Source organism: Haliotis cracherodii, unplaced genomic scaffold, assembly GCF_022045235.1.
Source record: "Haliotis cracherodii isolate W230 unplaced genomic scaffold, xgHalCrac1.p SCAF_3, whole genome shotgun sequence".
NCBI classification, from domain to species: domain Eukaryota; kingdom Metazoa; phylum Mollusca; class Gastropoda; order Lepetellida; family Haliotidae; genus Haliotis; species Haliotis cracherodii.
This window is the reverse complement of record NW_027266286.1, coordinates 52,601,588-52,889,945: the sequence shown is the minus strand read 5'-3', so window position 1 is coordinate 52,889,945 and position 288,358 is coordinate 52,601,588. Positions and strand designations below refer to the sequence as shown.

General features: G+C 40.8%; 8 protein-coding genes and 1 pseudogene across 9 annotated transcripts; 4 read left to right on the top strand and 5 right to left on the bottom strand.

Annotated features, from left to right (window-relative positions):
* The first annotated feature begins 58,428 nt into the window (after positions 1 to 58,428).
* On the top strand, positions 58,429 to 65,273 carry LOC139473630 (arginine kinase-like). The gene is made up of 6 exons (XM_071256304.1): positions 58,429 to 58,703; positions 61,014 to 61,273; positions 61,784 to 61,932; positions 62,590 to 62,755; positions 63,495 to 63,678; positions 64,703 to 65,273. Exons 1-6 carry the CDS (start codon positions 58,556 to 58,558, stop codon positions 64,864 to 64,866), a joined length of 1,071 nt encoding a protein of 356 aa, XP_071112405.1. The 5' UTR covers positions 58,429 to 58,555; the 3' UTR covers positions 64,867 to 65,273.
* Positions 65,274 to 75,601: 10,328 nt separating this feature from the next.
* Positions 75,602 to 97,070, bottom strand: LOC139475166 (uncharacterized). The gene is made up of 7 exons (XM_071258422.1): positions 97,019 to 97,070; positions 94,776 to 94,894; positions 80,108 to 80,172; positions 78,986 to 79,023; positions 78,051 to 78,130; positions 77,113 to 77,175; positions 75,602 to 76,126 (listed from the first exon to the last, which is right to left on the bottom strand). The coding sequence occupies exons 1-7, from the start codon at positions 97,068 to 97,070 to the stop codon at positions 76,022 to 76,024; spliced, it is 522 nt and encodes a 173-aa protein (XP_071114523.1). The 3' UTR covers positions 75,602 to 76,021.
* A 2,675-nt stretch (positions 97,071 to 99,745) lies between these two features.
* On the top strand, positions 99,746 to 109,656 carry LOC139474513 (uncharacterized). The gene is made up of 8 exons (XM_071257564.1): positions 99,746 to 99,865; positions 101,385 to 101,526; positions 102,489 to 102,604; positions 103,083 to 103,701; positions 104,358 to 104,562; positions 106,322 to 106,395; positions 107,772 to 107,888; positions 109,171 to 109,656. Exons 1-8 carry the CDS (start codon positions 99,755 to 99,757, stop codon positions 109,362 to 109,364), a joined length of 1,578 nt encoding a protein of 525 aa, XP_071113665.1. The 5' UTR covers positions 99,746 to 99,754; the 3' UTR covers positions 109,365 to 109,656.
* Positions 109,657 to 111,185: 1,529 nt separating this feature from the next.
* Positions 111,186 to 127,109, bottom strand: LOC139474961 (3-oxoacyl-[acyl-carrier-protein] reductase FabG-like). Its single transcript, XM_071258164.1, has 9 exons — positions 127,034 to 127,109; positions 120,883 to 121,016; positions 118,698 to 118,790; positions 117,112 to 117,197; positions 116,168 to 116,261; positions 115,471 to 115,540; positions 114,575 to 114,611; positions 113,975 to 114,038; positions 111,186 to 111,688 (listed from the first exon to the last, which is right to left on the bottom strand). The coding sequence occupies exons 1-9, from the start codon at positions 127,077 to 127,079 to the stop codon at positions 111,545 to 111,547; spliced, it is 768 nt and encodes a 255-aa protein (XP_071114265.1). The 5' UTR covers positions 127,080 to 127,109; the 3' UTR covers positions 111,186 to 111,544.
* Positions 127,110 to 133,448: 6,339 nt separating this feature from the next.
* On the bottom strand, positions 133,449 to 155,433 carry LOC139473811 (3-oxoacyl-[acyl-carrier-protein] reductase FabG-like). Its single transcript, XM_071256571.1, has 9 exons — positions 155,278 to 155,433; positions 148,951 to 149,084; positions 144,741 to 144,833; positions 143,907 to 143,992; positions 140,973 to 141,066; positions 139,766 to 139,835; positions 139,611 to 139,647; positions 137,712 to 137,775; positions 133,449 to 135,746 (listed from the first exon to the last, which is right to left on the bottom strand). Exons 1-9 carry the CDS (start codon positions 155,321 to 155,323, stop codon positions 135,588 to 135,590), a joined length of 783 nt encoding a protein of 260 aa, XP_071112672.1. The 5' UTR covers positions 155,324 to 155,433; the 3' UTR covers positions 133,449 to 135,587.
* A 5,858-nt stretch (positions 155,434 to 161,291) lies between these two features.
* Positions 161,292 to 187,257, bottom strand: LOC139474156 (protein GDAP2 homolog). Of its 2 annotated transcripts, none has more exons than XM_071257043.1 (13): positions 187,152 to 187,257; positions 183,297 to 183,579; positions 178,893 to 179,035; positions 176,450 to 176,603; positions 175,743 to 175,831; positions 174,287 to 174,363; positions 172,800 to 172,962; positions 170,639 to 170,822; positions 168,378 to 168,531; positions 166,547 to 166,686; positions 164,560 to 164,614; positions 163,462 to 163,605; positions 161,292 to 162,568 (listed from the first exon to the last, which is right to left on the bottom strand). In XM_071257043.1, the coding sequence occupies exons 2-13, from the start codon at positions 183,455 to 183,457 to the stop codon at positions 162,515 to 162,517; spliced, it is 1,518 nt and encodes a 505-aa protein (XP_071113144.1). In that variant the 5' UTR covers positions 183,458 to 183,579; positions 187,152 to 187,257; the 3' UTR covers positions 161,292 to 162,514. The 2 variants fall into 2 exon arrangements, with proteins under 2 accessions (XP_071113144.1, XP_071113143.1); XM_071257042.1 differs by having other exon boundaries at positions 187,175 to 187,257.
* Positions 187,258 to 190,784: 3,527 nt separating this feature from the next.
* Positions 190,785 to 193,035, top strand: LOC139475523 (uncharacterized). Its single transcript, XM_071258713.1, has 2 exons — positions 190,785 to 191,747; positions 192,943 to 193,035. The coding sequence occupies exons 1-2, from the start codon at positions 190,785 to 190,787 to the stop codon at positions 193,033 to 193,035; spliced, it is 1,056 nt and encodes a 351-aa protein (XP_071114814.1).
* A 19,796-nt stretch (positions 193,036 to 212,831) lies between these two features.
* Positions 212,832 to 259,114, top strand: LOC139474533 (excitatory amino acid transporter 2-like). The gene is made up of 9 exons (XM_071257588.1): positions 212,832 to 212,959; positions 217,673 to 217,871; positions 249,446 to 249,659; positions 250,590 to 250,789; positions 251,464 to 251,590; positions 252,849 to 253,082; positions 253,464 to 253,658; positions 254,799 to 254,933; positions 258,142 to 259,114. The coding sequence occupies exons 1-9, from the start codon at positions 212,954 to 212,956 to the stop codon at positions 258,299 to 258,301; spliced, it is 1,470 nt and encodes a 489-aa protein (XP_071113689.1). The 5' UTR covers positions 212,832 to 212,953; the 3' UTR covers positions 258,302 to 259,114.
* Positions 259,115 to 264,385: 5,271 nt separating this feature from the next.
* Positions 264,386 to 279,350, bottom strand: LOC139475522 (excitatory amino acid transporter-like; annotated as a pseudogene).
* Positions 279,351 to 288,358: the final 9,008 nt, after the last annotated feature.

Below are 288,358 nucleotides of genomic sequence, written 5' to 3'. Positions count from 1 at the left end.
TATGATTCTCGGTTTGATAGCACTATACTCTGTCATTCTTTCTAACTGATTTACTGACTATGCGTAATTTTTAACTGCCTTACTGTCTAACTGTGTAAATGTTTAACTCACTCACTCGAAAATACAAAGTACATCAAGTCATTATTCAGCATTAAAAAGATGGAATTCACAATATACCCTTCGGCTTATATTCACACAAGTTACGTCGCTCAACTAAGGCTATTAATATACATGTGTGTTATTATTTAATAAACTGCATGTAAAAGAAAATGATTTATTCAGAAGCTATCTATTTGACATACAATATCACAGCACATAACACGGTAGGCAATGCATATTGATAGAAAAAATCCAATCTAGCTGGTTGAAACGTGAACAGCCCTATCGGCATTCTGCAGTAATATGTGAGTGCTGGGCCTTCTGAAGCTCTTTAACTTTCAGAATCAGATATGTTGAAGGACATAATATGAACCCATTTGCACCAAGTTATTTGCTGCCGGAATGGGATAAGCTTGATTGCCAGATTGTAGGCATTTACCGCAGGACATGACTGTAGCGGTACACGGACTTATTTATAAGTGTGCGTGTTTTCTGAATGTTTTAGATTTAGCTGATAAGTCAACAAATCAATAATGCAGTCTGACGAATTTATGGAATATTATCGTGTTGTGGTTGGGTTTTGCATTGTGTATTTTTTTAGAACCGATATGATGAAAATTGTGCTAACTTGTTTTTTGTTTTACGCTGCACGGAATGCCGATGGAGCTTGATGATTGTGAAAGGTATACAGGTACCTTTAGGTAGAACTTTGATCGCATCAATCGTGATAATTATAACCACACATTCATGTAAGATTTCTCGTAAAGCTACTTCCGTGAGTAATGAAACCTCTTTCCATTTAATAACAATAACATTCTGTATTATTTGTACAGTGGACACCCGTCAGCCCGAACAACGTACACAATAAATGAGAGTTAATGATTTGTTATCCGGACATTGATTAAACCGGACAATTTACTTTGCAGCAGTATCGCTATACTACACGGTTAGAGGAATTCCGGGTTAGAACTGGTACCTAGACTGGTGACTACATGGATCTGTATGGATCGTTCGTTATTCAACAACCCATGCTTGACATCAGAGGCGAGTAACGCGATCGGGTGGTCGGCTTCGCTGACTTGGTTGAAGCATATCATCGTATCCCAATTGCATAGATCGATGTTCATGATGTCAATCACTGGATTGTCTGGTATAGACTCGATTATTTACAGACCGCCGTCATATAGCTTGAATATCGCTGAGTGCGGCGTTAAACAACAAACAAACAAACTACATGAATAACGCAGTGCCGCACGAAGGATCGAAGCTGTTTGAACTTGAATGCCCTTCACGCGGCCTTAACTTCTACACTGATTTGATAAAGAGTTACTTATACCCGTTAACCATCCCCTTTGACAGTCAGACCCTCGGAGCAAGGATTTAATCTGTACAATTAAAAAAGAAGTAGTAATAATTGTATAGGCAGTATATATGTTTACATATTTATTCATCGATATGTTTTACGCATGTATAAAAAGACCATGCGCCGTGCTCCTATTCTGCTCTATGAATTCAAATGCCGAGATATTTTGTATAGCGGGGTCGGGAATAGGTTCCCATAGAGCATGGCACACAAGGCGGTATTATAATGTTGGGAAACATATACATTTGATTAGATCAGGACCCGTGTCGCATCGCTGCACAGCTCACGGGACACAGGATAACCCTACTACCAACGCGAGATTAGACAAGCTTAGGTTCTTATCCGTTTTTGATCGGTCGACAAATACTCGGCCAAATAATAATTATGTACACACGAGTGCAGTTAGCTTCAGCCATTCACGATAGTAATAGTTCAATGCCACCGAATCGTTACGCTCGTCTGCGGGCATCAAAGCCCGACAGGGCTTGTTGTGCACATGCAATTAAATCTGTCTTGTGATAAAAACCTTTCAAATTTTAAAGTTTCCTGTTACCTGCACAATGCTGATTACACTCCCAGGCATGTAATATGAAACAACGTATGGCAATATTATTATAACCATTTATTATTAATGGATTATTGTCCAAGGCATAATACGTTTTAGTGTTGTGAATTATGCAATGTCTATCAGTATTTGGAAACCTATGTTATTGTCCTTTCAGATGATACATACCGTATTCGACGTAATAAGCGCCCACGGCAATATTTGCTTATATATTGGCTATTGAACAATCCCAATCAGCACCCCTTCCGATTGATCAATCTGCACATGACTTATTTATTCGTGTATAATACGCACTCGTGTGTTATATGCACCCTTAATTATGGGCAATTAAATTCTGGAAACATATATCTGTCGTATATGGTCATTTCAGGCTGTCAGCATAAACCACGAAATTTACGGTCTTTCAACTCTGTCTTTTTCACCAAAATAATATTCTAATAAGAGCCCCCTATTTCTAATTTTGAGAGCGCCCTGGGCGCTTATTACGTCAAATATGGTATTCTATATTTAAGGGACATTCTTCGTTATCCCGATAGTATTCTGTACGCACTATATGGTCCTGATATAATCCAATCTCATTAAAATCAGATCTTAGTTCTCGCTACCGCTAAACAAAGCGGTAGCGAGAACTAAGATCTGATTTTAATGAGATTGGATATAATCATAATCATTCTGTGATTCAAATTTCATGGTTAACCTGTGACTGTAGATTTTGTGTCGTGTGTGAATTAAATTCTTGCTGCTCCTCAATTTGATAATAATTGATAACAATTCTTCCCTTTGTCAGACGGGGCGGTCGGGTAGCCTAGTGGTTAAAGCGTTCGCTCGTCACGCCGAAGACCCGGGTTCGATTCCCGACATGGGTACAATGTGTGAAGCCCATTTCTGGTGTCCCCCCGCCGTGATATTGCTGGAATATTGCTAAAAGCGGCGTAACACCATACTCACTCACTCACTCCTTTTGTCAGATATTATATCATGTTTAAGGGGCAGTCGGGTAGCCTAGTGGTTAAAGCGTTCGCTCGTCACGTCAAAGACCCGGGTTCAAATCCCGACATGGGTACTCTGTGTGAAGCCCATTTCTGGTGTCCCCCGCCGTGATATTGCTGAAACATTGCTAAAAGCAGCGTAAAACCATACTCACTCACTATATCATCTTTATACGCATGAACCAGACCGATTATTCGATATTATAGCTCCAGATGGTGTCCTGGGTGAGTCTTAGGGTAATTTCCACAGTGTAATCTACAGTCAATCTCCGTTACTCGGGACACTAAACAAATGTCCTAAAGTACTCACGGAAATGAAAAAAAACTGTTTTTCTCAATTTAAAAATCGACACAAAGTATTACGTACCTGTAAATACGAAATAACAAAACAACTCGAAAAGTACTAGTCTGGATTTGCTAGTTTGATCTCAGTGAACAATTCAAAATGTACTTTACAGGAGGTAATTTGTCGGCACTTTCAACATTCAAAAATAAAACTAAGTCCAAATTGACATAGCAGAAACAGACTATAGGCATTATGCACCTGTTCTCACCTGTCATCAAGGTGTCATAGGTCACCTTGATCTGCTTACACCTGGTTATGCCCTGTTTCACAATAGTCTGTTTTATTCACATTTTTACACACTTTTACGTGTAAAAAGGCATAAAAACATTTGATACGCTGTATTTGTGCCACGGGCAATTAGTACTAATTTAGTTGTTTGAATATTTACATATATTGTATATTAACTGCATTTATTTAAGATCTGAGGTCGAAAAAACAGTTTATTTTTCATTTCTGTGAGTACTTTAGTTATTGAATGATTGGCAAGGGGCAGTGTTTCATTTATGTAGACACAGCTAAAAGTAGTCGCCTGGAATTAAAGTGTCCGTACTAACCCGGTCTGGGTTAACGAGTTTTCAAAACATCCAAAGGTCATACGACTCTTGCGTAAACGTTATTGGATCAAGGTGATAACCTTCATGGCCTCAAGATTCCGGGGTAGAATAGGTCTTCAGCAACCCATGCTTGCCGTAAAAGATGACTATGCTTGTCGTAAAAGGCGACTAACAGGATCGGGTGGTCAGACTCGCTGACTTGGTTGATGCATGTCATCGATCCCAATTGCGTGGATCAGTGCTCATGATATTAATCACTGGGTTGTCTGGTCCAAACTCGAGTATTTACAGACCGCCGTCAGATAGCTGGACTATTGCTGAGTTCGGCATTAAACAACAAACCAGCCACCAACCAAAATCATGGCCTCAGCAAAGATTTCAAAACGCTCAAAATGTGGACATTTCCAAACCTGGAGCATCAGTGACAAAAATGATGTCGGGGTAATTTCCTATTTGACTTTTACCACGTTCTCCCGTTTTCTTTATGAACAATTGACTTGCCTTTGCATGTGTTTGTGACGGTGCGGCAGAATACGCTCACCTTTTCCAGTACACCTGGTATCATTGCTATTTGACAGTGATTCATAAACACGTGCTAATGACATAGCACGGAATCGTACAATCGACTCTGCCTTTGGCAGAGATATTCTCAGTGTGTATGTAGCCTATTTCCAGCACTTCGTTCACAAGCATTTAACCACCCTGTTATCATTGATGGAAAACTTCCTCAAAGGGTTTAAAAAATGTTTCCCGGTTGATAGATAACATACATGTCACTGCTTATCACCTATGTACAAGCCACGACACATTGTTGGCAGATGTGAATTTCATCGAGTGCAAGATTAATCCCAGATAACCTACAAACGATGAACACCCTACACCGCAGCCACTTGACTCACTCCGAGACTTGGGTACTGGATATAGAGAAGAGGTAGATGCGCAGCGGTGACGGCATTAGAGAACCAGTCAGACGCACTTTCGCAAGTTGCCAAGAAGCGTGCATAAGCCATTTGGAGCTGGCACTATAGGCTGCGGTTAACGTGAAGGCATGACGTATATATGTGTATATATACAGGCTAGCTCCCAGACAGGATCGCGATGATGCAATTTATTGCTAGAACGAAAATCTAATTCGGTTTGCCAGTGATTATGAAGCCACGCGGGACGGTGGGGTAGCCTAGTGGTTAGCGCGTTCGCTCGTCTCGCCAGAGACCCGGGTTCGAATCCACATATGGGTACAGACCATTTCTGGTGTCCCCCACCGTGATATTGCTGGAATATTGCTAAAAGCGATCGCGATGATGCAGTTTATTGCTATAACGAAAATCTAATTCGGTTTGCCAGTGATTATGAAGCCACGCGGGACGGTGGGGTAGCCCAGTGGTTAACGCGTTCGCTCGTCTCGCCAGAGACCCGGGTTCGAATCCACACATGGGTACAATGTGTGAAGCCCATTTCCGGTGTCCCCTACCGTGATATTGCTGGAATATTGCTAAAAGCAGCGTAAAATTAAAACATACTCACTCACTATGGATCCACGTACATTACAGGCCAACCCATCATCGTCTATGTCTGTTAGCTGTTTCTTGTCTATTTGTCGGACAGTCTGTTTGTGGACATAATGAACTCTCTCACTCGCAAAGGAAGGCAAAATATATAATAACAGTCGGGTATACACCTGGGTTCGAACTCCAACCATCTCTCTTAATGCAGACATAAACACTGAAATGACCGAATCTGATCCTAATACGTTTACCTGACTGTTATCTGAAACTCATCTTACCTATATGTAACCTAGGGCGTTTTCAGTGTGTGACTTTACAAGCGGAGTCAGATGTACAACGTCATGACAGGCCTTTCAACTACATTAAACTACGTTTATAACGAACACGCTTATACGAACTTATTTTTATTCCCGATCATTTGTTGTATATAAGCTGTATGTATGCTTATAACGAACTACGGTTATTACGAACTAAAAATAGTGGTCCCCTCGAGTTCGTTTTAACCGTAGTCTACTGTAAGAGGGAAGATCACGGGTAGATTAAATGCAGTAAACTTTTCAGGATAAGAATGGCTTCAAACTGGGGCTGTTGGTGTGGCTTCGTAGTTCTGACTCCGAGATACTGTTTCATCCGATCCAGTACTAATTACACATTATCTCAGTCATGGCCGGATAACCTTCACCCACTTCCCCAGTCATACGACAGTGTCAACGTCCTACCTGTGAGGCAACTAACGTGACACAGTGAGAGCTCGTGCGACGGTAAGCTCCCACTTACCCAACTTGTACAGCCGATACTCATTGTGCCGGAAACATAAAATTTCGTAATATCAGGTAATAATATCGAGTTAATGGGTATTGATATTTCAATATAAACAGCTGTTCGACCCAGTAACATGTTTCCAAAAGGAGGTCAGGTGCAGGTCTTCGTTTCCCTGTATTTGAATATAAACAGCTTGTCGTATTAGAAGCATGTTTTCTGAAATAAGGTCAGTTGTAGGTTTAGAAACACCAGTGACCCGTTACCTTGGCAACATCAACTTGCGTGAAAACATTACAATATAAACTGCCATGAGGTAGAAAGTATACACCGGAAATTCGAATTGATCAAACTTATTTTAAACGTTATCAAAATGCTTGGCTGAAAATAGTCGCTGAAACACTGCAAGCCTGAAGTCACAAACATTACGATGATACCCGTGTACAACACCATAAAATAGCAATTTCTTGTTTGTTTCATTTTTGCCACCATCAAACATAGTGTAGACATTTTAAAAGACAAACAGAACTGGCTAAATCTCCCGGAAAATTCAAATGACTTATCACGTTCCCGTGTAGCAAAACACCAGAAGCTGGAAGATGCAGTATATCTTTGGTTGTGTGACATGACAAGTCGTAATGTGCCCGTTAATGATGAAATGCTGATAGAGAAAGCTCGCGATTTTGGTGGCAAAATGGACATTTCTGACCTTGCATATTCTCGTGGGTGGCTCACTCGATTCAAATCCAGACATAGTGTTTCGGTCGGATAGCCTAGTGGTTAAAGCGTTCGCTCGTCACGCCGAAGACCGGGTTCGATTCCCGACATGGGTACAATGTGTGATATTGCTGGAATATTGCTAAAAGCGGCGTAAAACCATACTCACTCACTCACTGTATCACTTAATGAGAAGTAACTCTTCCAGTAAGAAGCTGGTTTCAGTTATACGGAAATTCGTTAATACGGACGAATTGTCACATGACGCAAGTGTCCGTATAAACGAGGTACGACTGTATTTACAATCTCCCAGCAGTTTATAATGTGTTCTGCTACAACATGCATTTGTGACGCATCTCACACAGTTATACCATTAAGACATGTATTCGTGTTGCGTGTCGGCTCCACATGTAAGAGACATTAGCTGTCAGACTGCCTAGACATACCCTGGATCCTGTTTCTAGAAATATTCTGGATACTGTTACGTGGCTTTGTGAGTGCCCTTCAGTGTGAACCGCGGTATTGATGCAAGAACAAGCTCCCCTGTCTAGCGCCAGGTAACTAGGCATCTCGCCCCTGCTGTGGTCTGCCGAGAACGTACATCTTGCCTGGAGAGGGGATTCTTTTCTCAGACGTGGTTGATTACGGTGAAGCTTCTAGTTTGATTACTTGGGCAGGGAACCCACGTCATGGATCTAATGTTAGGTGCATCGTGTTGCTGGGAACTAACACCAGGCACTGATACGTTGATTGTGATGATGATGGTGCTGAATGTGGTGATGAAGATTATGATTATTGTAGTGATGATGGTGATAATGATGATGATGTGTATTATTAAAATGATGTGATGTTGGTAGTTAGGATGATGGTTGTGAAGATGATGATGTTTGGTGATGATTGTGGTGATGTTGATGATGATTATTATGATGATGTATTCGTGGTGAAGATGATGATGATGATGAATGTGAAGATGATGATGGTGGTGAATGTGAAGATGATGATGATGGTGGTGAATGTGAAGATGATGATGATGATGATGATGATGATGATGAATGTGAAGATGATGATGGTGAATGTGAAGATGATGATGATGATGATGGTGAATGTGATGATGATGATGACGATGATGAATGTGAAGATGATGATGATGGTGAATGTGAAGATGATGATGATGGTGGTGAATGTGAAGATGATGATGATGATGATGATGATGATGATGATGATGGTGAATGTGATGATGATGATGACGATGATGAATGTGAAGATGATGATGGTGGTGAATGTGAAGATGATGATGGTGGTGAATGTGAAGATGATGATGATGGTGAATGTGAAGATGATGATGATGGTGGTGAATGTGAAGATGATGATGATGGTGAATGTGAAGATGATGATGATGGTGGTGAATGTGAAGATGATGATGATGATGATGATGATGATGATGATGATGGTGAATGTGATGATGATGATGATGATGATGGTGAATGTGAAGATGATGATGGTGGTGAATGTGAAGATGATGATGGTGGTGAATGTGAAGATGATGACGATGATGAATGTGAAGATGATGATGATGGTGGTGAATGTGAAGATGATGATGATGGTGAATGTGAAGATGATGATGGTGGTGAATGTGAAGATGATGATGATGGTGAATGTGATGATGATGATGACGATGATGAATGTGAAGATGATGATGGTGGTGAATGTGAAGATGATGATGATGGTGAATGTGAAGATGATGATGATGGTGGTGAATGTGAAGATGATGACAATGATGAATGTGAAGATGATGATGATGGGGAATGTGAAGATGATGATGATGGTGAATGTGAAGATGATGATGGTGGTGAATGTGAAGATGATGATGATGGTGGTGAATGTGAAGATGATGATGATGATGGTGAATGTGAAGATGATGATGATGATGGTGAATGTGAAGATGATGATGACGATGATGAATGTGAAGATGATGATGGTGGTAAATGTGAAGATGATGATGATGGTGAATGTGAAGATGATGATGATGGTGGTGAATGTGAAGATGATGATGATGATGGTGAATGTGAAGATGATGATGATGATGGTGAATGTGATGATGATGATGATGACGATGATGAATGTGAAGATGATGATGGTGGTGAATGTGAAGATGATGATGGTGGTGAATGTGAAGATGATAATGATGGTGGTGAATGTGAAGATGATGATGATGATGGTGAATGTGAAGATGATGATGATGATGGTGAATGTGATGATGATGATGACGATGATGAATGTGAAGATGATGATGGTGGTGAATGTGAAGATGATGATGATGGTGAATGTGAAGATGATGATGATGGTGGTGAATGTGAAGATGATGATGATGGTGAATGTGAAGATGATGATGATGGTGGTGAATGTGAAGATGATGATGATGATGATGATGATGATGATGATGGTGAATGTGATGATGATGATGATGATGATGGTGAATGTGAAGATGATGATGGTGGTGAATGTGAAGATGATGACGATGATGAATGTGAAGATGATGATGATGGTGGTGAATGTGAAGATGATGATGATGGTGAATGTGAAGATGATGATGATGGTGAATATGAAGATGATGATGATGGTGAATGTGATGATGATGATGACGATGATGAATGTGAAGATGATGATGGTGGTGAATGTGAAGATGATGATGATGGTGAATGTGAAGATGATGATGATGGTGGTGAATGTGAAGATGATGACGACGATGAATGTGAAGATGATGATGATGGTGAATGTGAAGATGATGATGATGGTAAATGTGAAGATGATGATGGTGGTGAATGTGAAGATGATGATGATGGTGGTGAATGTGAAGATGATGATGATGATGGTGAATGTGAAGATGATGAATGTGAAGATGATGATGACGATGATGAATGTGAAGATGATGATGGTGGTGAATGTGAAGATGATGATGATGGTGAATGTGAAGATGATGATGGTGGTGAATGTGAAGATGATGATGATGGTGGTGAATGTGAAGATGATGATGATGATGATGGTGAATGTGAAGATGATGAATGTGAAGATGATGATGACGATGATGAATGTGAAGATGATGATGGTGGTAAATGTGAAGATGATGATGATGGTGAATGTGAAGATGATGATGATGGTGGTGAATGTGAAGATGATGATGATGATGGTGAATGTGAAGATGATGATGATGATGGTGAATGTGATGATGATGATGATGACGATGATGAATGTGAAGATGATGATGGTGGTGAATGTGAAGATGATGATGGTGGTGAATGTGAAGATGATGATGATGGTGGTGAATGTGAAGATGATGATGATGATGGTGAATGTGAAGATGATGATGATGATGGTGAATGTGATGATGATGATGACGATGATGAATGTGAAGATGATGATGGTGGTGAATGTGAAGATGATGATGATGGTGGTGAATGTGAAGATGATGATGATGATGATGATGATGATGATGATGATGATGATGATGATGATGGTGAATGTGATGATGATGATGACGATGATGAATGTGAAGATGATGATGGTGGTGAATGTGAAGATGATGATGGTGGTGAATGTGAAGATGATGATGATGGTGAATGTGAAGATGATGATGATGGTGGTGAATGTGAAGATGATGATGATGGTGAATGTGAAGATGATGATGATGGTGGTGAATGTGATGATGATGATGATGATGATGATGATGATGATGATGATGATGATGATGATGATGATGATGGTGAATGTGATGATGATGATGACGATGATGAATGTGAAGATGATGATGGTGGTGAATGTGAAGATGATGATGGTGGTGAATGTGAAGATGATGATGGTGGTGAATGTGAAGATGATGATGGTGGTGAATGTGAAGATGATGACGATGATGAATGTGAAGATGATGATGATGGTGGTGAATGTGAAGATGATGATGATGGTGAATGTGAAGATGATGATGATGGTGAATATGAAGATGATGATGATGGTAAATGTGATGATGATGATGACGATGATGAATGTGAAGATGATGATGGTGGTGAATGTGAAGATGATGATGATGGTGAATGTGAAGATGATGATGATGGTGGTGAATGTGAAGATGATGACGATGATGAATGTGAAGATGATGATGATGGTGAATGTGAAGATGATGATGATGGTGAATGTGAAGATGATGATGGTGGTGAATGTGAAGATGATGATGATGGTGGTGAATGTGAAGATGATGATGATGATGGTGGTGAATGTGAAGATGATGATGATGATGGTGAATGTGAAGATGATGATGATGGTGGTGAATGTGAAGATGATGATGATGATGATGGTGTGAATGTGATGATGAAGAAGATAATGATGATGATGAGGATGATTATGGTGGTGATATTGATGATGATTATTATGATGATGTGTTCGTAATAGTGATGATCACGATGATGACAGTGATGTTGATATGGAGGCCAGATCGATCGAAACTGATATTAAGTATCCTCTTCGAACCAGAGCTAATGCTTCGCTGGACAATACGAACTTGGTACACATTCGGTATTGGCATGATTGGTGATGATGATGATGATGATGATGATGATGATGATGATGATGATGATGATGATGATAGATGGCACAGACATCAGGCGCCTTGCAAATCGCCTGCTGTAAAATTGAAGTTAACACTATGGATTTTGCTTTGATGTTTTGATTAAGAAAGTTTAATCCTTTGGGAAATTCATCAAGACGGCATCCTGAATACAGGTTCTGATTATGACTTGAAATTGGAATATCACAGTTTAATATTATCGCATCATAATCTCTTGACCGATTTCCAATATGAGATATTTTTTTATATTATTTAATAATACGTCGGTAACCATAGTGAAGGTCAAATTCTTCAATTACGTAGGATAAAAATACCGTCACATATTCCTCAGGCAGAAATCACGCTTGTGGAAATGGCGCTTGTTATTTCTCCTTTGAAATGCGAATACTTGAATACTAGCGTTCAGATCAAATACAACAGTCTCCATTTAATTGAATCCCAGACAGGAAGCGTTACGGTATAGCGGCATATGCCATATGCAAGAGGCTGGAAGAGGCTGATTGTCTAATGAACAAATAATACGTTATAGTTATAGGCTTCATTATTGTCAATTCTGGATTTCGTTGCAGACAAATGAAAAGTTGTTAAATACAAAGTCTTGCGAAATGTATCGCTAAAAGCCGGCACGCGCGAGTAATTATTATATAATTATATACCGCTGGAAAACGTATTCAATTAATACTTTTAACCAAGACTAGTTATATAGGTTACCAGACTCTTCCCGTACGGGCCGAAGGATGTCTGTAGCATTATCCCCCAAACAGCTTCCCTACACTTGCTGATCAATATCGATAGAGCACATGTGGTGCTTTCACAAGACGCCAATCGTTACGGCATTGCAGTCAATACGGCCATCTCGTGAAATAAACGATGTTTGTATATTTCACAGCTGTTGTTTACAAGACGCCAATCGTTACGGCATTGTAGTCAATCCGTACATTTAGTGAAATAAGCGTAGTTTGTATATTTCACAGCTGTGGATGTTTTGAGATATATCATACACACAAGTAAACGATATTGTTGATACAGTGTGTATATATTATTGTAAGTGAAGGTTGGTGCGATTGGTTAATTGGACTCTAGGGCAATGTTGGTTTGTATGTGGTTGCAGTGTTGGTTGATAGGAGGTTGCAATGTTGGTTGATAGGAGGTTGCAATGTTGGTTGATAGGAGGTTGCAATGTTGGTTGATAGGAGGCTGCAATGCAGGTTAAGAAGAGGTTGCGGTGTAGGTTGACTGGACTCTAGGGCAATGTTGGTTTGTATGTGGTTGCAATGTTGGCTGATAGGAGGTTGCAATGTTGGTTGATAGGAAATTGCAATGTTGGTTGATAGGAGGTTGCAATATAGGTTAAGAAGAGGTTGCAATGTTGGTTTATATATGGTTACCATGTAGGTTGAGAGGGGGTTGCAATGTTGGTTAAGATGAGGTTGCAATGTTGGTTTGTATGTAGTTGCTATGTAGGTTTAGAGGGGGTTGCAATGTTGGTTGAGAGGAGGTTGCAATATAGGTTGAGAAGAGGTTGCAATGTTGGTTTATATGTGGTTGCCATGTAGGTTGAGAGGGGGTTGCAATGTTGGTTAAGATGAGGTTGCAATGTTAGTTTGTATGTGGTTGCCATGTAGGTTGAGAGAAAGTTGCAATGTTGGTTGAGAGGAGGTTGCAATATAGGTTGAGAGGAGGTTGCAATGTTGGTTGAGAGGAGGTTGCCATGTAGGTTGAGAGGGGGTTGCAATGTTGATTGAGAGGAGGTTGCAATATAGGTTGAGAGGAGGTTGCAATGTTGGTTGAGAGGAGGTTGCAATGTTGGTTGAAAGAAGGTTGCAATGTTGGTTGAGAGGAGGTTGCAATATAGGTTGAGAAGAGGTTGCAATGTATTTGAGAGGAGGTTGCAATGTTGGTTGGGAGGATGTTGCAATGTTGGTTTGTATGTGATTGCCATGTAGGTTGAGAAGAGGTTTGAATGTATTTGAGAGGAGGTTGCCATGTAGGTTGAGAGGAGGTTGCAATGTTGGTTGAGAGGAGGTTGCAATGTTGGTTGAAAGAAGGTTGCAATGTTGGTTGAGAGGAGGTTGCAATATAGGTTGAGAAGAGGTTGCAATGTTGGTTTGTATGTGATTGCCATGTAGGTTGAGAAGAGGTTTGAATGTATTTGAGAGGAGGTTGCCATGTAGGTTGAGAGAAGGTTTCAATGTTGCTTTGCAGGCAGGCGCCACGTTGGTTTGTAGATGGTTTGTTTGTATGAATGTGGTTGCAATATAGGCTAGAAGGTGACACACATACATGCACGCACGTACGCCGCCGCCGCGCGCGCGCGCACACACACACACACTCACACAAACACACACACACACACAAACACACTCACACACATAGACACACACAAACACACTCTCACACACACTCACACAGACACACAGACACACTCACACACAGACACACACACTCACACACACACTCACACACACACACACACACACACACTCTCTCTCACACACACACACACACACACACACACACACACACACACACACACACACACACACACACACACACACACACACACACACCCCCACACACACGTGTCATGTGTAGATAGCTAGTAATAACAGTATATATTGGTAACCTAAGGAATAATGTCATCTACATACTCGTATTGCCAGAGGTGTACGATAACGTTATTGGAATGAAGGCAACATCGGGCAATGTTTTGTTAGTGCAGTTAGTTTGAAGTATTCTATAGCTTGTGCCTACACAGGAAAATACCTGAACTTCCTGTATGAAGTAGAGCAGGTATATATATATACATATATATATATATATATATATATATACAGCGCCTGAATGCATACGTCAGGCGGTAACGTGGTGTGGTGTACATATTGAAGGTAAACACCCTACAGCAATATTCGGCGGAAAATGTTGGTATGCAGTTGTTCTATTTCAGCGTTTCTCATTGCCCTCTGACGTAAATGTGCCCTGATAAGGGGTATATGTAAAATCAGTAAATGCAACTTCCTGGCCTTTTCATTCGACGTTAAATAATGTTATAATACATGTATGTATATGTTTGTGTAATAGTACAGATAAGGTTGATATTAGTGTGTGTTGTCAGCACTGTATGACCTTGCTACAAGGAGCGGTTGGGTAGTCCAGTAGGTTATAACGGCGGCCTACCACGTTGAGGACCTGGTTCGATTCCCGATGTGTGTACAATGTGTCAAATTTTCCCGTAATGATATCGCTGGAATCTTGCTACAAGCGGCATAAAAACATGCCCACTCACACCTTGTTTCAACTATCTATTCATCCACCCCCCTTCTTCTCTCACGTCAGAAACCTATGAATGTGGGTTCGAATCCCGGTTCGCCCCGGTTATGTTTCTGTCAGCACCATACCCGTACTCGTGGGTTTCACCGAAGTGGTAAACGCCCGAGGCCTGCATCACTTCGGGCTTTCCTTCCACATTAAGCTGACACGCAGTGAAATTACTGGAATACTGTTAAAAGCGGCGTTAAATCAAACTCTCTCTCTCTCTCTCCTTTCGTCGACCCCCTTCTTCCCTAGAATCAACTAGCTTATGGTGTATTGCATCTTTGCGATTTTAGCAATTTGCATTACCACCAGTGATTGAACTGGAAAACTCGAAAGGTTAATCAGTATCTTGGTGAAGTGATGTTGTATAATATGAAGCAATGCCTGGGACTCATTAAGTAGATCGATGTTACCCTATTCTCTTCTTTATCGCCGATAATGTGGCCATAAGTGTCTCCCTGACCTTTAGATCGTCCGTTCAAACAGATTACAGCGATAACATGCAGTCATTAACTCGGCATACGCTTGTATAATGACATACTTACATACATGCATCATTTCCATCATTTCGGGGTAGGGCCGGGGATAGGTACGGAGGGCGTGGCGTTGTGGGGAGAGAGTGGAGGACGATCAGGAAAAACCACTAGTGTCACTAACTGTCAGTTAAATGTACATCTTTCCACCGAGTTATATGAAACAAGATTATTCCGGACGGTACTGTTGCCTGCGATACCAGATCAAACGCCATGGGTGCCGTTGTACAAAACAGCCTTAGCGCTACGACTGTCGTAAGTCTATGTTATGGTGAGGTGAAATGGGGTTTAACGTCGCGTCCAAGATTATTGCACTTATATAGCGACGTGTATGTACGTGTGTGTGTTTGTGTGGCTGCTTGTACTAGTCCGGAATGATGCCGATTTATAGTGCTAGCACACTGAGATAACATGCCGCAGTTTAACATGAATACCCCACTCAGACACAGTAAACTGACTCCGAGCCGACCAGTCCTTGTTTTAGCCCCTTAATGCCGAGCGCCGGACAGGGTAACAACAAGTACCATCTTTTAACGTCTTTTGGTGTGACGCAGCCGGGGATCGAACCCCGGACCTTCCGCTCTCCGGGCGGACGCTCTACCATTAGACCACGGAGGCGGTCCTATGTTATGGCATTGGGGTGACGCTCACCTTAGCGCTAAGATCGCTTTGCACAACGGCACCCACGTTAACAAACAACGTCCAGTAGTAATGACCCTGAGAAGGAATGTTACGTCTCCGTCAGTATGCAAGGGATTGCATGGCCACCAGAACTACCTGGTCCGGATTGCCGAGGTTATCATATACAGAAGTAGGGGACAGAGGCGAAAAGCCAAAGTGTGTCGGTACTTAAAGCTCTTGATGGGTCGGGTAGGCTATTGGTTGAAGTAGTCGCCCTGAATACCGAGGATGGTACTGACCTGGCTGATTGTGTGACATCGTAACCCGACGGCGTCAATTGTTGTCATACTATCAATCATTGTTTTATCAGTTCTAGATTCGAGTTACAGGTGCTAAACACTCACAAGTTAGAGGAGACAAGGAATTTGAATCACAAAGTCGTACATAGAGTATTCATTTAAGCGACTTGCGCGGTAGTACACTCATATGACTTAAGTTTGCTGATTGACCCAGCTAGCATGTACTTGACCAAGTCCGATGCCACGGTGCTTTAACAGCGTAGAACTGACCACTGTGTACAGACCTGCTCGGGGTGGTCAGAGTCCACTATCACAGGTACATGTAGATCAGCGTGGCTTTCTTATGGCGGCTGCACGCTAACTACTCAAGTTTGTGAACATATGTTTATCACCACAAGGCTACGTCTGTAAACGTTGCAACAGCAAACTGATTCCCAACTGGTGCCAAAAAATAGAACCTAACTCTATTCTCGACAATGTTTTCGTGTTTGCATACCGACTGATATGTCAGCAGATATCAGGAAGTGCTGCCCTATAACAACCAATCAGAAATCGCTAATTCATCACGTGACAGTTCACGTCTGCTGATCAAAATGGCGTAGTCTTGAGCGTAACTTTGCACTTCGTCTGTATCGTGTGAAAAACTTATTTGTAAAGTTTTATATGTTTGTAAACTCGTATTTGTTAACTTTGGATACTCGTGTGAAGTCGGATGATTTTATCTTATAAATTTCTATCTGTTTTTTCTTCTTTTTTTTCTTTTATTTGGGGGGGGGGGGGGGGGGGGGTGTTGGACTCCGCACTTGTCCAATGTTTCAGCTATATGACGGCGGTCTGAAAACGTTCAAGTCTGAACCAGTTACACCTGTGATTGATATTATGAGCAACGCCCTATGCCGTTGTGGTATGATGACAGAATATCAACAAAGTCAACGATCTTGGCCAACTTATCCATTGAATCGTCTCGTACGACTCATTACGATGATTCTAACCGGGAAAACCCACGGCGCTGACTAACATATACATCCTATCTTGTCAGGTTACTTAATATTCTACGCTGTCACTGGCCCCGGGCTGTGTGTCTCCACTTATGATAGCGAGTGAGTGATTTAATGCCACAGTAGCAGATGTATCACGGTGTGTCAGCTCAATGTGGGAAGTAAGAACAGTGTGACTCAGTCTGTCGATGACAACCACGAAACTCATGAACTGGGGTATTGTCTGACCAAGGTTAATCATTGGGGTGAATAGTGGTTCAAACCAATGATAAGTGGATCCTGAGGCTGCAGTATCCACTGGGCCTCCCGACCCATGACAGATACCGTGATATATGCCGTGATGTACACTAGGCATACACCTTTTATATACACACATCGTGACACACCTTGGCATACACGAGACGCACCGTGACATACACCGTGACACACACGTGACAGACCTTGACACCGTGACATACACGGTGACATACACGAGACACACCATGACATACATGTACGCCGTAACATAAACGAGACACGCCGTGCCATACACCGTAACATACATGAGACACACTGTGACCTACACGAGACACACCGTGCCATACGCCGTAACATAAACGAGACACACCATGACATACGCCGTAACATAAACGAGACACACCGTGACCTGCGCCGTAACATACACGAGACACACTGTGCCATACACCGTAACATACACGAGACACACCGTGACCTACACGAGACACACCATGACATCGTGACATACACCGTGACACACACACCGTGACATACACGAGATACACCGTGACATACACGGTGACATTCACCGTGACATACACCATGACATACGCAACACATAGTGACGTATACCATGACATACACTATGACATGCACCATGCTTGTCTCTATGGACAAATTGTGTTCGACTTGCATATTCTTCAATACTAACCACTCGTAAGCATCATCGCGCAAGTCGAGACTCTGTTTGAGCATGACGTTAGTCCGACGCCCTTTGAGACCGTGAGATTTAATAGGCTACAAGAAGGTCAGTACGACACAGACATTCCTGGGGCAATATAGCTTCGCCATTCTATCTTGATGTTAAGTCACCCCAATAGACATTCTGTTTCAAACATTCTGGCACATTTCCGATTCATGTATATTTCGTTGGCAGCGGACTACATATGATGCAGAGGGCGATAAGGTCACATGTATCATATGGATTCATATTGTTTGTGGAGATTTTTCCTTGTATGTTAAATTAATTGAGTAATAAAATGTATTTAATTATGTATTAACATAAAATGTATGTTAAATTGATTGTGAAAATATATTTGGGTAGTTCAATTTGTTGTATTTGGCATGAGGTTGTTCGAGTCGGTCGATTAAGTTGCAAAGGTAAATGGCAATTCTCTTTAAAGTGCTGTGAAAGCAATAGTTACATTATATGCATTTACGTTAGTCAGAGATCCGGGGTGGAATGGGTCTTCAGCAACCCATGCTTAGCGGAAAAGGCGACAATTCTTGTCGTAAGAGGCGACTAACTATAACGGGAACGGGTGGTCAGGCTCGCTGACTTGGTTGATGCATGTCATCGTATGGAACGATTCTCGTGATGTCAAGACTCGATTATTTACAGCGCGCCGTCATATAGCTGGGATATTGCTGAGTGCGGCGTTAAGCAACAAATAAACAAACAATCAAAATAATGAGGCCTCAGTAAGGCGATGGTGTGACTGTCCTGTCTGCATCAATGCACTAGGTGGACCAACTCGCTTCTGTGTGAATGTGCTTCCGAACCCCCTCGTGTGACGTGCCTCGTGTGTATGGCCGGAGGCACTTCATAAGGACTGTTCCTCATTAACATACCTTCAGACATTGATCTTTCCATGTGAAATATGGCAGTTAAACCATTTGACCGATTCTCCTTGTTTTGTGTACATCATAATAATCTTTCCCTTTGAGTTGCATCACCATAATCATTTATGAAACAACATATTATGCTTCGTTGGCATCTAGCAGTAGACTTGGTGATCTTTAATCCAACCATTTTGTAACTTTGACACATCTTCATGCTAAATATGTTTCAATTGAACTGAAACGATTTCACATATTTGGTACCGCTACCGTAAATCTACAAAATAAGTCAGGGTTCCCTTGATACGCTGATTCATATACCAAGATTGCATAGCCACGTGACGCAAAGCCTATCCTAAATGTACCCTGTAGAAAAGCTGGTTTTCAAAACAGCTTTAAACAAAATGGGCTTCACACATTGCGCTAAAACAGTCAAACAGGCCACTGAAGATTCCCCAAGAGTAAACCTATGCTTTCAAGTTTCCGATTGGTTTGAATGAGAGATGGTAGATGACTTGTCGTCATGCAGTAAGACTGAAACATTATTCAGATGTCTTCCAGGTGAAGTGGCATGTCTTTGCTGCGATCGGACGTGTGTGTCTTAGTGTCAACCAACATTTTTATATACCGTAGACGTTAGTTACTACGCGTATCCGGACGTTAAACACGTGTTATACGAAAGATCGGATTATACACGGAAGTGCATGTGAGAACGTCGTATTTACAGATTACGGATTACAGACTACTGTATGTTGTTTGCTCAAACATTTCGCTTTAAACGAGATACATTAGAAGTGTTTACTTTTTCTCCGAAAAATCTCTTATTTTTATCCCATAGTTTTTTTCTTTGAGCTTAAGCAAATATATGAACTTCTCAGTGCACGAAATAGTTGACTGAAGGTATAACATTCATACAAATTGAATGCTTAAGGTATGTTTGGAAAACACAACCTTTGTAAATAAGAAACATTTTTTGTTATTAGATTACATTGCGTTTGGGCACATCATCGCTTTATGTCTCTCTGGGTACAATGTGTGAAGTACATGTCTGGTGTCCCCCGCCGTGATATTGCTGGAATATTGCTAAAAGCTGTATAAAACCATACTCACACACTCACCCATTTACTTTATGTCTGTCCACCCTCAGAATCACGTGTTCCTTGAATTGCATGCATGATGTTCAAATGATCCTCCTCGTTTATTCATGATCCCCTCGTTTATTCATGATTCTCTCGTTTATTCATGATCCTCCTCGTTTATTCATGATCCTCCTCGTTTATTCATGATCCCCTTATTTATTCATGATCCCCTCGTTTATTCATGATCCTCCTCGTTTATTCATGATCCCCTCGTTTATTAATGATCCCCCTCGTTTATTAATGATCCCCCTCGTTTATTCATGATCCCCTCGTTTATTCATGATCCCCCTCGTTTATTCATGATCCCCCTCGTTTATTCATGATCCCTCGTTTATTCATGATCCCCTCGTTTTTTCATGATCCTCCTCGTTTATTCATGATCCTCCTCGTTTATTCATGATCCTCCTCGTTTATTTATCATCCCCTCGTTTATTCATGATCCCCTCGTTTATTCATGATCCCCTCGTTTATTCACGACCCTCCTCGTTTATTCATGATCCCCTCGTTTATTCATGATCCTCCTCGTTTATTCATGATCCCCTCGATTATTCACGATCCTCCTCGTTTATTCATGATCCTCCTCGTTTATTCATGATCCTCTTAATTTATTCATGATCCCCTCGTTTATTCATGATCCCCTCGTTTATTCATGATCCTCCTCGTTTATTCATGATCCCCTCGTTTATTCATGATCCCCTCGTTTATCATGATCCCCTCGATTATTCATGATCCTCCTCATTTATTCATGATCCCCTCGTTTATTCATGACCCTCCTCGTTTATTCATGATCACCTCGTTTATTCATGATCCTCCTCGTTTATTCATGATCCCCTCGTTTATTCATGATCCTCCTCGTTTATTCATGATCTCCTCGTTTATTCATGATCCTCTCGTTTTTTCATGATCCTCCTCGTTTATTCATGAGCCCTCGTTTATTCATGATCTTCCTCGTTTATTTATGATCCTCATAGAATATTCACGATCTTGCACGTGTATTCACAATCTGTAATCATACTGTCCCCGCGATACTCAGCGTGATGTCACTAGGTTTCTGTCATGAATTAGGATTATTCATGATACATAATCATGACCCGTTTACATTACACCCACGTACACAAGTCGATAAGACATGGTTTTACAATCAGTGATCAATACATCCCCCTCACATTCGATTGATTCATCTCCCGGAACTTCCTCGAGGTGAAATGGGGTTTAACGTCGCATCCAAGATTATTGCACTCATATAGCGACGCAACTTCCTCGAGCCTACGCGCAGATACTGATGGGATATATATTAGCAAGGGTGCTCCTCCACCCCACCTACACACACTCACACACTCACTCACACACACAGACACTCTTGCGTACACACACACACACACACACACACACACACACACACACACACACACACACACACACACACACACACACACACACACACACATTCATACACACACACACACACACACACACACACACACACACACACACACACACGCACACACTCTTTTCAAACAATGGATCGGGTATACAAAATGTGAACATATTTCAACATTATGACGAACTCATGATGCCGACATGTTTTCAAAAAATCCTGATGACTTAATAAATATTGCCAAATCACAAAACACACCTGTCCTCTTCCAAAAAGACTGTATTTGGTCACACGACGAAAGACCTGGTTTGCTAATGGACTACTGTAAATGTCCTCGTCCTAAATCTGATCAATATGCCTCTGAATACACATGAAATTGACAAATAATGACACACTCTAATACATTGTGTCAGCACTTATAGTTTACAACACAGCGACCCATCATCAATGAAATTAACCAGACATCTCTGTTCATTGCTAATGACAACGTTAAAGGGCGATCTACAATCCACTGTCGTCCTGCTATTTCTGTGGAATTTCTCCCCACAAATGCCGTGTTATCAGTTCGAGATCACCAGACGGAAGCGCCTGTATATCAATTACCGGTCACCATGGCGCAGATGCAGCACGTGCAGCCGGCCTCTGATGCAGCTCCCGTGAGCATCTTCTATTTTACCCTGTCTCTCTTACAGACGCTAGAGCATACTCACCGACAAAAGAAACGGGAATTCCATACAGGAAGGTTAATATATGAAGTATTACTGATATTCAGGAGATATCAAACCGCCTCCGTGGTCTAGTGGGAGAGCGGAAGGTCCGGGGTTCGATCCAAGGCCGCGTCATACCAAAAGACATTAAAAGATGGTACTTGTTGTTACCCTGTCTGGCGCTCGGTTTTAAGGGGCTGAAACAAAGACTAATCGGCTCGGAGTCAGTATACTGTGTCTGAGTAGGGTATTCATATTAAACTGCGGCATGGTATCTCAGTGAGCTAGCACTATAAATCGGCATGTACAAGCAGCCACACAAACACACACACGTACATGCACGTCGCTATATAAGTGCAATAATCTTGGACGCGATGTTAAACCCCATTTTACCTCACCTCACCTCACCTCAAGAGATATTAGGTTGGTTCCGTGCACAAACGAACATACTAGCATGCTGTGTGAACCGATGCTCATGAACGCATCACGTGTGACGTCATAGATCCATGACTCGAGATGCCTCATTTGCCTCGTGCAGGATTAGCGTGTGAATTTTGGAAATCACGTGCAGCATATCGTGATAAGAATGCAGTCACCCTGTGGTAACACTTTACTGATTGTTAGTGTTGTCATTACGTGGTACACATTGAAAACATCTCATCTTAACGTACATACTTCTCTATATGTTTCTATAGGTTTCTTTTGGTGGTGAGTATATGTAACAGAACAGTCACCCCATTCCACTCCCCATCCGTTCTCTATCAGCCTCAGACTAACTCGTATATATAACCTTGATAGAAACAAGCAACTTTATTTAAATTGAAAGGGAGCCCCAGTGAGATGGGAGTTTCCTGAAGCTGTGGAAAATCTAGACTTGCTTTAGTTAGAGCTATAACATAACAGTAAGGACTGGATGGAAGCGAAATAACATGGTTAAGGAACTGGGAGACATACTCTATCAGCCTGTACTTATCTCATTCTCAGCTCTTAGGTCTGTCCAGCGGATCTGCAGAGCTACAATTGAGTATGTGGTTGCTGTTATTTCAGTTGATCTTGTCGATCTTGTAACTGCACTAGAACTATCGTGACCCTGGAGTGCACCCCCCCCCCCCCCCCCCCACCTCCCCTTGCAGTTGACCACATCTGTAACTGCTGACAATGAAACGTGACGGATGGCATGAAAAACCTTCGACTGATGTTAATAAAAGGTTCAGATTGATATTAAAAAGCAAACAACTGTTTAAGAAGACATCGGCGGGGCAGGATATCATAACCGTTCCGTGAACACCTGGTATCATCACTATTTAATAGTGATTCATAAACACTTGCTTGTGATATAGTTGGAAACGTACAACGGGCACTGTTGTTGACGAGTGCTGCGGTCAGCCTAGCCTGTAATATTACGAATCTCCGGGGATCTCAACCTATGTCTTTGCGCTCAGACCCAATCTATATCTGCATTAAGCTACCAATAATCCACACACTTACATAGATTGTTTGATGTGGACGCAGGTTCCTGATACTCAAGGACAGTGGTGTGCCATACTGGCGTCCATCTCGACCACACCCAGCCAGCGATGAGCACGGATATCAATAGACTAACATGTAGAATAGGAAATCAAAGAAACTGCACTTAATGAATCCTGGAGTATCTAATGTAGCTGGGAATGGGGGTAAAATGAAGGTGGGGTGAAATAAAGCTGAAAGGGTGATAAGAATGGGATGCTAAAGTGAATCTCTCTCTGAGAAGGAGGTGATATGGGGATGCTAGAGCTGAGAAGGAGGTGATATGGGGATGCTAGAGCTGAGAAGGGGGTGATATGGGGATGCTAGAGCTGAGAAGGGGGTGACATGGGGATGCTAGAGCTGAGAAGGGGGTGACATGGGGATGCTAGAGCTGAGAAGGGGTGATATGGGGATGCTAGAGCTGAGAAGGGGGTGACATGGGGATGCTAGAGCTGAGAAGGGGGTGACATGGGGATGCTAGAGCTGAGAAGGAGGTGATATGGGGATGCTAGAGCTGAGAAGGGGTGATATGGGGATGCTAGAGCTGAGAAGGGGGTGATATGGGGATGCTAGAGCTGAGAAGGGGGTGATATGGGGATGCTAGAGCTGAGAAGGAGGTGATATGGGGATGCTAGAGCTGAGAAGGGGGTGATATGGGGATGCTAGAGCTGAGAAGGGGGTGACATGGGGATGCTAGAGCTGAGAAGGGGGTGACATGGGGATGCTAGAGCTGAGAAGGGGTGATATGGGGATGCTAGAGCTGAGAAGGGGGTGACATGGGGATGCTAGAGCTGAGAAGGGGGTGACATGGGGATGCTAGAGCTGAGAAGGGGTGATATGGGGATGCTAGAGCTGAGAAGGGGTGATATGGGGATGCTAGAGCTGAGAAGGGGGTGATATGGGGATGCTAGAGCTGAGAAGGGGGTGATATGGGGATGCTAGAGCTGAGAAGGGGGTGACATGGGGATGCTAGAGCTGAGAAGGGGGTGACATGGGGATGCTAGAGCTGAGAAGGGGGTGATATGGGGATGCTAGAGCTGAGAAGGGGGTGACATGGGGATGCTAGAGCTGAGAAGGAGGTGACATGGGGCTGCTAGAGCTGAGAAGGGGATGATATGGGGATGCTAGAGCTGAGAAGGAGGTGACATGGGGATGCTAGAGCTGAGAAGGGGTGATATGGGGATGCTAGAGCTGAGAAGGGGTGATATGGGGATGCTAGAGCTGAGAAGGGGTGATATGGGGATGCTAGGTCTACCTGTAAGAAGCAGGTGGAGATGATAATCAGAATGGGATTAACTTCTTTGAAAGGCATTTAGAAGTTGGAGTACTAAGTAAGGATACGAATTTATGGATGAACAACTTCTTTATTACAATTAAGAGCGACGGTTCGGGGTAGGTTCTAAATCCGTTATCAAGCAAGTGATAACGGTGTTAGAACCTACACCGAAACGTCGCTCTAGTTGTTCATCCATAAATTCTTACCCTTACTGAGAATGGGACTGTTTGATAAAATGTGTCCTACTTTGGGTCTACAGGGGACGCTAGCTGCAGCTCGCTGCTGAATGTGAGAGAAGTTATTTAGGTCATAATCAGGGTAAATTTCAGTTGAACAAACTATAATAACATTTATGGATAATTGTTTTAAACACGAAGAATATGACAAATTAATTTGAAAAAAGATCATACAGCTGAAAATTGCATAAATGATGAAAAAAGTAACCTTCAATTTTTAAGAAATGAAAAGCATTAGGCTATGGACATCCGCAGTGCAATACCGATGTGTAATCAATCATTATAGCAACATTTCTGAAATTTATGTTGTCGCCCAGTTCACTCAGTTCATCTTTTTTTTTATCTAAAAAGCAACCAACGGCGGTACAAGAGTACTTATATATATATACAACATAAAAATATTCAATGCAGATAAGATGGTAACATGCATTTATAAGTGATTTAGACACTTTAACGTAATACTGTGTTCAAATGTACAATGAATCTGGACAGATGTTTTAAAGTGGATCTATTTTTAGGTGATAACATTTTACGCAGTTTACACATATTTGGCCAGATATAACAATTCTTTGGGATATAAATCAGTCGTTGTTGAAGAAGAACTTCACATCTAAAAGATTGTGTCTCCACAGCAGATGAACTGCATGGTGTACAGACACGGTCTTCTCAATGTCATCCTAAACAAATTCTCATGTAAATGCGCCTATTCAGCTTTAGTCTTTGACTGTCACAGTTGCCTGCGGTGTGCAGTCGGGAATCACTACCACTACAACGTACGGCACTGATACTCACAAAGTATCAATTAACAAGGGAAACATCAACAAAGGTCTAAAACAATGTATGAGATCCATTTACCCCTGTACAAAGTCGTCGCGACCCTTCGCTGCATACTTCTTAGCGTTGTTGTATCGCGTTACGGGCAGGTATGTTCCATTAAAGGGTCTTTCCACGCCTTTTCATTCCTTTACGGACCCGTGCCTTCAGAGAAAAACAATCACAAACGATGGACATTAGTTTTTGTTGTTTGTGACAGCAAGGTTAGAGTTTCAAATGAGGCATTTTTTTCAAAAAACGTCTTCAGAATGCATAATATAGGATTTTTCAGTTTTGTTCTTTACTAGCCACCGACTTTTGTCATAAATGACTCCCGTAAAACATAAAAAAATGTAAGTGGTGTAAATTAAGTTACTTTAATCGTGTGTTGGACTTCATAGCAAGACTACTGCTCTCTGACAAACAAGGTATTCTCGGCGGTTATACTTGGACCAACAAATGACGCGGAATTAGACAATCTGTGTCCTCCGGAAGCCCATTATACGTCTATACTTCTTGCCCGTGCGGATTTCGAGGCAGAATGATCCCCAGGACCCCGTGTTTATAAAAACCGGATAAATTATGACAAATGTTAAAAATGTGTGATCTGTGTATCCCCGTGCCCCGACTATGTGAATGTGACTAACATTTAGTCTCTGAAATCTTATATTACACAATATCCTTCTTGACTCTAAAAATAAAAATAATTCCCTATGCTGATTTCAGATGTGGAATAGAGCTAGCTTGAGCTGGCTAGACGTGCTTTTGTATGCATTTCTAGATTTATTTATTTCCCCATAAAATAAATAATTTATATACCACGGTCATGGTGCAGGGCTAGTTCAACCACTGTCTAACCTGGAACAGATTCCATTATTTACAGGCTCGCCTACAGATAATCGAACGGGGCCAGGAAACACAGGGACTGAAACACGAATGTAAGTGTGGCATTCAGTCTCAGGAATAAAGTTATCTTATCTTATTTTAAAGAATATATCTACAAAAAAAAGAGAATAAAATCTAAATGGAACCCATAGCATCCTTAATTTCAGACTGAGGCAATATAGACTTGCCAATTCATTCTAGACTTGAGTTGGAATTTTATTTTTTTTTCTCATGGGTCTGGGACACAGACTAACACACGAGCAACGATGCACGAAGTCGAGTAATCTGTCTCACACAGTTCGTATATTGTAGGGGCGGTCGGGTAGCCTAGTGGTTAAAGCGTTCGCTCGCCACGCCGAAGTCCCGGGTTCCTTATTTCAGTCCGCTCTTCCGACAAACATAGGGTACTGGGCGTAATTCTGCCCTGGAATCACCACAGGTTGTTCCAGTTACGGAAAAAATCAGCCTTTACTGGACGGCATTTTGTTGTCTTCTCTGAGGTCCGCGCGATTCTCGGTTGAATTAACGGTTTTCTTTATTGTGTCTGTGCTTCTTTAACAGTATTGCCGTACTGCAATAAGTTCCAGCGTTGCATTGTGCTAGCGTGAGAAACTGTAACTCGAATCCCACCACATGGAATATTAGGATAATTGCTTAAAATAGCTTTTTTATTGTTTTTCTGACGATGGATTTCTCTGACTCTCGTGCATTATTGTCCCATACCCATGAAACGATCTGGCCTTGATATCTGTAGTAGGAAAACTCAAACATAGATCTGTCTTACTTACTGCTCAGACACTTATGACGTCACAGGGATATCAGATGTCTCCACACAAGGTCGACATGTAGGCTTCTCTCACACAGCTATTCAGAGGAGCTTTCGATGTTCTAACAAGTGAAGATGATGAGAACATGTTTTATGTACAAACATTCCTTTAAAGTCTTTTAAAAGAGTTATTTTGGTTTGATAACGATTTTGTGTTGAAGGAATCTCATAAAAAATCGGCAGCTATTGGTATTTCATTGCCTTTCTATTTCGAGTGCATCTGGAGCGGTAATCAGCGCACCAACATGTCAATACCTGCAGGAATGTAACCATGAAACGTCTTGGCAGATTTAAAGACACACTACGCTTGACGCCGAAGGCAACAGTTCATATTTCCCAACACGAATGTTAACCCTTGGCCAAGGCTTGAACCCTGACGAGCAAACAGCTTACACATGCTCTTCAAATCTAGCTGAAGTGCAAATCGCGAATGACGCTGTGATCCGTAATGACGAACAGTTGTGGTCGGTTAACCAAGAGAGGTAGAAACGTTTTGGAAATACGCAGGGATAACCTGTTCTGACATTTATGGCCCGTGACTATTTAATGCACGTGAGTGTGCTTTTGTACAGCGTAAGTGGTATGGCTACGTCACTGGCGCTGTAACGGGTACCAGATGGCGTTCATATCTCTACCTCAGCTCTGCCGTGACCTTCACCTTGGGGTTATTAATCTAGGTATGTGAGTAATGCTTGAATATTATAACACTGTTGGTTTAAGCAGCCTATGTCGTAATGCAGTCAGTAATAGGATTACACTTTAACCCATTAGACGTGACATCGTTATTTGTTGCTATGTTGTTTAACAAGCAAGTTGGGCACTGGGACAGGGAAGTGAGAGAGAGAGGGAGAGATGGAGAGAGAGGGGTGGGATAGAGAGATGGGAAAGAGCGTAAGAGTGAGACAAAGAGATGGGAGATATAGTGAGAGAGAAGAAGGGAGAGGGAAAGGGAGTAAGAGAAAGGGAGAGAGAGGGGAGAGAGGGAGATAGACAGAGGGATAGGGGAGAGAGTTAGTGAGTGAGTTGCGTTTAACGCCGCTTTTAACAGTATTCCAGTTATATCGCGGCGTGTCAGCTTAATGTGGGAGGAAAGTCCGAAGTGATGCAGGTCTCAGACGTTAACCACTTCGGTGAAACCCACGAGCACGGGTATGGTGCTGACAAACCTAGAAACATAATCGGGGCGAACCGGGATTCGAACCCACAATCATTGGTTTCTGGTGTATCGAAGGGACGCAACTCTGCACAGCGAATCGCGGCGCCTTAGACGACAGGGCCACCCGTGCCCCTAGGGGAGAGAGAGAGGGAGATAGAGAGAGAGGAGAGAAAGAAAGAGAGAGATATATAGAGAGAGAGGAAGGGAGAGGGAAAGAGAGGGAGAAAGAGAGAGAGAGGGAGAGATAGTGAGGGGAGAGAAAGAAAGAGAGAGAGGAGATATATAGAGAGAGAAAGGGAGAAAGAGAGAGATTGAGAGGGGAGAAAAAGAGAGAGAGAAAGAAAGAAAGATATATAGAGAGAGATTAAGGGAGAGGGAAAGAGAGAGAGAGGAGAGAAAGAAAGAGAACGGGAGAGAAAGAAAGAGAGAGATGAAGGGAGAGGGAAAGAGTGGGAGAAAGAGAGAGGGAGGATAGAGAGACACAGAGAGAGGGGAGAGAGACAACATTAGAGACAGACAGACAGAGAGGGAGAAGGATGTACATGGTTCTATTCAAGCCCTAGCTAAGACCAAGACGCTGAAGTCAGGAGAAGCCGCGACTATTATTAAACAATTTACCACTTTTTGAGAAAACCCAGCTCCTCTATAACTACATCCCCATGTGAGAATTTCATCAAATTGATTTTCATTGACACAAAGAAGGATGCACTCGGGCTAAATGTCATGTAATGTTGCCTCGATCAGGGTCTAATTCGATGTGTGTACAGATAGGAAAGAACAGAAGCTTCCTAGTACAATCACATATTGCTGCAAATTTTAAGGCGGTATCCCTGATAACATTGACGCTGGACGCCCTGTTGTAGTGGCACAGTTGGTTCCCGTGTAATTCTGGAAATTGGAGGAATCATACAATTGAGCACAAATCTCGCTTCAGCCCTGACAACACCCAGGAGACAATCAACACTCGCACTGGTGACACAGATGCCAGTGAAACCATGTGCGAAGATCGATCCCTGTTTGTTACAAAATAGTTATGAATTTAACGAATGCCGCGACGAATTCCAGTTTCCAATACGATTCTGGAGATTGAGCTGTACGCCGGCGTAATGGGGATAAAAATACCCCAGGAATTGATGGTACCATCGAAGCGTTCTTTGGTCCCAGCGTAAACGGTGTTGCCAAACATTGGCAGCAGACTTGCAGGAATCCGATGGTGTACTTGGAGTGTTGCCAAAATCTTGGCCATTGAAAGAGCCCCTGTAACAAAAGTATTGATCATGTGAAAGTCGGTCAAGGGCATTTCTCGACCTCGATGGATTTAATAAGCGCCCCGAGTTTTTCGTGCTTTCTCCTGTGCTATTAGCATTGACACCCTACTCGATACGACCGCGGTTTTTTAGAACGGACTGACTGTTTTTGACTTGGGGGTTGCCAATCCAGTTCATGCAGATGGTTGACCAACTGTACAAACACAGCTACTAAACTCGGCCAATGCACTAAGGGTGGGGATTTCTGTCTTATTTAATTTGTTTATCAAAATAAACAAACGAACAAACATCGGGTCTCTGTAGAGAACGCCCTTCATTAAGAGTACCATCATCATGTTGTTTTATCGATTCTTTGTGGAATTAGATAATGCATATTGACTTCAAGTTGGTTAATGGCAGATTCCTTAAATTGTAACCTTCATTCCCCAGTGGTTTGTCTTAATTTAGAGTGGCATTTTGAAGCGGAAATTGGTTATCTCCTAAAGTTCGCATGCCAATTCTCCTTGATTATAAATTACGATGAAAACAGGCAATTGGAATATTTCGTTTCTGATGAATATTCTATTTCTCGCGTATAAACACTGGCACCGACGGTACGGCTCTAACGGTCAATGACTGGTGAATATATTTGTACATGTCATTTACAATTTGGCTATAAGGCTCCTGTGTGTTAGTAAGGCTGCACCGTAAGCACCTACAAATATGACCCCTAATTAAATATTTGTAACGCATGCTCGTGACCTGGATTTTATTAAAGACCAGAATACAGCACAGTCTTATAAGCCGGTATAGCTTAGTACAGGAGGCCCTACTCATTCCCCGGCTGTAAGCACTCTAGAGTGACTTGGGGCTAGGCTGAGATCACTCTAGAGTGACTTGGGGCTAGGCTGAGATCAATCTAGAGTGACTTGGGGCTAGGCTGAGATCAATCTAGAGTGACTTGGGGCTAGGCTGAGATCACTCTAGAGTGACTTGGGGCTAGGCTGAGATCACTCTAGAGTGACTTGGGGCTAGGCTGCGATCAATCTAGAGTGACTTGGGGCTAGGCTGAGATCACTCTAGCGTGACTTGGGGCTAGGCTGAGATCACTCTAGAGTGACTTGGGCTATACTGAGATCACTCTAGAGTGATTTGGGGCTAGGCTGAGATCACTCTAGAGTGACTTGGGGCTAGGCTGAGATCAATCTAGAGTGATTTGGGGCTAGGCTGCGATCACTCTAGCGTGACTTGGGGCTGGGCTGAGATCACTCAAGGGTGACTTGGGCTAGGCTGAGATCACTCTAGAGTGACTTGGGCTAGGCTGAGATCACTCTAGAGTGATTTGGGGTTAGACTGAGATCACTCAAGAGTGACTAGGGGCTAGGCTGAGATCACTCTAGGGTAACTTGTGGCTAGGCTAAGATTACTCTAGAGTGATCTGGGACTAGGCTGAGATCACTCTAGAGTTACTTGGGACTAGGCTGAGATCACTCTAGATTTACTAGGAACTAGGCTGGGATCACTCCAGAGTGTATGAACCCAGGTTCAGATCATTCCCACTAGGCTCATCCTTGTAGGCCCAAACCATTCGCCAGCCTCAATTCACTCCCCCTAGTATTCAAAATGTCCATGGTCATTGCATATGCTGGTGTGTATTTAACTTTATTTGAGGCGTATGTGGTTGGTGACTTGGGGTGTGCCTGTTGATTACAACCTATCAGTGGCTCTTTAAGTTAAGGTTAAGTCAACTGTTGCCCCATATCAGATTAATACTCAGTGTTGGGAAACGTCTTTATGGGGTATTGTTCGAGTGGGGAGTTGTCCTGTTAGGACTTGTGCGCGTACATTTAGTGAGATCGGGATCAGCAGAAGATCGCAACTACAGACATAGGTGACGTTTAACCGTAGCTAACAATTTGAGACATCTGACACGTGAGTAATTTGGGTCTCCTGGAGGCGAGGAAGCACAGTGATGTCAGGGACGTCAGGCTTGATCATTGTTTCCACAGAAAACTCCGATCCGAATCTGTTTCTGGGCCTGGATCAGGGGCCCCTCCACAAAGCGATCGTACGATAGTCGTAAGTCTAAGTTAAAGCATGGGAGTTACGATCATCTTAAGGCTGCTGTCGCTTTGCGGATCGAACCCCAGAACCTTAATACATTTAATTAATCCCAATTCAACATGTTATGAATACGTTAACCAGCTTTCTGATGTATTTGTTTATATACAGTCATTCTTAATTTTGGGGGCGGTCGGGTAGCCTAGTGGTTAAAGCGTTCGCTCGTCACGCCGAAGACCTGGGTTCGATTCCCGACATGGGTACAATGTGTGAAGCCCATTTCTGGTGTCCCCCGCCGTGATATTGCTGAAATATTGCTAAAAGCGGCGTAAAACCATACTCACTCATTCTTAATTTGGTGGTGACCAAGTCTTATAGGGGCGGTTGGGTAGCCTAGTGGTTAAAGCGTTCGCTCGTCACGCCAAAGACCCGGGTTCGATTCCCGACATGGGTACAATGTGTGAAGCCCATTTCTGGTGTCTCCCGCCGTGATATTGCTGGAATATTGCTAAAAGCGGCGTAAAACCATACTCACTCTCACTCATTCTTAATTGGGTGTTTACAAAGTCTTAAACGATTATTAGGATTAGACATTTGCGTTGTCATGAAATATGAAGGGTGTTTGTGTGATGTCTGTTGTTCTCATCCGTCGACTTGAGCCCATCATCCCTGTCAGTCTCATCTCGTAGCTCATCTCGTACACCCCACAACGTTCTGGCGATGCTCACACAGACATTCGCCACTGTATCGATCTTTCTGCCGTATCATGGTATCTCTCAGTAATCGATACGACAATCACTGTCTCATCACAACAAATGAGAACCAATTCACATTTCTCGCCAAATAAATTCCGCTATCTAGGAGAGGAATTAAACACGTTCTCGCGCTGCTCTTGCAACAAGTGCAGCCACAATGACAGGTGCACAAACGTCTCTTGTCAAAAGTGGGTACGCTCCATTCAACCAAAGACGTATATACAACCTTTGTATATACGTCCGTGATTCAACCGAAACAAGGCCCCTGATTCCGAGAGGCAGGGGGGCACGGGGGGCCCAGTCGTCTAAGGCGCCGCGATTCGCTGTGCAGATTTGCCTCCCTTGGGCACGCCAGAAATCTATGATTGTGGGTTCGAATCCCGGTTCGCCCCGATTATGTTTCTAGGATTGTCAGCACCATACCCGTGAACGTGGGTTTCACCGAAGTGGTAAACTTCTGAAACCTGCATCACTTCGGGCTTTCCTCCCTCATTAAGCTGACACGCCGTGATATAACTGGAATACTGTTAAAAGCGGCGTTAAACCCAACTCACTCACTCCGAGAGACAGCCTTGCGCAATTCACACACATATCTCGTCGCATTACTCCGGGAAATTATGATTCTCGTGCAGAATAACGTGTCGCGTGGAGATCCATCATGCATGTAGATCCATGCAACCTAAACAGGACCCCAGGCCCTGGTATCGAGTAAGATCTCAGCTCCAGCCTTGTGTACGGTTACTGCCAGATCTCGCATCAGCATCGCTCACCAAACATGGAGCTGGCGTTATTCTGCAAATGTCAGCTGACGCGGGCAGGAGACTCGCTCGAGTACAGTTGGATGGTCTTCCCTTGCTCGAGGTATCTGGGACATACTAAACTGTATTGCACACCCGAGTCTTTGTCTTGTAAGCAGACCGTCATGGTGCGGGATATCTTGTTTGTTAGTGCAAGTAACAAAATGCATCTCAGCATATGTCGTACTTCTAATCAACTGATCAGGAAGGCGATTAATGAGACCATGGCTCGACAGGTACGCAGGACATTACAAATGTACAAACGGCAACTATGCTTGTCGTAAGAGGTGACTGACGGGCTCGCTGACTTGGTTGATGCATGTAATCGCCTCCCAATTGCGTAGATCGATGCTCATGATGTCAATCACTGGATTGTCTGGTCCGGATTCGATTATTTACAGACCGCCGTCATAAAGTTGGGATATTGGTGAGTGGGGCGTTAAACAACAAACAAACAAACAAACAAACAAACAAAAGTACCTGTACAATGGGCGTGATTAAAGTCGACTATTACACTACATATAGAAAATACTTAGCCATATGTTGATACTTTGTTTCTCTTGTAATCAAATAGCATGACAGAAAGTAAAGTATTAATAGAAGTACGTTGCAATAGGAAGTTGTGATAATGTTATATTTGTTGTTTTGAAAAAGAATGACTTCCTATAGTTACTTACACATTTTCTGTGAGGCTTGCGACAGTTTTGTGACTGTCTGTATTGGCCAGCTGTAAATACTTGAGTGAAAGCACTCACTTTAAAATAAATAAATTTGTATTCAAGTCCAGTAGACATATCTGTAACATAGGTACACGGAGTATATAAGTCTAGCACTTCATAGGATCTTAAAACATGATGAAGATATGGGTATATACATATATTGGATTAACTGATATGTTACAATAAGTAGGCTGATAATTCTGTCCATTTTCTGTCAAATGTATTCATACTGTGCAACATTTTTGTTCTATTTTACTTACATCTTTAAATATAGTTTAAAAATATAGTTCTTTTTGTTGTAGCAAAATAATGTACCAATACATGGTATAAATTTTCAGATTCAGAGATACAGAGAGAGCATACATCATCATCAATTAACTTTATTTTCAATAGACAGCCGAGCGGAAGGTCGGGGTTGGATCTAGTTTTCATGAAATAACTTGTGTTTGATTGTTTGTTATTCAACGTCACACTCAGCAATGTTCCAGCTTTAATCGAGTCTTGACCAGACAATCCAGTGATTGACATCATGATCATCAATCCACACAATTGGGATACGATGACATGCACCAATCTAGTCACTGAGCTTGACCACCCGATCCCATTTGTCGCCTCTTTCGACAAGCATAGTCTCTTTTTACGGCAAGCATGGGTCGTTGAAGACCTGGATCTTCACGGGTTGAAATAACTCCACAATGGGATGCAAGAGCGGAATGGATAATGAAAATGGGATGCTAGGGTTGAAAAAAGTAATGAGAATGGGAATCTACAGTTGAAAGGGTTGCGAGAATGGGAAATAGAGCTGAAAGGGCGTTGAGAATGGGATGCTAGAGCTGAAAAAGGTGATGAGAATGGGAATGTAGAGTTGAAAGGGTGATGCGAATGGGAATCTAGAGCTGAAAAAGGTGATGCGAATGGGAATCTAGAGCTGTAAAAGGTGATGCGAATGGGAATCTAGCGCTGAAAGGGCGTTGAGAATGGGATGCTAGAGCTGAAAAAGGTGATGAGAATGGGATGCTAGAGCTGAAAGGGCGATGAGAATGGGAATCTAGAGCTGAAAAAGGTGATGCGAATGGGAATCTAGAGCTGAAAGGGTGATGCGAATGGGAATCTAGAGCTGAAAAAGGTGATGCAAATGGGAATCTAGCGCTGAAAAAGGTGATGCGAATGGGAATCTAGAGTTGAAAGGGTGATGAGAATTGGAATTTAGCGCTGAAAAAGGTGATGCGAATGGGAATCTAGAGTTGAAAGGGTGATGAGAATTGGAATCTAGAGCTGAAAGGGTGGTGAAAATGGGAATCTAGAACTAAAAGGGCGATGAGAATGGGAATCTAGAGCTGAAAGGGCGATGAGAATGGGAATCTAGAGCTGAAAGGGCGATGCGAATTTGAATCTAGAGCTGAAAGGGTGTCGAGAATGGGAATCTAGAGATGAAAGGGTGATGCGAATGGGAATCTAGAGTTGAAAGGGTGTCGAGAATGGGAATCTAGAGTTGAAAGGGTGATGCGAATGGGAATCTAGAGCTGAAAGGGTGATGCGAATGGGAATCTAGAGTTGAAAGGGTGTCGAGAATGGGAATCTAAAGTTGAAAGGGTGTCGAGAATGGGAATCTAGAGTTGAAAGGGTGATGCGAATGGGAATCTAGAGCTGAAAGGGCGATGAGAATGGGAATCTAGAGCTGAAAGGGCGATGAGAATGGGAATCTAGAGCTGAAAAAGGTGATGCGAATGGGAATCTAGAGCTGAAAGGGTGATGCGAATGGGAATCTAGAGCTGAAAAAGGTGATGCGAATGGGATGCTAGCGCTGAAAAAGGTGATGCGAATGGGAATCTAGAGTTGAAAGGGTGATAAGAATTGGAATCTAGCGCTGAAAAAGGTGATGCGAATGGGAATCTAGCGCTGAAAGGGTGGCGAGAATGGGAATCTAGAGATGAAAGGGTGGTGAGAATGGGAATCTAGAGCTGAAAGGGTGGCGAGAATGGGATGCAAGAGATGAAAAAGGTGATGAGAATGGGAATCTAGAGCTGAAAGGGTGGCGAGAATGGGATGCTAGAGCTGAAAGGGTGGCGAGAATGGGAATCTAGAGCTGAAAGGGTGGCGAGAATGGGATGCTAGAGCTGAAAGGGTGGCGAGAATGGGAATCTAGAGCTGAAAAAGGTGATGCGAATGGGATGCTAGAGCTGAAAGGGTGATGAGAATGGGAATCTAGAGATGAAAGGGTGGTGAGAATGGGAATCTAGAGCTGAAAGGGTGGCGAGAATGGGAATCTAGAGATGAAAGGGTGGCGAGAATGGGAATCTAGAGCTGAAAGGGTGATGAGAATGGGAATCTAGAGCAGAAAGGGTGGCGAGAATGGGAATCTAGAGCTGAAAGGGTGATGATAATGGGAATCTAGAGCAGAAAGGGTGATGAGAATGGGAATCTAGAGTTGAAAGGGTGGCGAGAATGGGAATCTAGAGCTGAAAGGGTGGTGATAATGGGATGCTAGAGCTGAAAGGGATGCGAATGAGAAGCATCGGTACTCATCTTCTCACTTACTACTTTGACGGATTATCTAGTATTCATCGTAATTTAGCTGGAATACTGACTGCGCCTTACAACAACGTCCAGCCACTAACTAACCATCTATATCAGCAGAACACTGGCCGGCCTCCGTCCGCGTGTGTGTGTAGCCCTTTAGGAAGTGTGCCAATGCTACCCCAGTAACCTTGCACCGGATCCAGGAGAAAGTGCAGCGTGGATGATATGCCAAGATACTCAGCTTGGCTGGTTTGTGTTTTCCTCGTCTCATGTGTTCCCAGAACTTCCTGGCTGTTACCGACTCAGCGAGAAATCAACCTGACTGTTCATATTACGAAGCATGTTGTCAGCATGTAGCCAAGGCTGAGATAAACTGGGATGCTTCTCGGGTATCGCCATTTCTCAAATTTCACATGAAGCAGACTCGGTTACCCATGCTTAACAGCTGACATTATATGAAAGAATTGAGTTCTATGTGCCCAGTTGTGTTAGTTGGTATTCTTGGGGGGAAAAGAAGAAGTTTTCTCCCTCACCACTTTTGTTTTCTGGATGTATAATTAAAACGTCCTACCCCATCCTCATATCATGATGAACATATTTTATGCCACCTAAATACTATAATACCAGCCCTACTACCTTCGTTAAGCATGGACGCGTGCTGTCATCACCGTATTGGGATTCTGTAATGGTTTGCCAAATGGTGTTGACAGTTGTCTCCCTTGGTGCTTTGCTGGGATGCACTTGTGTGAGGTGAGGTTTTGAGCTCAAGGTTGATGGATGGAATCTGGTGCGGAGATATTTACAATACATTTTCTTGTGTTTTCTTCCTATAATTAAACGAGTAACCCCAAATGGAACCTGGGGAAGAATAGACCAGAGTTCCTATGATTGTTGTGATGACTGCTAAAGATCGGGTTGTCACCTGTGTGACCTGGATGAACGAGTGTCATCATGTCCCAACCACAATGTGGCTTGTTGCCCATGCTGCAACCACTGTGTAATCTGACCCTGAAGCGATTATTTCCATTGCTCTCACATTGCTCACCAACAGGAGAAAGGAATTAATTAACACAACTGCTGTGTATTTAAATATTACACACATATGCATAGTTACTGTCTCCATTACGTACGTCACCACTGCGTTGTCGTAGTGTCCACTCCTTTATATTGGGGATGGGCAGTGGAATTGTCTAGTGGTTGCATATGCATGGTATATTGCTTACAGCTTCTTCGAACCCTTCTCACTCACTTATTCACTCACTCCACATATCTCAAATTGATGTATTCGTCATATCGGAGGTCGACAGTGTATTACCTGCAACTATTGTCTGACCCTGAGTCCCTACCTGGCTGGTGGAACTGATTCTGTACCACTGAGGTCCTACCTCGCTGGTGTAACTGATTCTGTACCACTGAGGTCCTACCTCCCTGGTGGAACTGATTCTGTACCACTGAGGTCCTACCTCGCTGGTGGAACTGATTCTGTACCACGGAGGTCCTACCTTGCTGGTGGAACTGATTCTGTCGCACTGAGGTCCTACCTTACTGGTGGATTTGATTCTATACCACGGGGGTCCTACCCTACTGGTGTAACTGATTCTGTACCACTGAGGTCCTACCTCCCTGGTGGAACTGATTCTGTACCACTGAGGTCCTACCTCCCTGGTGGAACTGATTCTATACCACGGGGGTCCTACCTTACTGGTGGAACTGATTCTGTACCACGGGGGTATTACCTCGCTGATGGAACTGATTCTGTACCACGGAGGTCCTATCTTGCTGGTGGAACTGATTCTATACCACAGGGTTCCTACCTCGTTGGTGGAACTGATTCTGTACCACGGAGGTCCTACCTTACTGGTGGAACTGATTCTGTACCACGGGGTTCCTACCTTACTGGTGGAACTGATTCTATACCACAGGGTTCCTACCTCGTTGGTGGAACTGATTCTGTACCACGGGGTTCCTACCTTACTGGTGGAACTGATTCTGTACCACTGAGGTTCTACCTTATTGGTGGAACTGATTCTGTACCACGGGGTTCCTACCTTACTGGTGGAACTGATTCTGTACCACGGGGTTCCTACCTTACTGGTGGAACTGATTCTGTACCACGGGGTTCCTACCTTACTGGTGGAACTGATTCTGTACCACTGAGGTCCTATCTCGCTGGTGGAACTGATTCTCTGTTACTGTGGTCCTACCTTACTGGTGGAACTGATTCTGTACCACGGGGTTCCTACCTTACTGGTGGAACTGATTCTGTACCACGGGGTTCCTACCTTCCTGATGGAACTGATTCTGTACCACGGGGTTCCTACCTTGCTGGTGGAACTGATTCTGTACCACGGGGTTCCTACCTTACTGGTGGAACTGATTCTGTACCACGGGGTTCCTACCTTACTGGTGGAACTGATTCTGTACCACGGGGTTCCTACCTTACTGGTGGAACTGATTCTGTACCACGGGGTTCCTACCTTACTGATGGAACTGATTCTGTACCACTGAGGTCCTATCTCGCTGGTGGAACTGATTCTCTGTTACTGTGGTCCTACCTCGCTGGTGGAAATGATTCTGTCCCACTGAGGTCATACCTCGCTGGCAGAACTGATTCTCTGTTACTTAGGTCTTATCTCGCTTGTGGAACTGATTCTGTACCACTGGTACTGAGGTCCTACTGCGCCTGCGGAAACTGATTCTGGACAAGTAGCTTTCCATCTAACCAGCACAATATTCAGAAAGAACTCAACGTTGTGGACCGCGGCATCAATCCACTTTCCCTGACATCTAAGTGCCCTTCACGTGAAACAGGATAATACAAAGGAGATATACAACAACCCGCTCTCACGCACAGCTTCAAAAGAGAAACAGAAGGCTGTAATCTAGCAGATGCGGTCAGTTGGGAATCCTTGACCTGTGAGACTGCATCAATAGGCTACAGTAAACTACAGGACAATGTAACTAATAATAATAATACCAAACAAACAATCAGACGAGGCCGAGTGGCGATCTGAATGGCGATGAGGCCGTTGAAACTAATTATCATTGTTTTATTTCTGACTGCAGTGAAGCGTGAGAAACATTCCCTGGGGACGGGTTGTCGCGTGCGAAGTCGTAATTTACCAGTAATAATGACGTTTGAGGACGTTGTGTAAGTTCAGATTAAATATTCACTCATTCAGATTAAATATTCATTCACTTGCGTTGTTCTTTTCTCTTTACGTTTGGTGTAATTTGGTTTGATATATGTACATATATATATAACTTGACATATAATATGACATGTCGTTTCATGATCTGTCCAGGTAAAGGAAGCATATAATTCCTTCCTGTTCTTTGTAAGTTAAAGTTACAGTGCATGAATATGACTTTACAAATAACATCACGCAAACTCAAACCGCTACTATAACTTTAATAAACAAGTGTGTATCTTGCAACACCTACAGTTTAGAACGGATACTACTTCTGTTTCGGTTCAAACTAGAATTTTTGCAGTGTTCGTTCACAACATCGAAGACAAGGTTCGAAACCCCATGATGTCCTGTTCGATACAATGTCTGAAGGACAGTCGTTACATTAGTGGCATAGTACTAAAAGTTCTCATTCGCCCAACAATATCCTGTGTTTATTTCCCAGATACAAAATGTTTATTCGATTTTGTGGTTTCACCTTGGTCACACATTAATTCAAGCAATGATTTTCAATTTTCTGAATATGAAAATAACGACATAGAATACCGGCGTATTTATCCTCAAGACACTTGGTGCATTGAGCGAGTGGGTATAGTTCACGTTGGTACAGAGTTGATAAATGTCATTCTCTACCATTGCAAACGTCAGTCTGTTGACATCACTGTCTCTGAGACGGTCATCAGATAGAACCTTCACGCACGAGAGACATTCAAGCGGCTGTGCTTCTCATGCAGGTAGGGAGGTTGGTGTGTGTGCGGTGGTGGTGGGGGGGAGGGACAGCTCTGCTCCTTCCACGGAAAAACAGACAGACAATTGCTTATTTACTCCTCACTTCTGTAAACCATGTAAACAGTACAGAACCGCTTAGCAATGAATTATGAGAGAGTTAAATACACATGGTTAAAGGTCACATTGCATATCATTATGCATACATCTTGTTTTTTCAGATTGCACATTAATAAGCAGGTCCTGGTAAATATAGAACATAATGTTTGAGTAATGAAATATTTATGCATTTTTTTCAGTTTCTTTCAAAACCGTAATATCTGTCCAATTGGCAACACATTAAAATATCCTCCCATATATCATCATATAAAACGCAGGGGAACAGCACAGGCCTCGTTCTCAATATCATCTGAGCACTGAAGACAGTTCCCCTCTGTAACAGGTACATCTCATATCTGCCCGTTTCTGTCCAGACAGGGGAAACATTACATCTATGCTGCTAAATAAATGCTGATCTAATGGAGGGGGACATTTGGTTTGAAACATACATTCAGTGCCATGCCACTTGTTAAAAATGCCATAAATTCTTATTCTATTTCGACCTTGCCGACCTCGTTCCATGTTCATTGAACCATTGAACACTTGAACAAGTTATTTATACGTGAACGCCCCGCTTCAGAACAGATATATCTACCACGTGTATGCAACGCATACCAAAAACCAATATCACAAAAATTCTTTCCTGACCTAAAATTCCAGTTTTTAATCTTTAACTGCATAATTCTCAGACCGCTCGACTACACACTTATCAATTCAGCCTGCGTTTTAGGCTAACATTTGGTCCTAGAGATAAAGTTACCTTATTCAAAAATATATATATGTACAAAATATTTAATCAAATCTAAATGGAGCCCAGGACGATGATTAATTTGAGAGCTGAGGCAATTTAGACTTGCCAATTCATTCTAGACTTGAGTTGTGTTATTTCTCCCTTCTCAAGGGTCTGGGAGACAGACCACCTGTATGTTTACCTGTGGGTATATCTCGCATCTGGGGGCCTTGCCCTACACTCACGTCCTTGCGGGGGTGGTCAAGGTCACACCAGGTGGTATACAAAGTGAACCCCTGTTAATCCGGACATGGTAATACAGAGAAACTCGATTAATCTGTACAAAGTAATAGAGTGAAATCCTGTTAATCCGTACAAAGTAATAAAGTGAAACCCTGTTAATCCGGACATCGTAATACAGAGAAACTCGATTGATCAGTACAAAGTAACAGAGTGAAATCCTGTTAATCCGTACAAAGTAATAAAGTGAAACCCTGTTAATCCGGACATAGTAATACAGAGAAACTCGATTGATCTGTACAAAGTAATAGAGTGAAATCCTGTTAATCCGTACAAAGTAATAAAGTGAAACCCTGTTAATCCGGACATCGTAATACAGAGAAACTCGATTGATCAGTACAAAGTAACAGAGTGAAATCCTGTTAATCCGTACAAAGTAATAAAGTGAAACCCTGTTAATCCGGACATCGTAATACAGAGAAACTCGATTGATCAGTACAAAGTAACAGAGTGAAATCCTGTTAATCCGTACAAAGTAATAAAGTGATACCCTGTTAATCCGGACATGGTGATACAGAGAAACTCGATTGATCTGTACAAAATAACAGAGTGAAATCCTGTTAATCCATACAAAGTAATATAAAGGAAACCCTGTTAATTATTTCTGGATGCGTGTCACGGGTTTGTTTCCCTGAACAACGGGGTTCTACTGTGGACATAACCTGGTTAATCCGAACAGTTGTCCTTGAAGTCCGGTCTGACGAGTTATGGGTATTTGGAAATGACGCCATCTCCATGTCTCTAACGTCAGTCTTCCAGACGTCGTGGTATCCAGTCTAATGTCATGACACAGTGTTTGACTGTTTGATGTACAATGTCCACGACAGATCAGCTGCAACAGCCAGTATCCACAGCTCACACATCGCCTTAGATCGCCTTCGTGGTCTAGTAGATAGAGCGTCTGCCCGGAAGCTGAAGGTCGGTGGTTATATCCCCGACCGCGTCATACTCACAGACGACGTTAAATGATGGAACTGGTTGTTACCCTGCCTGGCGCTCGCCATTAAAGAGGTAAAAACAAGGACTTGTCGACTCGGAGTCAGTATACTGTGTCTGAGTGGGGCATCCATATGTTAACCTGCGAGCATGGTATCGAAGTGGGCAAGTACTGTAAAACCGTCATAAGCCTGGGTTTCTACAAACAGACACATACACGTACATGCACGTCGATTTATAAGGTATAAGTGCAATAATCTTGAACGCGACTTTAACCGTATTTCACCTCACCTCCACCATCTGAACAACTACGTACAATAGTTTACTATGAAACCCAAAACCATTGCTTTAAGCCGATATGTAGTATCTCATTGCAACCTTTCCTAGGAGACACTACAAGTCCATCATTCAGGTACTTCTGTCGATATCCAATCAAATCCGACATGTGAGCATAATGTGGTTTTGTTATTATAGCATGAACCATAATGCTTTTCTGTGTGATAATTGAGTTGCCTGGCAACTGGTTAATTAGATACTTACAGCTAAAAGCTTAGTCTACAGATATACTGCAGCTCGCCAAACAATCGAAGTACTGTGGTCTTATGTTTGACGCGAGCCACTATTGCAACTCGTTGTAGATCTCGCAATACGTCCATTAGCTAACACAACGCTGTGACGAAAACGCTGATGCTTCGTGTACAGCTATTACAACTACCAGGACGATGACTCACACTAGTACTCTACAATAAGTGTTAGACCCGTGGAGATGCGGGTAGAATAGGTCTTCAGCAACCCATGCTGGTCGTACCAGGCGACTATGCTTGTCATTAGAGGCGACTAACGGGATCGGGTAGTCAGGTTCGCTGACTTGGTTGATGCATGTCATCGTATTCCAACTGCGTGGATCGGTGCTCATGATATCAATCACCGGATTGTCTTGTCCAGAGTCAATTTTTTACCGACCGCCGTCATATAGCTGGAATATTGCTGAGTTCGGCGTGGAACAAACAAACACTAATACTACACCTACTACTACTACTACTACTGCTACTACTACTACTACTACGAGAGGGAGAGAGAGAGAGAGAGAGAGAGAGAGAGAGAGAGAGAGAGAGAGAGAGAGAGAGAGAGAGAGAGAGAGAGAGAGAGAGAGAGAGAGAGAGAGAGAGAGAGAGAGAGAGCATTGAAAGCTGGTTCTGGTAATGAGTAATGAAATATTTTTGTACTGTTTCAGTTTCTGAGAGAGACATCTGGCATATAAAACATAAATTACTTCTTTAAACTAAAATAGATTCATATGACTTTTGTATCACATGCAGGTATGAATCATCCCAAACTAAACCTTAAACGAACGTAATGGCAGGTATGAAAGTCTAAATAGGCATGTATCAAAAATGTAAAATGAATAGTCCTCGCAGGACGTTTACTCGTTTGTAGGCTGCTGTAAAAATACAAATTGTATTCAAGATTTAAATATTTTGTGGGACAGCGGTTTTATAATAAACCATTATAATTAAAAATAGTATATAAGTTCAGTTGGAGTTCACATTCATTCACTAACAAGATAGGCATTATAGTGGTCCCTGATTCAACACCCTTATAATATGCCCGTTCATATGAATGTGACAACAATGAATACATATATGATGAAAATTCACAACTAAGAGGAAGTGTTACAGAACACCCGACATGATAGATTAACTGTAGTCTTCAGCTGTTCTTTAACTTCTTTTGAGTAGTTTATATATATGGGTTTTTATATATACATACATACATACATACATAGATATATCCCCTCTATTGGGACAGTGGGTGGAGGTTAATTGATATACAGCCCTCACTATACAGCGTCTGACAGGCTGCGTTGTTCTCTCCCCCGAAGCTGACAAGGCAACTTCTTTATGCCACTCATGCGTTGACCGGGGCAATAACATGACATGTCCTTTGAGCATGCCCTTCATGGTAGCGAATCTAAATGGGCGCACTAACAGTATTACAAAAGCTGTAAATCCGAGGCCCAGTAATAGTCTCGCTATTCAGACATACGAGTCGGTATTCTGCAAGAGCAATCTATGTATTTATTAATTAGCCTCCAATGTTAACCCTTGGCTACGATATCTACAGTTACAATGTAACTACTGCATCATGGATACAGGTTAAGATAACGTTTAATTCTTATCATTTAGTACAACGTTTATATATAGGGTATATTTCATATCCTTGTCTTTTAACTTCTTAGAAAAAAGTACAGTATTCTTCGAAAATATCCAAAGTATACAAATCCTTTTCATGCGTGTACCTGTCAAATATGATTACTGCCAGTTATGTTAAGAATTAAAAAACGTCAAAGCCAGAATATGATCACCTTCGGCTAGCTGCTGAAACAGATTCCCCTGGGCGCTAAAGGCAAACTAGTGATGAGAATCATTGGGTCAGTGATGACACCAGGGCCCACTTGCACAAAGCGATCTTAGCGCTAAGATGATCTTAACTCCCATACTTTACCATAGGCTTACGGTAGTCTTAGCACTAAGATCGCTTTGTGCAAGTGGGCTCAGGTGTTTGCGAAATAGTAAAGATGTCCCGCACTTGCACAAAGCGATCTTAGCGCTAAGATGATTTTAACTCCCATACTTTAACATAGGCTTACGATAGTCTTAGCACTAAGATGGCTTTGTGCAAGTGGGCTCAGGTGTTTGCGAAATAGTAAAGATGGGCCGCCCTACCGTTGGCACCCGCCACTCACCCGACACGCGATTGCGGGTCCTACAGTTCGGCAGTGGGGTATGCCGAACTCTGGGATTATCAGGCTGATATAGTTGGGTAGGCATGCCGAGCAAGAGCTGCAGAATAATCATGTTGCAGAACACACGGTGCGTTAGATACTTCCTACTGCTAGTTATTGGTAATCCCGAAGAGAATATGATCACACGACCTCTATGTGAAGGGATTAGAATAAGGTCATGAGAAAGATGGACTTTACCTTGATTGTTTCAACCTTCCATTCTGTTACCATGAACACCCCACGTCCATGCAGTGACATACCTGTGCGTTGACTCTGGTTCCAATGACACGTCGCTATAAATAGTCGCCTAATGCAATCAAATTGCACTGCTGAAACAATATCTCCAGATCTTGCAGCATCCCCCCAACTCACACCCTAACCCCCTCCCACCACACCACACCCCTCTCAAAGTTCTGAGGAATACTATAACTGCAATGTCCAGCGCACACTTCGACGATCCGCAATTTGGACTGTAACCTTTGCTGAACTGAAGAGACATTTTCATTAATCATTAATTTAAAATTCCTAAGCGAGAGAAATTCTGTGCTAAGTTAGTGATAGGCGCGATAGAGACAGTGACGAAAGGAAGTGACGAAACTTGGCGAATGGGTACACAAGATAAGTGAAGAAGTTCAGGCTTATGCAACGAGAAGTCATATTCTATTTGAAATGATACGGTAGTTTTTTTTTCAGCCGTCCTGAATAATTCAAAGCTACATGCCATAGCAAATTTAGTTTTAGCCGCAGGTGCCATGACAATAGTAGATAATAAAAACAAACATTGATCTATAATACAATATGTTACATGATACTTATACAATACGAGTGCAGCGGTGGCATTTATTGTATGTATATATAGACAGTAATATGAGAGAGACTGATTATATTGGTGCAATGCATAGGATTGTATCTGGATTGACGAACGTATAAAAGGGGAGAACAATTGATTTCACGTGGTTTGATATCCCAGTTGTGTTTTATATACACGAAACATAATATACATGTAATTTGCTTGCGTTTTTTTATTGAAAGAGTTATCGTGAGTTATAGATATTACCCATATAGTTGCACGTGAAGGTACTTGTCGCTACACGGGTGGTCACACGGTCATTGTTGACTTCGCGTCTTCGTGCCCCGATAGGTTGTTTACTATGGATTTAGACTGGTGTGCGCGATCCAGAGTCCATCATTTTTTAGGCGGTGGTGGTTTAGTTATAGTGTTGACGTCGGCATAACACTGTAAGTATATACATAATCCTTTTGCAAGCTTTAGGCTCACGGGGGTACGGGTGGCCCAGTCGTCTAAGGCGCCGCGATTCGCTGTGCAGAGTTGCGTCCCCTTGGGCACGCCAGAAACCTATGATTGGTTCGAATCCCGGTTCGCCCCGATTATGTTTCTAGATTTGTCAGCACCATACCCGTGCTTGTGGGTTTCACCGAAGTGGTAAACCTCTGAGACCTTCATCACTTCGGGTTTTCCTCCCACATTAAGCTGACACGCCGTGATATAACTGTAATACTGTTAAAAAGCGGCGTTAAACACACTCACTCACTCATTTTAGGCTCACGCTTATTTCAAGGGGCGGTGGGGTAGCCTAGTGCTCAAAGCGTTCACTCGTTACGCCGAAGACCGGGGTTAGCTTGGGATTCCCCACGTGGGTACAATGTGTACCCTTGTACCATTCTCACTCACTCTCATTTCAAGTATTGCAATGATATTTAATCGTAAAACCATGTATGATCACGTGATTGTTTATTCAATGATGACATGTTTTCATCACCAAGGAAACGGGCACACGACAACAAAATATACATAATTATGAAAGAATGTGTTTCATACATATTATATCAGTGATGTTGAAAGTTGCGTTGGTGCAGTTCGTCAACTATTGGGGCGGTTTTCCAGCATCCCATTTAGAAGATACAGCACTCCCAGTATCCGTTTCTACAGTCAGAAAATATATAAAACATGATGTTAAAAATACACCAATCAGGATAACTGTCACACTACCAGGACATCCTATTGATTTAAGATACTCGTTTCTGATTGGTTATGGAATGAGCATTTTCCCAAAGTGACCCTATGAGGAACAAATACCACATACCCCGCTGGGCAATGTCGAGCGTCTTACCATTGCGAATACAAAAATATGACTACATTATCTCGAAACTCGAACTCCAATCAAATGAAGTTAGCGACCTCAACCGAACATAGCCGACTGTAATGCAAGGGCGGTAACTCTGGGTGTGATTACGTCGTCTGCTCGCTGTCAAACCAATGAAGACATTTCAGAAACACGGTCAACAAATGATAATGTATACAGGATAACTTTGATACAGAGGATCAACACGGTGCAAAGAAAGTTTGTAGAATACCTACCTATTGAGGCAAAAACCTGTACCTGGTGTAACTCAGGAGATAAAAGAAATTGTAATTTGCATATGGTACCTTCAGAATCAGGAATGAGAAAATGGCATATTTCAGTATTTGTAATATATTTTCACAACAATGACTTCCTGAAACATGTGTTATTGCTTTCAAGGAACATGGGGTATTAAGTTGACACAATCATAGTGGCATACATGATACTGTTGACATTGATGTATCGATATTCTTTAAGCTATTATTTTTTTAATAATTAATATTTAGTAATAGCTACAATGTTGTAATGTTATTTTATCATGAAGTTTATCAGCACATGGAGACATGCAGATATTGTTAAAATTGAAACCCACAACGTTGTTTGTAACCATGAACTATACTCCTCCATGAGAGTTACACGTCAATTATTCACGCTGTCCAAAAGTGCTAATGTCTCGCTACACGGAAATGGGTCAACGTTTCCCGCATAACCATATGCTGTACAACTGTCTCCGACCCACTCTCGGGCCCTCAATCTGCTGATGACAGATTGAGAAACATGCAGCGTTTGGGCAGCCATATTCTGACGTGTGCCCACCTGTAACATGCCTGTGACACGTAAACGTTCAGCACGCTGCAAACGTCGCATGATCAGTGTTGTTGCTTCCTTAATGATTAAATGTGTTAAATATAGTGTCTTTGAGCGTTTGGTTCTAAAAAAACAATATACGTATGTCTAACAACCGAGTCTGAATTACATTGGTAAATCTGGCATACCGCCACTTGATGGTATTGGAAATAAAGTACTAAAAATACATCTTAAAGGTTAGCTCCAATGCTTACCAATGAAACAATTCAATTTCTCTCCACAACTATGAAAAGAAACTCTAATTATTCCTATTCATAAGAAACATAGCGTGTATGGATGTACAAATTACAGACAAGTTGTTCAGCAAAAGATATTTGAAAAGGGGATATTCAAACATATGTATACCTATTTAAGGTATAATAATATGCTTATTAACGTACAATCTGGATTCACGCAGTGTGACTCCATCTCAAATCAGTTGACATATTTATAGGACTTTATTACAAGGCTTCAGCTGAAGGCAAAGGAAGTCAGAGATGTATTTGTGTGAATGTAAAGCTTTTGATAACGTTGACTGAAAGTTACTTTGATAGGCATTTATCATCCAAAACTTGGGTGAGATCAAGCGATATCTACACTGTAGATAACGCTGCAATGAAATTGCATCATAATTGTGACTTCATTGGTTACCATGACGTCACAATCAAATGACATCACTAATGGCTCTGCTACTGAAGCTGTTAGCAGTACTCTTTACACTTAAAACACTGCTTATTACTGTCTACAAACTGAAAAAGTTGGACAAATGATGCTGGATGATAAATAAAATCTCACCCTCGTGTCTTTTGATATCAAATATATCAACACTTGTTGACAAAAGTGGGAAAAATCCTCGGCAAGCCTCGGAGTTTTCCCACTTTTATCAACTCGTGTCGATATATTTGTTATAAAAAGACACTCGGGTGAGATTATCTATTTAGAAGTTGGAGTACTAAGTAAGGATAAGATTTATGGATGACTTGCTTGATAACGGTGTTCGAACCAATACCGAAACGTCACTTTTAATTGTAAAAAAAGAAGTTGTTCATCCATAAATCTTATCCTTACTTGGTAGACACAATTTTATGGATGACTACTTCTTTAATACTGTGAAAAGCGACGTTTCGGTACAGGTCCCTATACCGTTGTCAAGCAAGACTGAATGAGGGGTATAGGACAGAATATATATAGTAGGTGGAGGATTAACAACAATTGCATACATGAGTGGGATATATGAATGGCACAGAACACAAAGATGTTCAAAGCACCTGGGTATTACATTTCAAAGTAATTGTACATGGAAAATGCACATTGGTGATATTGCAAGGAAATGTTGTCCTATGGTGAATTGTTTAAGAAGTTGACAATGTTGTCTATCCCGAAATACCAGGTAATAAGAACCCAGGTACAAACAATATATTCTACCATCTTTTAATTATTTCTGTTTTATCTGGGATAACTGTATTAATGAACAAGTTCATGTATTGGAAAAATTAAACTATTGTTGCTAAACTTGTTCGAAGCATATGTGCTGCTGTCCGGTGTACTAGTCACCAGATACTTTATAAGGAAACAAACGTTAAGCCATTAAAAAGACAGAAGATACAATTCAAAATTGGTAACGTTTTACAAACTGAAAAATCATCTCTCACCCGCATATCTTTGTAGGCTTATTCCTGATACAATTTTGGAAGGCTCAAGTTATAACTTAAGGGACAAATTTAATCTTCAAACAGTGAAGTGTAAAACGAAAACATGATATGCAGAAATGCATACCAGCTACAACAAAACTCGGGACCAGAAAACGTAACGGGGATAGAAGCTGTTACAAAATTAAAAACTTGCTCCAAGGAAGGGGGAGATTTAAAATTATGGAAACAGGTTATGTTAAATTAGTCACAGTCGTTTCGGGCTTGGCTGCCGCGATCATAACGCATTTTGGACACTTAATTCTTTTCCTTTTCCAAAACAAAGCGAGAAGACAGGTTTCTCCTTATTGCAGCAAGTCTTCATCACAAATTGACTGCCACCACACTCAGAAATGATCTGCGGAACGCCAGTGGCTTTAATGTTTCTACTCAGAAAGTACGTAATCGTCTCCGTGAGGATGGTGTGCGGTCACGGAGAGCATGAGCCGCCATGACCCGACATGACTGACAGGCACGTTGGATATTGGGCAGACCAGGACTGGGCACCAGTACTTTTCACTGATGAATCGAGATACTGTCTTGACTACACAGATCGTCGTGCCCGAGTGTGGCGTAGACAAGAAGAAAGATTTCAGAATGCCAACGTAGCCAAGCATGAACGCAATGGAGAGGGGTTAATCATGTTATAGGGTGGGATCAGAAGAGCCGGAAGAACCGTGTGGATCAGTAGAGCTGAAAGAAGCGGTCTCCATGTCTTCAATGTCCAACAACGGGACACGATGAATGGTGTTGTGGTACAGGGATGACATTCTAGATGTGTACGTGAGACTTTAATGGTGATGCAATAACCGCAGATATTTCTGTGAGCAAGAGGGATTATCCTGGACATTCTTACCTATGGGGGAGAATCTACCGCGGTCCAAAAGCAATGAGAACGTTTGTAGTATGATGAGCTTTTGCCAATTATTTCGTCATTTGAAACTCGAAATATGATTCATTTAATGTTAATAGATAATGATTATTGGTATATCCTCGCGAATCCTATTTTTGAACATTAATTATTCCTCTGCGAATATCTAAATATATGTGTATAATATTGGAAAATGAACATTGTCAAATGAAATAAAATACTTATTACAGTAATATTTATGTATTTCTGATCATTGTCAACTTTGTATTATTCTCGAGTACAACTGGAGATCGTTCATTAGACGTGTTTTACCACGATAAGGTGTAAATTTCGCTGGCATGTGGGAGGCAACAATCTGCCATTTTGACAGTGTGTGTTTAGATCGTAATTGAATATATTCAAAGTAAAACATGAAATGGCAACTGTTATAAATGTATAGCAGGCTGCTCGCAAATATATATTATTACATTCGAAAAGGAGATTTTATGAAACACGGTGCTTTCATCAATTTTGTGTACCGCATCGAAGAAACTATAGTTGAAGTTTCAATTAATTACTAGTAGTAGTGACAGCTCATCGTGTGTCCATTACACAGTGAAATCTGTTCCAGATTCACTCCTTAGTTTAATTAGCAACAATTAAGTCATCACAGAAGGCGGCATGTTTGCCAGAAAATGTTGACGAGTAGCCGGAAGTTGACATTAACCGTGGTTGTGAGAGTTACATTTGAATGATAAACTTACATTTTTTATGGATAAATCTGAAAGGAAACGTATTTAGCACATTCTAAACTCAATATTCAGCTTGCGTTTTGGCCACTAGAAATAGTTCAAAATTCGTCCATCTCGCACATGAGGGTACGTTCTGAAAATTCTTCAACCAGTGCTGCCTCATCTAAAGGCTAGGCAATTATCATCTAAAATAAGATCGTTTGTCATATGAAATTGGTATGTCACGATGAAGAACGAGATGTAGGTCTGTCCATTTATTTTGTTTGGAATCTGAGTCTAAAACTTGAAGACATGCCCATTCCTCTTTTCTACTGGATTCCAAAGTTCCATAAAAATCCGTACCAAATCCGTGGCTCAAAGATTAACTATAGTCCTTAATACCATCAAAGAGGGACTTTCTCAAAAGCTCAAATGAGTTTTTTTTAAAGTTTTGCAACCACATAAAAGAAACAAGTTTAATTCTATCAAAACATTTGATTTCAAATTGTACATCAATATAGCACACGACAAACTTCATTTATTGATCCCTAAACGTGGTGACCATACTATAAATTGAGTTACGTGTCTATCTTCAAAGTTGCAGAACAATTTGTCAAAAGTTAAAGTGTACGTCCCCTGAGGTGTACCGAGAAACCAATTATATGAGAATTGAACATGTGAAATGTGGTTAATGTAAAGTTAGGCAAAAAGAAGTCACCCCCATGGGCATCAGTTTAAACAATAATGATACAAATTCAACCAAATCCTTGTATTTTTTTATAATCCCTTCACATGTTATTAATTCCACTTGTCTCAAACAATGAAAGTCCATCTTTGGTTGTGTAAGGGATTACAATTAATCTTTGAGACAGGTATTATGGTAGTACATTTGCTGGACCTAATAATATATATCTGTTTGTACGGATTTTTATGGAGCTTTGGAATCCAGCACAAAAGAAGAATGAACTGATGTATGTTGCCATTCCCTATGTCGATCCTGCTTTAAGCAGATATTTCTAAAGAATATGGAAAGGGTTTTATCGCTTTTATTTTCAGGCACAATTGCCTTTGCGGGTGTTTTTTGACAGGTGACACCGATGATGCACGATTCGCTCAACTTTTCGCCAACACCTGGTATCATCATTATTTGATTCCTAAAAATGAATGGAATCAAACAATGGACTTGAAGATGTTTCTCGTTTTGTTGTCATATCTATTCAACTTTTCTTTTCTTTTATAGTTAAAATCCCACCAAGGCCACAGTAGATGGACCTGCGAGCTGGGCAGCTACAATCTGTTATGAGATCAACGTTTTGTGGATGTCAACGTCTCATTGTGGCTAGATGCACGTATCTCCCTCATGAAACCCTGTCCACAGCAAGATTTTGTTTGTTTGTTGTTAAACGCCGCACTCAGAATTTCGCAGCTATATGACGACGGTCTGTAAATAATCGAGTCTGGACAAGACAATCCAGTGATTGACATCATGAGCATCGATCCACAAATTTGGAATACGATGACATGCATGAACCAAGTTAGCGAGCCTGAACCCCTGTTCCAATTCGGATACGATGACATGTATCAACCAGCCTAACCACCCGATCTCGTTAGTCGCCTTTTACGACAAGCATAGTTGCCTTTAACGGCAAGCATGGGTTGCTGAAGACCTGTTCTACCCCGGATCTATACAGGTCCCGCAGCAAGATAGTGACACCTATGTTACTGAAAATGTATACCACTTTTATAAGCATAATCTCTGATTATGTTGCTAAGTATGCATCATACTTGTTTTCGTTAGTTTAAACAAAGTGGTAAACGTCTAATACCTACATCACTTCGGGCTCTTCTCCAATATCAATCAGACACACTGTAATATACTGTAATGATGTTAAAAGTAGCTTTCAACCAAACTCACTCACACGCTATATGCCTAACAAATGGTCAGTAAAGTTTCGTAGTCTACTTTGTGTTAGATATTTCACTCTGCTAGTAGACCGCCTATGTGGTCTAGTGGTAGGTAGAGCGTCCGCCCTGGGAGCGGAAGGTCCGGGCTTCGATCCCCGGCCGCGACATACCAAAAGACGCTAAAAGATGGTACTTGTTGTTACCCTGTCTTGAACCCTCTTGTTCTACCATTTTTGCGTCGTCATGGCCCAGGCATTACCTTTCAACATGACAACGCCCGGCCTCATATTGCTCGACTTGTTCAGGGTTCTCTTCAACAAAACAACGTGAATGTCATCCCTTGGCCGGCTCGCTCCCCTGATCTCTCACCAATCGAGCACATGTGGGATGAGATGGATCGGCGCCTTCGACGTCAACCACGTGTTCCGCAGACACTCCAGGAACTTCGAAACATGCTCCAGCAGATATGGACAGATATCCCACAGGACTTTGTGCGAGGCCTGGTCCATTCCATGAGACGAAGATGTGTTGCTTGCATCGCAACCAGAGGTGGACACACACGCTATTGATTTGTAAATTGACATTTTGGCATGTTTATGTTTTTTTTATAATGAAATCACGCATTTTCTGAAGTTAGTATGGCAAATTAAACCATTTGAACACTTACAGGAGTTTTTTTATCTGTTGATAACCGAAATTGTTTCAGATTTGGTAAAAAACATAACTTTGCATTAAATCTTATTCAATGTCACAGGAACTTTTGTTCTTCAATATAGAAATGAATCCTTTAAATATATAATTTATAACTCACATCGCAGCAACGACATTAGATTGTTTAAATACGTTTTTCACATTTACGAAATGAAAGTATCATATCGCCTATGTTATTTCACTGGTGATATTTACATGTTATTTTGCTTGACAGCATAGAGCTAGTGAATGATTAGGGTTTTACGTCGCTCTGCGTATTGTCCTATGTGTGGAATCGAACGCACGTTTTTGCCACTTGGCTCCCCCGCTGTTTGGCAGTTATAATTGAAAAACCTGGTTGTCAAGACAAATGCAGTTTCATTATATAGATATTTTCCTGAAGGTAAGTGAGTGAGTATGGTTTTACGCAGCTCTTAGCAATAGTCCAGTAATATGACGGCTGGAGACAACAGACATGAGCTTCACACTTCATATCCATATGGGGATTCGAACACGGGCCTTCGGCGAGATGAGCGAACGCGTTAACCACGAGGCTATCCCACCGCCTCATTTTTATATTCTTTCAGGAGTCTTCCAAAAAGTGTTTAGGCCACAAATATAAAATACTGATAACCTAGTATTTTAATTATTTTGGTTTTGTACAAATATCTTCAAGAGTGGACTGTAAATATTAAAACATTGTTATATGTTAAACAGTATACGTATGACAAAGGCTAGCTCCAGCGACAAATCAATTAATTGCCATAAAGACTCTCCGATACTACTATATTATTTGTGATGAGAAGGTAAAACGAAAAGATTTTATGCGAGTGCGAAGGAAGCCTTAATTATATATCAGGGGCGGCCGGGTAGCCTAGTGGTTGAAGCGTTGGCTCATCATGCCGAAGTTCCGGGTTCGATTCCCGATATGGGTACAAATTGTCAAGCCCATTTCTGGTGTCCCCCGTCGTGATATTGCTGGAATATTGCTAAAAACGGCGTAAAATCAAACTCACTCACTTATTATATGTCAACAGACACAGGTCATGGATATATTTGGCGATCAACCTTGTAGGTTAACTTCAAAAGGACACTGTTAATGTTCCAGTTTTAAACAAGGAAATGTCATTATATTCACCAATGTAGCAATAGAACTGAGGAAACATTCGTGGTGACGTATACACTTTACAGCATCCTAATTTGAAACACATACATGGTTCGTTTGTTTGCTTGTTTGTTGATTACACCACACTTTACAATATTCCAACTATAAGACGGCTGTCTGTCAATAATCAAATCAGGACCAGACAATTCAGTGATTGACAAAATGAGCATCGATCTACGCAATTGGGATATGAAGACATGCATCAAGCAAGTCATCCCACCCCCCGATCGAGATCCATCAGATAAATTTGTCAATAGACTTATATGAATAGACTGTTCGTAAACTGTTTCTACATTGGCGTCCATTATTCCCCAAACTCTCTGACGGTTGTAAAATTGTGAACTTTGAGTGTCTCAAACATTTCGTTTTACTATATTTGTTCGGACAGAGACTCACAAACGTGTGGAATCTTGATCAAGGCACATAAGAAATCATTGAAGGTCTCTCTCATTATCTTATCTTATTAACGTCACTCTTTTCCACTACCGTTTAATCGTTTTTCCATACAACAAAATACCTTACTTTACTCATAAGCAGTAGAGGGGCGGTCAGGTAGCCTAGTGGTTAAAGCGTTCGCTCGTCACGCCGAAGACCCGGGTTCGATTCCCGACATGGGTACAATGTGTGAAGCTCATTTCTGGTGTCCCCCGCCGTGATATTGCTGGAATATTGCTAAAAGCAGCGTCAAACCATACTCACTCACTCACTCATAAGCAGTAGAATCAATGCAAAAATCTTGGTTGACACTAAGATACACACGTCCGATCGCAGCAAAGACATGCCACTTCACCTGGAAGACATCTGAATAATGTTTCAGTCTTACTGCATGACGACAAGTCATCTACCATCTCTCATTCAAACCAAACGGAAACTTGAAAGCATAGGTTTACTCTTGGGGAATCTTCAGTGGCCTGTTTGACTGTTTTAGTGCAATGTGTGAAGCCCATTTCTGGTGTACCCCGCCGTGATATTGCTGGAATATTGCTAAAAGCGGCGTAAAACCATACTCACTCACTCACTCATAAGCAGTAGAATCAATGCACTTGTACACGGAAGTTTAGAGTTCCTAGTTTCAACAAAACGTGCTATCGTGTCAGTGGATTTATGGTCCATCACTAGATTGTCAGGCGTATACCCTTTGCGAATACCTGGTTTCATCACCGATGTTCAGTGATCCGTTCTTAGAATTGGCACCGCTATTTTGCCTTTTACGCCCAATGAATTCTGCTTCGTCGGATAATCGAGACTGGTTTTTTTTGTCGTTGAAGTTTTGTATATATTTTATGCTTTATATATATATATATATATATCTAAAAGCAGAATGCTACGACCCCCCCCCCCCCCCCCCCACACACACACACACACAAAAAAAACCCCAAAAAAACAAAAACAAACCCAAACACACCTAACAAACAAAAACAACAACAACAAAAACACCCCCAAACAAGGTGAGGTGAAATGGGGGTTTAACGTCGCGTCCAAAATTATTGCACTTATATAGCGACGTGCATGTACGTGTGTGTGTATGTGTGGCTGCTTGTACTAGTCCGGACTGATGCCGATTTAAAGTGCTAGCCCACTGAGATACCATGCCGCAGTTTAACATGAATACCCCACTCAGACACAGTATACTGACTCCGAGCCGACCAGTCCTTGTTTTAGCCCCTTAATGCTGAGCGCCAGACAGGGTAACAACAACTACCGACTTTTAACGTCTTTTAGTACCCCCCTAAACAAAACAAAAAACCAAAATAATAATAATAACAACAACAACAACAACAACAATGATAATAATACAATTCATAATGATAACAAAATAATAATAATAAAATATTCACACAAAAAACACAAATTATCGAGCGTGTCTTATTTGAAATTGTGAAACGCAAAGCGTCCACAACAAACGTAAGTCATCTTAGCAAACCTGTGATCAACGATTCCCCTGGCAAATTCCCCCCAGTAATTGAATAACCCTTTTGGAACCATGCACAAGCGATAACTTTGAGCCTAACATTGAAAGGTTAAAGGGTTAACGGCATAGGCATTCACGCGTATTTACACAGCATGCACTTGCATACTTACTCCTAGGCTTGCATTGTAAAACAGTAATTACAGACTTACTATTATTAGTATTAGACAGCAATAAACGAAGTAGCGTAGCAACACGTGCCTAGAATTGCATGATACACTTTTAGTGTAAGTGATTATATGTCATATTGAACAAGAAGTTAATATCACTGAACTTCAACCAATCGTTATGATACTCACAATGCTTTAATTCTCCACTAAAACCAGCTTACAATGGATGAATATGACATAATTTGGTCCGTGATTATCTGAAATACCACACGAGAGATTTTCGTGTTGCCTTCATAATCCGTTCGACACTGAGCGGACCTTGTTCAAACATGACCTCAGCTGGCTATGGCGACCGTCTGTTTACCAAACTGCCATGTAACGACGTATCCCATTGGCTGAAATGTTATCTGAAACTTCAATTCAGGACGTATGTGGGATCCCAAACCGTTGTGAACACATATATAGACCTGTCCTGTTGGTTCACCCAACCAATTCGTTTCAGGTGCATTTTATTATTTCCGTATCGTTAGGTTTAAACAAATTTAACACATCATCATGTCTGTTGAAGAACTCTGGAATAAGCTGAAGACTGCCGTCGGGTGTAAATCTCTGTTAAAAAAACACTTAACCGAAGAAAGGTATAAGACTTTGAAGGGCAAGAAAACTGCATTCGGGGGAACTTTAGCGGACTGTATACGTTCTGGTAAGTGTTTTTTGTGATATTTGCTCGTTTACAAGAATAGCAAACTAAGACCACTCACACAGGGCTATTATTGATTACTTTGTCATTGCGTGCCCTTGCCGACTCGAGATGTGTATTTCAGAAGATATATTGTAATTTTTATTCATAATGCACCATATCTGTAAATTAGTGGGGTTAAAAATAAAATGAATACCAATTAAAACAGGTATGTTTTATTTCCTTAAAGAAATAAGAAATACCTCGGTGAGGACAAGACGCCATTTTAAGTCTGAGTTACATCGAAACAAAATGTAATCTGATCCCCCACATAAGCATATTACCATGCAACAATCTTTGTGTGTAATTGATTTGTGTGTAAATAAATGGTTGAAGTTGTTTAAAATTAAATAGGAGTTAAACTGACTGCAAAAGTTCCATGCAGTTGTATTTTCTCCTTGACCTCATTGGATTTGACCTAGTGGTAGGCAGATGAGGGACGAGTCTGGAAAAGGGTACTGTTTGTTTCGAGAGATGGACATGTGAAAGAATGACAATAGTGTTACCTCATTTGTGCTGATACAACAGTTTCACACTAATAATCAATATATATGTATATGTAAATATATACATAATATATACTTAAGCAAATAAACCATCTCTCTCTCTCCCTCTCTCTCTCTCTACTTAATATATATATTTATATGTATATATTTATTTATATATATATTTATTTATTGTTTATATTATCGAAAATATGAAACCTGTTTCTGACAACGTGCGCATAGCAGTCCTAGGGTAGCCATTGTCGCCACGGTGTAAACTTCCGTCATCCCACGTGAATATAAACAACACGTTTACAACGATTGAATGATTGAGCACTTATCATAATATAAGTATGTATTCATATATGTGTATTCGGGAGCCTTTTTTCACGTATAATTAAACGTTAAAACGTCGTTGACTCTACACAAATGACCTAGCACACGACCTAGCTTCATTTAATTTCTAAAACCCACGTCACATTTAAATCAACTGGAGTATGACCGCATTGTGCTGCAGCCAGTGTTTTACAAAATAAACAATCAAAGTTTATACAGTGCTATTGAAAAGTTAATGGGAATAATAATAAGACGTTTCTTACCAGCTATATACTTTTACATATGCATGTTATAAGTAATCTGTATGTGTATGTATGTGTATACATTCATAGACGGACAAAGTGATGATTCGTGCACACTTTATTGTAGCGTTTAGTAGTTGGTATTGGTGTTTTTTAAATTTTTTTGGTTGTGGGAGCGGGGGTGTTACAGGCACCTCTACACAGGGGAATACTAGCACTTAAATCAATCAGTATTATGGTTCATCGATCACTAAACAGGCCTAGTCACAACAAGGTGCGGTGTGAGGTGGTAACCAGACTGTAACCTTAATTTTAGCTTCACGTTAACAATATTCGCGGTTAATCTATCGTTAGTGAAATAATGTTAGGCGACAGTCCTTTTTAAATCCTTATTCTCCTTTTGTGAAGAACATGAGTCATTGTTGCCACATTCAACAGATATAGAGATTTATGGTTATAAATCATACTATCTCACAAAGGGTACAATGCGGGTGTTGCCAATATGGCTGACTGTATAAAGGTCGAACAAGGACGTAGTATATTCCGCTGACCTGGCTGATTCGATATTCCCGATACACAGACACTGAAGGTTGTAGATAGGCAGATTGATAAGAAGGGACCGGCGTATATTAACATAGGTAGGTAGGTAGATAGATAAGCAGATACATAGATAGATAGGGATATGTAAAGGTATATATGGCTGAGTGTGGTTATGTGAGGTGATGTGTGGTTGTGTGTGGCAGACAGACAGACAGACAGACAGAGTGATACATAGCTTTCTGTACGCATTATAACTCGCAATGGCGTGATACAGGATATCTTATCTGCTGATATCGCAGTGCTATGTAGTGAGAGGTGAAACCCACGAGCACAGGTATGGTGCTGACAAACCTTGAAACATAATCGGGGCGAACCGGGATACAATCATAGGTATCTGGCGTGCCCAAGGGACGCAACTCTGCACAGCGAATCGCGGCGCCTTAGACGACTGGGCCACCCGTGCCGCCGCACAATGTAAGAACTGATTATTACCATGAAAGTTGTAACAAATGTTGTGAAAATCGATCGACTAAAAAGATCAGTCTGGTGTCCCCCGCCGTGATATTGCCGGAATATTGCTAAAAGCGGCGTAAATCCATAGTCACTCAATCTTTCCTTGACATTGTATGACCTTGACAGGAAGCTTAAACATATGCCTGTCTGTCCTTTAGGATGCGAAAACCTCGACAGCGGTGTCGGCATCTACGCCTCCGACCCCCAGGCATACACTGTCTTCGCTGACGTCCTTGACGCTGTCATCAAGGACTACCACAAGGTCGATACACTTAATCACCCTGAACCTGACTTTGGGGACATAACAAAACTCGGCTTCTCTGACCTTGACCCTTCTGGTAACTTCATCATATCCACCAGAGTGAGGGTGGGCAGGAGCCATGACAGCTATGGCTTCCCTCCAGTCATCACCAAAGAGGTAGCCAATAATATAACAACTCGTAATCGATAGATAACTTTCAGATAATTGTTGTCTTCGGAGACATTTAGACAAGTGGTGTCTGCTATAAATTCAGCCAAATGGCGAGTATTACAAGATTGAACTATATTTCATCAGCTGGAAGATTAGGCAATAAATGCTGTCTGCTGTCTGCTGTCTGCTGCAGGATTCAGCCTCATATCGTCTGTTGCGAGATCTAGAAAAATGTCGTCCAAAGCAAAATTCATAATTATGAATGTCATCTGCTGCAAGAATCATAGTTATAAATGTCGTCTGCTGCAAGATTCGTGTAAATGTCGTCTACTTCACGAAACATGTAAATGTCGTCTGCTTCAAGAATCCGGAAAATATCGTCTGTTGCAAGTTTCAGGTAGATCCCATCCGTTGCGATTTTGAGACATTGAAGCGTAACGATAGATCGTTGGATTCCTGTATTTGCTCCGGCCATGCCTGCTGTAAAATCCACTAATAGTTGCCTTATTAATTTAGCAACGTCTGGCGATGGAGGCAGCGACTGTGTCCGCCCTGGATAAGCTGAAGGGAGAGCTGGCCGGCACGTACTACCCCCTCACTGGCATGACGAGGGATATACAGAAGAAGCTGATGGACGATCACTTCCTCTTTAACGACAGCGACAGGTGAGGGCATCATATTAGGTATTCACAACAACAAACAAGTACTAACTCGAAGCAGATTTCGCACTGCTGTGAATCGAATGTGTCGGCCATCTCCCATTTTGCACACATGACCCTAAACAAGGAGTCGTTTTTTCTCTCCAAGAAGAACCACTGATGGAAGGGAAGACTCGTTGGAAGATGATGTTATATATATATATATATACGTCCAATTTATGCCACATGGTTCTCCGTGAAATATGTAGCAATATAAACTGCAAAAGAAAGTATACATTTGAAAATTGGATTTGACCAAAAGATTGCAAGTTATTGAAACATCACTACCTCAAAACAGTGGCCGGAGCACTGCACACCTTAGGTCCAAAACACAACTTTGATATCCGTCTCAAGTACACCACCATCAAACAGCCATTTTGTGTTTGTTTCATTTTTAGCCACCAACTGACATGGGTGTATACTTTCTTTTGCCCAGCAGTTTATTTCCTTCCGGCTTGGTCCAGACAGAGACCATATCTCTGGTCCAGGTTACGATCCATGATGTCAGCACCATGCTGTGTTAGTTATAGTCGTGGTAAACGTTGGCTGACACGCCATGACAACTAAAACAACGATCAAATCCCAATAAACCCAATTCCCTGACTCACTGTTTCTGTGTTCTAGGTTTCTCCGTGACGCCGGTGGCTACAAAGACTGGCCCTCTGGCAGAGGCATCTACTTCAACCATGCCAAGAACTTCCTGGTGTGGGTGAACGAGGAGGACCATCTGAGATTCATCTCCATGCAAATGGGAGGCAACCTTGGAGAAGTCTACAGCAGGCTGGTCAAGGTCAGTCAGATCACATGCAGTCTATTTGTCAAACAATCGGTTCATTTGACATCACCAATACCCTTGCCGTAGCACGAATTGATGCAAAATATATTGACTCTTGATGCGTATAGATCTCAACCAATGTTTGAGTTAAAGATCAGATGATACTGAACAGATGTGTCTAAAACTAGAGAGACTGCAGCATGAAGAAGGATTCTGGTCCATGATCTTGTGTACTACTACCTTGTTTGTTTGTTGTTTAACGCCGCACACAGCAATATTCCAGCTATATGACGGCGGTCTGTATATAATCGAGTCTGGACCAGACAAACTAGTGATTGACATCATGAGCATCGATCCACGCAATTTGGATACGATGACATGCATCAACCAAGTCAGCGAGCCTGACTACCCGATCCCGTTAGTCGCCTTTTACGGCAAACATGGGTTGCTGAAGATCTATCCTATCCCGGATCTTCACGGGTCTGTACTGTTTACCAAGCGCAGCATAATTCCCAAAGGATCACTGTGCACTGTAGCTGTCTTATAAGGCACTGGGAGGTTTACGGTCACATTACCTTTCATCCTTTCTGTACCCATTTACTTCTGACTGCGTCTGTCAAAGTCAAATTCAACAAAGGCATTTACACTACTGAGACATCAAATGCATCATGCATACATATTCTGCTGCGTAACCTGGCAGACTCTAGAGTCCTTAAACCCAAGACCACCTTTATATGGACACTATCTCTCACAGGCCATCCGTGCAATGGAGTCCAGCGGTCTGTCATTCGCCAAGCGTAAGGGTCTGGGCTACCTGACGTTCTGTCCCTCCAACCTGGGCACCACCCTGCGTGCGTCCGTCCACATCAAGATCCCCAAACTTGCCTCCTCGGCGGAGTTCAAGGCCTTCTGTGATCGCTACAACATTCAGGCTAGAGGTAAGACTGCCGAGATTGGAGTTATCATTCCGGATAGACGCATCCACAGCAAAATGAGATGGCAAACATATTTGTAGGATTGCAATCGAACAGTCATGTCACGAACGGGTGTAGCAAGGGCAAAGGATACCACAATGTCTTCAGTAAACTACGTTTATTACGATTTTAGTTCGTTATAACCGTAGTTCATTATAAACACACATACAGCGTATATACAACAAATGGACGGGGACAAATACATACAGTTCGTTATATCCGTCAGTTCGTAATAAGTGTGTTCGTTATAACCGTAGTTCAATCAAGATGTAGTACTGCTGTTATGTGCAGACACGGGATTCCTTTGTGGCATGCGTAGACCACGTGTTACCTTAGGTCTTCAAGCCTTTGTTATGACTCGATGGCGATCTTTAAGTTAACCTGTCGGCTGGCGAGGGAGTGTGGTTCGGGGATAGAATAGCTAGATCAGCAATACAGATCTCGCATTGGTTCATAATGCAGTGCTGTCAAGTGCCGCAATTTGCTGTGCAAAGTTTCTTCCTGCTTTTTGTAGGACACATGTTCACCTATGAAGACGATTGTTTCAGTTGCTTAGTCGTGGGACCGCCTCCCTGGTCTAGTGGTGTGGCGTCCGCCCCACGAGCGGAAGGTCCGGGGTTCGATCCCCGGCCGCGTAATATCAAAAGACGTTAAAAAATTGTAATTGTTGTTACCATGTCTGGCGCTCGGCATTAAGGGGCTAAAACACGGACTGGTCGGCTAGGAGTCAGTATACTGTGTCTGGGTGGGGTATTCGTGTTAAACTGCGGCATGGTATCTCAATGGGTTTGCACTATAAATCGGCATCAGTACAAGCAGCCACAAACACACACGAACACTCACGTGTATGCACGTCGCTATATAAGTGCAAAAATCTTGGACGCGACGTTAAACCCAATTCCATCTCACCTCACCTGATTTGTTGTGTGTTCTTCAAGTTTTAGGAAGCCGTCAAATCTAAAATATGGAAGATAATTTCACTTTTTAGGTATCCACGGTGAGCACACCGAGAGCGTTGGGGGCGTCTACGACATCTCAAACAAACGTCGTCTTGGTCTGACGGAGTTCGAAGCCGTTCAGGAGATGAGACGAGGCGTTGAGGCCTGCATTGCGGAAGAGAAGAAACTGGGAGGGCGCAGGAAGTGGTGGTAACGCCCCTGGCGGAAGTCAATTAGGTAGCAGACGACAGTCAAACATGTGAGGCAGACGACATCAGGAAGGACCCAAACATTTCCATCCATGCTACATCTTTGCATTAAAAACCACCAGACATTCATAGCTGCCGTTGCGTAAAGCCTAATTAGATCAACCATGACGTACTTTGACGAGTTGGTAACAGGAGAGCATCATTGCTTTTGCATCATGTCTGTATAGTCGATATATAGAAGCATTTGAAAGACTAGTCGGATATCTGTGATCTCATTAGTCAGGAGATTTGGACAAGATACTATTTCAGATGTTTTCTGCAGACTAGTTTCGGGCGCTTTCACCCCAATCCATGGGGGCTGTGATATGTGTGACAGAAAATAATATTTTACGTAATACAAATAAAGTGTTATTTTACGACACATGCTCTTCATGTTGTGTATTATCGTTGTAGACTGCAGGCCAATTAAAAGTATACACCCATGTTTGATGGTGGGTAAAAATGAGTGTGTAAGGTTTTACGTCGCTTACAGGAATAACGCATCAATATCACGGCGGGGACCATTCGTGACCAACTCGTGTTATTCCGGGACAAGCCGAATAGCGGTTACGGAAAGAGGCGAGTGGTGACGAATGGGCGGGGACACCAGAAATGGGCTTCACACATTCACGGGTCTTCGGCGTGATGAGCGAACGCTTTAAAACATTGGGCTACCCCGTAGTCCAGCTAAGACTGAAACAAAAAGAAATAGTTATTCGATGGGGATCTATTTGAAACAGGTACAACGGTTGTATTTTGACATTAAGTTTGCAGTGTTTCTGCGAGCCTCGGTTGTTTGTTGTTTAACGCCGCACTCAGGAATATTCCAGCTTTGTGACGGCGGTCTGTAAATAATTGAGTCTGGACCAGACAACCCAGTGTTCGATATAATGAGCATCGCAATTGGGATACGGTGACATGCATCAACCAGTCAACGAGCCTGACCACCCGATCCTGTTAGTCGCCTCTTAAGACAAGCATAGTCGCCTCTTTCGACAAACATGAGTTGCTGAAACCTATTCTAACCCGGATCTTCAAGGACTCTTTGAGCCGAGAACCGTTTTGATAATGTTCGTACTTTTTTTGGTCAAAGCCAATTTTCAAGCACATACTTTCCCTACCTGAAAATAGACATGGATAGGGGTGGTGTTTAACTCCGCTTGAACAGCGTACATCACGACGCGTTGAACTTTGTAAGGAAACTTTGTAAGTGAATGAATCTTGTTAAACGCTGCAGTCACTATGTCTAGTTATAAATATCATGGCGGTCTGCAAATAAAGAGACCGGTCCTCATCCGTCTAGTCTTCCCATAGACATGGGATTGACATTAAGAGGAAGGTGTGAGTGAGTGAGTTGGACAGTATTACAGTTAAATCACTGTGTGTCAGCTTAATGTGGGAGGAAAGCCCGAAGTGATGCAGGTCTCAGACGTTTACCACTTCGGGGAAACCCACGAGCACGGGTATGGTGCTGACAAACCTAGAAACATAATCAGGGCGAACCGGGATTCGAACCCACAATCATAGGTTTCTGGCGTGCCCAAGGGACGCAACTCTGCACAGCGAATCGCGGCGCCTTAGACGACAGGGCCACCCGTGCCCCCTAAGAGGAAGGTAGTCTACTGTGGAAGTGTTTAATCCTCAAGTCGAAGAACTAAAGTCAGACACCATTGTGTCGAACTTTCGGTTGTCTCGAAGTAAAACTTTGGTCCCTGCGCGTGCCTTATTTCTTCGTCATTTTCGGTTGTGTCGAATTCCGGATAACTCGAAGCATTTACGGAGGTCACTTCAACTTCGACACAACGGTGTTAGGCAGTAGTTCAGTTCCCCATATGCATACAATTTGTAAAGCCCATTCTCTGTGTCCCACGTCGTGATATTGTATGTTGTTTAAGGGGTGTTACACAAGAGTTACTCGCTCACACAGTAAGGGAAAAAGATAATCTAACCCGAGTGAGTGAGTGAGGTTTTACGCCGCTTTTAGCAATTTTCTAGCAATATCACGGCGAGGGACTTCACACATTGTACCCATGTCGGGAATCGAAAACGGGTCCTCGGCGTGACGATCGAACGCTTTAACCACTAGGCTACCCGACCGCCCCTCATAATCTCACCCGAACGTAGTCTAAAATCAAATATATTAACACATGTACAAAAGCTTTAAACTCCCAGGTAAAATAATCCTTTCAACGTTTTCATCTTGTAAACAGTAATAACCAGTGTCGCGGGAGTAAAAAGGACAGCTAACCTGGTTCGGTGGCATAGACAAGTGATGTCATTTGATTGTGATGTTATGTAACGATGACGTCATAATGGTCCACAAAGCATTGTGTTCGATTCCATAGAAGCGATATCTATACGATATCGCCTGATGTCCCCCAAGCATATCTCCTGTGGAAGCAAGTTGTGGACGATAAAATACGTTATCATTACCCGTTAAAAAATCTAAATATCTCATTGGCAATGCTGTATATCTTTATATAGTACTGTAAAAATCCACACAAGTCGGCTGGATATGATGACGTCATTGTTTTTGATGTGACGTCACTTGCTTGTTTCAGCGAAATAAGTCTTAGAAGCTTGAGATCTTGAAATTTATAAATTGGTTTATATGTGTCAATAGTGAGGTGTACGGGATTTTACGAGGTGAACGTTCTTGTACCCTCAGTTAACAAGCCCATTCACCTCGTAAAATCCCATACACCTGCAAGGCACACATCCAACTCAAAATTATTATTGCACCATCTAGCGGTATGTCCTGTTTGAACTTCAAAAGCGTTACACCGTACTCACAAGGGCCAATATATATGGAGAGAACCAGTTGTGACATGTAAGTATACCCAAGAGTCTTGTAATCAGGAATAGAATGAAATACGTAAAGTTGTCTAGCCAGCGTTAATTATAATGTGTGACTGAAAGAGGTGTCACATGTCAAAATCACTTGACAGTTCCACGTCCTTGTTCGGGTTGATAAGAGTGCTCATTGGCCTTCTCCAGAGGACGTAGCAAGGACAGTCAATGACTAGCCCGCTAGCTATATTTAACGCCACAACTCGGTGTACCTACCTACAGGTCAGATCTCGTATCACAGGGCGACTGACACAGTTTTATACACCGGCAAGTTGAACCGGCGTGTGATAAATGTTCAGTAATTGATATTGTAGTGGTCGTGAATTTAATATATTGTAGCGTTCCTGTTTTTCTACGTGAGGTGTTGTTGAGAATGCGTAACCATTTTTGATTCGAGACATCACATAAATTATTATATTTCATTTTGAAACTTTTTTTTTTAACTGTATTTCAATGATATTTCGGCTTATTAGCTGAGTTTGAGAAGGTTTAAAGTGACTATTGACTACTTAGGCGAAACACAAAAGCATGTCCAAGGTTTGATATCGGTGCTATTCTGGGGTTCGAACGCACAAAAGGAGGGTTGCCTCTTCTTCCACGACCGCGGTAATGCTTGCATACGAGAGATGTAAACCTAAAACGGCTGTCTATGGTCGACTATTATTTCAACGTAGACCAAGGGACAATATACCAGCAAACAAAATACGATTGTTGAGCGATTTTCTGGTTGTACGCGAATAAGGCAGAGGTAAAAAGTATTGACGGTGTTTAACCCCCAAGTGTCAAAGTAGATGTCATCAACGTCACAAACAGACACGATTTCAAAAAACATACATTTAAAATTTATAATTTCATATTTTAAAAAAAATCGCGGAGATATAATATTATAAAGGCTATTTTACATCGTGTGCATAGGATTGCCCAGTTTTATTTGAACAATCTTTGCCCCTACGGCCAAGACATGACGGTCTGACGCATCATGTCTTGCAGAAAGCTGAGGTAATCAATCACGTCCACCGACGGGATCCGAACAAGAGGGCAACCGCACGTACCACAAGCTTGTCTTAAACTAAACTGAACACGTTATGGGCATTTTCTTACAAGATCCCAGCCAATGTGCTGATTAATCAATATTCATGGACCCACTCCCTATAAAGAGGAGGATATACGACCATAGCTAATCTTCTAGGCTGGACATATCCTGTCGTCTTATAAATTACATCCTAGCCACAGAATTGATCTTGTGCTCATAGTATTTCGTCATACTGAATGTTTGTGTTCAAAATTACAGAGACCGATCTTACTAACAGAAGTCTGAAAATTGCTTTGTCAGTTGGTAGAGGGATTACCCAACGCACACGTTGCTCAGCGCTGTCAAATATGTTCCCATTTGGCTCCGTCCGGGGAACAATGTATTTTCAGCCAAACTACGATGTGACGACAAGGCTGGGATCTCAATGGAGGATTGCAATCTGTGCGAAGGAACAAGCGGGTTATCCTGACCTAGCCATTGGGGGTCATACCTGTCGGAACGATTATTGACATAAGTTCGCCTTACCATATTTACTCTGGAGTGGGAGACGTGGCTTGGCGAAGGGGTCAGGTATGGTTTCGCACTCAGAGGAAGACAGGAAGGCTGACATGACCTTGGAGAGAGAGAGAGAGAGAGAGAGAGAGAGAGAGAGAGAGAGAGAGAGAGAGAGAGAGAGAGAGAGAGAGAGAGAGAGAGAGAGAGAGAGAGAGAGAGAGAGAGTGTGTGTGTGTGTGCGTGCCGACCAGAGTAACAAGTATAGGTTTGGTTATGACATGAGAGAGAGAGAGAGAGAGAGAGAGAGAGAGAGAGAGAGAGAGAGAGAGAGAGAGAGAGTGTGTGTGTGTGTGTGCGTGCCGACCAGAGTAACAAGTATAGGTTTGGTTATGACATGGCCGAGGATCCAGGGATCAAACCACAGACCCTGTGCTCTCCAGCCAGACCCTCTATCCACTAGACTATGGAGGCAGTCTTCTTCATTTTTATACTTGGTGACAATACAATGATCTGGAAGTGAGAGCTGGCAGGAATGAAAATCTAATCATATTCTGTGGCAAAGGGGTATAGACATGTCATGCATCTGAACATTAACACAAAATACAAATCAAACTAAATGATACTTGAATAATATTTATCTATTTTTAATATTAATAAATTCTTATGTTACATGATCACAATAAAAAAACAAATATATATTTCACAGAAACATACTTCATCAACCATCACGGAATACTGACTCACACACTAAATAAGTAACACACTGTATACCAGATATAACAGATACTCTCAACTGTTGTGTGACAAATAACACATCAAAAATAAAATGACATGAAAGGAATACCCAATAACTAACAGCTGGACACAAAAAAAGGTACAGCCATCGTCTCAGCCACACTTCCTCCCAGGCAAGATCCATCCTCCAAGCACATGAGTCTCTACCATGTGTTGTAGAACATACTGGGTGATCTGACAGTTCTGGAGCTCACATGTGGAATGGGAGAAACCCCAGTTTGGAAGAGGTTGAATAATACTTAAAAGCATCTCTAGATATCTAGCTTTTCTACATACAGTAAAACCTTGATAACCCAGACATTACTGTTGACAATGAATTAAGATGATTATCAATGTCTGGCTTAATGAATCATGTATCTTTAATAATATTGGCATCCCCCCAACAATAACAATCTGGGAAAGGGGTTTCCAAACTAACAGGTCCAGATTAACGAGGTCTCACTGTGCTTTGTGATATATCCAAAACAGGGTCCAGATTAACGAGGTCTCACTTTACTTGGTGATATATCCCAGACAGGGTCCGGATTAACGAGGTCCCACTGTACTTAGTTATATATCCCGAACGGTCCGGATTAACAAGGTCTCACTGTACTTGGTGCTACATGTATATCCAAAACAGGGTCCAGATTAACAAGGTTACACTGTACTTGGTGATATATCCCTAACAGGGTCCAGATTAACGAGGTCCAACTGTTCTTGATGATATATCCCAAACATAAACATTGTCAGAACTCATATGAAATTCCCAGAAAACCTCTTCATGAAAAAGAAAAACTGATGATTTTGGAAAAATATATCCATTATAGTGGATTATACAGCGTTGTCATAACAATAATACTACAGGCCATGTTATCATCTGGAAATACTAACTTGACCATGTAACTGTGATATGCATTGATAAGACTCTGTCAGCTTCTAAGGCCTGTGGATGACATGTGATTCATCAGTAATATTCAAAGTCCTTTCTTTCAATCTTTCACTGTACGCATTTCTTCCGATCTATCTGTTTGATCTTCAGTCAGAGAGAGATTACAACATGAAAGAGGGGAGCTTGCCATGTATGTGGAAGTTGTCCCAACTGTATATCAACCTGGTGATGTAAGACAGATCAACAGATTCAGCGCCAGCTTTAGTACACATGGCTCTATACAACATGCTCCACCTGCTATTACTTAGCAAGGCCAAACCAGTGTATTTCTTGTTGATTGGCCAATCCTGTCCTAACTGTTGTAATCCGTAAGCAAAAATGTTTTGTTTGATTGACATAATTTCAGCATTTCTTGTAGGATATATTTTTCAGGAAATAACCCTAATCCAGTAAAGAATGCTTGATTCTGATTTGTCAAAATAGGAGTAAAATCAGGTTTCAAATTCAATTTGATACCTCTAAATTTACATGCCTTTTCACACAAATATCTTGCGTATTATATCGAAACATTGATTGATCCATAACCTACACTAAAGTGCTTGTTCCAAATTAAAAATGAGGTATCTAATCTGGAGTTGGATGACCTCAAATATCAAAACATCTTACATTCAACACTCTTATTTTACCTCCTGTATCATGTGTGGAATACTGTTAACTCGGTGAACAAGAAACAAATATGTCAGGCTTAAATAGAAGAAATAATATTTTGATTAAATTCAAGATCACAGACCAATCATTCTGACCAGTTGATTGAGAAGAGTTACAAGTACAAGTCACAAGCTGTTCATGTGTGAAGAACAAATGCTTCAATGTTGATGTCTCAGCAGACCTTGCTTCATCACACCTAATTCCATATTTTGTTACAATAATATCACATGCACATATAAAACAATACACATAATCATAAACCGATAACAATACTGCAGTAGGACATCACACTATTACAAGGAAGTATGTAAAAGACTTCTATAGATATCCTGCGATAAACTCCTCCACTCTGGTGCCCTGAGCTGCAACTAATGGCATACATGTATATATATATACACTGGATGAAGTGTTCACTTGTCAAACTACTGGGACATCCAGCTGAACACATGCTCTACAGTTTCTCCATGTAAACTTGAGTGAGTGAGTGAGTGAGTGAGTGAGTGAGTGAGTGAGTGAGTTATATCACGGCGTGTCAGCTTAATGTGGGAGGCAAGCCCGAAGTGATGCAGGTCTCAGACATTTACCACTTCAGGAAAACCCACGAGCACGGGTATGGTGCTGACAAACCTAGAAACATAATCGGGGCGAACTGGGATTCGAACCCACAATCACAGGTTTTTGGCGTGCCCAAGGGACGCAACTCTGCAAAGTGAATCGTGGGGCATTCGATGACTGGGCCATCAATTCCCTTGTGAGTGAAAAGTATTTCAGTTGGAATTATTACAGAGCAAAGCCCAAACTCCCACACAGTAGATGTTGACCTTTGTTTAAACAAATGAGCAACGTCGGGTAACAGACCAAGGTTCATAATCTGTGTGAATCTGGGATTCAAATCTATGACCAGCAAATCCTGGCACAACAAAGGGGCACAACTCTACACTGACCCTTATGACTTCACTTTCAGTATTTCAATTTGATGCATGATATGCATGCATGATCACATTGACAAGCAATCTTACTGGGAGACTTAATAACAGGTCTACTGACTTTTTAGCATACCTCCTTCCAAACCTCCACGCGGAATGAACGAAATTTGTAACCATGACGACTGGAAACAGTAATGTTTTTGTTTAGCCTCAAACATGCAGTTCAAAGATAATTAACATACTGTTCTTAAAATTAAAGTTTATGCCCACAAATATTTAACGGTGTCTGAAGGGAAGTGACAATCTTTGGTCCACAATGTTCCACAATGATATGTACAGAAGTGACACTAGGCCACTAAACTTGGCAGAGCTTCAAATTAGCTGCGTATTTGTAAAAATTATGCAAAATAAATCACCATTATCCAGTTCATTTGGAGCTGCTTGCATTCAAATATGAATGAGAAAGTTTAAATCATTAACAGTTTGAGAACACTCAGCGTTTTTCGCAAATGTATCCTTTTTCAATTTGTGTACCTGGTTTCGTTACCATGTTTACAGTTCTCTATGTACAGGCCTCACACATGAAGTCTCCTGCAGTGAATAATGCTTCAAGAAGGCAGTCCATCTCCCTATTGGTAATTAGACATCATGATCACGGTTTTGAGTTCATGCGACATATTACACACTGCGGGCGGTAAACAAACCGAAGTCGTCCAAAACAGCTTTTAAAGCAGATATATTTAAAAAAATGTCTATTCGTTGGTGTAGAAATACCCAGTACTCTGGACCCAAGAGAGTTACATAAAGTATTGAATACACAAAGAAAACACCCAGTGTGAATGATTATTTGGGAGTAAATACTCCAAGGCTGCAATGAGCTGGATGCCTGTGTAGCGGCCATAAAATTTCCGAGTCCCGTGATGGGATTCGAACCACGGACCTTCTGACCGAGGTCGGACACCATGTCCACATGACCAAAGAGGTTAACCCCATGAGCAAGCTGACAAGGTAAGGTGGGATGACTTTATCAGAGGAGTTTTTATTACCATTGCTCACCTTTCCTTGTAATCAATGTTTAAAGAAGAACCAACAACTGTAACATGCATCTAACAATGATCAACTCATGCCGACGAAATAGTGAACAAAATAGTTTATAATTATAAAACATATTTTACTCTATGCAACAGTTCAAGATGCAGAAACCCTGGCTTTGTATGAGAAAACCAGAAGTGTCATCTGAGAGTATCTTACTCTATCTGTTTTACTGACAAATTGGTCCCATATTTAGTGAACGAGACCCGGGTTCGATTCGCCACATGGGTGCTAAGTGTGAAGCCCACTTGTGGTTTCCCCCACCTTGATACTGCTGGAATTTGTTAAAAGCCATACTCACTCACGCACTAATGTGCCCAAAGAATGCAACTCTGCACAGCAAATTGCGGTGCCTTAAATGACTGGGTCACCCATGCTTCCCCCATGTTCAGAAGAACCTTGATGTGGTCATGCACCAGTCACTTATTGCTAAGTTCAGTGAAAGGTCTACGATGCAAATTGTTACTGATATTAACAATATTTTCGAAAGCTAGCATGAGGTGGAATGACCATGTGAAAGGAACTGAATGACATGGTGTGCTTATGGTCACATACTAAAAGCTAATATCACAATCTTTCTCGGGAACATTCCCTGTTGATTAAATTTGCCCTAAGGTGATGTCATATGAGTCACTACGAGGTCACTTTATGTCACTACAAGGTCACCTCGAGTCACTATGATGTCACCTTGAGTCACTAAGAGTTCGCCTTGAATCACTATGATGTCACCTTCAGTCACTTTGATGTCACCCAAGCTGTCAGCTTGAAGGTCACCTGTGATCTGGCTTGTCAATGAGGAATGGAGCAACTGATGAGTAGGATGAGATACAGCTGGTCAGAGCCAGAGCAGTGTCAAGACTATGGACAAACATGTGCAATGAAGCTCATCACAAATGTTGAAATAATTCACAATAAGAACTCACTTAAAATTACATTTGTCCAGTGTTGCTACTGTTTCATAAGGCTGAGAGATGTAACCTTGGTTATAGCAGGTAATGCCACCTTGATCGCCACCAGTGATCATGAACAATACCACTATGATTGCCACCAACATTGGTCATGAACAATACCACAATGATCGCCACCAACGATGGTCATGAGCAATACCACTATGATTGCCACCAACGATGGTCATGAACAATACCACAATGATAGCCACCAACGATGGTCATGAACAATACCACAATGATTGCCACCAACAATGGTCATGAACAATACCACAATGATAGCCACCAACAATGGTCATGAACAATACCACAATTGATTGCCACCAACGATGATCATGAACAATACCACAATTGAATGCCACCAACGATGGTCATAAACAATACCACAATTGATTGCCACCAACGATGATCATGAACAATACCACAATGATAGCCACCAACGATGGTCATGAACAATACCACTATGATTGCCACCAACGATGGTCATGAACAATACCACAATGATAGCCACCAATGATGGTCATGAACACTACCACAATGATTGCCACCAACAATGGTCATGAACAATACCACAATGATAGCCACCAACGATGGTCATGAACAATACCACAATGATAGCTACCAACGATGGTCATGAACAATACCACAATGATTGCCCCCAACAATGGTCATGAACAATACCACAATGATTGCCACCAACAATGGTCATGAACAATACCACAATGATAGCCACCAACAATGGTCATGAACAATACCACAATTGATTGCCACCAACGATGATCATGAACAATACCACAATTGATTGCCACCAACGATGGTCATGAACAATACCACAATTGATTGCCACCAACGATGATCATGAACAATACCACAATGATTGCCACCAACTATGGTCATGAACAATACCACAATTGATTGCCACCAACGATGATTATGAACAATACCACAATTGATTGCCACCAACAATGGTCATGAACAATACCACAATTGATTGCCACCAACGATGGTCATGAATAATGCCACTATAATTGTTTCTGATGATGGTCATGAACAATGCCACTTCAATCACCACCAAAGTTGGTCCTGGACAATGTCACTTTGATCACTATCAACAATGGTCATGAACAATAACAATATGATTTCTACCAATCCTGATCCTGAACAATGCAACCTTGATTATAGAAGTACTATTTGTCAGGCGTCTATATTTCTTGAGAAGGCTGAACAGGAAGTGCAGCCTTCAACTGTTGTAACAACCATTAGTAACACAGGCACATATTCTGCCCACATTTCCACGTATGAGGTCAGAATGAACTTGGTCCCACTTCCTGTATCACCACATCCAACTGTGAGGTCTGATGTTCTCTAGGTTGGCGTTATGATGACCCTCCTGCAACCACACTGGCATCACCACATTGGGTTCTTCTTGAACATGCCCCGCCAGTGGGCGCTGTCGGCCTCGTTGATCCTCTTCTTCAGGAACTCAATCTTCTGGTCCAGCTCCCCCATCTCCTGCAGCACAAACAACACTGTCTTCAGAACAGGAAAGGACAGATCTTATACAGAGACAGTTCCATGTGGGAAACACCATTCACAAGCTGGTCTTGTTAATGACAAGCCAGTTCTGTGGTCTACAACTGCTTCTTATGGAGGGCTATTTTGTTGACAATGTTCCTTGCATGAGCATACAAAACTAAGGGCCATAACCGCTGAAAAATTTGACTTGTTAATTTATACTTCAGCTTTCTGCCGATGTCGCTAATGATTACACATTTGTCCCCTTACATGTTGTTATTTGTTTGTTTGTTGTTCATTGCTGCAGTCAGCAATATTCTAGCTATTTGACAGCAGTCTGTAAATAATCGAGTCTGGACCAGCCAATCCAGTGATTGACATCATGAGCATCGATCCATGCAATTGAGATACAATGACATACATCAACCAAGTCAGCAAGTCTGACCATCCGATCCCGTTAGTCGCCTCTTTCGACAAGCATAGTTGATTTTTACAGCAAGCATGGGTTGCTGGAGACCCATTCTACCTTGGATCTTCATGGGTCCATTACATATAGTGCAAGGATACACAGATTCATCGTTGGACTTAAAAAAATAGAATCAATCATCTGTAAATGCAAATTGTTTCTGAAGTAGTAACAAACTACTCAAATTCAGATCCCAGTTGAGCAATTTCTGATATCATCTACCATCTATTCGTGTTTCTCTATCTCCTCTACTTGAGTTCTCTAATGTACAGCTTGCACAACACATGTACTCAAGATATCAGAACTATTGTAGTAATGAACGAAAGATACACAATGCCCCACACTTTGGTCACTTTCCTGAATCCTGAGTGGCATCCTAGCAAAATGCCTTTCAGTCCACCAAGCGCAGGTATCTTTTGTTTCGTGTAAACATTGTATATAACTAACTGAAACATGACAATCTAAGGCACAGTGTCTGTGTCATAATCTCTGACAATAACTAAGACCGTACACTCACAGCTTTGATTTTCTCTGACCGTCTGTTGTTTAGTTCAGGTGTGGCTGTTTCCAGAGCCTGCAGCTGAAACAGATGATGCAGACACTGATTACTCCGACACTGGGCTCTTCCTGAACAGTCTTCAGAGAAGATTACCATTCTTTTTTCATAAACATATCAAACCACAAGGCGGTCGGGTAGCCTAGTGGTTAAAGAGTTTGCTCGTCACGCCGAAGACCGAGGTTCGATTCCCCACATGGGTACAATGTGTGAAGCCCATTTCTGGTGTCCCACGCCGTGATATTGCTGGAATATTGCTAAAAGCGGCGTAAAACCATACTCACTCATTCAAGTCACTTGTACTGAAACACATCTAAATACTGTTATCTGTGGTATATGTTTAGAATTGCTGGTGAATACAGTCTTATCATGCTTATGCTACATCCAACAGACAATCTGGCAAAGTTCAAAAGTCTTGTGAAAAAGGCTGAATGTGTGTTTTTTTCAGAAAGCATTAACAAATAAACATGAGCAAGTCTTGCTACAGCTTAGGAGATGTTGGTACATCTTCGGTTAAGAAATTGCTCACAGTTCCTTTTCCAAAAGTTTGAAAAAATTGCCTTTTTAAACTATTTAGATACACAATGCCAGTTGATTTCAGCTTTAACACATTACTCATTAAGTATTTGCTTTAGTAAATTCTAGTAGGCCCTATTGGCTTTTATCCAGGCTTTCCTTCAATATTTTGATGTCGCCAAGATGAGTGAGTGAGTGAGTATGGTTTTACGCCGTTTTCCAGCAATATCATGGTGGGGGACACCAGAAGTGGGCTTCACACATTGTACCTATTTCAGGAATCGAACCTGTTTCTTCGGCGTGACGAGCGAACGCTTTAACCACAAAGTACCCGACCGCCCCTCGCCCAGATGAAGGTACAGAAAGGATAAGAATGTACCAACCCTGATGGTGATCTCGGAGAGCTTGGTCTTGACTGCATCGCTGTAGCTGCTCAGCTGGACTGACCTCTCGCATGGCATCACTGTCAAAACATTTACCTGCGGTAATTAACAGAGTCGTTGTTTGCAGCATGTATTCCAGGTATTGCTATTTTTTCTGCACAGGGAATAACCAATTTTGCTACCCAGAGTTGCTTCCCTTTGCCATGCCAGGAATATATGATCGTGGGTTTGAATCCTTGATTCACTGTGATAATGTTTCTAGGTTTGTCTGCACAGTACCCATACATGGGTATAGCCAAAGTGGTACACGTCTTAGACCTACATTACTTTCCTCCCCATGAAACTGACACGCTGTGATATATCTGAAATACTTTCAAAGTAGTGTTTACTGGCTTATATAACCAAGTAAGAGTGTGACATTGTTTATACACTGCTGTGTAAAGTGTCTATCACTCTGGGTCAGCTTTGAGAGGAGAAATATTAAAGGGGCATTGGTGTTTCAGGTTGATAGCAATAGTGAAACATTTCCTTTGTAATTTTTTTCTTCAACTTCTAAGTTTTTTGGTTTGTTGTTTAACGCCGCACTCAGCAATATTCCAGCTATATGACGGCGTCTATAAATAATCGAGTCTGGACCAGACAATCCAGTGATTTATATCATGAGTATCGATCCGCGCAATTGGGATCAATGACATGCTTCAACCAAGTCGGCTAGTCTGACCACCCGATCCCGTTAGTCTCCTTTTACTACAAGCATAGCCACCTTTTACGGCAAGCATGGGTTGCTGAAGACCTATTTTACCCCGGAATCTTCAAGGGTCCATTTCCTTTAAAAGGTAAACTAACCAAAGCAAATATGTTAGCAAAATTATGTAAATTATAAAATAAAAAAAAACTAATGCCTTTCTACTTTAGGGTTATTTTATAATGCTCACCATTTTGATAGAGTCTCACAACCTCCAGCACATAGGGCCTGGAAATAAACACAATACATGACTCTTACAACAAGACTTAGAACACAGAGACATAGGGACAATGATGTGTGTGTCAATGTGGCTTCACTCTTCACATCAGTCAGCTTCCTACTATTGAACCAATGGCTGGCATAGTTATATAACTGCAATAATCTTGAATGCAGTGTTAAACCCCATTTCAACTCACCTCACTAATGGCCGAATATGCTATCAAACTTCCAAAGTGTATATATGATGTTTTGTCTGTTGTTTAGCGCCGCACTCGGCAACATCCCAACCTTATGACAGTGTAAACAATTAAGTCAGATTATATGATGCAGATTGTTACATTGACAGCTTTACAACTAAACAAACACTGAACAAAACAATAGAAATTAAAGGTAAGCTCCAAAAGTTATTAAAAGAAAATAAGAGAGTAACAGGTCTCGATTTGAGGAATTTGATTTAACTAGCACTAGGTACATGAAAACAAAACATTGGTCTCATACATTTATCATAGTTGAAACAGAGGCTGGTTTGTTACCAGTGTCACATGATTTAATGAATGTAATAGAAAAATATGCTCATACTAATAAGCGCCCCCGGCGGTATTTGCTAATATATTGACAAGTGAACAATCCCAATTAGCACCCTTTCCGATTGATCAATGTACACAAGACTTATTTATTCGCGTATAATACGCACTCGTGTGTTATATGCAGCCTTGATACTGGGCAATTAAATTCTGGAATAATATATCTGTCGTATATAAACATTTCAGGCTGTCCGCATAAACCACGAAATTTATCTTTCAACCCTTTTTTTTCACCAAAATAATATTCTAATAAGAGCCCCCATTTTCTAATTTTTAGAGCACCCTCGGTGTATTTTCTCATAAACTAAGCCGGAAGTAGCAATCAGCTGTACACATGTTTCTCAGAATCTACTGGTGATTTGGTTAATAATTACCCAATAACTTTTTTAATTATATTTAAATGTAAAACCCCTGCAAATATTTAACTTTTAACATTAGAGTAATAATAAAGACTGTGACTTTCATGCTTATTTTCAAGCACTGAAGCATGTATATAGACCTGCTCTTACACATCGCTAGTGTTGGCCTCGATCCTGCTGTTGATTGGGATGAGAGAACCCCTCATGTTCCGCAGCTGAAAATATACAATCACACCATTAGTAACTTACCTTATAAATTTATTATCAAGTTTATTCTTATTAATTTTATTTTGTTGACTAAGATTACAGAGCAAGCAGTGAACAAGCAAGTTGTCCAAGCCATACAGAAAACCCTAACTACAAGACACCAAAGTGGGGTGTCCACTTCTTCATGAGAAAACCTTTTTCACTGGGCCCACTTACACAGAACCCCCTTTTCTGAGGCACTCTTAGCAGCTACAAGGATTATAATACACTGATTATTTACACTGGTTTCACAAAGCCCCCTCAGCATTGCTCAGTGTCATCGTAAGCATAAGATTTTCCAAGACCCCCCTTTGCATGAAGGTGGAACTCTTTTGCAATGGAGATGCGTATTTCCCTGAGTTTCCTAACTAGAGTAGTCTCTCTTGTTGCAAGGGCCTGCGTACTCTGATAACTTATGAAGATCTTACCCTAAGGGGGCTTTGTGAAAGAGGTTGGTGCCCTTAGTGTAGCGCTAAGGGCGAAGTTACGATCACCTTAGCCTAAGGGGGCTCAGTGCAAGTGGGCCCTGATCTGGCACTCAAGTCTCAAACATTCCTACTATAGGAAGGCTGGCTGCTAACTGTACCCCAGCACTGATCCCCCATTGGTGGATCCAAAAGGGGGATGAATGGATGCATACACTATTGTTCAGTCACCTTGTGTGTCAATCTGTCACATGCTTTTGTTTAACTCATGACTAGGGTACCTCTCAGTAGTCAGGGTTTGTCTTCCAACACCCATGCTTGTGGAAAGAGGTGACTAACGGGATTGGATAATCAGGTTGATGCATGTCATTGGATCACAATTGGTAGAACGATGCTCATGATGTCCATCACTGGATTGTCTGGTCCAGACTTGATTATTTACAGGCCACACTTACACGCTGGAATATTGCTGTGTGAAGCATTAAACAATAAAGAAACCAACCTTTTTCAAACCAAACAATGTGGGCGAGTGACTGACAGTACAAAGTATGACATATCATCATTCATGAGGCCTGTAAAGCCACACTTTTTTATTTTACGGATTACAGAATTTGGCAAACCAACTGGCAAATCTTGTAGGCATGGTTAGTGCTTTCAAAACATTGGTTCAGCGTTTTAACTTGACATACAAAAGTTGGGGTCAAAGGGACACTAATAATTAATTTTGAGGATCCTGTGAAGTAATGAAAAGGTGTGATGTACTGTCTATCTTAATAATTTCCTTAGAGCCTGGAATGGACTCAATGATCAAGTGGACAGTGGTCATGATTAAATGAGACATGCCCATCAGGGGTGTTCCTGCCCGACCCGTGAAAGTAACGTACCCGGCAAGTGGGAAAATATAATTGAACTGCCTTCAGGCAATTCGGAAAATCTGTGATATTAACTTTGAAACTTAGAAGATGCCTCGGTGTCAACACAGATAAAGTATTTGACTTGTTATTTTTCTATTCTACGCATCTCCCAATAGCTGTTGCTTCAGTTGATAAAGTTTTGTTGTTAAAATTAAAATTGTCTTCATTTCTCTAATTTAGCAGGGCAAGTTGAAAATCTGACCTGACATAAATTTTTTAAGTTTTGAAATTTTGGTATTTTAACATCCAATCTCCACATTTTTGCGTACAAGACGCACATTTATGCCTCGCATAAAACCCTGATGTGTATTTGTGCCTTGCATAAAACCTTGATGTGTATTTATGCCTCGCATAAAACCCTGATGTGTATTTATGCCTCGCATAAAACCCTGATGTGTATTTATGCCTCGCATAAAACCCTGATGTGTATTTATGCCTCGCATAAAACCCTGATGTGTATTTATGCTTCATCAGCACTTCCGACATTTGCAGTGAATGTACACCATTGTTTTCAGCAGGCATACACAATACCACCATGTCAACTACTGGATCACGTCAGGGCAACCTCGTTAACAACTGTCATCAACATGATTGACCAGGCAGTCCTAGTTTGTATGATATACAGAGCTAATTAGGCAGACATTGTTCACATACCCATTCAACGTAAATGACAAACCCTGAATGAGTCTCGACAGGCCACAGACCAGTAGATAATAGCATGAACAGGATTTTGAAAAAGGGGTGCACACTACCTTTGTGTTAAGTCGGGTGTATGGAGCGGGCGCGGGGCGCGGGGAGGAAGGGGTACATCGTGTGGAGTGCACCTTCTGCAAACCCCCTCTGGATCATCAAGTACCCCACCATCAGGTATGATGACCAACAATCATTCACAAATTAACTGCTTGATCCTTGTATATTTGCTCTCACAACAAGCATGGGGATCAAGAGAGCTAGCCATTAAAAGCCATTAATGCTAGTATTTCATCGCACAGTACATATATAAACTGATGATACCAATGAAACATGTTTATACATTTACACTCTTGAAAATCCCCATGGCCATTACTGATTTACCATTTGCAGGGTGTGATTACTAATTTACCCTTTGCAGGGGAATTAAGTGATTACTGATTTACCCTTTGCAGGGGAAGTGGTTACTGATTTACCCTTTGCAGGGGAATTAGGTGATTACTGATTTACCCTTTGCAGGGGAAGTGGTTACTGATTTACCCTTTGCAGGGGAATTAAGTGATTACTGATTTACCCTTTGCAGGGGAAGTGGTTACTGATTTACCCCTTGCAGGGTGTGATTACTAATTTACCCTTTGCAGGGGAATTAAGTGATTACTGATTTACCCTTTGCAGGGGAATTAGGTGATTACTGATTTACCCTTTGCAGGGGAAGTGATTACTGATTTACCCTTTGCAGGGGAAGTGGTTACTGATTTACCCTTTGCAGGGGAAGTGGTTACTGATTTACCCTTTGCAGGGGAAGTGATTACTGATTTACCCTTTGCAGGGGAATTAAGTGATTACTGATTTACCCTTTGCAGGGGAAGTGGTTACTGATTTACCCTTTGCAGGGGAAGTGGTTACTGATTTACCCTTTGCAGGGGAAGTGATTACTGATTTACCCTTTGCAGGGGAAGTGATTACTGATGTACCCTTTGCAGGGATAGCGTTTACTGATTTACCCTTTGGAGGGGAAGCAATTACTGATTTATGCTTTGCAGGGGAAGCGCTTGCTGATTTACCCTTTACAAGCGCAGCAACTACTGATTTACCCTGTGCAGGGTGTGATGACTGATTTACCCTTTACCAGGGATTGGCCTCTTATTCAACTGAGGCTGTATGGAGCAGAATCTACACTGCTGGTAAAGTAGCTGGGAACAAGTCTCACACTGCCCATCTGGAGAGTGAGTGAGTGTGTATAGTTTTACGCCGCTTTGAGCAATATTCCAGCAACATCACGGCCGGGGCAACCAGAAATGCGATTCACACGTTGTACCCATGTCGGGAATCTAAATATATTCAAAATATGCAGCTTCTAATCTATGTCTTTTTTTCTGCCAGGATATGGAAAATGCAATCTACATCTTTAATATTGTAAATGATAATTTGTATTTGTATTTCATCAACTTTGTGCATACGCTGGAATAAGCAAACGATTCATGCTTCCACACAGAGTACATCAACATGTATTTATCTTTGTCAGTTTAACAGTTTCTAACGTGCGCTAATATAATCAAATGCAAAAATGACATCTCTATTATTTGTCAGGATGTATTTGTGCTTCAACACAGTGCATGCCAACATGCCATAATCATCAGTGAACATTCATGAGTTTGTTATATATATGCTAATACGAATACCATACAAATTGGTTAATATATGAACACTTACTCATATTCAAGAGACATTAGATTGGTTTGATGCACAAACGAACATACCAGAATGTTGTGTTAACCAGTGACTCATGAATGCATCACATGTGACGTCACAGATCCATGACTCGAGATGCACCATTTGGAAATCACTTGCAGCAGATTGTGATAAGAAGAAAGATACTCTGTGGTAAGCATTTGACTGATTGTAAGTTTTTCAATAATTGGTACACATTGAAAATATGTCTTCTTAACGTACACACTTCTCTATATTATTCAATGGTTTGCGTTTCTTTTGGCAGTGAGTATATGTCCCTCACGATATGACTAAACCGATAGTCCCACGATATATTCCTGATGATATGACAATCATATTGGAGAATGTATTTCTATATATCCCTGATGATATGACTGAACCATGCTCGAGACGTATTTCTATATATCTCTAATGATACGACTGAACCATGCTGGAGACGAATTTCTATATATCCCTGATGAGGACTGAACCATGCTGGAGATGTATTTCTATATATGCCTGATGATACAACTGAACCATGTTGGAGACAGATTTCTATATATCCCTGATACGACTGAACCATGCTGGAGACGTATTTCTATATATCCCTGATGATATGACTGAACCATGCTGGAGACGTATTTCTATGTATCCCTGATGATACGATTGAACCATGCTGGAGATGTATTTCTATATATCCCTGATGATACGACTAAACCATGCTGGAGACGTGTTTCTATGTATCCCTGATGATACGATTGAACCATGCTGGAGATGTATTTCTATGTATCCCTGATGATACGACTAAACCATGCTGGAGACGTGTTTCTATGTATCCCTGATGATACGACTAAACCATGCTGGAGACGTGTTTCTATGTATCCCTGATGATACGATTGAACCATGCTGGAGATGTATTTCTATATATCCCTAATGATACAACTAAACCATGCTGGAGACGTATTTCTATGTATCCCTGATGATACGACTGAACCATGCTGGAGACATATTTCTATATATCCCTGATGAGGACTGAACCATGCTGGAGACATATTTCTATATATCCCTGATGAGGACTGAACCATGTTGGAGACATATTTCTATAATACCCGGATGATACGACTGAACCATGTTGGAGACATATTTCTATATATCCCTGATGATACCACTAAACCATGCTGGAGACGTATTTCTATATATCCCTGATGATACGACTAAACCATGCTGGAGACGTATTTCTATATATCCCTGATGATACGACTAAACCATGCTGGAGACATATTTCTATATATCCCTGATGAGGACTGAACCATGCTGGAGACATATTTCTATATATCCCTGATGAGGACTGAACCATGTTGGAGACATATTTCTATAATACCCGGATGATACGACTGAACCACGTTGGAGACATATTTCTATATATCCCTGATGATACGACTAAACCATGCTGGAGACCTATTTCTATATATCCCTGATGATACGACTAAACCATGCTGGAGACATATTTCTATATATCCCTGATGAGGACTGCACCATGCTGGAGACATATTTCTATATATCCCTGATGAGGACTGAACCGTGTTGGAGACATATTTCTATAATACCCTGATGATACGACTGAACCACGTTGGAGACATATTTCTATATATCCCTGATGATACGACTAAACCATGCTGGAGACGTATTTCTATATATCCCTGATGATACGACTAAACCATGCTGGAGACGTATTTCTATATATCCCTGATGATACGACTAAACCATGCTGGAGACGTATTTCTATATATCCCTGATGATACGACTAAACCATGCTGGAGACATATTTCTATATATCCCTGATGAGGACTGAACCATGCTGGAGACATATTTCTATATATCCCTGATGAGGACTGAACCATGTTGGAGACATATTTCTATAATACCCGGATGATACGACTGAACCACGTTGGAGACATATTTCTATATATCCCTGATGATACGACTAAACCATGCTGGAGACGTATTTCTATATATCCCTGATGATACGACTAAACCATGCTGGAGACGTATTTCTATATATCCCTGATGATACGACTAAACCATGCTGGAGACATATTTCTATATATCCCTGATGAGGACTGAACCATGCTGGAGACATATTTCTATATATCCCTGATGAGGACTGAACCATGTTGGAGACATATTTCTATAATACCCGGATGATACGACTGAACCACGTTGGAGACATATTTCTATATATCCCTGATGATACGACTAAACCATGCTGGAGACCTATTTCTATATATCCCTGATGATACGACTAAACCATGCTGGAGACATATTTCTATATATCCCTGATGAGGACTGCACCATGCTGGAGACATATTTCTATATATCCCTGATGAGGACTGAACCGTGTTGGAGACATATTTCTATAATACCCTGATGATACGACTGAACCACGTTGGAGACATATTTCTATATATCCCTGATGTCAATGAACCATGTTGTAGAAAGTATTCACCGTAACAAATGTAACACCCAGTGTAGAGTCCACAAGGACACTAGCCTGTGTGATCTATCAGGTCAGGAGTTGCCTACTGACTGCCTGCTCCAACACGCCCGCCAGTGTAAGGCATGGATCTCATCACTCCTCCACACCAGTCAGCACTATACCAGGCAATGGTTTGACCCATTTATTCCCCACCAATCAAGAGAAGTGCTCGTTACGTATGTCCACAGGCTGAACATGGCGAAGGGTGAATCCCTCTTCCTAGTGAGTGGCGGAATCTGCACTGGTGACATAATGGTGTCATTGTTTTCTTCACTTTAAGTAATTCTGTTTCAGATAATCAGTCCTTGAACAAGGTCTTCTTGTTATCTGGGAACAGTATGTGGGTTGTGGAACACTCTAAAGCCCTGGGAGATAGCCACAATGGCTGTGATAAAGACAACAGCAGGTTGTTGTCAGGTATGGAAATTTAAAGGGGTTGTCTGTGGTACTAGACTGACATACCCATGACTGTGTCGTGCCAACGGAATACCAACAGGCCAAGCTTCCTGTTCAAGGTGAAAAGAATACACTTGCATCAGGAACAATGTTTAATATCTGTTTAAGAAAAAAGTTTGTACACATGACAATCTTAGTATTGTTTTATGAAGAAGATGTCTATTTTAATTCCTGACACCTCCATATTCTCACCCGTCATATTAAAACACATCGGATGGGATGTCAGTATAGTGTGCACACTGACTTCCATAAACTCCACACAGCAATACTGTTCCCCGATGTAGAGTGAGTGAGTGAATCACTGCAATATGAGTTGCTTCCCTTCCCATCACACGTCATGGCTTCACATCCAGCATTCAGAGCTCCAGATACTCTCTGAGCATCAAGTTATTTAATTGGGTATTGATAATTCATGATTTATTGATGAAACATTCAAAGCAGTACGAAAACAGAAAACAGAAAAGATAGCATATAACTTTGCATGACATACTGTCATCTTGTCACTTATTAATACTTTATGTGTACATACTTTTGTACGCTTTTGTACCACCGCCAATGGTTTGGAGAGAATAAAGTGTTCTGTTCTAATCTGATAGTTTTCTCTGGGTATTCAATATTGTTTTAGGGACTGGTAATTTGTTACAGAGGAGAGGGGCATGGGAGATTAAAAAGGGGGTGGGGGAGGGGTTAGCAAGAAATATGACAGTGAAAGGGAGCGTGGCAAAATTTATCACACCTATAGGGGGAGAGGGATGGTGGTGCTTGAAAAAATGACAGTTCTATTTTGTCAAACCTAAAAATTATAAATTTGATCATTTTTTATGGAAATGGTCATTATAATAAGGGGGTGGGTCATGAAAAAAAAAAAAATGCTACATAAAATAGGGGGGTCAGCAAAATATCAATCTTTCCACCCCTATTATTCAATGAGTGAGTGAGTGAGTATGGTTTTATGCCGCTTATGGCAATATTCAAGCAAAATCACGACGGGGGACACCAGAAATGGGCTTCACACATTGTACCCATGTCGGTAATCGAACCCGGGACTTCGGCGTGACCAGCCAACGCTTTAACCACTAGGCTACCCGACCACCTCCCCCTATAATTCAGTGATCAGCCCATTACTCTCCCAGGTCAGTTCTCCTACCATCATCAGTAACAAGACATCCATACAGGGCTGTCTGAATGGTTCTATCATCAGTAACAAGACATCCATACAGGGCTGTCTGAATGGTTCTATCATCAGTAACAAGACATCCATACAGGGCTGTCTGAATGGTTCTATCATCAGTAACAAGACATCCATACAGGGCTGTCTGAATGGTTCTATCATCAGAGTGCTTGGCGGTCAGGTGATGATCAGGATACACTGTGCTGACAGGAGAGGCGATAACCATGATAACATGAGATCACATCACGATCACTCAGTCAGGAGTGGATCATGCTTGTATTACAACAGATAACATATTACACAGCACTTCCCAGGCCTCCAGACCTTGTACAACTATCAACCATGATAACTGACCACGTGTAGATGCAGCAACTTGTTCAACTAATGAGACAAACTGGCAGAACCTGGTGGACTTACATCCTCCACAGCAGCTTAAAACTAAAAACTTGTTGAGCTGGTATGAAGAAGCCTCTGCATTCTTAACATGCTCAAAATGGTGAATGAGTATTTTGATTCTAATCAATCCCATTAAAATCAGATCTTAGTTCTCGCTATCGCAATACAAAGATCTGAGGACATCCCATTACGGGACATGTCAGAATGACCTTTCATCCGGCCAATCAAAGCTTTGCTTACCAGATCCTGAAAGTGACTGTCGGAATGTGTTTTCTAATCTTGTAACGTCGAAAACGCTAACACGGTTTATTCCAAACGACAGTTACGGCCCATACGACTGATTCCGTCAAAATTATCGTCTACCTCTCGCTTCCGTGGAATAAACATTTGAATGAAGGAGGTGTTGCACAGTATGTGGGAAGCAGTGCTACAACATTTCAACCATATATTAGACATTCTGAAATTTTCGTTAGTTCAGTTTTCCAAATTTTAATCGAGGACTGTGTCAACATATTTTTCAAGCGTAGTCTGAAATGGAAGTCACCAGGTTGAAACGAGTGGCGTAAAGTTCGAGAAAGCTGCTTTCTAGTTGGCTGATGTCGACTTCTTGTATGTGATTTCAGTGGTCGGTCAAAGTTCGCGAAAGGTCGTTCTGACGTGACCTGTAATGTGATGTCCTCAGATCTTTGTTTAGCGGCAGCCAGAACTTAGATCTGATTTTAATGACATTGAATTCTAATATCCTTATGAATCGTGATGATCATGAGTGAGTGAGTAAGTATGGTTTTACGCCACTGTGTTCAGGTGTACACGTCGCAAGCTCTGGTGTTGAGACAATTTTTAACTTGTACAGTTGGTTCAAAGGGTTCAAACTCAAGTGAGTGAGTATGGTTTTACACCACTTCGAGCAATATTCCAGCAATATCACAGCGGGGGACACCAGAAATGGGCTTCACACATTGTACCCATGTCAGGAATCGAACCCAGGTCTTCAGCGTGATGAGCTGATGAGCGAACGCTTTAACCACTAGGCTACCTGACCGCCCAGATGATCATGATGATATGCAGAGATATGATAAAAAATAAAAATATTAAAATGTTCACTTGTCCTGCAAGTAACCAGTAAAAGATGTTTGTTCAGAATTAAAGGCTGTTTGGCCAGAATTAACATGATTAAAGGCACAATATATTTCAGTTTGAGAATTGTGCATTTTGTGTATTTCAAAACTAGTTTTTGACTAGAAATCATCATGTTCATTGTAATTATTCGCAATAATTCACACTTGTCACAACAGGACAAAGAAATATTCAGGAACAATGATATCGAAAAACCCACAGACAGGAAACACATGTTAACATTGGGAATACAACTCACAAGTTCTAATACAAGTACATAAATGGTCATCTTTACTTTCTTACTGTGTTATCTTCACCTCAAAATCAAACATTCTAACAAAATATTTGTTTAAAAAGTGTCCAATGATTGAATAATTGAGTTGGGTTGACCTCTGCTTTTAAAAGTATTCCAGTTATATCACAGCATGTCAGCTTAATGTGGGATGAATGTCTGAAGGGAGGCAGGTCTCAGACGTTTACCACTCCGGTGAAACCCATGAGCGCGGGTATGGTGCTGACAAACCTGGAACCATACTTAGGGTGAACTGGGATTCTAACCCACAATCGAAGGTTTCTGGTGTGCAGTGTCCAATGAAAAAATGACCCCAAAATGTTTGTCTCAAACAACAAATCCCAGTGCTCTGAACTTACACGCAACTCAGCCAGCCCAAAGTAGACAAACTGAGGTTCACCATGGAGAAGTAGAAGCCAGTGTAGTCTACACAGATCATGTCACAACAGCCTACCATGTCTCACAGTATTGATTTTCTAGCCTCATTACCTGTGATAAATCTCCTGGCAAAACTACACAGAATCAAAATATCTGATTTATAAATATGCATAGAATATGTAGAATGACTTATTGTTGACAGCTTATAGGAGAGAGCCTGCAGCCTGCTTCAATCACAGCCGCACTGCTACAGGCTCAAAGCTAGGATGGTGAAGCTGCCTTATTAGAGCCCATTACGTACAATCTCCCGGCAATTTGGTAACAAGCACGACCTTTACATTCAGTAATATCACCAGCACGGAAGTGTGTCATCAATGGTGGTGTTTAACATGCCAAGACTTCTTATAATGAGTTGAAGTATTTCTGTCGTGGAGCTGTGCCACGCCTATGACTCACAAAGTCTGCCTGGACTAGTATTACATCACAGGGATCGCGACTGGCGATGCCAGTATTTATAATTTACCATGTTTACCAGCATACTGTTTTTGATCATTCTGATTGGTCCCCAACTTCTTAAACTTCATTACCAATTATTAGTCAGTTTCACAGCGTACTGTCTCTACCTTGTATTAAATTAACATATTTTATTACTAACATCTGTGACCAGACAATAAAAAGCATGTCAGCTTAATGTGGGAGGAAAGCCTCACGTCATGCAGGTATTAGACCTTTACAACTTTGGTGAAATCCAAGAGCATGGATATGGTGCTGATGAACCTAGAAACATATCAGGGCGAAATGTTACGAAGACCTCAAGTATGTGCATGTTTATGTCGCACTAATATCCCTGTCAATAATCAAGCCTGGATCAGGCATAAACAACGATCCACGTTAACTGGGTACAACACCACACAATCACTCAGCCGAAATTATGACAACAGTCTCCATTGTGTTGGTGTGTACAGTGATCCCTCACGACACCACGACCATTAGGGTCCAAATAATTGGTGAGCGTTATGGTTGATCCGCGGTTTGACAGAGGTGCAGTCGTAGGGGATACATGACCAACACAACAGTACATGCTCAGACTACCTAACATGATCTACGTCACGATAGCCTCACGTCACACGTTGCAGATCAGAGTTTGAAAAAAGATTAGAACATAATAGTTGTTCTTGATTCATATTTAATAAAAGATGTTTCGAGTATTATTCACAAAAAAAACTACATTGTATCCCTGCAATGAATTCAGGTGCACGAACAGATGAAAACAGACTTTGTATGTACTGCTAGAACCGTGGATTACTGGGCATCTATTCTGCCATAGAATCCCCACTGGCATTATGGGTGGGGACACATTAGTACCTCTTGTGACTGAGGAAGGTATGGCTCTGTGCAGTAGATCTTCATAGTTTCTGTTTACAGATTTGATTGACTATGGCCTAAAGTTTGTTTGTTTGTAGTCTATCGCCGCACTCAGCAACATTCCAGCTCTATGACAGTGGTCTGTAAATAATCGAATCTAGACCAGACAATCCAGTGATTGCTATCATAAGCATCGATCTATGCAATTGGGATACAATGACATGCATCAACCAAGTCTGTGAGCCTGACCACCCGATCCCGTTAGTCGCCTCTTACGACAAGCATGAGTTGCTGAAGACTAATTCTAACCCAGATCTTCACGGGTGAGCTACAATCAGAAAATACAAAGTAATAGTTCATGGATTAGAAAGATTTAAGATTACAAAAAGCTAACAGTTAATCTATTAAATAATAACTGATTCAAAATAATGTATAGGATGTTTGTAGTGAATGGCTACACCCTTATCACCCTTGGTAAACCACAAAATCAGGAAAGTTTGGTCTGTTGTCTCCTCATCATGTTCAAAAATCACTACCATAAGCTACGTGGGAATTGTTTTATTTGTACATCTCTCACATCACAACCTCACATCAGTGGACAAAGGGGGGTAACTCTTTGCACCTGTCAGCTTGCTGTTCTCACTTAGGTACAACATGGGGAAAGTGTTCGACTCTTGTTTAACACTACAGGGGTATAACATGATAATTTCACACCTAATCAATCAGTCCAAACATTGCAACCACTCGATTTTTTCATTTTCAATCCGTTGTTACAATGAGCATGGGGTATTTGGACGTATTCCCGCTTCAGAATCACGTTTTCAGATTTGAGTGAGTGAGTATGGTTTTACGCCGCTTTTATCAATATTCCAGCAATATCACGGCCGGGGGACACCAGAAATGGGCTTTACACATTGTACCCATGTCGAGATTTGAAACCGGGTCTTCGGCGTGACGAGCGAACGCTTTAACCACTAGGCTACGCGACCGCCCCCTTTTCAGATTAGAGCCGACAGTTGACTGATTATTTATGGACTACTCTCTATATTCTGGGAACAGGACAAAAGAACTTTATGGCAATTTTACTTCACTGTAATAAAATTGATATTTCATTGGTATTATATGCTCTGTTATACAACAGATAAGCCAATGAAAACAGATCTGATGTGTCCATACTGCCCTATCATTGCCTTCTGGGTAGCAAGGTTTTGGAGGGTCATTTGTTTTGATGTCTGCTGGATGCTTTGGCTGGAGGATTGTACTTTTTAAAAATCTATTTGTGATGAGAGACGTGAGTACACTGCCCGGGAGAGGCAAATATCACATGCTCTCAAACCCTTTGTCCTTCAGTTCCATATGTATTTTATTGCCCCCATGTTCTAGTACACTGGTCAAAGGGAAGTAACTCTTGTCTATTTTACTGAGAAAAGTTATAAAAACATCCCGATATAATGACGACTAAAGATAAGAAGTATCATCGAGCTCATGATATGACATGTTCTTCAAGAACAAGAAAGTCAGCTAACAGATTACTGCTGGTACGTTAACACTGGAAATAGCAGGTCAACAAACTTGTGGCTGAGTTTTTCAAGCATCCTAACCCCCAACAAACACATTTTCTAAGTACCCAGCACACTTATTACAGCTGATATGGTAGCTAATGGCACATCTGCCATACTTCAAGGGCACGCTGAATGAACATACTGCATAGAAGCCTGTGAATTATTAATCATGCAGATGGCAGAGCCCCTCCTTAATCTGTTAGTCCCATATTTACGGTATGTCATAATGTGATAGGTGTTGAAGAGTGATTGATGTTTGGTGCCATGGAGACAAAAGTAATTACAACCAACATGAGTATTACCATGATTACTGACGAGCTTCAACTGATGAGTAACCATGGTATCAAAAGCTAGTTATATTTTCATTTAACTTTTGTAACATTTTGAGTAAGCCCCCGCTGTTAAGCACATAAGAAGTGCCCTAAATTGGTCTTGAGTGATTATAATAGAATTGTCACAAATTGCATCTTCAATACAACAGAAAAACATTGGCTTATCCAGAGCTACAGATAAGCAGCGTATTTGCGTAAAATACCCACCCACCCCAAAACAAATATTCAAAACCTAATTACTTTCAATTAACTTGTGTACAGAAACGCATGCATTAAATGAAAAACTCAAATGCATAGAAACAGCTCGATACACTGAGAAGCTTTTTCAGCATGCGTACAAAGAAGCTAATTTCCGAAACACAATTACGAGCTACCAGTAATTTACTTCCCGAATCCAGGCTATATATTTAGAACAGTTATATACATCTAAAACATCATATAATTTTTTAAAATCTTAAAATGTTCACTGATCATGCTGATGTGTGATGAATAGATGAGTGAAAAAATATTAGTTATCCAATGAAAAATGTAATAACCCAATTAAAATAGAAACCCTGGAGTAAAAACAAAAAGTTATCTGGAGCTCTGCTACTCTGACAAGCAGATACTTTATTGGTTGTTGTCTATGTATTGTTAGTACTTCATGGGTTACACTACACAACATTCCTCCATCAACCGTCAACCATCAGTACATACAGCTGTATGCATTCACAATGAAGGAGGAAGTGAGTTGGGTTTAACGCTGCTTTTAACAGTATTACAGTTATATTGCAACGTAGGAGGAAAGCCAAAAGCGATGCAGGTCTTAGACATTTACCATTGTGGTGAAACCAGCACGGGTCTAGTGCTGACAAACCTAGAAACATAATCAGGGCGAACCAGACTTACAGGAACTGATAGTACCATACAAGCCTGCACATTCTCTTACATCAAAAGATCATGTGCTAGTGGTGCCAAAGTCACGTACCAAAACACATGGAGATAGGTCATTTCAATATGCTGGCCCATTAGCTATCAAACAATCTGCCACAAGAAATAGAGAAACAGAAAATCTGACAAACTTTAAAAAGACACTCTAAACCTGTCTCTTCAAGAGAGCCTTTGACTAGACCAAACATGGTCCAAGCGAATTTGAGCAGTTGTTAATTGGAAAATTCTTAATTTAATTTTAATTTAATTTAACCAGGACAAGCAAACTGTATCAGTGTTCGATTCAGTTACATCATTACCTTGAGGATGAGGTCAGGATCACTGATACAGAATGCCTTCTTCAATGCAAGCCTGACTGTTTCAGTGTCTTCATTGTCATTGATGTTCATGGACACGGCATTGCTGTCTGCAATGTCATCTGAAACAGAGAGGCATACTGATTAACATACATCATTAACAATACACTTTGTCTTATAGTGATATACCGTCCATGATAGGGTATTGGTTGTCAGTTTTGGACAGTAATACAGTCACATTATAAGTGCATAAAGCATGTATAGATAATTACTTCGAGTCCAGGAACACCACTAGTTGATAGGATAAGGGATGGTGAAGAAACACAATCAGCCAGATCAGACATTGTGACCAGCCTCATTAGCTGTTATGACAAGCATGGGTTAATTGGAAAACTATTCTGACAGAGAATTTTGCCAGCGAAACAATATTTATCGTGCTATGAAATCAACTTCAAGATCAGATATACCTTTTTCATAAAAAATATTCAAATATTTTAAATCCACTATTCACCGTGTAGCCAAATGTTCAATCAATTATATGTGTTTTTATTCATGCAGTTACAGGTAAATAAAATTACATGATATACATCATTTCTTTTCTTTGTCTTCCTGTCAAGTGAGTGAGCGAGTATGGTTTTACGCTGGTTTTCGCAATATTCCAGCAAATGCACGGTGGGGGTCACCAGAAATGGGCTAACGCATTGTACCCATGTGGGGAGTGAACCTGGGTCTTCGGCGAGATGAGCGAACATTTTAACCACTAGGTTACCCCACCATCCATCTTCCTGCCAAGACACCTCAGTTGTGTATTAATGGTATAAACCCAAAGGGTCCACCGGTGATTGGGTCCAGTGGACATTTTGAGGAAAGCGTCCCCTGAATAATCTGCCCAATCTGTCAAATTACCATGATCTATACCCTGCTGACGCTTACATTTTCTTAGGGACCATGTGGTGAGGGCTAGAAAACATATATTGCGACAATTATCATGGAAGTTTGCAAACAAAAAACCTTCCTTGCACACACACTTTGTTATTTTCAGTTGATTTATTGCAACAAATATTGAAAGTGTATTATGGTGAGGTGAGGTGAGATAGGGTTGAACTTCGCATTCAAGATTATTGCGTGTGTGGCTGCTTATACTATTCTGGAAATATGCAAAATTTGTAGTGGTAGTCCACCAAGATACCACCAACTGAAAGTGTGACAGAATATAAACTGGCATTAAAGCGATTGAGCCAATACTGTAACTTTACAAACACCCTCAATGAACACTTACAAGATAGACCAGCAGCAGGGTTACGAAATGAACATATTCAGAAAAGGTTGTTGACAGACAAGGAATTAACTTGGCAGAAAGCGTGTGAGGTGAGGTGAAATGGGGTTTAACATCGCATCCAAGATTATTGCACTTATATAGCGACGTGCATGCACGTGTGTGTGTGTCTGCTTGTACTAGACCGGACTGATGCCGATTTATAGTGCTAGCTCACAGAGATTCCATGCCACAGATTAACATGCTTACCCCAATTAGACCCATTACATTGACTCCAACTTTGTCCTTATCTGATCCTCATTTAGTTAATGTCAAGGGCCAGACAGGGTAAAATGTAGCATCTTTTAACGTCTTCTGGTATGACACGACCAGGGGATCTAATGAGTGACCTGCTCTTAATCTATTTTGGAAGAGGGCCATTGGGGTAAAATATCCATGGGCCCTTAGGGTGTAATTTTTGTCAACAGGATGTTTGGAAACAGCCATGAGCATGATGAGCCTTGTCACTGACCAGCTGACTGACTCACCTTCACAGATCTTACTTCTGTGACCTTTGCCTTTGGGCCCTTTACGTTCATAAGGTGAATTACATTTAATAATTCATAATTTTCCGTTTTTACTACCTTGGCCCATAGCCTACCACTGACTCTATAAACTGTCACCTTGTAATGTTATTAGTAATTCACGGTTAAGAATGACCTGTCACATACTCAAGAAAATAAGGAGGAGTGTACTTACTGGACTAACATATTGCATTTAGAGCCGCACCCAACGATGACCGAAAAACCCCCAACCCCCAACCTGGCAGCGGTGACTTACTCACTTAGTGATGTCATGTCATTCCGATTTGTAGGTGGTTTTAAAGCTTTCCAATTGTTTTAAGTCACTGCATATTACCGGATACTTGCACAAGTACGTAGATAAGCCGTACATCTAGCTAAAACAATAAATTCCACTCGCAGTAACTTACCATCCACGTCAAATCGTTTGACAACGACCCAGATAGTCTTACTTGCGGCCATTTTTGTTTACACTCAGCATGAGGTAAGGGAAGTAACTCTGGATCTAAGACGGGCACCTGTTGATTATGTAGCCGTCATAAAATGTCTAAATCCCCTTCGATTCGATCCCCGGACAGTATGTTAATATGTTGATGTAAAAGTATCCCCATCTGGGAAAAGATGAAAGTGAAAATGGAAAGTGACTAAAACATTTAGGCAACCCCGAGGATAGATTATTGGCTTGAGTGAGTGAGTGCTTGGGTGGGTGCGCGCGTGCGTGCGTGACCGACAATGCTGTAGCTATATTCAAGGCGTATTATGTTAGAAAGAGGACACACATTTTTCAGACTCACAAATGCCCCTACATTGACAAATTATGTTGTTTCTTAAAGCGATATTAACGAAATATAGTGTTTTGAGTATCCATGGTATTCGTGATAACTCGAATACATGCTTGGGGATTCCAGGTTAGAATAGGTCCCAAGCACCCTATACTGGTCGTAAGAAGCGACTTAATGGATCGGGTAGTCAGGCTCGCTGACTCGGTTGATGGCCTGTTATTGTACTCCGACGGCGTGGATTGTTGCTGACAATATCGATGACTGGATTGTCTGGACCTGACTCGATTATCTACAGGCCGCCGTCATTTAGCTGTACAATAACAAACAAATCGATGGAACCTTGTAGGTATTCTAGGAAGTGTCGAGAGATGACTAGTGTACCACGTTCTACCGGGTACCCGTTAAGTGTTGGGTGAACGTAAGCAAGTTGTAGCTGAGTCACGAGTCTACAGCGACACAATACAACTGATTGGTCGTGTAATGACCAGATTCTTGACCTCCGGTCCTGTTGTGTGAACCTAGCGTACATCGACAGCACAAACTGTCATTAATTCTCCAGATTATTGACTGAAAAGTCCTAGTGACACACTAAAACGCACTACAGCATCTGAATAAATACTAGTTTTGTTTCAACAGTTATTTCTATCAGACTGACAGACAGACAGACAGACAGACAGACAGATATTTTGTTTATGTCTCACTGGGTGTACAGCATTATTTACAACAAGAATCAATGTACATAAAAAAGTACACACACCACTCCTTATGAAGTTATGAGAGACTAAAACGATTTAAAAGACATTTAAACAAGGTTGAGAAGATAAAATATAAAATGAAATACTTAAAATTTATACACAAGGTTTCGACGTCGGGTAAGTATAAAATGGCGGTTTTGGCGACATGTTTAACGATGCCAACGGTGGAGAATAAAAAGCATAATTGTTCTACATCATTCAGATTATCAAAATCTTTAACATCTCGAACAATATCATCGAGAGATTTGCGGAGATTGTTATACACGGGGCATTTCAAAAACACAAATTTCATTTTCTGCGTTATTACAACACAGGGGACAAATTCGCTGTTCCAACAGCAGGTTTTTCAAAACGCCCAGTCTAACCTACTTAACGTTGTCAGCTACATTTGGCTGTTGAACTGTCAGCTGATATACTGTTAGGGTTCGCACAGCTAGGTCTGCACTTCTGTTGTTGTGTAGAGGAATACAGGTTATCACTATCACGGTGGGAAACTCCGCTCCTGTGGTTTCCATGACTTGGTGTTTTCGGGGCAACTCGGAAGCTCGGAATAGTGGCTCTCAGTGCCCTAGCAGTAATATGTTTTGCCTGCTCGATCAAAATAATAGCAGTGACATTTTCCATAAAGTGAAATTCTGAATTTGTACTGATCTTTTTAGCATTACCTGTCAGAAATAGGTTTATGCATATTTAATGAACTTAATATCTGTATCATTAAAGAAACATGCTTAATATATAATATTGTGAAAATATGACTTTTATGAGAGATATGACGACATCAATAGCAAAACAGAGAGACATAAGATAAGTATGGTCCCTGCAATATCTTGATTAATATTGTAAATCTGAGACAACCTTTGTTAATATTTCCTAATGTGTGATTGCGTGATCTTCAGGCATATGTGGCTACAATCATACGCCAGTTAGTATTTAGATTCCGTGATGATTTTATTGAGTTGTTCATTTCAATATTTTAATTATATGACTTTGTATCAGCTTAATGGTGGAGGGATGTGAGGCCGTATTCAGATCCTGCATGGGCATGAGTATGGTGTTGACAAACCAAGCATGTAAATCAGTGGGAAATGATCCTGGCACGCCTGGGAAACAAGTGTGTTCAGCGAACTGCGGGGCTTTAGACGACAGGGACACCCGTTCCAACGATTCGGAGAACATAAAGTGATATCATCAGCAGCAGCAGCATCATCGTCGTCGTCGTCGTCGTCGTCGTTGTCACCGTCGTCGTCGTCATCATCATCATCATTCATCATCATCATCAGCAGCAGTGACAAACTATTTCAATCACATACTAGTATAAGAAGATCAGATGAAACATTTCATGATAATTATAAAACTGCTGCACGAATTAATATTATTGACAATATCATCATATGCATAAAGTATTTATTTATTACATATTATTCTCATGTCGGAGGTATGGTCTTAGTTCGCCAACTACAATTGCAGTGTCATGGGGTCACGTGCGCGTCGATGTCACGGTAATCACCTCCATTGTGTGAGGATTATATGACAACCACGTGAGGGGGCGTGACCACCAGGTGAAAAAAGGGTGTGGTCCTTTGTCGGTCAGTCAGTTTGAATCACAACGATGTCCAGTTCGGAAGTCACCGCTGCTCTTCTACTGTCCGTCATAACGGGGAGTCTGGGGCATATATGCATTGTCTTTCCCCACCAAAGGGGTCCTTTAGATATATCGACTGTGAGTAGATCTATATATTTAATTTGTTCATAGTCACGCTTCTGTGTGATGAAATGCATGGTAAATGTTATTGGTTATACTCACCTACTTATATGTATTAAAGTTTTAAATTTAATAATACACATGTCTAACTAGTTTAACGCTACATCAAATGACGGGCATCCCACATTTATATAACACCTCAACTCTCTCACAAAATAACACCCGTGACTTTACATGAGGTTATTCGTGATCAAGAAATGAGTGATTGAGTGAGTGAGTAACTTTGTGTTTGACGCCGCTGTGCATTGTTCATCTAGTTCAAGACTAGTAAGGGCACACTTAGGACCTCCCGAGTCCTAGAATCCTCCATCAATGGCGGAATCCTATAAGCCATATGGGAAAAAATTAATTCATTTCGTGTGATATATATAATATTATATATTTGTAAGATGACCTAGTTTATCGGCGAAAGGAAGCCGGTGTTGTAAACAGGTTTAGCCTACTTAATCTGATCTTTGACCCTGTATCGTACTAGCGATCGTGTATCTTATACAACCAAGACACGCTGGTCGTTTGATCGAATCCCGGATTTGATCCTATCACGATCCCTTGTCTGTCAGCTTTATGCTCGTGGTGGTTCTGCCAAAGTGAGTGAGTGAGTATGGTTTAACGCCGCTTTTAGCAATATTCCAGCAATATCACGGCGGGGGATACCAGAAATGGGCTTCACACATTGTACCCATGTCGGGAATCGAACCCAGGTCTTCGGTGTGACTAGCGAACGCTTTAACCACCAGGCTACCTTACCGCCCCGGTTCTGATAAAGAGTTACCAGCGACTCTGTCACACTGGTGTACCCCCAACAAGTAGTGATTAGACTGATTACTGTTGAAAGCGGCGTTAAGTTTTTAGTCATTCAAATACTTAAAGATCGTCGTAAAATGATCTCTAAATTCACTCACTTCTTTGTTGTGTGATGTATTATTTGTTTGTTTGTTGTTTTACGCTGCACTCAGCAGTATTCCAGCTATATGACGGCGGTCTGTAAATAATCGAATCTGGACCAGACAATCCAGTGATTGATATCATGAGCATCGATTCACGCAACTGGGATACGATGACATGCATCAGCCAAGTCAGCGAGCCTGACCACCCGATCCAGTTAGTCGCCTCTTACGACAAGCATAGGCGCCTTTTATGGCAAGCATGGGTTGCTGAAGACCTATTCTACCCCGGATCTTCACAGGTCTCGTAGTGTAGTGGATAGGGCGGGTGGTCGCAGGTACTATCCCCGACCGCGTCATACAAAAAGACGTTAAAAGATTGTACTTGTTGTTAGACTGTCATTGCACACACGCACGCACGCACGCACTCACTCACGCATGCACGCACGCATAAAGCAAAGGTATATAAGAATGCTGTGGAAGTCCAATTCACCTCACCTCACCTCACCTCACCTTATGGCTTTGGAGCATATTGTTTATATGTATGATAGATACGTTTTATGCGGGGAGTTTTAAGACATTGCTTTTTCTAGAGCGGCAATCCGTCATGTTTTCGCCATGGCGCGCCTTGCGGGGGACAGAACGCCGAGGACCCTAAAGTGACCTTGGCAGCAGGCGGTACCGCCTTCATCAAGTGGCAGCAGAACTACAACCACTATAGCGTTGGTTACTCAGGTAACAACGTCCAACATAAATACAACAATAGTATGACAGCTACAACCCCCATAATCATGGTTTGTTTGTTGTTGTTTAACGCCGCACTCAGCAATATTCCAGCTATATGACGGCGGTCTGTAAATAATCGAGTCTGGAACAGAAAATCCACTGACTGACATCATGAGCATCGATCCACATAATTGGTATACGATGACATGCATCCACCAAGTCAGCGAGTCTGACAAGCATGGGTATGTGTTTTGCACAGCATCGCATAAGTTGTTGACACATGATACACAGACCATGCTTGTTATATGCCTTTTCATCAAAGTAGAAACTAGACTTTGATGTAAGTTTGTGGTTTATGTTTTGTCAAATGTACACTTCTTTTGCCGGGCAATTTATGTACTTTATCATTTTGTTGATCAATTTTGATCAAGTTTTTCCATTAAATCGTGAGCGTTTATGAACGCGGCTCAAATAAAAAAGCACTATGTCATTATACCAGCAAATTATCATATTTGTGCTTAGCGGGGTCACGGGTGGCCCAGTCGTCTAAGGCGCCGCGATTCGCTGTGCAGAGTTGCGTCCCTTGGACACGCCAGAAACCTATGATTGTGGGTTCGAATCATGGTTCACCCCTATTATGTTTCTAGGTTTGTCAGCACCATACCCGTGCTTCACCAGAGTGGTAAACGTCTGAGACCTGCATCACTTCCGGCTTTCCTCCCACATTAAGCTGACACACCGTGATTTAACTGTAATACTGTTAAAAACGGCGTTAACCCAGCTCACTCACCCATTTGTGTTTACCGACCCAACAGCAGCTAATTCCACCATATCAATATCATGTTGTTTACAGTCGCTACATCTGTATTTACTAAAAGCAACTCTTTAGGAAACTGTTAGGAATCATTATTCTCTAAACGTCTATTTGTGTTCTGAGTGGAATATTGTCAAGGTATCTGACACTCTTACAGGTTACATGGATGTCGCCATTGCACCGCTCTCTTCAAGTGACTTCAAGCTGTTGGCGGTTGTTTCCGACAAATACGTCTACGCACAGGACCATCAGAGAAACTACACTGTTGTCGTGGTAAGTTCGCGTCCCTCAAGTACATAGTATACTGATCTTTCCCTCTTACCGACATGTTTTTTGCTGGACGTTCGAATTCTGTCCATTTTGGCATCATATTCAAGGTATATTCCAGAGAATGAGTGAGTATGGTTTAACGCCGCTTTAAGCAATATTCTAGCACGGTGGGGGCATCACAATTAGGCTTCGAACACCGAAGCCATACAGGAAATCGAACCCGGCCTTCGGCGTGACGAGAGAACGCTGTGACCACTAAGTGATTTAGATCTTACGACGCTTTTAGCAAATTCCTTTGGGACACCAGGAAGGGATTCACACATTGTACCCATGTGGGGAATCGAACCCGGGTTTTCGGTGTGAGGAGCGAACGCTGTAACCGCTTGGCTACTACATAAGCCCCAGGTATACTTGAGCTTTCGGTTACAATCACTGAGTATGACCTCCATACTTTATGATCCATTAATTTGACGTATTTCAGAGTGTACCCGACATGGAGTGTGACCATTGTGTCATTCGAGTTCGCTACAACGCTCATAAACCGGGCGAGAACACGTTTTACCAATGCACAGACGTGCGTGTGACCAAGACCCAAATGACCCAACTCCTCCCTCAGCTTCCGCCTTACGGGAAGAACGAACACATCTGCCTACACAAAGCTCTGCAGTTGATATCCCCTCCACACCGCCGCACTACAGATGGTGTAACCTTTTATGGCATCATGTACAGCCGCAACCAGCCCGACGTCGCCAACTACGTAGCCGTTGATGCTGCGACCGGTGCAATCGCGGACATCACGACCTTGAAGTATGGCGTCGGGTTTTCCCGCGGCCGCCTTGGAGACGTCAATGCCAACTACATCGCTGACGGTGTGGCTGCTGTTGACCCTCCTCGAGGGATAACGGTGATGATGAACCATCTGCTGTCGTCGTCGCTAGACGCCCCAGCTAGTACAATGCTTGAGCTCGGCACGAACAATGGCACCGTTGTCAGGCATGGGAATGTACTTGGGTTTGACCAAAGACCTTTTAGCGCTGTGGTGTATCAGAGCTTTGGGCAGTATCTCACCTTCAGCATCGAGGAGGAAACAACAAAGCCAGGTAAGACTAAAGGCTTCGAAGCTGAGAGACGTAGTGTAAAATAGGCAATGGAATAATTTGTTCCTATTCTCTCTATCTCCGGGGCTTGCATTTCGGAAAACAAACATTAACCTCTTGCACTGGTAAGATAAAATATAGAGGTTTACAGTGAAAAAAGATCTCAACAGTGGAAGTATCTGGCCTTCGCCAGATAAAATATAGAGGCTTGCAGTGAAAAATTATCTCACCAGTGGCGGCTATGGGCCACCGTAAGTTTTGGATGATAAATGTTTTTAGATACAGCTGCAAAACCAGATATATTTTAAAATTAATACTATGATCCTAAATATCTTCTTTTCTTAAAAAAAATAAAAAAATCTTAATTGCAACGATATCATTTTTGTGGCAAACAATTTCTGAAGCACAATTATTTTTTTAAAACTCTTCCGGGATTATTTTTCCGAGAAAATCCCAGGTTCCCAGTACCCGTGCTTATCACAAGAGTGAACTAAAGTGGATCGGATAGACCATGATCACAGTGTGAAACAAAGACACGGATGTGTTCCAAGTATACACAATTTTAGCCTCTACAGTGTCCCTGGAGTATGGGTCCGGGGATGCGTGTTCAATAGACACATCGATAATGCAAAATATATTTTATTTGTTTATGGTGTTAGGAAACTACTACTTCGTGGTGGGTGGTCTTGACTGGTCGGGAAATTGGCAGGAGGCTGTGCGCATGCTGGACACTGAGAACACTTACGTCAACTTCCAGTGGGCGGAGTATGACCCTGGACGCATGATGTTGTTCGTCCTCATGGGCAACGAAAACGACGCAGATGGTCTCTCAGCCAGGATCTACACGTTCGATGTATCCAACAAGTGAGAGGGGCGGTCGGGTAGCCTAGTGGTAAAAGCGTTAGCTATGTCACGCCGAAGACCCGGGTTTGATTCCCGACATGGGTACAGTGTGTGAAGCCAATTTGTGGTGTCCCCCGCCGTGATATTGCTGGAATATTGCTAAAAGCGGCGTAAAATCAAACTCACTCACTCACCCACTCCAACAAGTGAGTTCTGGCTCGGGGATACATCATTGGACTCGTGACGACAGGGCTTGTCTTGTCTCGTCATTACTGTGTACCGATGATCGTGTTTGAACCAGAACTGTATTATTTATGTAGGCAGGGTATGAATTTACTCTTTTCCATAATAACATGAAGCTGTTTCTGTATTGAGACACATTGGGTTCTTAAGTGAACGCGTCAGAAAGCTAGGAGGGGTGTTTCAGTGACGACAAATGGATGGTGATGTGTTAAGTGACGGTAGTTCAGGTTTTTATGCAGCTGCAGATGTTGAGGGTTTTGGTGGCCGCGTACCGATGGTTGGTTGGTTGGTTGTTTAACGCCGCACTCAGCAATATTCCAGCTATATGACGGCGGTCTGTAAATAATCGAGTCTGGACCAGACAATCCAGTGATTAATGTCATGAGCATCGGTCCACGCAATGGGGATCGATGACATGCATCAACCAAGTCGGCGAGCCTGACCACCCGATCCCGTTGGTCGCCTTTTACGACAAGCATAGTCACCTTTTACGGAAGCGTACCGATGGTGATCGCGTATGGAATAGAGATTTTTTAGTAACAAATTGCGAAAGGGTAAGCTTCCCTTATGACTACGTACAAGGAGATATTTTCATATGGGATGTAAGAATTCTGAGTCAAAAAGTATAGATGGTGAAATTCTTGAGTGACCAGGTAAGTTATGGAAAAGGGGATTCTTGAAAGCCCAATCACGGGAGGTGAGGTTGTTGAGTGACCAGGTACATTGTGGAAAAGGGGGGTTCTTCAATGACCAATTAAGGGAGGTGAGGTTCTTGAGTGACCAGGTACATTGTGGACAAGGAAATTCTTGAATGCCCAATCACTGGAGGTGAGGTTCTTGAGTGACCAGGTACATTGTGGACAAGGAAGTTCTTGAATGCCCAATCACGGGAGGTAAGGTTCTTGAGTGACCAGGTACATTCATGGAAAAGGAAGTTCTTGAATGAGCAATTAAGGGAGGTGAGGTTCTTGAGTGACCAGGTAAATTATGGAAATAGAAGTTCTTGAATGCCCAATCACAGGAGGTGAGGTTGTTGAGTGACCAGGTACATTGTGGACAAGGAAGTTCTTGAATGTCCAATCACTGGAGGTGAGGTTCTTGAGTGACCAGGTACATTTTGGATAAGGAAGTTCTTGAATGCCCAATCACTGGAGGTGAGGTTCTTGAGTGACCAGGTACATTGTTGTGGACAAGGAAGTTCTTGAATGCCCAATCATGGGAGGTGAGGTTGTTGAGTGACCAGGCACATTGTGGAAAAGGGGGGTTCTTCAATGACCAATTAAGGGAGGTGAGGTTCTTGAGTGACCAGGTACATTGTGGACAAGGAAGTTCTTGAATGCCCAATTAAGAGTGGTGTTTATTGGAGGTTATTTGGTGACAAGGCGCGGAATATGAATAGTCTTGGAAAGCGAGATCCGAACAGACAAGGCTGTCTTCTACACCAGGAATCTTATGTCCAACAATGGGGATATAAGAAATGTTTTGAAAGATGATGAAAATCTATTTCTAAATACCAATTGATGAAATATGGTTGCAGATCATTCATGTCGCACGCTGAGGTTGACGTAAGCAACTATACCTTTATGTCTATGCAGCTGTACAGCAAAACAGGTGAGCAATGTGTTGAGCAGGTAAGCAGGGCGCTATAGGCATATAATAAGAATAGTGTTATTATCAGTAAACAGAGGGTTAGATATCAAGTTAGGGAAATCCATGGTTGGTTGGTTGTTTTATGCCGCACTCAGCAATATTCCAGCTATATGACGGCGATCTATATATAAAATCGAGTCTGGACCTGACAATCTAGTGATTGATATCATGAGCATCGATAGACGCAATCGGGATCAATGACATGCATGAAGAAATTCAGCCAGCCTGGCTACCCGATCCTGTTATATAATTAGTCGCCTTTTACGGCAGGCATGGGTTGCTGAAGACCTATTGTACCCCGGATCTTCACGGGTCTGATTAGGACGGAATTGTAGCTGAACATATGTGTACAAATGGTACACGTGACCTTTGTGGTAGATTTTTTGGTTTGGTTTGTTGTTTTACGCCGCACTCAGCAATATTACAGCTATATGACGGCGGTCTGTAAATAATCGAGTCTGGACCACACAATCAGGTGATTGACATCATGAGCATCGATCCATGCAATTGGGATCGATGACATGCATCAACCAAGTCAGCGAGCCAGACCACCCGATCCCGTTAGTCGCCTTTTACGACAAGCATAGTCGCCTTTTACGGCAAGCATGGGTTGCTGAAGACCTATTCTGACTCGGAAATCCATAATGGACCACAGCAGACAGAAGGAGAATCCCCCGTGGGTACCCCGGATCTTGATGTGGAACGGAATCCCAGCATCCTAAGCTTGTCGTACGTGGCGACTAAATGGATCGGGAGGTCACACTCGGTGACGTGGATGCTTGCGTGTCATCGTACAATGACGGCTTGGGACGATGCTCATAGTAAAAATCACTAGTTTATCTGATCCGATTCAAATAGTTACAGGTAAGCGTCAGAGCGCGACTATATTGTTGAGTGCGGCGTTAAACAAAAAACAAACATGAGGTGAATAATTGTAAACTATGTGAGGTCATGAGATGAATGGCCGCGCAAAACAAATGTACACTTGAAAATTTGATTTGACCAAACACGTTCTCAAAACTATTGTGAGATATTCATTGTTATGCTGTATGTAATTTCACCTTTGGCACCCGCATCAAACACTTCACCATCGAATAAACATTTTTATGTTTAGTTTGTTTCATCTTAGCCACCGTCAAACATGGTGTATACTGTCTTTTGCTCGGCAGTGTAAGTTGGATAAATATGTTCAGAACTGTCTACTAAAGTTGTATCGTTCGTTCGTGAGTGACACGTCGTAGAAAGAATCGATTAATTGCATCGTGACAAACTTTAAATTGTTTGGTTCACGGACGTGTGATGATGACTTCTCAAAGGGCGTTCTCTGTCCCCTGCAGGTCAGCTGTTGGCTGTGTCCCCCGGGTTGTTTAAAGACACCTACCCCGGGTACAGCCTGGTATCTGTCGACCCCTTCACTGGCGCTGTGGTGAAGCTGGCAGAGATCGCACAAGCAGGTAACGTACGATCTCATTAAAATCAGATCTTAGTTCTCGCTATCGCTAAACAAAGATCTGAGGACATCCCATTAAGGGTTACGTCAGAACGACCTTTCATCCAACCAATCAGAGCCTCGCTTACTAGATCATGAAAGTGACAGTCGGAATGTGTTTTCTAATCATGCAACCACGAAATATTTAACACGAGGTATTCCGAACGACAGTTACGGATTTTATGATTGTATCCATACAATCTAGGCCATCTATAAGAAATTCCAGAATGTTTTTCTTATCGGTTTTAATTTTTTTAATCGAGAATACGTCAAAATGTGTTTCGCGTAGTCGCCAGTTTGAAACTAGTCTCGTAAAGCTCGAGAAAGCTGCCTTCTGATTGGCTGATGTCGATTTCTTGTCAGTCATTTCATTGGCCGGTCAAAATTCGCGAAAGGTCGTTCTGAAGTGACCCGTAATGGGATGTCCTCAGATCTTTGTTTAGCGGTAGCGAAAACTAAGATCTGATTTTAATGAGATCAGGTAAGGTATGGTGTTATTTCGTGGTGGTACACATGAAAGGGTCTTCACTCGCTCTGGGGGAGTTGCCATCCACATTTCTTCTGTAGCTTCTTAAAGGGCAACCTGACTCGGACAAACTGTCAGTCCAAGTCAGTCTTCTGCTAAACTTTTAGGATTTGTATCAATGTATCAGATAAACCTTCCCCCTTATTTCCACTGGCCACTTGTTTGGGATTATACTGGAAATGGGTACCATTCCTTTGATTATGGTTTTGGGAGCATGGAAATTGGGTACCTCATTTACATTACCCATTTGAAAGTCATACACATATACACTTTCGGTAAAACCCGGTTTGGGTGAAATATGCGCTCCTCGTTCCTACGTGTTCTTAGCGTCATGGCTGTGCTAAACGTCGTAACGTTACGATCACTTTGTGACATGAAGCTCAGACACACGTACCATAAAGCGGTCTTATCGTTACGACTGCCGTAAACATGTTAAAGAATGCTTACCAATCGGTACCATCGCCTTAATGCCATCATGGCCTTCTTGCAGTAACTAACGTAAGACTACGTTAACGTATGAGCGTTACGATCGTCATACCGCTGAGATCGCTTTGTGGAACGGGGCCCTGTATAACATAACTGATTCAGTTTTGTTTTTTATTGGCAGTCAGGTATTTTAAAGCGGCCAGTAAACCAGTGGTCGATAGTGTGAGCAACATATTTGTATAAGAAAGGCTGTAAGTACTTTCCTTGGGTCATCACTAAAATTCTTCCCTTTCAGGAATATTCGAAAACTACTACGGGGGTACTATCTTCAACGGGGTGGATCAAGAAAAGGGATTCTTGTATTACATGTTACGGGTAGCCGACGCGGAGGCTGATGTCATCGCCACCATTACCCTCAGCGACATGACGACGACGTTCTCCAAGATCACCAACATCAGACATGTACACAACCTAGCCAGGGGAATCTGAGTGGAATGCAGGGGTGGGGGTGGTGTTGACAAGGAGAGCGGACCGGGAGGGCTGGCTGGACCAAGTTACGAGTGATGCGAACTGATTTACCCACACGCCGTTCTGTGTATCAAGTTGGAAATTATAAGAAACCCATTTCGTAACAGCTGGTGACAATTTATTTAACTGTTTACGGGAGAGAAATGTTAGTCTGAAAATTGATCGCTAGAAATGGTCTGATAAAATATATTTTTAATTTGCATGCCTTTGTTAAATATAATCTCGTTGTTACATTAAAATAAACAAATTGTTTTGAAACATTTCTTATTTCGAAATTACGTTTTCTCAATAATTCAAGGAAGGGCTGGCACCTATGTGCGGCTACCCGTGAAGATCCATGCTGGTATAGGTCTTCAGCAACAGGTGCCTGTTGTAAAAGGCAACTAAGCTTGTCGTAAAAGGCGACTAACGGGATCGGATGGTAAGGCTCGCTGACTTGGTTGATGCATGTCATCGTATCCCAATTGCGAGGATTGAAGCTCATGATGTCAAGCGCTGGATTGTCTGGCCCAGACTCGATTATTAACAGACGGACGTCAAATAGCTGTAATATTGCTGAGTGTGGCATTAAACAAACAAAACATTAAACAAACAAAAAGGCTAGGTGAAATGGGGTTAAACGTCGCGTCCAGATTATTGCACTTATATAGCGACGTGTATGCACGTGTGTGTGTGTGTGTGTGTGTGTGTGTGTGTGTGGCTGCTTGTACTTCTCCGGACTGATGCCGATTTATAGTGCCAACCCACTGAGAAACCATGCCGCAGTTTAACATGAATACCCCACTTAGACACAGTATACTGACTCCGAGCCGACCAGTCCTTGTTTTAGCCCCTTAATGCCGAGCGCCAGACAGGGTAACAACAAGTACCATCTTTTAACGTCTTTTGGTATGACGCGGCCGGGGACTGAACCCCGGACCTTCCGCTCTCCGGGCGCTCTACCACGAGACCATGGAGGCGGTCTTGCCCACCTAGAGTCGTTCATGGAAGATGCTTTGCTTTCCGACCTCGCTAAAGAGGTGAGGTGAAATGGGGTTTAACCTCGCGTTCACGGTACTAGTCCGGACTAAGGCCGATTTACCGACCTCGGTAAAGATTTGTTTGTTAGTTGTTTAAATAGGCTAATCGACTCTGGACCAGACAATCCAGTGATTGATATCATGAACATCGATCCACACAATTGGAATAGACGACATGCATCAACCAAGTCAGTTCTTACGACAAGCACAGTCGCCTTTTACGGAAAGCATGGGTTGCTGAAGATCCATTCTACCCCGAATCTTCACGGGTCCAAAGGCTTTGAATGTTGTGACCCTGATCAAACAATATTTGATCAAGAGCCGTACGTAACGTCCATGGAAAACTTCGTAGAAAGAACATCCTCGAATGTGAAAATGTTCTTTAGTATTCCTCCGTAGCGACTTTAGGTTTTGATAGTCATGTTCAGCATTTGATCCGACTTTAGCTGGCACACCACTGGAATACCATATTCGGCTTCCCACCATGATGGTTGTGTCGGGGCTGTAGATCACGTGATCAGCGGTGAAGCACGGGATATATATGTCTGTGTTTAGGGAATAACAGGCGAGAAGCACGGGATATATATGTCTGTGGTTAGGGAATTACAGGCGAGAAGCTTGGGATATATATGTCTGTGTTTAGGGAAGTACGGGGGAGAAGCACGGGATATATATGTCTGTGTTTAGGGAAATACAGGCGAGAAGCACTGGATATATATGTCTGTGTTTAGGGAAATACAGACGAGAAGCACGGGATATATATGTCTGTGTTTAGGGAATTACAGGCGAGAAGCACGGGATATATATGTCTGTGTTTAGGGAAGTACAGGCGAGAAGCATGGGATATATATGTCTGTGTTTAGGGAAGTACAGGCGAGAAGCACGGGATATATATGTCTGTGGTTAGGGAATTACAGGCGGGAAGCACGGGATATATATGTCTGTGTTTAGGGAATTGCAGGCGAGAAGCACTGGATATATATGTCTGTGTTTAGGGAATTACAGGCGAGAAGCACGGGATATATATGTCTGTGTTTAGGGAAGTACAGGCGAGAAGCAAGGGATATATATGTCAGTGTTAAGGGAATTATAAGCATAAGGGTGGAATTGACTGCGAGGCATTTATCGAAAACAACCATCAACGGCCACCGTGTTGCCCGTTATGAATGACGCGTTGTCGGAGGCCAGAAAGGCGATGGTGCTGGCAACTTCACTGACCTCTCCTACACGACCAAGGGCATGTAATTCCTTGCCTTGCTCTATGATCTGGAAGATGAAGTGACTTCTCAAGCGACATGAATAACAGCGTTGACGTTCTCGCTCAGGACGCTGGCTTCAAACATTTGATCATGAGTTAATAAAAATCGTGTCAACAAAATATTCCATAAACTTTCCAGTTATATGACGACGATATTCAAATAATCAAGTCTGAACCAGATAAACAAGTTATTGTTGTTATTATGCGTAACGTTTGTTTGTTGTTTAATGCCGCACTTAGCAATATGCCGGCTATATGACTGCGGTCTGTAAATAATCGAGTCTGGACCAGACAATCCAGTGATTGATATCATGAGCATCGATCCACCAAACTGGGATACGATGACATGCATAAACAAAGTCAGCGAGCCTGGACACTCGATCCCGTTGGTCGCCTCTTACGACAAGCATAGTCGCCTTTTACTGCAAGCATGGGTTGCTGAAGACCTATTCTACCCCGGATCTTCACGGGTCTTATGCGCTATGATCCATGCCGTTGGGGTACGATGACACGCAATCAAGCAAGTTACAGAACCTGACTATCTGCAGCGTTAAGTCATTCCCTTATGACCAGCATCAGGAGGCGACCTCTTGTAGCCCTATTTCCCGCTTGGGTCATTCAATCAGTGAGTTCATTAAGAATTGATTTTTTTGCGCTTATGGAGGTAAACACGTCAAAGCCGGTTTGCATCTGTATAAATCCACAACAGGTTTAATAAAGGATTGACTATGGATTTTGTTTCGGTTCATTGAGGTATGAATCGAAAAACCAATGTTCAGCGTAGTGGATTCTTACAAAAGTTTGCACATTGGTTTTTAATGTGATCACATGTCACATTGCCAATACAATAGGTATGAACAGGTCATGACAAAGGTTTCAGCAAGCTTAGTTCCACTGCTTCTGACTCCTGGTCAAAAACGCTTCAAGTTTATCATCTGTCGTTAGAATTGACGTTGTTTGGAAGCAGACCGAGCTCATTTTGTTGGGCGATGTGCAGCCACTGGTGGCTCCAGGGATCACCACTGACCAACCAGCTGTCAAAGTAGTGGAAACATCTAACGTCTCCTCTGTACATACCAAAAGTCTTTAAGAGTTAGTACTTGTTGTCACCCTGTCTTGTGCTAGGCATTCAGCGGCTAAAACAAGGACTGGTCCGATCGGTGTCTGAGTGTGTTATCTATGTTAAACTGCGACATGGCATCTATATAGCATTATAATACCAGCATTAGACCAGGCAAGTACGAGGAGCCACACACACTTAGACGCACGTTGCTTTATACTTGAAATAACCTCCATTACATCTAAAAAAAATCAATCAAGCCACGCCTTGGTAACACCTGATCCTTGACCTTGACATCACACGTTTGACTCGCAGTATGACGTGGATAAAGGCAAGCGTGACGATACTATGGCTATTAGTGACCCACAATACTATCTCAGCACTACAACTGTCGTAGGTCTATGTTAAAGTTGGTCTTAGGCAACGATCGCTTTTAGGATCCTTGCAGGGCCCCGTTGCACAACGCGATGACTATCGTACGTCGAGGTTAAGGTACGGGAGTTACGACCACCTTAGCACTGAGATCGCTTTGAGGAACGAGGCCCTGGATAGAGTTGTACAAAGCGGTCTCAGCGCTAAGGTGATCGTCCCTCCCATACCGTAACATAGACTTACGACTGTCGTAACGCTAAGGTTGTCTTGTACATCGGACTTTTTGGGTGACAACTATAGGTTATTGAAATTTCTTAAAAGCTTGTTAAACAATCACAACATGCATTTTGTTTTCACAAATAAGTAAACATCTATCACCTGCGTCAACGTTGGCTTTAAGTTGACACGCCACATAACTGAAATATCTTTTCAAAAAGTTTACTTCACATGCACTTGACATTTAAAACAGCTGACCCGATCCCCTAAAAGCTAACATAGCCCACCTCTGATGACCCGTGCACATGTCATCTTCTTCAGGCAAGGGAGTTAACTGACAATAAAAGTCCACTTTTACAGTCAGTTAACTCCCTTACCTCGGGAAGACGTCCACTTAAATATATAGTCCAGTGAAGATCCGGGTTTGAATTGGTCTTAAGCAACTCATGCTTGCGAAAGTGGCGACCAACGGGATCGGGTGGACAGGCTCGCTGACTTGGCTGATGGGTGTCATTGCGTAGATCTGATGCTCGTGATGCCAGTCACTGGATTGTCTGGTCGTATTTACAGACCGCCGTCATATAGCTAGAATGCAGCTGAGTGCGGCGCTAAACAAAATACAAACAACATGTTTAAGGCCATTTACCTTGGCAGACTCCTCTTCGCTCAGTCCAGCTCGTCTGAAGATATTAGTGTCAATCAGCCCAGGACTGTTGACACAGTAAACGCATGATTAGAACACTTCTAAAATGACGTTCTTTGTTTTCCTAGTAAATTACCACTGCTTTGTAAGAGCAAATTAAAATAAGTTTTTCTTCTTGATGATGTGATTATGATAATGATGATGATAATGTTGACGCCAGTGGTAAGTTATAATGATAAATAATATTGATGCTTTGATTGTTTGTTGTTTTACGCCGCACTCAGCAATATTCCAGCCATATGAGGGCGGTCTGTAAATACTCGAGTCTTGGCCGGAAAATCAAGTGATTTTACGGCAAGCATGGGTTGCTAAAGACCAATTCTACCGGGGATATTCACGGGTTTAATATCATGAGCATCGATCCATGCAATTGGAATACGATGACATGCGTCAACCAAGTCAGCGAGCCTGACCATCCGATCCCGTTAGTCGCCTCTTATGACAAGCATAGTCGCCTTTTATTACAAGTATGGGTTGCTGAATGTGATGCAAATGCTTAGTGATGACGATGCTGCAAATGATAATTGATGAAAATAGACTTACTTTACGGAATTAACCCTGACTTGTTTGGGGCCCAAATCTGTGAATAAAGTGACATACTCCAATCTCATTATAATCAGATCTTAGTTCTCGCTACCGCTAAACAAAGATCCGAGGACATCCCATTAGGGGTCACGTCAGAACGACCTTTCATCAATCTATCTATTTTCGAAATGTGGCTTTGCCGGCCTGTAACCATCCGACCAATCAGAGCGTCGCTTACCAGATCATGAAAGTGACAGTCGGAATGTGATTTCTAATCATGCAGCCTCGAAAACGTTAAAAATGAATCTATACAATCTAGACCATATGTTAGCTATTCTAGAACGTTCTTTTGTTCAGGTTTCAGATTTTTAAGCGAGAATTTGTCAAAATATGTTTCGAAGCGTAGTCGCCAATTTGAAATTAGTGCCGTAAAGCACGAGAAAGCAGCCTTCTGATTGGCTAATGTCGACGTCTTGTCAGTCATTTCATAGGTCGGTCAAAATTCGCGAAAGGTCGTTCTGACGTGACCCGTAATAGGATGTCCTCAGATCTTTGTTTAGCGGTAGCGAAAAGTAAGATCTGACTTAAATGAGATCAGGTAACGTATGGTGTTATTTCGTGGTGGCACACATGCAAGGGTCTTCACTCGCTCTGGGGGAGTTGCCATCCACATTTCTTCTGTAGCTTCTCAAAGGGCAACCTGACTCGGACAAACCATCGACATTCCATTGGTCGGTCAGAGTTTGCGAAGGGTCGGTCTGACGTGACCCGTAATTGTATGTCCTCAGATCTTTGTTAAGCGGCAGCGAGAACTAGTATCTGATTTTAATGAGATTGTGACATACTCTTAATTTCAAGCTACGAAAATTTTCGCACAATTCTCCACAACACTGTATTAAAGCATGCGTACTCACCCAGGGCTACACACCTGGTCAGCTGATCAAGGGCACCCTTTGACATGCAGTAGATCAAGTTATTAGGTAACTGAAACAGGTTGTTGTAAATTAGTATGTACTATTAAGTGTCACTGTAAGCGATATAACATCACAAATAGTAAAACGATAAACGGAATTGATCCTAGTTCCTTTACGTGAACACCATACCATGGTGCCTGCTACGTCTGGCTTTTGTGGGAACATTAACAACTGAAGCGGTCTTGCAATAGTTAAAACAAGACCCGGGGTAGAATAGGTCTTCAGCAACCCTTGCTTGCCGTAAAAGGCGACTGTGCTTGTCGTAAGGGGCGACTAACGGGATCGGGTGGTCAGGCTCGCTGACTTGGTTGATGCATGTCATCGTTATTCCAATTGCATGGATCGATGCTCATGATAGTACACCCGTGAAGATCCCCGGTAGAATAGGTCTTCAGCAACCCATGCTTGCTTACTATGCTTGTAGTAAGGGGCGATTAACGGGATCTGTTGGTCAGGTTCGCTGACTTGGTTGATGCATGTCATTGAACCAAATCGGGTGGATTGATGCTGATGATGTCAATCACTGGATTGGCCGTTATATAGCTGTTATATTGCTGAGTGCGGCGGTAAACAACGAACAAGCAAAACTATACTCTAAATGTTTGAACAGAACACAATAGAACACAGTGCCACCTACCGCACGTTGTCCTGCCAAACTGGAGACGTTGACAATGTTGCCTTTTGTCTTCATTAGGTGCGGCACACACAGCATTGTTATATGGTAGACAGACCTTTAAACGGGGAGCAATCAAGAAGTGGGTGCCTGCACGACTAAGAGCCATTTATTTCATATATTTCAATGTGTGAAATAAAATTAATACTCATTGTGAAATTTGAATCTGCTAATCACATGGCTGCCTCAAAGCTTTTACTACCTGGTTTATTTTTTTGGAGCAAAATAAAGACTAAAGACTGATAGTGTACGGAAGTCTATGAAGGTCACGACATTTTTTCATTATCTTGAAAATTCAAGTTTTCTGCTTTGAGCTGTCACTTGTCAAATAAGAAATTGAATTTCCAAGACAAAAAACCCCCAACTCTGTGGCCCTAATGGGATTCCGTAAAATGAGGTGTTTAAACCCGGAACACCTATCAATATTGGGGAGGGCGGATGTGACAGAGGCGAGGTGAGTGAGTTGTATGCCTATTGTGGAACCCATAAGCATGTGTTTGGTGATAGAAGGGGAGCGATAATGTTGGCTAAGTTCTCGCTACTGCTGGGGGCATGGGTGGCCCGGTCGTCCAAGGCGCCGCGATTCGCTGTGCAGAGTTGCGTCCCTTGGACACGCCAGAAACCTATGATTGTGGTTTCGAATCCCGGTTCGCTCCAATTATGTTTCAAGGTTTGTACCATACCCGTGCTCGTGGGTTTCACCGAGGCCGTAAACGTTTCAGACCTGCATCACTTCGGGCTTTCCTCCCACATCATGCCGACAAGCCACGATAAAACTGGAATACTGTTAAAAGCGGCGTTAAACCCAACTCACTCACTTACTCTCGCTACTCCTTAACACATAGCTGAGGGCATCCATGACGGGTCACGTCAGAACCTTCCTATTATTTACAGCACTGTATTCTTACCTGACATTAGTGTTGATTATCTTGTCGAACCGTTCTAAACTTGATGTTTCAACAGAGCTAGGATAATATATCCCAGCATTGTTGACCTGAATAGAAATTGCAATTTATTCACAAAAGAAGTTACGTCTGAAAAATATTTAGTCTTGGTAAAAACCTTTTTTTTAATGAATCACTCAAGGTGAGTACTTTGAGCAGGTGTCAAAATTCACAATGAGCTGAATGTGCCAGTAAAACCCTAATTGGTACAACTTGCTGACATGTTTCACTTTCGTCAGTCTGAGAGTGTGAGTATGATGCTGGAAGACGCTGTATCCTGACGGGATGAATCTGGCACCAAAACCCATGGCTAGGTACACACAGTCAGCCAGGATTGGCTACACAGGCTAAGCACCTGATCCTAATATGTCCTACACCAAGCTCGGGTACTCGGAACCTATTCTGCCCTTGTTTTCTGACCACAAGGCTATCTTAGGGTAAGAACTGTCGTAAAGATAGATGTCACGGTGGAGTTCCGTACATGATTAATGCACTTATATAGTGCAGAAAGTAATTAAACAGTCACCTGGGCAACCAGCTACAGTTGGCAATAGCATGCACGGCTATCCATGGCGTCGAGAAACGGCGACACACAATAGGGCTGGTTTGGTTTTGGATTAAAGCACGGATCAACTTAGGCAGCTCTTTGAGTGAAGCCTAACAGTCGGCACAGTTGGACTCCAGTGAAAGCCGCATGGCACACTTGGACTGCAGTGAAAGCCGCATGACACACTTGGACTCCAGTGAAAGCCGCATGACACACTTGGACTACAGTGAAAGCCGCATGGCACACTTGGACTACAGTGAAAGCCGCATGGCACACTTGGACTACAGTGAAAGCCGCATGACACACTTGGACTACAGTGAAAGCCGCATGGCACACTTGGACTACAGTGAAAGCCGCTTGGCACACTTGGACTCCAGCGAAAGCCGCATGGCACACTTGGACTACAGTGACAGCCTAGCGGGGCACTGGTGTACCTCCTGGTGATGTGAGCAGGTTGTCCCCCCCAAAAAGAGGAAAACTGTAGTGGGGTTCGGGGGCATGCTCCTCCGACACCCCCCCGAAATCATTTAAACATTTGATTGCATTTTAAGCAATTGCGTGCAGTTTCGACAAATAAATAATTTATGTAAAACTTATATTGCAGTTATAAAGTGTTCAATTCTACCATCACTTTTGGAAGGGCTTGAATATTTTGGGTCAATGAAGGTTTCCAATCGCAATAACATGCCTCTGACTCAGGCCACTTCACTGGCTTTACTTCAGCGGGCAAGACTGAAGTTCCAATGCCTTGCTTCATGACGCTATATGTTAGGAAACAGTGCCAGTTGCAGAATTCACGTATATTTGACAAAGAGTATTCGGCACTGGACATCATAACCATAATAATAAAAGCGAAAAAAAACCCATTTCCATGCTCATAAGAAATCTTATTGTTCAAGGCGTGAATTAAATTAGGTTTATAAATAAAAATCAATTTTTGTTCCCGATTGTTTCCATAGTCACGTTAAAAGGTGTTCGCGAAAGCGTGAGATCTGCTACTGACCAATATGTCCAGTTTGCCTGCAGCTGCTATGGTTTCATCCACGATACGCTGAGTGTCCTCTTCTTTAGTCAGGTCTCCGATTATGAGCACAGGCTGTGGGTGATATACAGTCAAGTCCCGTTAATCCGACATCGATGGTTGCATCTTATTATGTCGGATTAACGAGTATGTCGGATAAGAGAAATTAAGTAGTATCAACGTTCGTGATCGAAAATCGGACAACTACACGATAGATAAGGATTCAAACACGTAATAAAAAATATATAATAAATATTCATATTGTTATGTTACATTGTTGGCGGAATATGTTTTCTAATCATGCAACCTCTAAAGTTTAACACAAAACAATTGTATACAGGATATACAGACCACTACCAATACGGTGACAATAGGGTCCACATAACTTAATGCACGGAGTACGGCATAGCGGCCGTATGTAGTCAGGTGAGTGTTTGTGTGTGTGTGTGTGTGTGTGTGTGTGTGTGGAGGAACGTAGTGTTTACCAACCCGTGACAGACTGACGTTGCTAAATATGTTGTACTTCATAGACGTTCAAATTTGTAAGTACTCACTTTATAGTGGGATCCCCGTTCACCAAATGTGCTATACACAGTAATTCATGGTGCCCGTGAAGATCCGGGGTAGAATAGGTCTTCAGCAACCCATACTTGCCGGAAAAGGCGACTATGCTTGTCGTATGCGGTGTCAAACAACAACTTGAAGCAAGCAAACAAACAAACAAACAAACAAACAAACAAACAAACAAACAAACAGTAGGTCAAGAGATTTACATGAAACCTTATATCATTCTTGAATCCCTGGTCACCTAAAATGTTCTACACAGTAGTTCATGGGTATTCCAATGTGTTAATGACATTCACCTTATATTTACTTAGATCTCATATTACCTTATATGTTTGTTTGTTGTTTCACGCCGCACTCAGTAATATTCCAGCTATATGACGGCGGTCTGTAAATAATCGAGTCTGGACCAGACAGTCCAATGATTGACATCATGAGCATCGATTCACGCAATTTGAATACGATGACATGCATCAACCAAGTCAGCGAGCCTGACCACCCGATCCCGTTAGTCGCCTCTTACGACAAGCATAGTTGCCTTTTACGGCAAGCATAGTCGCCTTTTACGGCAAGCATGGGTTGCTGAAGACCTATGTCATGGGTATATGTTTCGATGCAAGACATGTAAAATCAAAAAAATATTTCTGAGGGATTCTTTGACGAAGAACTTGAAATCATACGCGCATTCTGATTGGTTTGTCGTATTTTCGCACATAACATTCATCGATAGGGGGACGAGTCTTCTTGCAGGTTACGGAAATGGGCTAGTGTTGACGAATGCAACTGCCTCTTCCGTGTCAGACTGTAACGAACCGGAACAAATTAAAAATGTCAGGGAGAGATCGAGCGGCTGTTGAAATGCTATATGGTCATTAACCTCCAGATTCAAACATCAGTTTCCCGATAACGAGTGAGTGAGTGAGTATGGTATTACGCCTCTTTTAGCAATATTCCAGCAATATCACGAAGGGGGAAACCAGAAATGGGCTTTACACATTGTGCCAGTGTACGTGGGGAATCGAACCGGGGTCTTCAGCGTGACCAGCGAATGTTTGAACCACTAGGCTACCCCACCGCCCCTCGATAACGAGAAGACACAGCTGGAAAAATGCGAGTTAGAAATGAAACCGGAGACAGAAATTTGTGGAACGCAGGCAAGGAAACAAAACCGGGCGAGCGAGCGAGACTGCGCGTTTGCTGTTTCGCTCCTCCGAATAATTCAGTCTCGAAGGGCGGTTTACGCGATGCCTATGCATGAATTTTGCAGTAAAGTCCTGTGCATTACGATACAGGTTAGCAGAAAGGGAATATGAGATTCCCCGTTCTGTAATGGTTAAACGAGCCCGCTTCAGTGGGCGTGGCTTAATGTTTTACATTCATAGGAACATGAATGCATTAACAAGTTCAGCTATTCAGCCAAAATATAATTTATTGTGTTAATGTTTTTCAACCTTATATTTGGGTAGCCTAGTCACCTGACATGTTATACACAGTACATGGGTATCCCACCATGTTTATGACCTTCACCTTATATTTGGGTAGCCTAGTCACCTGACATGTCATACACAGAACATGGGTATCCCAGCGTGTTAATGACCTTCACCTTATACTTGGAGTCCTGGCTGCATTGCTCTGCTGTCCTCTTCAGGTTTTCCTCATTTCTCCCCGTGATGATGACACGGGCTCCCAGCTGAGAAAACAATATGGCTGTCCCAGCTCCAATACCTGAACTGGCACCTGAAAATTGTTTGTTAAGATTATTGTTCATATCATCAGCCAAACCACATGGTGACATTGGCCCTTGCCGTTTGTGAAAAAGCCCCAGTACAATGCACATGCAATCCTTGTCATACATAACAGAAGCCTTGCTCATATTTTTATATAAAAGATAAGTCAGCTGTAAATTAAAATAGAAAACATTTATACATGAAGCATTATTAGTCGCAGGCAGATATTATTGCATTGCGAGAACTATTTTCAAAATAGTGAGTGAGTGATCATGGTTTTACGCCGCTTTTAGCAATATTCCAGCAATATCAAGGCATGACTGGAATCGAACCGGGGTCTTCGGCGTGACGGGCGAACGCTTAACCCACAAGGCTGTGATCAAACTCTTCGGCTTAAACAATCCAAGGGTATTCAGAAGAGGAGTAAAGACGATATATTTTATTATAGCTGTGTCTAAGAGCAAGAAATATTCATTGCACTTATAACGAGGGCGGATTGAGTGTGTGTTAAATAATAATAAATATTAGTAAATGGAGCTAGAAATTTTAGTTTTAAGCAAACAGATGTTTTAATCTGACTGGTTTGGAACCACGTAAATGAGGATAAAACGATTTTTTTCGGATTACTGGTCTACACACAAACACTGCCCATCATACCAGAACTTACTTCGATTTTTTCAGGTTTTCTGCACATTGAAATAATAAAACCCGTGCAACTCGCGACTGTTTATGTTGGATATGGGTGCAGCGCAGTCTCCGCGCAGACGCTGTCATAAGAACTTAAACAAATATCAAATTATAGAAACTTGCATTATAAAGCTGACTTTGGTGTTTCTGTCGCTCTATATGACAGGTAAAACACTTCTTGCTTGTGGTTGAAAACCAAAACACCCGGAATCAAAAATGATATAGCCCAGGACTAAGGCCCATTCCGCTACCTTCAGTTTCAAACAAAACCTAAATAGTGGAACATGCATTTGTTCGCTGCTCTTGGTATTGTTTTAGCTTGGTTATTGTGGGAACTTGCAGAAGGTATACGTTAGTGCTTCTTCCCGAGGCAGGTGAGTTAAATGACTATATATAAAAGAACAAGGCTGGTATTATGGAGTTACATTTTGGCTGGACTAACGAGTCTATGCACAGACACGCAACGAAATCGAAATCCGACTGGTAAACTGTCATGCAGATTTCGATCGATTGTAGGATTTGCAAAGCATGTGCACCGCCAAACTCGTTGTCAGCAGATATTCTCCAAATCTTTTCATGTTTTTAATCAAGGTGCGCACGTAATTTGGTGCACTTCACGATGTAAGACCCATTTTATCACAAAATAGATCTTGATTATTGATCAGGATGTCTTGACTGGTCGACGCCATTTTGTTTGAAACAAATGCAAGTCATTTCGAGAGGTGGAATCTGAATGGTCTAAAGGAGAGGCATAGAAGGGACATAACCCGTAATAGCCACTGGAATCTACTTAGGTAAGGGTGGAAGCTGGACTTTTAAAGTCAGTCAACTCTTTTGCCTCGGGAAGATTACGTGAGTTCAGCCAAGTGTGGTTGGTTTCAGTATTCCTAAAAAATGGATACCATGAAGCCAGACTGAACCCAACCACAAATATAATAAAAAATGGAGTTTGGAGTGTATGCCCATGTATAGAGAGGTCTTTAGTCTTACACCAAACAATATGATTCAGGATGACACAAATAGCGATGAAACTGGCAGAAACTCCAACCCTCATTGGCTCAATTACCAAAGACAACCATCTACTGGTATCAAAAAGTATAAATGCCTACCATATATTCCTAGGTTTGGTTCAGTATGGCTTTGAAAACGAAAATGTGATTAAAAATAAATCTAGTCATGCAGATCATATATATTCATAAGTTGTGGTTTATTGTACTGATAGTTCAATAAAATTGTCTGGTTTTTTTAAATGATGTAACTTAGGGATAGTTCTCTTTGGTTTTATTTTCTAATCATTATTACATAACAGGAACCATACTGAACCAGACAGGGGGGCACGGGTGGCCCAGTCGTCTAAGGCGCCGCCATTCGCTGTGCAGAGTTGCGTCCCTTGGGCAGGCCAGAAACCTATGATTGTGGGTTCGAATCCCGGTTCGCCCCGATTATGTTTCTAGGTTTGTCAGCACCATACCCGTGCTCGTGGGTTTCACCGAAGTGGTAAACGTCTGAGACCTGCATCACTTCGGGCTTTCCTCCCACATTAAGCTGACACGCCGCGATATAACTGGAATACTGTTAAAAGCGGCGTTAAACCCAAACTCACTCACTCACTCACTGAACCAGACATTTATAATATAGATTACCAGTGTAAATAATCTCTTTCACAAAGAATTTTGAAGGAAACATAAAGGGTTGACAGTTTGTTGCCATGGATACGTTTGAAAGTTACTTCTTTCAGGCATAACAGTTGCTGATGCCTCAAAATGATGTCGAGGTTTGGTTCTACATGGCTCATGATATCCATTTATTGCCTGTATTCAGCACATTAACTCGACATTGTTCAATGTGTGTCATATATACAATCCCGAGACAGTGTGGACCGCCTCCGTGGTCTGGAGGTAGAGCGTCCGCCCGGAGAGCGGAAGGTCCGGGGTTCGAAAAGACGTTAAAAGATGGTACTTGTTGTTACCCTGTCTGGCGCTCGGCATTTAGGGTCAAAAACAAGGACTGGTCGGGTCGGAGTCTGTGTATATACTGTGTCTGAGTGGGGTATTCATGTCAAACTGCGGCATGGAATCTCAGTGGGCTAAGCACTATAAATCGGCATCAGTCCGGACTAGTACAAGCAGCCACAAACACGCACACACACACACACACACGTGTATGCACGTCGCTATATAAGTGCAATAATCATGGACGCGACGTTAAACCCAGTTTCACCTCACCTCACCGAGACAGTGTAAGCAAAGAGACGTCTCTCCCAGCTAACAATTTCACGTTGTGACAACGTTGTGATAACGTTGTGTTTGCATTGCGGTAACGTTGGGGATGTAGAGTATTCTACCGGGGCCGTATACTACTATAACGAGCTATATGTGCACTCAACATATCTTGTCTCCTTGTCTTATTATAAGTGTCCGTGAAAAGATAAGCTACAATGATCAATAGGACAATATGAATCCCTCATCCCTGCACCCTTTTGAAAAATCTGCACCCACCGGAAGAGTGAAAGCGGGGTGTTTTGATGCGAAAAGGTCGTGGCGAAGAAAAAAATGTTTGAAATTTCATGTATATTTGCATTCCCTCTTTCAGGAAATCTGTATCATCCCTGTAAAACTCCATTATGATATATCATATACACAATTGTTGCTCAGTCAATGAAAGTAAATTTATATTCAAAATAACCTGGATCAGAAATCTGTGGTCAGTTTTAGAGTTTTACTGGGATCGTGAACAAAGGTTCTCCTAAGGTTCCACACTGGCTGTTGAAAACGCAGTTAGTCTAGCTGAGCGGGGTTAAGTGGAGGTCAAACGTAATATGGCAGAATATGAAAAATCAAAAGATGCCTAAAACGCAAAGTATATTCCCCAGGGAGCTGAGAATGAAAATCGAATGCACACTGGTCCAGTGACCGGGGAAACAGTAGCGTAACGTCGTGTCATTCCGCTATCACATGCCATACATTCAACTACTGAGTAAAAACAAGTATACTAAATTAGCAATATTTGAAAGTCGGACCAGTCGTTTGTAAGGGTGAAACGATACACCGATATTCCGATGCATCGCGATACTTGACCCACGATACGATATACGATACACGTGGGCCCATTTATCGATACGCCACGATACGGAACGCAAATCTCAAGTAAAGCGTTTCCTCGCTATTGTGCCTTTCAATAAACCGCTAACTTGGTTATAGCGCGCGGTAACGCATGGCTCCCCAAAACGTACTTACATTTTTAATAAGCTCAGGTTTTACACCGACATGTTTTTCCCCATCTCAAAAAACATTATCAGCTGATCCCCGCAAGCACATAACACCGGAAATACCTGTCAGCAAATCCGAACTGAAGTACGCAATCAAATACCATTACTATACTATCTTGTTATTAAAACGTGTTCATTATATATCTGGACTTGTGTTTGTAATACATTTTATTAATTTTATTCAAAATTTCATTTAATATTGTTTTCATTAAGTTATGTGAAATCGTGTGTGAAGAGATACTGCAACCACGGTCAGATTACCGCTTTTGACGTATTGAAACGAACTTTAGTTGCTAGAGAATGGATACATATATTAAAAATGCCATACTTTGACTCCTTAAAAGTCATGTGTGTGGCAATTTGGCGAATATATGTCAACATAACGTTTTCGCAATCGAAATACATGTAGCACGGGAAGTCCCTAAGGTGACTGATCAAATTGTTCCATACGTAAAAATATCCTGCAACAGCAATCACCAGTACCAAAATGCTACACTTGTGGTTCTTATAATTTGAAATATATATATATATATATATAGTAAAAGCTGCAACTAAGGTAACACGATATTGAAATATATTATTCCTGATAAAATTCTTTGAAGTTGTATCACCGGTGGAGTACATTAATTAGTTTCTGGTGTTTGAACTTTGAATTGTTTTTAAGGAAAGTTAGAGAAAGTTCCAACTTCAGTAGTCTTGTTATTATACAATAATTTTGACTGTTCCAAAATCATGAAATGTTCAATCTTGACATGCTTTAAGTCTTGTTTTATTTATCATTGCGTATCGAGATACGTATCGTATCGTGACCAGAATATCGAGATGCGTATCGTATCGTGACCAGAATATCGAGATGCGTATCGTATCGTGACCTTCCTGTATCGTTGTAGCCCTAGTCGTTTGTGCGTTCTGTTTCAAATAAATAAAGCGACAAAACCCTTTCCATATCCAATAGAAATCTCTGCATGAAGCAGAGTCGATTGTATGATTCCGACAGACACCATGTATAAAACGCTGGGATCAGAGAACACGGGGGAACATGGAACTGATAAGCCTTGTGATTTCAGATATGTAAAACTGAAGATGGACGAGTCTTGAATGTCAAGGTTGAATTTGATATAAACAATTGAAATAATTAAAACAATTTTTCAAATAAACGGAAAATAATTGAACAAGAGCGTTTTTCTACGTGGTCTTAAAAGGAATAATGTCCGTATCACAGCTACAAAAAAAGTCAAGAGTTCTCTCGAGCTCTTATCTCTGAGGCATGTGCTGCACACAGGCCCCTGAAGCAGGATAGTGATATAACTGTAACACTGGACCCATATATATAAATAGACAAGGTACGTCACTCGCCATCGGAAGTATACAAAAATCTCCGCGCTCAATGGTCTCGAGCGCTCTGATTGGTCCGCGCTCCAACCATAACAAACGCACATGGGGATATTTACCAATCAGAGCGCTCGAGGCCATTGAGCGCGGAGATTTTTGTATACTTCCGTGACCCACAGCCGCGACTGAGCCAATATGTCGATAAAATCGCCCGATATAGGTAATAAATTGCCAAAAATAAAGTTTTGTGGCATGCAGGTCGTATTTGGAGGGAGGTGTGGAGCATTGTGAACATAACATGCACACATTTCCACTTAATTTCAACGATACAGCCGATTTCAACTTCGGCCAAGATGGCGATTGAGGTTCCTAGTCTATTTATATATATGGGTCCAGTGCTTCAGTTATATCACTATCCTGCTTCAGGGGCCTGTGGTGCTGCATGGTGTCACGTCACGCGACTCGGCTCTCAAAATTCCTTTTGCAAGTTCTGAGCAAAGGAAGTCGCAGTTGCACTCTGCGATGGGTGGAGACGGATCGAGGTTTTTGTTTGAAAAAAAGGAGGGGCGGGTCCCCTTGGGCCGCCTCATGTAAACTAAAATCAAATTTACTTAAACAACGAAATCAACACGCTATCAGAACCCCCTCCCTGCACCAGGCACTGATGACTTTTGAAAAATTGATATTTTATCCCTGTATTCTAAGCAGACACCATATATACACAGTCCTAGATCACGTACCTGTCACAAGCGCAACTTTGTCATCGAGTCTCCCAATACACGCCATTTCTCCTGTCAATGAATGAGTAGTCTGACACAAAGAACTGCAGCCAGGACAATGACCTCCTTTTCACCAGTTAAGAGAATGAGGCAATAGGCACAAGGGACGTTACTCTCAATCCTCGTCATTGGTAAAATTGCAGTTTCCGTTCACACCAAGCTCAGGATATGCCACTGCTGAAGAGAGTAAGTAAGTGAGTGATTTGGGTTTAACGCCGCTTTTAACAGTATTCCAGTTATGTCAGCTTAATATGGGAGGAAAGCCCGAAGTAATGCAGGTCTCAGATGTTTACCACTTCGGTGAAACCCACGAGCACGGGTATGGTGCTGACAAACCTAGAAACATAATCGGGGCGACCCGGATTCGAACCCACAATCATATGTTTCTGGCGTGCCCAAGGGACGTAACTCTGCACAGCGAAACGCGGCTCCTTAGACGACTTGGCCACCCGAGCCCCCCACTGCTGAAGCCTTTTGTAGTTTTCGGCATTTGATCTTTTTTTTTTATTTCGTAGGAATTATAGAATCAATTTCTCAAATCCAAATGTTAACATTTCCCTTGAATTTCTTTTACAGGAATAACATATATTTTACGAAATTGATGCTGGTGTCCATCTTCCCGAGGCAAGTGAGTTAACCAACTACAAGTCCAGTTTCCACCCTTGATGAACTAGACTGGAATTTCTAAGCTCGATAGTAGCGCCACCAGTGGCTATTGCGAGTTATGTCCCTTCTATGTCCCTCCTGTTGACCAATCAGATTCCACCTCTGATCTCAGTTTGGACTTGCCTCGGGAAGATGTTGCGCTACGATCGCTTTGTGGTATGAACCCTGCACCAGAAAGTTTACAAACACGTGACAGTACCCTATGGCGTAATATGTGAACATTTGTTTAAGAAATAAAGTTTGCTCTCTCCCCATTTGTACTGTAATAAAGCATAGTTTTGCCCTGAACTATTGTAGTTAAAGTAAGAGGACGCTTGTGTTATAATAGTTCAGGGCCCTGTTCCACAAAGCGATCTTAGCGCTAAGACGATCGTAACTCCCATTCTTTAACACAGGCTTAGGACAGCCATAGCTCTGCGATCGCTTTATGGAACGGGGCCCAGGGTAATAGCGGCCGTTTTGTTTGACTGCAGTATATGTTGCTCATTCCTTTGTCCAGAGACAGACATAAGTTGAAGGCACCAATGCCTGCCTCAGACAAGTTTGTGACTGCTATGACACGGACATAGTGGATTAAATATGGTTGTGATAAGCCTGCAGCATGAGAGATGGTTGACATCTCCCCATCTTCCTTCCCACGTAATAATATTCAAATATTTTAGTTCATACTAGTCTGAAGTACCGGTCTAGATCCGGTCTAGAATAGGTTTCCTCTCATTCATATTTGTCTTAAGCAACCGTGAAGATCCGGACTAGGATAGGTTTCCTCTCATTCATATTTGTCTTAAGCAACCGTGAAGATCCGGGCTAGGATAGGTTTCCTCTCATTCATATTTGTCTTAAGCAACCGTGAAGATCCGGACTAGGATAGGTTTCCTCTTATTCATATTCGTCTTAAGCAACCGTGAAGATCCGGACTAGGATAGGTTTCCTCTCATTCATATCTGTCTTAAGCAACCGTGAAGATCCGGACTAGGATAGGTTTCCTCTCATTCATATCTGTCTTAAGCAACCGTGAAGATCCGGGCTAGGATAGGTTTCCTCTCATTCATATCTGTCTTACGCAACCGTGAAGATGCGGGCTAGGATAGGTTCCCTCTCATTGATATGTGTCTTAAGCGACCGTGAAGATCCGGGCTAGGATTGGTTTCCTCTCATTCATATCTGTCTAAAGCAACCGTGAAGATCCGGGCTAGGATTGGTTTCCTCTCATTCATATCTGTCTTACGCAACCGTGAAGATCCGGGCTAGGATAGGTTTCCTCTCATTCATATCTGTCTTAAGCAACCGTGAAGATCCGGACTAGGATAGGTTTCCTCTCATTCATATCTGTCTTAAGCAACCGTGAAGATCCGGGCTAGGATAGGTTTCCTCTCATTCATATATGTCTTACGCAACCGTGAAGATGCGGGCTAGGATAGGTTCCCTCTCATTGATATGTGTCTTAAGCAACCGTGAAGATGCGGGCTAGGATAGGTTCCCTCTCATTGATATGTGTCTTAAGCAACCGTGAAGATCCGGGCTAGGATAGGTTTCCTCTCATTCATATCTGTCTTAAGCAAGCATGAAGATCCGGGCTAGGATAGGTTTCCTCTCATTCATATATGTCTTACGCAACCGTGAAGATCCCGGCTAGGATAGGTTTCCTCTCATTCATATCCGTCTTACGCAACCGTGAAGATGCGGGCTAGGATAGGTTTCCTCTCATTCATATGTGTCTTAAGCAACCGTGAAGATGCGGGCTAGGATAGGTTCCCTCTCATTGATATGTGTCTTAAGCAACCGTGAAGATCCGGGCTAGGATAGGTTTCCCCTCATTCATATCTGTCTAAAGCAACCGTGAAGATCCGGGCTAGGATTGGTTTCCCCTCATTCATATCTGTCTAAAGCAACCGTGAAGATCCGGGCTAGGATTGGTTTCCCCTCATTCATATCTGTCTAAAGCAACCGTGAAGATCCCGGCTAGGATTGGTTTCCCCTCATTCATATCTGTCTAAAGCAACCGTGAAGATCCGGGCTAGGATTGGTTTCCTCTCATTCATATCTGTCTTACGCAACCGTGAAGATCCGGGCTAGGATAGGTTTCATCTCATTCATATCTGTCTTAAGCAACCGTGAAGATCCGGGCTAGGATAGGTTTCCTCTCATTCATACCTGTCTTAAGCAACCATGAAGATCCGGACTAGAATAGATCCTCAGGCACGACGACTTGGTGGATGCATGTCATCGGATCCCAACTGTGCGGATCGATTGTCATGATATCAATCACTTGATAATCTGGTCCAAATTCGATGATTAACAGACAGCTGTCATATAGCTGGAATATTGCTGAGTGCGCCGGTAAACAAACACACTTGTCTGAAGAGCCCACTAAAATGAGGATTAGATCAACTGGCCCTTTGACTTGGCTGACTGCAACCATAATAACCCTACAGCGTGGTACGTTTTAATCTACCTTCAGGGGACCCTGGAATAACTGGGCGTGACTGAACACGCCGAATGTGAGATTGGGAACTTTGATCATAACATCAATCGCTGGTTTGCCTGCTCCAGACTCTATTAATGACAGACCGCCTTTATAGAGCTAGAATATTGCTGACTGATGACCAGTGATTGATATTATGAGCATCGTTCCCCTGTGACATGCAATCAACCAGGTCGTCGAGCCTGTCCACCCAATCCATGATATTCCCTCTTCGACCAGCTAGTACAGCTGCAGCTGGAGACCAATGCCTTACCCGGACTTCCCCCGTGCCCATAGTTTTGTAATAGGAATAGCCAAAACATGTGGACAGACATAGCAGAGCAGGACAAAGCAAGCGTTCAGACGACAAGGTCACATCCGTCGTCTTCTCATGCTGGACATGTGCTAGACTCCCTGAAAGCCTTGCTTGTCTTCAAAGACGACTAAAATGGATTGTATGTTCGGATAGAAGAAGAAGAGGAATATTTATTGTACAAAACACCCACAGGGGGTGGATATGTGGGGATATGTGACTTGGCGGATTAACGGTCGTCGTGCCCTGATGCCTCGGGTCATTTGCTCATATTCACAGTCACTGGTGTGTGGGTCCTGACTCACTATAAAAGGCCCTCTGTTAGGTGGATTCCGAGAAGGTAATTGGCAAGACATGACCTATTTCTGACAGTTCTGATGCTTGAAGACCCGTGAAGATCCACGGTAGAATAGGTCTTCAGCAACCCATGCTTGCCGAAAAAGGCGACTATGCTTGCTGTAAGAGGCGACTTACGAGATCGGGTGGTCAGGCTCGCTGACTTGGTTGACTGTCATTGTATCCCAATTGCGTGGATCGATGATCGTGATGTCAATCACAGGATTGTCTGGTCCAGACTCGATTATTTACAGGCGAAGAATATAGTTGCCTCTTACGGCTAGCATGGGTTGCTGAAGACCTATTCTCTATCCAGATCTATTAGAATAACTTGTTGCAGAGGCATGATGTTCAGAAGCAGCTGGATTACGGTTTTGCTGTTACTGTATATAGCTTTGAAAAATTCCACACAAAATCTTTACATACAGCATGTGACTGAATTTGTCAGATGGATATTGAGTCATTGTATAATTTATTGTAAGTGCAAAACAAAACTGATTAAAACTAATAAAACTTTGCTCACTGATTTCTGATTTGAGTTTAATTATATTACAGGCCTAAAATTACAAATGGTAAGTCATTATGTTGGTAGTGTTGTGACGTAGAAAACCTGGGTCATTAACGAAGAGCGGACCTCAAGTTAGCGCGTTTGTTGCGCGCCGCTCTCGTCTTGTTGCCACCCAATCTCATTAAAATCAGATCTTAGTTCTCGCTATCGCTAAACAAAGATCTGAGGACATCCCATTAAGGGTCACGTCAGAACGACCTTTCGTCCAACCAATCAGGGCGTCGCTTACCAGATCATGAAAGGGATAGTCGGAATGTGTTTTCTAATCATGCAACCACGAAATATTTAACACGGGGTATACCGAACGACAGTTACGGGTTTTGTGATTATATCCATACAATCTAGGCCATCTATAAGAAATTCCAGAATGTTCTTCTTATCAGTTTTATTTTTTTTAGTCGAGAATACGTCAAAATATGTTTCGAAGCGTAGTCGCCAGTTTGAAACTAGTGTCGTTAAGCTCGAGAAAGCTGCCTTCTGATTGTCTAATGTCGATTTCTTGTCAGTCATTTCATTGGTCGGTCGAAATTCGCGAAAGGTCGTTCTGAAGTGACCCGTAATGGGATGTCCTCAGATCTTTGTTTAGCGGTAGCGAAAACTAAGATCTGATTTTAATGAGATTGGTTGCCACCATAACTTTCAAACCAGAAACTGATCTCGGAAATCCGAGTTTTGACCGAGGTCGACGCTTTGTGGTTGAAGTCTCTTAATTCATTGACAAATAGAGTGAGTTGGACCAGCAACACAAAAAGGTGAACAAAAGCTGTTAACGACAAAAATCTTTTTGTGATTGCTGGGGGAATTACGGTAAAGGCCCAATGGCCCTCGGATACTGACACTGTACCTCTCGCACATTCCAGATTGTCAGGACCGAAGAAAGAGGGCATATGTAGTTCAGGGATGGTACGTCAGTCCAAGTGTCGCGACTAAGCCGGAACCCAAACGACCCTTCAAATTACCGTAATTAACATCGTTTAAATTGGACATAAGCGCGATGACCACACAAGCCGTGTCAAAATAGGAGCCTTTGTGGGGAATACACCTACCTGAAATAGTCACAACTCAGTGATGACTGAGTTAAGATTTAAACTCACCCTTTTCAGCCATAACGTGACTTGATCACCTCTCATTAAACTTAATATGTCCACCTTGTAGTGAGTGAGTTGGGGATAATGCCGCTTTCAACGGTATTCCAGTAATATATATCACTGCTTGTCAGCTCAATGTGGGAGGAAAGCCCGAAGTGATGCAGGTCTCAGACGTTTACCACTTCGGTGCTGACAAATCTAGTAACATAATCGGGGCGAACCAGGATTCGAACCCACAATCATAGGTTTCTGGCGTGCCCAAGGGACGCAACTCTGCACAGCGAATTGCGGTGCCTTAGACGACTGGGCCATGCCTCCTGTCCACCTTGTAGCGTCGTGGACATCCGGACATCCTCGTCACCTGTGTGATCTAAGATTGGGATTCTTCTGGTGTTGAACATAATACATATGTTAGTCAATGTGTAAATGTGTGTTACTTATTCAATTTATAAATACCAAAACAATTCAGTCATATATACAATATTTTTTCCCCAATATAACATCATGATAATGAATTCCAAACATTTCTATGTTCTATTTCATCACCCAGTGACTGCAAATGGTAGTAATAAAAGAACACGGAAGTCAATGTTTATTTTTTTTTAAAATGGCGTCTAATACCAGCATAATACCAGGATAATACCAGGATAATTAGACTATTGTGATCAGGTCTCTGTTTTGTGATGTTTCTAAGCCCTTTTGAACTCCTTAATAACTTTTATTCAATCTGACTTAATTATTGTTTCGTAAACTGACTTAATTATTTTGGGTTTTGTAAATTGCTTAAGTGAAAATTTCAGTCATTTTACACATTGACAGTAACACACACACACACACACACACATATATGTTTGATGCCGTTAGTGGCATTTACAAAATTAGGCACTGATGTCTGTGTGGAATAATATTTCAAGAAAAACAACACTTTGCAACAGTTTCATGATAAATGAGATTTATATCCCAAATAAAGGTCACATGGTATTATTACATGCAGGCTGTGCACACATATTACAAATAACATCCCAAATGAATTGTCTGAATAAATTAAAGTGATTCCATGGCATTTGATTGACTAACCAAGCAATGTTTTGCATTGGGCTTCCATAAACCTAAAAAAAGAAAAAAGACTACGCCCATTAACAGATAACTGTTTTCTGATTGGTTGATAGCAGAGTGGGCAGGGCTTGTATTGCATTATTGTGCTGATCAACATCATGGACTTTGTATGGCTGTTTACAATTTCTTTGTGTTATTGATTACATAAGCAGTCTGGGAAGTTATTATCGTTGACTTAAGTATTTATATGGATTGACTTCAATATTATTTTGTGTTTACTGGGTAAACGGTAAAAAGTATTGAAATCAATTATTTAAATTAATTCTAAAAATATAAACAATACACATTATTTTTATATCAACAAAACAAGCAAGAAAAGAAAAGGATCACTCTTAGAAACAATACATTTGATAAAAAAGTTGATAATAATCATCCTATATAATTCTATAATCACTGGATTGTTAAACACAAGAAATATCTGTGACACCACCTCAAAGTTAATACGTTGGTATAGGAACTAGTCCTGACATTTGAGTTTCTTTACCTATCAATTCAAAGGAAACAAAAAATGACAAACAAATACCTAATTAATTTCCTAGAAAGAATTTACAGATCTTGTGTAACTCTTGCAAGTTGTCAGTCAGACAAGAAGTAGCAGTGAAATCCTTTCTTTGCCCCAGACAAGTAAAGCTGTCACAACAAGACAGGCAATACCCACCCACAGGGGGTGAGACAACTGTTGTCCATGTCTTCTACAAATGTAGGTTATAAAAAACATAAAATATGGTACCAGTTAAATCATTAACCAGTCCCAGACGAATTCTGCGATTCTCAAAACATGAGTTTTATTAATTTTTTTAGGGGAATTGGTTGTTTTTATCACAGAATTTACTGCCGAATTTACAAATTTTAGCCACAGAATTTTGGTGATTTTATCTCAGAATTTTATAATTGTATTGCAGAGTTCGCCTAAGACTGACATAGTGTATCCATATATCTCCTTTCTACATCATGAATCACATACCACTGACAACAAAATGGCTATCAAAACCAGCTGAACTGTGTGACTGAGCTGATTAATTGTCAGTATTGTACTAAGGTCATAATGCAGCCCTCTAAGTTCGATTTTTATTTTTGGGAGTATGTGGCTCCTAACATGAATATCTTAGGAGCCAAACCTAAGTTTTGGGGGAGCGAATCTTTTTTCCCAAGGAGCCAGACTAAGAGTCTGAGAAAGGGGCATATGTTCACCCATGTTTCATTGTGTGAAATCTAAAGACGGGTGTTCAATTGTTATAGACAGGTACACTAAATAATAATGTAAATATTTCCTTTTTGTACAATATCAGTACGTTCATGCAAATGCAACAGGGTACAAAATAACAGCTATTTATGAAAACCCTGTAATTTTATTAACCATACATAAGAAACAATATGATATATAACCCTAATAAATAATTATGTATACAAGCCTTCCAGATCTCTCCGTTCTCAGAATAACCACCTGTTATAAGTCCCGGAAACCCATCTCAAAACCTTTGGTCAGAGATCTTTCCAGTTCTGCGCTTTCCCACTACGGAACAAACTACCATCTGATCTGAAGCTGTTGCCATCGCTTTCATCCTTTAAGGCTCATCTAAAAACAAACCTTTTCAGACTCTATCAACTCTACTCCCCTTTCATCAGCATTATTTGCTAAAACTATTTAGCACCATGAGCATTAACTTGGTGAATGGAATCTGGCGCAGTACAAATGGACTTATTATTATTATTTTTTTATTATTATTATACAACATTGGCCATGCAAACACAAGTTCATCTCAAACAGATATTGTCACCATTTATGTTTACTTAGGTTTAGGTTGCCAAGACGTGAGCAGTAGATAGATTTAGGTTGCAATCATAGATATAAGTTGGATTTGCGACCAAAATGGTCGCTACTTAGAGCACTGTTATGTGAGACACTAATCCTCAAACCCAGGCATATATGTTGTGTGGGGAATACAACTTAATTTCCAGGACGTTTATCGTGGACACATGGCATGACGACCACCATCCACAGCCACCGTGTTGCCTGTCATGAATGATGCACTGTCAGAGGCCAGGAAGGCGATGAGTTTGGCCACTTCACTGACCTCTCCTGGTCGACCCAGGGCATGTGTTGTCTTGGAATGTTCCAGGAACTGGAAAGAGAACAATAACGCTCAAAAGATAAAATCATCAATTGTGTATAATGCTGGAATAAACTTGCAATGTTCAGACAAGGAAACGATTGGTTTTCTGTGTCATTCATGAGCTCATGAGACAACAAGTCTAACTTGAGATACTTCATAAATCCAACACAGTCAGGTGTTTATCCTAAGGCAACAGGTGAACCAAACAGGGACTTGTGGAGTCCTGCATAATAATGATCACTTCATGAATATTCCGAAATAACTACACCTTGGTCTCTTCCTAACCGACACTTTTGCACACACAGCTTCCCTCACAGCTTTATACTGCAGAGTCACAGCTTTATACCACGTGGAGTCAAATATCACAGCTTTGTACCATGTGGAGTCACAGCTTGATACCATGTAGCAGTCCTAGACAAATTCTGTGATTTCACAGAACGTTTTGCAGAAAAAGTAACTTACCGCAGAATTGCAGAAAATCATGGAATTTGCCTTTTTTAATCAATCAATACACTAATTTTCATTATTATCAAGTTTTTCTATCACATTTTGCATTCAAAAGATGCCCAAACATTTAACACATGATTCAAACATACAAAATATGAATTCTGCAATAAAAACAAATTTGAAGAAATATTTCTCACTTTTCACACAGCTTTATACCATGTAATTACAGCTTTATACAATGTAGAGTCACACCTTTGTTTCACATAGGGTCACAGCTTTATACCACAGTACAACAGTTTTATACCATGTAGAGTCACAGCTTTATACCATGTGGAGTTGCAGCTTTATACCATGTTATCACCGCATTATACTTTGTAGAGTCACAGTTTTATCGCATATTGTCACAGCTTCATACTGGGTAATCAATGAATTCTTGTATGCAAACTTTCACTTGAAATAACTCCATGAACTTGAATTTGTGGCAGACAAATCATGGTTGAATGGTGAACAAACAATTCGCCCAAGCCAAGCACCGACCAAAGTGAGATGCTACCTCATTTTTAAACTGTGACAAATGAAAATTCGAGAAAGTTAAAATCAGGACAGATCAACCTACCAACAGAGGATAAACCTATTTACATAGAAACAATGTCTCAGTTTCAGACAAGGCAAGTTACAACATCTCGGCACACACTGAAATGGGCAGCAGTCCCTGTCGTCTAGTTTCTCCATGCAGCTTCCTCGCCCTTCTACTCCCCGAGTGGGAGTGAGTTGGGTTTAACGCCCCTTTTAACAGTATTCCAGTTATATCACTGCGTGTCAGCTTAATGTGGGAGGAAAGCCTGAAGTGATGCAGGTCTTAGACGTTTACCACTTCGGTGAAACCCACGAGCATGGGTATGGTGCTGACAAACCTAGAAACATAATCGGGGTGAACCAGGATTCGAACCCACAATCATAGGTTTCTGGCGTGTCCAAGGGACGCAACTCTGCACAGTGAATCGTGGCACCTTAGTCGACTGGGCCACCCGTGTCCCCTCTACTCCCTGAGTGAAGGCTGACCACCTAATCTCAATATAATAGATGCTTGAGCTCTTGGTCAGTCAGATGTCACCTTTCAAGAAATTTCACTCAAAATGAACATTACAGGACATTCCTTGCTATGTCCATTCAGAATGTCAGTGTATATTCTATTAAGATTTGGAAGCCTTGACCCTCATTGGCTGACTAGAAAGTCCACCTGACACGACGTCCTACGGAGGGTTTGTCAGATCTTCATGCAGGCAGGTATTGCATCAGAATAAGCGATTTGATTTGAATGAGACTGAGCCTACCCATGATGCGTCGGCCGTGAGGACAACTTACCTGTGCATACTTTTCCTCACTCATGCCTCCTCTTTTATGGACATGACGTCCTACAGATGGTTTGTCAGATCTTCATGCAGGCAGGTATTGCATCAGAATAAGGGATTTGATTTGAATGAGACTGAGCCCACCCATGATGCGTTGGCCGTGAGGACAACTTACCTGTGCATACTTTTCCTCGCTCATGCCTCCTCTTTTATGGACCTCTGTGACTATCACACCCGGACTGTAAAGAATGGATCAGAAACTAAGCATTAAAACCACTTCATCTTCATTGGTCCTGTTATAAGTAAAATACAGATTATCTTTACAAAGCAATGCAATCCAGAAATGTTTTTTAGGAAGCGGCAGTTTCCACGAAAAGCCAAGACTCCCAAGGTGGAAAAGGCAGGGAATCACATACAATATCCTAAAATCATAAACCTGTCTTGTCATCCCCTCAGTGTAAATGAAGTGAGTTTGCTGAAAAAAAGTTTAAAGTTCACACCAACACCTATGCCCAATCCGGAGGCTATGAAAGCAGGGTTAAAGAAATTTACTCAAAAACTGAGACTGGCGGAATATTTTGAATCCAAAGAGGACAACGATGTTGAATGGGATGGGATTTTTAGAGAAAATGTTTTATGATAAAGTGAGAGATACTCTTGGTGAATCTATGAAAGAACAAATTGAACATTCAAGGAAAAGGTTTTTAGATGACTGTTTTATCATATTAAAAACCAGTGAAAGTCAACTTACAGCTATCCATGAAATTCTAAATTCACTTAATGCGCCAATCAATTTCACTATGGAAAAAAGCGAATCCAATCTAACCTTTCTCGATGTAAGAATTAATTTAATATCTGGGAGATTTGTACAAACTGATACACACCAATATTTGGATTTTGGATCATGTCACGTAATATCCCTTACTGTCTCGCAAGATGTATTTGTACCATTGTTTCCGGGAATGATGTTAAAACTACCCGCCTTGCTGAACTTAGAGTTTCCTACTGCATCAAAATTATCCCACGAAGCTAATTGAAGACAGCATACAGAAGGCGCTTAGTATTGAGCAACTAAAACTGAGACAAATGTCTGAAAAAAACCAATATGGGGATTAATGTAACTCTAGTATCTACCTTCAACCCTAATCATGAAAAAGCTTTGTCCATGGTTCAATGATACCTGCCTATTTTGAATCAAAGTATTAAAATGGAGAAGATATTGAGCAAATACAAAATTATCAACAGCTAAAGACAACCCAAAAATCTTAGTAAGATTTTGACAACTTCTAAATTTGATTCTGTTGTCATCACTCCACAGGTTTCTAAGTGCGGTGACAAACGTTGCCTTACTTGCAGCAATATAATTGAAGGTTGTTCAGTCCAAATTACAAAGGACACTATACTTACTGTAAAACAAAATATGACTTGTGACACTAGAAATGTTATTTCCTTGGTTGTTTGTAGTGGATGCAATGAAAACTATATCGGAAAGACAGAACTTATATTAAAAAGAAGAATGAATCTTCACCGTTCACAAATATAGCAGCCATGCACGATTCCACTCAGTAAATATTTAGATACTGGTACATGTGGAAGCGGCAAGTTTTTAGTTTTCCCGCTATATAAGCTAAATTTTTATCATGAACCTACATAAATACGCGCCTAAGTTAAATGTAAAGGCGTAAGTTATTTGTCCATTGTCACCTTGGTATTGTGACGTCGTAGTTCTCCTAAATGTTATGATGTCATGTAACTATATGTTACTACTTCATGTCCGTTATTCAGTTATGGCCTGATGAGACTCGTACGTGGTACGGGTTGAAAGCGCTAGCCAATTAAACCTGTGTTCAATCTATATCAGCCTCTGAGCAGGTCTAGATAAATCCCTGTATATTTATATATATACATGTATATCGGCCTCTGAGCAGGTCTAGATAAATCCCTGTATATAAATATATACATGTATATCGGCCTCTGAGCAGGTCTAGATAAATCCCTGTAATGATTGTGCTGGAGATAATAAGAATGACCATTTAAATCATGATGATGATAACTGATGAAAACACAGACTTACTTGACACAGTTAACTCGGACTTGTTTAGGAGCCAATTCTGTGAAAAACAAGAAAATGTGCGTAAAATATATTAACAAACTGAATAAGCAACCTTCCTTAAAATCATAGTAAAAGAGAAATTTAGTTCCTAAACTTTGTACAGCATGAATACTCACCCAGAGCAACACACCTTGTCATCTGGTCAATGGCACTTTTTGACATGCAGTATGACAAGACACCAGGAAACTGAAAGTTCAAATTTGTCCATAAATATTGCGCTGATTTTTAGTTTTCATCTATTATATTAGCGTTTGGAGAATCCTTGAAAGTATGTTGAGTGACAGCTGATGTACATACAAAGTTTCATCAAGAAATAGTGAAGGGTTTAAGAGTTACACTGGAATAGAAATGTGATGGGCAGAACCTGATTCCTATATTCCAGCCGGGGGCACGGGTGGCCCAGTCGTCTAAGGCACCTCGATTCGCTGTGCAGAGTTGCGTCCCTTGGACACGCCAGAAACCTATGATTGTGGGTTCGAATCCTGGTTCGCCCCGATTATGTTTCTAGGTTTGTCAGCACAATACCGGTGCTCATGAGTTTCACCGAAGTAGTAAATGTCTGAGACCTGCATCACTTCGGGCTTTCCTCCCACATTAAGCTGACATGACCGATATAACTGGAATACTGTTACAAGTGGCGTAAAACCCAACTCACTCACTCACTCACTCACTATATTCCAGCCAAAATTTGTTTGTGTTGGGATTAAAATGAGTTTTGCCTTAGCTGTGGCTTCCTCATATGCAAATTGTGTGAGTGGGAGAGCAGAACATACTTCCTCTTATCGCCAACACCTGGTGTCATCACTTACGTTCAGTGATTCATTCATAGGATTTTCATCATTACCGTATTCGACATAATAAGCGCCCACGGCGATATTTGCGAACACATTGGCTAGTGAACAATCCCAATTAGCACCCCTTTCGATTGATCAATGTTCACAAGACTTATTTATTCGCGTATGATACACACTCGTGTGTTAAATGCAACCTTAATTATGGGCAATTAAATTCTGGAAAAATAAATCTGTCGTACATGAACACGAAATTTATCTTTCAAATCTGTTTTATTTTCACCAAAATAATATTTTAACAAGAGCCCCCTATTTCTAATTTTGAGAGCGCCCTGGGCGCTTATTACATTGAATACAGTATTTTGTCTCTTACACCTGATGGAATTTCTTTTGGCAGATACTTGACACTGATTATTCTCTAAAAATTCTAATAATAATGACATGTGGCCGAACAAGAGATCATTACATTTATATAGCCTGCTGGTTTTAATGAGATTGGAGATATCTATAAATGTGAAATAACATCACATACTGCTCGGAGTCCTGTGACGCTGGAGACGTTGACGATGTTGCCTTTTGTCTTCACCAGGTGCGGCACACACAACATTGTTAAATGGTAAATGGATCTGAAACAGAAGTGGGGGGGTGACTTATGTCACATATCATCACTGTGTGGGTACACACAGTTCTGGCTGGGCTAAGACTGCATGTGCTGATCACTTGGCTACTTTGATCTTTTTTTACCAGATATTATAAAGAGTGGCGTAAAGTGGCGTAGAGTGGCGTGGCGTGGAGTTTAACATCGCTTCCAAGATTATTGCACTTATATAGTGACATGTGCGTGCGTGCATGCAATCTTGTACTTGTCTGGAGACCCGTGAAGATACGGGGTAGAATAGGTCTTCAGTAACCCATGCTTGCCGTAAAAGGCGACTATGCTTGTTGTAAGAGGCGACTAACGGGATCGGGTGGTCAGGCTCGCTCACAAATACTGAAAATCTAATACAGTTTCCACTGTTTAAAGGTGAAATATCTCTGATAATTAGCAAAATCTCATTCCTTTTGGACCAGACCTGATTTTCTCTCATAGGTAATAAACATTTCCAGGACAATCCCTGAAATACTATTGAAATAGTGTTTTAACTACCTGTACAGCAACTCTACTACAATACTTAATAGACAATGTCAACAATAGTCTCTTAAATTGGAGGGTCTGTCAGGTAGCCTAGTGGTTAAAGTGTTCCCTCGTCACCCCGAAGACCTGGGTTTGATTCCAGAAATTGGTACAATGTGTGAAGCCAATTTCTGGTGTCCCCCGCCATGATATTACTTAAAGGGGCACTGATCTAACGCAATTCCCCGGACTGGTTGTTGCCTTTGTTATTGTTTTTTCCCCCGTGAGTACCCGGATGATACGCAACGCAACTGAGCGTGACCAGAGACTGGGCTACCGTCTGCAAGACTGCTATATAAACTTGGAGGCTGGAGGCAATATTTGTTTTACGCATTTTTCCATAAACACTGATTAGTTAACTGTGATCTATAAAGATTTCGACAAAGGGCGCATGTTAATTAATTTCTTCAGCAAACTTCTTAAACAAACAGACAAAAAGAACGGCGGAGCTCATCGGATGCCGTCATTTGGAAATACCCCAGATATATTTTATACTAAAAAAAGTATCAATGCAGTGAAAGCATTTTCGGATTTCGGATTGCGTCGGTAATACGATTAATACTCCCTTGTTGTCATCCACGTTTTTTCGTATAACCCTACACCTGTGTATTTGTCGTCATTCACTTGATGCTCAGTTAATGAATTTATTACAGGTACAATTAGTGGTAGCATCACCTAGATTACCTGACAAAGGTTCCCATTTGGCATTTATTGTGTCTGGGGTAATTATTCAATCTAAATCCAGGTTTGAAGTGAGGTGAAATGTGTGTTATGTAATATGCACGTGGCAGCCCAGCAAGAGATGAATGATCAGTTGATTTACTTTTTTTAATAAATCAACGGATCGTTCCTAGTCATCAAAGGATTAACAGAAAATACGTTGATTGATTAATTACTGTTATCTTGTACAGTGGATATGTCAAAAGTGAGTGTTTACATGTCTAGGTTTACTAAAACAAAGGGAATACACTCATATCATGGCGTGAAGTGCCGATGTAAAAACAACATACTTTGTTCAAAGGGTTAACTGATAATACGTTGATTGATTGTTCATTGTTATCAATCACTCATTGGATTTTATAGGAACCGTGGACTTTATGAAAATAGTTGTCACGTGGGCTTTCTCAGCCGACCCTTGAGACTTGACACCTATGTGAAACACCTGAAACAATCCAAGTGATCAGTTGAGAAACGAACACGGGTTATAATATCCCGAAACGATATATATCTTTTAAAATATTTGATTGTTACAGAAACACATGACATCGAATTAGTTTCTTTGTACAGCTGCAGACGAGTGGGATATTGTTCCTTTGTGTGGATAGTCACGGATACATTCCTCGAACAAGGAAGCTGCCTAAAACTGATACACATAAATTTGGTAGGTTGTAATTATAGTATTTGCATTTGTTTTCATTCATTTGAACCGATTCGTTCTTGTTTCTCTACGTCTTGGTTGGTAAATTCTTCAATGCGCGATAGACGTTGTTTTCACAGGTCTTTTCCTTTGTAAGCGTGCATAAATTACCGTAAATTTGTAAAATGTGATTCTCTCAGGCAATTTATAAAATGTATAAATATTTCAGTCATTTTGACTGAAAAATCTGTCCAGATTGATTAAGACGATCAAAAGGGCCTACAAACATCACAACAGATTATTATGTAGGATAAGAAGCCAAACAACATAGAAATATACTTTTCAACGTAACATTTTCAGTCACTTGGTGATGACATTAAACATCAAAATGTTTGGAATTCGTTATCATAATAATACAGATGGAAATGTTTTTTCAGTTACTTTGTAAAATAACTGAATATTTAGACGTTTAATAAATTTGTTACACATTTTGACAGTAAAAAAATATACACACTATAAAAAAAGCAATGCTCAGGTGAAATATTTACTTTGTGTTGCAAGTCGAAATAGTATAAACGAAAATCGCAAAAATTACCAAGCAAGTGACTTATCAAAACTTCGTCACCATTACCGATGCTACCCACAAAGATACCTACATTTCCTTATTATCTCGAAAACTGTATTTCATTTTGTTGATCAATGTGACCATACGTCCTTATTACTACCCATAAAAGTGACTAATGCGCTTACGCATGGCGCAGCGGAGGTCGCGAACTAGTCTAGATTTCTGCTATACATCCGGGTACTCACTGGGAAAAAACAATAACAAAGACAACAACCAGTCCCGGGGAATTGCGTTAGATCAGTGCCCCTTTAAATATTGCTAAAAGTGGCGTAAAACCATACTCACTCACTCACTTAAATTGGAGTCTCACCTGACATTGATGTTGAATATCTTGTCAAATTGTTCTAAACTTGTTGTTTCAATGCTGCCAGATTCAAGGATTCCAGCACTGTTGACCTGGACGAAACAAAACACAAACCTCTCTGACAAGGGCCCTGTTGGACAAGGCTGACAAAATAAGCTTGGCTCAGTACTCTGCTGTAGTTTCACCAGCTCAGTTATAGCTACAAGCTAAAAATCATACATTTTCATCCATATTACTAAACATGATAACTGTAATCATAAGTACTGCAGCTTGATACAGACTTCTCTTGGCTAGACTGACACTTGATACCTGCCTGTAATAATATAGAACCATATTGACTGACACCTGATATAGGACTAAATTGATACTAGCCTATATTGATACTGGATATGTTTGATTGAAAATATACTCACCGCCAAAAGAAATGCGAATACCAAATATGTTGGTAATTATATGATGAATTACTCATATTCAAGAAATATAAGATCCGTTTGATGCACAAAATATTTACTGGTATGTTGTGTGAACCAACGCTCATGAATGCATCACGTGTGATGTCATAGAACCATGACTCGAGATGCACCACTTGTCTCTTGAAGGATTAACCTGTACAGTTTCAAAATCAAGGGCAGCATATAGTGACAAGAATAAAGACACTCTGTGGTAACACTTGAATGATTGTTAGTTTTGTCATTAAGTGGTACAAATTGGAAACATCTCTTCTTAACATATACTTCTCTATATGTTTCTATGGTTCGCGTTTCTTTTAGTGGTGTGTATATGCTCTTTAGAATAATATCTATGATTGCATTAATTAACTGCAATTTATCTGCTACTGACCAATATGTCCAGTCTGCCTGCAGCTGCGATGGCTTCATCCACGACACGCTGTGTGTCCTCTTCCTTAGACAGATCACCGATCAGGAGGACGGGCTGGGGAGGACACGTGACTTTAATTCCAAACATGTTAAATGTGTTAAAAGAGTAAACATGCTTAGATTTTTGGGATGTTGTGTTGAGGTGGTGTTTAGGCCGTGACATGACAGCTCATTTCACATGTTTAGACCCCAAGCGTGTTTAGATAGAAAACACCAAATGTGTATTCCGCTTTGAACTAAAAAAACACTCCTAAACATGTCTCGATGTAAATATGTTTCGTACATGTTTACATTCTATACAGATTTTTTACATTGTAGGTATTGGATTCTACATTATTTCTGGAAGATAGCTTTGCTTAGAATCTGGGAAGATGGTGGGAATCTGTTGACTTCCTATCAGACTCAGTACTGCCCACGCCATCCATGGTGCCTCTCCAGCAAATTGTCCCACTGTTCCAACTTATTTGCAACTCCAGTCTGACCCCATTATTACAAATGTACTGTCACTTGAACCTATTCTCCAGACCACCTCACTATATACCGTATTCGACGTAATAAGCGTCCTGCTCTAATAAGCGCCAACGGCGATATTTGCTAATATATTGGCTAGCGAACAATCCCAATTAGCACCCCTCCTGATTGATCAATGTACACAAGACTTAATTATTTGTGTATAATATGCACTCGAATGTTATATGTACCCTTAATTATGGGCAGTTAAATCCTCGAAAATATATCTATGGTGTCTAATACACACACACTCTTTTACATCATTTCAGGCTGTCAGCATTAACCACAAAATTTACAATCTTTCAACTCTGTTTTTTATCTCACCAAAATTATATTGTAATAAGAGCCCCCTATTTCTAATTTTGAGAGCGCCCTGGGTGCTTATTATGTCGAATACACTAAATATGTTTATATTTGACCGCTTATCGATTATTGGTGATTAACATACACAGCGCTATCGAACCTTGGAATTTGTCCAAACTTTGACTTTGCTATAAAATTTAGTACCCTTATCTTGAAGTTGGTATTTGTCACATTAATAGGTTCTGAAAGGTGCAAATAAGTATTTCACATAAGAGTAAGCAATTCTCCTAGATGTTTCTAGCACCTCTCCTCACACAATCATCTAACCATTCCTGAAAAATAATGGATCGCTAAAACAATAGAATTACTGGTATGTCACAGATGTGTCATAAACACTGGTACACTCTATGATACCGGCATCACGTTCATGATCAGTAACATAATCATCTACGGTTTCAGCAAACTCATTTCCAATAAACAGCTTTTAGTAACTTTAGCGACAACTATACTGATAGATACCAATTGAAAAGCACATCATGCCTTGTCAATGTACATATCTTAAATAGTCGCTGATTGGTGACTGAAAAAATGGTGCTTTTCTTACCATGCTATAGGTTTTACAAACAAAATGGCTTCCTGGAGAGCGAGCTGCATGCAGATGCAGACGGGTATTATCATTCATACAATTTTAAAGGATTTACAGGGACTATTACGAAACAGGTTATTTTAAGTTAAAATACCCAAATGTCAGGAAACAGGTGGTTAAAAAAAATTTGAATACCCAATCAAAATCAAACCCGTGGGTAAATTATCCAAATACACAAAAGCTTATCTAGAGCTCTGTACAATTGCCATTTGTAGTGAGTGAGTGAGTGAGTTAAGTTTAAGGCCACTTTTAACAGTATTCCAGTTATATCACGGCGTGTTAGCTTAATGTAGGAGGAATGCCCGAAGTGATGCAGGTCTCAGACACTTACCACTTTGATGAAACCCACGAGCACAGTTATGGTGCTGACAAGCCAAGAAACATCGGGGCTAACCAGGATTTGAACCCACGATCATAGGCTTCTGGCATACCCAAAGGACGCAACTTTGCACACAGCGAATTGTGGTACCTTAGACGACTGGGCCAACAGCCATGCTTATCTCATCACATCATTAAACTATAGCCAGTTAGTTTCAAATAGACCACCTTCGTGTTCGATCCCCGTCCGCGTCATACCAAAAGACGTTTAAAGGTCTGGCGCTCGGCATTAAGGGGCTAAAACAAGGACTGGTCAGCTCGGAGTCAGTATACTGTGTCTGAGTGGGGTATTCATGTTAAACTGCAGCATGGTATCTCAGTGAGCTAGCACTATAAATCGGCATCAGTCCAGACTAGTACAAGCAGTCACACAAACACACACGTGCATGCACGTCGCTATATCAGTACAATAATCTTGGATGCGACATTAAACCCCATTTCACCTCACCTAGTTTCAAACAATGAACATCACATTCTCCTTGTTGGGATTACTGCAGTTGAACATGTACAGTCAGGGAACAGATACACTCACATGTTATACATGTAATATGTAGGATGCAATGACTTGGACGAACATGCAGTGTTCGCGGTAGGTTTTTGTACAGTGCGTGCAGAAATGAAATAATAAATTTTCAATACAAATATTTTTATTTTTTATTTCAATAAAATCAGTACTAGTACAGCTAATAATTATGACCAAGCTTTAACTTACAGCCCAGTTTTGATATAATGAACGTTCAATCATTCATAAAATAAATATGACTGTTGTAAGCATATGCCTATGTGTGGAAGTTTTTTTCCGTCGCTCTGTTTATGATCGTTTGTATTACCAACTATTACTTGTAAGCTGGGCTCTGATTGGATGAAACAAATGACTTCTGGGGACTTCCATCGATAGTAACCAATGACGTCCTGTGTCTGAGATTAGTTATTCCGTTGCCCAAAGATTATATATGGAAATATAAAGGAGCGCCGTCTGGCCCCACTCTATTTTTAGCAATGGGAATTTCCAGGTTTTGATTTATTTTGGTCTGAACATTGTAAGCAGGGTATCAGCTTTGAATACTTTTTTATTTTATGGTATTAATACAAAATTAAGTATATCACAATCTGTGCGTGCAAAACACGCATGCAAAATATTTTTTGCGTGTTTATATGATTTTAATGCGTGAAAAACGCAAGTTTCTGCGTTAACGCGAACACTGCATGACATGTCTAACTGTTGGCTACATGACATGGATGCTGTATCATCTATATGGGACTTGATGCCTCGGATATCCCACACTCACACATCCATTTACCTGGTCGCAGAATATGCTGTAGTAGTTCATCATAATCAGCAAGTGTTCCTCACTCAATATTGGGGTCCCTGGTCACATAATATGTTACACGCAGTAGTTCATGGGTATTCCAATGTGTTAATGACCTTCACCTTATACTGGGGAGCAACGTATGGAGCAACTATAGAATATGATGTCCACTGTTTTTATTCTAGGATCCAAGGACTAAGGAGTTGGGGGTTGCCTACTCCAACCCTACCACAACTAACTCTAACCGTGTGCGAAATACGCTTCAGTCGGAAAGCGCACGTAAAATCTCCAAGTGTAAGTAAGTAAGTACTAACTCTAAGGATCAAAGAGGCATGCGACAATAGAGGGCTATATTTGTAACAGACCAAGATAGCTAATGCTCCACTAAAGACATAAAAAACATATCGTTAAGCAATTTTTATACAGGTTAATAAAATCTATGTTTTACTGAAATTATAGAATTTGTAAAATGGACATGTAACTACAGAGATGGCTGAATTTGCTCGGGTCATTCATATATTTCACGGTATTCATGGATCCCCTTCAACTCATACTTGATTCGGGGTAGAATAGGTCTTCAGCAGCCCATGCTTGCCGTAAAAGGGGACTATGCTTGTCGTAAGAGGCGACTTACAGGATCGGGCTCGCTGACTAGGTTGATGCATGTCATTGTATCCCAACTGCGTGGATTGATGCTCATGATGTCAGTCACTGAATTGTCTGTTCCAGACACAATTATTTACAGACCACCGTCATATAGCTGTAATATTGCTGAGTGCGGCGTTAAACAACAAACGCACGAACACCTCATACTTGAATCTCTAGTCACCAAATGTAGTCCATGGGTATCCCAAAGTTTTAATGACCTTCACCTTATACTTGGATCCCAAAAGTCACCTTACATGTTATACACAGTACATGGGTATCCCAGCGTGTTAATGACCTTCACCTTATATTTGGGTAGCCTAGTCACCTGACATGTCATACACAGAACATGGGTATCCCAGCGTGTTAATGACCTTCACCTTATACTTGGAGTCCTGGCTGCATTGCTCTGCTGTCTTCTTCAGGTTTTCTTCATTTCTCCCCGTGATGATGACACGGGCTCCCAGCTGAGAAAACAATATGGCTGTGCCAGCTCCAATACCTGAACTGGCACCTGAAAATGCATTCAATTTTTTATCATTATTGCTGAAAAGCATTTGCTGTGACTTGGACTTAACATACCTGACTCATAATACATCACCCTGACATCATATATAGCTTTCCATTAACATTTGTGTTGGACAACATCATTCAGTGTCACATGTCAAGTGCTGGGTCTGAAACTCACCAGAGTAAACTGAGAGGACCAGCACATTTAAAAACCCAGTGGAAAAACTGTCGGCCCAAACATTTTAGCTGAAGCAGGGAGACCTACTCTGGCAATATAAATTACAAAACACAACCAGTCAACCAGAAGCTTTCACTGCTATGATACCAAGTTCCCAGAGACTCGGAAATTAGCAGCATGTGAAACATCTATCCTGGTTAGAATAGGTCTTCAGCAACCCATGCTTGCCATAATAGGCGACTAAGTTTGTCGTAAGAGGCGACTAGTGGGATTGGGTGGTCAGGCTCGCTGACTTGGTTAATGCATGTCATTGATTCCAATTGCGTGGATTGATGCTCATGTTGTCAGTCACTGGATTGTCTGGTCCAGACTCAATTGTTTACAGACCGCTGTCATATAGCTGGAATATTGCTGAGTGCAGCGTTAAACAACAAACAAACAAACATGTCATACACCATTTGAAAGGTCTAATTCTTCTGTTTATCGATATGAAGTTATGTTTATCACATTACTCAAATAATGCTTAATAAAGAATTACTTAAGTAATCTGAAGACCGAAAGGACCTGCTGAAAGCTAAAACTACCGGTATCAGCCCGAGAAAAAATCTGCTGGCCTCAGGCCTATGGGCACATGTCTATTTTGAACACTGGTCAAGTGAACACCTTCACCCATTTAATCAAGTACAGATTTCCACAAAATAATTGATGGAGCCACTACAGAACAGATCTCCACTGTTTTTATTCTAGGATCCAAAGGCTAAGGAGTTAGGGGTAACCTACTCCAACCCTACCACAACTAACCCTAAGGATCAAAGAGGCATGCGACAATAGAGGGCTCTGCTTCTTGTGATATTACCCACAATTCTTACTGGGTGGCCATGCTGGTAGGCTTTGATCGCATCACATGGTAAGCTTGCTAGGCTATGTATTCAATTTGATTGTAACATACCAAGATAGCTGATAGACATAGAGTATAGACATGTGTACCAAATGATAGCATTTATAAAAAACAAAATCTATCTATAAATATGACATTGTCAGACATAGGTCTGGGGTATAAAGTTAATGCATACCAGCTGGCACTGACATATATTACCGCCTTAACAAGGATGTTTAACTTTGTTAGCATATTAATAGTTGCATTTGTGTGGACTGAATATACATAACAAAATAAGGGCAGTGGTAATATATTTACAATGACTTTAGTTTGCTATAACAGGCCTCAAAGTTGCGACTAAAACGGTAGCCATTGCGACCAAAACTTCAGTTTGTCTACTGTCCTAAATTCAGAGGTAGCCAAATGACTACCTAGAAAAATATCTTGTGGCGACCAAATTCTATTGCTACACATCTGTCGTCACAAAAATAAATAACAGCTGATATTGGAAAACCTGTCTGCTAATAATTGTTCTTGCAAATAATTCCTTCTAAAGTCGACAATGAACCAAAATACATAAAAATAAATGTTATTAGTACTTTATTTTAGTTGACAATGCTCATTGGATAAGCGAGGATATGCCTATATAATCTAGTAACATAAACTGTATCATTGTTCAAGTCACAAGTAACAAAATTCAAGTACAGTTTCCATTAAGATACAATTTCAAGACTAGTGCTGTAACTTGTACATATCATAATATACTGAACAACAAAAGTTCCTGTGACATTGAATAAGATTTAATGCAAAGTTATGTTTTTTACCATATCTGAAACAATTTCGGTTTGCAACAGATAAAAGACTCCTGTAAGTGTTCAAATGGTTTAATTTGCCATACTGACTTCAGAAAATGCGTGACTTCATTAAAAACATGAACATGCCAAAATGTCAATTTACGAATCAATAGCATGTGTGTCCACCTTTGGTTGCGATGCATGCAACACATCTTCGTCTCATGGAATGGACAAGGCGTCGCACAAAGTCCTATGGGATATCTGTCCATATCTGCTGGAGCATGTTTCGAAGTTCCTGGAGTGTGTGTCTGTGGAACATGTGGTTGACGTCGAAGGCGCCGATCCATCTCATCCCACATGTGCTCGATTGGTGAGAGATCAGGGGAGCGAGCTGGCCAGGGGATGACATTCACATTGTTTTGTTGACGAGAATCCTGAACAAGTCGAGCAATATGAGGCTGGGTGTTGTCATGTTGAAAGGTAATGCCTGGGCCATGACGACGCAAAAATGGTAGAACAACAGGGCCGATGATCTCGTCGGGGTAGCGCTGTCCATTGAGATCACTATCAAAAGGGTCCTCTGTCTTGCTGTAATCCCACCTCATACCATAACGCTGCTGCCCCCGAACCGATCTTCTTCCATGACACAATGATTGATGTAACGTTCACCTCGACGTAGGTACACTCGAATCCGTCCATCGCTGTGGCTGAGGTGAAAACAAGACTAGTTAGCGAATAGAACTTGTCCCCACTGCATGTCTGCACCACTGTATACGTGCTTGACGGTGGTTTCCTGTCAAAATGGGATGTCTGGCGGGTCTCCTGGCGACAATCCCTGCACATCTGAGGCGGTGACGTACGGTGTGTGAAGATATTCGTCGAAGGCCAGGGATGCTTCTTGCAGTCACTGTTGCTTGCTGGAATCCAATCGAATCGAATCCAGTTGTCTTGTCGATTTTTAGTTTCGTGTGGCCACTCCGAGGATGGTCTCTGACTGCATTTGTCTGTTGCCAACGTTGCCATAAACACCAAATAGTGTGTTTCTGTGGACGTTAAATAGTCTTGCAACATCATGTTGACTGCTTAAAGAATACCAATGGCTCGCAGACGCTCATTTTAGGTCAGGTGTGGCATTTCATAATGTTGAATAATTGCGTAATTTTGTTGTTTTTCTGAGTGGTTGTTGCCAGCACGAAGCTAAACAATGCATATGGAATCCTGTTAACGCATATGTTTTTATACCCATTCTTGGGTAGTGAAATGCATGGGGCTTGCATAAAAGTCGACTTTTGCATGGAATGCATGCTTTTCTGTAGCAGTTGCGTTTTTGTGACTTGATTCCATACATGTACTACAATATTGAAAACCAAACTTTACTTGTTTGAAAAATACACTGAAATATTGGTGTCACAGGAACTTTTGTTGTTGAGTATAGTTATTTGATACAGATAATTTCAAATGCTTTTGGCTACCTACAATATTGGCTTGACTTTTACCACTGGCTACCTTGAAAAATATACTTGTAGCCATATGGCTACTTGGTAAAAATTTAAACTTTGAGGCCTGTATAAATATATATATCGATGATTATCTGGTTCTTTAAGATAACTCTGCACACACAACTGTGTCACATACCTTTATTACTTTAACAAACTGAGATATCTCAAAAGATTCCTCAATAAACTTTCACAACTATATGATAGTTGGTTTACCACAAATCATAAACGCAAAGCTATGTCAGATTTGAACAATTATTTAGAAATTTCTAAAAGAAAACTCTTGCATAAAAAGAAGCTATCTTTAAAAAATCAGCACTAAATACTTGCAAAATATCTTCATGAAAACATAATGTTATAAATATTTTGGGTAGTAAATTACCCAAATAGGTGACGTACATATGTTCTGGTATATGTAACCTGTTAGAGACTATATGTTACTCCCACACAATTTATTCAGTGAAATACAAACTACATCAAAACTATTTATTTAATGTCCAGCACATAGCTTGTACCCAGATACGTGTCTTTTCACTAGTTGATAAGATTTCATTTGTTCTTTTTATCTTAATACCTTCCATCTGAAAGAGCTCTGAACATTAAATCTTATTTGTTATGTAATGGCTGCTTGTACATAATCAAGACTTCCCCAGGCATATGAGTACCGTATTCGACGTAATAAACACCCTGTTCTAATAAGCGCCCACGGCGATATTTGCTAATATATTGGCTAGTGAACAATCCCAATAATTAGAACCCCTTCCGATTGATAAATGTACACAAGACTTATTTATTCATGTATAATACGCACTCGTGTGTTATATGCACCCTTAATTATAGGCAATTAAATTCTGGAAAAATATATCTGTCGTATATAAACATTTCATGCTGTCAGCATAAACCACAAAATTTTCGATCTTTCAACTGTTTTTTTCACCAAAATAATATTCTAATAAGAGGCCCCTATTTCTGATTTAGATTTTTTACGTCGAATATGGTAATTGATATTGTAAGCAACGTTACATGTGGTCGAGGTATGATTGTTCACAACCAACGAATTTGACAAGTCTGATCACCCCATCCATTAAGTCCCCTTACAACACCCCACAGAGTTTGAATATTAAAATGATTTCACGATGCTGTTGGTAGTGTTTAGAACTACTTCTCTACATCTCTAGATGTGGTTGATATCATGGCATTCCTTCACAATCTTATCGTGATTAATTCATATAAAATGTGTGTACTATTTGTTAACGCTGTCCATGAAGGGACAAATTCAGTCATGAAATATACGAGTTTTAAAAATTGTCGTTTTAAGCATTAAAAAGACAATGTCAAGTTGCCAGTTTTAATTAAATACTGTAAGAAATTACACACATGTACCTTCCTTTAAGCAGTTTTCTTGATCTAATGTTAATTTTATTTGAAAAATTCATTATATGCAAATATAAGATGAATGTCAGAATGAATGAGTTCAATGGCTCGCCAAATATATGAGTTTTGAAAATGCTATTGTACAAAATATATTAATATCACAGGTTAACAATATTTTCAACAAGAATTAGTGAGCGCTGATGTCAGGCGTACATTTACTTTACTATAAGATGCGAATATGATTTATCTTTCTTGTTTGAAGTAGGCCTAGTTCTAATGTTCATACACCAGTACGGAAACTTTGAGAGGGGCAGGAGTGTCTATTAGGCGTTGTCCTGGAAAGGGACAGCTTATCAAACATCAAGGCAAGCTGACACCAGAAAATATGGTCTTGATATAATAATTTTTCTTGATACAGTGCTCCCTTGCTATTGCGGTCTTCAGCATAGCGCTAACTCGGTTATAGCACATGGTAGTTAAAGCATGGCTCCCAAAATTTACTTACATTTTTAATAAACTCAAGTTTTCAAATGACACGATGTTTTACCCAATCTCAAAAAAAATTATCAGCTGATCATCGCGAGCATGTAACAGCGGAAATACCAGTCAAGAAATCCGAACTGATGTATGCAATCTAATCCTATTATTATAATATCTGATTTTAAAAAATGTGTTCGGTGTTTATCTGGACATGTTTGTGTAGCGGCCATAAAATTTCCGAGACCTTCTGATCAGAGGTCAGACGCCATGTCCACATGACCAAAGAGGTTTAACCCCGTCAACAAGCTGACAAGGTAAGGATGTCATTTGTGGGATGACTCCACGTCCTGCTACATACTCCCCCGTCAACAGAAGGCACGTCCCGGGACACATAGTAGGGTACTGAGGCTTATTTTGCTCAAATTTAATGTGAACGGGCTCAGCGGCCATAAATTTTCCGAGTCCCCTGATGGGATTCGAACCACGGACCTTCTGATCAGAGGTCGGATGCCATGTCCACATGACCAAAGAGGTTAACCCCGTCAGCAAGCTAACAAGGTAAGGGTGTCATCCGTGGGATGACTCCACGCCCTGCTACATTTGCAATATATTTTATTGATTTTATTCAAAATGAATACATGCTTCGAGCAGCTCTGCTATGCTGTCAGTATCTATCAGTATCAGCAGCTCTTCGCATTATCGCTACCTACACTACCGTGCACAATTCTGTAGCCTATCAAGCTGTCCCGCACCATGACTGCCAAATAGATCTGCTCTTAATTTAATCAAATCCAATCTACATTCTTTAAACAGGGAAGCCTAACAAGACCAGCTGTTTTGCACGTGACAACAGCATTAGAAAGGAAAATGATGAGAGAAATGTATTGAGCAAAAAAAGATGTAATTCTCAGATTATTTGTTGTTATTTATCAAGCAGTGCTTTTGGAGACATCGATCGTTGTAGGCTACTTATTTAACAACAGTTTTATACCACGTACCTGTCACCAGCGCAACTTTGTCATCGAGTCTCCCAATTGAAGCCATCTCTCCGGTCAATAAAATAATCTACCGACAATGTGATCAGTCGGAACTATGGCGTCAGCTTGACAAAAATTAACAGATGACTTGCACACTAGCTTACCAATGCTGATACACTGAAGCATGTGGACACTCTGAACAAGGGAGGTAACTCCCAGTATGTCACTTCTTCTTTCCTTGCTATTATTAAATTCAGTTGAAGCAAAGAATTGAGGTTCAACCCCAGGTATTGGAGATAATGGTACATTTATTGAAGAAAAAAGAAGATACAACCTTATAACTTTACTTTAAACTCCTGAAAAGTATGTTTATGAACAGAGAAAAAATACAGGCTACATTTTCAGAATAATTATATATTTTTGATGAAGACGAAACTCATAAAATGCTCATTTTGCAGGATAAGAATTTAAAACAAGCCTGCTAGCCCGTGGCTTGTACAAATTCATGTGAGCAAGTACAAATTTCCCCATTGTTTTAACATTGCAAGGGTATTTTATATTAACCCGGCTAGTAAAGATTTTGAGTTTCGCTCTAGCCCCTTTTTGGCATGTTAATTTTGTTTTCAATGTTAATGGCCATGATGAGGTGGAATGTACTACCAGGGAGTCTGTGACTGTACCACCAGGGAGTCTGTGACTGTATCACCAGAGAGTCTGTGACTGTATCACCAGGGAGTCTGTGACTGTACCACCAGGGAGTCTGTGACTGTATCACCAGGGAGTCTGTGACTGTATCACCAGGGGGTCTGTGACTGTATCACCAGAGAGTCTGTGACTGTACTAGGAGGGAGTCTGTGACTGTATCACCAGGGAGTCTGTGACTGTACCACCAGGGAGTCTGTGACTGTATCACCAGGGAGTCTGTGACTGTATCACCAGGGGGTCTGTGACTGTATCACCAGAGAGTCTGTGACTGTATCACCAGGGAGTCTGTGACTGTACCACCAGGGAGTCTGTGACTGTACCACCAGGGAGTCTGTGACTGTACTAGGAGGGAGTCTGTGACTGTACTAGGAGGGTGTCTGTGACTGTACCACCAGAGAGTCTGTGACTGTACTAGGAGGGTGTCTGTGACTGTACTAGGAGGGTGTCTGTGACTGTACCACCAGGGAGTCTGTGACTGTACTAGGAGGGAGTCTGTGACTGTACTAGGAGGGTGTCTGTGACTGTACCACCAGGGAGTCTGTGACTGTATCACCAGGGAGTCTGTGACTGTACTAGGAGGGTGTCTGTGACTGTACCACCAGGGAGTCTGTGACTGTATCACCAGGGAGTCTGTGACTGTACTAGGAGGGTGTCTGTGACTGTATCACCAGGGAGTCTGTGACTGTACTAGGAGGGTGTCTGTGACTGTACCACCAGGGAGTCTGTGACTGTACTAGGAGGGTGTCTGTGACTGTACTAGGAGGGTGTCTGTGACTGTATCACCAGGGAGTCTGTGACTGTACCACCAGGGAGTCTGTGACTGTACTAGGAGGGTGTCTGTGACTGTATCACCAGAGAGTCTGTGACTGTACCACCAGGGAGTCTGTGACTGTATCACCAGGGAGTCTGTGACTGTACTACCAGGGAGTCGCTGACTGTACTACCAGGGAGTCTGTGACTGTACCACCAGGGAGTCTGTATTAACCCCCTGGAAATGCTGAGTGTACTAAAATCATCTCACTTTTCATCAGTATTCCATGAGGATGTCATTAAAACAAAGAACACTGATGTTTGCATCCGTGTGACTGATAGATTTTGTTTGATATGTTTAATCCCCCTGTAGGGATTCCAGATTAGAAAACGTCCCCTTTGACCTGTGTGTGCTGGTTGATGGCATGTCGTCTACACAAACTGTGGATTGATGCTCATGATGTCAATCACTGGAGTGTAAGAGGCAGTTAAATATTTTGGGTGGTCAGACTTGGTGACTTGGGTTGATTGCATGTCATCCTACCCAGACTGCAGTGGATGCTGCTCATATGAATCAGTGGTTTTTCTGGTCCAGACTTGATTATATACCAGTAACTGGTATATTGCCAAGTTCGGTTTTATAAAAAACATGTACCATTCAATGCAGCCTTAAACCCAAAAAACCCAAGTGTTTGGCTCCTCTTGAGGTGCTGACTCAAAAAGTATTCAGTCTCTAACAAAGTTGTTGACCTCCCCCAAGAGTATAAGACGGTTGGTTCGATACACCCATGTCAGAGCAGGAAATATTAAAGGATAGGTTTCACACATTGTCCCCTTTTAGGGAATTGAACTGGGGTATAATACCCGGTATATATATATAGTTAAAGTATTTCTCTCATCTGACTAGACCCCAGTTCACATAACTGTGAGTATAAACATAACAAAACAAACTAAAAAATATTATATACAATTTATTACAATCTGTACATTTATTCAATTTGTACAAAGTCATAATTTTAATGATTTTTTTACACATGATCATACTGATTAGTCATATTGATAAAATCAGTGCACAGCTTCCACTCAAAAATAAATATTCATACCAGATGAAAGGTACACAATGCCATCACATTCTGCCCATGTTGTAAGAGGCAAATGTGCCCATTTAAGTCCCAGGGGCTGGTGGCATAGAAGACAATCTTTTCAACCTGTATCGCACAGAGAAAAGACATCATGTGTGATGACACAAAGTTTTTCAAAACAAGAGACTGTCTGGCTGCAACTTTTAAGACAACCATGCCCTGTTCTTAGTGTTTCAGTGTATTATGTCTCGTGGCAGCAGCTCTTCTGCGTAATTCTCTTCACGAATATTGCGGGGGAAATACAAGGGTAATAATCCCTTGTACACATCCTGCAACATAACAGCGACACAACGCGTCAACACAATACAGCTTATGTGGACATCAGAGTGATGTGAGTCAACCTGGAGAACGTAACATTTCATTGCCATCGTTTGTAAGAACAATGAAAGAGTGAGTATGTTTTAATGTGCTTTTAGCAATATTCCAGCAATATCACAGCAGTGGACACCAGAACTGGGCTTCACACGTTGTACCCATGTTGGAAATTAAACCCTGGTCTTTGGCGTGACGATCGAACGCTTTAACCACCAGGTTAACCCACGGGACAATAATATTGCGAGGTCTGTTTAGGGCAATAATCAATGTCTGATCATGCTGATGTCAAAGGAACAAGATCAGATTTACATTGGTTCCATGTATTTTTCACAGCCATTACTTAAAAAGGGAAAAGATGTTGACAAATTGATTAACTGTTTCAAGGGTTTGCTTGTACGAAGCTACAATCATTACATCATGCTGAGCTCCTGTTCACATGTTATTGATAGGTTGTTGAGTTTAAGGTTATGTGCATTACATACCGTATTCGACATAATAAGCGCCTAGGGCGCTCTCAAAATTAGAAATAGGGGGCCTCTTATTAGAATATTATTTTGGTGCAAAACAACAGAGTTGAAAGATTGTTAATTTCGTGGTTTATACTGACAACCTGAAATGTTTATATAGGACAGATATATTTTTCCAGAATTTAATTTCCCAAAATTAAGGATGCATATAACACACGTATTATACACGAATAAATAAGTCTTGTGTGCATTGATCAATCGGAAGGTTAATTGGGATTGTTCACTAGCCAATATATTAGCAAATATCGCCGTGGGCGCTTATTAGAGTGGGGCGCTTATTACGTCGAATACGGCTTTCTGTTCAATGTTGGTGAAAAGAAAGATGGAAATGGTGGCGCCACACCAGAAACAAAGCCTTGGTGGCAAAATGTTATTCTAAAATAGAATGGAGATATAACACACTGAAACATTGAGCAAGTCAATCTCTTCTCTATTCACATATTTATCTCTGTTACATAAACAGAACCAAAACATACAGTCTCAACAACAGCAACAAAATGGACATTGCAAAAGATTCTTGAGACAAATGAGAGCTCCAAACGAACAGCTTTTATCATATGCTGTTCTACAACACAAGTAAGTTGTCTTATTCTAAACGAACACGAAAGAATCAGCTATAGCCATTTTTCTTTATTAGGAAGTCATTGTCCAAAATCTTGAAACAGTACAGGAAGACATAAAAATATCAAAAAATATCACATCGGCCATTCGTGTCTGGCCACTTGAATTACATACCAATTAATCATACATAGTATCCTCTAGCATCATCATAATAATAGAAGAACAACTAAACATAGCTGAAGGTCCCGACCCCAACTATTCTGGTACCTGTTGTCACACCCCACAAACATAAGGATAATGACCACATACTAATACTGATTGATTTTGAAAAATCTGCTACTTGCATTCTATTTTATTTGTGTCTTCTGTACCACAAATCTACATCACTAACACTCTACAAACCTGAAGGGGAAGGAACCCTCAGTCATGATGTCACGGTAAATCTCATGTTTTCAATCTCAACACAGCCAATCACGATGCAGCATCAATTTCATCATTATTTACTCCTTTGACACAATGATTTGTCTTCAGTTGTAAACTGCATGTCTTATTGGTCAAATTCACACAATGAAGCATTTTCCTAAGGAGGATTCCTGCTAGCAACACACTAAAAGAAATGGTGAGAGAATATCTGCTTGTCACGCATAGTGAGACCCATTTGCAGGCTACCATCCTGATTACAGACAGGACCAAGTATCACACTATATATACAGAGAGGGTGAATAATGGTTTGCACAGCAACCAGCAATATTCCAGGCATATCACAGCTAACTAGAAGAAAGTTTGCAAACACAGAAGCAGCCCCTCACCGGCCCCGGAAATCATCACCTACCACCATGCATTTTCACCCTGATACCATTACCTTCGATTCAGTTAAATTAATATCCTACGACCTCGAGCCAGACAACAGTACCTCGCTTCCACATAGAATCTAATGAGGAACAAAGATTCACTGAATAATATTTAGTTCACTGAACATAAGTTGCTAATGACCTTCACTGTGACCTTACTGTTTCAGAACCTTCACCTTCAAGCACGCTTTTGCAAATGACCTTCACTGTGACCGTACAGGCTTTTTAGAACCTTCACCTTCAAAAATATTTTGTTGATGACTTTCACTGTGACCTTACAACCTTGGAAGAGCCTTTACCTTCAAACATACTTTGCTAATGACCTTTTCAGAACCCATCCGACGATATGTTTTATTGACCTGCAGTAACTGCTTCTTGGGTTAAAATGAACTTTTCCTCAGGTTATTACCTTGAGGACGACCTTGACCATGTTGAGCCTTGACATGACTGACCAATGTGGAATAAACAGACATAAAGGAGACAAACTGGATACAATATCACTGAAATATCCCAGCACCTCATGGGTCCAAAAACAAAGTGCAGCAGTGGTAAATTCTAACTAAACCTTAAACGCATCCTTATCAACATGTTTAACAATGTACACAGGCAACCCAGTGGTTGACAGCATGAACACATTCCTGATGGGAGGTGTTTCAATTGGAGAACTCCATTAAAAAAAAAATTACCCCATGTTTGTTGCCTTCATCCAAAATTTGAACTTAATAATCCAAATACTAGAAAACAAAAGTACCATCACCTTGCAATACCATCTGAAATCTGTGAACCCTGTCAAACAGTATCCTCAATAAGAACTGATCTGTTTATTAAGGTACAAACTGGTATAAATTAATGACTGACACAGATCTACCAGCAACTCAAGTTTTGTACCCCAATCAGAATGTGTGAGTAAGTGAGTTGGGTTTAACGCAGCTTTTAACAGTATTCCAGTTATATCGTGGCGTGTCAGCTTAATGTGGGAGGAAAGCCCGAAGTGATGCAGGTCTCAGACGTTTACCACTTCGGTGGAACCCACGAGCACGGGTTTGGTGCTGACAACCCTAGAAACATAATTGGGGCGAACCGGGATTGAAACCCACAATCATAGGTTTCTGGCATGCCCAAGGGACGCAACTCTGCACAGCAAATCGTGGCACCTTGGACGACTGGGACACCCGTGCCCCTACCACAATCAGAGGTGTCTAGATTATGAGGATGTGAATGTATGTACTAACACAATATACTGATGCACAACAGTCATTGTCTATAACAATCACCTTACTACAGAATAACCTAGGTGAAGCACAAGAGGGAGGGAGTTTGGTTTTATGCCGCTTTTAGCAATATTCCAGCAAAATCATGGCGGGGGACAAAAGAAATGGGCTTCACACATTGTACCCATGTCGGGAATCGAACCCGGGTCTTCGGCGTGACGAGCGAACGCTTTAACCACTAGGCTACCCGACCGCCCCTTGAAGCACAAGAAGAATAGCTGCAAGTGATATACAGGCTATATATGAACTTACAATGTCCACTGGTGCGGAAGCATTATTATTTTAATTAATATTGTCATAAAGTGGTTATTTTACTTTTTGTAAAAGATACTGCACATTTAACTCCACACGGCCAAACAATCCAAATACACACTGATCAGGAAATTCTGATTTATGTAAATGATATCATATTTCAAAATTTCATGTTTTGATCTGCAGCTGAAAGCACATGAAATGGTTCCATATTTGTGTTAAAATTTACAAATAAACTAAAAAAAATAAACCTTTTTGTTTAATTACTACCTTTAGCTTACATCAAGCACCACTGTCCCATATTCGTCTCATGCTATGAAGTGACAATAATAATAAGCTTGTACCCTGCGACAATGTGGCATACATCACATAGCTTCAAATTACAACTACCAAGGTCATCCTCAGAAACATACTTGTGAACGTACCTGCCTGGTATTAACGCTTTCATAGGTTGGTAGAAACATTTCCTGAGAACCAATTTTTTATTTTTTTTACCCTTACACCTTTTACCTTAGTATCACCATACTTTTCTAATTTACTAAAACATCACTCAACAAACTAATGGCAGGTCATCCTTCTGATCACTGGAGGTAAATGAGAATGTAAATTACACTAATTTATTAACAGCCATTGGTTGCAAATCAAATTTATCATGGGCTGATTAAAACTGATAGCACACAAATACATGATTCAGTCAATAAATATTGTCTCTCGTCAACCGGAAACCAATGTCACTACATTGTCAAACTGGAGTGAAGTTAAAAACACAGATGAAAGTGTGAGAGTAATCTCAGTGTCAGTGGGATCCATGAGTGAGCGTTGGTTCGATGGGCAGTTTACTGGATGAAGTTGGTGATGCTGGAACTCTATGGGAATCTTTGTCATCAAAGTCCTTCTGGGGAGTCCTCTGACGGAACACTGTAGCGAGCGCCGTTGATCTAAAAGAACACACTCAGTATGACAGACAGCACACAATTAGTCGTCACTTGTCTAAATATGTCTACCATGGCTACAGAAAATAACTTGATGCATAATGGAAGCTTGAAAAAAGGTTGACTGATACGATGTCCATCATATTGTCAACGTCCAACATGAGTGTCAGGATCAGACAACAGATGATAATGGCCAATCTGAATGATATAAAGTGATCCCTCGCTACAACGCTACCTTCGGAGTCCAAATAATTGATGAGCGTTTTAGTTTGGTCAGGGTGGAAACTGGACTTTTACAGTCAGTTATGTCCCTTGCCTCGGGAAGATGGGTACCAGAAGTATTCTGACATAATAAACAATTTTTTTATTACCAGAAATGATAATAATAGGATTAAATTGCGTACTTCAATTCGGATTTGTTGACTGGTATTTCCGATGTTAGGTGATCGCGTTGATCAGCTGATAATGTTTTCTGAGATGGGGGAAAACATTGCGTCATTTGAAAACTTAAGTTTATTAAAAATGTTAGTAAATTTTGTGAGCCATGCTTTACCGCACGCTGTTACTGAGTTAGCGCTATACTGAAGGGCGCTATAACGAGGGACCACTGTAATAGGACATATCTTACAGGACCTTTGTTCTCAGTAATCCGTTTTCAGATTTGTCCCAATAATTTAAAAAGAAAACAAATTAAAACAAAATGGATTGGAGTGTAAGAAAAACATATCCAAGCATTCATAAAGAGTCACCTAAAAAATAACAGAATATTGGATGAACATCGTCTACTACCGACTCTCTACCCTGTACATGACTAGTCCTGTATGTATTGATACATGTAATTCCTGAGGCCCAAGCCTAAGATGAAGATGTTAACCGCGATGTGACCCCCCATACACTACCTGAATATCATAGTCCATGACAAAGGGTGGGACGTCCAGCTGGTCAGGGTTCATCTTGGTGTAGAGGTACTGGACACCACCCAGGTTATGCACCTTCGGCTTGATGTCAGACGCCGTAAAAGTTGTGAAAAACCAGGTTGCAAGCTGAAAAACACATGTAAATTTATCAAAATCTCTGATAAACTCTTCTACAAAAAGTAGTGGAAGTAAATCATGGGCCAATAGTAATTTATGTACTGAGGATGTTGCATCCAACCTCTGATGTCTGGAGGGAACCAATATTACGAACACACAAATACACAGTATACTGACTCCGACCAGTCCTTGTTTTAGCCCTTTAGTGCCGAGCGCCAGACAGGGTAACAACAAGTACCATTTTTTAATGTCTTTTTGTATGACGCGGCCGGGGATCGAACCCTGGACCTTCCGCTCTCCGGGCGGACGCTCTACCACTAGACCATGGAGGCGGTCTTCCTGAAATAGAGTTCTCCCTTGGCAAGGGGAAATGTCATATATGATTGTCTGTCTCTATATGTAAAAGTTTAGTTTCCCCCCTTTCCGAATTGTGCTGGAATTATGGTGACGAATGAGCATACATAGTCCTATCAAAATTGTGTAACAAAATCAACATCGGCGTTGTAAACTGCCATGCTGATTCTGGTCGATTGCAGGATTTGCATGCAATGCATGTGTATGTGTATTTGGCATCAACAGATATTTTCAGAATCAAATGTTTTTAAACAAGGTGCTCACATGATTTGATGCACTTCACGAAGAAAGACCCATTTATTACAATTTAGATCTTGATTTTTCGATCAGATCGTCTTGACTTGGCACCACCATTTTGTTTAAAGCAATGCAAGAGGTATCAGAGGTGGAATCTGATTGGTCAGTATGAGGGATATAGAAGAGATATAACTTATACTAGACACTGGTGGCGTTACGATGGTGCCCAGAAATTCCAGCCTAGTTTGGCCAGGATGGAAAATGGACTTTTACTGCAGTTATGTCCCTTGACTCGGGAAGGTGGGTACCAGAAGTATTCTGGGAACTATATTCAGAGGACATCCCAGCACATTGGTTTCCACTGATGCTCACCTTAGACCACCAGGTGGGGTGTATCACATAGAAGGCCTTTAGGTTCTTCTTATATCTGTAACATAAAGTAAAACATCAGTCACAGGAACAACGTGAACATCAGTTATCCCCAGTATGACCATGTATTAGTATTGGTTGTCCTGGGACATAGGCCTCAAATCACTACCCTTTAATTCACTACCTTAGTGCTATGCCTTAGAGAAAAGGCCTATACACTTTTAAGGTGGTGAGCATGAACTTGTCTTTTCCCAATAAGTCAGGCACCTGATCAGCCTACTACTGCTACTTGGCGCAGATACCCTTTCCATGAACACCTGACCCAGATACCCACACCATGACCACCTGACCCGGATACCCACACCAGGACCACCTGACCCAGATACCCACACCATGAACACCTGACCCAGATACCCACACCAAGACCACTTGACCCAGATACCCACACCAAGACCACCTGACCCAGATACCCACACCATGACTACTTGACCCAGATACCCACACCATGACCACCTGACCCAGATACCCACACCATGACCACTTGACCCAGATACCCACACCATGACCACCTAACCCAGATACCCACACCATGACCACCTGACCCAGATACCCACACCAAGACCACCTGATCCAGATACCCACACCATGACCACCTGACCCAGATACCCACACCATGACCACTTGACCCAGATGCCCACACAACGACCACCTGACCCAGATACCCACACCATGACCACTTGACCCAGATACCCACACCAAGACCACTTGACTCAGATAACCACACCACGACCACCTGATACCCACACCAGGACCACCTGACCCAGATACCAAAAAAAACCCATCTGACCCAGATACCCACACCATGACCACTTGACCCAGATATCAAACACACGACCCTCAGATCCAGAAACCAACACCAGGACCACCTGATACCCACACCACAACCACCTGATACCCACACCAGGACCACTTGAACCAGATACCAACACCAAAACCACCTAACCCAGATACCAACACCAGGACCACCTAATACCCACACCAGGACCACCTGACCCAGATATACACACCAGGACCACCTAACCCAGATACCAACACCAGGACCACCTAACCCAGATACCCACACCAGGACCACCTGACCCAGATACCCACACCAGGACCACCTGACCCAGATACCCACACCAGGACCACCTGACCCAGATACCCACACCAAGACCACCTGACCCAGATACCCACACCATGACCACCTGACCCAGATACCCACACCATGACCACCTGACCCAGATACCCACACCAGGACCACCTAACCCAGATACCCACACCAGGACCACCTAACCCAGATACCCACACCATGACCACTTGACCCAGATACCCACACCAAGACCACCTAACCCAGATACCCACACCAGGACCACCTAACCCAGATACCCACACCATGACCACTTGACCCAGATACCCACACCAAGACCACCTGACCCAGATACCCACACCAGGACCACCTAACCCAGATACCCACACCATGACCACCTAACCCATATACCCACACCATGACCACCTGACCCAGATATCAAACCCACAACCATCGGATCCAGATACCCACACCAGGACCACCTAATACCCACACCAAGACCACCTGACCCAGATACCCACACCATGACCACCTAACCCAGATACCCACACCATGACCACCTGACCCAGATACCCACACCACGACCACCTGACCCAGATACCCACACCAGGACCACCCAATACCCACACCACGACCACCTGACCCAGATACCCACACCAGGACCACTTGAACCAGATACCAACACCAAAACCACCTAACCCAGATACCAACACCAGGACCACCTAATACCCACACCAGGACCACCTGACCCAGATACCCACACCAGGACCACCCAATACCCACACCACGACCACCTGACCTAGCTGCAATGGTTCATATGACAAGCAAGGGATACTGGGGACCTATTGTTCCTGAGGTACAAACCTGCGATCTAACAAACTGTAGGCAAACTTGAGGTAGTTCATGGCAGGGTGGTTATTGCTGGTTGTCTGTGTGTGAAAGTACACCACCACATAGTCCTTCTCCACCACCGGGTCCATCACTCGCACCATGTAGAGCAGGGCCTGAAACACACATGTAGGGCAACACACATGTAGAGCAGGGCCTGAAACACACATGTAGGGCAACACACATGTAGAGCAGGGCCTGAAACACACATGTAGAGCAGGGCCTGAAACACACATGTAGGTTAACACACATGTAGGGCAGGGCCTGAAACACACATGTAGGGCAGGGCCTGAAACACACATGTAGGACAGGGCCTGAAACACACATGTAGAGCAGGGCCTGAAACACACATGTAGGACAGGGCCTGAAACAGACATGTAGAGCAGGGCCTGAAACACACATGTAGGACAGGGCCAGAAACACACATGTAGAGCAGGGCCTGAAACACACATGTAGGACAGGGCCTGAAACACACATGTAGGTTAACACACATGTAGAGCAGGGCCTGAAACACACATGTAGAGCAGGACCTGAAACACACATGTAGAGCAGGGCCTGAAACACACATGTAGGACAGGGCCTGAAACACACATGTAGGTTAACACACAAGTAGAGCAGGGCCTGAAACACACATGTAGAGCAGGACCTGAAACACACATGTAGGGTAGGGCCTGAAACACACATGTAGGGCAGGGCCTGAAACACACATGTAGGACAGGGCCTGAAACATACATGTAGAGCAGGGCCTGAAACACACATGTAGAGCAGGGCCTGAAACACACATGTAGGACAGGGCCTGAAACACACATGTAGGTTAACACACAAGTAGAGCAGGGCCTGAAACACACATGTAGAGCAGGACCTGAAACACACATGTAGGGTAGGGCCTGAAACACACATGTAGGGCAGGGCCTGAAACACACATGTAGGACAGGGCCTGAAACATACATGTAGAGCAGGGCCTGAAACACACATGTAGAGCAGGGCCTGAAACACACATGCAGGGCAAAACACATGTAGAGGAGGGCCTGAAACACACATGTAGAGCAGGACCTGAAACACACATGTAGGGCAGGGCCTGAAACACACATGTAGGGCAGGGCCTGAAACATACATGTAGAGCAGGGCCTGAAACACACATGTAGAGCAGGGCCTGAAACACACATGCAGGGCAAAACACATGTAGAGCAGGGCCTGAAACACACATGTAGAGCAGGACCTGAAACACACATGTAGAGCAGGGCCTGAAACACACATGCAGGGCAAAACACATGTAGAGCAGGGCCTGAAACACACATGTAGGGCAACACACATGTAGAGCAGGGCCTGAAACACACATGTAGGGCAACACACATGTAGAGCAGGGCCTGAAACACACCTGTAGGGCAGGGCCTGAAACACACATGTAGAGCAACACACATGTAGAGCAGGGCCTGAAACACACATGTAGAGCAGGGCCTGAAACACACATGTAGGTTAACACACATGTAGGTTAACACACATGTAGGGCAGGGCCTGAAACACACATGTAGGACAGGGCCTGAAACACATATGTAGGGCAGGGCCTGAAAAACACATGCAGAGCAGGGCCTGAAACACACATGTAGGGCAGGGCCTGAAAAACACATGTAGAGCAACACACATGTAGGGCAACACACATGTAGAGCAACACACATGTAGATCAGGTCTACAGGCTACTGGCCAACCACATGGCTGCCGATGTTAAAAACAATGAGAACCATATTATATTTTTACTACAAGTTCATTTTGACACTTCCACCACTGTTGACTTCAATGAATAACTCACCCTCTCAGGATCCACATTGTTGGCAGGGAAGTTCTTGCCTACAAACACAACCACAGGTCGTCCAACGCGGTCGACTCCTGACCGATACAAACACCTCAGGGCTGCAATGTCTGTTAGATCATCTGTCTTGGAGCGCTTCAAGAACCTGTCATATCTTAGAACAGAAAGAAAGAATACCAGGTATTAACAGTCTGTCACACAGTCCCAGAACCATATTATTTTACTTTCCACCCAGCCCATTCTGTAATGCAAAGGCCCTAAATGAAGCAGGTCTAGAATTTCAACACCTCCCATCACTGTGTCTCCTTTTCAATTTAAATGGAGTTATTTGTTTCTACCAAAATCATATACTTTCAGAGACTACTGGTAAGTGTTTGTCCAGAATCTTAATGCAACAAGTGACAGACAGTTTGTTGAACATACAGCAAACTTCAGCTGGCAGGATTTGTTTGTTTGTTTGTTGTTTAACGCCACACTCAGCAATATGCCAGCTATATGACGACGGTCTGTAAATAATCGAGTCTGGACCAGACAATCCAGTGATTGATATCATGAGCATCGATATACGCAGTTGGGATACGATGACGTGCATCAACCAAGTCAGCGAGCCTGACCACCTGATCCCGTTAGTCGCCTCTTACGACAAGCATAATCGCCTTTTAAGGCAAGCATGGGTTGCTGAAGACCTATTCTACCCTGTATCTTCACGGGTCTTCGATGGCAGGAGGTCTATACAGTGTACATGAATCAGCTCAATAAAACTCAAATAAAATCTATAAATGCGTGTTGTGGAGTGTAGTTCTGGTCACTGATTATTGTTGTCTGATGTCATCACCAGCAATATTCCAGCTATATCACAGTGACCAGTAAACATGGTAAATAACCTTTGTGCCCAGCAAGCCAAGGCCAACCAGTGTCTGGTGGCATGGAAAATGATCCATGTCATCGGGACACAAACATACCAAGGTCATTGTAAACACCAGATCAAATTTGTGTAGGCCCGACAAGCATGGTGTACCGTAGACCTCCTCTGTCAACAGACTCCCTACAGATTGTCAGCATGTCCGGAATATGTCCCCTAAGAGAATTCTTTCTGAGGTTTAGCAAGCCTGGAATCTGTCCCCAAAAAGAATCCTTACAGTGAATCTGCAAGCCTGGAATCTGTCCTCTGAGAGAATTCCTTGAAAGGGTCAGCAAGCATGGAATCTGCCCCCATGACTCTCAGGAACATTTGATCAGCAAAATGTAACAATCACTGAAACTGCAGATAAATATTGTTGCTCGGGCAGATTGTCCTTACTCAGTTTGCAACTACATCCAGATCTAATGATCGGAATGTCTTTCCAATGAGTGAGTGTGTATGACTTTACGCCATCTCAGCAATAGTTCAGCAATGTCACGACAGGGGACACCAGAAATGGGCTTCACATGTTCCACACCAAGTGGGGAATGAAACCGAGGCCTCGGGCACGATGAGCGAATATCCCCTATTGAATTAGACCCCCTATTTCCAATGCAACAATGACATTCTCTAACAAGAATCCAGAGACAGTCATTATAGCTCAATGCCATGTTTGGTTTAAACATATGTTAATTTCAGAAGTCTGGTTGGTAAACAAGCAAAACTTGCTTATGTAAAAACCTCTCCAGGTAATAGCTTAACAATAGCTGGTTATATATATGAGAGTGCTAAACATAAACATACAAAATGCACAAATGAAATACATGAAGCCAATACATTGAAGCAGGTGGTGTCTGTGAAATAAAATAAATTACTATATGCTTAAAATTAAGCTACACAAATTTTTTGCTTTTGACATTGAAATCGTGAACTGATTGAAGAATAGCCATGTTTGTAGAACTGCTGACTGAACTACTGCCATGTAATATCGTTTTTAGATCATACCCATTGTGTAGAAAAACATAGTGTATCAGATATTATCTTATTTTTGACAGTTATAGAAAAAGTGAATTGCATCTTCAAAATGATATCCACAAGTGCAGACTAGTATGTCTGATACATGTCGTCTAAACTTATCAGCGTTTAAGTCACTGCAGCCGAGCCTGAGGCAACAGTGGACAATTTGGCATGATCCATGACCTCATTTTAAGTCTAAGTTATTAATAATTGTATCAACAATATCTTAACACTTAGACTACCCCCAGACCCCTATTTCCAAAGACAATGCCATTCTCTAACAAGCATCCCGAGACAGTCATTGCAGTACAATGGCAAGTAGATACCTAATGGATAATCTTACCTCCTTTTCATTTCTATTTTCCTCTGTTCATCACTACTCTTCCCATAGAGACTTGTTTTCTTCACTTTATCAGGATTTTCCTCCATTTGAGCAAAGGGATGGTGACCGACATCCAGGGCTGTTGATTGCTCAAATGCCTGATTTAGGTCAATGGTCTCCTCGAAGTCCTCTCTTCCTTCGGCCTCTGTAAACACAGCACAATATCAAATTAGAAAAATGTCTTCATTGGTTTTAAGGTGGGTGAGTGAGTGAGTGAGTATGCTTTTACACGCTTTTAGCAATATCACAGCGAGGTACACCAGAAATGGGCTTCACGCATTGTACCCATGTCGGGAATCGAACCCGGGTCTTCAGCGTGATGAGTGAACGCTTTAACCACTAGGCTACCTGACCGCCCTGGTTTTAAAGCATTTAATAGGTGTCAACATAAAATGAGAAAACATTCCCATCATTACCTCTTCATGAAGGCACTGAAATATAACATACCACAAAACAAAATTTGTACATTATCCTTGTAGCTTTATTACATCATACTCAGTTAGTGAGTGAGGGAATTTGCTTTAACACCCCTTTTAACAGTATTCCAGTTACATCACAGCGTGTCAGCTTAATGTTGGAGGAAAGCCCGAAGTGATGCAGGTCTCAGACGTTTACCACTTCGTGAAACCCACGAGCAGGGGTATGGTGCTGACAAACCTAGAAACATAATCGGGGCGAAACAGGATTTGAACCCACAATCATAGGTTTCTGGCGTGACAAAGGGACACAACTCTGCACAGCCATTCACTGCATCTTAGACGACTGGACCAACCGTGCCCCCCTCATACTCGGTTAAGGGAAACAAGCTAATTTCAATAGCACTCCAAACCAGAAAGTAACAAGCCTCTTCTACTTTTTGCAAAATATAACTTGAACAAGTTGTTTTGGTCATACTTGTTCTCAATGCACCGCTCTCAGAAATGTTCCAGCTATGTAACAATAGTCTGTTAATAATTGAGGCTGGACTAGACAATCCAGTGATTATGACATTATTCCAAGGAACCTGTTTTATCCCATAGGTCTACTTTTGGCATATCTATTTTTTTAAGAAATGCGTGACTGCAAGGTTTCTAAGGGATAAAAATCAATGTCTGGATCTCAGAAACAACAGAATATACCAAGTCATCTACAACAATATAATATGGTTTTGCATTCATAATTTCCTGATTATATTCAATTTTGAGACACAGAAATCAGATGTACTAGTCAGAAAGCTTTGCACAGTCTTACTGAAAATTTAAAAGGCATGACTCTGATTGGCTGATTTGAAAGTTTCTCCAGGTGCAACCTCTAATGGAGGTGTACGCAGATCTTCATTCAGAGAGGTATCATATCGAGTTAAAGATAACATTTTAATATGATTGTACATTTAAATAAGACGTACATGTGTGCAAAAGGGTATCTAAAAAGATGACACAGAAAATGGTAAGACTTGGTAGAAAGTGTGAAAGAGTGTAAAGTGCTGATGCTAAAGGGTCTTTTTATTCCGAAATTCATTCAGAGTTTTGCAATTAGGAAAAGCTGCTTCCTTCTTGTGCTTGGACAGTCACCCTTTCCCCAATATAACTGGTAATCAAATTACTTATTGTGCATGGACAGCCTGCTATTCCCCTATATAAGTGGTAATCAAATTCCTTCTTGTGCTTGGACAGTCACCCTTTCCCCAATATAACCAGTAATCAAATTCCTTCTTGTGCTTGGACAGTCACCCTTTCCCCAATATAACCAGTAATCAAATTCCTTCTTGTGCTTGGACAGTCACCCTTTCCCCAATATAACCAGTAATCGTTTCCTTCTTGTGCTTGGACAGTCTCCCTTTCCCCAATATAACCAGTAATCAAATTCCTTCTTGTGCTTGGACAGTCTCCCTTTCCCCAATATAACCAGTAATCAAATTCCTTCTTGTGCTTGGACAGTCTCCCTTTCCCCAATATAACCAGTAATCAAATTCCTTCTTGTGCATGGACAGTCTCCTTTTCCCACTTACTCTAATTGTCATGTTTTTGTAAATCCTAACTTTTATAATGCACACCCAACACCACAATATTTCTGAATAACTTAAAAAATTAATAAATGAACTGTTACCCTACGTATGTCAGGTTATCAATATTTTTCTACTCACTGAGAGCTGCAAATGCAGGTTTGTCCAAAATGCGAATCTGCCTGTCTTTGATAACAGGTTCACCATTTTCGTTCCCAATGTCTCGTGGCAGCAGCTCTTCTGCGTAATTCTCTTCACGAATATTGCGGGGGAAATACAAGGGTAATAATCCCTTGTACACATCCTGCAACATAACAGCGACACAACGTGTCAACACAATACAGCTTATGTGGACATCAGAGTGATGTGAGTCAACCTGGAGAACGTCACATTTCATTGCCATCATTTTATAAGGACATTGATTTGGTTTGTTGGTTGGTTTGTTGTTTAACGCCGCACTCAGCAATATTCCAGCTATATGATGACGTTCTGTAAATAATCGAATCTGGACCAGACAAACCAGTGATTGACACCATGAGCATCGATCCACGTAATTGGGATCGATGTCATGCTTCAACCAAGTCAGCGCGCCTGACAACCCGATCCCGTTAAGTCGCCTTTTACGACAAGCATAGTCGCCTTTTACGACAAGTATAGTAAGGGCAATGAGAGAGTGAGTATGGTTTAATGCGCTTGTAAGCAATATTCCAGCAATATCACAGCACCGGACACCAGAAATGGGCTTCACACATGTGGGAAATTGAACCCTGGTCTTTGGCGTAACGATCGAACGCTTTACCCACCAGGCTTACCCATGGGACAATGATATTGCGAGGTCTGTTTAGGGCAATAATCAATGTCTGATCATGCTGATGTCAAAGGAACAAGATCAGATTTACATTGGTTCCATGTGCTTTTCACAGCCAATACTAAAAAAGGGGAAAAGAGGTTGACAAATTGGCAATCTCAATACACTGATTCAAATTATTCAAACACCACCTTATTTTCCTGTAATCTCATACATCAGATGTATATCAATTTAACTGCATGATTACCTAAATTACAGACACATTGCCTCAATTTAAAATAGGCACACACTATTATTTCTATACATTAGTGATGTTTATTGTCCTGATTTTCGTATTGCAATAATCATTCATGTATTGCCATATGTACCACAATATATTTCATACATTCTTTCATCTGTAATTTGTTACGAGCCTGAAAAACAACAACATATTTTACAACTTCGTAATCGTCCACCATTTTGTTGGATGCGCCATGATCACAACTCGTGCGTAAGTGACACATTATATGAAGGAAGCTGGTCACGAATAGTTTCACTTTTTCGTTAACAGGAAACAGACCCTAATTTCATAATCTTTATTTGACTTGTCACTTAGGTAAACTTTTCCAACAAGACAAAGACATTCTGATTTAAAAAACCCACAACGCACCCGAATTTTCCAAATGTATTGTGATACGTTTTCAATAGTATTTCATATCCTGGTATCCTGGTAATACGGACATCACTGATTTGGACTTACACCCCCAGATCCCATCTTCCTGTGGATCTGCTACTGGTTTAATGATCATTTTTGATGATTTTTGTAAATATTTGAACTCACCACTGTCTCATCTGAACACACGAACACAACGGTGTCTATGTCTTCGCCAAACTTCTCCAGGAAGCGTCGGGTAGTTCCTGAGGACACAAAAAAAGACACAAACGGATGAGTTTTACCAATTGAAGGCACCATCAGTAACTGTCATGATAGTTCCTACCAGGGACCTGGAAACCAATCCGTGAGCCATACTTGTCTGATTGTGAACTTCCAATGGAACTGAGACAATCACAGATTCTATATTTTGACAAGACTCAACACTGCATGTGTCAAAGCCATGAACATCTGGTTATTCTGAGGTTCCTGGGAAAGAGTGAGTGAGTGAGTGAGTGAGTGAGTGAGTGAGTATCGTTTTACGCCTTGGGCTTCACACATTGTACCCATGTCGGGAATTGAACCCGGGTCTTCAGCGTGACGAGCAAACACTTTAACCACTAGGCTACCCGACCGCCACCATGGGAAAGAAATACAGCTTCCTTTTGTTTTTGTCTTTTCTTTTTCTCTCAGTATATATTTAATTAATGAACTAGGTCAAATCAAAAATACAAAAAGGCCAGGCTTTGTATATTTTTCTTATTAAAGTGTATCATAATATTTAATGATGCACAAGGCCGTGTTGCTATACTTATGACGATAAATTGTATGATTCTAAAATGTTGAATACAGAAGCAATTTGAAACACCAATGTATGAATTGGAGGTCATAAATGGAACAAAACAAGATGCTAGTACAACTTGATCATTACACCACTGCCACAGACTAAACTGCATATCATGTGACAAAACGTATTTTGAAATCCGAGCAGACTGGTCAAATGCAAGCCTTTCCGTGTGCTTTACATATTGTTTTGCATAATTATACAAATATCTTACTGCAACAATGAGGTGCATGACAATATATGTTTACACATCGAAGTGACCCTGTATTGCTAGGTCTCCGTAAGGCTTCCATGACAGCATGTGGAGTCAGCTGCCTTACAACCAGCTGCCCCAGATGTTGCTGATGGAAGTGTCCTCAATTATGCAAATGCACATAAGGGAGGTAACTGAGAATTAACCTCTATCTACGGTAACATGCACTATGGAGCGAGTGAGTGAGTGAGGTTTAACGCGGCTTTAAGCGGGGGACACCAGAAATTGGTTTACACATTGTACCCTTGTCGGGAATCAAACCCGGGCCTATGGCTTGACAAGCAAACGCTTGAAACTACTAGGCTACCCGACTGTCCCATTCACTTTGGAATTACGGAAACATTTTGAAGGTATTTGTTAAGTTAACATTTAAACACATGAAAGAAATTGCTATTTGACATCACCTGATATACCAAGCATTACAAAATGGCATTGTGATGGGTATCATGGAAATAAAGAAGCTCAATATACCAATATACAGGTATTACCACGCACTGTGATGATTCAAATTATTTTCATTAACAAGCATTAGGTTGATGACAACTTACTGATTCCGATATGAGCACCACTCTCGGATGGGTAACCCCTCTGGCTGGTGTGAATACAACAGAGGCCTAGAGTGTGTACGTTGTATTCCCTAGATAAACACAGAACGACCTGATAAACAAAGACAACAGAGGCCTAGAGAGTGTATGTTGTATTCCCTAAATAAACACAGAACGACTTGACAAACAAATACAACAGAGGCCTAGAGTGTGTATGTTGTATTCCCTAAATAAACACAGAACGACTTGACAAACAAATACAACAGAGGCCTAGAGTATGTATGTTGTATTCCCTAGATAAACACAGAATGACTTGATAAACTAATACAACAGAGGCCTGGAGTGTGTATGTTGTATTCCCTAGATAAACACAGAACACCTTGATAAACAAATACAACAGAGGCCTAGAGAGCGTATGTTGTATTCCCTAGATAAACACAGAACAACTTGATAAACAAATACAACAGAGGCCTAGAGAGCGTATGTTGTATTCCCTAGATAAACACAGAACAACTTGATAAACAAATACTGGCATGTGTTTTTGAATGTGTATCTCTCAGATAAAAAACAGGACAAAGAAGGTTTTGATAAGCAAAAATGGATTTCTGTGGCCAATTATTTTAAACATTTCCTTTAAGAGCTACATTTATAACAACTTCAAAGCAAAGATAATAATAACACTCTGTCGAAGTTCTAAAGTAGACAATCACCTGCACAGCTGTAGCGTGTTCCTGTAGCTGCTGTAGAGGGCACTCTCCGCCGCCGTCACGTACTTGATGTTGAACCTAGGGCCGACAGTATGGATGACGTGCCGTGCAGGAAGGTTGTGGCCTTTTGTAATCTTCGCCTCTCCTGTCTTGCAAACTGTGGAAGGTGACAGGACAGTAGTTATATCACAGGTGAGTGAGTGAGTATGATCTGATGCTGCTTTCAGCAATATTCCAGCAATATTGAGACAGGAAAGAAGAGAAATGGACTTCTCACAATGTACCCATGACGAGCAACACTTCGCCACCCTACCACACTGATAATGTCATGAACAATGATGACAGATATCAATATATAAAAGGTACAATATCTGATTTGCATTTGCTTTTTTCTACAGTCTGTGTGATGTTTTTTTTTAGAGAATTCTGAGTAGTATATTTGTCTACACTCATTGTCTAAATTGTATTAATATTACTGAGTGTGGAGGGTACCACACACTGCCCCTGCACCCTACCCCTCCACTCTCCCCCTGCACACTACCTTCCACGCTCCCCCTGCACCCTACCTTCCACGCTCCCCCTCCACACTCCCCCTGCACCCTACCTTCCACGCTCCCCCTCCACACTCCCCCAGCACCCTACCTTCCACGCCCCCCCTCCACTCTCCCCCTGCACCCTACCTTCCACACTCCCCCTGCACCCTACCTTCCACGCTCTCCCTGCACCCTACCTTCCACGCCCCCCCTGCACCCTACCTTCCACGCTCCCCCTGCACCCTACCTTCCACGCTCCCCCTGCACCCTACCTTCCACGCTCCCCCTGCACCCTACCTTCCACGCCCCCCCTGCACACTCCCCCAGCACCCTACCATCCACCTGCACCCTACCCTCCACGCTCCCCCTACACCCTACCCTCCCCCTGCACCCTACCTTCCACGCTCCCCCTGCACCCTACCTTCCACGCTCCCCCTGCACCCTACATTCCACGCCCCCCCTGCACCCTACCCCAGCACCCTACCCTCCACACTCCCCCAGCACCCTACCCTCCACCTGCACCCTACCCTCCATGCTCCCCCTACACCCTACCTTCCACGCTCCCCCTGCACCCTACCTTCCACGCTCCCCCTGCACCCTACCTTCCACGCTCCCCCTGCACCCTACCCTCTACGCCCCCCCTGCACCCTACCCTCCACGCCCCCCCCTGCACCCTACCTTCCACGCTCCCCCTGCACCCTACCTTCCACGCCCCCCCTGCACCCTACCCCAGCACCCTACCCTCCACACTCCCCCAGCACCCTACCCTCCACCTGCACCCTACCCTCCACCTGCACCCTACCCTCCACGCTCCCCCTACACTCCACGCTCCCCCTGCACCCTACCTTCCACGCTCCCCCTGCACCCTACCTTCCACACTCCCCCTGCACCCTACCCTCCACCTGCACCCTACCCTCCACACTCCCCCTACACTCCACGCTCCCCCTACACCCTACCCTCCACTCTCCCCCAGCACCCTACCCTCCACGCTCCTCCTGCACCCTACCCTCCACCTGCACCCTACCCTCCACACTCCCCCAGCACCCTACCCTCCACGCTCCTCCTGCACCCTATCCTCCACCTGCACCCTACCCTCCACGCCCCCCCTGCACCCTACCTTCCACGCTCCCCCTGCACCCTACCCTCCACCTGCACCCTACCCTCCACGCTCCCCCTACACCCTACCCTCCACACTCCCCCAGCACCCTACCCTCCACGCTCCTCCTGCACCCTACTTTCCACGCTCCCCCTGCACCCTACTTTCCACGCTCCCCCTCTACACACCCCCCTGCCCCTATCCCCGCGATGCTCCCGCCATGCTCCCCCTGCACCCTACCCCTGCTCCACCACCCCGACTGCCTCTGTGGTCTAGTGGTAGAGCGTCTGCCTGGAGAGCGGAAGGTCAGGTGTTTGATCCCCGACCGCGTCATACCAAAAGACGTTAAAAGATGGTACTTGTTGTTACCCTGTCTGGCGCTCGACATTAAGGGGCCTAAACAAGGACTGGTTGGCTCGGAGTCAGTATACTGTGTCTGAGTAGGGTATTCATGTTAAACTATACTATAAATCGGCATCAGTCCAGACTAGTACAAGCAGCCACACAAACACACACACACACGTACATGCACGAGGCTATATAAGTGCAATAATCTTGGACGCGACGTTAAACCCCATTTCACCTCACCACCTCACCTCCACACTCCCCCTGCACCCCTGAAACCATGGACGGAAGATGGAAACAAATGCTCCCATGTGTGATGATTTGGCTAAGATACAAGAATACTTGTAGCCATGGCAACAGCTTCAAACAACTGACATGAAACTGCTCATCATGATGACAACAACCACATGACAGTTAATAATTTTACAATGCGCATAATGACACATATTTCCACCACAAAGCTTTGACTTACCTCTTATATTATTTTGTACTTCCTTATACAGTTCAGGTCCGGCCTTCTTGAATATTGCATCACTTTCAGTACTTTTATCGTTCAGGTGCTCATTTGTTGTGTGGACAATAGCATGAACATTCAGCCTTGTTAAATCTCCATTCCTGAAAAAATCCAAGTCAAAAGGTCAGGTAGAAATTTTGTTGGTTTGTCGTTTAACACCACACCAGCTATATGACAGTGGGAGTGAGTGAGTGAGTGAGTGAGTGAGTATGGTTTCATGCTGCTTTTAGCAATATTCCAGCAATATCCTGACTGTCGAACACTAGAAATGGGTTTCACACATTGTACCCATGTGGGAATTGAATGTGGACCTTTGGTGTGATGAGCGATGAGCCAGTGCAGGTAAGAAAAAGCAGTATGCAAGAGGACACATATCTAGAAGAATAAATGTAGTAGTACCAGAGTTTTGAGAATACATACAGTTTATTTAATTATACAATACATGCTACACATGCATCACAGATTTCCCACATGTATGGATGCCATGTTAGAACAGGTCCCCAGCAACCTCTGTGGGTCGTACGAGGCGACTACATGCATCGAATGGACAGGCTTGGTGACTCGTTTGATTGCAGGACTCGATTTCAGGAACTTGATTCAACTTGAACCATGTGCATGTTGACATGAAAACTAGTTGCACCAGACTCAACCATGTTGCACCAGACTAAACCATGTCGCAGCAGACTAAACCATGTTACACCAGACTAAACCATGTTACACCAGACTAAACCATGTTGCACCAGACTAAAGCATGTTGTACCAGACAAACCATGTTGCACCAGACTAAACCATGTTACACCAGACTAAACCATGTTTTACCAGACTAACCATGTTTTACCAGACAAAACCATGTTGCACCAGACAAAACCATGTTACACCAGACTAAACCATGTTGCACCAGACTAAACCATGTTGCACCAGACAAAACCATGTTACACCAGACTAACCATGTTGCACCAGACTAAACCATGTTGCACCAGACAAAACCATGTTGCACCAGACTAAACCATGTTGCACCAGACTAACCATGTTGCACCAGACTAAACCATGTTGCACCAGACAAAACCATGTTGCACCAGACTAAACCATGTTGCACCAGACAAAACCATGTTGCACCAGACTAACCATTTTGCACCAGACTAAACCATGTTACACCAGACTAACCATGTTGCACCAGACTAAACCATGTTGCACCAGACTAAACCATGTTACACCAGACTAAACCATGTTGCACCAGACTAACCATGTTGCACCAGACTAAACCATGTTGCACCAGACAAAACCATGTTACACCAGACTAAACCATGTTGCACCAGACAAAACCATGTTGCACCAGACTAACCATGTTGCACCAGACTAAACCATGTTGCACCAGACTAACCATGTTGCACCAGACTCAACCATGTTGCACCAGACAAAACCATGTTGCACCAGACTAACCATGTTGCACCAGACTAAACCATGTTGCACCAGACTAACCATGTTGCACCAGACTCAACCATGTTGCACCAGACTAAACCATGTTGCAGCAGAGAAAACCATGTTGCACCAGACTAAACCATGTTGCACCAGACTAACCATGTTGCACCAGACTAAACCATGTTGCACCAGACTAACCATGTTGCACCAGACTAAACCATGTTGCACCAGACTAACCATGTTGCACCGGACTCAACCATGTTGCAGCAGACAAAACCATGTTACACCAGACTAAACCATGTTGCAGCAGAAAAAACCATGTTGCACCAGACTAAACCATGTTGCACCAGACTAACCATGTTGCACCAGACTAAACCATGTTGCACCAGACTAACCATGTTGCACCAGACTAAACCATGTTGCACCAGACTAACCATGTTGCACCAGACTAACCATGTTGCACCAGACAAAACCATGTTACACCAGACTCAACCATATTGCACCAGACTAAACCATGTTGCACCAGACTAACCATGTTTTACCAGACTAACCATGTTGCACCAGACTAAACCATGTTGCACCAGACTAACCATGTTGCACCAGACTAAACCATGTTGCACCAGACTAACCATGTTGCACCAGACTAAACCATGTTGCACCAGACTAACCATGTTGCACCAGACTAACCATGTTGCACCAGACAAAACCATGTTACACCAGACTCAACCATATTGCACCAGACTAAACCATGTTGCACCAGACTAACCATGTTTTACCAGACTAACCATGTTGCACCAGACTAACCATGTTGCACCAGACTAAACCATGTTTTACCAGACTAACCATGTTGCACCAGACTAAACCATGTTGCACCAGACTAACCATGTTGCACCAGACAAAACCATGTTACACCAGACTCAACCATGTTACACCAGACTCAACCAAGTTGCAGCAGACTCAACCATGTTGCACCAGACTCAACCATGTTGCAGCAGACTAAACCATGTTGCACCAGACTCAACCAAGTTGCAGCAGACTAAACCATGTTGCACCAGACTCAACCATGTTGCAGCAGACTAAACCATGTTGCACCAGACTCAACCAAGTTGCAGCAGACAAAACCATGTTGCACCAGACTCAACCAAGTTGCAGCAGACTAAACCATGTTGCACCAGACTCAACCATGTTGCAGCAGACTAAACCATGTTGCACCAGACTCAACCAAGTTTTAGCAGACAAAACCATGTTACACCAGACTAAACCATGTTGCAGCAGACAAAACCATGTTGCAGCAGACAAAACCATGTTGCACCAGACTAACCATGTTGCACCAGACTAAACCATGTTGCACCAGACTAACCATGTTGCACCAGACTCAACCATGTTGCACCAGACTAACCATGTTGCACCAGAATAACCATGTTACACCAGACTAAACCATGCACCAGACAAAACCATGTTGCACCAGACAAAACCATGTTACACCAGACTCAACCAAGTTGCACCAGACTAACCATGTTGCACCAGACAAAACCATGTTACACCAGACTCAACCATGTTACACCAGACTAACCATGTTACACCAGACTAACCATGTTGCACCAGACAAAACCATGTTACACCAGACTCAACCATGTTACACCAGACTCCACCAAGTTGCACCAGACTAACCATGTTGCACCAGACAAAACCATGTTGCACCAGACAAAACCATGTTACACCAGACTCAACCAAGTTGCACCAGACAAAACCATGTTACACCAGACTCAACCAAGTTGCACCAGACTAACCATGTTGCACCAGACAAAACCATGTTACACCAGACTAAACCATGCACCAGACAAAACCATGTTGCACCAGACAAAACCATGTTACACCAGACTAAACCATGCACCAGACAAAACCATGTTGCACCAGACAAAACCATGTTGCACCAGACAAAACCATGTTGCAGCTGACCTAGGTCCCATAAATTTATCAAGTTGAAACATAAATGCATAAACTAGTCATGAATAATATAGTTTGCTAAATAAAGCTTAGATTTACCGAGTGTGGACAAGTAAGGGTTAATCAAACAACCGAGTCAAACACTTGAGGCATGTACTGATGTAGACATAAATAGTAGGTTGCAATTTTCAACAAGAGGTTGCACTGGTGCATGTTTTATATAGCTAAATCAAGCCCTGGGTTGGGAGTCTTTGTGCCAAGTTGAATTGGATTGCTGTCCAGATTTCTAGGAGTTACAAGATTCCATCATATAGCTGGAATATTGCTGAGTGCAGCATTAAACAACATAAAAAAACCCTCATACAATAACTCTACAAAAATGACACGTGTAATTGCATGCAAGATGTAACTTAATGATAATATGCATTCCGCCCCGTGAACAAGGTTTTACCAGGGATTTCTTTAGCCCCATAACCTCTATTGAGGTCATCCTATTGTTTTCCAGTTGGGTTAAATCTCATAATCAGGGATGTTATAATATCATAACATATGAATGTTTCTTGCCGGAAATTTATTTTGCATTAGAACACAATTTAATGACATGTAAAATGAAATAAGAAATGTTTCTTTATATTCCCATGGAACCTTCATCTTTTTCGAGGGCATGAACATGATGAATGGCAGTAACATATTTTACGCTAGTTTCCTAAAGTTCATGGAAAGTATGTTCGAAATGTTGATAATGTTTAGTTTCACTTTTCATTTTTTAAGAAGATAAAACACAAAGTCTCAGGTCTTTATGAGATTTAAAACCCTCATCCTCAGGATAAAACCTTGAGGCTGACGTCCTTTGGTCTTATCCCTTAGATTCGGTTTTTAAATCTCATAAAAACCCTCTGACAAGTTTTATCCTACACATATTTACAGGCGGTTATTCATCACCAGGTCTACTTCATTAAATCGGAACAAAGAGAAACGTTGTATGTGTCATCTCACCATAGAATAATCTTGGCATTCAAGTCATTTCGCCATGGAAATGGTGAGCTTCGTTCATTTTCTCCGTTACTTCTTTCACCATATTCTGGCAGCTGAGTCAAATTCCAGCGTGTCAGTTGTTCAACAGTAACAATGTCATCTCTTGCGCCCAAAGGATCCATATCTTTTTCGAAGGTGTGTGCCAAGGATGAAAGCTGGCTGGACAGTTATATCATCTCACAGTTGCTTTGCTTCGACAAATACTACAGTGGTACATATTCCGTTAACCAGTAACCATGGTAACCTGAAGCGAGAAATGGTTAATAGCAAGCATCTGTTGTGACATGTGACATTTAATGAAAATGTGCGGAATGTTAAACAGGTTTTGACTTGAAGTTTTGTTTGTTGTTTAATGCCGCACTCAGCAATATTCCAGCTATAGGACGGCAGTCTGTAAATAATCGAGTCTGGACCAGACAATCCAGTGATTGACAACACGAGCATTGATCTACACAATTAGGATCGATGACATGCATCAACCAAGTCAGCGAGTCTGACCACCAAATCCTGTTAGTCGCCTCTCACGACAAGCATATTCGCCTTTTGTGGCAAGCATGGGTTGCTGAAGACCTATTCTACCCCCGATCTTCATGGGTTGTCTTAACAAGTGGTATGTGAACAGGGTAAAGCACCTTTTACTTGAAGATCTTAGTTAAACAAGCATACTGATTTTATGAGGATTTCTCATTTGAATTATCAAAATCTCAGTGATAACTGTCATAAGATATATTACAAGTCAACAAACAAAATGAAAACATGGCATGAATAACCCTTGGCCTGTGGCCAGTTGAGTTCTTCTGTCACACCATCCTTTTTCATGTGTTTCATTTTGGACGACTCAATACATTTTGATAAACATACGTCATTTAATGTTTAACTTTCATTGAAAAAATATCCTAAATGTGAACAACTATTTCCATTTGCGTATATAACCTTTATGTCCCTCAAAACCCTTTGGAGAGCAAGTGATATCCGATCACTTTGTTGCGTAAACCAGATCGTCATGCTCCTCACTATCGCAGTTGTACTGGTATATGTATATTATTATGCAAAACAAAAACAGTATGTAAAGCACACCGAAAGGCTTGCATAAGGCCCATCTATTCTTAATTCAGAATAAGTGGTTTACAAAGAAGAGGAAAGTCTGGTCACATGATGAGGTGAGGTGAAATGGGGTTTAACGTTGCCTCCAAGATTACTGAACTTATAGTTTTAATTAACAGTACCTGAAATATTTCCAAAATAGTATATCTCTCATAGTTACCAAACAGAGTGGGTTTGAGTGAATCCAAAAATGTAAAAGATTGTTTTGAAAAAGTAAACCGTGTGTGCACATGTGTGCGTGTGGCTGCTTATACTAGTCCGCACTTATGCCGATTTATAGTGCTAGCCAACTTAGATACCATGCCGCAGGTTAACATGACATATACCCCATTCAGTCGACACAGTATACTGTCCTTGGTTTAGCCCCTTAAAGGGGCACTGATCTAAAGCAATTCCCCGGAACTGGTTGTTGCCTTTGTTATTGTTTTTTCCCGTGAGAACCTGGATGATATCGCAGAAATCAAGACTAGTTCGCAACCTGTACTGCGGAATTCGTAAGCACATTTGTCGCTTTTATTGATAGTATAAGGGCGTATGGTCACTTTGGAAATATATTAAACGCTTAAATATTCAGTTATTTTACAAACTGACTGAAAAATATGTCCATCTGTATTATTATAACAACGAATTCCAAACATTTTTATGTTTAATATCATCACCAAGAGATTGAAAATGTTACGACGAAACGTACATTTCTCTATGGTTTGGCTTGTAATTCTACATAATAATCTATTGTGATGTTTTTACGCCCTTTTGATGGTCTTAATCATTTACAGTCAATCTGTTAAATAAATGGACAGATTTTTCAGTCAAAATGACAGAAATATTTTCACATTCTATAAATTGCCTGAGAGAATCACATTTTACAAATTGACTGTAATATATACACGCTTACAAAGGAAAACAAGGTCTATGGCATATCGAAGAATTTCCCAACCAAGACAAAAATGAATCTGTTCAATGCTACATTAAATGAATAAAAACAAAATGCATATATCATAATTACAACCTAACAAATTTATGTGTATCATTTTAGGCAGCTTCCTTGTTCAAGGAATGTATCCATGAATATCCACTCAAAGTAACAATATCCCACCCGTCTGCAGCTGTACAAAGAAACTTATTCAATGCTACGTGTCTCTGTAACAATCAAATATTTTATAATATATATATAACTTTTTGGGATATTATAACCCGTGTTCGTTTCTCAACTGATCCCTCAGATTGTTTCAGGTGTTTCGCATCAAATAATCCATTGAGTTAGATAACAATGAACAATCTATCAATGTATTATCGGTTAACCCTTTGAACAAAGTATGTTGTTTTCACATCGGCACTTCATGCAAGGATATGAGTGTATTCCCTTTGTTTTAGTAAACCTAGACATGTAAACTCTCACTTTTGACATAGCCATCAATCAATGTATTTTCTGTTAATCCTTTGATGACTATGAACGATCCGTTGATTTACAAAGAAGTAAATCAACGGATCATTCATCTCTTGCTGGGCTCTCCATGTGTATATTACATAACACAAATTTCACCTCAATTCGAACCTGGATTTAGAGTGAATAATTACCCCAGACACAATAAATGACAAATGGGAACCTTTGTCAGGTAATCTGAGTGGTGCTACCACTAATTATACCTGTAATAAATTCATAAACTGAGCATCAAGTGAATGATGACAAACACACAAGTGAAGGGTTATACCAGAAAACGTGGATGACAAGGAAGTAGTAATCGTATTATCGACACAATCCGAAATCCTAAAATGGTTCACTGCATGGATACTTTTTATTATTATTAAAATATAACAATCAGTGGTATTTCCAAATGACGATATCCGATGAACTCCGCCGTTCTTTTTGTCTGTTTGTTTAGGCTGAAGAAATTAATTAACATGCACCCTTTGTCAAAATCTTTATTCCAATCAGTGTTCAAAAATGTGTAAGACAAATATTGCCTCCAAGTTTATTTAGATGTCCTTGCAGATGGTAGCCCAGTCTCTTGTTATGCTCAGTTGTGTTGCATATCATCCGGGTACTCACAGGGAAAAAACAATAACAAAGGCACCAACCAGTCCCGGGGAATTGCTTTAGATCAGTGCCCCTTTAATGCCGTGCACCAGACAGGGCAACAAGAAGTACCAACTCTTAACATCTTTTGGTATGACGCGGCTGGGGATTGAACACCAGAAAAAGCTTCAGAACAGCCGACGTCCTGTCCCTTTAACATGATGTGGCAAAAATGTAAGAATATTAGTTTTCTAATATAGTGATATATATGGTCTCTGTTAAAATGACCTCATATGTAAATATCACTATGTCTAGCTGCTCAGAAGAAATGACATCAGAAAATATCAGCTTGCCTGTCACCTTTAGATTTTGTTCATAGGTATCGCTTAATCTTGCATGGATCTAATTATTTAGCGTCACACGCATCTCAATACTGAGCAGCTACAATAGAATCAATTGTTACCGAAGAAAAGCAATGACGCTATATGAGTTGTGAAAACGATATTGGTCATTCCTGAGCGACATTTCTCTCAGTTGACGACTGTGAGCCACATCCAAAGCTTTTGTCAAGTAGGAAGTGATAATGACAACCGTGGTTGGAAGCCCTACTTCTTAACCCGTCACTGCATTTTCCCCACGGAATCGCCTAAAACAGCATTGGAAACCAAATAAAGAATACTTCACAACAAACATACTTAAGACCGGAGTGATGCCAAACCTTTCAATGCAATATGTGCGCTGACAGCTAATATATATGAGTTAGAAAACAGTCTTCGATTCAGTCGCACAGCTCGCGTGAGTCCGCCATTTTGTTCAGTCATGTGACTTTATAAACAATAATGAACTCGCCTGAAAAGGGGTGTTGCAATTCTAAATAATATAAATGATAACATTTATGGCAAACGAATCTAAATGCTAAAACTAAACGTACGTCCACGTCTTGCATAGTGTTCTTCTCCTCCTTATCCATAAACTAGTAATCCCTGTGAGAAATGGATTTGTCAAGGGAAGTAACTCGTATTTCGTAGCTCGAGCCACTCCAGTGGCACCATAAAGGGGCACTGATCTGAAGCAATTCCCGGGGACCGGTTGTTGCCGTTGTTATGTTTTTTCCCCGTGAGTACCCGGATGAGATAGCAAAAATTTAGACTAGTTCGAGACCTGTGCTGCGCAATTCGTAAGCGCATTTGTCACTTTTATTGATAGTATAAGGGCGTATGGTCACTTTGACCAACAAAATAAAGAAAAATGGAAATAATAAGGACATGTAGGTATCTTTGTAGGTAGCATCGGTAATGGTAACGAAGTTTTGATAAGTCACATGCTTGGTAATTGTGCGAGTTTCGTTTACACCACTTTGACTTGCAACACAAAGTAAATATTTCACCTGAGCATTGCTTAGTTTATCGTGTTTATATTTTTACAGTCAAAATGTGCAAAATTTTCACTTAGGAAATATTTTAAACGCTTAAATATCCAATTATTTTACAAAAAGACTGAAACATATGTCCATCTGTATGATTATTATAACGAACGAATTCCAAACATTTTTATGTTTAATATCATCACCAAGTGACTGAAAATGTTTGGGTTAAAAGCACATGTGTATATTGTTTGGTTTCTAATCCTAGCATAATTAATCTATTGTGATGTTCTTGGCCGTCTTAATGATTTTTAGTCAATCTGTTCAATATATGGACTCGTCACAAAGAAATGAAGCAGAAGAGAAAGCCAGGTACATGCCATTGGTGTGGAGATCGACGAGGCCCTCATCCATGGAAGGTGTGCCCAGCAAAAGGAAAAGACTGTGTGAGATGTGGGTTAAATGACCATTTTGCCAGGGTATGTTTGCAAAATCCTGTCAACCCCACTTCTTATCCAAGACAGGGGCAACAACAAAGTAGAGGGAACCAGGGTCGTGGTAGGAGAAATACAGGGTACGTAAGGGACACAAACCAGCGTGAAAACTAGGACAAGGAAGGTCAAGGTACAAGCAAATGTCACCAGTCAACTCATCAATTAGATGCACAATGCCACTACACTGATGACTATGAACAGGGGGATGAGTACCAGATATACTCACTAGAAACTCACCACAAACAAAATGGGCAAGAAATGTTTTGTCTACCTCTCAACATCAACATCAGGAAACAAGTTTACACCAGTAAAGTACCAGATAGATTCTGCAGCCACGTGTAATACCATTTTCCAATCAGTCTGTTAGAGATATGTTTCCAGAGGCAACTATTCAAAGATCCCCGTTCATATTGCATCCTTATGGTGATGCAAAGCCCCTTCGCCCGTTGGGACAAGTCAGTTTAATATGTGAACGAAAGAACAAGTTTGAACTTTTGACATTTCAAGTACTTCCCCATGATTAGTTGAAAGGAAAGCCAGCTTTACTTTCTGGCCAAGACAGTGAAAATCTTGGACTGATAAAGATTGAAGCTGATGAGGTATTTACTTTGACTTCTAAAGTACATGATGTTGCAGATGTTACAGATGGTGGAGACTTACCAGGGTTTCAGGCACGCAGACCAGACTGCGGTTCATCAAATCTTCAAGACTCAAATGAATCCATGTGCATGGAGGAAAAGAAACAAATGGAAATTACAGATCCCAGTAGTCTATGTGCATGCAATCATCTTGAGACTTTACACAGCAAGGTGCCTGGGCAATGCACTGTGCCACCTCCAGCACCATCAGAGCCTATTGTAGTACCAAGGAAAAGGATGTTACCTCCACCTGGTCAACTCACTAAGCACAACGGAAGGAATACCCAGAATATTTTGAAGGGGTGGGGTCCCTGGGACGCCAATTGTTTTTCACTGGTAGATGTCCGTGATGGTTTTCTTCATATTCCTTTGGATGAAGAATCATCTTTCATCACTACGATGCACACGTCTTATGGCAGGTATAGATGGCTACGCCTGCCATTTGGAATTACAAGTGCACCTGAGGAGTTCCAAATAAGACTATCTGCTGCACTGGAAGGTCTTGATGGAACCATATTAATGACTGATGACATACTCATATACAGTGAAGGAAACACATATGATGAGGTGGAACAGGATCATGATCGACGCTTTATAGCGTTAATGGAAAGATGCTTGACGAAAAATATCAAGTGCCAACCTTCTAAACTGAAGTTCAAAATGAAGGAACTGAAATTTGTCGGCAGCATAATAACTGACAAAGGAATGAAAGTGGACCCAGACAAGGTTGCTGCGATCACAGAAATGCCTCCTCCACGCAACAAGGCTGGGCTCCTGAGATTCATAGGGATGGTCAACTACTTATCACCCTTCTGTGAAAATCTGAGTGCAACAATTCACCCTCTCACAATGCTCACACAGGAAGGTGTACCATTCTCTTGGGCATCAACACAAGAAACTGCATTCAATCAGGCCAAACAACTTATATCAACAGCACCTGTGCTAAGTTATTATGACCTGCAAAAGAATGTGGTACTGCAAGTGGATGCTAGTGAGGAAGGTCTTGGGGGTGCCTTACTTCAGCCTGATGCTAATGGAAAACTTCACCCAGCAGCATTCACATCCTGCAGCATGAATGCGACAGAACAGATATATTCCCAAATTGAGAAGGAGTGTCTTGCGATATGCAATGCATTTGCCAAGTTTGACCAGTGGCTGTACGGAAAGGCAGACATTGAAGTACATACTGATCATCAGCCACTGGAAACAATCACAAAGAAGCCACTGAAAAAGGCCCCTGCAAGGCTACAAAGAATGTTGTTAAAACTACAACGCTATCACTTCACTATCAAGTACAGAAAAGGGACATCACTTCATCTTGCAGACACACTGTCACGAGCAGCACTACCAACTCCAATCAATGCCAAGGTGACAGGGTATGAAGTATTCCGTCTGGAACTAGAACACGAATATGATGAGCACAATCCACAACTCCATGAAGAAACTGAGACCAGACTCCGAGAGGAAACTGCGAAAGATCCATTGATGTCTAAGTTGTATACACTGATAAGTCATGGATGGCCAGATGACAGAAACCTACTGGATCCAGCTTTGGCCTCCTACTGGGGCTATAGAGATGAACTTAGCATCAGCAATAGGATCATATACAAAGGTTCACTTGTGATGATCCCAAAGAGCATGTACAGAGAGATGCTGGAAAAGATACACTTGAATCACTTTGGAGCTGAATCAAACATACGAATGGCCCGATAGGTCCTCTTTTGGCCTGGGATGAGGAACTCTATTCATGATATGTGCAGTACGTGTGGAACATGTGCACAGTATGGAAATGAAGCACCCAAAGAACCCATGAAGTCTTTGCCAATACCCACCATGTCCTGGCAAATTATAAGTCAAGATTTATTTGCCTTTGAGAAAAAGACTTACCTTGTCACAGTTTGTCACTTCTCTGATTGGATTGAGGTTGACGAATTGGAAGACACTCTCTCCGCTACAGTGATAGCCAAAACAAAGGCTCATTTCTCTCGCTATGGGATTCCAAGTGTGTGTCATACAGACAATGGACCTCAGTTCATCAGCAAAGAATCTGAAGACATTGCTCAGCAATATCACTTCAAGCTCACAATGTCTTCACCATATCATCCAAAAGGAAACGGAAAGGCTGAGTCAGCTGTCAAAGTGGCAAAAGCTATGATGAAGAAATCTGATGACAAAGAACTGGGATTCTTGAACTACAGAAATACTCCTCAAAAGGGACATACCTATTCACCTGCACAACGCATGATGAATCGTCGCACAAGGACTTTGCTGCCGACACCAAATCAACTTCTGCAGCCCCAGGTAGTGGACCCCGAAATAGTTTATAGAGAGATCAGGGGCAAAAGAATCTCTAGCAAGACTCAGTACGATAGATCGTCTGGTACAGAGCATGAACCAATAGAAACTGGCAGTTATGTGTATGCTAAACTTCCACCAAACCAGAGAGGTAAACCTTGGGCATATGGGCAAGTCATCCACAAGGACAATACAAGGTCTTACACAATAAAAACCCATGGCAGCACACTGAGAAGAAACCGTGTGCAAATCAAGCAAGCAGCAGCGCCACCACCATCAAACAACTACAACTTATCACAGAGGGCGCATAATCAATTGATCTTGAAGAATGCCGAAGTCCAAACAGCTGTACCAAGTTCACCCATGAAACCTGTGACAGATCGAAGTGTAACAGCCCAAGCCAGCCCTAACATTACACAGAATGTAGAACAATCACAGCCAGGTTTTCAACCTACAGACAGTGTTACAGATATTGCCAAGATATCTGAAGAGACTTGCTCAGTAAAACGTCCACTCAGGGAAAAAATATTGCCTTTAAGATACAATGACTATATAATGCTTGAGTGAATTGATGTAATAATTGTCAACATGGACAAGCATGAATTACTGTTATGAACTTTGAGGCAAGACTATTAGATGCGGTTGCATATACAGACAGTGCCTGTGGGAACTAAGCAGATACATTAACTATCTGATCATTGCAGCTGTTGAGAACTTTTAATGGTTACAATCGTTTAATATAATTTGTGTTAAAGGAGATATACTCTCTTTTTTTTCTTTTTTCTCTTCCAAAGGAGGGGAGATGTTAGTATGTTCATTTCCGAGTTATTCCGATTGATGGAAATACGAAGTTTTGCGAATGTCAGGCCGGAAGTAGCATGGTCGATATCCCTAAATAGATGGCAGCCCGCATGTGTTGTGATCGAGTCCCGGTGTATCGTCAGGTGTAATAAAGCCAAATCAAGACAACTGAACTGTGTCTTTATCATTGGTCCAACGAGGTTGGAAACTGAGTGAAATCCGCCATCTTGGTTCTTATTCAAGATTTCGCACCCGTGGATTTCGCACCCGTGGATTCTCGGGATCATTTCAGGTGTTGCAGAAATGTGGTAGGCCTTCCAGGACCGAGGTCAAATTCAAGGCTTAAACTTTACTGCCCACTTCTTTACGCCTGCAATAAAGGGACATATTTCCCTAGTGTTGTTCTTCATGGATGTCTGTTGGGATTAAGCCCCTTTTCTGCAAGTAACTGATCACTGCACATTCCTGACGTTTCTCCATTTCCCACAGTCAGATGCTTATGTTACCAACTGTTCACAGGGAAACAATTTGCGCAACACGAGAAAAGATTTCACTATTTCGTAATTCCTTCTTTGTGAGGCCCAGAACTTATCAGTCAACCCTCGTATTTCTACGTGTTAGAGACTTTTACTGTGATCATACACACTTCATAGTCCTAAACATGTGTTCAGAGCAACTAATTCAGTAAGAAGTAAATATTTTTCATAGTACAAACTGCACATACTGATGACAAATATTATTTCATTACGATACATGCAGAAATATATCATATTTACATCTAAGATATTTGCTCCAATTATAATGTTGCGATACATATTTACTTGTATTTCCACAAAAGGACTGGCGGGAAGTAAGTTATTTCCTTGATTTTTTCAGGAAATGCTTTTTGTTTCAGAGGTTCTGTGTCGACATTTTGTCCCCATTTGAACAGCGTAGAATTTTTCACAACTTCCTTCGCAAGATGTATCGTCGGTGTTCTGATGTCTGAAAGAAACACGACTTTCTACAATCCGTGATAACACAACTCGGTAAAGGAAACAGTTTACCGTCATACGTTGACGGTTTGTGTTTAGCGACCCCCCATATTCTGTGAGAAGTTGATACTGGATACATCTTGGGTCACTGCTTCTAAACGCACAATTTTGTTTCACACAACACATTGTCGTCTGAACATATCTCGTGTCTCTAATCTGTTTACTGATGCATAGTGGTGATGTGTGTTTATCGATACACACTGGTAATGTTTGTTTATTGATACACAGTGGTGGTGTGTTTACTGATACACTGGTAATGTGTGTTTACCGAGACACACTGGTAATGTGTGTTTACTGATACACAGTTGTGATGCGTGTTTACTGATACACTGGTGATGTGTTTACCGATACACAGTGGTAATGTGTGTTTACTGATACACTGGTAATGTGTGTTTACTGATTCACAGTGGTGATGTGTGTTTACCGATACACTGGTAATGTGTGTTTACTGATACACAGTGGTAATGTGTGTTTACTGATACAAACTGGTAATGTGTGTTTACTGATACACACTGGTAATGTGTGTTTACCGATACAAACTGGTAATGTGTGTTTATGCATAAACACTGGTAATGTGTGTTTACTGATACACAGTGGTAGTGTGTGTTTACCGATACACAGTGGTAATGTGTGTTTACTGATACACACTGGTAATGTGTATTTACTGATACACAATGGTAATGTGTGTTTACCGATACACACTGGTAATGAGTGTTTACTGATACACACTGGTAATGTGTGTTTACTGATACACAGTGGTAATGTGTGTTTAGACAATCCAGTGATTGGCAACATGATTATCGATCCAGGCAATTGGGATCGACGACATGCATCAACCAAGTCAGCGAGCCTGACCACCCGATCCCGTTAGTCGCCTCTTACGACAAGCATAGTAGCCTTTTACGGCCAGCATGGGTTGCTGAAGAACTATTCTACCCCCGGTTATTCACAGGCCTATCCATATGCTTTTGGTTGGTTGGTTTGTTGTTTAACGCCGCACTCAGCAATATTCCAGCTATATCACGACGGTCTGTAAATAATCGAGTCTGGACCTGACAACCCAGTTATTAAAATCATACATACTGGTAATGTGTGTTTACTGATACACACTAGTAATCTGTGTTTAGACAATACAGTGATTGGCAACATGATTATCGATCCACGCAGTTGGGATCGGTGTCATGCATGAACCAGGTCAGCGAGTCTGACCACCCGATCCCGTTAGTCGCCTTTTACGACAAGCATAGTCACCTTTTACGACTAGCATGGGTTGCTGAAGACCTATTCTACCCCGGAATCTACACGGGTCTGTCCATATGCATGGGAATTGCAAAGTAAATACCCATCCACCTTATTGACTTATCAAGAAGAAATATTGAATAACTTGGACATGCAAAGAGGTCCGCATGTGTGTAACCTGATTGGCTGTTATTTTACGACGCTGTCAGCAATGCCCGCGGTACCTATGAATGAATGAGGCCAGACAATCCTGTGATCGACTGCATGAGTAACAATCCTGCACGGTGACAAACAATGAAGTCGGGGAACCGGACCACCCGATCAGTGAGTGAGTGAGTGAGTGAGTGAGTGAGTGTTATATCACGGCGTGTCAGCTTAATGTGGGAGGAAAGCACCAAGTGATGCAGGTTTCAGATGTTTACCCACGAGCACGGGTATGCTGCTGACAAACCTAGAAACATAACCGGGGAGAACCTGGATTCGAACCCACAATCGTAGGTTTCTGGCGTGCCCAAGGGACGCAACTCTGCACAGCGAATCGCGTCGCCTTAGACGACTGGGCCACCCGTGTCACCTTACAGCAAGCACTGAGCAATGTGGCTCCTGTTGTAGACATTCACTCAAGTTTGTTAAGGAATGACCATTTAATATTCTTGGGAGTTGTTTTGTTAAAGTAATTTCTTCCAAAGAGCTCAACAAGACAATTGAGTTTCCTCTGGAACTACAATGAAATGTAATTATGCACTTGATATGCTAGATGTTCTGAAAAATAATATTGTTTAAAAATAATTATTCGGCTCATCTTTCAGAGACGGAAATTATATGCTTTCGATCAATGACGAGTGAGTGAGTGAGTGAGTGAGTATGGTTTTACGCCGCTTTTAGCAATATTCCAGAAATATCACGGCGGGGGACACCAGAAATGGGCTTCACACATTGTACCCACGTCGGGAATCGAACCCGGGTCTTCGGCATGACGAGCTAACGCTTTAACCACTAGGCTAACCGACCGCCCCGAACAATGACGAAAAGTCAAACAAAAGTAGTAGCTGAAACACCTATGCAACCTTAGGATACCAGGCTCGCTGACTTGGTTGATGCATGTCATCGTATCCCAATGTGCGTGGATCGATGCTCATGTTTTCAATCACCAGACTCGATTATTTACAGACCGCCGTCATATAGCTGGAATATTTCTGAGTGCGGCGTTCAACAACAAACAAACAAACAACCTTAGGATACACCGCAGCATGAGATAAACGTTATAAGTAGATGATGATTATAGTATAAATACCTCTTTTTGAATTCGTAGTTCGTTGTGGTTTGAGAGATTGGTGTGTGTTTTAATCAGGACACACTCCAAGGTGGTAGGTGAAAACCAGAACGTTTCACATTCACCAATTCTGCCACACCAGGCACGGCACATAGCTGCACCATAAGGCCGTCTTGTGTAGACATTGTTATTGAGGCTTGGTGTCGGTTGCAGAGCCAAATCGGTACGAAGACAATTCTGCAAATACGTCAGTATAAAAATGTAACGCTTAGTTTGAAACATATTTAACCATTGATGTAGCGCATGGAGTCCAGCTCTGTGTTACAGTTGAAATGTCACTTATCTAAATGTTCTCAAAACGGAATGGTTATTGAAGAAACATGTCATGTTCATAGAAAGATATTCTAAATGCCAATTTAATGTAATACAAGAGCGACTCTTTTCCTAATGTGATATAGAGGTCAATATGATACAAAGATAATAATCCATTTGGGACTGATACACACATATTTGATGACAGATATATAAACTGTAAGCCTTCGTTTAACAATACGACGTTAAGTTGTCAGATAAGAATGAAATGTAGGTTTGGATTGTAATTTGAGATGGGGATGGAACAGGACATCGACCTCGTGGTCCTCTGTTGTTTGGGAGCTTGATCTTTACATGGGGCTTAGTGTTTTTTTTATATAAACTGTTCACTGTAGTATCACTCATTTGCAGATGCATATATATCATAAATAGGTAATCCTGTTATATTTAACACGACAGTATTTTTCTAAATCGAGTGCATTAATATACGCACTTTGGAAGTACAATCTGCATAATGTATTGATTCAAGTACAATTAAACGATACGTGAAACGAAATAGTTTGATAAGGATAAAATTGAGACCATGTAACCAAAGTACGCAGCACACACAAATATTAAAATCTACTAAAAGAAACTGACCACTTTAAACAGGAAATTGCAAAGGAATTAACTAACAATGCAAAACACATCGCCCAAACACAACAATGTTATATGCAGAAAGTGATACACGCCCACGGTAAATTTGGCAGCCGAAACTACACGTGCAATAAGGGTATATAAATGATGTCAGACGCTCACACTCACAAAACATCCCACAAATGCCCGAACGACGCGAGCGGGCTCTGGGTATGATACAGATGTGAGCCACCTATGTCTGCATTTCTAGAACTTTTTGGTTGCTCCCTTGGTGCTGTAACTTACCTGATGGAACGTTACAGACACACCGGGCGGACATCAGGCAGGCCAAGAACAGGCAAACCCAGGGTAACGACGCCCAATGAAGACCGGTACTTGGGTACTTTGCATCTCCGGAATCGATTCCTGACAGTGACCAGGCGACTAAGGGGTCAAGGTATTAGGGCTTACAGGCCACACAGAGGACATTTATTGACAGCGCAAATCTTCTTCAGAGACTGAGACAGTACGTTGTTGTCAGCGACGTGACTGGCAGAGGGTCGTCTCTACTGATGAAAGCTGGTTCTGTCTTTTCAGAGCTGATGTGATCACCTCCGTGGTCCAGTAGTAGAGCGTCCGCCCGGAGAGCGGATCGGAAGGTCAGGGGTTTGATACCCGGTCGCGTCATACTAAAAGACGTTCAAAGATGGCATAGAAGCATCGGCACCATTTACGTCGTCGTTGTGTATCTTTCCCCGTCGGTTCTTCAGTGACAATTAAAGCCACCAATGTTATTTTGCGTGTGCTTAGTTTCAGAGTATAGGTATTATAATATATACTTAGAATGCATTTTTTTTCTGAACAATGCCAGAATTGATTTTAATTTGATACAGCGCGTTTGATCAAACTGTTTGAATTGTCGATAATCATACAATAGAGACTGACATGGATATGTCTCCGATGGTTGGGATAATGTTTTATTGACTTATTTGTATAATAAATAAAGTAGGGAGTTTTTCATATCAAGGGAAGAAAGGTCTTAGACAGGTCTTAGACGTTAGCTACTTTTCTGAAACCCACGATCACGATCTGGTCCTAACAAACCTAGAAACATAATCAGGGCGAATATTGGATTCGAACCCACAATGATTGGTTTAACAACACTGGATAGCGAATCATGGCGCTATAATGCTGGCACAAGACAGTGGTTACATGACTTTATACCCACGTGGTGTAGAAACAGATGGTAAGATACTAAATTCGTACGTCACACGTGTGTCGTACAAGGGTGACTTCGTTTTATTCGTTTTGATTGGATAACCGTGACATCTGTCACACCGAAACTACTTTTTTCATTCATGAAAAATAACGAAACGTCATTCATTTTGCAACTACAAGGACGAACTGAAGCAATCTCATGAGAGCGAGAGATATTTACAAACACTTGATTAAACCAAACAAGATAGTCACACGCATCAAATTCGGTTTGCATTTTATATAAGTTATGCATAGAGCTTCTACAGACATTATATAATCGAGCTATATCCATTTACAATGTACGACTACCGATCAATAGATCGAGGGTCCCCATGAGCGTGACGCACCCGACCACTTTCGTAACTTTCAATGTGATTTAACGAGGTTGTTGAAGAGGTCGGGGGTCAAATTAGAAATGTTCATTTTGCATGAATTCCACCCATCAGTGAGAGAAACATGGAGTTCATTGAGAGTGGTGCGTGGATTTTGACGCATGTACTCTAACGCCGTTCGCCTTTTGTAACCGGTCCCTTTTCTGAGTGGCAGTTTGCAACCGATTTCTTAATGCCATCGTTCTTAATAATCTGTCCTGAGCTGGAGTTGTTGCCCTTGGGCGTACAGAGCGGCGTCGATCATCGACGTTATATGATTGTTGGTATCTGGCCAACAATCTGCTGATGACATAGTGGGAATCATGCAGCGCCTGAACAACAATACTCTAAATAGTGCCCGACTGCACCATGCCAATGGAACGTAAATGTTCAGCACGTTGTAAACGTCGCATAATCAACGATATTTCGTTCTTAATGAATAAATGTGTTTGATAAAGTGTCTTTGAGCATTTGGTTCCAAAGAAACAATATGCGTCTGCTCCCAGCCGAGTCCGAGTGACAATGATAAATCTGGCGTACCATCCCTTGCACGTGCTGTCCTTCGTGATTGTCACAATGTTGTGTTTGGGAGCTTGATACCTTCGGAAATGTTCTTGCCACATGAATCACTTACTTTCATTTCCAAACTTGAGTGAATTTCCCTTTAGTTTTACCTCGAAACAAAATATCCCCTACTAATTGTTGTTGCAAATATACAAATGTAATTAATAACTGTTATGTCTTATCTGTTAATGTAAACGTATGACACAACTACATTTTATCAAATGTTTACACAAATGTTTGTAAATACGTTCTTGTCTCCAAACAAATAGTTTAATGCGAAAGGCAAATGTCGTACTGATAACGTTATATGTTATTTTAGACTTATAACTTCGAGGAATGCATCCGTTTATGGCTGACCTTCGGCCAAACAAAGAAGCTAATGAATAATATGACTTGGGCCAAGCTTACATCACTGATCGCGTATTGATCACGAGATTCTCTTGTTTCAGAGACAAGTCGCATCTAATTGGTTAATCTATTTACAAGCTCATGCAGCTCAGTTTTGTTTAACAAATCCGTAAATAATAATAAATATACCTGTATGACCGCATGCTTTGTAACATCAGTCAATATATTAGAAACCACCATATGCTGAGATGTCCTCATTCACAACAACAATGAAGTCAATAAAGTATTTAAGTCAAGACGTGTAAACCATCCCCGGAAGAACATTGCTCTTTCAATATTCTTGATGTTACAATGACATAAGGCATACATTGAAATCATTGATTTTTAAAAGATATGTATGACCTATGAAAGCCAATGTTTATATACTGACGAAAACACATATTGAAGTCGCACATAATTAAATGTGTCTTCTGGAATAAACACTGGCTTTGAATCATTATATGAAACTAATCGCGAAAACAAAAGAAATTAATACATTATTAATGAACAGGTATTTTAAACTTTAAGAGAATGTAAAAATGAAAAGTGCATTTTCTTAATTATAATATGACATTATATTGAGAGAATAAAAGAGATAAAAGGCAATAAATAATAAAAAAAAGTCAGCAGACCACCGGTCATTGTAATAGTTTCGGAAACCAAATCTTTCTGTGGCACGACAGGAAACGGTTTAGTCAATCAATGTTTATTTCCAGAAGATCACCCACAGAATATACTGATGGTTATCATCTGCAGAATCAGCATAAGTGTAATTGAACATATTATTATCATGAAAATACAATAAATAAAGGTTATCACGCGAGTTATGATTGTATTTTGGGAACATATGCGAGCTAAATACATAGTGATTATTTCTCATACATGATTGTTATCATCTCAAACAAGAGTGATAACCTCTTTATCATATAATGTCATTCTTAAATCATCGTCGAAAAAAGTCTCTCACAAATGTTTCTAAGCATTGGTTGCCTGGAACAAGCGTATTGATACATGACGTTATAAACACCGTTATTAGTCATTCGGACAGTTCCAACTGTAACGTTGTTTGTAGACAATGGTTTAACCAACAATAAGGAAAAATTAACAATTTTAAAGGTTATAATTTTATCAGTGATAGTCATTCCCGGCTATCAGGAGGTCCACCGGCCGGAGTAGTTCAAAGGGAAGCTACTCTAGTCGATGAGACGTCACGTCTAACAAAATGATTGTCATAACGTTACGAGATGGATACACGAAGGTGTATTTCGGATTTATTTCGTCCAAATACAACTTTTTTAATTTTAAGCCACACCGTATATACACACCGTCCTCGCTAAAATTGATTCATTTATGTCTCTAATGTATCCTACACTTTTAAAGTGCCACAGTTACGCCAAGTTAGACGCTGATTTCTTTTCTATAATGATAACACTTATCCAAGAAATTGGTCTAGTTTCTCAACATCCCAGGTAACTTGCACATCGCGAATACGTACCTACAGGGTTAACATGAACCAATGTTTATGCGATTTAATTGGGTAAGGGGAAGTACCTCGGTTCGTTGGCGTCGCCTGCTACGAGCTTTGCTAACTCATTGAAACTGCGGACATATATTTCGGACCTGAATGAATGAATGTTGGTAAGATAAATTCGAAGTCAACCGATCCCTCGGGGCATGTGGTGTGTTGGACCCCTCGAGATCGGTTGATGACTTATTATGTTTCCCACTTGTCACTGAAAATAGACGCTTTGTAAACAAGAACTGATGCTTCTTGTAGGATTTACTTTTCTGCTCTACTTTTCAAACTGTATTGCTCATATATACACTGTAAACAGAATTTATGTACTTATCTACTGTGACAAACTCTTTTGTAAATAAGTACTGATACTCTCCAAAGCTTCATTGTTTATTTATGCACTGTAAACAATTTCATATAAAGTTATCGGTTGGGACAAACACCTGTGGACATGAAATGATCTTTTTAGTATGATCTGCTCCATGTTTTGACCATTGTTAGTTTTATATACTCTGTTATCATCTGGCGCTCCATCGTTACAATGGATACCGATTAATGAACAATGTATAATTGGCCGGTTGCCCCCTTACGAAATAAAAAGTAATTCATTCAACTTGTCACTGAAGCCATATTGTAAATGTCATTTGTACCGACTACCCGGATGTATCGTATATGCTATTTCTTGCACATGTGATTACGACATATTATATGCAATGAATATGTGGCATACAAAATAACATATAACACGACTATTTGCATTTGTTTTTGTTTAATTTGTTTCATTTCTTTAGCAGATACAGCCGTGTTATAGAAGAAGATCATGAAGAAGTTGACATGTAAACACTGATCTGCTGTAGATTCAGATTTATATCAGGTTTAATGTTTTTTTTATTATTGTTTATTTTCCTACAGCATTTACATGTCTTTGCATAACAATGTATTTGAGAAATATGACAGCTTGACGAAAGCTAATTGAAATAATCTCTGACTTGGTTGATGCATGTCATCGATCCCAATTTCGTGGATCGATGCTCGTGATGTCAATCACTGGATTGTCTGGTCCAGACTCGATTATTTACAGACCGCCGTCATAAAGCTGGAATATTGCTGAGTGCGGCGTTAAACAACAAACAAACAGAAACAAAAAAAAACAGAAATAAACTCTCTTACAAATGATGATGATTGTTTACTTTGATGATAGTTAATTCAGTGAACTACTGTATAATTTGGAATGTTGGTGGATATTTGTCATTCCTTAAGTTGAACATGATACGTTTTCACAGGATATTGATAAGATTGAAAGGATTGTTATTTTTCGATGAATTATACCTCAAAATAACATTTTCCTGAGATATGCTTATCGACCTTTGCATTTTTCAATTCTTTCCAAATCCCATTGAACTCTCTGCATTTATTCAAGACAAATGTGCCCACAACATTATCACAGGATTGCTCACATAAATTCTAATCTGATGTTAAACATGGGTGTCTTTCTGAAATGAAATAAAAATTATGAAAGTTTAGTGTGCTCAACTGTTACAGGTTCTTTTGTAATATTTTATAACTTCAAGAGTTGACCTTGAGGTACTGCTGGGATGTCACATGTGCCGTGGGTGTGATGATAAACGTGCACTTATGCATATAAAACTGTGAAATGTAATCAACAATGTCTTAATCCCTCTTCATGGCAGTCGAATCGAATTTAATATTCCAGAAAATGCCGGTGAACTGCGTTGCCTTGTGCTTGTATTTCACATTTCTTTTCACGCAATTCCTTTTATGGTGAATCAGATGAGACGGACAAAGAAAGTGAGGAATCTCGATGGCGCCTTCATATTGCTTCGATACACATTTCCACGTTGACACACAAATGTAACAACGCGTTTCATAGTCAGTGAAACCCTATCAGGATATACTTCATGAAATATTAGGTGTTGTTTAGATCGGGCCACTCAGTGGGGATTTCGGAGTAGACTTGGTCCCAAGTAGTCTATGACGGACATTTCTGGTACACGGAGTACGAGGTGTGATAGTGATTCATTAACACATGATATAGTCGGATTCGTACAATCGACTCTGCATTTGGCATTCTTATGAATATGGAAATGGTTTTGTCGCTTATATACTCACACGCAAAAGAAACGCAAGTCGAGTATGCAGTATACATGTTATTTATTTTCAACAGTAAAGACAAGAAATACAAGAAGGGCAGGATTGACCAAAAATTTGACGGAAGACAGTTTAATGGATTAAAAGGCAGATGACATAATTGTTTTTTTCAAATGTTAAGGGCTTACACAGTTTCAGGTCAATACCCAAAATGTCAGTCAATACCTGGTGTGACCACCATTAGCATTGATCACTGCCACACATCTCCTGTACATTTAGTGGATCAGACTAATCAGATTTGTGAAGGCCCTAGGGATCCTCCTGCACACATCCAGAGAAGCTGTGCGTAGTTCATCGGCAGTTGTAGGGACTGGACGCACATTGTGCAGACGCCTTTGAACCTCATCCAACAAGTGTTCTATGGGGTTCAGATCAGGGCTGAGGGCTGGCCACGGCCACGGATGTTGTGTTGTTGCAGAAAGGCCATGGTAGCTCTGGCAACATGGGGACGAGCGTTGTCCTGCTGGAAAATGTGTTGTGGATGTTGTGCAAAAAATGGAACAACATGGGGTCTGATCACTTGGTCGATATACCGCTGAGCAGTGACGCCGTGTCACCGACCTTGACCAACATTGAGAAAGCACATAGGCCCAAGTCTCGCATGTAGTCCAATCCCTGTCCATATCATGACGCTAGGTCAAACATGGACCCCTTTCCACAACGTTTCTGTCAGCGAAACAATCACCTCGACGCCGCCAAATTCTGACTCTTCCGTCTGCATGGGAGATACATAAGCGACTTTCATCAGAGAAGATGACACGCCTCCACTCACGATGACGCCAATTGCGATGACACTGTGCCCACTGAAGTCGTGCTTGTCGAAGCCGTGGTTGGATTTCGGATTGCGTCGATAATACGATTACTAATCCCTTGTTGTCATCCACGTTTTCTCGTATAACCCTACACTTGTGTATTTGTCGTCATTCACTTGATGCTCAGTTAATGAATTTATTACAGGTACAATTATTGGTAGCACCACTTAGATTACCTGACAAAGGTTGCCATTTGGCATTTATTGTGTCTGGGGTAATTATTCAATCTAAATCCAGGTTTGAAGTGAGGTGAAATGTGTGTTATGTAATATGCACGTGGCAGACCAGCAAGAGGTGAATGATCAGTTGATTTACTTTCTTTTGTAAATCAACAGTCGTTCCTAGTCATGAAAGGATTAACAGGAAATACATTGATTGATTAATCACTGTTATCTTGCACAGTGGATATGTCAAAAGTTAGTGTTTACATGTCTAGGTTTACTAAAACAAAGGGAATACACTCATATCATGGTGTGAAGTGCCGATGTAAAAACAACATACTTTGTTCAAAGGGTTAACTGATAATACGTTGATTGATTGCTCATTGTTATCTATCACTCAATGGATTTTTTAGGAACCGTGGACGTTATGAAAATAGTTGTCAGTGGGCTTTCTCAGCCGACCCTTGAGATTTGACACCTATGTGAAACACCTGAAACAATCCAAGTGATCAGTTGAGAAACGAACACGGGTTATAATATCCCGAAACGATATATATCTTTTAAAATATTTGATTGTTACAAAGACACGTGACATCAAATAAGTTTCTTTGTACAGCTGCAGACGAGTGGGATATTGTTCCTTTGTGTGGATATTCACGGATACATTCCTCGAACAAGGAAGCTCCTAAAATTTATACACATAAATTTGGTAGGTTGCAATTATGGTATTTGCATTTTGTTTTCCTTCATTTGAACCGATTCGGTCTTGTTTCTCTACGTCTTGGTTGGGAAATTCTTCAATGCGCGATAGACGTTGTTTTCACAGGTCTTTTCCTTTGTAAGTGTGTATATATTACCGTCAATTTGTAAAATGTGATTCTCTCAGGCAATTTGTAAAATGTGTAAATATTTCAGCCATTTTGACTAAAAAATCTGTCCAGGTTGATTAAGATGATCAAAAGGGCCTACAAACATCACAACAGATTATTATGTAGGATTAGAAGCCAAACAACATAGACATGTACTTTTCAACGTAACATTTTCAGTCTCTTGGTGATGACATTAAACATCAAAATGTTTGGAATTCGTTATCATAATAATACAGATGGAAATGTTTTTTCAGTCACTTTGTAAAATAACTCAATATTTAGACTTTAAATTAATTTGAAAATGTTACATATTTTGACAGTACAAAAATATACACACTATGAAAAAAGCAATGCTCAGGTGAAATATTTACTTTGTGTTGCAAGTCAAAATAGTGTAAACGAAAATCGCAAAATTACCAAGCAAGTGACTTATCAAAACTTCGTCAACATTACCGATGCTACCCACAAAGATACCTACATTTCCTTATTATTTCGAAAACTGTATTTCATTTTGTTGATCAGTGTGACCATACGCCCTTATTACTACCCATAAAAGTGACTGATGCGCTTACGAATTGCGCAGCAGAGATCGCGAACTAGTCTAGATTTCTGCTATACATCCGGGTACTCACTGGGAAAAAACAATAACAAAGGCAACAACCAGTCCCGGGGAATTGCGTTAGATCAGTGCCCCTTTAAAACCATTTGCGTTTCTTTTGCGTGTGAGTATATTTACTGGACACCGTGATGAAGCTAAATATATATCTGACTGTTACTAACTCAGTCATATCAGGGCACAGTAACTTTGCAGAACTGCGCTCGATGCATGTCTCGTAAACACCGCCATTACTTTACCCTGACAGTGATTGACGTGCATGTAACATGAGAAACCTCGCTTCGTACGAGAAATACTTGGGTTAATTACAAGGTAGACTGGGCAGTTATCTACGAACACATACAATGAAAGACACACATATATACATGTAGATTACACACGCCCTAGTACTTGAAAAATATTCACCCAAATTTGAGTCATCTCTGAAATTGATAATGTTGATTGAGCCAAACAGCTCCAAAGGACGGATTATGCAAAATACATAAATCAGACTTACCTGACATAATGTTACATTTAATGAATAACTAGACCCTGTGAGTGTTTTTTGTTATTGTCTTTATGCTAGTATATGTAATCTTCATTTCTTCTTCAAAGTTGAAGTCAATAAGCCCAAACCGGTCAATAGTGGGTTTAATAATTTGTCATGATTAGTAGCAAAATATATAAGCCCTTTATTCTCATAATTAATACACGATGTGTATCCGTGAAGATCCGTGTTAGAATTGGTCTTTAGTCACCAATTATTGACTAACGGGATCGGGTGGTCAGGCTCGCTGACTCAGTTGATGCACGTCTTCATATCCCGTTGGGTAGATCCAGCTCATGATGTCAATCATTGGATCGTCTGGTCCAGACTCGATTATTTACAGACCGCCGTGATATAGATGAGAGTGGCATTAAACAACAAACAAACGCAAAAGGTGTTACCGCACTACCTCGGGAAATGTAACCATCTCTTAGTACAAAGCTAATCAGCAATTGACAGTTGAAAGACACGAGCTGTCGTACTTAGTGCTAGTATAGCCTCAGCATGACATTCCTAAGATGAACAATTGGCACATAGAGGCATTCGAGCAGCAGTCATAATGTATTTAACCTAAGTCATGCGTACTTAGTATCGGCATCAGTCCGGACTAGTACAGCCACACAAACACACACACGTAAATGCACGTCGCTATATAAGTGCAATAATCTTGGACGCGACGTTAAACCCCATTTCACCTCACCTCATCTCACTTAGTACAAGACATGTTGAGGTTATTATATTTTCACAATGTCATATTGGCCACACGCGTTGTTCAGCATTTGCTGAACGATCATGATTATCAATCACCTAATGTATCACAGAGATTCACTGTCAAGCATATCTGTCAATCGTTAGAGCTGAAATGGATACTCGCGTGAGTTTAAAGAGCCTCTATGCTTCACAGTCTAGTGGTTATTACCAGCCTACCAGTCGAAACATTGTAGTCGTTTCGTTTGCAGAATACGGAGCCATTATCTCTCCTTACAACAGGTAAATGTGTGTTTATTTCGCCGTGTATCGCCGTTGAGACGTCAGCCCACTCAGACTTTTACTTTATTGATATGCACCACAAAAAAGCGTGCGTTGGAGAACTTGAATTAACTGCCAGCGTCACCTCTTAACAAAATGTTAAAGCAACTGAATTGCATGTTCCTGAATTAATTTTTATCAAGGAAGTGTGGGATTGATATTTTAAACTTAAGTAGCATTATCAGACAAAAATCAGTTTCCCTAAATGTCCCACAATATTTCAAAATTAAAAAAAAACACCAACGGTTTAATTTTCCTCTTCGAACACCATTTCATCCTAGTTTAATCATAGGAACGTGTTGCAGAGCGTGGACATGATGTAAACTCATCACATTTCTTACAGCCTGTTGGTCACATAATCACAGATGACTTCTTATTGCTGAGACCCGTGAAGATCCGGGGTAGAATAGGTATTCAGCAACCAATGCTGGCCGTAAGGGACGACTATGCTTGTCGTGAGAGGCGACTAACGGGATCGGGTGGTCAGGCTCGCTGACTTGGCTGATGCATATCATCGTACCCCAAATGAGTAGATCGATGCTCATGATGTACAGACTCGATTATGTACAGATCGCCGTCATATAGCTGGAATATTGCTGAGTGCGGCGTTATACAACAAACAAACAAATCTTATTGCCACAACAATCTTCTTCAGTTATTCAAATATGCCCAAGAGATCGTGATCAGCTTGCTACAAAGTGGGATCACAACTTGATGTTGACGATTAGCAATAATATTCTGGTGTTCATATGTGAAAACTAACAGTAGTAATGTAAACGTTTCCTCGTGAACATAAATTCAAGACAGTTTCACTCCTCGGGAAGATATACCACCTGAATCTAAAATCGTTTGTGTTAGGAGTAGCTACTTCAGTTTTCAGTTGTAACTTCTATACGTCTGTATTTCAAAACGCCCCCCCCCCCCCTCCAACCCCCACCCCAGACCCTAAGCTGTGTTTGTGTATTAACGATATTTTTTCTTCTCATGACCCAATTGTGAAATAAACATTTACAGTTTCTCATCCACTCCGTCCTTGACTCCAGCGTTGTCTGAAGGTCACTGTGTCAAAGTAACTCAAAGCCTCTGTACATAATTTGAAAGAGTTTGCACTGACTATTTCAGAGGCGAAGATATCATAAAGACACCCTAACGCAGTGGTGGTTGTGGTCGCCGGGATGTTTGGGCTACGTGTGTAAGAATGTATGTGTTTACTTGAAGCGGCTTTATATTTAGCCATGTGCATGTAGTAGAGAGCACGCCATATGACAGGAAAAATAATGTCGCATATTGTATGTATTTAGACGAATATGTAGAAAGTATATAATATAGTGCTTGTGTCATACTGATTTCATTACAACACTAGCTGACTATATTGTCAAGCGACATGATTTTTTAAACTAGGAATTTAGATAATGTGCAAAGTTTATGTAAATTATTTTTTTTTACTAAATTGTGTTTTTTTAGATTTGTATACACATGTATAGCGTTTCGTTTGAAACACACAGTAATAAACACAGGCTCTACAGAGAAAGAGTGTAATAATTTATGTATTACTCACTTACAAATTGACCTTTATCTGAGCGGCTTCAAATGATATTTACCGGTATCGAAGCCTTGTAACTGAAAACGGAGCAGGTTTATCTAATATGTCTATCTATGCAATATTTGGCCTATGTTATTCAAATAGTGTTATGAACCGTCTCCGTGGTCTAGTGGTAGAGCGTCCGCCCGGAGAGCGGAAGGTCCGGGATTCGTTCCCGGCCGCGTCATACCAAAATACGTTAAAAGATGGCGCTCGACATGAAGTGGCTTAATCAAGGACTGGTCGGCTCGGAGTCAGTATACTGTGTCTGAGTGGAGTATTCAGGTTAAACTGCGCCATAGTATCTCAGTGTGCTAGCATTATAAATCAGCATCAGTCCGGACCAGTACAAGCAGCCTGATTGAACAAACCTTGTGATAGTGCTTTTTGTGACCGAGTCTGAGGCGTGAGATAGCACTTTCAATTTTCCCTTCATTTGAGTATGAGTTTGGCTTTTGTTCGACATTGGGTAGAATTTTGTGCAATATCGCTATAAAATAGTTGAATTATGTTAAAATGATTACATTATATGCCATAAAACTTGTAAGAACACCTGAATGTATTTGCGAAACAAAAACATGAGTTTTGAGCAAAGGAAAATATGCCCATGGGCAAAACCTTTTTCTCCCCCATTGGCGAAATATTTCAATATCGCTATAAAATCGTTGAATTAAGTTAAAATGACTTAAATTTTGTGTCATGATATTTGAAAGAAATACATTTATGTATTTACGAAACAAAAACATGAGTTTTAAGTAAAGGAACATATTCTCGTCCATGGACCTACCCATGGGCCACTCTTCGCGTGGGCGACATTGTGTAAATATTGAGTGAACAATTTATTTTTCATTTTTTCTTCCTGTGTGTGTGTGTGTGTGTGTACGTGTGTGTGTGTGTGTGTGTGTGTGTGTGTGTGTGTGTGTGTGTGTGTGTTTGTGTGTGTTTGTGTCTGTGTGTGAGAGAGTAACAGCATAATTGGGTGTATTCGTCTATTGTCATAATTTTGATTTTATGTTTCAAGTCGGAGCGGTACATTTTTCAAGTATATAAATGATATAAACTTCAGACAAATAATATTGCCATGTGTGTTTGACCACGAGTGTTTCTAATTTCTTTACTATATCAATATGTAGTGTACAGATTGGTCATACATGTGTGTTCTTTTTGTAACATATATTCTTGACCATGTTAACATGCCATTATTTATAATTAGTTAGTTAGTTAAACTATTGTAATAAATAATCCGTCACATCACTCCGCACACGTTTGAGGCAGGGTCTCATATATATATATATACATATATATATACATGTAGTATATACGATGTAGTAATTCATAAATCATCCTTATTATGTTGACGGGAGTATACGGTAGACTGCCTTTTGCGACTACTTCTTATGATTATGTAAGGTGTTTTCTTAAAGGTTTTAATAAAAGGGACATGCAATCGACCTTGCTGAAGCTTTGTTTGTAAACAATAGCTAACATATCAATAGCCCCAGCTAACTCTGCTCTGCTCGCTTTATTCCGCTTCAGAAGTTTCTGCTCCAGTGACCCACACCACGGGTGTAGGCTCGTCACGTGTACGGACTTTTCTCTTGCTTGTAACAAACGCACTTACTCTGAAATAAGAACAGACTTGCCTAATGCAAGCCTTTCAGTGCGCTTTTCATATTGGTTTGCATAATTATATAGACATACTGCTAGAACTGCGACAGTCTGGTGAATGAAAATATAGCTTTACATGTCAAACTGACCTTATCGCTAGCTCATCGTAAGGCTTGGGTGACATCACGTGGATGATAAATACGCAGCGTCCAACAGACGAAAAAGACATAAATAGACCGTGAGATGTGACGATGTGACAGAGGAAGGATGGCCTCATTGGCTTCATACGACCGAAGCATATTTATTTTGTAATCTAGCCTTTGATAAACACTGGCTTCTTATCTTATCAAGCTAGTGCTTAATATTTCGTAACTCATTCGTAAGAAAAACACACTATTTCTCTTCAATTTGCCTCTGATACAAAAGCACTACTGAAGTCAGTTTACTCTGCGCTGTGCTTGCCTGGCCGGCTTTGATGTGCGGATCTCTATTGCTTTGTTTTGAGAAGTGAAACGGGCATGTGGCGTTAAACTGGGGCATTATGTCACGCATGATTTAAAAACACACAGAACCGTGGACATACTGTCCCTTTAAGTGTCTAAAACTGTACATATTGATGTGGATGAATGCTTATGCTGAAGTGTGCACTTATGTGATTGTAATCGTCAAAGAATTTTAGCTGTGACTTGTTGCAAGACATAGACAGAGTAAAAAAACTTATTATTGTTGACGTGTTCTCACAGTTAACAAAGCCTTTTACATTACACTAAAAAAGCGACAAAAGGACAACACGACTACTGTTTAACACAACAGAAAATGTATTCACAGATCACACAAGGTCATGCATACACAATACCATTCATTCAAGAAGAGCCAAGATGAAATCCTGCCACGAAGTTTCTGGATGTGCCACGCCTTCGTCAATGAAGGTTTGCACGTGTCCTGCCTTGTCACAAGCAAGGTAAAACTGGTCCTGCCACAAAGCAAGGTGAAGTATCTTCCACTGAAGAAAGTTCTTGGTGACTCTAGGTTCCTCAGGAGTCCTGATAAACTTTGACCTCATCCCGACGTCATCTCCGCCGGCACATTTCTACCCAGCCATTGCAGTTAGAAATACTCAATCTTCTGTATGTTCAGTTTGAACAACTGGTTGTGTTCGAGACAGCAGTTCTCAGGTTGCGTTCGAGAGAGCTGTTCACACATACAGGCCAGTGGGCAACGTGTTGGCTTACTTTAACTTCTACGTAGCCTGATTACAGTCCAACTTGTGACAGTGTTGACAGTGTTCCATAAAAAAAACTGGCTGGTGCGATCCATTTTGGAAACACGGCGATGGAGTAGTAAACTGATAAACAGAATGGCTGGTGCTACCATCACACAAGTAATAAATTTGACGCTGGTATTCGGTACCGATGTATTGGCGTTGTGTGAAAAATACTAAAAACGTTCATTCAACAACGCTGAAACGTATTAGCAACCAGCCCTCACCAAGAAACGGACGGTCACATTTTGCAGTTAAAAACGATTATTGTCAGCCTAGTAGGAATCACCACTGACTCTGCAATAAGTATCTGGAATATCCGCCCCTTCCACAGATGACATTTGCGAGGCGACTCCTCATGCTGCTGTTCAGACGTGATTTACAACACTGGAATCCTCTGCCATTCCTGGTTCAGGGCCTGGGTTAATTCACTCACGTTTTGAAATAAACAGCTCTCACGTCGGGGCAAAGGTAGTTCAAAAGGTCATTTGGATTCAAATCAGGGTTTGTCATTATGTTTGGGGGTGGGTGCAGAGTTGCGTCCCTTGGGCGAGCCAACCTATGATTGTGGGTTCGATTCCCGGTTCCTTTAAGGAAGAATACCATTAAAACTGAATATATTTAGACTTTTATAAACATGTGGTTAAATCCTATAAGGAAGAATAACAATTAAGGACGTTAAAACCCTATCCTGCACTCTTGTCCTGGCTACGCTTGAATTTGAGTACTCTTGTATTCTTGTATTGAAATGTTTTTTTTTATCCACGCTTGAATTGGTGTGCTCCTTTATTCTTCTCATGAACTGTTATATTTTACGCTTAATTTGGCTAGATTTGGCCAGCTGTGATACGCATTTCAATATGTAAATTACCATTTTATAATATTTACATTTGCTGAATCATTGCTATTTATGTTTGTTTGTTTGTTTATTGCTTAACGCCGCACTCAGCAATATTCCAGCTATATGGCGGCGGTCTGTAAATAATCGAGTCTGGACCAGACAATCCTATGATTGATATCATGATGCTATTTATGATTTACATGGTTTTGCTTATATATAGAGTTCATACTTACAGATTGTATGGGCCCTACACAAACATGTACATTATTTTATTGCCTTTGAATTTCCTTGATGCCAGTCAACAGACTAAACATGTATATTATGTGTTGCTTTTAGGAAAACACCGTTTATTGTTTTAACGTAAATGCTCTACTCGGCGCCAATAACTGGTGCTGTTTGATTGGATTAAGGTAAGGATATGTATCATTCCACTGAGGATGGGGTGGGTGTGTGGGGTGTGTGTGGGTGGGGGTGTGTGGGGTGTGGGGTGTGGGGTGTGGGGTGTGGGGGTGTGTGGGCTTGGTGTCAGCAGTCTTATTAATTTGGAGACGCATTAATTTCAAGATATACAGTATAAATGAAATTGCAGCTTCAACTGAAATAGAGCCCAACAAGTCAATCAAAAATTCTTCTTCATCATTACTCTGCTCGTTCATTTCAGCTTGCTTTATGTCACTTGTCATTGCTTGAGCGACCGAGCGTGTAGGCCAGGTCAGCGCATGCAAACACTTGCTTACCTCCCTCTGCGACGGTTTGAATGTATACCATTTGAACCTGTTCATACGCCCTCTGATAAAACATTCACTCTCGAGCTCCTGAGCTGGCAACCAGTAAAGTGGCAAAGGATAGCAAAGGATCAACAGAATGAAGGTACGTTATCCTTTAAGTTTGAACGTATAAACGAGTCCAGAGTTGGTGTGCGGGGGTTCGCATCAGCGTTGTGGAAGCATATTAATCAGGTTGGCGTATGAAAACATATAGCTAAATCAAATTTGGTGACAAGTTTGCAATAAAGTCACAATTCAATTATCGCTTTGTGACTTAGAATGTGTGTACTTACATGTTCTCTCGGTCAGAGAGTGTCGTAAAGAAAACGTTTGGAATGGGGATCGGGCGGTGTGACAGATAGGACATCACCGTGCCCCGATGGTAGCAGTGTTGATCGTGCTGTCAAACAGCCAGGGCCCTGTTCCACAAAGCTATCGTAACTACAATCAATCGTAGAGACTTACGTCGATTTTAAAATTGTCTTAGCTAAAGTTTACAACCGTTCCACAAAGCGATCTTAGGGCGATTGTAAGTTCTTGAGTAGCCGATCTTAACAAAGATCGGAATCTTCAGCCATGAAGATACGAAAGTTTCCCTTAGAGTGGCCTCCCTTGGTCATGTTAAGCAGACGACGCACTTCCTTGCACACCATAATAAAAGTCGCCATCATTGTTGTTATGGTACAATATTTAAGATCAATTTTAGCAATCTTAAGTTGGTCCGGAGCAACTTAGCATTTTTTATCTTACCTTACAAATCTCTTAGTTAAGATTGCTTTGTGGAACAGGCGGCTGATCGTAACAAAAATTTAGGATCGCATACTTAGTGAGTTACAATCAACTTAGCCCTAAGATCGCTTTGTGGAACGGGGCCCAGGTGTGTCTGATGCAGTCTCGATTACATATTGGAACTGGAGTAATGCTCATTAAATCATTAAATATTCCTCATTCTCACGCCATTCGAGGAAAAACAAAGTTGTATATTATGAACTATTATTCCTTTCCACCATCTGGGTGAACGTGTGATTAGTAAGGATATGGAAATGGTTTTGTAGCTTTTAATTACAATTTGGCACTTCGATCATACTCATACAATGCTATTCTGAGCCCGTGCACGTGGCGGCCATTCCCACCCAACCATGCATAAACTGAATATTAAAGTTTTTAACGAAAACTTTCTTAAGAAAATGCATATGCTTTGACTTTATAAACTTGATAATCTAGATACAATGATAGTCACACGTTCGATGTAAAAAATATACCACTTACTCGTTTGATGGTCACCGCTTGATACCGCTGATGATGTCCCGTACGCCACAGCATGCTTCTATAATGGGTGTGTGTTTTTGACAGTTAGTACAACGTCCACGTAGGACCATTCATCCAAGCACAAAAGGATCGCCCTCTTCAGGGAAGCGCATTGTATCCTTCACACATTGAGGGCAGTCTGCTTTTCATAGGTGTCTATTCAGCTTAGCCTTTTGTCATGGTTTTGACTTGCAATAATGAATACATACATAGGATGGCTTGATATTGTCGAGCCGATTACATTGTTGTCCTGGTACAAGCAAAGCCTTCTTTTTATACCTTGTTTTGCCATTTTCTTAAGTACAGACACATACGGAGATATATGGTTTGTTTTCAGCTATGCACTACATTGGCTACATTGGCTTCCAGTCTCCTTTCGTATAAACTATAAGATATGTATCATCACTCACGACTGCCTCAACAATAGCGACTATCCAGACTATCTCAAAGATCTTATAATTATGTCCCTGTACTCTCCAGAGCGTGCTCTCCGATCCTCTGGTGGAACTCTACTGTATCAGCCTCTGTCTACTTCTGCTATGTCTGACCGTGCCTTTTCCTTTTGCAGTCCACAGTTATGGAACTCTTTGCCTTTGAATCTGAGAAACTCTGCTTCTAAGGAAACGTTTAAGTCTCTCCTCAAAACCCACTCCTTCACTTCAGCTTTTCAATAGATCTCCTGATTGTTGGCATAAGTACATAGACATTACTTTTTGTTGTATTTGTCTTCTATCACTATCAACAAATTTCGTGTTGCACTAGCCCAGTTTCGCTGTAGCTCCCACACTCTCCATATTGAGACTGGTAGATACGTTAATACTCCACGAGAGCAGAGATTGTGCAATAGTTGCAACCAAAGATATGTCGAGAATGAATATCATTTTTTATTAATTTGTAACGCTTATGATGGACTTCGTCTTCAGTATTTACCACAGAAGTATTTTGTACATCCTACTCTTGCTAAATTCAATATGCTTATGGCGGTAAACAATGAAACTGTAATTAGAAATGTTGCAACTTTTATATACCATGCTATGAATGTTAGACTCCAAACACTAAGCCTATAAATGTTAATGATGGACCGAATATTGTACCATGGGCCGCTGGCCTACACATGTACATGAATAAAGAATTGAATTGAACTTTGTCACAGCGCCAGTGAGCAACTGTCGATGGATATTAGGCGCTTTACAAATCAATCATTACTATTATTATTATTATTATTATTCACGATGCATACGCGGAGATCTCATTAATTGAATATAAATATAAAACGCCAACAGAAACAGCCGAAACAATATACTCATCAACAAAATTTCCTGTGACACCAATATTTTTGTGTATTTTAGTTAAGTCTGGTTTTCAATACTGTAGTATGTATGTATGGAGCTGTAGGTACAGCTGATCGCTTATACGAGTATTCCGGATATTGTTTACGTATGGAACAGTTTGACCAGTCACCATCTTCCTATTTCGACCACGAAAACAATGCATCATGTTGACTTCCTAAATCAGGTGACAGCTGACCTCTCCAATATCTACCTATATGAATCATGGATCCCTGATGTTGTCTTATGCAGTAAAACTCAGTCCTGTTGCTCAATACAGTTCATAGCAGGGTGAGAACTTGACACTAGCCCGGGGCCAGTACGAAGTGCTGCGGGCTGGTGCAAAGTTCCAAACTGTCCCATGGTTTTAACACTACAAGAGCATTTTATCTTTACCTTGGCTTTTGAGTGTTGTTCTAACCTGCGTAGTTCAGCTCTAGTTTGATGGCATCACTTCTGGTTTGGATTAACTCACATCATCAACTGATGCATCCAAAGTTTGAACAGAAACTAACATAATACCAAATTTATTAGCACTTCCAGAAGATACTAACATGCCCAATGCAAGACAACTTTGAAACTTAAATCCCCTGCCTCAATAGACCAGATAAGAAAGGCACTTCCAGTTTATTTACATGCTTATCCCTTTCGTGAAAAACCTTCAGCGATTCATTCATCAAATGTTCATTGCCCTCTTTCCTTTTACGCCCAGTGGAATCTGTATAATCGAAACCTTGTATTTTACATGTACTTCACAACACATGCATGTTCTACCATAACTCTTATTAAGCTTACAAGATGTATCTACGACACCAAGTATTCTTTTTATCCCTTTTAACTTAACCACTTCCCAAATGATCATTTTTATTAATTTTCTCAATATCTGTCGGAAAACCCATTGGGACCATTAGATTAATTTGGCGTGAGATAAAGGGTTCTAAAGCAAGGTACGCCTCAGCAAATTAACACCCCATAAATAATCGAGTCTTTGAAAGTGAAATCAGTGGTTGCTAGCATGAGCAACTAACCCTGTACGAAGTCGGGCTACGAAGGCCCACAATTAGCTATATACAACACATCTGGCCTGCATCTTCTTTGGCTCTTGCGGTACGTTTGAGGCACAGGCAACATTATGTTTTCAACCTCTACTTCACGGCCAACAATTTGTATCTCTAAATGGAGGATTTTTTTGTCCACCAACATTTACCTCTATGTTCTTTTCAGGTTTCTCGTTCATGATTGCACGTCATGTTAATGTACGAGTGAGTGAGTGATTGAGTTGGGTTTAACGCCGCTTTTAACAGTATTCCAGTTATATCACGGCGTGTCAGCTTAAGGTGGGAGGAAAGCCCGAAGTGATTCAGCTCTCAGACGTTTACCTCCACGATGAAACCCACGAGCACGTTTATGGTGCTGAAAAACCTAGAAACATAATCGGGGCGAACCGGGATTCGAACCCACAATCATAGGTTTCTGGCGTGACCAAGGAACGCAACTCTGCACAGCGAGTCGCGGCACATTAGACGACTGGGCCACCCGTGCTCCCTGTTAATATACGATATAAGATTAGTAACTGTACTTTGTTTATAACCATCATTCATGGAGTATCAAGGTTCCAACATTGTCAATATTGTTTGTTTGTTTGTTGTTTAACGCCGCACTCAGCAATATTCCAGCCATATGACGGCGGTCTGTAAATAATCGAGTCTGGACCAGATAATCCAGTGATTGACATCATGAACATCGTTCCACGCAATTGGGATACGATGACATCCATCAACCAAGTCAGCGAGCCTGACCACCCGACCCTGTTTGTCGCCTCTTACGACAAGCATAGTCGCCTTTTACGGCAAGCATGGGTTGCTGAAGACATATTCTATCAGGATCTTCGTCATTGTCAATAGATGGCTGGAATATGTTAAAGTATATTTGTGTAAAGCAAAATAAACTTGTTGCTACATACATTGTATATTAATTGATAATGACAAATTTTCCGTACTTAGAATTAATGTTTTGCTAATGTGTAGTGCAAATGACTGTAAAAACTGTCTGTCACGTTCGTGCTGTTGAAATGAGGCGGATCGTGATCCAAAGTATTCCTGTTACTCGAAGTAATCACTGCGTCTGCGTTACTCATTAAAAGTCTATATTCATACCTACATATTGTCATGTTTTTGCAGGCTCTAGCATGTCTCCGCGCACATGCGTTGCTATTAGCAACACTCGTCTCTGTGGTTCTGGGATTTACGATCGGACTACTATGCCGTCAGCTGAAGCCTTCCCCTGACGTCGTCATCCTCATCTCATTTCCTGGGGAGATGTTTCTGCGGATGTTGAAGATGCTGATTCTGCCTCTGGTAGTTTCCAGCATCATAACTGGTAATTTAAAGAAATTTCAACATTGTATGCATTTTAGTCTTATAACTTATATATGAGATTTATATTAGTCGATACTGCTTGCTTAATGCCAGTCTGTAATATCTGGACAAAACATACATTACGATACAGCTTGAAAATACTCTTTAGTACATAATGTAACAGATAGTAGTTGCATTTCCTAGATGAAGAGGTGAGTTAGAATTCTAATTCTAATGAAAGGATATCGCATACTTTGACGTTGCATTTGTGCCAATTTGTTAGAGCTTATTCCAGGAATGCACAACTGGTACAATAATTGGAATACTAATGGCTACATATAGTGCACTGCCACACACGTCCCGTCAACTATATTGGCTAAATTCTGTGTATGTGTTTATGGTGTAACAGGGATGGTGTAAAGAACAGACGCGGGTTGCAAAGCTGAAACATAATATAATTCATAATAAATACACACGTTCATGGATGTAAGTGTTGATTTCAACCCCTCAAAGTTTGTTACGCAATAAAATTAATTGGGCAACAAATATCAAAATCACCCTTTTCATGTTAGGCCTTGGATACGCATGGGTGGATCAGGAAATATCAAGATGTTTATGTTCTTGTTACTCCAAAGAGCTAAAGATTGTTTTCAACAAATGTGGATAGAAAAATAAGAAATAGCAAATGTACATATACCTATTCTCTAATCAAACAACAATTTATACTCGAAGAACATCTAATATCTGTAAATTCGAGTCTTGCTAGCGCAATTCAGAGCAGGTTATTATGATTTAAAGATCTATAAAGGCATATTTGAAAAATCTAACAATAACTGTAATCTTGTAACCCTAATGTTGTACAAAATGGGTACCATTTTATGCATGTGTGTAAACTCTATTTTCAATTAAGAAAGAAGCATATTCTCAAGAAGTGTACAACTTATCCAAATATCAATTTGTTTTGCATACTCATGTCCATCTCAAATATGACAAAATATTGCAATGTACATACAGCATACATTTTAGTTGGAAGAAACACGTATACTTTGTAAATACGTTGAATTATGGGCCTTTGGCCTCTCAGTTTGCCATGAATAAGCAATTTGTAGATGTGTGTGGATACAACACATTCTGTCCAACCATGTATGTATTAATTCACAATTATAAGTGGAAGGCATCGTTATTATAAAGAATTAGGGTATATGCAGAATGGTGTGATATTCATTATTAAACGCATATAAAAAATACTGAATACAATACAAGGCACCGAAGGTATTGTAATAGTTCAGCATGATGATAAATGATGATTGCATCTGGAGTCAAATACAAAATAGAAACCTATTAACTCGAGGAAAACTAGTTAGCAAACAAGCATCATGTGATACTCATAACCTGTTTGTAAATAAGCACTTTACGTTATACACAAACATAGATAACTTTGAGCGAACAGACACGGTAAGTAAATATGCATTCACCCCTAATTCTCAAATAAGGATATAGGCAGGGTGAGGATATTGAGTGCTGGATAACTTTAAATTCTTTACAAACTTACTGACATGGTTGAAAACTATTTGACCATACGAATTTTCTATTTATATAAATATTAGAACACAATACTCATTTAATTGAATAGACAAATATGTACAAATACATATTAACATTGCATATAACATATACCACTAATCTGTAAGCAGGATCGCAGTGGTCAACTTAAACACATACGGTTGTGGTCAGTCAATGTGATCAAGGTGTAATTTATGCTTGTGTGCAGGTGAAAGACTGAATGCTAGATTAATGTTTGAACTGGAACAATCACGCGTAAGCCGATGTGAACAACGAAACCTACTTAAACCATACTGGAGTCGTCCACCCTCGGTACCTAATATACCCAAATATACCCACAACTATTGATAGTTGAAGCTGAGGCTTAAAGATAGAGTTTACTAACGAAAAAGCTTTCTTATGACTAAAGTATGTGTCCATCAACCATACCACTTCAATTCACCATATGAAATATAAAGAAAGTATATTACTGTCACGATGTTTCATTTCAAGCTATACCAAAAAGATTGTTGCAGCTTTAGGGAGAAAATAATCACATTCCTTCAATCCATTCAATGTGTAAAGGGCTGTTGCTATACCTCTTCTCAAGTCCACTGAATCATCCGTGTCAACCCTCCGTCTTATATCATTATAAAAACCACTTAAAAAAACTCACGAAATGACAGCCTCCTTTCAGACATGACTACACATACATATAGTTTAGTATTATTCGGTTTTATGCATGATCTAAGTACTGAAGTGTGGGTCTTGAAATACGTACATTTTTGCAATACTTTCCGCACGAGGGCGTTCAACCTATTTCTTCTATTACATCTGATACACTATACGAAACACAACTTCCCCTTTACGACCGTATTTTCCTGTTGGTCGAGTTCCTGTCACAATCCAGTCTGTGTCCTGGTGGGATGAACGTAATTGGATGAAGAACTACTTCCTAACATTCAAGGTCATTTTACCAGCTAGAATATAGTCGAAACATAAATAACTTGTGATACTTTCCGAGTCACTCACTTGTCAGGCTGTTATAGTATAAACATCTCTTATATATGAAATTTTAGAATTACAAAATGATCTTTCTTCCGGACAATACAACATCGACTGTCTTGTTTTTGTTCTCAGGCCATGTTTGGTAACAAAGGCTGATGCAGTCGCAAAAGCAGCACTCAGCAAACTGTGTCACCATTTCCTACCCCATTCACAGCATTGACATGACAACTCCACACTCTCCTCTTCTTAGCTGACTGCAAACCACATCAACTCACCATTAAAACTAGTTGACTCAACTTGGTCTTGACATAATCAGAAAGAATAATCTGTTCCCAATTGATGCCCACTTAAAGTCTTTTCATCGTTAATAGTGCCATAAACGGAAATTAATATGTCGTAGTATGACATCTCAATGTCGGTTCATCACGCCCATATGTCCAATGTCTAGATTCCCCAAAGGGCTAATTCCCTGTCAACATGCGCGTTGACACATGGCAAAAATTAAGCAGACAATGACGTCAAACAGGTTAAACAGTTTGGACGAGTTTTAAATAATGTCTCATCTGAACTCAAACCATCAAGTGAATTCTATCATCCCCCTGAAGATGAAGGTGCCTAAGGTACTCTTGGATTTTATGCAGAATTCTTGAGGGATGGTATCATCAAACGAGTCTTGGGGGCTTTCATCATCTCATGAGCTCGCAATATTGACCAGAAAAAAACCACAATCAATTGGGATTCTGTTCATTGTTACACAACTTGCAAAGGACCTTGCAAGCTCTAGTGGAGATTATGGGGACATGGATGGACAAGCATTGAACCTCGTGAATAACGTGCATGAATCAATGGAGAAATTTCCGGACTCAAAAACTGCTAAATTATGGCTGATGTCCGTGGATTTTGTATCCACTGTCCACATGCTCATCAGAGCAGGGAGAATTATTAATTGGCTTCTTTATTTAAAAACATCCCAAGATATGACGCCACCGTTTTTTTCCGCGATGGGACACAACAATTATACTAAATACTGCAGACTGTATGTACAGGATCAGGATTTTATCAGCCTATGCGAGTGTCTCCTAAAACCACTGTCCTAGGGCTGTTTACAGTGCATCAAAACACAAATGTGTTTTTGGACTGTTACTTGATCAGATATGGTGATTGAGCAGTCTCTCGTGAGGTCAGGAACAACGCAGGGAAAAATCAACATCGCCGCAAGGTAAACAGAAGAACTGAGGCAGCTCACCAACAGTTCTGCCTCATTCTGGGTAGACCATTATCGCGAACTTAATTCTGGGCGAGTAAAAAAATTACAATGACATGACAAATTTTCTTGTTTATCCCAGAAGACACAACGCTTACTGGAGTCAAATCAGAGCTCAGAAATGTAGCAACATATGTCAAAGCTGATGACAGGGCCAATGCAGTTAAAGTTGGCCATAGTATATAGTCTGGCCTCACAAACCAGACATACAAACCAGTCCCATCGCCAACTGTTTTCAGCTCTGTGTTTGCAACTGTGTCTGATGTTATGATGAATGCCAAATTCCAGAAAATCAGGACTTGCCATGTACATTACGAGCATAACTCAAGTGTTGTGATATTCCAGAAGGAGGTACCTTCATTGAAGGTTGTGCTTTACTGCACAATGTTTGATGTCTGTGTGACCTACATCACTGCGTTTTTTCATCAAAGTCGTCAAAGGAACAAAATGTGGTGGTCGTGTTTGACGACCATGATTTGCAGACAACAAAAGACCAGGAAAAGAAACGTCTAAAACTGTTGAGAAAAGCAATTGACATTTGTTGTTCATGTTATTACATAATGTAGATCCTACCAGCAGCATGCCTGTGCAAACGCACACATTACACTGCAGACACGAAAACGTCGTTTTTTCCGTATATGGCCATTGGACGGAAAAACGACGTTATTTGGACGCTTTCAAACCAACGTTTTTCGTCCAAATAACGTTGTTATTTGACATCGAAATTTACTGGGAGAGAACGATATCATCATGCTCCTCCCTTTCTTGATTGAAATTGTCAATCAAGCAACATCGTCTACCGGTATTCTTACTTCTCAGATTTCATTGGTCAGTTCTCGCGTGTTAGATTACAGGCCCGAGTTTGACGCTGTACTAAAAGTGCTTAGCGGAAGTACTGAAATCAATCGTTCTGCGCATGCGGATTGCTTAATGCCCAAATTTTCCCTTCTGTGCATGCGCGATTTAGCGTATTGTTTCAACTATGTCACCACTATTTGACAATGATTCATAAACACAGTCTCGTGATAAGTTCGGAATCGTACAATGTCGCTTTAATTTATGGCACGTACTTGATCGGCACGCATTTCCCATTAACTAATACAATGATAACAGTAATAATTTAAGTCAAAATAATTAGGAAAGCGCAAGGCTCAGGAACGTCTGAGTATAGGAATAGGATTTATACTTTTTAAAGTATTATAATCGTCAGTAGTATATATTTAAGATGTATCCATCCACACATCCACATTTGATGACGTCACAAGTGCACCTAGTAACCTCACGTGACTGGTGACGTCACATAACCTTGACCTTGGGGGGGGGGGGGGGGGGGGGGGTTGTCATGCAATCAATGACCTCGTTTTACCTTGACCAATAACCTCGTATAACAGTTGTATCAACAAACCATTTCCGGACAGTTGAAAGGAAAAACACTTGTGTAAACACGAGATTGTTTTGAAAGGAAACACTTAAATCAACGAGCGCGTATTTGAAACGTCTCCAGTTACTCAGATTATTTTTTATCAGTTGTATCAACAAGGCATTCCAGGATAGTTGAAAGGAAAAACACTTGTGTAAACACGAGGATGTTTTGAAAGGAAATACTTAAATCAAAGAGCGCGTATTTGAAACGTCTCCAGTTACTGTTAGTCGAGTGAGTGAAGCTACAGATTAGTTTTTATCAGTTGTATCAACAAGGCATTCCCGGACAGTTGAAAGGAAAAACACTTGTGTAAACACGAGGCTGTTTTGAAAGGAAATGCTTAAATAAACGAGGGCGTGATAGAAACGTCTCCAGTAACTGCTATTCGAGTGAACCTGCAGATTATTTTTTATCAGCTGTATCAACAAGACGTATCCGGACAGTTGAAAGGAAAAAAAACAAAAACACTCGTGTAAACACGAGTCTGTTTTGAAAAGGGAACTACTCATATCAACAAGGCCGTCTCCAGTTAGTGTTTGAGAAAGGTCACATGTATATGAAAAAGAATATATGAATAAATGCAGGAGTTGGTGATAGTTTTTTTCATTTACCATGGAGGAGTCAGCAGTACACACATCCATGACTCGTTCCACCTCAACCGACTCATGGAAGCTCTTTGGGAAAAGAATACCCAAAACAGAAGCTGTCTTTTTTTCTCAAATCGTTATCATTTGTATCGTAGTGATAACTTGCATCGTGAATTTGAGTCTAAACCAAACCAATTCCAACATGTGGACCGCATTGCTCAGTTCGTGTCTGGGTTACATACTACCTAACCCAAAAATCAAATCTAAAAGGAGCGACGCTTAACCCGTACGTGTGATATCGATAAACAAGCCAGTGGTTTTAATTTAATTAAAGCAGAACGTTTTAGACACACAGAACAAGTTACATATTTTTCCCCCGACTGTTGAGATGGAGGACAGTGAACTTACGGATTTCACATGAGTGAAAGATAACATCTACGTCAACATTGTGATGGTGCAGTTCCCACGGAAGGGCCTTCCAAAACAGCTGAAAGGAAAAACACTTGCGTAACCATGATACTGTCTTGAAAGGAAATACTAGGCGTTTCCCGGACAGTTGAAAGGAAAAACACTTGTGTAAACACACGATTGTTTTGAAAGGAAATACTTAAATCAACGAGGGCGTATTTGTAACGTCTCTAGTTACTGTTATTCGAGTGAACCTACAGATTATATTTTAACAGCTGTATCAACAAGAGGTATACGAACAGATGAAAGGGAAAAAAAACAACACTCGTGTAAACACGAGACTGTTTTGAAAAGGGAACTGCTGATATTAACAACACCGTATCTGAAACTACTGTGACACTCCCATCAAGTAAATAACCCCTGTAAGAAGAAGAAAAAACAAAAACAAGAAAGACTATAAAGAACGTATATTTCAAGTCTGCACACATTCTATCTGATCCACGCCTAAACACCATCACCATCATCCCCAAATTATGGCAAAGTCTCTAAAGCGGACGTCAACAGAAGTTGATGATATCATCGTCACCAACAAGGTCTTTAAACCCGAAGTCGTTATTGTTTCAAAGGAAGAGCTTATGTCTAAGCTAGACGATAACGGTGGTCTCCAGGAATGTACAATCCGATGCAAAGTGAGTGATCTACCCAAAAACATATTGTTAGAGATCTTGTCCTCTGAAACTTTCAAAATCCACGATGAAGATGTTTGCAAGACTATCCTATCGACTGTCGAGAAGAAAGGAGGTGATAACAGATTTGATGTTCTCCTGAACCATCAATACTTGGATGCCCTTGAAGATTCCACTCACATGGTATTCACAGGACAGGGTACTTCCAAAAACAACAGGAAATTCAACATCCTGAAGTTCTTCAAATGCGTCGAAGACAGACGTATCTCTATGGGAGAACAGATTCAAAGTCAGAGTGAGGTGAGAATTATTTTTCAATTATTTATGATAATGGACTGGTTTTATTCTACTCTTAAGTCAACACTTATTATCAATCACATCTGTTACTATACTAACATTTAAAAAGTATTTAATTTTCTGTATAGTCAATGTAGAATTATGTTTCTTTGTCAAGTTAGATTTACTATTATGGATGACAATGTCTATATTGCGAAATGGTGCAACGTTTCACTGTTCTCAACCAAAGGTGATATATAATATAATAATAATATGCATGCTAAACTATTTGATGGAATTTTAGAACTCTGCGTGCTATGAGCTTTGGTCGTGGCTATCTGTGACCATGAAAACAAAACACTACAGATGACGCATGTCAACCACTCATGCAAGACCTAATTGTCTGCATACAATTAACAAGAAAGAATTAAATTGAAAGATAATAGGAATTTTTATTTTATATGTAGGTATAATATTTGACAAATATTTCATCGATGTAGGATTAAGTTTCATAGTTGTAGTTGATCTTGTGGACTACTGTTGAAAGCAATAACTACCTTTCAAATCGAACACTCGTGCATGGACAGGTTAGAAATTATTGATTGCCTAACTAGTTCACATGTCCATGATATCACAATTTCTCATCCATGAGTTAATACATGCATTGACGTATGTAGGTTAGTCACACAATCGTTTTATCACTGAGTAAATGAGCTAACTTAATGTGATTACATTAACAACCCTTAATGAATTTGCTTAGTAACGCAGCAATTAACTTGTGATTCAGCCCATACAATACCAATCTAGGTACTTAGTTTCATAATATATTAGATCACAGAATAAATATTGTTTTAAAGAATGAGTGTTTGAACAATTATCTGTTGGTTCTGTTGTTGTTCTATACTGATTTAATGCATTGCTTACTTCTTTTTATTTTCAGTGACCAGTATCTACAGCTCAATAGAGAAAGAGGATTTCCCTGTGAACTTTCATGAAAAAACTTACAGAAGTTAGCAGTAGAAGAGGCCTGTAATCATAGAACTGTGTATTCAATAGAGGACGATTCCCCCCCTCCTGTGAACTTCCAGGAAAAAACTTATCGGAATCTAGCAGTAGAAGATAGCTGTAATCATAGAAATGTGTATTCAATAGAGGTGGATTTCTCCGTAAATCGAGGAGAGAAGGAATTTCTTGAAAAAACTTATCATGTGTTACTATATAATCTTAGATCATGTACTTTACGTTGATAAGGGATATGACAGTGAAATGTATGTCATTGTTCGGGTTTTTTATTAAAGAACTATGTAATCTTCTTTGACCTGTTTGTTTTTTATGTCTTAAAACGGGGGGCACGGGGGACCCAGTCGCTGTGCAGAGTTGCATCCCTTGGTCACGTCAGAAAAATGTGGGTTGAATCCCGGTTCGCCCCGATTATGTTTCTAGGTTTGTCGGCAACATACCCTAGCTCGTAGGTTTCATCGAAGTGGTAAACGTCCGAGACCTGCATCACTTCGGGCTTTCCTCCCACATTAAGCTGACACGCCGCGATATAACTGGAATAGTGTTAAAAGTGGCGTTGAACCCAACTCACTCACTCACTCACAATTTCTTAAAACAAAAAACAGTCTATTGTCTCAAGTTGAATGTGAGTGAATGAACTGAGCAGGAGACTGGGAACCTTAGAGCTTATTTAGACAGCTTATATCGAAATTGAAACTTGTTATTTGACAAATAAAACCTGTATGAAATTTCATATCAGGTGTTAAACGTGTTTTTTTAATAATCCAACTGGAGTAATCTTGAAAACTTACCTTAATTCAAATGAAAAAATCTGTTGCGAAACTCGGTAAGTTGGAGTGTTGTGACGCTTGAAATGATCTGCTCAACGACTTCCTTGAGATCACTAACATCCAACAGAGCGATATGGTTATATCCCGTGGTTTGAACAGATAGTGTTTTCATTTGTCTGTCGCAAATGAATAACGTGTCATCGATGGCGAGAGATAATTGGGTGTTGTATGCCATGGAGAAACTTTTCAGTTGGAAACAGTCAATTTCGGACAGGAAGTAGATGAAAATATCCTTCACTTGACGAGATACATTTAAGTCTTAAATCTGATTACTCAGACCTTGAGGATCATTCCCAATTTGAAACCTGAAATTCGATGTAGTATCATCAAAGATTAGTGTGAACACCATGATTCGCAAATTCCCTCTTTTGAAAGAAAATTCCCGAAATCTTATTTAAAATATACGCAAAACGTATTTTTATGCATGTGTCGAGAAGAAATGCACTTTGTCGCCACCCATCTCAAATATATGAGATGTACAGATGTAAAGTTTTGCTGGTCTCAAGTTCTAGGGATGTGGATGCAATGTCAAGATCATTTCGTCGGTAGGGAGCAACCATGAGCTTCAAATTCGCAACATTTCGGAAAACACATCAGACGTTTATTTACACGAACACATAGGTTTGAAACAGTATACCCAATATAGCTAAAAACACCCCAAAAAACAACCAACAAAAAACCCAAAACAAAACATATGACATATACGCTGCAGTGCAATGTCTCCCGATATTCTATACGGCTCTCGAAAGCTGCAGGCTTACCGTATTTCCTCTATTTGAAGCTCTGAACAGCTGAAGAAAAACTAAAAGCAAAAAAACCAAACTATTACTTACAATAGAACTCGGTTCTCTAATACAGACCGGCTTCTGATATTGAGGAAAATACGGTAGTTAGCGAATGTCAAACATGTGGTGTATACATATGTACATACAATAGGCGTGGGACACTCAGCACACTCATTACAGAGAGCGTATTAAATTTGTGATTTTAGGAACAGACAGCGCTTTCCTAAGCATTGCAAGAGTTGTTTTTCACAAAGAAAGTATAATATAACGTTTTCACTTATTCATCCTGTGATATAATCATGGCGTGCCCCCCCCCCCCCCTCTCTCTCTCTCTCTGCGTGTGTGTGTGTGTGTGTGTGTGTGTGTGTGTGTGTGGTCGTTTTTCAAGACGTTCATCAAAACTTGAACTTTTATTTTATTTAAATAGAGAGGCCACAGATATTTCAGCAAGAACGGTGTATGTGTGTGTGCGTGTGTTTTTTTTCCAAAGGATCGTACAAGACTGGGGTTTGTAACCAGCATATTCATTCTCAGTTCAGAAACATTACTTCGTGAACTTGCGTCCTTGGAGTCAAATCTGTTGTTGTTTATCATTTTTATTGTGTTTATTTTTTAAAATTTCATTAAGTTTGTTTTGAAATATTTTTGATTTTATCTTAATACATTTTGTTTGAAAACATGGCTGAAAGGGAGATCATTTCTAAGTACGATTTGCTTGGTGTACCCCAAAAAAGAATTGATAAATTCAAAAATGATATGAGTTTCCGTGTCGATAACGATTTGATTCGACGAGTAATGGGAAGAGGACGTGGCCACTATTTAGAATGTGAACGTGTGCTGGATAAATCAATGATCGCATCTGACTTTCGAACTAATGAAATTTGTAAATATCTTATAGACAGTAACGAAGGAACCAATCGAATTATTAATCAAAATTCAAAGAAACCCGTGGCGATTGTTCCTCCATTTAATAATATATGTATAGAAGAAAATTCAAGACTACCTCGACAATAATGTGATGTATTTTATTATTTGTCTTTCTTTCAAGACGGGAAAGACCAAGTAGATCATACTTGAAAGCTTACAAATTGTCATTTAAGTAATCTTTTTTTCTTCGACAAGCATTTTGGTTTTCACTCTTTTATTTTTAATTGAAAGTTTTAGACATATTTAAATAAACAACATCAGCAGCAACCGACAGTTATAGAACATTATGGGAAACATATGATGGATCCACGGACTTAAAAGTGTCACATCATATTTGGAGAGCGGGATTTTCACCATGAGATGAAGGTAAAACATTTTATTGTTTAATTATACAAACAAAATCTTTGCTGCTTACTATAGAAGTTTATGAGACTATTGTGGGATAATCCGATGCCGTTGCTAAGCCATTTGAACCACACAAAAAAACAACAACAACGTTTCTCGTGTCTATTTTCATTGTACGACGCGACTTTTGAGATAATACTTTCCTTCAAACAAGTGTTTTTATATGAACCAAACATATATGTTGAGTGAACTTACATCAACGCTATTCTTATACATTTATGTCACTAAAATCTGATTCAATAATCTTCTTTTTTAAATTTTAGTTATTGAAAGCATCAAACATTAGAAAAGAATACCATTACAAATACAACTGTAATTAAATCTTCATTTTAAATAGCGGTAAGGGGAATAGTTTTATCAACAGATTATCGCTCACACTGCGGCACAGTTGCGAGTCAGCATAACACCGCTTCTTACAGGCATCAGAATTCAGTACAGAACGGACTAATGCAACTAATCGGAGGGTGCGCTTTACATATTGTTTGGCATAATTATATAGATATGCTACTGCACCTGCGACAGTGTTTTGCATGACAATATATATCTATTTATACACCAAAGCGACCGTATCGCTAGCACGTGGAGCCGCACAACCGAGTAAACAAAGGCCGTATTACCCTCACTACAAGACGCCTAGCATTAATTTCAGGGGTGTTTGCTGGAAACCTCGCCTCTCTGCGTTATAACAAAATCAAGTGGGACACATGATATTCGGTGGGGGAATACAGCGTTTTGCACGAGAAATTAAATTCGGAGAGAGGATGTCTTCCCAAGTATGTGTCTATTATGCTTCATTCAGAGTATTTGTAATTACTGGAGAAACCAGTGAACGACTATTTCACGAGTTGGAATTCGAGCATTTTACTTCAAACACTGCCCCAATGCATTTGACCCTTGACCATACTTACAGTATGAGCTAGTGTATATATTCGTATTCCTTTGCAGTTATAAGAATAATTTTCATTAATTGTTATGTTTATGTCTAATATCTTCCAAAATAGATGTAGAAATCGGAAGATCATCTCAGCAACGTGTGCATGATTTTCATATGTACCTTTCCGTAGGTTAGTTATCGAATAGCACCTGATTAACATCCGTACATACTATTTGGGATTTATTAAATACATCCATTTTGATCTTGAACGAAAATACTAATGCGAGTTCCTCTGCGAGTTGGAAAATTTAAATAATCCATGCTAAGTGACATACATTGTATTTTACCAAATCAAGAGTTTATTGATACCAATTATTGTATATTTTTTCTATTATTTCACCATGTCACATCGAAGTGTTCATCACCTTTAACTCGCAACCTCTTGCAGCAAATATCACAAGGTTTTATCGACTGTTTTGTATCAGGTTTTGGTATATGTTAAAAAACAAAACAAAATGGCAATACATTCGCATCAAGAATATTTATTCGATGCATGAATACAAACGTGATTAAACAATGATATTTAACCCTAAACAGTTTTACAAAGATTCCAATTTTCTAAAGTCTCCTCCGGGCACGCCAAGCACAGATTTGCGTTTTATGTACAGTCTTTTCACACGCTTGTTTTCTGGGTTTCTATGGTGATTTCTCCTCACAAGATGCTTCTTCGGTACACCTAAACTGAGTAGCAATTTGCGAAACTCCTTGTAACCCGTTGGTCTTTTTAACTCGGAGGAAGGGTCTAGAGTGTAATAACGAATCAGCTTCGTGAGGTTTGAATCTTTTAACACGTTTCCGTTTGGCAACACAATTTCCAGATTACCCGTCACTGTTAAGTGACCCGTGACAATTTTATGTTTGAGACATTAGTTTTCCTATAGTTCTTTTAGAACTAATGTTTTTGAGAAGATGATCGGGAACTCGCAACAAAAAGTCATTGTTGTTTACGGATTGGTTTTCATCTCGACCATCCCTTGTCGATGTGTTGTCGTCCTCCGATTCATTCGCTGTCTGAGGAGGTGCCGGTGTCCGATGATTTTGATTCGCTATCGGATTGGGTGTCATCATCATCATCTTCTTCTTCTTCTTCTTCTGTTCTTCTTCCTGTTCGGACATCAGTCTCTGGTAGGTATCCCTTGTCAGAAGAATCATCGGCTTGCTCATCGTGAAGGGTTGAGAGGTAGGATCGATAGGATCTTTTGCAAATGGGTAGAATCGAATGATGCGTGATTAACAACTCCCGTTTGACGCGTCGACCGATCGTCTTGCTGGCCAAGATACGAATGTACTTCTTGTGTCGCGACAGTCGTATTTTATCCTCATCCGGTAAGTGTATGTTTCCTCTCAGAATTTTAAATATCAGAGTTATCACTGCCATAAACTGGTCGCCCGACGCGTGTTTCAACAAAGCTTTTCTTTGTCCGGCATTAGCTTGGTTCAACATCAGAAGAAAAGTCACGTGTTTTTCTAGTAGCTCACTCATGTTGAGATGGTCGCTCACAAATGTTCCAGCGTGCGTTGACCGATGTCGTTTTATAGCATTTTTGTTTGGTCTAACCTTTCTTGTTGACTTTGAGGCTCGTCCACCATGTGGATATAGCTACAGTGAGGAGAGAGTCGGAAATGTTCGATCATCGGATCATCTTCTGGTATCCAACGATGAACGCGTAGCTTGCACTTGAAACAGTAGGCTTTATCAGATTGCCCAGTGTATATAAATCCGGCCTTAGCCATGGATGTTGGTGACTACTTCATCTGCATTGGCCACTTGTCAAAAGTCTTTAGTCTGTCACTAAACTTTTGTCCATACACCTCAGTACAGAGGTCTGCTTTGGCGCAGTCTGGAACTACGTCGTCAAATCTTCCACATACATCCATAATGACGACGACGACGAGGAGAAAGGTCTGCTCGCTTCTAGGGTTGAAAGTGAAATGTTGGAACTCCGGTGCAAAAACACCTTTTTTTTGTTGTTGTTTAGTAACATCACTGGGGCAAGTACACCGTGCACACTTCATCGGGAAATATTCCAGTGCGCAAACGACCATACTGCGGATTAGCATAAGGCGAAACATCCAAAACGAGATACCCATATTTTAACCCCCCAACGGCATCTTGAAAGGATTCCGCAAAATATTTTGCCTGTCCCGGAAATATTTGCGATGCCAAACTTTTGTATTCGTGCGCTGAACGCGGGTTGGATAGCAGAACGAAGTAATGGGTGTTCAGAGACATGGTTCAGTTGCATTCTCCTTTGGGATAGGCGGATTGTTGTATGTTGATGACGGAAATCCCCAGATGATGCGATAGCGTGGTGTAAAGATGTAAAAACAACTGATTTTTGCAAACTTGCTGCATGAAGTCATCTGTCCAAAACGTTTTTCCGCTCGAAGTTCCACGTAACACTGATATGGTAGCTGGTGTGTGAAAAGGTATCAGGCACTTCTCTTCTTCCATGTTATCTCTACCGCTGTCGACCACAGAACTGATCTGAATGACTACCGGTCAAAGTTATTCATACACAACAAAGATATGATTGGAATTGAACTACTTTTTATTTTTTTAATTTTTTTACAAGCACAGTAATATTTTTAAAAATCAATACAAGGAGTGCTCACATCAGTGCAGTATTTGAAGTAGTTACAAATGAAGCTAGTGACAAAGGCGTCATTCCATTGTAATTCATTGACATCAAACTGATGGACAATCTGGTTCAATCTTAAATGATCTTTAAATATACACAGTAAAAAATACAAGCAGTAAAACCCACACCCCTTGGAATCTGTAGATTGTAACTGTTGAATATTGCGAGTGTAAGAACTGACGTAGGACTTTAAATAACGATCGAATACAACGTCAACTGGTTCTGCCAAACTGTCAAACAGTTCTGCTCTGTTGTTTCCTCGGAGATACACAGCAATCCAGTGGCGACCTCTGTTTTGTCTAACATCTGTATTGACGATGAGACCGACTCCCTTTTTCAGCAAAGAAGGGGGGAGCACGGGTAAAGTATCTTTTGCATAAACGCCTAACACGTGTCTCTGTAAGCTCGAGTCTCACTGTATGGCGCACATCAACTGAGAAGCCTTCATCGCCTCGCTTACTTGACGAACACGTTGTGGGCTTGGTCGATTTCGATGAGGGAATTCCTCTGAGTCAAGACGACGCAACTGAGAGGATTGATCAGTGCCGATTTAAATTCCAGTTCCAGCCTGACGGTGCCCGATTTCACCAGGTTCAGGTACTCCGAATCTTCGCACATCTTGTCCAGGTCGAAGACGAACAAGGCGCTCCCCAAGAGAAAGTTGCTTCTGGTGATGGCGTTTCCTTCGTCCTTCTTCCAGAGATCCATGCCGTCGAGCATGTTGACGTAAGACTTGACATCGTCCGCCTCCGTGGGTTGACTCGGCACACTGACGCCGTCGACGTACAGGGTCACTTTTTTAAGCATGGAGGACTTGAAATTAAAGGGGTTTCCGGTATAAGACCCGTTCAAACTGGCGCTCTCAACCAGTCCCACGATGTATCTGTTGGCGACCGGGTTGGACACGTTGTCGATGGAGTGCGTCTGCTGGCTGGTGGGGATGCTGGTGACCTTGACCTCGGTTTTGGTGTACGGGTAGAGGGCATTGGACTTTACGAAGAGTACATTGTGAGCCAAGATCAGGGCGGGGTTGACTTTGACTTTGCACACCTGCAGGTAGGCGTCCAAGATCTGAACTTTGAATTCGTGCTCGGTCACGTTGCTCATCAAGCAGAATTTAGGATCCGATCTGTACATCTTCAATGTCAGGTCTACCTCGTTCAGCAGGTACCGGTTAACGTCGAAGATATCTTCGTAGATGGGTCCCGACATGGTCAGTACTTTGCTGTCCGCTATGTAGGAGGCTCTCGACGACATTCCGCCGTTGATAGATCCGGTGACGTTGCTGCTTTCCAGGTCAGAGTTTTGTTCGGCTACGTCCTTGTAGAACAGCTGCGTGGTCAACTGAGTGCGCTTGGCCTCGTGTCCATACTCCAAAAGGGTCTTCATCATACTTTTGTAAGCGTAATGGTTATTGGTGGAAGACACCAGCTGATTCTGCAGGTAGACCGTCACTTGTGAAAAAAGCGACTGCAAAAACAGATTCACGGGGGCCACATTTTCATCTTCTGCCAAAGCCGTACCGTCCGTTTGAGTGACTTTGACTTTGAGGTGCAGACGGGTGCGCTTCAGATCGACGTAGTCGCCTCCGGAATTGGACACGTGAAATTCCAAAGGCGTGGAATCGTTGATTTGGCTCAAAGGGCGCACGTTGATGAAGTAATGTTTCTGAACGCTAGTCTGATAAGGTGGTAGAGTGAAGAGGTTCAAAGTTTCTGGCACCAGCTCTTCGAATTCTTAATCGTTCAACAGAGCCATGATTACTTTTAACTAAAGATATTGTCTTCTTTCACCGGGGTACACTTGAGCACTTTCGCCGTCTTGGAAGGTGTGGCATTGATGTTGTCAGTTCGACGAATTTTCTTCGTAGTGACGCATTTGACTCCTGCCTTTCGTTTTAAAGCCTTCACCCTCTTGTCTTGAGCCTCTGCCCTGTCAACCTCGCTCTGGGATTCCGAAGTCATTTGAACGACCATCTTAGATGCATCTGACGGTTATGCTGTTTGTGCTGCTGCTGCTGCTGCTGTCGGTCGATGGGGCTGGATCACCATCCTTTGTAATTTCCCGTTGACTAGTCTAGGCGACCTCTTTTTGTCAAAGTAATGTTTACACTTGGCGTAGTCGGGAAAGTACAGCGGACAGGAAGACGAATCCATGGTCACAATACTACTACTACTCCACGAAAGGATAACGTCTCAAATGAAGTGTGGCGTAGGTCTCCTCCGTTAAGAATGAAGGCATTGAGGTATTTTCCGACTTTAAATACAACTCGATATTGTCGGTTTCTTTCAATTTGATACGAATGTTAAATTCGGTACCAACAGTGTACGTAGGTCCCTGTCTCAGATCGATGCGTCTCAATAAGGCCAGTTGAGTTTCCCCCACCAACGAACTGTCGCCTAAGGTGCATAACACGTCCACGCAGGGGTCGCCACTGGCGATTTTTGTCAGATTCAGCTTTCCAAAATTGAGCTCGACCAAAGACACCGTCCAGAATCCGTCAAAGGTTAACCTTTGATTTAATTTGACGCGGAAGTGAAAGGTGAATTCTCCGGAAAGGCTTTCGTTTTGGAATCTGTGCTTTTCAGAAAGATGTACTTTTCCATTGTGTCTTTTTTTTTTTTTTAGAGGTCTTTCAGTTCGCTCTCTTCTACGTAGGAATCAAAAGACGAAGGCCAGCCGAGCCAACGTACGAGAGCGTAGGTTTTCCCTTTCCCTTTTTTTCTCTTCAGAATTTTCTCCACCTGCCACAAGACATCCGCAGCTTTGTCAACCTTCTGCAGTTCGCTCGCGTAAAAGCTGCCATCCAGGGGTTCGTCGTGAAAATCTTTCAGCTTGTTGTTGACAAACCGTTTGACACCCCTCGTTGGAACTTTCAATTGACCTTTTAACACCTTTTTGAGTTTCCTCGAACCCCAAAACGCGCCCGGATTTCTGGGAGTGAAATAATAATCTTCCAGTACTTTGTCAGAAGTTATCTCTCTCGAGCTCATCGTGTAATGATAGAATATAATGGATGATGTTTCGTTTTATATCATTGTCATCTATGTGTGTCTGAAGATGAAATTCAAAACAAAACAAATTTTCAACATTGATTTATATTTTCAATATCATAATTAAAATAAACAACTAACATAACGCTCGAGAAAACATCTAACCATTCAGCTGTCAAAAGGTTATTTTAAAAAAAATGTACATTCACATTCTTTTGTCTAACTTTAACATTTTCTCGACGCGTTCTTTCAATCCCTCCTTCCATTGAGACATTTTAAATTGAGAGTCACGATAGTCCTTGCATCGATACGGGACCAAGTTAAAGTCCCTCACATCTCGAAAACTCGGGTCTTCTAGCAGCATTTTTCTCCAGCTTACGTGCACCTCTCCATCGTCTACGTCGGATAATGTTATGTTAAAGTATTTCTCCACCAGTTGTTGTTCAGAGAAGTTGCAGGTGTGGTCCCGTTCACCTTCCGCATCGAACATGCACCCGAAACACAGTTTACGAGACAGTCGTTCGATTATCTTGGTGACTTGAATACAGTAGCATAGAGTCAACAGGTTTTCCACGAGTTTCATCTTCTCCGCCATAGCGACCTCGTCCGCGGACAGTGCCCAGCGAGATTTCTTGATGATGACTCGCTTCGTGACGTTGAATTCGTCTTCAAACTTGCGCTTGGCATCCTTCACGCATTCGTCTCGACTTGGAAACCATTCGTGAGATTGACGAATGACTGCCTCGTGTGCGGCCTTTTCATGACCTGCTTCCAGCAATAGAAAGTAGATTTGTCTTTTCTTCCCACTCTGTTTAAAGATAGAATGACCGAATTTAGAATTTCTGTGACAGCTCTTTGTTATTTATTTATTTTATTTTTTTCTTTGAAAACCAAAAAGTGACAAATACCAGCATTAACAAATTAAAAGGCAATAGCTATGTCGAGTGATCACTAAAACTATGATTAACGACTTAAAAGACATTAGCTATGTTAATTGTAAATCAAAATGGAGTGAACAATAACCTTGGTGCCATGATACAGTAACCGTGTTTTTTCTGACACAACTCGAGTCTCTGAAGGTACAGGATGAAATGCGTGTGATTTAAGCGCAATGACGAGCATGACACTATTCTATTATTTCAAATTCATTGGTTGGTTGGTTAGTTTGTTGATCACGTGTTCATGAAAACCTTTGATGATTGGATCTACATGAAAAAAACATTTCATTGGTTGTTAAGTGGGTGTTTATGTAGTATATTTATGGGTTGAATACTATTCAAACTCTCTCTGATAACCATTCTGTTATCTCTTGTTCATAATACATTCGAAAAAGAAAGACAAACACGCATGAAAAGAACACATTATTCTTTTATTCTAACTTGTATTCACACTGAGTAACAGACATATTATTTATTTACAATATATCAAATCAATTCACTGACTAGGCATTATTTCATCAATTTATGATACGTAAATGAATACTTTCATGATCTCATCATATGATCTCAATCAATTTGGCCTCCAATCGTTCCTTCCTACTGGCAGTTAAAAAATGTCTGTTCAAGTCATCAACATTCTCATAAGGCAGGTTTTGAATGTCCAGGAAGTCAACTCCAGAAGAATTTTTTTGTGTCCTCGCCTCTTCAAGGATGTTGCCATGGAACACAGCTTCTAAAGCATCGTCAAAGTACATCATCACACGTTCATCCGGCTCCATCATCAAACACTGATGATTGCGTTGCGATGGGTGATTTATCTCACACCCATAACAATTACTATTGCACAATTCATTCACTCTGACACATAGGCAGTCCAAGTAAAGCTTTTCAAGGACCATTTCAAATTGTTCTCTGTTTGATCGAAGATTATGATTTGAATACTCACTTCCCGGACGCTAATAGTGAAAGGTCCTGTTAATATATCCACTGATGTGCTATTCCGTTGACGATGAGTTCTCAGGGTTCTCTCCAGAGATGGACATCCAGCAAGATAAGCAGCAAGGAGAGATCGTCCCGATTGTGCCCCATCTCGAATAAGTTCTCCTCTTCCCCCTCTAACCCTGTAGTGGTAGGAAGTTGCTTGTCCACTCATCCTGTTTATAGAAAACACATTTTTAATTTTTTTTAAAACTTTATATCCTGGACATTTTTTTTTTCTGTATGAGTTTTGATTTTTTTTATCAAACATATTTTGTTACTCTCAAACATATTTCTAGTGTTTTATTTTATTTGTTTTCTTGTGTTTTTTTTCATTTGATAAAATCTATTTTCAGTTTTATTTCAAACCAATTTTTTTATGTGTTGATGTCAAACCTATTTAGTTTCTGCCAATTTTTTTTCTAGCTTTCATTACTAACTGTCTTTTAAAATTTATTTCACAACATATTTTTCCAAAAGTATTTTTAAAAACAACAAAAATGAAATGTGTTTACTACCTTTCACGTGTCGAGGAACACTCCAGAGGTTTCATCATTTCGTGGATGTGGTCATTGTTTGCTAGACGATCTCATTTTTTTTTTTTCTTGGAATGGGGAATGTTAGTTACAAAGTTCTAAATAGGGTTGAATCCATAGGGTCGAGATTCGATGCCATCTGCGAGCAAGTATCGCTTATCATCTTGAGGAGTTAAACCCAATTTGGTCACTTTGACTGTCAAGAGTGTGTTATGAATGGATCGAATTTGATGAAATGTTGCCATGTTTTGTTGGTGTTTAAAAAGACAATCTTTAAACATCCAGTGACGGAGATGGTTTCGGACAAAAGCTTTCTGCACACCTTTAGCAGTGCGTTTCTCTACCCTTTCACCGGGAGTTTTGTCAAAAATAAAACTATAGTTTTTGGGACGAAGTCCGACAAACTCTCTGATGGTTTTGCCACCCACTTCATCTTTCATCAAACCGATGACTTTGTGTCTTTCCATGGAATGAAGTGGGTGGTCTACGGGATAGTTTGAGGTGTCAAAGAGGTGGGTGTTAGCTGACATAAAGTCTTGAGGATCGCGGACAGGAGTACCCACGGGGGACCAGATTTGATAAAACAAGCTATCCGTGTCTGTCATGACGACCCTGACATTGTCACTATCGTATTCCTTCAACATGACATTGTAGTGAAAGTCATAAAGAAATCTTTTTGCGTGTTCCAAAATGGTGAAGCCCATGGCGACGGGTTGGTTCAAAGTCACAGACACCTTTTCCATGCTTACCACGACCAAATTTTCCGAAAAGACGTTTACACTTTTGAAATTGGGTTTTGATGACAACCTTCGCAGTCTTTCCTCGGTCGCAATTAATTCAATTTGTTTGTAATTTCTTACATTTTGCAACTGTTTCCCATACACGGCATTTGAGAGCAGTTTAAACAAATCTTTCGAAAAGTCATCCGTGGCTTCTTTTCGTTTCTGAGTGTTAAAGTCAATGTAGGGCTTCATCCATTTGGATTGAGTAAATTTCAAAACTTTGTGTACTTTTTTCAGTTTCAAACCCAATTGTAAATATTGTTGCAAAGTAGCAAAGTAAATGATATAATTTTCTTTGTCTTTCAATGTGCCAAAAAGTTTGGTTCCCGTGGCTTTCACCCCTTTGATACCAAGCTCTGCGAGCAATTCTCTATGATAGGGGGACATATCTTCAAAGGGAATGCTTCTTTGGTGGGAGCGAGGGGCAGAGACTGATGGACAGAATGAAGGTGACGTTGATATTCCAAATCACACTCTACAATGTAACCCACGCTACCTTCGGGGTCGAGTTGCAACCAATCAATAGACTCTATTTCTGTTTCGTCCACCCAGTCAAAATGACCTTGAGGTAAAGGACAACTCATGGCTGCACCATACAAATTGTTAATGTCAAAGTACATCAGGTGAGATTCGGGTTTGGAGGGGTCGAAATCGGACATGTGTTTGTTATTGGCTTGAGCATGGCGATGATTGATACTCGCCACGCCTCCTCTCACTGCGGTTGAGACAAAGTTGTACATATCGGGATCGGTCATAAGATCTAAGCTCACCCCCGTCATCAAAAGACAAGCATCCATGGCCATCCCCGGGAGAGTAAAGTACTGACACGGGTCCAATCTGTAGTAGCTCAGACACATGTCACGGAATGCTTCCAACACATCGGTCAAAATCAAAGTGTTTACGGCAACGTACAATTCCATGAACTGTCTCACCGATGTAATTTTGAAAGTCTCCCAAATGTGACGGGCGAAGGCATAGTCTCGTTCAGAAATGGTGTCTTCCGATAAGGAAGAATAAAAGTCGTCACGACTCGGAAAGTCTGTTCGATCTAATTTTTCGAAACTGTCCACATACTCATAAACGTAGGGTAGCTTTCGAGTCAGCAATGTCACATGTTCGGGAAAGTTCTTTGCCAAAAAGACAAATTCCTCTTCTCCTTTGCTTCTCAAATTGTTGGCCAAATTTTGTAACAAGGTGTTTAAAAATTTGAAACTGTCCAAGAAACGAAGTTGATCTATTTGAAACATGATGATGTGTTCCGAATTTTGACCTATGCACGTCAACTTTCGATCGGCAAACAGTTCTGCTGCTTGAAGAATCAAATGATTGTCATACCTCGAAGCATTGTGACAAATGACATTGAAAAAATTGGCTTCGTTGTCGTTGACGTTGCAGTAATTGTGACACAGACCCCTGACTTGACCCGTCAAATGATCGTGATCGATGTGTCGCTCATTCTGCTGTACTTTCTCCCCGCAAAGATAGCAATGGGTTTCCAAAACTAAAGCTAACTTTTCCTCATCTGTTAATGTCATGGGCACGGGATGATTTAAGATGTCCATGATTTGATCGTAATCCTCCAAAAGATGCGTCATGAAATGCTCTGAAGCCCATTCCACGCTATAGGTTCTCAATGGAAATGTGTACATGTCGGGTTCCCGACATACAATTTGATAACTGTAACCGCAGGGAATGTGCTCATGGACGTGGTGGTGACTTCCTCTCCTCCCCGGTGTCTCATTATGTTCTAAAGGTGACCACACAGATTCAAAATCGCAGTAGATCACAAAGGGGACTTTGACTGTTTTGGCATAATGGCCCAACCCAAATGTTCGAAAAGCTTTGTTTGGTTCAGGCATTTTAATTCGCTGTGCTTTGTGATAACAGTAGGGGGTATGCTTTTGTAGTCTGTCTTCAGTGGTGAAAGACCACAAACATTTTCGACAAATGAATTTGTTGTTACTATCTCCAGTTTTTCTGATCAAAGCTGGCAAACTTGATATCAGAACATAATGAGACAGCGGGGGTTCGTCTTCCTCCTCTACTTCTTGAGTTAATAGGAGGAGATCGATGTGACGCTCTTTGTGTACTTCGGAAGTTACTGAACTGATTCGTAAAGGAAAGATGGCATGCTGTTGGTTCTCATCTTCGTCAAAACCATAGACATTGATACTTACATTGTTTGTTTTTTCAAATTTTGAAATATGACTGAGGCTCATAGGAAATTCACACCCTCTCAAATCTAACTCATGTAGTTTGTCCTTGTAGTGACTCACTTGTTCTCTGACCAGTTGAGACTGAACGGGGAACAGATGAGCCAAAACGCAATAGGCAAAACAGAGGTTGTCGTCCACATTTTTAATGTCTAACAGGCAGCGCTTTTTCTCTAACGAAGGGGGGAGGGGAAGATATGAACTTCCGCGAAAGGGTTGAAATTTAACCACGGATAATTTCACGCTCAACACAGTTTCAAAGTTTAAGTTTGAACTATCTCCTTCGTAATTGTCCATTAGTTTCATGATTGTATTTATGACTTCAGTGTACAGCCCATCCAAATCATCGTTTTGCTTCTAAAGTAAGGCTCACTAAATGTAGTCAGACCATCAGAGTTTGTTTTGCTGAATCTAAATTGGGTACAAAGTCCCCACTTGATACTATGTTTTGTTTCAATTTCTGTTTTCAAGTGATGAATCATGTCAGGTTGAATTTTCACAAAATAATAGTAGGGATCATTTCCCTCTTGGCTCTGAGGAATAAAATCAAATTCCCTGACATTTTCATTTATTGCTTGTCTGGAACATGACTGTTGATTATCTACATTAGTTTTCCTACGTTTAGCTGCCGCCCCTCCACCACTTTGTTGATTTGAATGGGTTTGTCTCCTGTGTTTAGTGAGATCTTTCACAGATGGGAAAGTGGTCGAACATGTATGACAAGTAAAAGTAAAGGTAGAAGTAGAAGTAGATGGTTGTGGATCATTGTGTTGACTTTTTATGTGTCTTTGTAAGCTATCACTACGGTTGAATGATTTGGAACATATTTGACAATCAAAATGTTTGGAAGCTGGGCCACAATTTCTCTCTAACAATGTTCTGTTTGTTGCTGTAGGATTTTTGACAAAACTCACATGTATACACAGGTGTTGTAAATGGGGTAGACATTATTTTTTTACATAAAGTCTAGCAAACAATGTTCTTGGAATACTTTTTATCTTTCTGAAATAAATAATAAAAAATAAATAAAAATAGATTGGTATGTCTGTGTAGACTAATGAAGACAACATGATGATTTCACAATTATAATACATCCTCAGATAATGTTTTTTTTTTTTTAAATTGAAACAATGATGTGAAATACTTGTAATAACATAAAACGTATTATTAAAATACATTTTTAAAAAGATATGGTCTATCAATAAAAAAAATTAAAATCTTATCTTCACACAGAAAATATATCTCTCCCAAATTGAGACCAAAAAGTTCTGTGGTATGGAGAATAAGCACAATGTTCATTCATGAACCAAGAGAGACCAAATGCAGTATTTTGGGTCACAACACTGTTATTTATAGGGTAAAAAAACCAGGTGTATTCACATTACAGTAGGGCTTGAGTAACGGTAACTAGAGACGGTCTCAGAAACGCACTTGTTTTTCAAGTATTTCCTTTCACAACAGTCGTGTTTACACAAGTGTTTCCTTTCAACTGTGCTGGGGAGGGAATCAGTCGTCCATCTCAACAGCAGGGAAAAAAATATTTAACTTGTTCTGTGTGTCTAAAACGTTCTGCTTTAATGAAATTAAAACCACTGGCTTGTTTATCTATATAACACATGCGGGTTAAGGGTGGCTCTTTTAGATTTGATTTTTGGGTTAGGTAGTATGTGAACTGAGCAATGCGGTGGAATTGGTTTGGTTTAGACTCAAATTCACTATGCAAGTTATCACTACGATATAAATGATAACGATTTGAGAAAAAAAGACAGCTTCTGTTTTGGGTATTCTTTTCCCAAAGAGCTTCCATGAGTCGGTTGAGGTGGAACGAGTCATGGATGTGTGTACTGCCGACTCCTCCATGGTAAATGAAAAAAACTATCACCAACTCCTGCATTTATTCATATATTTTTTTTCATATACATGTGACCTTTCTCAAACACTAACTGGAGACGGCCTTGTTGATATGAGTAGTTCCCTTTTCAAAACAGACTCGTGTTTACACGAGTGATGTTTTTTTTTCCTTTCCACTGTCCGGATACGTCTTGTTGATACAGCTGATAAAAAATATTCTGCAGGTTCACTCGAATAACAGTAACTGGAGACGTTTCTATCACGCCCTCGTTTATTTAAGTATTTCCTTTCAAAACAGCCTCGTGTTTACACAAGTGTTTTTCCTTTCAACTGTCCGGGAATGCCTTGTTGATACAACTGATAAAAACTAATCTGTAGCTTCACTCACTCGACTAACAGTAACTGGAGACGTTTCAAATACGCGCTCTTTGATTTAAGTATTTCCTTTCAAAACACCCTCGTGTTTACACAAGTGTTTTTCCTTTCAACTGTCCGGGAATGCCTTGTTGATACAACTGATAAAAAATAATCTAAGTAACTGGAGACGTTTCAAATAAGCGCTCTTTGATTTAAGTATTTCCTTTCAAAACACCCTCGTGTTTACACAAGTGTTTTTCTTTTCAACTGTCCGGAAATGGTTTGTTGATGCAACTGTTATACGAGGTTATTGGTCAAGGTTAAACGAGGTCATTGATCGCATGACAACCACCCCCCCCCCCCCCCCCCCCCCCGTCCGCCTAATTCACGGGATTCCACTTTCTCATTTGTACATGCCACTTAAGCAGTGTCCTGTTACTGTAAACAGATTAGTTTCAAATTCCATAGTGGTGATGTCCATTCAGACTAATGCTTAGTCTCTAAAACTGTATAGTTTTGAAAGAAACAAGTAACTCCATTTAAATTGAAGAGGAGCCCCAGTGATCTCAGAATGGATAGAACAAAATGACCTAATACTACTAAATAACAACCAACCTACTAGATACGACAAAAAACACCACAAAATGTCGGCTATCGACTTAACCATATGCACCCCAGATTTAGCCCAAAGTATTCAATGGGAAGTACACGGGGTACCACTAGGTAGTGACCACTTCCCCATAAATATAACTATAGGAGACGTAAACATCCCATCACCAGCCCCAAACCAGGAACCTAAATTCCACTACAACAAAGCCGACTGGGACAAATTTCAGGACATTTGCAACCAGGCTAACCTAGCTGACCTAGAAAGTAACGACCCCGAAATCTACTGTAAAAACCTCACTGACTATATAATAAACGCAGCTAAAAACTCCATTCCTTTCAAAACAACCAGCATAGGCAAACCCTCGGTTCCTTGGTGGAACGAGGAGATAGAACAAACTAGGCGTAAACGCAAATCCGCATTCAATAAAGCCAAACGTGACTTCAAACACCTAAAGATAGCACATGAACTAAATCACAAAGTACAAAGCTTAGTTAAAACAGCTAAAACAAGAGACTGGAAAAAATTTTGCGAAGAAATTAACCATCATACAGACGCCAGAACAGTTTGGCGCAAAATCCACGCCATTAGGGGCATTAAACGTCATAAAAAAACTCCCAACGTAAACAATTCAACAAACCCCACTGAAAAAGCTAATAACCTAGCAAATCACTTCTCGGCCGTCAGTAGCAATAGCAACTTCAACCAAAAATTCCAGGAACAACTAAAAGCAGAAACCAAATTTACCAAAGAGCCAAAAGAAAATAACCTAGAAATTAATCTCCATTTCACAATGGAAGAACTACTCCACGTCCTACAAAATAGGAAAAAGGACACAGCCCCAGGCTTAGACCTTACTTCATACCAGATAATTAAACAACTACCACCCAAACTACTCCAAACTCTACTGAAACTCTATAACCTCATATATCTAAACGGACAGGTCCCATCACCTTGGAAACAAGCCCTGGTCATACCAATCCCCAAACCCAATAAACCAGCTGACCAGGCTAATTCATACAGACCAATCTCCCTAACTTCTAACTTATGCAAAGTAATGGAATCAATGGCCAAAAACAGGTTACAACACTACTTAGAACAAAACAACATAATAAATCCAGACCAAAGCGGTTTCACTCCTGGACGCTCAACCTTAGATAACCTCGCCCGACTAGAGCAGGACATTAAAACAGGCCAACTTAACAAACAATATACTACAGGCATCTTTCTAGACTTCTCCAAAGCATTCGACATGGTTTGGCATAACGGGCTAATACAAAAACTACAAAAAATAGGACTTAAAGGTCAAATAATTAACTACATCCAAAGTTTCCTAACAAACCGCAAAATCACCGTGGGCATAGATCAAACGCTATCGGACCAATGTCCCCTAGAAAATGGCACTCCCCAGGGCAGCATCCTAAGCCCAACACTCTTCAATATTATGATTAACGATCTATTCGAGGGACTATCCCCCAAAGTAAACACATCAAAATTCGCGGATGATGGAGCCCTCTGGATCCGCACTAAAAGCATGAAAATGGCCCAAAACTTACTACAAAAATCTCTAAATAAAATACAAAAATGGGCTGACAAATGGGGCTTCTCCCTAAACTCAGAAAAAAACACAGGAATAGTATTTATACACAAAAACATGCAACCCGCCACCCTAAACCTCCAACTAAACAACAAACCAATCAAATTCCAAAAACAAACCAAATTCTTAGGATTAATCTTCGATGAACATCTCACCTGGGATGCTCACATTAAAAACCTTGTAACCAGATGCAGCAAAGACCTAAACACGTTAAGATGCCTAACCGGCTCCAACTGGGGGGCCTCTAAAAACACCCTCCTCTCACTCTATATATCACTAATTAGGTCCAAACTAGACTATGGCAGTGCCATTTACGACACCTTAAACAACTCTCTCATTAAAAAACTAGACTCAATCCAGTATCAGGCCCTAAAACTAATCACACGAACTCAACATGGCACCTCTTCCACCTCACTCCAGGCCTTAACAGGAGAAATGCCACTTAAACTACGTAGGGAACAACTTACCCTAAACTTCTGGGCCGCGTCCCAATCAAACCCACTAATCGAAAACTTAATAAAACAAAATATTAGCCCTAGAAACCAAGCCCTAGCCCGGAAACATCCACTACTTACTCCAATTTCCCAAAGAATAACCAATTACCTAAACGAACACAAAATAAATAATCTTAAACAAAACAATAAATCATCCAATATCTTCACTCCAAAACTTAAAATACCAAAAATAGACACAACACTAGCCGATACACTAAATAAACAGACCGATCCTAACATCGCTAAAACCACCACACTAGCATACATACATGAAAATTGGCCAAATTGGTGTCACATATACACAGACGGATCCTCAGATCCGATCTCAAAACACACAGGTTTCGGAGTCCACATCGCACAACCAACCAAAGACACACAATCTTACCGACTCCCAAACAACCAATCCATATTCACGGCCGAACTAATGGGCATGGCCTCAGCACTACACAATCAGCAGTCTAAAAAACACCAAAAAATCCTCATCCTAACCGACTCCCTCAGTGGACTACAAGCCCTCAAAAATAAAAACACTAAAAACCGCCCCAAGCTAATAAATCAAATACTCAATAGCTCAAACAACTTAACTAAGGTAGGTAAACAAATAGAGTTCATTTGGATCCCCGCCCACGTAGGAATCTTTGGAAATGAAAACGCAGATAAAGCAGCAAAATTATCCCTTAAACACCCAGAAATAAGCTTAAACTTACCCAGCTCAAAATCAGAAATCAAATGTGTCACTAAACAAAAAATTAACAAAAAATGGCAAAATATATACCAAAACTCAAATAGCCAAATCAGGAAAGTACTCAAAAAACCCCTAAATAAACCCAAAATACTACACCCATCCAAAAAAATCGACAGTATAATTACCAAACTACAAACAGGCCACACCAAACTAAATAATCACCGTAAAATAGCTAAACTACACACAACAGGAAACTGCCCACATTGCAAACAACAAGAAACACCAGAACACGTACTCATTCACTGCACACACTACCAAACACATCGAACAACACTACAGACCACCCTAAATCTTAAAACCGGACTTACACTAGAATCAATCCTAAATCCACAAAATAAATTAGAAAAATTCAAAGCCTTAGGCATATACCTAATAAAAACAGGACTAATTAGTCGCATTTAAACCCCAAATAAAATATTAAAACCAAAACTACCTTATTAGATAACCACCCAGCACACACAGCTCCCTTAGTTCGTCCCCCACCCACTCTTGGCATTCTTTCCAAATCTCAAAATTTCAAAATTACTATATAAGTAACCCCTAAAGCCCCCTCCTGGGTTGCACAAACTCACTTTTCCCCTTTTTGGAAACACATTAAATGGCCTGGCCGGGCCCGTGTGCGACATACGCTTGCAGTCGGAAAGCGCACGTTAAATCTCCAATATAAGTAAGTAAGTAAGTGATATGGGAGATAGCGAGATGAACCTATTCTATGGATATCTAAGCTGCAACCCAAACCGATCCAAACGGGACCCGAAAGCTTATTGTATGCCAAGTCATACTCTCATATAACCTTACACTGTTCATGGTATCAAAGTTTTATCAACAATATCAAGAGTAGCAATTTAAACTACTAAAACACCCAAAAACAAGGCGGTTATCAAGCGCTAGTGCAGACGTGGTACATCGTAAAAACTGTATCGGGATGCCTTCAGAAATACAATTTCTTGCAACATTTATACTACGAGATAGTAAGCCTAACGCTTACTCACCGATGGAACGTAGGCAATATCGCAAATACAGATATCACGTATTTGAATGTTAAATACTAAAGACACTCATTATTTTTGCAGTGACGATATAACACTTATACACGTTTATTGGTGACTTTCATCAGTTTTGCTATTCATTAATTTTTAATAACTTTGTTTTCACATATACAAGTAGCAATATCCGACTAGCCTGTCATACATACTTATGGGGCAGTTTTCAATCATGTACTGACTTACTCTGGTGTTCCCAAGCGAAGCTTATTGGCTTTGGTGTTATACCCCGTATTTCTTGTAATCCTATCATTACTTCATTTGTATCTATCCATAACAATTACATAACAATTAAGATGAACATTCAGATCAAGTACATGAACGAGTTTGACCAATGCTGTGCGGTTTGATTACACACTTCTACCAGGTCGTGGATCTTTATTTTCTACCTAAAGAGAATCATAGTTCATATGCTAATCCATCTACGAAAACCGTCCCGCTCAAGATGACCTTATTGGTTGTTAAATCCATCATCTACCCTATCTGTTGGGGAAAATGTCTGGTTTGTGAGATTTTCCACTGTCCTAATCTTGTAGCTTCAGTATCAAGATCCATGACAAACGTTTGCTCCTTTTAGATAAGAAGAACTTAAAGTGAATAGCTAAAATGTCGACCTACTCATGCATTGATTCATATCACTCTCATCAGCTATACAGTGATAGATGTATATGTGACAGTGAATAGAGAAACCATCATATCCCCTGCGTCCTCACTTTCGCCCCCATCAACTTAATGGACCCGAGAGAATATCTGTGACTTTATCTCTGATTTCTCTGCGATGATATCCCTGCACGTTTACACATCATCAGAAGATGACCGTCTTTGACACATTTAAACATTCTCTATTTATATAGTAACATTCCTCACTTATGTGATTCTAAAAGCCACCTTTTGTACTGTCCTCATTTTGCTTTCTCCCTTTGACAGTTCTTTTTACTGAACCACCGGAATGGTTTCCATGGTTGCCACTATTTCCTTGGTTACAATCAACCATTTGACGCACATTCAGGGTGGTCATTTCCTCTACTGAAGCTGTATCTAATACTTGTTGAAATGTATACTCACTTGACAGTGATTCCTTAACATGTGTTCTGAGTCCTAAAAACAAACCTGTCTCTCTCACTTCCCTGCAACGCGTCACCTGTAAGTCACAAGCGGTTGTTATTTTCTGAGATGTGGTGCATAATAATATTGCCTGTCCTGGCTCCTGCTTAGTATTGTGTAATCTGAAACGCTCTGAACATTTTATTATTTCTCCATGAAATCCTATGCAAATTTATGATTTATTTATTAATTGATGAAAACAAAAGGATGCCAACTTTCTTTGCTTTCTTGGTAATCAAGCTAACATTCGCAATTCGATGCACATGCTTAAATAGGTTCGCATTGTTGGGGGGGAATGTAATGCACAGATGTTTCTCCTTCGCCTGCTGTGACTATGCCGTTAACACGCCACAAAGCTGGCAGTTGGGCAGTTCATTGTGATGTGAAGTATCCAATTCTCCGATATTTCCTGAACAAGTGATGCATTTTATTCCAATAGAGGAGGTTTGAACTAAAGTTTGAGCAGATTTGGGCGCATATTGTATGGGAGGTGGATGAAAAGTTACAGGCTCTGTGATATAGGTCCAGTTTTATAGAATGCGATATTAAAGACCTTGCTCACTCGCTCATCACCAAATGGATTTCAAGTGATGTTGATACATGTACACATCTCTTTGACAGGTCTTGCTAACCTTAACAGCAAGTCAGCCGGAAAGATTGGTTTGTATACCATTGTCTACTACATCGGTACGACAGTATTGGCTACAATCGTTGGCCTCATCCTCGTTCTCACCATTAGACCAGGTCACTTTTACAACAACAACGTCGTGGATGTCAGGTCATCAGGAGGTGCCCCTTCAGCTTCAGCTAGAGACGTGTTCCTGGATTTAGTCAGGTTAGTTTCATTGAACATGTTGATGATTCTAATGCGTCAGCCAATATGAAATAGCAATTAAGAATTCGCATTTTATGGACACCAGAGAATATCTGAAAGAAGTCGGTCTGACTCTTACGTTTTTAACAATGTGTTTCGTTTAAGAACGTGATGTAATACCTTTAGAAACAGAGGATATTGAAGGGTTTGCTAAGGATATTACACTAGTGTAAAACTTATGTTCCCCTTTGTGACTCGTAATTCCCATCATAAACAATGTAACTATCACCAACCAGCGTTTTCACCCAACACAATCCATAACAACGTTTAAATGTATGTTGGCTTGTATTGTCCACAACTGACGGTAGCTTATTAATGACGTAAATCCTGCTGAGGTAGGATCAGGTACTGGCCTCAGTATTCTCAGTATGATGGACTAGGTTTGGTTGCAAGTTACCTACATTTGTGTTTAAAATCCTACGGACATTATTTCTCTGCTACAATATGTTTGACAGACTGCTTTAGACATATCTTTGATGATAATTTAATTCTTGGAGTAGGTCTTTAGAAACACATGCTTGCCGTAAAAGGCGACTATGATTGTCGGAAGAGTCGACTAACGGGATCGGGTAGTCAGACTCACTGACTTGGTTGTTGCATGTCATCGTATCCAAATTGCATGGCTCATGATGTCAATAACGGGAATGTCTGGTCCAAACTCGATTATTTACTGATATAGCTGGAATATTACTGAGTGTTAAACAACAAACAAACAAGACCTATGCCATGGGCTAGTGAAGTATGCAAGTTGATCGTGCGGAAACATTGTACATCATAGGCGAACGACGAGTCCATTCAACTTCGAGAAGACAGAAGGGAATTACATTTTATTGTATTACATGTGAGTGTGGCTGCTCGATTTCACATTGACCTCTTTGTGACCCTCTGCAGGAACGTTTTCCCCGAAAATGTTGTTCAGGCGAGCTTTCAGACAAGTGGTACTGTTTATGTACAGAAGCATACAGGAGTATCTCTACAAGATAATTCTACAGCTACAAATAATTCAAGTTTGAATGAGACATCTTCAGTTCAAACAAGTGAAGGCATATGGGCTCCAAAGTCTGTCTACAGATCAGGAATGAACACGATAGGTATGATTACCTTAGTAGATACATGTTGAATGTTGAACGTGCAATTTATACCAGTATGATCTTGTAATATGTTGACTGGGTAATCATAGCATTGCAATTTGCTCGTTAACTCTTGTCATTTATGAGCAGTCACAGATGTTTTTCACACTTGTCACGCTTGATTTGCATTGAAAAACATTGTTAAAACTATGAAATAATAATTATATCGTTATACATATATACATATTCGACGTAGAAAGCCATCTTTATTGATTATTGACAATATTGGCCTACACTCTGATTGACCATTTGCCGTGTAGCGAGCAGGTTATTCTCTTCATTAATGAAGACTTCACCGATATGAATTCTTTCCAAATAAGAGTAATCATACAGTTGTCACATCTTTCACTTATGAGGTGTAATGGACTGTACTGGCCAAAATGTTTTGTACACCCCGAGACAAATTCAGTCGCCTTGTAAAATCCCGTTAGTGACGAATGCAACTTATAACGCTATTCGGTTTGGTCAGGTCTCTATACTCAGGTGCGGACTCCGTTGTCTGTTACACGATAGAACAGCTATGGGTAATGTGAGTAAACTGCACATGTTGTTCCGCACAAAGTTAGTCTGGAACTATTATGGTTTATTGCCAGTTATCCCTGTGTATTTGTTATTGTTTTTTGTCTTACCTACAGGAATAATATGCTACTTCGTGTTCTTTGGTGTAATCCTGGGTCGCCTTGGGAAAAAGGGAAAAGTGGTGCTGCGTTTCTTCACTGTTGTTAATGACATTACCATTAGGATGGTACTAATAATTTTGTGGTGAGTATTATAATACAAAACAAACAGTGTAAAGTCCAACCGAACACAATATGCTTACATAGTCAGATGCAACCTCCGTCTGTTGTAAACTTTCTTAAACGCACAATGAAGCTAAATGTGTGCATTAATGATCTCAGCAATACTGTCTCTATAAATGTTTGCAGAATCATTGTTTTTTTTGGATGCCACAGCATCTTTAACAATGATTTATCAGCAGTTCCTTCTTCTATTATCAAATAATTTGATATTCAGTGTGGTAAGTGTAATAACACGTGTAACATAATCAGATGTGTTTGGTGTTCCATGCACTGGCGTCCATCTGGTGTGACAACAATGTGGATATCTTCCCGGTGGGAGGCTCAAATGGTCGCTATACGGCTGAGATATTGCCAAACCGACGTTCACTTGTAACACACTCACTGAGTAGCGCACATGTTACTTATATCAGTGACACGACCATTTTGTTCATAAAGCCTCCATTCCGATTTGGGTGTCAGTGGTATCCACTGTGCACCGTTCTGATATACTTTGATACATGATATATGATGAGATACGATGGTTTGAACTTCACATCACATCACATAATCTATTTGCAGCATTTCAGATTCTCCTCTGAAACCACCAGATTTCGGAAGATGAAATGTTGTGCACACGATCCCAGCAATGATGACTACAAATTGTGCCTGCAACAATAAACATCAGCCATAATGGACATCCATTGTCGGCTTTGCCCTTTACTCGTCCTTTTTTCGATTCATGTTGTTGTCTGCACAAAAAATCAGCTATCACGGTTTGTTGTGTATTTCATTGGGCACAGTGTTAGTTTGACCTCTGATCAGCCTAATGTTTTTCCATAATTCAAGTTCATGCTACCAATACATTTTTGAATTCTTGTTTTCAATCCTTGCTCCCGTGGGAATTCCGGGGCAAAAGGCGTCCTAGTACCCCATAAGATGATTGCCGGGAGCTAACTGAAGGATCGTTGACATGGCTGATTTGGGTGTTATTGTGCCAATATAGCGTTGATAATAATTTAATTCACTTGTTTGTTGATTTCGTAAAAGGTTGCAGTGATAAAACTGAAAAGATGCTTTGGACCATGCCTTGAGTACTCACTAACTAACTAAATCTTATAGATGATCATGTTGGATCGATGTCCTGTTATTGAATGTACACGATTAAAACTATTGATTTCAATCTTATCGAGGAATAAACTTTTTGATGAACATTCTGAATATAAGATCTTTATCTTTTTCAGGTATTCTCCAATCGGGATTATGTTCCTGATTATGGGGAATATACTTTCAGTCAAGAACCTCGCTGCCACTGCCAAGCAGCTTGCCATCTACATAGTAACAACTTTGACTGGTCTTGGAATCCACGTCCTAATTGTCCTTCCACTGCTGCAGCTTGCTTTGACGAGGAAGAATCCTTACAAAATCGTCAAAGGAATACCACAGGCCGTTTTAACAGTTCTTGCAACTGCTTCTAGGTGACTGTTTGAAATATATTTGACAGGACAATTATTGTGTTTGTTTATATATGTCGATATTATCGACACCGACTTGACATTACAACTTGTCTTGAGTGAATTGCAATCGGGCCATCCATGCTGATAATGAACCCTTTCAAAGTGGTATATCTATTTGTCATACGATTTTACAGTATGGTAGTCTTTCTTGAAGTATACTGTACAACTTTTGACAGGGTCATGTATTTAACTTCTTGATACAGCGATGTCCCTTTCTCATGTTGAGTCGTATATAATAACCCTATGTGTGGTCAGAATCTACGACTGTTTACCAGACCTTCTAACATGATCATTCTCGATGATATACGGGTTGTAACGAATGAAAACGTAATTTCTTTTTAGCTCTGCAACCTTACCTATTACTATTCGATGTTGCGAAGACAACTTGAAGATTAACACTGCCATCACTCGTTTTGTGCTGCCGATAGGGGCAACCATCAACATGGACGGTACCGCCATCTTCCAAGTCATCTCTGCCGTGTATATTGCCCAGATACGTAGAATACCTCTACACTTCATCGAAATCATTGTATTAAGGTAAGGTGAACCTAGCAACAACGAAGGTGCCTGAGGGTCAGACGATATATGGAGAATCTCACCAGAATGGTGTTTGACATACAAATGTCCCGAGGCTGATATATTTGGTATCAAACGACATTCTCAATAATAATTCTGCATTAATAATTACAAAACCAATTAGTTGATGTTTACATTGATGGCTGAGACAATCATGCAATTAATAAAAGCGCACCGCACCTCCAGTTCACTCGTCATTTCCATTGTAAAACACAACGTTAACGTGATTACAGAACTCTTCAACTGTTTATGTATCACCTGGTATAACTATGCATTCTCTCTGTCCCACAACAATACTTTTACATTCACATGCTTTGAAAGCATCGAAATTTATACATTGCAATTACGAAAATATGTGGAAAGTGCGCAGTACAATCACATATGGTAATGTCTAAGAAATACGCCACTTGTGAAAATGTGAAAATATCTCCCATCCGCCCCCATCCCCACTCCTCCACCCACCCGTCAATCGCCATCGATGAGACAAACAGGACTGTTCACTAGACACATAAAACATCATATTTATTATCAAACTTTTGTTTAGTTGTCTAGCAGAAAATCATTTTTTTTCATTACAAATATAAAACCTTGAAATGTAAATTCTCCCTACCTTACACGGAAGGACGTTTCACCAACCCTTGTAATTGCGAGTTAAAAGTAGTTCCGTGTTTGCAAAATCTAAAATAGAATAAACAAAAGAAACAAAAATATTTGAGGCAACTGAAGTTCTATGTCATACGTTTGGATATAATTATATAAAAAATCAAGTTCATCAAAAAATGTTCTTGAAATCTAAGAAATCGCTGCTCGAAACGAAAGAATACGTGCTGTTCAAGTAACGTGACGCTTTCGGAGTTAAATGAAAAAGTTACAGTTTATAACGAAACATTTTCAAGAGAAAGACAAGAAGCGATGTTAACCTAAATTACCATCTGTAATTATCATGTAACTCAACAGTTTGTGTACAGACTAAACAGTGAAATATAAAGTATTTTGTTCACTGCAATGAAAACATCACTTTCCTCAACTTTGTAAAACTCAGTCTGTCACACTGAAGTATATAATAAATATAATTCAATACCAAATATCTATGTTTTTCAGTTTGTGTACAGTGTTGGGCAGTGTGGGTGTGGCTGGAGTGCCCAACTCGGCTATAATGGTATTGATGGTGATCCTGTCATCTGTGGGTCTTCCTGTAGAAGACATCTCCATCTTGCTGGCAGTCGACTGGTTCCTGTAAGCATGACAAGTACACATTTCACTCATATTAACAATGCCTTGATAAGAGTGATTTTTACGAATCGGTGAAACCAGAAGATTTTTCAAAACTAACTTGGCATTTATATATTACGACCAAGTCTATAAAAGGCTACGTTGTTGACCATTGGGATAGTTCACCTGCCACATGAAATCCGCCATGTTTTAGCAATGGCTACACTGATGTGCCTGTGATCTTGTGATAAACTAAAGCCATATCAGCATTATAATAAGAATACAGTTATGACATATTATTCTGAAAGGCCGAAGTGTGTGCTAAAGGAAGTTTTTGCCCACTTGAAATAGCAAACTTAGTTGCCTCTATTATTTCTTTATGAAAGTAAGAACATAAATGTATTTGGCAAAGAAGAAACACATTGACAAGAAAATGTAGAATCATCTTCATTTGACTAGTCAGCAAAACTGCATTATCGGGGGTTCATAGTGGGAACGGGAGGTCATTCTAATTACAGTCCGACGCTGTACCCGTGAAGTAGAATAGCAGAATCCGGGGTAGAAGAGGTCTTCAGCAACCCATGCTTGTCGTAAAAGGCGACTAACGGGATCAGGTGGTTAGGCTCGCTGACTCGGTTGATGCATGTCATCGATCCCAAGTGCGTGGGTTGATGGTCATGATATTAATCACTGGATTGTCTGGTCCAGACTCGATTATTTACAGACCGCCGTCATGTAGCTGAAATATTGTGCGGCGTTAAACAACCAACCAACCAACCGTTGTTTTAGTATTAGCCATAACTGCCATTGGTTAAGCCACACGTTGCCTTTGGACAATATATTAACAGGCTTTGCCTCTTTTATAAATTGCGAGGCTTTTTTAAGTTGGCTGTCTGATGACCATTGTCAAAATGTTGTCCCACTTCTTTCCGTCATGTAGTGATCGAAACATACGGCCTACATTTGTCAGTCGTTGAGGTTCATTACTTTGACGTAGTGCTGACAATATTTTTTTTCTGAAATGCGGGTCAACTTTTTTATGTCAGGATATCCAGTGAACAAAACATATCGGCATATATACTCACCGCCAACAGAAACGCACGCCATAGAAACACATAGATAAGTATCTACGTTAAGAAGAGATGTTTCCAATGTGTACCAATTAATGACAACACTAACAATCAGTGAAGTGTTACCACAGAGTGACTGCATTCTTATCACGATATGCTGCACGTGACTTTCAAACTTTACACGCTAATTGGGCACGAGACAAGTAATGCATCTCGAGACATGGATCTATGACGTCACATGTGATGCGTTCATGAGAATCGGTTCACACAACACACCAGTATGTTCGTTTGTGCATGGAGCCAATCTGATATCTCTTGAATATTAGAAAGTATTTACATATTAACCATCATATATGGTAATCATGTTTCTTTCGTCGGTGAGTATATATTTATCGGCTTGATTCTGAGATTGCTTGTCTAAATTACGGACGCACTGTGTTTATATCATGATCGCAACAGGCGGATCAACATTAGCATTGTTTGCATAGATATATTGTAACATATATTATTCTCGTTTTGCAAGACTGAAGACAAATGTTCTTAAACATTATTGTGTGTGTCGTGGCCTCCACGATAGGTACACAAAGTGTATGAAATTTAAAAAGCGTCACCAGCTCATTCGAGAACAGATTTAAAAAAAATACACTTACTTCAAAACAAATTTCGAGGGGCAAAAGAATTTTTTCCCCCAATATACTACAACACGTCAACGCCGGATAATAACCAGTCTCGATTATCTTACGAAGCAGATTGTATTCGACGTAAAATGCAAAATAGTGGTGAAAATTATGTGAATGGATCCCTCCATTGATCAAAACATAAAAGTCAACGGCCATATAACAAGAAAGTTGAGTGTGTAAACTTGAATAGAACTGAGAAATAACGCAGACCTATGAATGATTACATCGAACATTTCTGGGCACTTTTTCGATGGAAGGAATGTCAGTTTTGCGATCTTTCTAGAAAAGTGTTCTTTTGTAAATTAGTTCTGCACGTTTGTACATTCAAATCCTATTATAATCCAGGGAACATACTTACTAAATAGTGATTCGTAATACCGGTTTGTGGACGTAGTGCATATTTTCTTTGACAAGTGCGTTTCGAATTAATGAATTTCGATTAGTCAAGCAGAGTTAGCTCCCTTTTCGAACTACACATAATGCGGTTTTGCGGACTCGTCTGATAACTTTCATAACAATTTCACTTGCGAACCGCAGGTATTCCTCTTACACCATGCAAATCTAGATGTCCTTAACAAACCTCGTCCAATTGTGAGGTGTCGTCATGTTAGACGTACACATAGATGTTGAAGAAATGATTCACATGCTCACATCCAGATTATCTACGTTTTCGATCGGCCCAGAATGGTCCCTATATGGATGTAATAATGACGGTGTATCGTGCAACAAATGTCACAAATTACGTCATAGGCTTTCGTGACGTGACCGTAAACTTTGTGGTGCAGATCCCCGTTCCACAAGGCGACCGTAGCGCAACAACAGTCGTAAGTCTTTGTTATTGTATGGGAGTTACGATTACCCCAGCTCACGACAGCTTTGTGGAACGGACCCGTGAATTCTAAAGGTAGGCCATTGTATGGTACGAAGTTCATAGTGTCCGTCATTAACTTTTAATGTGTTTTGAAGTTACTGTATTTTTCTGTTGAACTCAATTGGATGATGGTGTGGATCGCATAGATGTATGCCAATTTACACAATACAGTGAAATTTAAGAAATAGCTTTAAACGGCAAGTAAAAGAATTGATACAATACTCGCTGCCGTGTTATAGCAATCTTATGAAACTCGTGAATAGTTCTGGCATCTGACGAGTTTAATATTCTGTGTTTATCTGGACATAACGGTTAAGCTGCAAGAGCAAGTGGACTTTGTATTGCGTTATGGTACTTTAGTACACCCTCTGTCTGTCTTACAGCACAGTAAAATATACTGGACCCACGAATAGGCCTATGAACACATTACCGTAATATCCTTTCATAACACGTGGCCAAATTACCAAGTGCCAAAATAACCAAAACATTTACCTGTTCTCTAACTCTACGTTATTGGTAAAAATGACAGGCTGATGCTTCCAAACTCAAGTAAGTTATTACAGTTATATAGGAAACACAGAACACTGACATATGCCTTCTTGTATTGACAGGGCTCGAATGCAGGGTATGGTGAATATAACGGGTGACTGTTTTGCAGCTTCTATGCTAGATCACTTCTTCCCATACATCCCCGTTGGTCAAACAGACGTCGATGATTCCATGCCCTCTGAAGACGAAGACGAAGCCGTGAAAGCGGATACAGACGTATAAGATGGGCAACTCCGAGATCAAGTAGTTTGTATAAAATAATAGTTTAAAATACTGTGCATTACACTTGTAAAAAGTGCATAAATATAGGCCTAAGAGCAGAACATATAGATTTCATAGGCATGTAATGCCAGACGTTCGAACTGCGTTCGGATGATCAATGAGCGCCCTGTCACCTAAATAATGTATAGTGTGATTATTATCATTATTTTCCAAATGTTGAGAAGCATTGATGTATCGCCTAGACTTGTGTTGATGAGAGCAGTTAAGTGGGTCAAAAACATTTCACTACATTGGGAGTAACTATTAATAAGATTAAATGGATTTCAAAATAGCCAAGAGAAGGAAATTTTGAAGTATATGAAGTGTCACATTTTTAATAACATTAAAAACTTGTCGTTGTACTACTTCGTTGCGCAGCTACATTCATAGCTGTGATTAATAGTTTGTCGGAAATTTATTTTTCTTGTTGTATCGTGTTTTCATTAAAAACAGGATAAGAGTTCATTAGAAATTCAGAAGCAAATCAGAAACGTGTTCCCACGGTGCCATTGGGAGAAGTCCATCAACCTCAGTACAGGAAATGGCGTTGTGTGTTCACATGTACTTCCACACCTGCGTAAACACCTTCAGATCTTAAGAGTGCTACACAGCATGTACCGTGACGTCAACATAAATGACATTGTTGGGAGCTGCCAAAAGTAACACACATACCGTGAGCTTATGACTGTTTGGATTATTATCACATTTTCAGAGAATCTACTGCTGGTTTGATTGTGTGGCTATATTGGCTATGGCAGCATCATAGCTGGTTGAGGGAGGAAATTGCGTTTGACGTATAAAACTCATTCACAATACATGCTGTCTTTGTCCTATTTTCACACGTCGGACACGTGATATTGTTGCATAGCGCACAGGAGAAGTGAAGCAATATCGGCTGCAGAGAGATGGACTGGTGACTGAGCCTGACAGCGGAGAGATTCAACGTCTTGAATAAGATGCTTTAAGATGTTGTGTTTCCTTAGACAAATGCCTTTATTCGAAATGGGTCTCTGTTCACCCAGCGCAGCAAATGAGTATCAGCAGGATGAAATAAAAATGTGGCTTTTAACCTTCTAGCACCTCATAAATACATTGCATATTAGCTGAGCAGAATGAAATTTGCAAACTGATCCATTCTTCTTCTTCTTCATCATCATCATTATGATTATTATTATTAATTTACTCATGTACTTTGGAAGGGAAACTTTAAATGTTGAATACCACAAATAAGTTTTATGAGTTTGTATAAATAGATGTTTGTTAAGTCGATGTTATAGTTGTACTGAGTCCTGGCATATTTAAATATAATTCAGTTTGTTACTACGGTAAAGTGGCACAGGAATTTCCATTTGTATTACAAATGTTTCCTATTCATTTAAAGTTTAGATAGTGCTTAGATAAAACTAGTTTCATTGTAATGCAATTATTCCCAAATAGTGGGATCATTTTGATGAATGTAAATAACAGCTTTCGGAATATGCTTTTAATTTCCATAAACTATTTTTGTTTCCTCTGAATTTAATGTAAAACACTCAGTTTTCACTGATAAAAGAATCATATTAAGAACATGATTGATCGCGGCCAAATACATATGGTACTCTATATGTAAATTAATGCGACAAAACCCTTTCCTTAACCACAAAACATATCTGTTAAAAATGAAAACCATGCGTTCGCGTAAAGGTGAGCGTATTCTGCACCACAGGTGGCACCCGCCACAAACACTTGTACAGGCAAGTCAAGTAATCACCTGATCAAATACGGGAACATATGGAACAAGTACAAATAGGAAATTGTATAGGACATGATTTAGGTCACTGATACGTTTTGGACACATTTTGAATGGTTTACTTATGTCTAGAAAGCTGTAACACCGAGCAAACACCTTTTGGGCAAGGATCTAAAAATGCCCCGTGAAATATTCGAAGAAAGAACATGCTCGATTCTACCTCAAGAGTATTGAAATGTAAACCAGAAAGGTTGGAGCTACTGGAAAGTTGACTATGGAAAGTTCAAGTCATCGCACAAGTCATATATTCTTCTGGATCGGTGGGTCAGTGGAAGAGAATTAGCTATTTAACCATAACTGAATGATATCAGACCATCGATATACCTGGAACGTGTTAAGTGTTGCAAATTCGAGCACCCATGTTGGCAGAGATTGCTTATGAATATGGGAAAGGTTTTGTTGTTTTTATTATGCTTTATCTTTGAGAAATGGGTTTTGTGATTTATTTCCTAGATCCCGCAATGTATCTCGCAATACATATGTACGATTTTTATGGATCTCTGTTATCCAGTTCTAGAGATGTCTTTAGGTTTTAGGCAACCCAAAAGCTTTTAGTACTGATTCGTGGTTTTTACGGAAAAAGGTCCTCGGATGACAGTGAGAAGAGGAATCGCAGTCAGCTGTATTCAATTTGTCCCAAAGCCTTTGGTATCGTTACCAACAATATGGACAATATTACCAACCCAGTTAAAGAAATGAGACAAAGTCCCTTCAATAATCTTAGGAAATCATTCATTCTCAAGGTAATGATAACACATATATCATGTTCACCATTAGTCCGTTACACGATTCCGACTAAACCCATGAATCACTATCAAATAGTGTTGATACCAGGTGTTCGCTTAAAGGTAACCAGATACTGCCCCAAGGTAGCACCCGACACAAACACATGCAAAGGCAAGTCAATTATTCACCTGAAACAACACGGGAACATAATTATAGTACAATATAAAATATGCTGATGCTTCAAATTTGGATATGTCCCATCCTTCACGTCTCTTTCATATTACATTTTAAAAGCGTCACAGGGGCATAGAATGGTGGAAAGAGCATGTTCGAATGTACCTCTAGAGTTATGAAAAGTAACAGTAGAGGCTGGAGCTGTTGACATATTGCTCGACATACAGGGAAAGTTGTCTTTTGGAAAATTGAAGTCATTCCTCTCGTCATACAGCCTTGTGGAGAGTATTTTGTCACTTTGAATCTTTATGCTTAGATATAGCAATGAGGCGGCCTCACTGATCTCTTATATTTCTAGATCAGGTAGGTCAATGTTTATTGAACGATATCAGATCATCGATACACCTGAAGCTTAAGTTAAACTTCCTGGCCAAATTTTGTTTTCACTTGGACAAACCGAGCAGAAATTCTGATTCATGTGCATGAAGAACCAGAACAGCAAGAAGGGGAGCACAATTGGTGCCCATGAGGATGCCTACTTAGTGCCTACATTGGTGACATTATGACTTTAAGGAAGCTTTTATAGGCTGTATGAGGCGTTTCAACAAGTCATTAACTAATACTGGATTTATTCTTTGTAGTACAACCCACTCTATCTTGACTTCGGACAAGGATTTACAAAATTATCTTTAGTGTGTCAAGGATATTCCAAAGACACATTTGGTGGATTATGCTTTCTTTTTTCACTCGTAAACATTTGTGCCCAGTAAACCTTTAAACACTGATTGTGGTTTTGATCATTATTTGCTATGGACGAGTGAATGAGTAAACCACGGCGGTCATATGTAATAACAAATTGAAACAATGTACTCTACCCTATTTGAAAAAAGGATTGAAATGACAAGATATGATAACCGTTGGATCTACATAATTTATTTTTGAATTGAAGAGGACAATTTCAAATCATTATGGCAATTGTCAGCTTTCTCCACATAGAATGGTGAGGTGAGGTGAAATAGGGTTTAACGTCGCGTCCAAGATTATGGCACTTATATAGCGACGTCCACAAAAAATGAGGATTACAATATGTTCATGTCAACAATTGCATGTTTGGGAGTTACGATAACTCTTAATCAAAATCAAAATGATGACGCTGCAGGAAGCGTTGATTTTCTTACATGCAGATGAAAACAGTACAACATGGAAAAGACATGATCATGGTTCGCCTACACTTCCCATTCGAATATCGAAAAACTGCCCAATTTCACTGATTTTAAACAAGCGAATGTATTTGATCATGTCAGCTGTTAAAAATGCGGAAGAAATACGTATCCCGGGGATCTCCACGTTTGGCAGACATGTATGTGTAGGTAGAATTGGGACCTACACATGTCTGTAGAGGTAGAAGTGGGACCTAACAGATAGTTTCCATTTTTGCTATGTCATGACACTGGCTGTGATTAAACCTTTACATCTTTACAGGGTAATGCTTGCTTTCACAAAAGTTAAAATGATGTCATGGACAAAATAGATTGAAACAGGTGCAAAATATCTTGGCATATCTTGGACCGAAGTGTGTGCCAATTACTAGGCTGGTCAAAGCCAAATGTTGATAACTTCGGCAATCAAATCTCATTTAAAGATGGGCCTCACTGTCCTACACAAAGGTCAATGTGGTCCACCTGGTACCTTTGTCATAGACCAGAGACACGGTTGCGCATTTATTGATTTAGTGGAAACTGCATTCGATATGTAAGTCTTGAATTACATTTACTGTGCACAAGTGCAGAGATTCTGTTTCTTATAAGTTCAGGCTCGTGATATGTTATGGAAATTACATGCTCTTAAATATTGTCTTCACCGATACTGCTGGACTAAATGAATAAACTTGTTCAAGTAAGCATAATAGTCACATAACTTCTATATGGGAGAATATGAACACGTCACGCTCTTATCAATTCATAATTCAGGGGAGTCTTGTGGTTCCTTTTCTAAAGTGATGACACAGACCAATATTCTTTCTAATAGTTTTAATGTAACAAGAAAGCAAAGAAAGGAAAATAGATCTTTCAGATCATATGCTTCAAAATGAAAATTTCTTCATTACAAGGAACAATTTATGAGGTTAGTTGATGGCACATAACGCGACTGAGGCCAATACTTGATCGTCGCAAAATATCCTCATCATGTCTTGACTGACACTTCAAGTAAGCATAACCTGTTTTTGGTTTCCATTCATTAAGGTTATTGATGCCTTCTTGGGTGTCCTCCCTCTTTGCATCAGGTTTCAATTCTGGATAAAAGCACTGTATTGGATAAGAAGTGGAACTATCGTTGTGTGAAGAGCTGGTTTACTTGCATCATTCACTTGTGAGTTACGTGCCATGTCAACATGGCAAGGAAACCACTGAGATATGATGCCACATTTGCCTGTGAAAATACAATTATGCTTTTCTAAAATATGTTGCATGCATTGAAGACACAAGCGCATATATGTACATGCAGGAGGAAGCTACATCTATGAGGCAACGAATAGATGCAGGTTATTCATACCAACAGAATTGAAATAAACACTGGATAATGAAAGTGGATTGGGCTTGTCTTTTGTGCTCAGGAGACATGAGTTAGTGGCATCACAATCACTCATCACAATAAAATCAACACATTTTTATTACCTAATTATTAAAGGTTACACGACTGAGCTACAATATTTGACACATAGAATACAAATTGAAGTGCATCTGTCGGAAATCCAGAAATTGTTAAATGTATTTTGTGTTTCCCTTACTCTAACTTAAATTTGACCTATCAAGCATTGTTCACAATAGAAAATGAAAAAAGAAATGGTCACGTGGAGGAAGATTCGTGTAACGGGAGACAACTCCTACGACCAGGCAATCACTAGCCACATTTACCATGGTGCGAAATCTATGTCTGGAGAAAGAGAATGAGAGAGTGTGTATGAGAGAATAAATATCGTTTATGCCTTAGTAGACAGTTTTCCAACTGTAACAAAGGGATGTGTATATTATCGAGGCTATGCCAGGCACACCAGTTGAGCATAATAATATATCATGTATTGCGAATATTGAAACATTTTGATTCATCAGAATGAAGTAGACAAGTCATACAATCTCTGAGATCTATCTAAAAAATAATTTAGTTACAGTAAAACAAGATATCAACTGTTTTCCCTCAAGTTATACGAGATCTGACATATATAGATTTTTTTAGTACACAAAAGGAAACCAGTAACTGTTCACCCTCTATTCACATCATTATGCTCACTTTAAGGGTTCGCAGTTACAATTAGATTAAACATCGTTATTGTCTATAGTGATATTAAAGTGAGGAACTCACAACAGCCATTCTACCGTGATCAGGAACGAGACGCCTCGATCCGGGAGTCCAACAGATTTTAGGACAAGCAGCAGGACAGCTAAACCCGCACCTGGTACACCAGCAGTTCCGACACTGCTGAGAATAGCTGTTAAACTGGAACAAATATTTCGATGTTTTAACTGTTGCAATTATGACATCTCAAATGACTAATATTAAGTATAGTACTTCTCAAGCGGACTGTTGTCTGTTCACCTTTCACCATTTACCTTGGAACTAACTGTTTCAGATCATCAACATACCTTACAATTATTATATCTCCAAATGACAGGCTGACTCCATTGTGCTGTGCTATGAACACAGGCCCAATGGCAGCATGCATAGCACCGGCGTCCATGTTGACTGTGGGAGTCAGGATGGTAGAGGTGGAAGCTATGTGGCTTATGGTGCCATATGAATGTCAATATGGACTATTACTATGATAAAGAAGACACCAAAAGACGTGTGGTAAATAAAACAACTTTCAAACTTTTGTCAGTGTTACAGGGTCATGAACATACCTTACAATTATTACATCTCCAAATGACAGGCTGACTCCATTGTACTGTGCTATGAACACAGGCGCAATGGCAGCATACACAGCACCGCCGTCCATGTTGACTGTGGATCCTGCTGGGAGGACGAAACGGGAAATCCGTGTGTCTATCTTCATCCGCTCCTCGACGCACTGCATGGCCACCGGCAGCGTGGCAGCACTGGAAGCAGACAAAGTAATTATGTACATGAGGCTGAGACTCACATTTGATACAAGTCCTTTTCTGATCAGTGAACACTACCTAGAATTAAAGATCTGCATTTCCGTACGAAATTGTCAGTTTTGTCATCGGGGATGCTGTGCTTCAGATGTTATTTCACAGATACGTTTATAAACAACTGAGCCATTCAATACCTTGAGCAACAGTTAACATTGCACAATTAATATATGTTCTGCATGAATACAATATGTGCCTCGTCCAAGGAAAGGTAAGTACACAGTGATAAATATTTTGATACTTTCTGAGAAAGTGTAACAACAACCTCTTATGCCCAATACATTCGCATTGTAGACATGAGAAACATAACCGGCAGAAGTGGAGGCAATCAAATCAGACAAAACCATAGCCATGTAATTGAAAGATAAACCGAGTTAAGATGTAGCTGGGGAAGTTATACCTGGAGGCTGTCGCAAAGGCTGTCACTATTTTGAGCTTGCACTATTTTGAGGTATATGGCATATGGGTTCTTTCTTGTCAGGATGAAATACAAGCCTGGGAGGAGCACAAGTGAATGGATTGCCAATCCGGCCAACTCAGTTGCAATGTAGATAGCCAGTGTTTGTCCAGTCTCCGTCATGTCAGTTGTGGACATTATCTGGCCCATGATGAGAAACAGTATGCCAAGTGGTGAATACCTAGAGCATAAAAAATGTTGACTAATTTGGATTGAATAAACAGATTCAGTGTTTGTGTTGTTGTTTTACTCCGATTTCAGCAATATTAGAACATTTTCACTAGGGCCTGTACATCAGTGGTTGAACATATGAGCTACGCTGTTTATTTACAATGACATGCAATCAACCAAATCTTTGAGCCTGAACCACATGCAGTAAGCATGGACATTCATTGCTGCCACATCGGCAGTTTGCATCCTCCATTAAACCTTTTCTAAATATATAATGTACTATCACCAATTTTGTATGTATGTTACTTTTCCCGGGACCAAATGAGAAATATGATGGACCTGTATATTTACAGATAAATCCGAAAACCTTTAAATGATACTGTACCACATGAAGATAATTGCAGGTGTGAAAGGAAAATTGCAGGTGTGAAAGGTTACATGTAATGTTGAGATGTCAGTTGAAGTTGAGTCTACTCACCACATAACAAGTCTGATCATTTTTAGGGTGACGGTATTGATGACAGTAAAGAACTCTGTCACCACTGTTCCACTACGACCCAGTTGGCTGAGAGTCACACCAAAAACAATGCAGTACATAAGTACTCCTGTAAGGAGAATATTAAGGATTTCACACATAATACCCATGATATACCCATGACAAACTATATTGTCAGACATTTACTGATTTCCGAATGGCCGTCCATGTGCACATTGATTAAGAAAGGATAAAACAGGATTTGATTTGGATCTGAACATTAGTGTAGCTAATTCAAAACGTCCACGCCAGAAAATAATCAGCCTCCATTATCTGCCGAAACAGATTCCACTAGGCGTAAAAGAAAGCAAAGTGATGAAATTGTATGAATGGATCACTGAAAATCAGTGATGACACCACGAGTTCGCATAAAGGGTACACATGAAGTACAGCCTTACAATTATGTAAATTAAAATTTGTTTGTTTGGTAACGGTTATTCTTTTTTTAATTCATCTATGTATTCAAAACAATTCTTAATTCTAAAAAATCATGTTCGCTTCACACAAATTCTCACTGACTATATGTACGGTTTATTAATGATAATGATATTAATGATTGGCGTTGATAGCGTTTGCTTGCTGTGACATTGTTTCCTGATCTTGTTTCCCATTGCGGCTGCCAAAACACACCATACACATTCAGCTACCCACCTGTTGGTCTATTAATCACAGGTGAGTCTGTTCATGACAATAATAACCGTCAGCAGTTTTTCAAATATGGGACAAGATATCATGAGCAGCTTCCTACCAATTGAAATCACAACTTTAAAATCATTGTAGATTCTGTCGAAGCATATGCTAAGACATCGACCAAACGTGGAGGTTAAACCGTTGAATGTGTTCAGAATGGGTTAGATGAGTGTGTGGTATAATGGGTCGAATGCATGAAAAAGAAACAGAATTGGAATAAACCCATTCTATATCAGCCAGTTGTCTTCCAAAGTAGAATGCTCTGCACAACATAACAGTATCGCATGAATTTTCCCATCGTAAATATTAAATGATAATTGTCAAATCCATACCTATTAAATATACTGCAGTTATATTAAAAAATAGATTTACATGAAGCGTTTGCACTAGCCTCCTCTTGTTACTGCTCATACGCTTGTTTTTCCTTCTGTCACATCTGGAGTTAATTGTTGTGTTTATTTTCAGGCTTCACTGCCTCTCAAAAGTCATACAATGCGCAGTACGGAGAGCTTACAGGTCCCCTTGCATGCATGACGAAGTTTAGATCTACTTCCCGAGTTGATGATTAAAACTAAATGATGCAAACCGTACCCATTAAAGTATACTATGAATATTCAGAATTTATTATTAGTGAGTGAGTGAGTTTGGTTTTTCGCCGCTTTTAGCAATATTCCAGAAATATCACGGCGGGGGACACCAGAAATGGGCTTCACACATTGTACCCATGTCGGGAATCGAACCAGGGTCTTCGGCGTGACGAACGCTTTAACCACTAGGCTACCCGACCGCCCCTAGTTCAACAATAGAGATTGTGAAGTCAAACAGGTGATTTTGTCAGGACTACTGGGCAGATATACTGTACATGTCTCTTTACATAATTCTATTGGGATACTATTCTTTTCAGATGATTTATTGTTCACCATCTGTTCGTCAGTAATGCTGCTGTTCAGGAATTCATCAGCAATACCATGATAATCCAATCATAAAGTGTCATGGTTGTAATTCGTAATATGTTCAGACAGTATTTTATTGTTGTTCGTCTAAATCTATCTAAAAGTGATTCGTGACATCCTACATCGGTATCTGTTCCCATGCATTAATAATACTGAAAAGATAATGAATAAATGTAACGAGCATAAAAAATGTGAAATAATGGGAAATAGAAAATGTGACAGTTGGGATGTCATCAATTTGCAAATATAATTGGAATATGTTGACACTGACGACATGGATTGTCTGGTTTATGGTACAACTTCAATACACGAGTGTAAAAACAAAAAGGTGGTAATCTTACCTGTAATGATACTGGCTATTATCAGAGGCAGCATCAGCATCTTCAGCACACGTAGTAAAAGCTCTCCGGGAAAGTGCAGCAGCTAAATGCGTCTGAGGACGACGTGAGCGTCCGGCACACCATCTCAGAAACTATTCCCAGTACAACAGCGATAATTGTGGAAATGAGGAGCATAATTATTATGTCGTAAAGACTAGAGGACGCACATAATGGATTGTGGAAGTATTGTTAATTTATTACTCCACCGTTTTCTTATATAGCGATCAGCATGCCCGTCCATTTTCAGTTTCCGGAGCAGAACTCCTTAACCGTTAAATATTTCCAGATGAGTGAGTGAGTTAGTTGGGTTTTACGCCGCTTTTTACAGTATTCAAGTTATATCACGGTGTGTACGCTTAATGTGGGAGGAAAGCCCGAAGTGATGCAGGTCTCAGACGTTTACCATTTCGGTGAAACCCACGAGCACGGGTATGGTGCTGACAAACCTAGAAACATAATCAGGGCGAACCGGGATTCGAACCCACAATCAAAGGTTTCTGGCGTGCCCAAGGGACGCAACTCTGCACAGCGAATCGCGGCGCCTTAGACGACTGGGCCACCCGTGCCCCCATTTTTTTCCAGATGAAACTTGTCTACATAGATAAATGCAGTAGTAAACGTGAGCCTGTTGCTTCTTTGGAAGTTTTCTTTTTGTTTGTTTTCATGACGACAAATTGGACTGAAAATGAATAAAATGTAACAGTTTCGATTTTCAACTTTGTTAAAAAAATATGAACTTTAATGCCATTATTTGTTAAAAAATGCATGTATGTACTACAACATAGCCAACAAAATACAGAATTGATTTCGGGGACTAAAAAAGGTGTGTGTTGATAGTATATGTAATGGCGAGACAGGAACAATTTCCATTTGGTTATGGAGTTATGGACAAATTAGAATACACTCAAATGCTATGGGTTAAGCATGGCTTCAAAGGACTATAAGTCAAGTTGTGTTAAGTTAGGGTTTCCAAATTAGAGCCTGCAACAGTGTAAGGGCTTACTATTGATAAAGTTGTATTTGAATTGCACACTTTTTTGTGTCCTCATACCACAGTTATTCCCCCCATTTTTGACAGTGGTTATGGCGAAATCCAGCTGGAGGATCCAGGCCGATACTTTGCGGTTTAAGTGACAAGTTTTGTCTGTTTGTTTGTTGTTTAATGCCGCACTCAGCAATAATCGAGTCTGGACCAGACAATCCAGTGATAGACATCACGAGCATCGATGCACGCAATTGGGTGGGAGTGAGTGAGTTAAAATTGTAAGTCACATGGGCAATATTTCAGCCATATCGCCGATGTGACTTAAAATTTTAACTCGCGCACACCCAATAGCGTGGATCGATGCTCGCAATTGGGATACGAGGACATCGACCATGTCAGCGAGCCTGACCACCTGATCCAGTTAGTCGGCTCTTACGACAAGCATAGTAGCCTTTTACGGCAAGCATGGGTTGCTGAGGACCTATTCTAAACCGGATCTTCGCGGGTTTTAAGTGACAAGTGGCAGGTTAGTCAGCATACAACAGGAGACCGATATTAATTATGGTGGGCTGTCATGTCACTGAAGATAGCAAGGAAGGAAAATAATTGCGGTCTCATGCCATCTTTGAACGTCTTTTGGTATAACGCGGCCGGGGATCGAACCACCGGACCTTCGGCTCTCGGGCGGACGCTCTACCACTAGACCAAGGAGGCAAGGGTCAACCTCCTGCATGTATACCTTGTGATGAAGGGTTCACTGTCAATCATATTTCGATTAGAAGGAGGTTTTCATTATAAAACAGACACTCGGATAGATTGTTTTATGCGCTTACATGAATCTGACATGTTAGATTGAAATACCTGAAAGGAACAACAAATATTTTTATCTGAGCTTAGTTTATTATCTGTAAATACTTGTGAATATAACACAAACCATGCAGTTATTTGAACTAGTAATTATAAATAACAATATATCATAATTCAACATGTAAGTTTTGAATTTGCAACTACACTGTTTATCAAGCAGCATGTATGTTTCCCATAGCATATGCCTCTTCTATATGAAAGCAAGAAATATATAGAATTATCTATGATATAATTCACACTTGAAAATAAACCTGTAGCATGTTCAGATGAAACAATTAAAACTTGCAATTATATCACAATTCAACACTCACTCAACTCATTATAACTCAACACAACGGTGGATATAACAAATTAGATGTAATGTGGCAGCTAGATTGTCCTGCATGGTGCGTGCTCCGCCCCATACACATATAGTTTATATGGGGGACAGTCAGGTGACCGGCCTCCACAACAATTGCAGGGACTGCATGTGCCAGGGCCCAGATGGCAGACCACAAGGTCGGCTGGTCAAGCCAAATCAGATTATTCATAAGGTGAAAAGTTGGTGACATGAATCATAATTAGTAAACAACAGATTAGTAACAAATTTAACCTGCGACAACAAGAAGCAACCTTATCCAGGAGACATCCAGTATGCCGCATAGTACCAATCATGATCCTTTTCTTGTGTCATTCACACAAAGTTTCAACATTCTGTGTCTCTTGGTTCAGAATTCATGCTCGTGTAATTTTACAGGAAATATAAGTATATATTTATATTTTTGATAAAACGCGTAAATTAAACCACAGAACACCATTAAACCATTAAACCGACGTGAACAAAATAGGATAATATTGAGAAGGAACATGAATGCCACATTTCAGCTTCAGTTGTGCAGCAGCACCAGTGAAGAGGTTAAGAGCATGGTAATTGTGCAAAAGAGCCACAAGACATAGACACCTCCTGGTTGTAGATCCCTTGTCCCTGACTTCACAGACGGAGCTTTAAGTGGCCAAGACTTGAACATGATCCAATATTTGAAAGAAAACATCTGTAAATCAGACTACCGACACATTTCAGGCTTGCCTATGGATTATATGTTGTCATAAATCCCAAACTTGCAATTGTTGACATGAGCAAATTCTAACGCGAAATTCTACATGTCGCTCCTTTTTTCACCAAAGTGTCACACGCTGAAATCTGCTTCACTTTAATATTATTGAAAGTATGCATATGCAGATTTCTGTAATGCTGATAGCTTTACCAAAACATGTCAACAACACGTTAAAAACAAACAAACAATAATGTTCCAAAACAGATGAATCAAATTTCTTCTAAATGTATTGATATGTTGAAGATATATTATCCTTCCTTGATTTGATTACACTTAATAGATATTTGTGCTTTCTATTATACACATTTTAAACTGCATCAGGAACATATCGTCGTGTCTGATATGCTTTCTTATATACACTGATTAAAGCACAACGAGTAAATGATGCATATCTTATACGTCCAAAGAGGTATTGAAAGTCTGATCTTCAGATATCCTGGGATCGTCCTCGACTTTTTGTTCCATGGGCGTATATGGAAAGAAATGATCAAGCATAGACGCTGCAAAACAGTCACCCGTTATATTCACCATACACTGCATCCGAGACCTGTCAATAGAAGATAGCAGATACAGTAGTGGTAATATCTTCCAAAAACATTGTAATCTCGGGTAGATATCAATCTTTTTTTTTTATGCCAATACCCCTTCAATGTCAATGGATGTAAACGCCACATAGTGTGTGTTTCCCAAACAGTTCATAACAGTCCGAGACAGTATAGATGTTAAATTATTGGCACAACACCGGACAATAAACATATTACATTATCAGAAAATGATGAAGCGCACATAAAAGTACTTACAATGAACAGTATGTAGTTTCTAAGTTTATTTATATATTTTAGAGAATAGCATACATTGGTTTGGATATTTCGAATAGAGTTCACTTGCATCAGGGTTCCATATTATAATCAACTTTATCAAATTTTGGCAGTGCTATCTGAATCATAACACGAGTATAATCCTCACTGTTACATTGTGCAGCACTGCTATTAAATGAACAGAATGATGGTTTGAAAGGTCATGCGTTTTACAGGGCAGTTGTTACAATCAATCTACTCCACAACACCCATTGTGTGTAAAGCAGGTGCATTCACCATGCTTATCTGCAAAAAAAGCCTGTCATGCATAAGGTAAGATAAGATAATCGTGAATATTATCCTGAATAAAATCAACATTGTCATTGAGAATATAATCGATGAGATCTTTAACTCTTGCATTCTGGTCTCCTGTGAGTGGAATATAACAATTACGGTGATCAGTTTTTCCCTGCCATTTCTTCTTCAGTAAACCGATGTGATATGGCGGGGGAAATACTCTGTCTCTCGATACTGTGTAGTCTGTAGCAGATCGGTAGCGTATTTGAATCGGGCATTTCAAGTGACCCAGACAAAACGTCACGAACTTTTTATCAAATTGTTCCCATGTTTCGCCCCCACAGCCAGATATTACATGACAAACATTTCGTTTATTTCTTCTATTTCGGCATTCGAAATCATCGCAGTCTATCGCTCATAACCAGGATTTTAGTTGTTGGTTTTCATTTTTTTGTGACGTGATATGTTACATTTCACAACTTTTAAGGTACAATCGAGTATGCTCTTTCCACGAACGTTTCAAAGCGCGACATACGACTATTGCTCAAAACATGTTTGATCAAAGGCCCCAGTAAAGCTTTCAAATGTTTTATAGTAGACATATGGAAGACATTTTCACATCAGTGACAACAAAGTCCAATGTCCAATGCAATTCACTATTTTGTCTTGTACAATATGTTTCATGTGTTTTAGGTGTCTGACCAATTGTCTTGCCTTGGCATATGGTTTTGACGGGTGCCACAAGTGGGGCAGAATACGCTCACCTTTTCTCGAACACGTGGCATCATCACCATTTGATAGAGATTCAGAAATACATGATCATGATAAAGTCCAAATCGTAAAATGGGCTCTGATTTTAGCAGAGATTTCTTCTGATTATGGAAATGAATCTTGTCGCTTCTATGGCTCCTACTGATATGTCATGTCTGTATATCATTGATACCCAACAAAGACACATTATACTGACTCAGAGTCGGCCAGTCCTTGTTTCTCCCCTTACAGCTAAGCACCATGCGGGTAACAAACAAGTACCGTCATTAACATATTTGGGTATGACGCCGACAGGGGATCGAACCACCTTCTGTTCTCCCTGCAGAATCTCTATCCTATGCAAAATAGGAACAACATCAACATTCCATTCCAGATGAAGGTCACATTTTATTTGACAACTGGATATGGTTGAATGCAGACATGTATGTCCAACAAGCGAGTAAAGGTTGTTTTACGATGTTGTCTGATATTGTTCCAAATTATCATAGCTTATGTACAAAATCTGGAGAAGACAAGCAAGTGTATGAAAACATAATAATGTCCAATGCCATCCTGGGACGCTTACAGAATCACATATTGGCCATACAAACATGGGTAGCTATTGGCCAATTCATACATGCAATGCCCACGAGGCAAGAGTCAAAACTTTGACGCGCAAAGTATTGTCATTACCAAGACGACGTTACGCAAACCTCTTCGTTATTTAAGGGCCACAAATAAATAATCATCTACGCGTATCTTCGTCCACAGCTTGTTAAATAAATATCATAGTAAAGACAGGATTGACATCAGTACCACTACAGACGAGTTTGGCACTCCAGCCGCGCGCACACTGCCCAGCACTGTACATAAACTGAAACACAGGGATTTAGTATTAAAATGCATAAATTAAACAAAACGGTGTTGACACAATGGGAATGTGTTGTGCGGATGGGTAGAAGAAACATAAATTTAGAAAAAACAAAAACTGTCAAACTGTGACACTTCTCAGGTCTACAGGAAAACAGCATTTAATGATTGTTTTTATTGTTGTCATTTGGATCATGGGCCTAATGCTCATCCGAACATGGACAGATTTATTAGTTGTTATCAAGAACCCCGTTATTAAGACACAATATGAAAGCCTCGAGAAAACATATGCACGTATTGGTTCACTTTACCTTAATACAATGATTTCGTTGAAGTGTAGAGGTATACAGCGTATCGGGGCAATGTAAACTGCAGAGATGACTTGAAAGATGGCGGTACCGTCTATGTTGATGGTTGGGTTGATGCAAATCCTCACTTGAAAAAAAAGAAGCCTTACAATCAAAAACGAAAACGTTTCTTTCATAACACCCACCACAAAAATAACAGCAACATTTTAATGGTAATATCATTGACAACCGTGAAGAAACGCAGCACCACTTCTCCCTTTTCCCCAAGGCGACCAAGGATAACACCAAATAACATGGAGTAACATATACCTGAAGATGAAAATGAAAGACTACAGACCTTTTGTGAAATAAACAGATTTGTAATGCTGAAAGCATATGTTTTTCAATAGACAATGATGTAACAAGACTCAATATCACTTGAAGTGTTCTTTGTTCTGTCAACTGTATATAGTGTATAGCGCCGCAATCCTACTATGCAGATTCTCGTTGATAATGATTATCAGATGCACGGGAAGTGACACCTCTGTCGAATTGGTTCGACGTTAGCGTGCAGAGCTTTAAGGGACTTGTAATTTATTGTGGAGTGGGGGTGGAGAGGGAGCCTGGTGGATGAAATAATATTTTTTTAATCGATTGAAAAGAACATTATTTAAATATTAGTATAACAAATCCCACACATATTATATATATCATGGTCTGTATGCTGTTCGTGGGTTTCACCAAAGAAATAAGTACTAGTATATACTATGAGACTTGATCTCCAATAGACATTAATCCATCAACAGTCAAAGCCATAAGTAGGAAACATCTCAACAGTATTAGTGAGTGAGTGAGTGAGTGAGTGAGTTTGGTTTAACGCAAACTTTAATAGTTATATCACGGCGTGTCAGCTTAATGTGGATGGAATTCCATGGCGATGCAGGTCTCACAGTATTCAACAAATTGTTTCAAAGATGAAACACACATTGTAAGCTATTATGAAGTATTCGATCAATCGCCTGTTGCTTATCTCATGCTACCCTAGATTAAATAAATTATTGCATTTGTCAGTTATCGAACTGATCATGATTTAGTAAGAAATGTTAATGTTTGAGATTTTACTAAAAAAATGAATTGTATATCGTGTAAATATCATGATTATTAATGAATAAAGAAAAAAGAAATATTTTGAATATTCATGGATGTACAATAAAGAAATAGAACAAGGTCAGACCAGTACAAATTCAGAGTAATAGTATATTGTACATCTGCCCCTTCACCATGTGGGTAATACATTCTAACACCAACGTCAACGTACCTATTGTATTCATTCCTGAACTGTAGACTGACGTTGGGGCCCATACATGTGTGCCATCTTTGCTTTGAACTGACAAAGTGTCATTGAAGTTTGAACTGTTTAAAGCCGTAGAGTTCTCGTGCCGAGATACCTGTACATGCTTCTGTACATAAACAGTCTTACTTGTCTGAAAACTCGCCTGGACAACATTGTCGGGGAAAAGGTATGATGATAGAAACAGTTTGTGCCGCGCGCTTATATATTACAAACACAACATGAATTACACTGTACACGCTCTTTGATCACCCCTGTGAAGAAAAAGAATATATCCCCCGCGCCTCATGTCACGAGATCATAATCCGTTTATCATTAAAACATTACTTCACAAAAGCAAATGCTGTTATAGAATTAAACATACAGGAACATTGACTTTGGCTCTAAGTGCCATCTTCACTAACTAACCTGACTAAATCCAGGAACACGTCTATAGCTGAAGCTGAAGGGGCACCTGTTGATGACCTGACACTCGTGACGTTGTTGTTTGCAACGTTGCCCGGTTTAATGGTGAGAACGAGGATGGCGCCAATGATTGTTGCCAATACTGTAGTACCGATGTAGTAGACAATGGTATACAAACCAATCTTTCCGGCAGGCTTGTAATTAACGTTAGCAAGACCTGAAAGAGAGACATGTACATATACACACATATATGCTGACATGACTGGTCGAAAGAGAGACATTTCAAACCCACATTCGTATAATTGATGCTAAGCAACCGTTCTTTCTGAACGTAAAATGGCGGAGGGTGACAGTCAAGTGGAGTTTGTGACAAACTTGGGTGGAAAATCGAGTGTTTGGAAGTCTTATGGTAATCACATTGAAACGAAACTTCAGTTCCAAGGTTAACTTTAAATCCATCTAAATTGATACACTGAAAACTATCGATATTTATCGGAATTGTTGCTTGCAATATCAATAGTTATCGCAATAGTTTTTTTCAATATCAATAGTTATCGCAATAGTGATTTCACGATCAATAGTCAGATCAAGTTGTTTAGCTATTTGTTATTTGAAATTTGTGTGGGTTTGAAACTGAAAAACCGCCACGCACTGGTTTCGTCACTATACTGAGACCATAAGCTCTGGTGTACTCTAGTGAAACTTAAAAAAGGTTTACAAATGACGTTGTCGACAGGATTTTGTGCAATTGACCATACAGATTTAGTGAATATTATTTGGTTTAGAGAGTGACCTTACAACTTTATTTCAACTAGCATGCCTTAGTTTAGATAAATATTCGGCAGTTCTTTCGTTTTGATTAGACGACTTGAAATGTAAATTCAAAATTTTGAAAATAACATGCACCAGCTTATATTTCCGTTTAGTTTGACTTTTGGGAACTTTGAAAGTCGAAATTGGTATTAGTGTGTGATTTGGAAAGTAATTGAATTTATGATGTAATCCTCCAGTAGTCGGTGTATTGCAGATAAACTCTCCAATCATCTAATGTCCACCCTCTTCAACGTTCTCTGACACTCAAATGGTCTTCCTTGAATATTTTTGACGTTTAAATCTGCCGTTTTTGAAATGTCCTCGGTAAATATAAAATATGTGACGCCACTTGAATCTTCTGTTATTGAAACTGAGAGCTGGGGCCCAAAAGTAGATTCCTGTGCTCGTCCTCAGCTTGAAGTGCACAGTTTAAGCCAATGAGAAACAACATTTGCCTGTCTTTTCAATGGCGATGCCCTGCTTATGACTGCATGCGAGCATCCAAGACGTTTCTCATGCCATTGAAATAAGGAGACTCATAAACGTTAATCTCGATATCGCGCCTTCAGAGATAGCATAGCAATGACGCAATCAGTTCATATAATGTATCTCCCAGGTATGCTTCGACCTTTTGGTTTCGTACTTCGACAAAGAAACGTATGAGAGTTTTATCAAGATCTGAGTGAGTGAGTGGGTTTTACGCCGCTTTTAGCAATATGGGCTTCACACATTGTACCTATGTTGGGAATCGAACCCGGGTCTTCGGCGTGACGAGCGAACGCTTTAACGACTTGGCTACCCGACCGCCCCTTATCAAGATCTGACTCACGATGCGACATAATGGCAGGGTTAAACAGGACGCCATCACATAACCCGCGTGATTGTCTTTCCTTGACCCACGCTTGGAAGAGTTGGACGGCCCACCTACTCTTGTTTTCTGTGTCCTGAGAAAAAGCCGAATACAAAGACTTTGAAGATCATGCTCTGCAACAGGATTGCTAAATCAGTTAGGAACAGGACCTGCATTATTTCCGGAAACACTATCTGCGTCATCAATGTTATGAGTAGTCATAGGAATTGGTATGACCTGGGGAATACTTGCTTTCACTTGTTGAGATAGTTCCACTAAATCTGTATAATTTCCAGAGAACAATAGCTGGTAGAGCCACGTCAAGTGTTTCAATATCAGCATTAATAAGTCTTTCGAAATCTGAGTTAAATTCTGCCTGTTACGCACACGTAAAACGGCTTCGTGTTATGAAATAAATGTAGGAATCGGAATCAGAATCGAAATCTCGCATGTTCATCACGTACGATGAAGTAAATGAGAAATCGCACGTGCTTTTCCGCGCTCTTATTAAACGAGGCCTCCAATAGTTTTGCTCGTACTTTAGGACGTTCATGTGCGCAGTTCGTATCGATTAAGCATTGATGAGAACGACCCTTGACACCAGGTGGACATTAGTTTAACATGTATTCTGAATGGGACTTTGTTTTAAGTTGGATATGGTCCTCAAAGTCACGATTATTTTTGCACCTGACGGCAAAAATAATCGTGACTTTGGAGATCACTTTATCCAACACCATAAATGGTGGCAACACAGAATATGAAACAGAACTGAATATAACACGTCACTGCATAATGTTAATAAGCTTCTATCCCTACCCAAGTCATTCGTAGATTTTGCAAAATGTATGACAAGGACTAAATAAATAAATCTTAGTGTGAATATGAACTAAATTGTTTTCAAGTGTGCTGATGTCACATGTTATAAATGTTCAAATCCTCCATATCTATGGAAGGAAAGGTTGACAGGAATGTCATGTAACACATTCATGTGTGGTAATCTTTATCAGATATACAAGCCTTACAGTCTAGAGGCCATTCCGCCCAAATAACATGCATATAGTCACTAAGCCATGAGGGGGCAATCTGTTCGAGTAGAACGTCTGGGTTGAACGTCCACTGGGGCGGGTAGTGGGGTGGTAGCATTGGTGTATTTGAATTCGTTGTCAATGATGATGCGGCCGGTTGTTGTGGAGAAACAGTCTGGTGGTGGGGGCCATGTAGTTCCGATGACAGGTCTGAGACACAGTAGATATCATAGCAGAGAATGATGGTTCATTCAAGATTAAATCTTTTTGCAAGGGGGACAGATGCTGATTACTGTTGCCATTGTTGGCCAGGAAAGGACGGTGTGGTGTACAATTGAGACTAGATGAATGTGGCATTGGCAAATCATCAGCAACTGTGACTGTTGATGTGGGTGGATATACAGGAGAGTTTATACTATCTGTTGCATATGGTTACTATGCATGAGCCATATAACGTACAACTTACTACTGTCATCAGGCTTCTCGCTGCGTCTTCTTAAGGCTTGGATTGTGTGACTGACAGTTGAGAAAGTTGGGAGGTCAGGAAAGTCACCATCATGGCTAATGGCTGCGTAATCATCTATCAACACCATTTTCTAAGGATGGCCAGTTGGATGGCTTGACATAGCATCAGGACGCGATGTTTTGTACCTCATACATGAACCATCTGGAATTTGTTGAGACGAGCATGTTAGATATGTTCGAGGGATCGGTCTCCAAGCAGCTTGAGCAGTGGTTAATGGTCAACCACAACATTGAGGTCGTAACAACTGTGAACAAAGTACCTGGCTTTGTCCAGTGCATCAGCAACTGTCAATGCCTCTCCTTCCTCAGAGGTGTAGTGGGATTCACATACATGGGTGCATCGACTGCCAACCAGATTGTCAGGCACTGTCTTGAGGCATTTGAAATGTTTTGGAACAGCCAAAATCCAATTCCACCTTTTGACCAATCAGTTAGGAAGGCATATCAGTTTGCATTTGTCAAATATTCGTACATCCTCCTCAATCTCACCGACGATGACTGCCTTTGAATCTTGAAACAACATGTCAAAGTGATGATTCCATCAAAAAGGTGTCTCAGGCTTTAATAACTGACGGTATGGTTGCGTCGTTTCTACCATGATGAAGACATAAGATACTTGGTTGATAAGGTCAAACCATGACCACATGTCTGTAATATTCCTCACTGGGGAAAGTCCAAGATTTCATGGTGGCACTTTTTACAGGGTCGAACACTGTGATGTGTTATCTCAATGCCTGTAAATTCAACTGTCTCCTGAGCAAAGACAAATTTTTAGGGGTTCAGAGTAATGCCGTTTCCACAAGCTTGGAAAAAGGCAATCTTGCAATGTCATCAGCGCAGAGGAGTGCATTATCAATTTAGTTAGGTACATCAGCAGCAACTAAATCGAAACGCCTTGCATAACAATCTCCTGGGGCAATGTATCCTTGAGGGGGATATCTGTATGTTCCCCAGGGTGTGATGAATGTTGTCAGATGTTTGCCTTCATCCACGTGAGTTTGGAGTGAACAGTGCATCTTGGCTTTCCGTTCTGCTTGGGACAAATTACCATTCTATGGCACCATGTGACAGCCTCACCTATTGGCGCTTGCTCGATTACACCTATTCTGACGTCTTGATCCAAGCAAGCCTTGCTATCATCTTGCCAGTGGAGAGGAACTGAGACAGGTGTGTGGTAAGCAGCTGGTGTAGCACCTGGAACAACCATAAGTTTCATTGGAGGGATCTCGATGAGGAGAAGTTGGTGCTCACATGTCTTAAATTCGCTTAAATATCAGGTAGGTGCTGCTTTTATTTTGGTTATTTACTTCAGTTGCAGGATATGGCAGTTCAGTAGGAATGGATTGGTAACTTGCATTTACATGTTTATGTGTTGCATACAAGATGTGGACTGTATAAATGAACGCCGTGAAGAGCGGCCATGTTGTTCCTTACATGTGGTTGGCGTGAATTGTCAAATGTGTATGTGGGAGTTTGTGGTGTGTGAAAAAAACTTTGTGTTCTGAGATTCTTCTTGTGTCTTTTTCCTTTGGAAATTTGTTATTTGAAATTATTGTGGGTTTAAAACTGAACCACCACCACCACACACTGAGACCGTAAGCTCTGGTGTACTCCAGTGAAAGTTACAAAGGCGTACATTTTTACAACACCTCTTAGTCCTGCCTAAGGAAGTATGAGTCGCTGTTTCTAGTCAGAAATCCTTTCCAATCCTGGAATTGCTGTTGTAATAAGATAAGTGGCTGGCCTCACCTTGGTCGGTCACATGATATGCCATGTAGTTGGTACAATACCAAACTCTAGAAATGACACTCTGGCCACATCTGACTCTGACTCCCCGTTGTTCTGTAAAAACCATGCATCGGTTCCAACAACTTTTTGTTTGCCACCAAAACCTCAAGACATTTTGAGTCGTCTTTTGTACTGGATTCCAGAGTTCAAGAAATGTGCGCACAGAAATATAAAGAGAAGGAAGGACCGTCTTTACATTCACAGAAAGTATTGAGTATTTGGGGCATGTGGATTCTCCAAACTTCAAAACAGTTGTATGAAAGTTGACAACATTGGTGACAGCACAAATAGGCAAGAAGTTGGCATCCAAGCGGATATGTAATTAGGAATTTCACTCGGGTTGGCAAACTCAAAACACGTCAATTAGCCTTGTAATTGATATGAGCTTTACAGACATACAGTTGATTCAACACAACATAATGCAACATATCTTTAACTTTATCAATATTTTGTTGTATTGTAACACCTCTATTTCAGATCTGTACAATAAAATTGGAGAATGTTTTGTCAATGAAACAATTTTGTGGCTGGCTTGAAAGTTAACTGCCTATTTTTCTTGAGCAAATTATTAATGAGAATTAAAGCCGTTGATAATTGACTAGCTAAATGTTTATAGGTAGCCCACTAAATAACACTAAATGAAAACAGTATACCAAGGTATTTTTAGTAATATACTTCTTCGATGTTGTTTTTAATAATGACCAGTTTTTCATTTTTAATGACAATACCAACATGTCTGAAAACTATTATCTTATTCTTAACCTGTAGTCAACATATGAAATATTCAACTGTTTTTGTAGAAATGACACTGCATATGAAAACATAATCACATCATCAACAAACAATTATAAGTCTTATTATTTCCTTGACATATATTCTATGATCACAGTTTTCATACAGAGCATTAACTAGTTCATCAATAAAAATAATAAACAACACGGGACTCATAATGCAACCTTGACGGACACCGCATAAAGAGTTAAATGTTCGGTAACTATTAACCTTTCACTGCTGAATACACATTCATTTCACCATAAACATGAATACCTCAAGATTGTAGAAGTGTATACATCCATAACTTAGTGTCCAATTATTTACAATGTAAAGTTTACATTTGGTCATTTTTTACAACGTCGCGTGTTTCGTTATATTGTCGCCGGTCGTTATATAGGTGTTTTTTTAGCGTTGATATTGCTCTGAATAAGCCTCGAATTGTGACGTATTTTCTTTGGGAAAACGCTCCGCCTACACGTTTGATTGGCAGTGTTATTAAAGCAAATGGTCGAGAGTTCCACGTTGTCCTGGTATGGTTTAGAGGGGAAGCACTGCAGGATCAAATTACATATACTCAACAACAAAAGTTCCTGTGACACCAATATTTTAGTGTATTTTTCTAACAAGTAAAGTTTGGTTTTAAATATTGTAGTACATGTATGGAATTAAGTCACAAAAACGCAACTGCTACAGAAAAGCATGCATTCCATACAAAAGTTAACTTTTGTGCAAGCCCCATGCATTTCACTACCCAAGAATGGGCATAAAAACATATGCGTTAACGGGGTTCCATATGCATTGTTTATCATCGTGCTGAAAGCAACCACTCAGAAAAACAACAAAATTACGCAATTATTCAATATTACGAAATGCCACGCCTGTCCGAAAATGAGCGTCTGCGAGCCATTGGTATGCTTGAAGACAATTTAACGTCCATAGAAACACTATTTGGTGTTTATGGCAACGTTGGCAACAGACGAATGCAGTCAGAGACCATCCTCGGAGTGGCAGGCCATGCGTAACCAATAATCGACAAGACAACTGGATTCGAACAACACACCTACGAAATCGATTCCAGACAGCAACAGTGACTGCAAGAAGCACCCCTGGCCTCCGACGAATATCTTCACAAACCATACGTCGCCGCCTCAGATGTGCAGGGATTGTCACCAGAAGACCCGCCAGACGTCCCATTTTGACAGGAAACCACCGTCAATCACGTCTACAGTGGTGCAGACAGCGTCTGCGCTGGACGGCCATGCAGTGGGGACAAGTTCTATTCACTGACGAGTCTCGTTTTCACCTCAGCCACAGCGATGGACGGATTCGAGTGTACCGACGTCGAGGCGAACGTTACGTCAATCATTGTGTCATGGAAGAAGATCGGTTCGGGGGCGGCAGCGTTATGGTATGGGGTGGGATTACAGCGAGACAGAGGACCCGTTTGATAGTGGTGGAGGGAAATCTCAATGGACAGCGCTACCGCGACGAGATCATCGGCCCTGTTGTTCTACTGTTGTTGCGTCGTCATGGCCCAGGCATTAACTTTCAACATGACAACGCCCGGCCTAATATTGCTCGACTTGTTCAGGATTCTCTTCAACAAAACAACGTGAATGTCATCCCCTGGCCGGCTCGCTCCCCTGATCTCTCACCAATTGAGCACATATGGGATGAGATGGATCGGCGCCTTCGACGTCAACCACGTGTTCCACAGACACTCCAGGAACTTCGAAACATGTCCAGCAGATAGGGACACATATCCCACAGGACCTTGTGCGACGCCTGGTCCATTCCATGAGACGAAGATGTGTTGCTTGCATCGTAACCAAAGGTGGACACACACGCTATTGATTTGTAAATTGACATTTTGGCATGTTCATGTTTTTTTTTTATATGAAATCACGCATTTTCTGAAGTTAGTATGGCAAATTTAACCATTTGAACACTTACATGAGTCTTTTATCTGTTGCAAACCGAAATTGTTTCAGATTTGGTAAAAAAACATAACTTTGCATTAAATCTTATTCAATGTCACAGAAACTTTTGTTGTTCAGTATACTTGAGTGGAGATATTTCTGATGAGTGTGCTGTATAGGACCGTATCCGACATATATTGCTGCATGCATTTAACCTAGAGCTCACAAAAATGTATACTGGTGTATTTGCCATCATTGATGAGTTATATATACTGAACAGCACAACCATTAAAATGGATGTATTTTTATCCGGGCTTAAGTCATATGAAAAAATATATAAGTGAATGAGTAATATACGACCTTCTGAACGATGCATGAAGAAGAAGAGCTCGTCAAATCACATTCCTAATTTTTTTGTGAGCGGCATCGCCAAAATGTAACAAATTGCGTGCACATTATGAAAAACGTGTTTTGTTTCACGGGAAGCATGCAGAATAGAGCTATAAAAGACAGACTTTTAAAAGCCACATCACTTTGGGGGTGGGTAAGGTCATGGTGTGGGGCGGCATCAGTCATAACCATCGAACAGAGCCCCATATTTGTCGTGGAAGAATTAATGCCCTTTACTACAGGAATAACATATTGGCAAATCACGTCATCCCATTTTTTCATCAGCACCAGGATATGTACACCTTCCAGCAAGATAATGCAAGAGCGCACACAGCACGTGTTTCAACACAGTACCTAGCGAACAATAACGTGCCTCTGCTTCCATGGCCAGCCCTGTCACCCGATCTATCGCCAATTGAACATCTATGGGATTACCTGGGTCAACGCCTCTCACGTCGTCCGCAAGTACAGAACCTGAGAGAACTTGAAGATACACTACGTTGAGTGCCCCAGAACACTATTCGCAGACTTATTCGATCAATGAAAAGACGTTGCATGGCCTGTGTTGCTGCCAATGGCGGACATACCAGATACTGACTTTTCTTTTTAACCCTATGTGTCTTCCTTACACTGATGTAATTACTGTGTGGTATTCCTGTTTCCTTTGTCGTCTTTCTTAATAATCCGTCTATGTCTGCTCTAATTAAAATCGTTCATTGCTCAATTTGTTTTTGTAATATTTCAAGATTTAGTGCTGGTGCGTTTTCAATGCAGTTCAGTATATAAACATATATTCAAATATTCACCACAACCCAAATCCTAATTTTCCATCTCTCAGCTATCATTTCATAGCATATGACAAATATGCATGCAGTATTTAATTTCTGAACAAGCTGTTTCAACTGGAGCTATGTAATACAAAACAACTGAATGTGTGCTGCGCTAATTCTCCATTCAACAACAAGTATGCTTTGCAAAAGGCTCATCTAAATTTCATAATATAAAATATGATTAATAATATTCACTTGGAGACTGAAAAAATAATTATATCTCAGTGTGGACCCGGAGTAGAATATGTCCTCAGCACCCCATTGCTGGTCGTAAGAGGCGACCGAATTGGACAACCTGTTTGCCGTGGATCGTGCCCCTGTGTCGGTGGAGGAAGGGAGTCTGGTAGTTGAGGGCACAGGTTAGAGGAACCGTGTTCCTTTGCCCAACACACAATTTTGACCCTAACTTCACCTAGACGGGTGGTAGAATGGGCCCGGTTCTATCAATTGCCTGGTCACGCCAAGCCATGTGCGTAATAATTCTCATTCTTCTTTTTGCACATACATGTATTTTACTTTTCACAAATGTATTGCTTGCTCTTTGAAACCACAACTATTGAAATTATATTTTGACTGGAGTCCTATGCCAGAAGGTAGTGGCTCATGGGCCAATCTGGTCATGTTGACCGCTGAATTCTGTATGTCTCTTAATTATTGTTATGGGCAGAACCAGCTTGGCAAAAACTCTATTAGACAAATACAGTTATTCATGAGTATAACACCCCTGTAGCCCTGGTGTTTAGCATTTTGGATATCCAATGCAATAAGACACCGTCCTTGTTGACACTCGATAGTGGATGGGGAGCAGGGGTGCAGAATCACTTACCATTATTATGTCTATAAAATAATCTGGTTCAAAAAGAAAACAATTAGATGCCAGCTCTTTTGATGAAGAAACTGAACTACATTACATTCCAGGGCCCACTTGCACAAAACGATCTTAGCACTAAGACTATAATAAGCCTATGTTAAAGTATAGGAGTTAAGACCACTCATTGTAATGGAATCATGAGATTAACCTTTGAAACTGAACCCGTTTGCCATCTCTAAGGCGATCAAAGGGTGTTGTGGTAAAGTTGAAAATGTCACCCGCTTCCCTAATGGCTCCATACTTGTGGAGTGTGTACGGAGACAGCAATCTCTAAACTTGTCATCAATCAGCCAATTTGCAAATGTAGAGGTTGATGAACACTGAACTCGTGTTGAGGCATCGTCAGAGACAGAATCCGATGTCTGTCTGACATGAGTAAAGGTGACATGAGTGAAGATGAGACTAGCTGAAAAAACAAGGTGTAACAGCTGTCAATCATTTCAAAAGAAAACAAGATGACAATATTATCAAGACAAACACTTATCTCTTTACTGTTTCCCTTTTTCAAATTCCTGATTCTATTAAAGCTGGATATTTTGATATCGGAGTGGAGGTTTATGTACATTTTGGACACGGTGCTGAGACCTGCACTTTCAGTACAATCTGTATCCCCTGCAGTGGGTCATATGAGAGTACTGAGCGCACAGATGCCATCAAATGTGCAAATTGTAAGGGGGACCATTTGGCCTTAGCGAAACGTTGTCCAGAATTTCATCTTCAATCACAAATATTAAAAATCAAACACACTAACAATATCTCTTTTCATGATGCTCAATCACTTAGAGGAGCCTTCTTCTCAGTCCACACCTGTTAGGTTCAAAGCCAATTTGAACCCTTGCGATGGAGGTCACTCCATCTCAGACAGGCCATGGAATTTTCTTGAAGAAGCATACATTGTTTACCCACAAAAGATCCACCATTGTCGCATCCATATGAAATGGAAAGTAAAACAAGTGTGTTTCTGTGTTTTTTTATGCAAACAAATGACAATTTACAAGAAACAATAACTTAACAAGCGTATAGTCAACGAAGCCATCTATAGCCCCGCCCATTTTAACACATTATGGTCCCAAACCATGTAACTGACCCAACATTTCTCTAGCCCATGTCAAAATAGCTGCAATAGAAATTCTAAAATAAACATTTCTAAATGTCACCAGTTCAGTATGTGCTTTATAAATAGACATGCAATGTTTGGCAAGGAACTATTTACGGTTTATTTGTTATACTCCATAAGTGAACCCACCCTATATTAAAACTTAAATCCAACATGTTGCTCTGGAAACGAACACCACCCTTATAGAACCTAAGTCCAACTTGTTGCCATGGAAACGTTAAAAATAAAAAAATCTAAAATTCCTCAATAGCAGTAGGCACCAGTTCAGCATGAGTCCGATAGACATGAAAAGTTTTGTACGATAGTATTACATGTACATGTAAATGATTTTGCATTTCGAGTCCGTATGCCTCAATGTATATCCAAGTTTTTAACCGACAGGCGATTTCAAGTCGCGTTGGTTCTACCCTTTCTGATCACTATAATCAGGGTCAGGGTACCCCACAAGGAGGCAGTATATTGTCTGTCACATTGTTTAGTATTAAGATGAACAGTTTGTCAACAGTTTTAATTATTTTATAAATTGAAGGCCTGAGTCTCTGCCTTGTAGCCTTAAGAATTTCGCCTTTTTATAGTCAGCATGTGGTGGCTGATGAGCCATCCCCATGTCGCATCATATTATCTTTGCATTATGTCTCTAAATTACGTTCTACTAAATCCAATCCAGCGTATGACGTTGTTTTTAATCCTCTTTGCGAAAATCTCTACAATATAAAATCATCTCCTATTCCACCACTTGGAATAAGAAAAAAACTAAGGAACTAAAGAAATCTGACACAAATCAACTAATTTATCAACAACAATAGAATGAATTACGAAGCACATATGATACTTACAAATCTGTGTGCAGATGGACCCAAGGGTGGTGACGCTGTTGCCAGCGCAAATATGTCATTGGATCCAGGACTAATCTCATTCAGATTACCTGATACCTGTTCTATTTTCACAGCAGAAGCAAATGCTATTTTAACAGCACTAAAACATATCAACAGCCAAACTAAATATATACAGTTCAATATTGTTTTCACAATATCTTTCTTGCCTTCAGGCTATTAACAAATGTCTTCCACACATCCACGTTTAATAGAAATTGTGGCATTGTTAAATGATCCTGCTACTGACCAATTTGACATCGCACTCAACAAATTTGTGACGCCACTTCTAATTCCATACGACGATATCAAACCTATCCTCAGATGTTACATCAGAGATTTCATGCAGACGAGGTGGTGCATCCAAGTATGTATAAAAAATACATGAAAAAGAAACAACTTTAGGCTACACCTACTTGGGTTGTCAGTCCAGATTAGACGAGGTCATAATGCGACGAAGTCGTATCGGCCATTCCAGATATACACACGATTTTTTGTTGAAAGGTGAGGATCAT

Coding starts and splice junctions, on each gene's coding strand:
- LOC139473630 (XM_071256304.1), top strand. CDS start 58,556: ATGTCTGTTGAAGAACTCTGGAATAAGCTGAAGACTGCCGTCGGGTGT. Junction 61,274..61,783: donor CTCCAGTCATCACCAAAGAG/GTAGCCAATAAT, acceptor TTATTAATTTAG/CAACGTCTGGCGATGGAGGC. Junction 62,756..63,494: donor TCTACAGCAGGCTGGTCAAG/GTCAGTCAGATC, acceptor TATCTCTCACAG/GCCATCCGTGCAATGGAGTC.
- LOC139475166 (XM_071258422.1), bottom strand. CDS start 97,070: ATGGCCGCAAGTAAGACTATCTGGGTCGTTGTCAAACGATTTGACGTG. Junction 94,895..97,018: donor CAAACGATTTGACGTGGATG/GTAAGTTACTGC, acceptor TCTCTGTTTCAG/ATGACATTGCAGACAGCAAT. Junction 77,176..78,050: donor TCTCCGAGATCACCATCAGG/GTTGGTACATTC, acceptor CATCTGTTTCAG/CTGCAGGCTCTGGAAACAGC.
- LOC139474513 (XM_071257564.1), top strand. CDS start 99,755: ATGTCCAGTTCGGAAGTCACCGCTGCTCTTCTACTGTCCGTCATAACG. Junction 103,702..104,357: donor GGAGGAAACAACAAAGCCAG/GTAAGACTAAAG, acceptor TTATGGTGTTAG/GAAACTACTACTTCGTGGTG. Junction 107,889..109,170: donor GGCAGAGATCGCACAAGCAG/GTAACGTACGAT, acceptor CTTCCCTTTCAG/GAATATTCGAAAACTACTAC.
- LOC139474961 (XM_071258164.1), bottom strand. CDS start 127,079: ATGGCGTGTATTGGGAGACTCGATGACAAAGTTGCGCTTGTGACAG. Junction 121,017..127,033: donor CAAAGTTGCGCTTGTGACAG/GTACGTGATCTA, acceptor AACAATTTTCAG/GTGCCAGTTCAGGTATTGGA. Junction 115,541..116,167: donor GTTTGGCAGGACAACGTGCG/GTAGGTGGCACT, acceptor AACCTGTTTCAG/TTACCTAATAACTTGATCTA.
- LOC139473811 (XM_071256571.1), bottom strand. CDS start 155,323: ATGGCTTCAATTGGGAGACTCGATGACAAAGTTGCGCTGGTGACAG. Junction 139,836..140,972: donor GCGTCACAGGACTCCGAGCA/GTATGTGATGTT, acceptor TTGAACTTTCAG/TTTCCTGGTGTCTTGTCATA. Junction 135,747..137,711: donor GCGAGGAAAAGTATGCACAG/GTAAGTTGTCCT, acceptor TTCTCTTTCCAG/TTCCTGGAACATTCCAAGAC.
- LOC139474156 (XM_071257043.1), bottom strand. CDS start 183,457: ATGGATCCTTTGGGCGCAAGAGATGACATTGTTACTGTTGAACAACTG. Junction 174,364..175,742: donor TGGTGCTCATATCGGAATCA/GTAAGTTGTCAT, acceptor TTGTGTCCTCAG/GAACTACCCGACGCTTCCTG. Junction 166,687..168,377: donor ACAATGTGGATCCTGAGAGG/GTGAGTTATTCA, acceptor TGTGTGTTTCAG/GCCCTGCTCTACATGGTGCG.
- LOC139475523 (XM_071258713.1), top strand. CDS start 190,785: ATGTCCTGGCAAATTATAAGTCAAGATTTATTTGCCTTTGAGAAAAAG. Junction 191,748..192,942: donor TATCTGAAGAGACTTGCTCA/GTAAAACGTCCA, acceptor TTTTTGTTTCAG/AGGTTCTGTGTCGACATTTT.
- LOC139474533 (XM_071257588.1), top strand. Junction 250,790..251,463: donor ATCAGGAATGAACACGATAG/GTATGATTACCT, acceptor TCTTACCTACAG/GAATAATATGCTACTTCGTG. Junction 251,591..252,848: donor ATGGTACTAATAATTTTGTG/GTGAGTATTATA, acceptor TATCTTTTTCAG/GTATTCTCCAATCGGGATTA.